The sequence below is a fragment of the Thamnophis elegans genome, chromosome 1, assembly GCF_009769535.1.
Source record: "Thamnophis elegans isolate rThaEle1 chromosome 1, rThaEle1.pri, whole genome shotgun sequence".
NCBI lineage: Eukaryota > Metazoa > Chordata > Lepidosauria > Squamata > Colubridae > Thamnophis > Thamnophis elegans.
Window position 1 is genome coordinate 101,772,257 of NC_045541.1, and position 288,358 is coordinate 102,060,614.

Consider the following 288,358-nt stretch of genomic DNA (forward strand, 5'->3'; position numbering starts at 1 on the left):
GCTGGATCCGGTTTTAGGGCCTTGAGTTTGACACCCCTGTTGTAGGGAAATACAGGAGGCAGGAGTACTGCCGATGTTCATGGCCTTAAGTTTTACATATAAAGAAAAAGCAGGATAAAATACAATAACTAGAACTCACAATATCCTAGTTTCTAATCTGGTGCCTTAACCCTGCACCAGACCAATGAACCTAGTATACTGAAAACAAGCATACCCTAACGCAGTTGAGAATATAATGAAAAGATGCATCTGTTCTATTCAGTGCTTATAATTTGCTATCTCAAGAGCAACAGTAAGGGTGAGGGAGAAGAATAACCCCTACATTCTTTGTCTAAGATCTGATGCCCATCCAAATACTGGATTGAAAGACATGATGCAATCCCATTCTTCAGCTTTTTTCTTGATTGTGTGAGGTGTCTGTGCTCCACTTTGTGAAGTGGTTTCCAAGGGCCATCAATACTGTTTCTACAGAGAAGCTGTGGCTAACCTTAATGGGGTGAGAAAGGCAAGCCACTTAAGGCAAGTACTGCTGGCAAATGAATTTCTTATTAAGTGCTGCTGAGAGGCTCAGAGTGTTAAGATAACTGGGCACAGGATCAGCAGCACTGTGATAAAGTTTATTCTTCAATTATTCCAAGATGCTGACTGACATGATTTTATCCCAGCACCTCATTCTCCCTATGAAAAATAGGCTATGTGTAAATGAATACAAATTCTCAGTGTGTAAGAGTGTGTTCTGAATTTCCAGGCATTTGACAGGCATTACGTCAGTAACCTTAAACTTAGAAATAGCCATCAGTAATAGTTCCATAGTTCCATATTGAAAAGGGAATAGACGATTCAAAAGTGATATTTATTTAACAAACTCATTGTTGTTTACTTGGGGGGGAGGGGGTGGGGAAGCTCCAAAGGTGTTTTTTCAGGAGGCAAGTAGACTTTCTTGTTTTTTCTTTTGAAGATATTTCGCTTCTTATCTAAGAAGCTTCTTCAGCTCTGACAGGATAGTGGGATAGTGATACTGTCAGAGCTGAAGAAATTTCTTGGATGAGAAGTAAAACGTCTTCGAAAGAAAAAAAAACCCAAGAAAGTCCCATTGCCTCATGAAAAAACACCTTTCAATATTTGCCTCCTGAAAAAGCAACTTTGGAACAAAGATGACCTGAATGACCGAGAATCTTCACAGACTTTTAAATGGGCAAGTTCCTAACTAGCTGCTGCAAACAATATATTGTGGCTCTGCTACACACTGTGTGTGGATATTTTGTAAGGAGAAATTCCAGTGTAATATTATGGCACCTCTGCTTAGCAACATCAAAAAGGAAAGTGTACCACAAGAAACAAAAGCCACCCCTCGCCATAACTGTAAAATGTTTTGGCTAAGCCAAATAGATCACAAAATATTAGAATTCACTGGCTGGAATCTTTGTTGAAATTGACAGGCAAATGTCCCTGGGAAGTGATTTCTAGTGCTCCCAAGTCACCTGGTCCCACTTGCTTCCTTGGAATCAGGTAGCTATTACCTGAAGACTTCTGCTGCAGATCATAATGTCAGCTTCATGTGAGTTTAGGCCAGCAGTTTCTAATGTCAGTTTCGTCTGAGTTTGTGCAGTTCTCCAGATAACCTGAACACAAGTGGCAGGAAGCAATCTGGAGAAAGAAAACTGTCCTAGTCTATCATTTTGTTCCCACAGTGGCCAATTGGGTGATTATGGAAAGCTCACAAAAAGAACTATGACAAGCTCATCATGGTACCTTTCAAGTCACATTCTCCAGAACTAGTTTCACTAGTTTTCCGCTGGGAAGGAATATAATGTTATCAACTTTTCTTGCTGCATAGCATCAGCCTTTCTAGCAACACCAGTTTAATCTCTTTGAGCACAGTGAGAGCTTTATCTCGACAGAGACATATTGTCAATGCTACTGGATCGCTCTGATTTTAAGCCTGGTTGGATGATTGAGGATTGAGCAAATAGGTAGCTATGCAGCAATTGGGACTAAATGTCTACAAATCAAATCAGGCTAGTGATGCAATCAGTTTTATGCAATCAGATATAATCCCCATCTTGATTTGATCCTGCATGATTCACACTGAAAAATCCACAGGGTTACACCCTTTCCTTCTAAGACAGAAAGCCAACCTTAGGAAGTATAGAATAACTCTAAAGCCACTATGAAACAGTAGTTGATTCTGAGAAGCTATCAACACAAAACACATCTCTGCAATATAAGGTTGAAATCTTATCTCTATTTTCCCAAAGGTGCCTTTCTTTCTTTCTTATTATATCATTGGCCTTACTATTTTTTTCCTGTTATACATCATCTTTCCTTGTTACACCTTGTCATAGGATTTAATTGAAGCATGGATAATCCAAGGAAATTTCTGTTTTAATGCACGCACACACACACCTTGGCTAAGTAATGCTAGTTTTGCTATATAGCCAGAAAAAACTGTGATAGCAATTTTTATGTATGATATTGAATGAGAATAGTTTTAAAATGCACAATATAGCACTATACTTCCACCAAGGATTGACAATTGAGTTGCTGAAAGGCATGAAAGATTTAATTAGTAAGACCTGCATGCAATTTCACATATTTGTGATTTCTTTCTTAAAGAGTAGTGCCTCTTGCATTCCTGTAAGGAATTACGATAAAGCAATTTGTGTAGTAACATCTATTATTATCTTTATTAATCAGATCATACAGACAATCTCTTACAGCAAGTCTTGTCCTGGTGCCAACTGCACTGTTACCACTGTCTGCAAGCTTTTTTTGATGCATTTTAGTAAGTTTTTTTAAAAGTATATATCTTTGTATATAGTTATTTCATAACCCCTAAACCCCAAACACTATGTATATAGTGTTTGGGGTTTAGGGTGATTACTTAAACCCTTTCTGAAACTGGCTTTCAATCCAACCTCTGGATTGAACTAATAGTAATCAAGCAGATCTCTTCTGTTTTTATATTTGAATACTCAGTAACTTTCAAACAATATTGCTGTCAAGGTTCCAAGTAATATGTCCCATTCAATAAGAACTATGAGGCAGGCAAATTCCTCAAACAACATTTTATTGGGATATATCAAATTGGTACATTCTTGGCAGTGGTGGGTTCCTACCGGTTCAGACAGGTTCGGCCGAACCAGTAGTAGTTTGGTAGACTGGGTTGCTGGAACTGGCAGTGGCCCAGGCCTGCCAGGTTCCCCTGGTGGCGCTGCGCATGTGCAGAGCAATTTTTATTGCATTTATGGTGAAATGCGCACATACATGGAGCAAAATTGCGCTTGCACTGAACCAGCAGTAATGCCAGCAGCAACCCCCCCCCCCTGATTCTTGGTGAAAAACTGGCTCTAAGTTCCCAATTTTACACCCAATTAAAAGTAAAACTTTGTCACTTCCCCCTCCCAGTGTCACCAATCACATGGTCCAATCAGCATATAGTATAGTTGCTAGGTGGCATCAGTTTCCATCTCTCAAACACCTGCACCAACTTCCTTGATTCCCAGGGTAAAGAATTTTATTTTGGCTACAGCACCCCACCTATCTCTACGCTTCCCTCCCTGACCCCCTTTGCTCCAGACTGTGTCAGCCCTAGAGCAAGGAAAAGAGAAAACTCCCAAGAGAAAAGCTACAAAAGAAAATGGCCACAATACGGCCAACTTCAGGGTTGACAATTATCTCTTTGGCCAAACTTATAAAGCTCAGGTTAGGCCTGAAATACATCATTTAATGATGAAACTCCAAACCAGTCTAGATATGATATCCCAGGGGCTGGGGCTGGGAAAGACTGCATTAATTTCTGGGATAAGAGAGCATTTGATCTTGTGTCCCAGACTCATTCAACATGAAACCACTAAGGAAGGCATCCAAAAACCATTCATATATTAATGATTCCTTATTTGGTTTCTTGTTTCGATCCCTGGAAGGCGGTGGTTTTGTATTTGTTATCTTCAATGCCAGGCACAACATTTGAGGGAAAATGTAAAAAATTCAGAGGTATTAATTCAGTAAGTTTTAGCAGGCTTGTAGGCCTTACTTCAATGTTACTTTGCCATTATAGATGCTAATCCTAGGCTCAGATATCGAAATATCTGTATCTGAATTGTGAAAGTGACCAAGAAAATGGGACATTGCCAGAATAAAGGGTTTAACTTATATTTCAAATCTGTTTTGCTCCTCACTAAGACTCAAACCATATTGCTTTTATTCAAAGTGCAGCATGTGGTAGTTATAAATATTCCCTTATGTCTCCTAAGGGAAAGGGCTTAATGGGCACTCTAAATATGGAAGCTAAGAAGAATGATTGGATGGTTCATCAGAAAGATCCCTAGAGATGTATTTGCCATTGTCAGTTCTTGAAAGATAACCAATTGTTAATCTTCCATAAAATATCATTTAGGCCATAGTGATTTAGCTAAATATGTGGTTTGAAAACTATCCTAGGTTTCCCTTTTCGTTTTACAATAGGGAAGAATAAAGATGGACAACTGAAATAAATTGGGTTTTATTATACATAGAGTTCTTTGCAAAGATAGAACATTTTGGTTACTCAATTTTAATGTCATTTAAAAGGTTATAACGGCAGAGAACCCCATTCACTAACTCAACCTTCATTTACAATAAAGACTAATCATAATTGAAATTCATGGGGTTCATGTCAAATCAATTGAACAGCCTCTGCAAATGTTTTAGAAAATGAAAAGGCTATTCTTACTTTTGTTGCTGCTCTTCTGAATTGTTATCAGTTTTGTAGCATTTTAGTCCTGTACACTCTACATTTTTGCTGATGTTTTCTATCATTGGCATCCTTCTGGACCTGTGTGATGCTGTAAACAGAATGTGGAAGTTTGACACCTGTCAAACATAGTGTTCAGTAACATCTCATGTGGGTTCCTGAGGGAAATCACAGCCGTCATGTAAATTTGTAGTGGAAATTATTTTGTACTCTTGCTTAAAAACCTGTGAGGTATGACACTAAGGCAGTCCTGGGCAGATTTGAACAAATACCATGCTGGTTGTCTATAGAGATTCTCAGTCATCCATGTCATGGTTGTCCCAAAGGTGCTTTTCAAAGAGGCAACTGGATTTTATTGTTAGATCCTTAATCCTTCCATTCCCCACCATCCAGTCAGAGCTGAATAAGTTTCTTGGATAAGAAGTGAAATTTCTTCAAAGAAAAACAAGAAAGTCCACTTGCCTCTTGAAAAAACTCCTTTGGGATTACCATGCTGGTTCTTTTTTGCAATTCTTTTGCTACAGTTTGAGTCATCTTACAAACAAACCAGGATAGATTTCTCCATGGCTTGCTTGTATGTTACTCTATGTAGACAGTCATTATTGCTATTCATAAATTGAAGTATAATATTTATATAACAGGAGATGCAGTGGCAGCTTATCGATTAGAAAAGTTGGCAGTTCCAATCCCTAGTGCTGCGTAAGCCCGGTTACTTGTCCCAGCTACTGCCAACCTAGCAGTTTGAAAGCATGCAAAAATGCAAGTAGAAAAATAGGAATCAACTTTGGTGGGAGGGTGACAGCGTTCGATGCACCTTTGGCATTTAGTCACATGACCACGGAGACATCTTTGGACAGTGCTGGTTCTTCGGCTTTGATAATATATATATATTATTTCATCTAGTGACAATTTCATCTAGTGACCCTTTGAAATTACATTAGCACTGAAAAAGTAACTTATGACCATTTTTCACACTTACAGGTATTGCAGTATCTCCATGATCACATAGTCAAAATTCAGATGCTTAGCAATTTACTCATCTTTATGGTGGTTGCCGTGTCCCAGGGTCCCAGTTTTTCAACTTTCTGGCAAGCAAAGTCAATGGGGAAGCCAGATTCGTGTGTGTGTGTGTGTGTGTTTGTGTGTGTGCGCGTGTGTGTGCGCGTGTGTGTGTTTACTTGATTATTGTGATATACCTAAACAGTCCATGAGATGTTGATGGCCATTATATTGTACAGGGAGTTAATCCTGGCCTATTCACATCCATATCCTCTCCATTGCATCCCATAGACCTACATTTATTATGCAGAGAGCTGCCAACTTTAGTTTGAAAACATTAATATCAAATGCATGAAGTACAGCAGTAAAATGCTAGAAAAGGGCAATAATTCCGACAGTAAAAGAAACAGCATTTTTGATAGTGTTATATTTGATTTTATTACTATCCAACACACAGAATTAAAAGTTGCTCCCACTTGAAAATATGGCACAGTTTCAGATTTTGTCCTGAAATTTCAAGATGGAAAACTATAATTGCCTGAACCAGGACTCAATTTAGCTGGCCTGCTTTGGCTATAATCAAATGGTAGTATTTTGGAGGTTATGCAATAAAATATTTGTTCAAGCTGTCCTCCTTCCATCTGCTTCATAAAGTAGGTTAACCATCAACCTCACTCCCATTCCTCAATCTTCATTCTCCAAAATGTAGACCTGTTTGAATTATTGCTAATTAAACATTCCTGTTGAAGAAAAAAGGAGTGGAAATGGCAAATTTTAGAATGTCTGATTTGACTCTTTTTAAATAGCGACAAAACTATGAAAACAGGAGGTTATATAATGTATTGCTTTCAGCAATACAAAATGCATTTAAGGAAAGATGGTAGTATTTCTCCATTGTGGTGGCCATGAACGTTCATCAAGATTGTTGATTAACATTTAGGAAATAATGAAAAGAAACAACTTCATCTGCATTATTATAACATGTAAATATTTTGTTTTTACAAAGTAAAATACATGGTGGTCGATCTTCGTAACGAGGAAATCTCAAAGCTAAAGTCATACTGAGAGGAAACAGATCCAACAGAAATGGCGGAGACATTGCATTGTACAATGCTCTAATGGCTTGAAATCCTATGCCACAAACAATTTATATAGGAAAACATATTGAAAACTTTTTCACAAGGATTCATAAAGAGCTTTCTAAAATACTAAAGATAAAATAAATGAATGGGCACATAACTGAAGAATGCAATGTAGTCTCAAGAAACTGTAGGTACTGTGTTAGAAATGTTAAAGTTCAGGATGAGCTAGGACTTGTGATACCAAAAATAACATAAATGTTTTCTTGCAGAAAAACGAAGGAGGATGTAGATTTTTTGTAAGAAGAAAATGATATAGTATGTCAGCCTCTATCTATCTTGCTTGCTTACTATCAGCTGCCATAGTAACAGGAGGAGAGGGCATAGGTTTTTTTTTTTGGGGGGGGGAAGCAAGCTGGTGGAAACTTCTTGCTTTGTGAAGAAAAGGGGAGGATTGCTCTCATTGTCTATGGCAGTGGTAGTCAACCTGGTCCTTACCGCCCACTAGTGGGCATTCCAGCTTTCATGGTGGGTGATAGGGGTTTGCTGTAACTCTGTTTTATAAATTTTATAAAGTAAAGTTACTTCCCTACTTTATAAATCAACATAACTGTGGAATCGGTGGGCGGTTAGAAAATTTTACTACTAACAGAGATACAAAAGTGGGTGGTAGGTATAAAAAGGTTGACTACTCCTGGTCTACGGTGTAGCTGAATGTTTATGCCCAGTCAAGCATACCAGATGGATGAAGCCACTTGAAGTTGCACCCCACATGACACCATGGGGGCTGGGATTGGGCATTCACCCTGGGTCCTTAGGGGGAGGGATCTGGGAATACTTTCAATATGTAATTTTTGTGCCTTTAGCCTCAGATCTTGCTTTTCTTTCGTTGCTATCACTTCATATCCAGTAAAAGTGCCTTTTCTCTAAAACCATGGAGTTGGGGGTTTTCTTTCTACTGACATAGTAGCTGATGAGAAGGTAGAATTTTTTAACTCTTATTTTGCATCTGACTTTCTCAGAAGAGAAATGGAACCTCAAATGAGTATTGTTTTATCACTAGGACAAGAAGAGAGCTATATCTTAGATTAGACATGAAGACAGCAAAAGAAAGAATTTAACTAATTTAAATTAATTCAAGACTCTAGGACTTGAATGATTTTGATGGAACAAATCCCACAGTACTGAAGGAACTAGCAGAGTGACTACAGAGCTACTTGGGACATCTAGAGGTTCTCAGATGGCTGATAAGATTCTGGAGGGGAGAGAAGAATAATCCAAACTTCAAGAAAGGGAAAGAGGAAAACTGGGAAATGTAGACCTGCCAGCCTGCATATATTGTTAAATACCACACTTATGAATATTTGGATAGGCATGCTACAACAGGAGCTAGCATGGTTTATCACAAACAGATTGCACCTGACTAAACTTATCTATTTCTTTGATAACTTCCTTAGTAGGAAATTAAGCCCTGTGCGGATTAAAAGATTAAGGCATTTAAATTATCTGGGTACATTTAGTTTACAGACGAGACAACCTGGGGCATGTGTATGATAGTACTCTTTAACTATCTGAAGATTCATCACACAGAAAAGGGAAGGCACTTATTCACAGTCCAGAGGGCAGGACTTGAACAAGTATATTAAAACTTCTAGAATCCGGGACTATAAGAGTTGTAAACCAAATCTTTTAAAACAAAATTCTTGCAAAATAGTGAGTTCTCCTGTAAACAGAGATGTTGCTATTAGCGATACTGTAGTGAATACTGCACTGGGCAAGGAGTAGGACTAGATAATCTTTTAAGTACCTTCCAATTATTTTGACACCTCCCAAGGTAATAATTGTTAAGAAGGAAATTTAACAAATTCTTTTTTATTCTCATGGCTGATTCCTGGCTCAGAACTTAGCATTTCTAGGCAGAAGAAACCCAGAGAGATGATTTAGAACTAACCAACAAAATGTCAAAAGTAATCCTCAGAAAGTCCTTAACGAAGCTGAATGCTGAAAAGGTTTGGCCAAATAGGCAGCCACATTACTAATGTATCCAGTTTCTCTAGCCTTGTCTTACACTCTACTGAGTAAACTGTACTGTGCATCTATATTGCAGAAGTCCTGCTTACCAATTCTGATTGTAGTCCACCTCTCGAAAACCCTTTCACGTGGCCAGAGCAGCAACAGCAATGGGCACAGGAGCAGCAAAAAACAAAGCGGTGTTATGTCAAAAGAGTGTTGTGATTCAAATCCTGTCACTTTAGTGTGTATCTCATAATGTTGTGCATTATGTGGGAATGAGGAGGAGCTTTCACTGCATTGACACAATGCTGGTTTCATCATTTTGATAAAAGTGGAAGATCAAGAAGACAATTTTCAAACCTCCTATTACTTATGCCACTGAATAATATACTTAATGGGCCAGTATTTAATCATACTGAAAAAGAGATATTATTATAGGATTAAGCTGTTTAATGACTAATTATATTCTATTATTCAGGTAGGTTTTTCTCCCCCAAGAATATCTTTAAATAGGCCACTTTTACTTGTAGAAAAGGGGTCCAGAGACTTTGTGCCAAAAATAACCAACTCATCTGTTATTTTCTCTCCTTTTTAAGTGGTATTTGCCAAAGCAGTAATTTTAGAAACCAGCAGCAGTTTTGGATTAAGGCTATCAGACTGTATTGTAAAAATGCAGAAGACCACTGCATGTCTCCATACTTCTATTTGTTCAGATGTTTGCCGATCTGGCAGTTCTCGCCAGGATCCATGAATAAAATAACATCTGGGTTCATACACATTAAGTATTGACTTTTTAACTGTGTTTAATTGAATGAGCAATAACTAGGTCCAGGAAGATTTTGCCTATATCTGTTCAAGCTCTCTTCCTATAAGGTCTAAGCAACTTTAGATGTCTTTCTCTGCTTTAATTCCTGAAAAAACAGTTTTACATTCCAGATATTTCTGTCATCAGCACACTTTTTGAAAATCCGAGGTTTGATTGGAAATCCATGATTTGATTGCTGCATTTTACTTTAGTTCAGAGATTTCAAGTACACATTTTACCAGATGTGAAGAATTTGCCTGGATGTTAAAGGAACTGCTCTGTATTTCTTCTAGTCTATAGCCAACTTCCCTGCACAGGTGTCCAGCCTTGGACGATAGGCAAAACATTTAGCCACCTTCTGCCTTTAATTCAGTTTACTTGACACTTGTAACATGAAGACTGAACACATCTGCTTCCTATTTCTTAGACCATTCATTTCTCTTGCATTGTTTAATGTGAATTCAAAGACTGGAACTTTAATGAATCTGTCATGTGCAGAAAAAAAAGCAAGCAAAAATCCAAGTTAAATGCTTTGAATTGTTTTTTCCAGCCTAGGAAGGAAGACATTTCAGATTGTATTTTGTATGATAAAGTGTAACAATTTGGTCAATGCATCTTATTGCCTTGGGCTAAGAAAGTATACTTAGAATTGCTAAGTTATAGCAATTACAAGATAATGTAAAAAAATCAGTTGGCAAAGAATGCAGCAGCTAAAGGAAATCATTATGCAATATAACATCCATATGTCAGTTATTGCACTGGCTGTTGATATATTTCCAGGCCCAAATCAATGATAGTTCTGCAAGATTCATTGGCAAATTAATTTAAGGAGCATCTCCTTCAAGTTAGGTCTCCTTGGTGTATTAATCCAAGGTGATAGTGGGAGGACTGAAGCAGTGGTAGGATTCAATTTTTTTTTTACTATCAGTTCTGTGGCCGTGGCTTGGTGGGTGTGGCAGGGGAAAGATACTGTAGAATCTCCATTTCCTCCCCACTCCAGGGGAAGGTTACTGCAAAATCCCCATTTCCTCCTGATCAGCTGGGACTCTGGGACAGGTAGAGAATAGATGGGGGTGGGGCCAGTCAGAGATGGTATTTACCGGTTCTTCGAACAACTCAAAATTTCTGCTACCGGTTCTCCAGAACCGGTCAGAATCTGCTAAAGACCACGTCTGGACTGAGGGTTCCTCCCTCTAAGAGATGGGAGGAGTTATTGCCTTGAGACCTCTGGTGGTTTGGATTTTGAAATAACCTGCCTTGGTGGTACATCAAGCACTGTCCTGGTTAGTCTTTCACAAAACAGTTTTATACAGCTTTTTGTTCTTCTCATTTTTTTTTATATTGAGATAGAACTAGCTGCTGTAGCAATAACAATAGCACTTAGACTTATATACCACCCTGTACTGTTTTACATCACTCTCTGGATAATTTACAATGTCGGCATATCGCCTCTAACAATCAGGGGCAATATGCTGGCTCCTTGGTGTAACATATTGTGTTTTATTTTATTGTATTGTAAATCTACATAATCAGAAATCTTTTTAATGGGAGTAATATACAAATTTCTGCAAATAAGAAAAACAAATCTCTATTTTTCAGGATTCATGTTTTGACATTTGCTTATTTACAGTTGGCTTGATATATGCTCTAGCTATCTTATGAAGTATGTTATAATGATCTGTATTTCCATCATCTGTCACAGGCAGAAAATCTCTTATGCAAACACATTACAACTATCAAGCACTGTCTCATTATGCTTTCCTTTCTGAAGTGCATAATGGATGCTCCAGTCCATATATACAAGAGCTCCCCATTCAGGAAAGGTTCTGAAGTAACTGGAAAACAAATCTTTCCATGTCATAAAATAATTGGATTAGTTTTGATTTGCCAGATGTAAATACTTCATTATGGAATTTATCTTCTGGCTATTTGTTCTCTTGGTAGTTGTTCATTCTCTAGTTTAACGATTTCTCATTTAATGTTTGCTTTAATAAAAAATAAGCACCAGAAACTGATATGTCCACAAACCTCACCATATCACAGTTGAAATATACTGCCACCTCAAGGTCATATATCCCCCCCCCCAAAATGCCAAATTGCTTGATTAAAGCGGAGCAGATTGGGGCTTAATAAAATCTATAGATCCCTCTGCCCAGATTCTACTTAGTTATAGGCAAGCATGGTAACATCCTAATGTAGAGATCAAAGGTGCAATCCGAAAGGATAACATGGTCACACTCCTTTTATGCCCTTTTATTGAATGGGATTGAATTTTTGAGGCGTCATATCCTGATTCCTGCTGGGAGGGGGGGAGGCAAATTCTCATTAAGCCAACACATTACTGTGTAGCTTTAGGGAAGATGTCTTCACTACTAACCGTGCTATCTATTTGGATCCAATAAGTTATTTCACCTTAATGTAAGAATTAGTGGATCCAAGATTTTGGATCCAATACGTTATTTCACCATAGTGTAAGAATCATAGATCCAAGAATCCACATTAATAACAGAATTATTATCAAACAAAAACACCATTCTGATTTGAAGGTAGCTACACACTTGTGAGACCTAGCAATCCTCATTGGTTAGAGTCTGAACAAAGTTTTGGTGAGGCTGGCAAGCTTTCCAGAAAAGGTATTGGCGCGCTCATATTTATACCAACAACAAAGATTAAACCCCAGCATTGCATTTTCTGGCTCGGAGATCAAAATGAAAAGTAAGTGCTTTTTGATCTCTGCTGAAAAGATTAATATAAATACAGAAGGATTAGTTTGCTGCAGAGCTGGAGATTAAGTTTGCAAAGTTTCCCATTACTGGCTTTCACTACCAGATAAACCCTACAGGCTTCCAGAATACTCCTTTGCCAGGAACCGATTTCCTATTTGTCATAGCTTCCTATTTCATACCCTCTGTATTAAGAAAATAATCATATAATTAGATTGCCCTTCATTCTGTAATTATCTAAGCTCTTTTAATGCACAGGATTTTAGGCTCACTTCTCACTCAATGCCCTCCCTTTCTAGCAATTACTATAAGATCTAACTAAAAGGAAGATCTAACTTCCACAGAGGGAAGTTTTTTGGGGAAGTTTTTGGCATATTGGCTTGCAATCCTTCAATGAGCTAGTGTACAATTATTCTAATCTGGGGAAAGCCAAATTTAATGTATTGGACAATATGTTCATCTAAACTTCTTACAGCTGTATTTAAAGAAGCAGAAAGACTGGTGGCTGCTCGGTAGCAAAACATCCAAATAAACACAAGTGTTAAATTCTGAAACATAGATTATATGTGAAATAAATAAATCAGCAAAGACATACACCGCTTTTTAGATTGACTTATTGTATTAGAAACCTGTATAATTTCTTTACTAAAATAGCAATGGCCAGATCACTGGAAGAGTTCAAAAATGGAACAATCCAGTTCTGAGAAAATTCTTGTATTAAAGCATGATATTTGTTGTTTCAAGAACTATCTCAGAACAGATTGTATTTTCAATGGCAGGAAAGAACTTTTTAATAGCAGATATATTAAAAAGTAGTCTCCATGGTCCCATAGTAGCAAAAAAAAAAGTGATGTGAGTTCCAAAGTCTATGAACACAAGACTATTCTTCCCATGAATTCAAACAATCATGTTCCAGCAACTGGTCTTAAGAAAATGTCATATTTATTTATCTGCTTGTTTGTTTGTTTTAACTACCCATCATTGTTATGTTTATATATAATCTGCATGGCCCATACCAGCAAAGCAAAAGTGATGTGAGTTCCAGTGTCCAATATATTAATGTTTCATCTAGATTAGTAGAACACAATAAAATATAAATGTTAAAAAGATATAAGTTCAAATATCAGTGTCTAGGTATCAAACTCATGGTCCATGGGCTGGATGTATCGTGCGCTGGCCATGCCCACCCCCAGTTTAGCAAAGGGGGAAAAGTTACAATACATCACATGATGACAATGTGGCGTTATGAGTTTAACACCCCTGGTCTAGGCCATCTAATCATTGAAGCGCAGAATCATTTATATTTAATAAAATCTGGACCAGTACATGCCTTCAGCTTACAACTGGTCACATGTGATTTATTGTTTGACATGGGACCTCCTCACACTAACCGGATGAAACTATGCTCCGTTTAGAGTAGAATAGAATAGAATAACAGAGTTGGAAGGGACCTTGGAGGTCTTCTAGTCCAACCCCTGCTTAGGCAGGAAACTCTATACCACTTCAGACAAATGGTTATCCAACATCTTAAAAGCTTCCAGTGTTGGAGCATTCACAACTTCTGGAGGCAAGTTGTTCTACTGATTAATTAATTCCAACTGTCAGGAAATTTCTCCTTAGTTCTAGATTGCTTCTCTCCTTGATTAGTTTCCACCCATAAATAGAAAGTCCCAGTAGATGCCCTGTGAGGTGCGAATCCTACTCAGGATTCACAGGGGTTGAACAGCGTGATAGTGGGAACTAAATGAACAAGCAACTGCTGGCAGCCAGCAGTTTGTAGACTTTTCTGGCTCTCAAAATAGATGGCAACAAAAATGAAAACAAATAATGATATCTAGGAATTCTAGCAGTGCTGGGTTCCAGCAGCCACTACTGCTGGTTTGCTCAGGGACACACTGCACATGCGTGGTTTGTGCAATGTGTGCGCATGTGCAGTACTATAAAAATGCTTCTGCGCATGCGCAGAAACCAAAAACAAGATGGCAGCGCCTAGGCCGCTGATGAGAAAACCGGTTTGGAGGTGTGGCAGGCCTGGGTTGCTGCCAGTTCCAGTGACCCATGCCACCAAGCTACTACTGGTTTCGCCGAACTGGTCCAAACTGTTAGGAACCCACCACTGAATTCTAGGATTGTCCTACCCTACATGAATTTATCTGATTTCCTTTTACATTTTCTAGCACATTTTCTATGTAATGCATGAATTTGTATACCTCTGTTAAGTCTTAAATCTCTATGATTTTATAAAGCATATGCAACTTTTTACTCTGGTGTCCCCTATAACCTAAGAGCTCCTGTGTTTTCCCAGCTAATTTTGGGCTGCTCTTTTCTATCTTTTCCCAGTCCTGTAATATAATTTATGGCATATAATAATAGGAATATTTCATAATATTCTAGTGGTGATCATACTACACACTCCTATAAAATCTTTACTGCAGTGAAGTTTGATCTTCAGTTCTTTTTAAAAAATTTATTAACCCCAAGTGTAGAATAATGTTTTGTTGCTTCATATTCTTTAGCGGTTCTGATTTCTTTGGCAATGTTTGTCAGGCTTCTGTTTCCCAGGATTAGAGTTGCCTGTAAACTTACTGATTGTCCTGCCAGCACCTCAGCTTTGAGTCCTATGTTTTCCTGTATCAGTACATCAAAGGATCCGAAGGTACAAGGATACATTTTCACAGAGATGAAAACAGTGAGTTCCAGGCCTTGGAAAGTCATTCTCAAAGCAACCATTTCCTGCAAAACAAACAAGCAAGAAAACATCATATGGAGAGCAGAAACAACTTTATGTTGAAGAGTGCCAACAAGCTCTGAGTGCATACAGCATTCCTTCATACTGTGGTGCATTCAAGCGGCTGTTACTCATTGATACAGATAAGATATAGGCCAGCCCATTTCATTTAGAAATCAATATCTGTATGAGCTTGACTACTCATTCAGCAGATGTCACTGACACTCTGAAATACCTTTATTGTGCTGCTGATATGCACATTGGCAGCTGTTTCAGGCAGTGCTTGTTGCTATGCTGTGTCCAATTACTGGGGTGGATTTTTTTCTGAAATCATGGAATGTGTTTCTGAGCGATCATTTACCAGATTCAATGGAATCACTCCCTCAGAGAATAAATCCATGCTATGATGAACAAGGATTTTTTTTAAAAAAAACCTGGACAAAAACACGCACCTTGGAGAGTTATAATGAACGATATGATTTGTAGTCAGAATCCAGCCTTTCTCAAAGGGAAGAAAAAGCCCAATATGTCCATATATAGAATATATTCATAACAGAAACAGCTCTGAAAGGAATAGTTATATACTGCAAACTAAATGAGACATCAAACAAGCAATTAGGCCCATAGGCCAAGTTCTGTGCTAAGCCATAGCTTATTTTATCCTGTTTATGGAATGGTTATATTAACACAAACTAAGCAGAAACAAAACCAACTACAGGATGGTTTAGTGTCTCGTATTAATCAAGTCATTTTGTACTTGTGGCATCTCATGCATTTTGATCAACAATGCATAAGATAGTAAAACTGTTCCAGATTACTCTGCATTTCAAAAAATGCCTGGTTTTCTCATAACTGAATTTGCCCTACATAATAAATAACAAAACTAGCAGGTTAGGCTAAAAGTTTAGATTGGAACCTTTCTCTGTGACAGCTTTTTACATCTAGGGAATTTGTTGTTATTTATTGTTATTTGCATGGGGAGTTGTTACAAGATATTCTTCATCAGGAAGAAATGTTCCTTATGAATTTAGGGAGCAAAAAAATAAGTCCCACTCTGTACCTCTTTGAGGGAGTCCTGACAAGAAGCACATATATGAGTACTACTATTATTGTAAGATTAAAGTAATAAAATCTAGCAAGTCTGAAACTTCCTTCCCTCCCTTCCCCTTCCCTTCCCTAAAAAATAGAGACCCTTCTGAGACTTTTCCCATGTTTCTTTCTCCTTTTCCTTCGATGGCTGAGATACTTTTTACATGACATGTCTAGTTTATGGCTCTTCCTCCTTGTCCCGAAATCATTCCCACATACCATTATATGCATATAGAATGAATTCATGGTTTGGAAGAAATACTTGGACATGAAGACAAGCTAGCAGTATGAAATAGCTACTAGAAAGCTTCTAAACTGTGTTAATCTCCTCTACTCTTCTATCTGCACTCATGAGACCATTCTTGATATACTGTATGATTCTAGGTACACATTTCCAAAGATCCTGGCAGGTTCAAACATCATTCAGAGGATAACGACAAAGGTGATACAGAGACTTTAGAATATGGCTTTGGTGAAAATTCAGCTATTCAGTTTGTAAAAAAGAAAACTGAGGGAAGATGTTGTCACATGACTGTTGGGTTGGCAATATATAAATCATATAGCTGTACCTGTTCCTTTAAACATACTGTAAAATGTGATTGGTTGCTGTTTTCCTCAATCAGCCATAAGAGGGAGGCAGAATGACTGTTAGCTCTCTCTGTTCGTTAGATGCTGGGCTGATCTGGAAGTGCCGTGAGCTATTGTAAGTTTTACAACTGCTAGCAAACTTTTTGTACCGGACTGTTTATATGATACTGAACTAGGTTATTTGGATTATCCCTTAACTGAAATACATTGATGACTGACTGTCTTATCCGTGTATGACTTGGACTGTTTGATGGACTCTGATACCTCTATTTCCACGAAAGTAAAAGCCTATTTAAACTGCAGTGTCTCTATATGCTGGTTTGTGTGTTCTCCAACACAACTCTCACAATGCTTCACTGAACGTACTCGCTCTCCCAACGGGTAGCTTACCTAACAATGACATCAATGTTCAAGTACATAAAAGTGTGCCATAGGAAAATGGTCAGGAACTATTTTCCATTCCCACAGAAACTAGGACCACATAATGGATACAATTTGCTGCTATTTAGACTATTAGAACTCATGAAAGAGTACTGTTAAGATCACAATGGCTACCTAAATTTGAGAAATATGTCATAGTGGAATAGAATAATCCCTAGTGCTCATGCATTACTGTAAGAAGCCCAACCAATTGAAAAAAATGGAAATAAATGTTTACTGCTCCTAACTTTTTCTTTCTTTGTTTTTCTTTCTTTGTTGTACAGAGAATTGTTTCCTTTCCTAACTTAGTAAATCACCATTAATACAGTTGACACTATGTAAATAAGAGAGGGCACAGTCATTTAAAGCTATTGCAGTGAAAGCATATTCTTTTGGCCAATTTAAGGAGATGAAAATTTGCTTGCTTTAGATTTTCTAAACATTGTTAGCTTGCTTCATTAGCAGGTTTTGGAATGGATTAATAGCTGGTGTGGTGGAAAATGAAATAAAAAAAATTGGAATGATATGAACACTAAGGAAATAAAAGCAATGAATAATAAGACCTTGAAGCCTGCAGTGCTGTCTCTAGGAAAATCATTGTGGTAAAGAAGAGAACAAATTGATCAGTGAAGGAGTGGTTGTAAGAAGTTTGCTTTTCCCATTCCAGTTAGATAAAATATTTAGCTCCAACTGATGTTTCCTCTAGAAATGGATTTATTCAACAGCCATAGCAGCATGGAGCAATCTTTTCTGTTCAAGCAGTGACACAAGAAAGGAAGATCTGTAAATATTGCTTCAATGCAGAGAACTGCATTCAAACTCAATGACCATTAAAAATTTGTATGAAGCTCACAGGGACCTTTTATTTTGATTAAGGATCATAGAAGATTAGCTGCTTCATTGGATTTTGAAATTTTTCTGTAAGTGTATGTGCAGAAGATAAGCTACCAAAACAAAGCAGTGGCATCCATGCTTTCAACATGAGGGAGAAATGGTGGAATGCCTCATTATTTTCCATATATCACCTAAGACTGGATTGCTTCAACATTTGGAGCCCACATGTGCTCACAAAGTAAAGTTGCAGCTTATTTTGTGTGTGTGTGTGTGTGTGTGTGTGTGTGTAAATTTTCTTGGCAAAAGAAAGGATGATCTTAAAAAATTAAATTGTGTTCCCTAAATGTTGATATTCTAATGCAAAAGTTCATATGTTAGATAATTGGTGCTATGTACAGTATATGTTCATGTGCTTCCCAAGTGTTGTGTAATGGACTTTAAAAAGAATGGTCTTTAAAAGTATTTTATGGTGCTAATATGTAATATTGTATTGTACCTGGATTTCCTGTAAACCCCACATTCCACCCAAAATGATTTATTGATGTCTGAACAATTTTTCTACAAAAATCAATTAAATTAAAATCAAATGAGCAATATATTTAAAAGTGTGTTTAATGTTTAGATTTAAAAAACAACAACTATAACATAGATTAATGAATAACTTGATGTTCATTCCAATTTCCAGTCTTAAATCACGTTGTTCAGTGTATTTGTTTTAGCAAAGTTCTTTGTCTGTTTTCAAAGGGCAAACGTTGTTTGAATGATTCGTTCTTCAATTTTAAATTCTGCAGAAGTAACCTAATCCTGTTTTTATTCATATATGTGAATTTATCTTTGTTATTAATGATCTGAATAGAAGTTTGAGAAAGTTAATCTGATTTGCAGACTGGTTTTTTTTTTTCAAGTTCTGTACAATTTGCCAACAAGGTTTATGATTAAAAATGAATAATGAGTTGCAGACGTAGATTCCGGTTTCCAGAGTTCAGCAGAAAGAGAAGCAAAAAAGATTAGAATAAAACCAATACAGACATTAAAAAGGAGAGTTAAATGGGATATGGAATAGAAAACACAGATGGAAAAACCTAGGGGTAGGTTGTATAATAATTAACACCATCAGCAAATTCATTTTAGGATAAATCATTAGAAATTTAGGAAGCGAGATGTAAGATAAGTGTGATCCATGGGCCAAAAAGTACCACAAAATTATGCTGTTGAAATTCCATGTCAGATAACCAAATCTTGCAAAAGTAATTTTCTGCTTGTTTCTGGGGAAAAAAATAACTTTCAGATTGGTTTTGCTTCTGTAAATCAGCAAAAGACCCTTCTTTAGAATCCTCCAATATATGAAAAACAGTCATTTTTCTGTTAAAATGATATGCCTTATCCTGTGGTCCTTAATCACAAAAAACATTACAAGAAACCAAACAAAGAGCCGATTCAGGTTACAAAAAAATTCTTCACCCAATATAAAGCAAACAGAGAGCTGTGTAAGTGAGCATTAGAACGTTTTGCATGCATAAAACTATCTGAATCAATGACACACACTGGCAATGACTATATCACAGTAGGGTTGCAACAAAATAGATATTTTAATGCAGGCAGGATCATGCTATGTAATAAAGAACTAGACTTGGCAACTCTGATGATCTCATGAACCTATGCTCAGGAAAATGTAGCTGCTAATCCGGCTACAAGGAAAACAAGGCAGCTACACTGATTTTTCTCCTCTGAGAAGCAAAGTACAACTTTTCTGAAGATTTCTTTTGATTTTTCATATTCTTAATAGATAACATACACTGTTTCCACTGAGAAAATGCTTTTCCCTGTAAATTTCAGAGTTTATAAACTTTGCAATGAAATGAGAGGAAAGAAAGATGACACTGAACAAAAAAAAAAGCTTGAATTTATTAATTGAGGAGGACGCACTGAAGCAAAGATTTTTTTTAATTACCATGACTCATAAAATACTGAAAAGGACCCTTTTCATTTCTATGAATTTAGCTTAATGGATTAGTTGCATTTTAATGAGACTTTCCTGAGTTTTAAAAAAGCATTTTAAATGACCTTACTTTTCATTGATCACATTCAGTCACAATTAAGTAACCCCGAGAAAGTGTTCAATAATGGCTTTGCTGCTTTGCTTTCGGAACGTTTTTCAGCTCCTTTCTGATTGTGGTTACCAGCTCTGCTTACACACTCTTTCAACACAGTATATGTGGCCAAGAATGAATGCAGATATGCAAATGGATTGAAAGACAAGAGAAATGAATTCTCTAGGATTTCACCCTGATCACAAGTAATCACCGGGGTCTTCACGGAGTGAGGGTTCATCCTTGTGCTAATGACATTCATTTGTACACTTCTATGCAGCTCTATACAAGTGATGCTCCTGCAATGCTTCCCTACTGTCTTGAGACTGTGCAGGTCTTGTATGGTGAGGAACCAGCTTTGTTTTAATTTTTACAAGACTGAGTGGCTATGAGGCTTAGAGTCATCTGTATCTGGTAATTCTCCAGTGCGCTGCTAGAAGAATCCAATCATGGGTTAACTTATGTTTATCTGCCCAGAAACTGAGTTGTCAAAGTTTGGCCATGCCTCCTCTTGCCTGAGTCCAGTTTTTTGACTCAGGTCTAGCCTAGAGAGACGTGGAAAACTCTACTCTGACACTCAGAGTGAACAGAATTGCCTTTTGCTTGGATTCTCCTAACATATTCAGAATTGGCACTTTACAGAGGAGCAGGCATAGCGATGGGGCTTTTTCTCACCACCGTGAGACGTTCTGCAGTCCTCTCCACACTGCAGCTGCCACTGAGTGCGCTGGTCTCCCCCAGTTCGGTAGTAGTCTAGTCAACCAGATGGATTTTGTTATGCAATCTGGAGAGTCTTTCTGGACTGGAGTCATCAGTCTTCTGTTCCTGGCCAGGAAGGTCTTTGCACAAATATATTTTGTGTGTCAGTTGTTCCTATTCCTAGATTAGGAAGTACTGCTGTTGGTCACTCATGCCTTCAGCATTTCAATTCAACTATTGTAATGTACTCTACATGGAAATGTCCTTGAAAAGCATTTGGAAGCTTCAGCTGGCTGATTTTACTTTCTGTTATTGTTTTAGTGTTTATCCTAATGATTTTTATTTTGTACAGTGTTTTTTTCTTTTTTTTTTGCAAAATGTTCTTGTCTGGGCTTTATTAATTGCTTTAATTTATTGCTTAAACAGTAAATATGTTTTTTAATTGAAACTGCTGTGGCAGAACTTTTAACGGGAAATACACTAATATAAATATGTTTCAAATCAAATTCCTGTAATGTGAGTAATGCAGCCTTTTTCTGTTGGCCTGAATTCTCTAGCACTTTTCATGCCTACCATAGAAAATTTTCACTGCAGTTCTGAGCCTAAGATAATACAAGGAAACCAGGGGTGGGTTGCTGCCAGCATTACTGCTGGTTTGGTGCGTACAAAATTTTTGCATGGTCGTGCACACTCCAAACATACAATCCACATGCATGCACATTTGCACAAAAGTTGGTCTGCACATTTGCAAGACATTAAAAAATGAAAAAAAAACCATTAAATTTGTACAAAGAAAACTGTTCTGCGCATGCACAGAACCGAAAATCAAGATGATGCTGCCATATGAGAAACTGTTCGGGGGCAGGGCAGGCCTGGATCACTGCTGGTTCCAGCAACCCAGTCCGCCAAACCACTACCAGTTCGGCGAACCAGTAGAAACCCACTTCTGAAAGAAACCAATCTGCCATTAGGCAACAAATATTTAAACATCTATTTTTAACTTTTGCTAATTATTTTTGCAAATTTACTGATATGATGAATAGCCTTAATGCCATGGTTTTAAGATAAGAGATGGATCACTGACACTTAAGGGATGCTCTGTGATTAGATTTTGAATGCTTATGTCCTCTCTTGTTTCCTGAAACAGCAATTTGGCAGATTGGGATGATGGATCCAGCAATCAGCATAATTTTGTAAATATCAAGCATCAAGTTGTGTGTAAAATTCATTTCAATTTTCCCCTTTTCATGAACTGCTCAGACAAATCCTTATCAGAGGAAGAAGTGAAAGGAAAATTGCATGAGGGAAGCAGGGGACATTCTGCCTATGTTCTCAGACCTGGTACAGGACAGAACCACTTCTTTTTGATTTTTTGAAACCCAATTGAGGCACCTGCTGCTGAAAATGCCATGGTTTCCAAGCCCAAAAGAATACTTAAATAATTAGCATTATGATAAGATAAAATGGTGCAAAATTCCAACACTACAAAGCCTGGTTTAGCTTGTTGAAAGTAAAGGAGTTGCAAATAAATACCTGGCTGAGAGTTATATGATCGTGAAAGGCAGTCAAGAAAGGAAGCACGACGATTATGGGTTTGTAACTGGGGGATCTGAACTGTGATTTGGGTCATTCGGTGGAGCCCAGAAGGAGAGACTTTTCTATCATGGTTCCCACTTATTGGAATGTCATGTTCTTGGAGGCCAAGGCCTTAAAGGTTCTGCCTCTAGATCTGAAGGTGATCAGGAAGTGAGGTTGAGCCCATGCGTTAGCTATATTAATTGTTATAGATGAATCTGTTTTTACCTCACTTCTATTTTACATGTTTTGTTTTTGGGTGTTTTTTAAATCTTTCTGGTTGTTTTTATAATATTCAACATTGTTAGCTACCCAGAGTCATTAATTTGAGATTAAATAAATAATTTTTTTTGAGCTGATGTGATGATGATGATGAGGCTTACTCTTCTGGATTTATGATACTATTTATGCTTTTGGAACCTGACTGAATAGTGACCATCCTTGCTGATTTTTTTCTACTGTAGTTTTTGGATTCATGAGCTTGGCTTGCTAAACTAAATTGTATACTTCCTTGCAGGGCAGCTTTCTCTTTTGGCTGTAATTTACATCATTACTTGCCAGCTTTGAAGATGGTGACAACTTCTCCCCTAAATATTTTTCTTCCACACTTCACCCGCTCTCCAGATAGAACACATAGGAACAAGAACTTAAACAACTATGATTGTGATGACCAGTTTTTAACAGTTCTCCAGGTTTGCTGATTTCAACTCCCATAAAGTGTTCATTCAGACAAAATAGCATGAAGGCATCCTTATCATATATTTGTAGAAGTGAATACATAGTGTCCCTCCATTTCTTATTACCTTGACATCCTATAATGATCTTGCGGTGTCAGAGTGAAGTCCATTTTTGGAAAGCCAGCGGCTCCCTGAAACCGATTACCAGTCATTGCCAGTAGCTCATGTACAAAGAACTAGAGATTGAGTTGTCCCCTGATAAGTTTCACTTCTATAAATTCTATATGAACATAAATGAGTTGCCTAAGAAGACAAAGGACTGAAAGAAGCCCTGTAGAGCTGGATAACTTGAAGTAAAACTCTATTAGCAAGAACCTTCTTTGCTGAATGTCAACCTTGCTCTGAGACTTTTGTTTCTTTGTATTTTGCATTTCTTGCAAAAAGAACATTGTAAATAGTGGCTTGTTGTTTGTCCTTCATGTGTGCCTTCCATAAAGAAGCATGATGGCCTAGAAACAAACATTTGCTCAAGAATAAATAAGGCAGGTGACAATTTTCACTATGGAAATGAAAGTTCCAGGGAATGAATGGTCTGACTAGTCTGCCCACAGCTTAAATAAGCAATTTAAATCTCTGTATTATGCAATGAAACTCTCACAGTTCTAGGATAGAACTTTCACACAGATCTTAACACAGTTCATAACTTATTTGTTAGGGGAAAAAGCCCACCTTTACTCAGGTGCTTTAGTACTGAACTGGGGGTCTTGAGATACTTAAAAGATGCTGGTAGGTTACCTTTGCTATCTTTCTGACTTTTGGGCTGAAATTCATGGAAGGTGGATTGTTAGATGAAGTGCCTTAGCCTTAATCGAAGTTTCAGAACCAAGGAAACAGGGAGGTAGAAAAACATTCATAGATAAAGTTTCAAATTATATTTTGCAGATTAGTAGCAAGCTTTAAGATTGTGAGTTTCTGTGATTCAGAGATTTGATGTGAAAGTTATTTCATAATTTAGACCTAATCATCAAGGCAATATAAGGCACTGAACTGAATCACCTACCTCTGAATTAAATCAAATATTTGACTTTGCCAAGTATATTAAAAAAATTAAATCATTTAAACATATCCATATGAAATTCATTTTTAAAAATAACTTCAAATCACTTCAGAAATACCAACATATCAGGACTCCTATAAAGCTTATATTCTTGCACAGAAATCTTATACCAAAACAATAACTTATGCTGGACTTTGTACTTTATTCAATCTAGAAACAATGGTGGTACCTCTAGAAAGCCATACAATTTTGGCAATTGGTCTGTCTCTCTCAATCTCCACCCCATCTCCCAAAATTCATTATGTTATGTTACATTACATTATGTTACGTTACATTATGCTTCAGAATGCCTCTGAAATACAAGATGAAAAAGAGATGAAAAACTGACAAATCACCATGGTGAATATGTTGGCATCTATTTATTCTTAGATTTATAACCTCTCTTTGCTCTTTTGGTTTTTCCCACTATTTATGAAATAGGCTGGGCTGAAAACAGTAACTGAACCAATATCATACAGTGGGCTTTATAGCTGAGAATGGATTTGGGCCTATTTTCTCTAATTCGAGACCTTGTGTGCTAAACTACCATATTACTATTAACCAGACCATTGCTCTTGAGCTGAATAACCTGGCATCTGGCCCTAAAGGCAATCCATAATCTTTTCAAGTAGATCATCTTACAGTATATGAACCTTATTCTGGTTTAACATAAAGATGACAACATCTCATTAAGATTGCTAAGCTTGGACATAAATCTCCTAGTACTAGATACCGTGGGACGATGTTTTAAACAACAAAATGTATTGCACCCTCTAATAAACATATTGCCTTTTTATGATTTCATAGTCATGTTGCTGCAAGGGGATCAAGCAGCTGTGACTCTAGAAAATTATAACTTAAATATAGCACAAATGCAATATCTTAATTAGCAATGGATTTACAACAGCAGAAACAGATTAAACTTGCTTTCAGATGTGAGGAGTGTCAGTCGTGAATATTCTACCTACAGCATTTCTATAAACTAGATATCACAGTAAAAAGGGAGAAAAGAGGGGAAAGGATTTATTCCATCCTCTTGGGGCTCTGTTAGGAGGAACAAGAGAATAAAGGCAATTTCAATGGATTTGATAGCAAATTAAATCATACTCTAATACAAGAGATAGCAGCAAAGGGCAAACCAGCCTTTGGCTCTTAAGGATAGTCTAAATCAGGGTGTCAAACTCAAGGCCAGATCTGGCCTGCAGGGCCACCCTAGAAACAGCAAAAGATCGTTCTGCCTCAGCCAGGGGAAACGGAGCTCGGGAGGGTCGTACACTCTCAGGCCCCATTTTCAGCTGTGACTGCTTCCTGCTTCCCTCTTCCAATGAAAACGGAGCTCAGGGGCCACATGTTCCCCCCCCCCCAACTCCATTTTCACTCAGGGTGGCAGGAAGCCATCATGGCTGAAAACAGAGCTCGGGAGCCCGTTTTCACTGGCAGAATGCTCGGGCCACCACAGACACTCCCAACACGAGTGACGTCAAGCTGGCCATGCCCACCCCAGCCCCTGAGGTCAAACACAACCCTGATGTGGCCCTCAATGAAATTGAGTTTGACATCCCTGTCTAAATGAATACAAAAATCTGCCAAATAGAAGAACACCCTAATTTCAGTCATATAAGCCTTTTCAAAAATGTTGCTAATTTAATTTTGCATATAAAATAAGGCAGAATCTCCTCAGGGACAAAACTTGTCAGGGAAATGATGTACCATCTGTGAATTGTGTACAAAGAGATCAGAACAAGTAATGGAAAAGAGAATCCAAAAATATTGTCAAGAAAAACACTCTTGTTTGTATTACTCTCCCAACATGTTTTATCGCATTTGCCTCTACAACACCAAGGTCAGGGTGGAACAATTTTCAGGGAAACTTATAAATAGTTTGTGGTATCATCTTCAAAAATTCATCTGAAGAAAGCCAGTAGCTTAGCCTGCATTATTATTCTATTCAGCATTGAACCTAATGGATAATCCTGTCATGTACAAGACATGCAGATTGTCTACACAAATAAGACTCTTTGTTTACACCAACATATTTGTTGCTCAGGCAGTATCAGAGATATTATAGAGACACATGTGGGGCACTGATCATCTGCTTTGCTGTTCAGATCCTGAATTCTTTCAGTTCAGCTTGTCATGTTCTAAAATATCATGACTTTACACATGAAAGACTGTAGGTTAAAAGGCAAAGTCTCCCTCAAATCTAACATAATTCCTGGTGACTTGATAAACAAATGTACATAGTTTTTTTTGTTTTTATTTGCAATGGTGAAGAATTGATTTTTCTTTTTTTCCTGGGATTTATTATTTGTTTATTTTATTTTCTAGACTAACCAAAATGCTATTTCTTATTGGTCTCTTACTGAATTACTAAGCAGGTCAACTTTGCTTGGCTTTTGTTAAATCAGTTAAAGTTGATTAAATGGTGTGACAATTACACAGGACTGCTCCAGAGGTGCTATTCAGCAGGTTCTGACTAGTTCTGGAGAACCGGTAGCATAAATTTTGAGTAGTTAGGAAAACTGGTAAATACCACCTCTGACTGGACCCGCCCCATCTATTCTCTGCTTCCTGTCCCATCTGATGGGGAGGGAATGGAGATTTTACAGTATTCTTTCCCTGCCATGCCCACAATGCCACACCCACCAAGCCATACCACGCCCACCAAGCCACGCCCACAGAACCGGTAGTAAAATATTTTGAATCCCATCACTGGAGTGCTCCACTGACAACCATTCATTTAATGACTATTCAAAGTTACAATGGCAACTCAAAAAAAATGACTTGCAACCTACTTACAACTATCACAGCATTCCCATGTCATGTAATCAACATTTGAGTGTTTGAAACCAGCATGTATTTATGAGCTGAAGAAACGTCTTGGATGAGAAGCTAAATGTCTTCAAAGAAAAACCAGAAAGTCCAGTTGCCTCTTGAAAAAGCACCTGGGACAACCATGGCCTGGATGACTGAGAATCTCCATAGACATGTATTTATTATAGTTGCAGAATCTAGGGGTCATGTGATCATCATTTGAGACCTTCCTATTGACAAACAAAATCAATGGGGGAAGCCAGTTCACTTAACAATCACATGATTCATTTAATTACAGTGATTTACTTAACAACCATGGCAAAAGGGTCATAAAATTGAGCAAGATAACTGCTTTACTAAGAAACCACAATTCTGGTTTCAGTTGTGGTTGTAACTTGGGTTCTACCTGTATTCAAATTTTGAAAAAGTCCTAAAATAAAAACTTAAAATAAAAAGGCCATGCAAAAAGAAGAGGTCCGATATACACAAGGTTCTCAATTCAGTACAGCGGTGTTGAGAAACAATAGGAAGATTTGATTTGATTGACATAAAAAAAGGCCTAGGTTCTCTGAAAAACCATATACTGTTACACAAACCTCTCTAGGCCTTAAGATCAGCAGATTTCCTTAATTCAGCTCTCTTTTCAATTTGAGGCTGTATCTACTTGGGATATCAGGGAGGAACTTCTGAGTTGCTCCTCTTGATCTTTGGAATTCTCTATCAGTGGAGATCTCATGAACCTCAGCATGAGACCTCAGCATGCAAAAGAATTTATTTATGGAGCCCTCCATAAATTGTATAAACAGTTTTGACTGAAAGTGTGGAAAATATAGGGCATTTTTTTGTTTATTATAAGATGCTCTTAAATTCTGCCTTTAAAATACTTTGTTTGCTTTTTATAGAGTATCATTCATTGGAAGAAAAGTGGGGTGTCAATAATTTAGAAATGGAAGCTTCTGTTCCTTAAATAACATTTGCCTACTATCTTATTTTTTTTAAAGCTCCAGTCACAGGAGAGAATTAAATGTTTTCTAGGACATACAAAACATTTAGGAAGCTTTATGGGTATGGTCGATACTCCATAAACAGACATTTTCCATTCACAAATTTCCCCTGTTGACTGAAAATGTTCTTAAACAGACATGTCAATCTGGAAAAATGTTCCCTAAAGATATAAACATTGTGAAAATGACTCTGCTAAAGTGTGGAGATACTTGGAGGCAGACAATTGCTTTTCCAGATACTTATGGAAAATAGTGTAGTGGTTTTATAGCCTGGTCTCCCTGTCATTGGAAGTTGAATACTCTACACCTAGATAGATTGGACAAGATCTTTCCGATGAAATCTGAGATCTTTCTAAGCAACTGAGAGAAAAGAGAAAGCTTCCAGAGAAATAAGAAGTTTACCTCTTCCTATTTTTCAGGCAACTGACAGTTTGGGGAAAAAGTAGGGTTGGGTGTGTGAGGAATTAACACTGATGGTCATGGACTGCTATTATCTGTTTCAACTTATCCTGCAGTGGGGATTGAGGGAATTCATTCCAGCTTAGTAAAAAGAGACTCGGCCTAAGCTAGCAGAAGCTGAAGAAAACAGCTGCAGAATTCCAGCTGACACATTTAGCAGAAATAGTCTGTTTCCTGAGTGACGTGTTATTACAGGATTCCTGGAGCTCTGAAAACCAGGAGTAGGAGGTCACAGGAGCTATTTTATTTGGAAGCAATTGTTGAGGGTGTGACATTCTGAATGAACTTGGGCTATAAGAAATGGAGCTGATATGGTTAATACAATTCCATTGCAAATTACAGATTTGGGTGTGTGGTCATTTGGTCATAGATGGAGGGGAGATTGCATCTGTAGCTGCAATCTTGATTCTAAATCCAAATGAAGGCATAATGAATTTATTATTTTGTTATGGAAGATTGTATTAAAGACATTGATGGTCACAATTCAACCAACTGAAACTAGAAACTTCAAAAGAGTGAAAAGAGTGGATTCTGTGGAAACCAGCAATGTTGATCATTTGTTTTTTATTTGATCATTTGTTATTCGTTTATATGCCCTCCACCTTATAGTTTATAGTTTATTTATAGTTTATTTATTTGTATGCCACCCTTTTCCCTGGGGGGACTCAGGGCGGCTCACAATCAAAAGGAAGGGGGGGACAGATTTTTACGTATAAGACAGTACATGATTAAAACGCAACATTCATACCATTCGGGCGGGTTACAATCTTTAGCCCCAGGCCTGATGGGATAGCCAGGTTCTAAGGGCTGTGCGGAAGGTCTGGAGGGTGGTGAGGGTACGAAGCTCCACGGGGAGATCGTTCCATTGGGTCGGGGCTACCACCGAGAAGGCTGTCCTCCGCATGGTGGCCAGTCGGCATTGGCCAGCAGATGGAACTCGGAGGAGGCCTAAACGATGATATCTAATGGGTCGTGTGGAGGTGATAGGCAGTAGGCGGTCTCTCAAGTACCCAGATCCACTACCATGAAGGGCTTTATAGGTGGCAAGTAGCACCTTGAAGCGTATCCGGAGATCGACCGGTAGCCAGCGCAGCTCGCCGAGGATAGGTGTTACGTGGGTGAAGCGAGGTGCACCCACAATCGCTCGCGCGGCTGCATTCTGGACTAGCTGAAGTCGCCGAATACTCCTCAAGGGCAGCCCCATGTAGAGCACATTGCAGTACTCCAGCCTAGAGGTCACAAGGGCCCGAGTGACTGTTGTGAGAGCCTCCCGGTTCAGGTAGGGGCGCAACTGGTGCACCAGGCGAACCTGGGCAAATGCCCCCCTGGTCACAGCTGACAAATGGTGTTCGAAGGTCAGCTGTGGGTCCAGGAGGACTCCCAAGTTGCGGACCCTGTCTGAGGGGTATAATGTTTGACCCCCCAGCCTGAGAGATGGAATATTTGCCAAATTGGCGGGAGGGAAACACAACAGCCACTCAGTCTTATCCGGGTTGAGCACAAGTTTGTTAGCCCTCATCCAGTCCCTAACAGCTTCAAGTCCCTGGTTCATCACGTCCACCGCTTCATTGAGTTGGCACGGGGCGGACAGATACAGCTGGGTATCGTCCGCATACTGGTGGTATTTTATCCTGTGCTGCCGAATGATCTCGCCCAGCGGTTTCATGTAGATGTTGAAAAGTAGGGGAGACAGGACCGAACCCTGCGGCACCCCATATGTTAGGGGCCTAGGGGTCGATCTCTGCCCTCCAACTAACACCGACTGCGACCTGTCCGAGAGGTAAGAGGAGAACCACTGCAAAACAGTGCCTCCCACCCCCACCTCTCGCAGTCGTCGCAGAAGGATACCATGGTCGATGGTATCGAAAGCCGCTGAGAGGTCAAGGAGAACTAGGATGGAGGCGTGGCCTCGATCCCTGGCTCTCCAGAGATCATCGGTCAATGCGACCAAAGCGGTTTCTGTGCTGTAGCCAGGTCTGAAGCCGGACTGGAATGGGTCAAGATAGCTGGCTTCCTCCAAGGCCAGCTACCTTCCAATAATGACTTTGGTAGTTCACACATAAAAAGAAATTATTGCTTTTTACATAAACAGAAGAGCCTTGGTGGCACAGTGGTTAGAATAGTATTGCAGGCTAACGTTGCTGACTGCCAGCAGTTCAATTCTCACTGGCTGAAGGTTGACTTAGCCTTCCATCCTTTCAAGATCAACAAAATGAAGATCTAGACTGTTGGGGGAAATATGCTGACTCTGCAAACCACTTAGAGAGGGCTGTAAAACTCAGTGAAGTGGTATATAAGTCTAAGTGCTAAAGAAGCCAACAAACTGGGATGAAAAGTGAATGAATTCAGAGTAAAGGGAGATATACTGAGAAATTTTGTAGGTTCTTCTCACTGGGCATCATTAGGACCATGAGGCAAAGGACAGGCACTCATGAAAGCCTGTTACTATTCCTTAATTTAGGAAGATGTTTGTATAATAATTTGCATTTTAAAAGGAAAATATCCAGAGTTTAGGATGTGGTATTTTTTATTTCTTCTAATTCTATTCCCCTTGAAAGGCCCATTAACAGCATTTATGGCATATGCCTCATCACATCCCAAGTAAACCTGAACACTAATGCTTATACAGATAATATAACCCCTGTTTGTTTTGTTGCTGCGCAATCCTTGACTAGTGCAAGTGTAAAAATAATCTAGGAAAGCCGAGGAAGAAATAATAAAGGCATCCATCAGGATCAGCTTAAAGGCTTAGGAAAAAGAGATGAGTAGCACTACTGTTGAAATAAAATTCCTTATTGTTTTGACTGGTGTGAAATAAAACAGCAAAGCTGTCCTGGTAACCCAGATATGCATATTACCAACGTCCTTCTCAGAGTTGCCTTTGGCTCAAGGCTAATAGAAACAAATAGGGAATTGACTGGAGGACTTCAGCCTGTTTATATGGTAAGCTAAGCAGTGGGGTTTTTTTTAACAATAACAATAAAAATACTTAAGCATCTGACTAATTTCTGGTGGTTTTGTCAATGTTCACATGAATCCAAGTCTTTGCTTCTTCGAGGTGTACGCTGAAGTCAAGGACATGTTTTCTCATCCTTCTTTGTTATTTTCCAGGTGCCTTTTCTTATAACCTTCTGCTATTTCCCTTAGGGAGATTCTTCAGCTCAAGTCCCGGAATCAGATCTGTGTGGAGGTGGTTGCCAAATGAAAATCTCAGCTGTTTGAGAGAGTTTTGCTGATATAGCTACCATTCCAAAAAAAAAACCCCACCACTAACCAAAAAGGTTTTCAGTTCATATAAATTATTGAAATGAAATGTGTTAATGAACTATGACAGCCTTATTAGAGCATCACTTCTCCTCTGTAGTTTGGATGTAACGCACTCTGTTATTTTGTTCCTAGATTAGATTGATCTGACCTATTGCCTGTGGCTCTTTTGTGAGTTGCCTGTGAACTCTTAACCTGAACATATCATTATGATCTGTTTTAGGACAAGGGGGAAAAAAGCCAAAAAGAGTGGTATTCAAATGGATCAGCAGCACTAGGCTTGAAACAAAACAAAAGGATATAAATTCCAGAAGACTTTGTTTTATGTTTGTAAAAATTGGATGACATTTAAAAGCTCTTGGGGCCATAGATCTCTTTGAGATTGGTCAAGCACCTGGCATCTTTAAATATACCTCTGGAGAGACAACATAAAATTAGTCTTGTTCCTATTCCATCCGTCTCGGTTAGTTGGGAATTTTCCATACCACAAAGCTACAAATCTAGTCTAGCAAACAAGCAATTAATAAATGTTGTGGCTGGTATTCCAAGCAAGTGTTTTTACTTTGAGCACTCCTATCTGCAGTGTTCGCTTTGTTCAAGGATCAGCTTCACCTTCCTATGAGCCCCAATTATTTCTATCTTAGCTATAATGCAGTTGAAAATTGCTATAGAAGCTAGATTTTTTAAAAAAAATTCATTTTAAAAGAACAAACATTGTAGCTCTGTAGAGCATGTACTTTTTTTCCATTTAGGGAAGTATTTTCCTCACCCTATCTGCCAGCTCCTAAGCCTAATCTTCTGGGGTAAATGGTTTGATGGCTTTTCAGCCTGAGACGTGTTAGGAGCTTTTGGGAAATGTCAAAACCAATACATGCAACATTAAATCAGCATAAAAAGGTAAAGGTTCCCCTCGCACAAATGTGCTAGTTGTTCCCGACACTAGGAGTGGTGGTGTTCATCTCTGTTTCAAAACCAAAGAGTCAGCACTGACAAAGACGTCTCCATGGTCATGTGGCCAGCATGACAAAATGTCAAAGGTGAATGGAACACTGTTACCTTCCCACAAAAGATGGTTCATATTTTTCTCCTCGCATTTTACAAGCTTTCAAACTGCTAGGTTGGCAGAAAATGGAACAAGTAATGGGAATTCACTCCATTATGTGGTGCTAGGGATTCTAACCGCTGAACTGCTGACCTTTCTGATCGACAAACTGAGCATTTTAGCCACTGAGCCATCACGTCCCTTTAAATCAGCATATGGATGGCGTGTATGCAAGTAATTCATACCAGTTATTTCCGAATTGAATGACTAAAGACAGGATATTAAATCAATCAGTCAATCAATCATAAATACAATTATCTTGTTTATTGAGGCACTCAGAGGGAAATGTAGCTAACTAGCCCCTTCCCCCAATAGTTGATGGTAAGTATTTGGCTAGCCTGAAAATCTAAACTGGGGGAAAAATATAAATGAAGGATTTTCTCCAGGTGATGCCTTAAACTCAAATGAAGATCAATTCACTGCACTCTGCAATCATAACTTTTAATGCTTGTGGCATGTTCATATTCTTGCTTGAAAATGACCTGACCTATATTTGTAAAAATACAAGCTTCTGTGTTACTTGAATTAAAAAAAATACAATAGCATCAAAGCAGCAAGTGGTCATTTTCATTCATAAAAAATGTATTAATATAATGATAAGCAGAAGCTGAAAAAAGAAACCACTTTAATTAAAGAGGTTTATTAAAGGAGTAAGCCCATTGGATGAGAGTAACAATAAGAAGCAAAAATGTAGAGATATTCTTATAGCTAGAACTCAGAAATACTTTGAGATCTTTGCACTTGGAAAACCTGAAGCTGAGATGGAGTCATCCATCTTTTTTGGTCCATTAAAGCAGTGTTTTTCAACCACTGTGCCGCGGCACACTAGTGTGCCGTGACATAGTATAAGGTGTGCCGTGGGAAAATTACTTTATATATAGTCAGTATAGGCACAGAGTTAAATTTTTTTAACATTTTCTAATGGTGGTGTGCCTCGTGATTTTTTTTATGAAAAAAGTGTGCCTTTGCACAAAAAAGGTTAGAGGCAAGAAAGGGAAAGAAGAAAGCAGCATATGAATAATTGACTATGCAAAAGGTTCTGATTAGGAAAATTTGATTTTTGGGACGATGGCCATCCATACCAGGATGATAGTCTGCAGGTGAAAGAGAAGCTGTACCTTCTAAAAACTGCTTGGCCAAAAGATGGCAAACTTGGTCAAGAGATATAAAGTGAGTCTGCGCAGCATAGAGATGAAAATTCTACAAGTTATTGGTTGTATTGCTGTGATGGGACCTATTAAATCACTCAGTCAAAAAGAATATGGCTCATAAAATTCATATTCACCAGTGCTCAGAATGTGGTAAATAAATGAAATGAGTTCGAACTCATAGTACAATAAAGTGTATACAATTTAATAGTTACACAGATATCTAGATGATTCCCAATTGGGAGGGTAGAACTGAAGGATATAATTTGTTCAAATGAAACAGAAGCAATGGAAAAGGAAGGAGGGGCAGTTATATTGTATGTTAAAAGTATCCACTCCCGCTGAGCAATCCAAATGAATAAAATTGGCAAGGCTATACAGTAGAGAATTCATAATAGTTAAAAAACAATGAAAGCAATACTGTTTTTGACATTTATTATTCCTTACCCAATCAAAGAAGAGATGGGAATGATCTTCAGAAAATCAAATTGCAGGTTATTTTTAACATCATAAATTAGTGATAATGCAGGACCTTAATTACCCCAGCATCTGTTAGGAAACAAATTCTTCCAAGCATGATCCTACTAGGAATTTCTTCTTGTTAACAATCTTCTCTATCAAAGAGGGACAAAAAGCACCAGATGAACATTTCTCCTTAGTTTGATAATAGTTATTGCAAACTTAGTTAAAGAAGTGGAAAGAACAAAAGCATGGGAAAAATGACTATATAATGGTGGACACCTTGATTTCAAGAAAACAAACAGTGAATAGATCAGAGTTGTGATTTGTAGGAGTATAGTAAAGGAATGCCTCCTAACATTCCAAAGCCAAGTGAATTTCATCTAATGAAATACAGAAGAAATTGCTGACCATCTGTTTATTTAGATAACTAACAAAGAACAAATCTCATATCTTTACAAGAAAGGGGATCTGGGGAAACTACAAAGCACTCAGTCTGATAATAATGCCTAGGAGATTCTAGAGCAAGTCATAAAGAGATCAATGTTAAACATCTTGAAAACCATCCAATAATTTCTAGGAGCCAGCATGGATTTGTCAAAAACATGTCCTGCCAGACTAAGCTTATCTCATTTTTATCTTTGGCTTGCTTTCTTAATAGATTGTCAAGCACATTGCTGAAATCAAGATAAATGCTTACAATTTTCCCACAGAATATCCCATGACATTCTGGCTAGAGAGCTAGTTAAATATGGGCACAGTGGCATGACATACAGTAGCTGCCTCTGAAATTCTACTCAAAGAATTGTGAGTGAAGTGGGAAGCCACAAGGTTTGGTCCTGGATCCTATATTAAACATTTTTATTAATGACTTGCAAGAGGACAAAAAGAGGAGAGTTATCAAAGCTGTACATGATGCAAAATTGGATGGGAAACCTAATATCCTACAAGATAGAATTAAAATTGAAAACAATTTTGGTAAGTTAGAGTAAATGGCTGAAATAACCAAAAGAAGTTCAATGGAGAAAGTTATACACTTAGAAAACAACACAGATATATGATGAGAAATACTTGATTTATGGAAAGATCTCGGAATAATATTTGATTATAAACTAAGTATCATTAAGTAATATCATGCAGATGCCAAACAGACAAAAGCAATTTGACATTGTGTCGATATAAATATAATTTACAAATCATTGGGAGTAATAATTCCACTTTATTCTGCATTGATCAGGCACAACGGACTAAGTATTAGATATTGATCAAGGTCCACCTGAATTAAGATGCTCAGTTCTGAATGTCATAGTATAATAACAATCCAGAAAAACACTTAACACAGAGAAAGGAAATGAAGATAATCAAAGTCCTCTGAAAAGTCATTGAAAGAAATGGGAACAGAAATCTGAGTAGGACATAAAATTGGATTCTTCAATTCCTGAATGTTTGCTGTATGAATAGATCAAGGCCCTTTCTCATCTCATAGTATATAATATTTTTAAGTTACAGTAAGAGAGGATTTAACTGAATTTTAGAAGACTCCATCAAAACTGTAACAGCAATTCAACAGTAATTCAGTAATTCTCAACCTGTGAAAAAATGTTATGATTTAAGTCTTGAGTTAACATCTTGATGATCCTTGGCCATAATCTGTGGCCACAAAAGGTATTTAAAGAGGGTCCATGGTGAAGAAAAGGTTGAGAACCACTGGTGTAACCTGTTACTGAGTGAGATGATGAGTTCTCATCATGTTTGCATAAATCTATAGTGGTGTTACAGAACCTATAAGGGCCAGACACCACTGGAACTTCTTATTTGATCACCTTCCTGCCTTAATTACCTAATGTCTTCTTTCAACTCTATGAGTGTATAGTTATAATTGCTTCCTGGCATAATTTTATTCCATGCCTCGATGTCATGGTTGTGTGAAAGGGTTTGGGCCTTCCCTGGGCAATGGTGATGTTACCAGCTAATCCTTTCAACCCACAAATAAATGGTGCCTCCGACCTGAGCAGGATGGAATCAAGGTGTTAAGATAAATGACAAATACAAGTTTTTGTTTGATTTTGCTCTGGTTTCAAATTTTCTTGATTCTCCCTTGAATCTCTTGTAAACTTTATCTGTTTTTATCTGTTTGGCAAAATTGTAGTAATTTAATTCTCATGAACCTGTTTAAATTATTTACACTGATTAAAACTGTTCCAAAAATGTATATCTATTTTAAGGTTTTCCAGATGAAATCCCCAGACTGAAAGTTAAATCTGCCAGGAAGGACACAGATTGGCAGAAAATTAAGTTGTCCTTAACATTGGTCATTCTATTGCTCAAAGAGACAAGTTGGCAGATCTACAAAGCTTCTCTGCTATAAATCGATGAATTTTATTAGCTGTTAATATCCAGGTTAGCCAATTGTATCCATTTTTAAATGTTTATTTCTTAACTCTCATTATTTTTATTTGTCAGACAATATTGTTTATTCTTAAATAATAATTTAACCACATATAGAAAAAGATTCAAGATGTTTAGCAACTTTCATGTAATGTTCCTACTGTTTCATATGCTAGCCAGTTTTAACTGCTAAAAACTAAAATCCTGCATGGAATTTATTTGAACGGGTTCTAGAGACTTCTATCATTTAATATTTAAATATTCATCCATTAGATGCCATGCAGAATCCAAGAGGGATATGCCAATATGCAAGTTTAAAAAAAAGTAAAGATAGATCATAATAAGGACTTTGCCTTAAATTCTTAAATAAGACAAGAAACCACTTGGACAGATGATGGAAAAGTGTTCCAAACATATGGATATGCCAGACTTAAAAGTTTTTAAATAAATAAATGACCTTGGCATACGACATTTTAAAAAAAGGAGCATTTTCAAGAAATAAAGGAAAGCAAAAAAAAAAAAAGACACATATCATTAGTTAATTTAAATATCAGGATATTAACTGGCTTGGCAACTGTAGAGAGTTGTTCTGTGTATTAATTACCCATCTCAGTCTGGATTTATGCAGAGGATAATTTATGTTTATTAATAGTTAGGTTGAATATAATTCAAGATATATTAGATGTTGCTACGTTAGTATCTTCAGATGCTAAAAAAGCCTTTGACATGGTACAGAATAATTTTCTAAAGCAAATTATCTGTATGTATGGTTTCCTATGTTCTTTTATTAAATGGATTGCAATTTATTACTTGCAACCAGTAGCAAGATAACATAATTTAATTTATGGAACAGATGAATTACCGCATGGTATACATCCACTTTAACCACTGATATTTAACTTAATCCTTGAATCATCAGCAATGATTATTAAGCTAGCTCATTATCTGACTGACATAATGAGTTCAGGGTATGAATAATTTTTTATATGCTGATATTGTCCTGACAATTCTGTATAGCTCCTCTGTAAAATGTCTGACTTCATACAAGTGCTTCACAATTTTGGAAATAAGTTATAAAATTAATTGAGAAAAATCCAATTTACTTCTCTTGAGATCTGTTATATTAATAAATCAATGTAAGATGTTGCATTTTGTCATATGTACAAAATTTATTAAAATTTAAATTAAATATACCAAAATATTTCAAATATATGGAAATTAATATTTTGGATGTCATATATGGATAGATTAACATTTTACAATTTTATTCAGGTTGATAGATTTCTAAGGATATTTATTGCCTCAATAAATCAAAGATTTTTGCTAAACTGAGATATGATTTAATTTACCAAATTTTCAGAAAAATATCCTTGAAAGTTTATTTTATCTTCAATGTTTGTGTGGGATGAGAGTTTTACTGAATGTCAACATCTATGGACTTTATGGAAGTTAATTGCATATCTTCATTAAGATCCTTACAATTACTAGAGTCAACATTAAGTCAAAAATGTTTATTTTCTTTCATGCCATATGTTCAACTAGATATTTTTTTTACTGGAACATAGAGTGGTTTTGATGTAGAGTTTCATGTATATTTAACATTTGTAGAAAAGCTTTACTTCAAATGGGGAAACCTGGCATTGGAAAATCTGGAATAGTCAATTAATTTGTAATTGTTATTTTAAGGATATTTAACAACTACAGATAATTTTTTTCTTTACCTATAATCAGTGGTAACATAAGCCAATGATGGACCCAATGGTTTTTGACAATCATTGTCCAGTCTCCAATTTTCCCTTCTGGGTTGTTGAAGGTTGTTGAAAAGGTAGTCAGACTGCAGTTGATGAGAACTTTGGAGGAAGTGTATTTTCTAGACCTGTTTCAATCAGATTTTTTGGCTGAGTGTGGTACTAAGAACCTTGATTTCATTTGTGAATGATCATTGGCAGAACCAGGATCCAGATAATGTTACCATCTTTGCTTGATCTTTCAGTGTTTTTTTTTAAATTCTGTCAGTGATTGTATTCTTCTGACCTGGCTCCCTGAGCTGGGGATTGAAGCTTCCATTTTTCAGTGGTTCTTTTCCTTTCTCTGAGTTGGTTCCAGTTAATGTTAGTTGGTGGTAGGGAAAAAAATTTAGACCCCAAAGGCTTTTGTGTGTGTGTCCAACATTATGTATTATTACATTATTAATGAGATGGTCAAAAACTGGGTGCTGTTTTTTCGGGATCATCCGAGTGCTGATTTATCAAATTGACAGGTTGTCAGAGACTGACATTGTGACAGTGATTGGCTAACCCAGCTTTCATATCTCAGGCAGGACTAGAACTCACAACTCCTGGTTTCTAGTTTGGTGCCTTAACCAACAGACCAAACGTCTCTCATTTGTTAAATATTGTTTATGCCGGCTAAATTGTTGTATTTGTTTGTTTGTTTATTCATTACCTTACTGGTGTCTATTTTTTTCCAGTACTCCAATTATTTCATCTTCATCTATCTCTGTAACAGAGTACTTGAACTGAAAGGCTCTTTATTTACATTTCTGCCACATCTTGAGTTTGTTTTCTTTAAGTTGCTTTCTATTTGAACAACATAATACATTTGGACTACAAGAAAATATTAAATTACATGTCTGAATAACATGTAAATTTTGGATCAATATTCTTACAAAGTCAAAATAACAGACTTTACAGAGCAAAGTCCTGAACATGCTTGTGCAGCACCACAGATTCAAAGACAATTAAAAAAAAAAAAAAATTAAACTACGGTGTAATTACTTTTACAAATATTCTTATACAAAGAAGTCTATTTGGTCAAAGTGAAAAAGGCATGTATTCAGTAAGACTCGGGATAAGAAAGTAGCCTATCCCATATAGCAATAGAACTTAGACTTATATACCGCTTTATGGTGTTTTTACAGTCTTCTCTAAGCGGTTTACAGAATCAGCATATTGTCCCCAACAATCTCATTTTATCGACCTCACAAGGATGGAAGGCTTGAGCCTGGTGAGATTTGATTTGCCAAATTGCAGACAGCATTAGTAGTCTGCAGTACTGCATTCTAACCACTGCGCCACCATGGCTCTTATATACTGTATAAGATAAAGAAATAAATAAAACTGATAGGGAACAAACCATTGTATTGCCCATGTGCAATAGAATGTAGGAATGTATACAAAGTTTATGAACCCTTTATATGGACACACTCTCTTCATTTTTCTTCTTTTCAGGATGTCATCCACTCGGTTGATTGCAATAAAGTCTTAATTGTGGGAAGTAATGCTATGTGTGAACCTTGTTTTGGAGTGACCCCTTGCTTTCATCTCTAAAAGACTTTAGAGTACTTGGGTGTGTGAATGTAGCATCTGTCTGCAATAGTAGATAGCTATAGTAAATAATTTTTCATAGGTTTGCATAGCTTTGAAGCACGTTTGGGACCATAGGTGAATCTAAAGCATAGGACAAACAAAAGCACAAAACATCCACCTTTGCACAGGTAAGATTGCTACATCAGAGCCATTCAGTGAAATGAATGAATAGATGCAGCTGTCCTTGGTTGTGCTTCATACATCTGAAAAAAAATAAAAATTGGGTGGTTTTTGGGTGTCACTCATACCTTCTGCCTTAACACCTAATTCCAAACATTCTTTAGGAAATGTGTGTAGCTAGAAAACAAACTTCAGCATCCTTGTATAGACCAAGTTGTAAAGTTTGCATTTAAAATGAGGTCCCTGATCTTGAAAGGATGGAGATAATAGCAGTGGTAATAGAATCTTATATTTAAATATCCCTTACAGCAAGAAATAGGATATGTAGAAAGGTATTTGATTTACTTAACATATTCTGACAAGGGAATCAAAGCTTTCAGGTACACTTTAGCTCTGATTCTAAAGAGCTCTTGTTCTGCTTCAGTGCTTCCAATAGCTTCTGTCTGGTAGGAAATTTTTGTGCTGATAGTTGGTTAGGTGCATGTCCTCATTGCAGGGAGATGCTACCTGCCGGATCATCAGTCACCATTTTGTCATAAATGAGATTGCAGAAGACAGTGACAAGTGGCAAGTGGGGAACTGCTCTTCTCTGTTGATGGCAATTTTACATGGCATACATGAAATGCAGAGTGTCAGAAGAGTGGCTGAAAAGTGAAAGAACAAGAGACTAGTTTCAGAAAAGCACCAAAGAGTAGAAGTGACATCCAAGCCTTTCCTTCCGGCTGGATATCTTTTTACTAGTTTTGAAATCAGATTCTTTCCGCTGGTGACATTACCTTTTTTCAGCTTAGGGCCATCATGCCCCTGATATGTCCAGCCTTGAGTCTTGCTGATATGAGATGTTGTGTCCCATTTACAGTGACTTAGACACACAACAAAGATTTTCAATACCTGCAAAATGGACGAAGCAATTTTTGGACAGTGTATGGCAAAACATCTTTCACTTCAACTTTTGAATCTCTCAACGTGTTAACAATTACTTTAAGGGAATAAAGAGCCTAGGCTGCAAAAGTAAAGTTTATTTTCCTATGACCTTCATGTTTTAGCTCTTTTTGAGGTCTGGTGTATACCTCATCTCAAATGGTGACAAGTAATAAAGTGGATTTTTCTTGATTGTAATATCCTCTTCCCCTCCCCTTGGTACATGATGACAAGAAAGAAACTCAGGTCTGATTAATATGGGTGCATCAAGTCACCATGTCAGTAACAGGAAGGTAGGAAAGCTGGTTGGCTGAGCTCACTAGAGAAATTGCAAAGCCTGTCTCCCCAGATTTCATTAACATTTATTAATGCAAGCTCAATTGTGATGCTTGTGTCTGATGACATCCTGGCTCTTTTATGCTGGCCTGGCAAAAATTCAAATTCTTGGATCTTCGTGAAAACCATTAGTGGGTGTCTGTTAAGAAGCACTTAAATACTTGCAAGCTTTGTAGAGGAAGCGTAGAGTAAAATGTCTGTGCCACTTGGGAAAAATCATTTTGGTTATTGAGCATACCCATTTTTTAAATAAATATACAACTCACAGGGGAAATAATAGGAGGATCTATACAGCACACTGTTCTTTCTCTATAAAGTCAGTCTAAACTGTTCATGCTGAAGTCCTGTGGTTTAAAAGTCTGAAGACCGTTAACGTGATCTTGTCTGCTTTTTTGTTTCAGGAGGAAGCAGGCTTCTAAGTTATATGTGCTTCATTATGCAGAATAGAAAAATAACTAGCTAAATAGATAGTCTGTTTATCATACTTCAGAGCAGCTGCTTAACTAAATGGATGTTGAGGCAATGTAGAAAGGCATTCATAAAAAGCAATGTGAGCACAAAAATACATAAGGAATATGTGCCAAGCAAAGATTATATTTGAGCCTGTCAGTGATTGGGAAAAGATTCAGTTCAGACTCAAATTCATTCCCCACCATTCAGCCAGAGCTGAAGAAGCTTCTTGGACGAAAAGCGAAAAAGTCCAGTTGCCTCTTGAAAAAGCATCTTTAGGACAACCATGACCTGGATGACTGAGAATCCTCATACACATTCAGACTCAAACCACTTTAGAGGCTCCTTGGACATTTGCTCAAATTATGGAGGAGTCAGGAACCTTGTGAATTGTAATGGAAGACCGGTAATGGGAAATTTGCCAACTATTGCAATGTGTGTTATTTAAAGGAAGAATGGAATGAAATTGCAAGGCAATTTAGATCCTTTGTTAAATTTCAGTGAAATTAGTAGAATGGATTGGAGCTATGTTTTTTTCCCATTCTTTTTTTATGCTAAATAAATTGTTAAAGGTTTTGGAGTAAAGAAACTATGAATAGATTCATGGTTGTTTTCAGGATACAGTGACAGTGATAATGATGAATGTGGTGGTGGTGATGATCATGAAGACAGAACTTGAGATGATGCATACATAACTCAGAAACACATATAACAATCCTGAATATGTTAGTGTCGGTTTGAGATTTTGTTAGATAAGTGTCCTTTGACCTCCACCAAGTACCAAGCAGAAGACTGGTTATTGAAAACAAATTGCTCTGCTGTCATCAATATAGATTATTTTTTAAAGGGAACAGGAAAATCTATACTATCTAAACTTTCATGTCTGTTTCATTGTGATCTTCAATTGGGTGAAATAATAAATTGTAGGACAATACATTTTGAACCAAGAGATCTCAAATGGACTAACTTACAGAATGCATCCAAATTGAAATTTGGCAAAGTTGTGGGTGTTTCAGTGCTGCCATACTGCAGAGCCACTGCATTGCTATTGAGGTCAGCAACGGCCATATGATTGTAATTTCCAATGGTCTCCACTAGCTTTCCAAAAGAAAAGTCAATGGGGAAGCTAGCAGGATGTCAACAGTCTTAGATTGGCAGACAGGTAAGTGGCTGCTGCTGGGTGAAGGAAAGAATAACAAGGTACACTGGGGATACAGGGAAGGTGCTGCATAGATTTGAGAGAGTGCATGAACATGTACAAGAGGCACACAGGGGTTAAGGAGAACACGTTAATACTTTATATAGCAAAGTAATTAACACAGCACTTTTAATGAGCAATATGTTTCAAAATATTTGTTTTGTTCATCCTAAATAAAAAGGAAGGACCTTGAACACTGATATGATGCCCACAGAGATGGATGAATGGGGGAAATGTTTATAAATAGACTATTTCAATTTGACTTCTCTGTGACACAAGAGCTGGAATCTCTTTAGCAAACAGATGAAATTCTCAAGAGCTCAGAGTCAGAGATAGTTGTTTAAACTCTTGTTTATTCTTTGTATCATTTTTTTTTGTATGCAGATCATTATGGTCTGGGGAAGAAGCAGGTTTTCATTTAAGAAATCAGATATGCTATTTTTATCCCTTGGAAGGCATAGCCCAAAACATCTCAATAATACGTAATGTACATATTTGCACTAACTCAAAAGGAGAAAAGGAGGAAAATTATTGTTCATCAGTGTACATCCTCTTTAAACTTCTGATTCTTGTCACAATTTAAATAGAAGCTTACCTCCTGGAGTCTATTGATCTTTGAAGTTTTTGTATGCCATGTGGGTGACTTTTAGGAACATGCCTGGTCTATTTTTCTTTGCTTACTGTTTACCAGTTAAGTAGTGCTAGGTCTCCTTTCTCTGGGTACACTTTGCTTCCCATTGTCCTTCAAGGGCCTTTAAAGGCTCACGAAGCCACCAAGCACCCTTCCAGCATTTTCTGTTGTTCACCACCAACCTTTATTTTATTTTTATTTATTTATTTGATTTTTATAGCCATCCATATCAACAAACAACTCCAAGATTGTTCAAGTACCATATTTCAAGATGTGTGCTTCTTGGCTGGTATTTGATACTGTATTTGGCTGGTATACCTTGGTCTTGTAATTTTGAGAATAGATTCACATTCTCTTTTTCAATTACATACAGCAATGAAGGGTAATAAATGAACAGGCAAGCATTTCTGTAAATAGGCTAGTATATCCAACATGCCAAGGGTATTGTTATAGAAAAATTGACAAAAGAAATATTCAGCTAAAGCTAAAATCCATAGAAACTTTTTTCCTCCATGGAAATAGCAAAGCAGCCAATTGACACTGTTAGAACTGCTGTGCAATTATAGCTTCCTGTTCTTTCACAAATGCAGACATAAGCACACAGAATATCCCAAGACAATCATCACCGATTCATTAATTTTTTATACTCTTGTGCTAGGAAGAGTATTCTAATATTAGGCTGTGTTAAAAATAGGGATTTGTTGTGAGATTTTAATAGCTTTTCCTCAGCCAGAAACATGTGCTTCAGTAAATTTGCATCTGCTTAAAAATCTAAATGCAGTAAAGTATGACTGTAAATAACTCCAAACCTCCAGTGATTTTAAGCTACTGTAAGGGCTTCTTATCATACAGATGTATTGATCTCTCATATGTAATTTGTAAGGCAAGAGCGCTACTAATGGATATTTTTGAAGTAATATTCTATTTTAACTGAAGGGTAATTTATTGATCTGCCCATTCATGATATTGATTTCTTTCACTCTGCTGCTGGATGTTCCTGTCTGATCACTAACCTTCATTACATTTTAGTCTAGGAAAAGTTTTTCTAGTTTACTCACAGCCCATTTATATTAATGGAGCATATTGATAGGAGAACTATTCCGGAAGTACGTCTAGGTATTACCAGTGCTATAATGTACTTTGTAGAAAACTGTATGACTGTTCTGAAATTATCTGAAATACTAATGTGTGGAGAAGGAGTTGAAAAATGATGTGATTCATTGCAGAACAATTGAAAGTACTTTGAGAAGGAATGCATGTCAAATGTTCTACTTTCTGATTAGGTCCTCTAAATGTCTTATTAGGTTCATTCATTAAAAACACACCCATGGAAGGATTGATAGATTGAATGACTGATTGATTAATTGATTTATTTATATTTATTTATTTATATTTATTTATTTATTCATTTGCACAATACCCACTTTCACAGACTTGGGCAGTTTATAAATAATTACTGTATTATGTAAATAACTTATTCTTTTTTTAATTAGAGCTGCCAAGTCCACCTTGGAGATAAATTATAGTCCAGTTTATGCATGTATTTGCTCTGCATTGGAGCTTTTGCATTATGGATCCCCTTTTTCTTCAGACTAGACAAAATGATATGGAGCAAAGGAAATCCAATGGATGCATAGCTACTATAATTGTTCAATCTCAAAAGAGAAAAATGAAATATTGGGGATCAGGAGTATGCAAAATCGAATATTTACATGAGATACCCTTACTATTTTATGTTATTTGCCATTGTATCAAGGTTTTAATTACCTAGTTAATTCTGATCTAGGGGAACATAGGATTTTGTTCTCTATCACATTTTATGTGCTAAGAGTATATACCCCCAAGTATCTACATCTAGATCCACCCACACGTAGAAAAATTATTGGCAGTCACTATCCTGGAAGAGAAAGATGAGAAGACACAGCAGAACCATCCAATGAGAGGATGTGGTAGTCTTTTGTCTGGATCAAATATCTTCTAAGCTATTGCCAAAGCATCTCAGTCCAGATAGGAGTTTTTGAAAGGCAGTTTAGAGTCAGGCTGGCATAAGTACGAAATGGGAAAAGCTTAAATGTTAAGAGCAGCTATGTTCTCAGAACAGATGTGTGCTGTGATACATTTCTACTCATTGAGAATTTTTTAATTAGGAGCCATCAAGTCAATGCTGATTTATAGTGACCATATAGATAGACATATAGTTCCCTAATATCGTTTTTCAGGTCTAACATCATCTTTCAGGACAGATAGATAGATCCCTAATATTATTGTTCAGGTCTTCCAAAGATTGCACCCATTCCCCTGAAACTGAGTCTATCCATCTTGTTGCCAGTCCCTCTTCTTCTCTTTCCTTCCACCTTTCAAAGTATTGTGGCCTTTCCCAGAGCATGACAATAAACAAGAGTGAAACTGCAGATATTCTCACATTTTGCTCTGCACAAACTCGCTTATATGGGATGTCTCATTCCAGCTTGACTACATATTAATTCTTAGCCATAAGTCCTGAAACAGTGTCAGGAAGTGCTCCAATGCAGAGCAAATACATGCATAAACTGGACTCTAAAGCAACTACAGGAATCATTATTTTCAGCCTGATGATAATTCAGATAAGAGGCAAAGAAAAACACTCTAAAATGTGATAAAGCAGCCTTTCCTTCAGAAATTTTGAAGTACATCTTCAAAATCTTTTCATCTTAAGACTGATGGGAGCCAAAATACCAGGAAGATCTGGCTTTGGGTTGCCGGTAACTTTTGAGGAAAAACACAGTGTGAATATGAGCATCTACACTAGAAAGAAGGAATAGTTTCATGACATGCAATTTAATTTTGTAAAAATGCAGCGGAGGTTGGAGAATAACAGTATGAATGATTGGTTGGTTGGTTGGTTGGTTGGTTGGTTGGTTGGTTGATTTGTTTTTTCCAAATATGTATATTTGGCCATTAGATTCTGTACATTTTGGGCATTCTTGCTGTTCAAGCTGCAGATTTCCATTCTGGATTCTCTTTGGTCATTCTGATCATGTTTGAAAATGCTAAATCATGTAAGTAAAAGACAAACACCAATTAAGAATGTATGTATGTTATGGGATAGCATTATGGGATAAATTTGCTCAGAGCCTCAGTTGTACTATATTGCATTACTTTCACACCACATTGTTTTATGTTTTCTGTATTGTTAGCTGCCCAGAGTCATCATGCTGGGATGAGCAGCGTTATAAATCTTTGAGTAAATAAATAATATCAGTTAAATTAATTATAGAAGCTTGGAAATTGTTGAAAAGTTCACATTGTTATTATACTATGTTGTATTCTATACATAATCAATGTTCTATGGAGCCTACCACTTATCAGAAAGATGAAAAGATTACATTGCAGATACTGAGATCTTTTTGGAAAAGTAAGGGTGGTGGGGATAAGGATTAGGATGCCATTGCAGTAAAAATATATATAAAATAATACATGTAGAATTAACTTAATTCCATCCAATAAAAATAGTTGGTAGGGATGTCCATGGAACAAAGAATTCAAGAAAGGCAAAATGACAGCTACAATTGTCATAAGGCAATAATCATGTCATAATCCTGAACAATTTTGAACACTCCGACTCCCGCTTATGAATGCTGTTGATTGCTGGGATACAATATTTTTTTGGCTGATGAATGAGTAATTTCTATAGGCTTCTATATGCCCACCAAATATAAAACAATAGAATTATAGCCCACATACCTGATTTAACAGAACTATGTACAGAAATACATGAAATCACATTTGTAGAAATTTTTCCTTCCTTCAGATCTTCCTAGAAATCCTTCCAATAAAGAATACAATCAATTGTAATAGCTATACAGGTAGTACTTGACTTATGATCACAATTGAGTCCAAAATTTTCATTGCTAAGTAAGACTGTTGTTAAATGAGCAGTGGCCAAATTTTATGAGCTTTTTTTGCCATAATTGTTCAGTGAATCATTGTACTTGTTAAGTGAATCATGAGGTTGGTAAGCAGATCTGGTTTCCCTCATTGACTTGGCTTGTCAGAAGCCAGCTGGGAAGGTTACAAATGATGGCCATTTGACCTCAGGACAGTACAACTGTCATCAATACATGCTAGTTGTGAAGAGCACAAATTTTGATTATGTGAACATGGGACACTGCAACAGTCATAAGTGTGAAAGCCAGGCACAAATTACTTTTTTTCGGTGCCACTGTAACTTTGAACAGTCACTAAATGAATGGTTGTAAATCAAGGACTACCTGTAATGACCTGTTGAGCAGACAGTTCTCTTCTTATGGCACAGAACTGATAATATGAATGGCAACAGCAAGGAATGTTACACCAATCCATTAGCATTTTGAACTGACTCCTCTTATGAATAATTGCACTAGAAAGTAGACAAATAAAACAAATATATGCAGTAAGTATAATTTTCTTATAACATTAGCTCTTTAAAAAAATCCAGTTTCAATCCCTAGAAATGTAAAATATTCCTGTGGGAATGAGAATAATCCTGAATTAAAATCTCAGGTTGCAACTGGACATATCATTAGCATATCCCTGGTGAAATAATCTGCTATTATGGTGTTGACAAAGTTGAATTGTGCCTCCCTTTTGTTGTCCCACCCCTCTTTCTTCCTCTATCCCCTCATTGCTATTTCTGAAGGTGGAAAGAGAATCAAAATCTTGTCCCAGTTTTCAAAAAATTGGAAAATGGATGATCAGAAAAAATATAGATGAAGCAATTTGACTTTAATCATAGGCTCTAATCAGAGAAATAATAAGGAAATTATAAGTATGTTGGTAACATTGCAATGATTGATTGAAACTGGCATTGGTTTGTCACTAACAATACAGAGTAGTATTTTACTAAAAAAAAACCTCACAGCATAATTTAATAGATCAAAAGGTACTATGGATGTAACTAATCTTACATGTAGTGAGAGGTTTGACAATAACCCTTAATATTTGATTAGCAAATTGATGAAATGTTGAATGGTGGATTCAAAGCAGTTTGGAAAACTGTACTTGAAATGTGTAAATTAATAGCTTCTCATCAAATTCATGTTTTAAGAGGGATTTTGTAGAATTCTTACTTGCACTCAGTATCCATCAGCGTTTTTCCAACAATTTATCATATTTGTGGGGGACCAAAAAATAAATAAGAATAAAGATGGGAACAATGGAAGAAAAATGCAAAATGACTTTAGGATGGAAAATTGGGGTGAAATTAACAAAATAAAATTCAACAAATGCAAAATTCTATATTAGCCAGAATAAATAAGCGAAGAAATATGTATCACAGGATATCTGACTGGGCATGTAAAAGTCTGTTGTAATTATGGTAAATCATAAACTAAAAATGAATCATTAGTGGTAAGTAAATGCAAAATGCACATGAAAATTTAGTATGCATGAACAGCATTAATGTCAAAGGCACACAAACGATTCCAGTTTATTCTGTTATTATTCAATCACATTTATAATACTGTCTTCTGATGCTGACCTTTAAAGGAATATAGATAAATTAGATGGATTTAGAAGAAGCTTGGTCAAACTGTTAGCAGTCATTTACTATGGCCTGTGGCCAGCACAATAAAATATAATCAAAACAATTATAAAATAGTACAATATGATTATAATGTTCAAACAACTCTTTTAAAAATCCAGCATTTCTCTTGCAATTAATTATGTAGATTAAACTCGCTGTCCCCTAATTTTACAATCCATGACACAAAATTTGGCAACTTTAGATGCGATATCAATATTGCAGTCAGAAAGGAAGAAGGAAACATAACATTTATTTAACCTGTCAGAAGAATTTATTAAAACAGAAGTAACAGAAAGAACAAATACTTCTGTGAAAAAGTAATACAACTATAATTTGTAAAAGAAAAGGCAATGTAACCATTTCAACTATCTCATTTGACAGAAACAAGAGGAATTTGGCATAGGACAGCTATGTGTTTCCCCGCCTCTATTAAAGAGAAAGGCTAGGCATCAAATCTGGACAAAGTAAAAAATTTCTAATACTCGGAAACTGCAAGATTAGAGATTTCACAGGTGCTGAAATAGAGTTTAATGGAACCCTAAACATTGATTCAAATGGTAGATTGGGGACTATGGATCAGGTGCTTGGTTGTATATTTTTATTGTTGTTGTGAGCTGCCTAGTGCAATGTTCCACAAAATAACCAATCATATGAGTTAAATAAACCTTTGAGGAGAATTTTCTTTTTGCTGTTATCTTTGACCTTAAAAACAAACAAACAAGAGAAGTAAAAGTAGGAAGGTAATGTCTACAACTTCAAATTTTCTCATCTAACCTTCTCCTTCATCTGGAGAAAAAATTGCCATTCGGTGTCAAAAAGCTCAGCAGACTGTCAGCCTGAACCAAAAATCAATTGTGTGTAATTAAGCTTGAGGCCTTTAATGGGATCCTTTTCTCTTTCTACCCAGAATGAAATATTATGAACTCATTGTGACAAAAATGGACCTGCAGAATTTTTGACAGTACGGCATCCACAATATTTTTATGGCTGTGATTCATGGGACAAGACAACCAGCTTGCCTTGAAAAACCTTAATTGCAGATAGAATAGAATTCCATCATTAAACTTGTTTTAAAATTCAATTTATAATTTAATTCATATGTACTAGCAGCCTTTTTTGTAAAATAAAATGAAATAAAAATGAAGAACTGCTATAACATTTCAGGGGGAATTCTCTATATCATCGGTTAATTGGCTTCTCCAAGAGTCAACTTTGTAGTCAGCCCAGTCCATACTTTACATTGGGATGCTCCTTCCTTTAATCAGAACAATTTATTGGGTCACCCTGTGAATTTAAAGCCTGCCAAAATTTCCAAAATCATAATCATATTCTCGCAGAATTTTAAATGATTAATGAATGCCTTTCTCAGAGCCAGGCATTTATAAAATGCTGGAATATATTATTATTTTAAAGATTTTTGTCTTTACACTTTCTGTACCCAGCAATCCTGATCCTGGGTAAGATATCCAAATAAATTTTCAAACTCATTTTTCACCTATGTATTTTCCACACACTTATTTATTTGTGACCTGGTTATTTAAGTAAAATAGTCATTTAAGAAATGAAAACAGCAAAAAGAAATTAAAATAAATCAGCAGAATTATTTCCAATTAATGTCTAGTGAAGCTATTACATGAACTTGGGGGACTTCCAATAAGATTAACTGTACATGGGACTGGTGAGGGATATCTATGTGGAGAGAGAGCGGAAGCTGGGTTTATAAAGCAAATAAAAATATGATTTTTTTGTTTGTATTTTGGCTCAGTATATTGTGGCTGAATCTAATCTATTGTGGATTAGCTGATAATTATTTAACCATTAAATAAACCAGGGTTTAACAATCATAGCTAAAAAGGAGAGAGGAGAGCACTGGAACAAACATGTTCAGGAGAGACGTAGGGAAAAAGGTAAATATTGAAAAGGTAAATTTAAAAAGTACATTTAGAAAAGAACTGCTTTGGTATAGTGGTAAAGGCATCAGCTAGAAACCAGGAGTGTGAGTTCTAATCCACAGACACAAAGCCATCTGGTTGATCGTGGATCAGCAAAAGCAAAAATAAGAAAATCCCATGATTTTTGAAAAGTGTTTTTCTGTAATATTGATATTTTCAAATTTGCTTTTAAAGGTTCTTGGTTTAATCAAAAATGATTTTCATTATTATATAATATTGAACTGACAAAACATAAAGTTACATGCAACATATTAGATTAGATTAACAATACCACTGCAATACATATTCATTATGTATTGGAACCATTAGTTGGTTTTTGTATTCCAAGTAAAAAAAAATAGTAACTAACAGTTAACAGTTACTTTTTTTTTTTTTTGCTTGGGATACAAAAACCAACTATTACATGAATATGTATTATAGTGGCATTGTTAATCCAATCTACAGTAACATACTGTATGCTGCTGATAAACAAAGAAGTTGACAATTTCATTCTCAAAGATGATAGAAATGAAAAATATTTGAACTGGCCAGATTTAAAGGATTTCTTTATACAACTTAGGGGAAGAAAGCAGAAATGGAAATCAACTTGTTCTTCCTCAAGGGTTAATGCTTTAAAAAGACACATGCTTGTGGGCGGTGGGGGTAGGTGGACATAAAACATTTTTTTTGTACATGTAGCCATGATTCTATAGGAATATGTACACTTTCATTTTCTGTTCATTACAAGCTGCAGCAGTAAGTGGAAACACCTGCTTGGCCATCCACCTACTTGCAAAGTTCAAAGCAACTTACAATTATTTCCCTGGAATTGCGCAGGTATAAAGCAGTAAAATTATATGCACAGCTCCATCCATCTGTTCCATGGAACAGAAAAGAATGGAAGAGATATTTTACAGTATTGATAAAGGAGTTTCATTTAAAAGTGCACAATTAGCCCAGGGTACTTAAGTGTTCAAGCCAGAAAATATGTGTAGTTCTGAGTCATATTATAGATATTGAAACTAGATATTGTGACTTAATTGCATGCGCTATTCCAGTGGCAGAAAGATAAAACTGAGAGGCAGATGGCCGATGTATAATTCGAATCAACACACAAAATATTAATTCTATAAACAAGTGCAATTTTAGAACAATGGAATGAATATACAAGATGAGTAGACTTGCTACACTGCAAGATGAAGCATTTGAGCTCTTTCATGCCAGCAACCAGTTTTACCCTTCTCTCAAAACCATCAAAATGATTCAGGATGATCAGCAGCTATCCAATCAGTTGCTGGGGCTGAGCTCCCTCTAGCTAACTAGTGCAACCATTAGCCCCCAATTGGCAGCATGCTTACCCGACTGAATCACTGTGCAAGGAAGTCTAAAAGCTTTTCTTTCTCTCTCTCCCCCCCCCCCCTCTCTCATTTTAGCCTGGGTGGCAAAGTGAGGAGGTGTAGTGTGTGATGACGTGGAAATTCCTATCAACGGGGAAGCATCTGTTTCCAAGCAATACCACAGCCAAGCTGTCTCCATATCAGTCCTTTTTGTACTACTGTATTAATCCTACTAATTCATTCTGCTGACCAACAGCATGTAAGCCTGTGGCAAAAGGATCTTGATAGAAGCACAAATGCTACCAGTAGGAGATTTCATGGGAAAAATAGGCTCAGATATGTGTAAAAATTCCCTCTTTCACTGCATTTTACTTTTAATCACATTGTACATAGAAATAGTATATCTAAATGGCATTAGTTGTTAAACTTTTTAGAACTAAGAAAGGCATTTAAAAACAAGCAAAACTTGTAAATATCCACTTATCACATTGGACACCATCTTTTTGTTCACAAAATTTTCCAACTAAACTTATTTCAAGCAACCCTCTTAATTATCAGAATATATTTTTGGTGCTAAATTCTGCAGTGAACAGCAATTAGCTGCCATTAATTGCATACACTTGAAATGTAATGATTGATGATTAAAGCTTCACTCAAGCTATTTAGAAAAAAACACATTAAAATAATATAAAAAATATTCATCCTTTAAAATTATATGAAATCCTCACCAATAAATCTCTAGAACACAAGTTTCATGGTTGACTATATTAAAAATGAATTACAAGAGTTCAACTTGCACCCAGAATTATTATTATTATTAAATTCTTTTTGCAGATTAGTAGATAACAGTTTTAAAAATCAGTTGGCAGCTTTAGGCTATTATGGAAACAACTACATTCTTGGAATAAAGTTATTTTGTAGTTTCATGCAAGTACTGAATGTATTTCTGATTCCCTCAGGAAATAACTCTGTATAGAAGTGCCATTATTGTTTGTGGTGTATCGCTTCGATCTGGGACAGAAAAAGTAAATCTTGTTGACCAATGCTAGAAAAACAAACTATCATGGGCAGTAACACTTCATATTTTAATTGTAACACCTCTGAAAATCAATACAGGTAGTCCTTGACATGATCACAATTGAGCCCAAATTTCTGTTGCTAAGCAATACAGTTGTTAAATGAGTTTTGTCCCATTTTATGACCTTTCTTGACACAGATGTTAAGTGAATCACTGCAGTTGTTAAGTCAGTAATATGAGTGAATCTCATTAGTGAATCTGGCTTCCGCACTGACTCTGCTCATCAAAAGGTCACAGAAGGTTTCATGACTTCAGAACACCTGAACTGTCATAAATATGAGTAGTTGCCAATTTTGAACACTTGATCATAGGAATGCTGCAATGATTGCAAGTGTGAAAAATGGTCATAAGTCACTTTTGTCAATGCCATTGTAACTTTGAACAGTCACTAAATGAACTGTTGTATGTTTAGGACTACCTCCAGTCTCCCGATATTATATATAGTACATATGTGATACAAAAAATAGGAATAAATTTACACTGGCATAATTTACAAATTTTCCAAATTATCAAGTATATATGTAAACACCTATTTTAACATTTATTAAAGAAAAATGTGCACAAGTACTGCTTCTTTGCAAGCAAATTCATTGCTCAAATCGCTAGATTTTAAATGAATTCTTTGATTTCTGATATTTTAAATATCAGTTTAAATACGGTTATAATTGAACGTGCAGTGTGACATATTCCAGTGGAAGTTGTGCTTGTCAATATGTATCATATATCTCACCAATGGAGCTAGAGAACGTTGACTGCTTAGAAAGACTGAAAATCCACCAAGAAATTTCAGATTAATTGCACTGAAAAAAATAATCTTGGCTGTCAGCAAGAGATACCAGGAAAATAAATGAGAGATCAACAGATAGCAAATACGCTTTTGGCAGATGAGATCAGATGAATAGTGGAAAAGCGCAATATTGTATTCATACTCTTCTGCTTGAAATGAATTAATTCTCTGTGTATTTACTCAAAGTAAATCCTACTGTGTTTTAATAAATATGAACAACTGAGCTTTCCAAACTTTGCTGTGTCAGGACCTTCTAACACGATACATTTATTTATACGACACTACACCACTAAATTAAATTCTCAGACTGCATTCTGAAAGAGCCAATTTAGTGTGCTGATTAATGCACCAGGGTAGATATTAAGAGATGATGAAGTCCCACTTTAGGCATAAATGTGATCCATAGGAATGGCAAACTACTTCCAAAATTACAGGGATTTTTTCAGGTGGTTCCCTGGAGTCAAAAACTGATTTGAAGGCACCTAAAAACAAAAATCTGAAAGGGGTCCCACTGTGCCACCAAGTGATAATGTGGCTCATATGTATGTAAGCCAGGTTTGGAAAAAGCTTTGTATGGATGCCTTTGGCAAGAACACCTAAAAAAATATTTCCAGCTTGCTCTTCCTTGAGACCCAAGGCAACACCAACAGCTAAAAATAAGATTTTTCCCTTTCCAGACCTGTTATCATCATGGTTGTTCTCTGGATATCATGGCCCTTCCTAAAACGCAATGTCCAGACCTGGACTAAAATATTTTTTGATTTTTAAAAAAAATTACTTATAATTAAAATTCTTAATAAAAATTAAAACAAGCTAAACCTAGAGAAAGAGAACAGGATGGGAAGAAAGAATAAAAAGTGCAGGAAAAAGAATCTCTTTCTGTGTCTGAGGTCTCCTAGAAATGAGTTAGAATAGATTTACTCCTATCTAGTTTCACCTTTCTTCTTCTTAGGCTTCTTCCAAGAAGCCATCACAAAGCGAGATCAAGTGGCAACTCCTGCAAATTTGCTGGTGACTCCTCAGGTCTGCTCGAATAGCCAGGATTTTTATTATTTTATTTTATTTTACAGCATCTCTCAACAATCCAAAAGATACTAAATGGCTCAGAAAACAAAACAAAAAAACTATACCAGAACAGCTAGAAATCTCTCAACAAAGACAAAATAATTAAAATAGCTGGCTAAAAAGATTTAAGGCAGATGCCCACATACACCATGAAGTCACAGGAAGGCAGAGCCCTTTGAACGTTAGAAAAGTAAGATTAGTTTGACGGCGGAGCCAACTGTTCGCCAATCTGTCTGGGATGTTTTAATGGGGATTTGAAGCATTTAAGAGGCTGGTGCAGCTTTACCGGCTGCGCTCCACTGGACCTACTTTCCACTCGGAGCGAAGGGGCTCCGAGGAGGAGGCGTGAGCCGTCGCAACGACTCCTACCCTCGGGCAAGGCAGGAGCAGCCTGGGCTCCGGGACGTCGCGAGGGCGGCGCAGTGGCCATTTGGTTTGGCAAGAAGCACTCGGGAGGGTGTACGCGAGGGAGCGAACGAGAAGGCAGGCGGCAGGCTGGGCGTGAGGGTCCGGCTGGCTGGAAGGGAGCCTCCCCCTGACCCTCCTCCTTCTCCTCCTCCTCCTCCACCACCACAGCAGCCTGGGCCTGGGCGGGCTCGGGCCGAGAGGCGGAGGCACTCGGGAGAGCCCCCCAAAGTTTGCAGAGCGGCTGTTGCGCTGGCGGCAATGTGGCTGCTATGGCTGTTCCTGGGCTCGGCGGGTGAGTGGGAGCTGGATGAAGGGAGCAGAGGCGGGCGAGGACAGCTGCCTGCTCCAGCGGGGAAGAGGCATGGGCTTGAGGGGCGAGCTAGGGGGAGATGCTGGGGGAAGGGAAGCCTTAGGACAGCGGGATGGAGCCTTTGACGCGGGGCCGCCTCTTCTTCCCGCCCCCTTCTTGCTTTGTATCGCTCTTAGCCGGAGGGCGGGAAGTAAAAAACAAAAAAAGCACAAAGTTGGTTGCCTTTGTAACACCGGAGCGCATTTGCAGGGGAGGGGCGGGGAAGGCTCGCGTTAGGGTCGCCTAAATAAACCCGAGCAACGCCGCTTAGTTGGGCCGGTTTGCGTCGCAGGAGTGTTTACATGGCGCTGCAGTCGCTTTGCTGGTCTGGTGTGCGTGTGCGCGCGTGGAAAAGTTGCTTAGCCGTCCTTCAGAGCAGAGTGGAGTGGGCAGCCTTGTCCCCTCCCTGTTCCTTTGGTCGGGAGATTCTGTTGAAATGTTATTATTAGCCCCTTCTTTAGAGAGCGGATAATTTCTGGCTTTTCTGATAGGCCAGTTTGTTTTGACAAGCCCCCAAGTCCCACCCTAAAAAGAAAGTGTGAACTTCTTGCTAGTAAAAACATAATAATAGCAACGTAAATAAAAAGCTGTCAGAAAGCTTTTTCTCCCCCCCTCCCTTTTAAGCGTTCCAAAGTGTCTTTATTTGTCACAGGAGGATCAGGTAGAACATCTCTGGGTTGAGTTTCAGGATGTTACCCCCGGGGATGTGGACAAGGCCATGAGGGCTGTAAGTGCCTCCACCTGTGTACTGGATCCGTGTCCCTCATGGCTGGTTACTAACAGCAGTGAGGTGACACGAGGCTGGATCCAGGCGGTTGTTACCGCCTCTCTCCGGGAGGGGAACTTCCCCGCCTCACTGAAAGCGGCGGTGGTGAGACCCCTCCTAAAGAAACCATCTCTGGATCCAGCTGTTCTTAATAACTATCGCCCAGTCTCCAACCTTCCCTTCCTTGGGAAGGTTGTTGAGAAGGTGGTGGCCTTCCAGCTCCAATGGTCCTTGGAGGAAGCAAACTATCTTGACCCCTTCCAGTCAGGCTTCAGACCCGGTTACAGCACTGAAACCGCTTTGGTCGCATTGACCGATGATCTCTGGAGAGCCAGAGATGGAGGACATTCCTCCATCCTGGTCCTCCTAGACCTCTCAGCGGCTTTCGATACCATCGACCATGGTATCCTTCTGCGACGACTGCGGGAGGTGGGAGTGGGAGGCACCGTGTTGCGGTGGTTCTCTTCCTACCTCTCGGACAGGTCGCAGTCGGTGTTAGTGGGGGGGCAGAGATCGTCCCCTAGGCCCCTAACATATGGGGTGCCTCAGGGCTCGGTCTTATCCCCCCTACTATTCAACATCTACATGAAACCGCTGGGAGAGATCATCCGCAGGCATGGGATCAGATACCATCAATATGCGGACGATACTCAACTGTATCTGTCCGCCCCGTGCCAACTCAATGAAGCGGCTGACGTGATGAACCGAGGCCTCGAAGCCGTTATGGACTGGATGAGGGTTAACAAGCTTGTACTCAACCCAGAAAAGACCGAGTGGCTGTTGTGCTTCCCTCCCAAAGATTCGATCAATATTCCATCAATCAGGCTGGGGGGTCAAACTCTATACCCCTCAGAGAGGGTTCGCAACTTGGGAGTCCTCCTGGACCCACAGCTGTCGTTTGACCACCACTTGACGGCTGTGACCAGGGGGGCATTCGCCCAGGTTCGCCTGGTGCGCCAGTTGCGGCCCTACCTGAATCGGGAGGCTCTCACAACAGTCACCCGGGCCCTTGTGACCTCTAGGCTGGAATACTGCAATGTGCTCTACATGGGGCTGCCCTTGAAGAGCATCCGGCGACTTCAGCTAGTACAGAACGCGGCCGCGCGAGTGATTGTGGGTGCACCTCGGTTCACCCACATAACACCTATCCTCCGCGAGCTGCGCTGGCTACCTGTCGATCTCCGGATGCGCTTCAAGGTGCTATTAGTCACCCATAAAGCCCTTCATGGCAGTGGATCTGGATACTTGAGAGACCGCCTTCTGCCAATTACCTCCCTGCGACCAATAAGATCCCATAGATTAGGCCTCCTCCGTATTCCATCGGCCAGCCAGTGTCGGCTGGCAACTACAAGGAGGAGGGCCTTCTCAGTAGTAGCCCCGACCCTTTGGAACGAACTCCCCGTGGAGATTCGTACCCTCTCCACCGTCCAGGCCTTCCGCATAGCCCTTAAGAACTGGCTAGCCCGTCAGGCCTGGGGACAAGGTTAGCCGCCCCTCCCGAATGACGAATTGTATGTTGTTGAATATTTTATTATATGTTTCTCTGTTAATGTTTGTCTTCCCCCTCCCTTGATTTTATGTGAGCCGCCCTGAGTCCCCTCAGGGAAAAGGGCGGCCTACAAATATTAATAAAATAAATAAAAAATAAATAAATTTGTTTTATTTATTTATTAAATTTACATGTCTCCCCCCTTTCACCTATAAGGCCACTCTGTGACTCCTGTCCTACCACTCCCCACTCCCCTGCCCAACACTTAAATTAAACCCTACTGGCCTTAAATTGGCAGCCCTGTATTATTTTAGGGGAAAAACTCATGCTGCCCTAGGCAGCTCTGACTTTAAGGACTATGAGCTTTTCATTAATGTTTCTGAGGCTGTGGACATCTCTCTTTGCCTGGTTGGTAGTTACTCTAATTTCTGTAGCAGTGTATATTCTTCAGCCTTGAAAAAACAGGTCACAGTTAATTAATTTGATTTCTGAAAAAGTTTGGATGGTTCTGCATCCACACATTGAACTTGTGTCAAACGATAGCTGAAATAAATCTGTGATGATGAGTTCATCTGATCCCTAGTCCTTAGTTGCACATTGTAAAAGTTGTATTTCCCTCTGCATCTTGGCACCTTTTGCCAATCTTATATACTTCATTGACCATTCAGTTAGTGGTGCAGTCAGGGATCACTCTGACACTTATTGACTACTTTAATCTGGTGTGACCAGGCCCCGTACCCTCCACCATGTGAGGTTTTTCTCCCAAACCAAGGTCGTCTCAAGTTCCCATCAGATCTCTCAGTTGATCTTCATCTGGGGGACCTGGATTAATTTGTACAACATTTGACCCACCAGTGGTGATGGTGATGGTAGCTGCATGGTACCAATCTTTGTAACACTTTATGCAGGTTGTTTTAGGCTACTATTGAAAATAGATTTAGTACTCCTCTGGAGTAGTGTTAAGCCCAAAGAAGGCATAAACTTGTGCCCAAAGGATTTTTTATTTGAGAGTTTATTTTCAACAGTACTTGCAAAATGCTTGTGCACAAACAGAACAGTGTGAATATTCTTTATCGGCTTCAACTTTAAGTCCCTTAAGAAGAATAATTAGTGGCTGGTGACACAAAGTGCAAGGGCAGAGAAACCAATGAATCCACCAAATCTTCTCCTTATCCAACCCTAAATGGGTACAATATCATTTGCTAGCTTTGTTCTGATGACAAGATACAGACTGCGTTGTTTGAGTTTTCTGAATTTGACAAAATCCATTGATATAGATAGGATAGCAACTCTGAGCTACCAATATTTGCTACCAGAGAGGGTTTGCCAGGAGAGAAAACAAATTTGTACCAGCTCAAAGTTAGTGTCATTCTTGAGGAGAAAACAGGATATTTGCCAATATTACATTTCTTGTATCTCTAATATTTGCTTCTAAGCTGAAAAATCAGAACAGCTGATTCAGTAATGCAAAGTAGGAAAATTTTATCCCATTATTTTTAAGCAATAAAACTCCCCCTCTCAGCCCCTCTTACATTCACCCAGAGAACCCACATTACAGAGAATCAAGAACTGGATACTGGAGATGATCTAGTAATGTCGGGGAGCATTTGAATTATACCAAACTCAGAGCTAAGAGTTGCTTATTATTAAACTTAGAATTATGAGCCACCCTAATTTATAGCGGCAATAATGACTGCTGAAGCATGCTTTAATTAATATGGCCAATAAACTAAGAAAAATGTACTGATGCTATTTCATAGATTTCTTTTTTTAAAAAAAAATCTTAAATTCTGTTTGGTTCCCAACCAGTTGAACTTTATGTTAATATTATCACACACCAGGTTTTTTTTTAATATACTTCAGAATTTAACAGAATAACAAAGTTGGAAGAATCCTTGGAGGTCTTCTAGCCAACCACCTGCATCATTCTGTATCTGTATCATTCTGGACAAATGGTTGTCCAGTTTCTTCTTAAATTTCTCTGTTGTTGGTTCACCCACAAACATTAATATAAAATGTTAATATCTCATATTCATCCAACACGCATTCTGATATTAAAAGTCCAGATCATATACATATGTATATTCAAAGGATTACAATTCTCATACTTAGTGAGAAGGTCATGCAAGATTTTAAAATCTTTGTTACATGTTCACATTCTATAGGCACAAAGTATTTTATTTTCCTGACACTTGCCTAGATTTCTTTTAGCATTTTTCAGTAAAAATGTTATGCTTTGTTATATTCTTTTAGATAACACTGAATTATTTTAAGTAGCTTTTTAATTCATGGTTACAATGTGTTATTGCTTGAGTAGAAACAAAAAGTGGACAAACATTTTAATTCAAAGAATATTTAAGCTTTAAAAATGGCCTAGCAAAAAAGCCAGAAATTGTCCACTCCTCTGAGAAGTTTAAAACATTGCGTTTCACAGAATACTGAGCATTTTCTTGTTTCATGTGAATATCACCTGTTGTCTGTTGATCTTTTCTTGTCTTGGCCTGTGAGCATAACCTTGAGAAATAGGAGGAAGAGCTGCAATCAGGGTCTGATAAATGAAATCTCTGTCCAAGCTAGAAATGTAATCTGAAGATTAACCTTCCCTAGTCCTCTGCGATGTAAAGGCAGGAGGGGAGGGCTTTTAGAATTGTAAGATCCTTATAATAAAGGTAGTGTTAATAGTCATGATTTTGATTTCCTTGTGTGGACTGCCTTAAAAGAGTTTACATCAATGCAAATGGCCTTTATTTTGTGGTTACAATTCCATTGTTGTTGTTGTATCAACTTTCCCTATAAACCTTACATGCTATTGATTATGTTTCTTAATTTCACTTCAAAGATATATTTTCAGAGTAATTGATAACTTAAATGTTCTTAAAGTTTATTTCTTTGATAACAATATGATATCAATACTGTGTTCACTGATTTCTACTATAACAATTATAGATCAAGTTATACATCCATGATGGCAAACCTACGTCATGCGTGCCAGAGGTGGCACACAGAGCCGTTTCTGTGGGCACATACGCTGTTGCCAGCTGCTCTTCTGGTTTCCGGCACGTGCTTGCACGCCGGAAACCTGAAAACCAGGTGTGCATGCCAGCCAGCTGGTCTTCAAGTTTCCAGCGCTCCGGCACATGCACACTTTCCAGTTTGGGCACTTAGTGCCGAAAAGGTTCACCATCACTATTATACATCAATCTATCTTTAATGAATCCCATGTTACTACTGCTGTCAGCCACTTTCAATAATCTATTCAGTTTCTGCTTAAACGACTGGTTGTCATTGCCTAAGAAAGAGGTGTTCTTTACTTTGTGTAGGTTTTGACAATAGAGTTGCAAAGGCTATGTTTTTCCCCCCAGTCAGTTTCCTGGAGCTCTCCAAAATCTTTATATGGCAAGTGGTTGCAGTGTATCAACTGCTTCAAACTGTCATCAGTTTCTAATTGGAAGGTAGTCCAGTCCAATGCGGCAGAGGAAATCAATGAAAATTGTGACCAGTTCATATGCCAGGAACATTTATTGGTTCAGTTTAAGTGAACCAAATTTCTTCTATCCCTTGTTTAGGTCTGGGACTGTTTGATGCTGTGAAGTGCCTGGAGGCACAACCGTGTGCCTAGAGTGCATGGAGGCACAACTGTAAACAACTTTGCGTTTTCCAAAGAACACAAAGCTTCTTTTGCATTCTGCCTCCTGGAAAAGATGTATAGGTGCTATATGTGTGTCCCCATGAGTTCTGAAATGTATTTTTTTTCCTTTGAATCAGAAGCAATGCACATTTCTGCCAGAAACAAGCTGTAATGACTTAATATAGTTATGATCAACGGCAACGAAGAAAGCAGCAGAATGTGAGATTGCATTAAAATATGCCTTTTGCCATGATGATGTTTCTTTAAGCATCATTAAGTTTGTTTTTCCAACAGGAAGAATAATTTTTTGATGGTATTGAGCACAACTGTTCAACCTTATTGAAAATATGTTTCATTTATTTTATCACCTACTAAGCTAACTGCTTATCGCTTGCTACTGAACAGTTACCACAATAGATTTCTGAAATTAAAAGAAAGTGAAGTAAAAGCATAAATAAGTAAAAAATGTCTTCAAAATTCCTTTCTGCTAACTGAGCAGGGAGCAATATTAAAAAGCAAAGTAATTTTGTTTTAAAACCTCTCTGGAATAAATGGCAGTACAATTCTTCATAGATCTCTTTTAGTAATTCTAGATTAAAGGTCTATCAGCAAAGCAGTGACCTAATACATTAACATTAAAGCTGATTAAATGCACTACATTAAGGAGGGTCTATTATTGAGATAAATAATTTTGTAGATTTCCTAAATTGGTTACTAATCATCATGGTTTGTATTCTGTTTCATCCCAACATTTATTATTAATTGGTAATTGCTACACGCTGAGTGAAATTATGTAAGAAAATTCAAACTCAGACAAGCAATAAACTCTTTTTTTTACTTTATTTTTTTACACTTGAATATAAAAATCAGGAAACAGTGATGAAAAGAAAAGTGAAGCCATTGTTTGCTATGGGGTATTTTTACCAAAAACCAGAAGTAAATGCTGATTTCCAGCAAAACCATAGTAAATCGTAGTCACATGACTGAAAGATGCTTCAGATGTCTGTAAATGTGAGCTGGCTTTTTAGCATCCAAAATGTGATCATATGACCAATGGAGATGGGGGTATCCATGAGAATTTTGAAACGAGATTGTTAGTATCTCTTGGGAGGGGGGTTGTTCGCTGGAACTTTGAACAATTGCTAAGCAACCAGTCGCAAGTCAAGGACTATCTGTAGGTCATTAAAATAGTCCATGAATTCTTGATTCATGGGAGGTTCTTGATCCTCGTTTAAATCTATAGTTTTCTTTTTAAATGCTACTAACTTCTTTAAGAAATGTACTGGAAGGTACTAATGACTTTACAAAGAAACATGCCTTAAGATCTCAAATCACAAGATCTCAAATTAAGACAAGCTTAGTTCTTTCATTAATGGTTCTAGTTATTGTTTATATTGAACTTCTTTCTACTTGAACTTATGAACAGAATTTTGTCTGTGTTGTGTGCATATGTTTATATTATTAGCAAGCCTTTTGTATTTATTAGCTTCTCTGTTGGACTGGTTTCCTTCTTGATACTGAGTTATTCATAAATTTCATTTTTAAGACTGGCATATTAGCAATGACAGGAAAGAGTAATTGGCTACAAATAAAATAATATCAAATGAATTCTAGTTTATATCACAATATTTAAGGTAATATTTTAAATCATACAAATTACAATTTATTGTTTCGATTAAGCAGAGCCCTGGTGGTACAGTAGTTATAATGAAGTATTGCTAAGTCTGTCCAGAGCCTGAAGTTTAATCCTGAAGGGGCTCAAGATTGACTCAGCTTTCCATCTTTCTGAGGTTGGTAGAATGAGGACCCAGATTGTTTGGAACAATGTGCAAAAAATGCTGATATTGTGAACTGCCCAGAGAGTGTTATAAAGCACTATGGAGTGGTAAATAAGGCTAATTGCTATTGCCTGTGCTAAGCCCGTGCAAATGAAAATACAGCCTTTTATGTTAGAGTTGGCATTTACTTAATTAGCACTGGATAATTTATTTTCATTTTTAATATGCTGTGAGAGACTTTTTAAACCTAAATGATGGCAATATTTTATGTATTTCCTTAGAATCAGTCTTTGTGCTACCTCATTCTTGCTTCCTTTCTTGAGAATAGTCTTGCTGGATCAGGCCGAGGGCCACCTAACCAGAGCCGAGGTGGCGCAGTGGTTGAAGTACAGTACTGTAAGCTACTTTAGCTGACTGCTAGCTGCAGTTCAAATCTCACCCGGTCAAGGTTGTCTCAGCTTTCCATCTTTTTGAAGTGAGTAAAATAAGGACCCAGATTGTTGGGGACAATATGCTGACTCTGTAAACTACTTAGAGAGGACTGCAAAAGCACTGTAAAGTGGTGTATAAGTCTAAGTGCTATTGCTATTTCATCTCATAGGGTAGTCCTTCAGATAAGTCAAAAAAGCCCATAACAACTGATCAAAGCAACTCTCCTCTCCCATGTTGCTCCCGCACACTTAGTAAATATAGACCCCATGTCCACCTCCCATGTTTGGAGGAAGCATAAAGTCATTAAAATAGTAGACACTGATAGACATATTATCTAATAATGTCTTTACAGTAGTTTTTTTTTGAGGTAATCTAAATTAGCAAGCAACATCTCATCTCGTGGGAATGTATTGGTTACAGACTGCATAGAAAAAATATTTCTTCATGCTAGTTTTAAATCTCTTATTACTCAGTTTCATGAAATAACTTGAATTGTCAACTTCAATGATGACTATTCATGCCAGGGGCATGACATCCACTGGATTTGAAATGGGCTAATTAATTAGATAATTGTCCTCGTTGGAAAACTATTAAGTGTTCTGTAATTTGATATCATAAATACAAATCTCAGGATCCCTACCAGCATTGTTAAAATTAGAGAGTTACATTATTATTGCTAAAAGTTATAGAGCATCTCTGGCTGTTGTAAATGGTTGTGCTATGTGCCTCCCCGCAGTCACATGATCACACATCGGGCAGGTTCAATTTGTAGCCCGTTATGGTGTTCCACAGTCACTTAACTATGATTTGTGATGTTTTAGGCCATTTTATGGCAAAAAAAACCCCATCCATCCATTTGATTAGTTTTATTTAGTGACTGCTTTTGCTTTATGTAGTGACTGGTATTTGCATCGTGCCGACCAGTTTTGGTCGCCACGATGTAGAAAAGATGTGGAGACTCTAGAAAGAGTGCAGAGAAGAGCAACAAAGATGATTAGGGGACTGGAGTTAAAACATATGAAGAACGGTTCCAGGAACTGGGTATGTCTAGTTTAATAGAAAGAAGGACTAGGGGAGACATGATAGCAGTGTTCCAATTTCTCAGGGGTTGCCACAAAGAAGAGGGAGTCAAACTATTTCCCAAGGCACCTGAAGGTAGAACAAGAAGCAATGGGTGGAAACTAATCAAGGAGAGAAGCAACTTAGAACTGAGGAGAAATTTCCTGACAGAACAATTAATCAGTGGAACAGCTTGCCTCTAGAAGTTGTGAATGCCCCAACACTGGAAGTCTTTAAGAAGATGTTGGATAGCCATTTGTCTGAAACGGTATAAGGTTTCCTGCCTAGGCAGGGGGGTGGACTAGAAGACCTACAAGGTCCCTTCCAACTCTGCTATTGTATTGTATAATCGCAATATTCACTTAACTGTGGCATTCAGTTAATGATCAGTGTAAAAAAAAAAGCCAGAAAATTACTTCTGCTCATGTGGAAGCCTCAAAGTAACTGCTTACAACTGTATTTCCAGTCCCAATTATGGTTGTAAGTTGAGGACCACCTGTAAATAAATAAATAATATTGTCAAATAACTAATTGACTTTTACAGTTGGTAAGAATATGAAAAAAATAAAAATGTCTAGATAATCAAATGCTAATAATTTCTTGGCAGGATCTTACCTGTCAAGATCAGTGACGTGCGGTGACGGTTACCGTTGGTGAGGCAAGACCGCAGCAGCGGCGAGAAGCAATGTCCCCGGCACTGTGCCCGACAGGCGTCTCGCATTTATGGCGGACATAAACGCGAGACGCCTGTCGGACACAGTGGCGGGGGTGTTGCTTCTCGCCGCTGTCGCACTCCACCGCCTTGCGCCCCGCCTCCTCCGATGAACAATCCTGCTGCCTCGGCCTGCAGCCAGCCCACCCACCCCTCGCCCGACCTGCTCCCTGGGTGTCCCAGCTCCATCTGAGATGCTTCTCGCCACCGTCGCGCTCCACCGCCTTGCCCCCGCCTCCTCCGACAAACAATCCTGATGCCCCGGCCTGCAGCCAGCCCAGCACCGAGCCTGGACTCAACGCTCTTCTCCTCCTCCTCCTCCTCGTCCCTGCTCGGTGCTGGGCTGGCTGCAGGCCGGGGCATCAGGATTGTTTGTCGGAGGAGGCGGGGGCAAGGCGGTGGAGCGCGACGGTGGCGAGAAGCATCTCAGATGGAGCCGGGACACCCGGAAGTCAAGCCGGCACTTCGGCATGCCTTTAAGTGCCGGCTTGTCTTCCGGGTGTCCTGGCTCCATCTGCGATGCTTTTCGCCGCCGTCGCATTCCACCGCCTTGCTGCCCCCCCTTCACCTCATACGGACAGTCACAATCCTGCAGCCAGCCCGCCCAACCTGCTCCCTGCCTGGACTCACCGCTCTCCTCCTCCCCGCTCGGTGCTGGGCTTTAAAGGGGTCTCCCCTCCCCAGCCAGCCAGCCCACCCACCCAGCCAATTCCTCCCCCCACCACCACTGTGTCCAACAGGCCAGGTGTCTCGCGTTTATGGCGGACATAAATGCGAGATGCCTGGCCTGTTGAAACACAGCGGCGAGAACGTCCCTGCTGCTTCCGTGCTCTGCTGCCTCGCCCCCCTGCCTCCTCCGACCCCACCGCTGTGAAGAAAGAAAAAAAAGCACACACACACAAACCTCACAATAAAAAATTAATTTTTTTATTAAATTACAAATTACAAATTAAATTACAATAAATTTGAACCAACCCCTCCCTCCCTCCGTCTGATCCACCTTTTCCAGCTGTGGAAACTCTCTCAACTCTCCTCTTGTCCGGCCAACGTAAGCGTGATCAACGTAAGCTCTTAAGGCATGATTCGCTGCTCCCCGATCAGGAGGCGGGAGAATCAGTGCCTCTTTTGCATATGAAAGTGTTTGCTTGTTAACTCCGCCTTTTAAAAGGCGAACAATTCCTTAGGCAAAAGAGGCTCCGAGTTCTCTCGCCTCCTCCCATAGTTAACACTGAGAGCAGACACCAAGCCACTGTGACTTTGAATCTGGTAGCAACTACCCTGGCTTTAATTATTTAAAAAATATATTTAAAATTCTTCCTTTCCCTCAGGAGACTGGTGAGGCCCCGCCTCCCCTGCCTCTAGTGACTGCACGTCCCTGGTCAAGATCAATAACCTGTTTATTGGTATCCTGACAAAATATCTGTGTAAACTTCCACTTTCTTTTATATAACTATTCTGATAATTTTGAGAACCTATGATGTAAGTACTGGAATCTACTTCATAGGTTAATGTTCAAAGGATAAGATGAAAGATGGGACAATGTGTGCTCCCTTGAGCTATTTTGAAGAAAGATATGATATACGTATAGTAAGTAAGATTTAGAAAAGTTGGCAGAGCTAATATTTTCCAGATAACTATCAACAGTAGGAGCTTCACTGAAAAACAGTATAACCTAAATGTTTTTGGAAATATCAGTTACAAGATTCCATGGTTGTGTTTATGTTGTAGAAATTGAGGAAAGTAACTATGGAAATCTGTTTGAAATCCAATTATTTATATTGTTTATACACATTTTTGGCAGCATGTAAGTGAACTCTCAAACTGTGTTTTGGAAGATTGTAAATAAATTCTGTGCTAGCATATTCCAATTATTTATGACATTCATAATGTAATTTGTAACAGCCTCCTTAATAAAAGTGTGCTTACTTACATGCCTGAGTCAGGAAATTATGATGTGAGCAATCTCTCCAAAAATCTGCAAGTTCTATCCTATTGTGATGAGTTCTGTCAAGTTATAGTTTGTTATCTTATTTGTATAAAGTATATATTCCCCCCAAATGTATCACAAATGCATAAAATCCAGTACATTGTGAATTATAATAATCAAGAAAGCAAAATTACACAATTTCCTCCATGCTGTTTTTTTGGCATTATGGTAATGTAGTTTATCACTTTTAAAATTGCTTCATCACTTGTTTCCAAGATATTGGATATTGTCTTCAATAAACAATCATTGCAGTTTATCTTACTTGTTGTTTTTCTGTGTAGGGGAGAGGAATGAGTCATCTGTCAATACATTGCATGTACCCCCTATGACTACCCCCTAGAGCTGTTGTGGCGCAGTGGTTAGAATGCAGTACTATGGGTTAACTCACTGCTCACTCCAGGAGTTTGATTTTTAGCAGCTTAAGATTGACTCAGCCTTCCATCCTTCCGAGGGCAATAAAATGAGGATCCAAATTTTTTTTTGGGGGGGGGGAGGCAATATGTTGACTCTCTAAACTGCTTGGCTGTAAAGCACTATAAGTGCTATTGCTATTGCTACTAGGTGGATTAAGGACAAAGTATGTTGTCAAGCAGTCTAGGGTAGCAGTGCTAGTTTGCAGGCTGGCTTTTGTTTTTGCTTAGGAGCCTTCTACCCTAAATATGCCCATATTTATTGGTGCTATGCTATTGCTGACAAAGGATGTTGCATAAGGCAAAAGTGCAATTAAGCATGTGTGCCTTCTGAATCTTACCAAAGATGGTAGATGATCGCCTCTACTGATTAAAACCCTGATGAAAGACAGAAGTCACCCATTTGTATGAGACCATGGATTATGGAAGATTGCAACTTGAAATGTAAGAAGAATCAAGGACATGTATGAAATTAATTAAAATGTGTCTGACTGTAAGAGAAAGGAACAATGTATAGATTTAAATGAAGGTGATCTTCTCCTATGGGATGATAAATATACACGTGGAAGTGAAGGTCTATGCTTAAGTATTACTGGAAATATGAAATAGTATCTTCTCCATAGTGAGGGGGGAGGAGTATCCAGAATGGGTTGACCTTATCCTCTCGTGATTGGTTTGAGTCAGATAAGCTCTTTGGGCTCTGCCCCCTGGAAGTGAGCCTGCCCAGTTTTCTGACTCAAAACCATCGTGAGAAGTTGCTCATTCGAGAGCTCCAGGAATTTACTAGGATCTAAAGGAAAATTCATTTGGACCCGTCGAGTTTTGCCTCTCTGCTTCACTCCTCCTGCAGAATTGGGACTGCCACTAGCCCCCCTGGGGCGGCAGGCTGCCCTGGACACTGAGGACATCCGAAGACTCTCAGTGAGGAGCTTGGCCGGGGCAGCAGAAGGAAGGGCAAAAGCCTCTAGCAGGCAGCCCTAACCAGGAGGACGGGCAGAAGCCTCTAGCAGGCAGCCCTAACCAGGAGGACGGGCAGAAGCCTCTAGCAGGCAGCCCTAACAGCTGAGGCTTGTAAGAGCTGGAGATTTGACTCACCCCAATCAAGGGAAAGGTTGCACCTCTCCAGACCTCCAGTAATTTTCAAAGGATTAAAGAAAATAAACTTGGACCCGGCGAACCCTGCCTCCCTTCATCGCACACAGCCTCCTCCTGCAACGACCGGATTGCCACAAGCCCTCTGGGGCGGCACGCTGCCCTGGCCATTGAGTGAGGTGGAGTCACTCTGTGAGGACCGTTGCCGGGCAAGCAGGAGAACCGGGCACACATGCCTCCCAGAGGCAGCCCTTGATGAGAGGCTTCTCAGGAGCAGAAGCGCTCCTCCGCTCCCCTCAGCCACGAGGGTTTTTAAAAAAAGGAAAACCTGTGCTGGCAGCTATCACCAGCGGACAAGGTGAGAGCCGGAAAGGCTCTAAAACAGCTGCGGGAGATGAGCGGCAGCCGCATGGCAAGCCTGCAAAGGCAAAAGCCATTCCCATGTGCTCCAGCAAACAGGAGCCTTTTGAATTTGGAGCCGGGGGCCATCTTGAAGCCACGTGGTCCAAGATGGCGGCCCCCAGCAGCTCAGGAGGCCGGCAGGACAACAACCACCACTTGAGGAGACCTACAAAGGTGAGAGACGATCGCAGAGGCATTAGCCAAGAGCGAGGGAGGCAGCAAAGGGCCAGAAGGAGGCCTATCAAGGAGTTAAAGAGGCAGGTGGTGGATCAACCCCCCCCCCCAAGCCTACTTCCTTGTTGAATCACAAAGGCAGCTGCACAAGGCTTGCAGGAAGAACTCCCCCCCCCCTACCTTTCTGGCTGCCAAGTAACAGGAGAAGGCTTCCTCCATAAGAACATTCTCCTTTAATGACCGGCATCCGTAGCAAGCTGTGTTTGTCATGGCTATTTCTTGATTCCCCCTTAAGAAAACTCTCCTTTAATTAGGAGACAGAGCGGGAGGGGCGAGAGGCTGACCGGCATCCGCAGCAAGCTGTGTTTGTCATGGCTATTTCTTGATTCCCCCTTAAGAAAACTCTCCTTTAATTAGGAGACAGAGCGGGAGGGGCGAGAGGCTGACCGGCATCCGCAGCAAGCTGTGTTTGTCATGGCTATTTCTTGATTCCCCCTTAAGAAAACTCTCCTTTAATTAGGAGACAGCGGGAGGGGCGAGAGGCTGACCGGCATCCGTAGCAAGCTGTGTTTGTCACGGCTATTTCTTGATTCCCCCTTAAGAAAACTCTCCTTTAATTAGGAGACAGCGGGAGGGGCGAGAGGCTGACCGGCATCCGTAGCAAGCTGTGTTTGTCAGGGCTATTTCTTGATTCCCCCTTAAGAAAGCTCTCCTTTAATTAGGAGACAGAACGGGAGGGGCGAGAGGCCTACTGGCCCCAGTAGCAAAAACTGTGTTTTGTTTTGTTAATCCCAAGCCGGCAGCCCCCTGCAGCCTGGAAAAACGCAGGGGGGGGGGAGAATATTCAGCCCAGCTGCTAAAGTGCAGCTCCCAATGGAGCCCCCAATCAGGTTACTGAAGACCTTCCAAGGGTGGGGGTGACTAGGCAAACGGCTAATGCAATACAATACAATACTATGCAATACAATAGCAGAATGGGAAGGAACCTGCAGGCTTTCTAGCTCAATCCCCTGCCCAGGCAGGATATCCTATACCATCTCAGACAAATGGCTTCCTATGGTTGATTAGGCTGACTCTGTAAACCACCTAGAGAGGGCTGAAAGCCCTATGAAGCGGTATATAAATCTAACTGCTATTGCTATTGTCATTGCCACCCAACAGCTTCTTAAAAACTGTTGGGGCTCTCACAATATCTGGAGGCAGGCTGTTCCACTGATTAATTGTTCTAACTGTCATGAAATTTCTCCTCAGCTCTAAGTTGCTTCTCTCCTTGTTTAGTTTCCACCCATTGCTTCTTGTTCTGCACTCAAGTGCCTTAGAGGATAGTCAGGCAGCCTCTTCTCTGTGGCAACCCCAGAGATATTGGAACACTGCTATCACGTCTCCCCTAGTCCTTCCTTCCAGTAGACTAGACCTACCCAGTTCCTGCAACCGTTCTTCATAGGCTTTAGTCTCCAGTACCCTGATCCCCTGTTGCCTTCTCTGCACTCTCCTTAAGAGTCTCCACATCTCTTCTACATCAGGGGGACCAAACTGAGTGCAGAATTCCAAGTGTGGCCTCCCAAGACCTTAAAAAGTGGGATTAACACTTCACGGGAGCTTGATTCTATTCCTCTGTTTATGATGCCAAAAACTGTGTTGCTCTTCTGGCAGCTGTTGCACACTGCTGACTCACATTAAAGGGGTTGTCCACTAGGACTCCCAAGATCCCCTTCACAGTTACTACTGTGGAGCAAGGTATCCTGTACCTGTGCACTTCACCTTCATTGCCTAAAGGTAGAACCTTACTTCCTTGAATCCCATTTTCCTAGGTAGTGCCCAATGTTCAAGGGTATCAAGATCCTTCTGTAGCTTTAGCCTGTATTCTGAAGTGTTGGCTATTCCGGCCAGCCGGGGGTCATCTGCTAACCTGATGACCCCCCCCCATCAGCCGTTAACAAACAGAGAGCTAACAGTCATTCCGACTCCTTCTTATGACCGCTTGAGATAACAGCAGTTCTTAAAGAAACAGTACTACTATCATGGCATATATTTTGCTATCCCAAATGTTAGCTTACACACCTAACACCCTCATTCAAATCACTGATGAAGATGTTGAAGAGTACTGGGCTCAACACTGAACCTTGGGAGACTCCCTGCACTCTTCCCTCCATGAAGAGGCAGTTCCACTGAGGAGTACAGGTGGGTGCACCAGTTACCAAGGCACCTGGGGGGACTAGGTCTAACCCACATTCTTCTACTTTACCTAATAGTAGGTTATGGTCTACCTTATCAGGACTTGCTGAAGTCCAAGTTAACTATATCAATGGCATTCCTATGGTCCACTAGGGTTGTCACCGTAATCTAATATGGCCAGTCTGGTATGAGGTGTTTTTGACAAACCCATGTTGGCCTTGGGCTCTTGAGACGGTTTTTCTTCCTTTCTGAAGGGGGGGAATCACATCAGCAATTCTATAGTGGTTCTCCAGTACTCCAGGATCTCTGATAGATATAGTTTCAGTTGTTTGGAGAATTTGTCCGCCAGCTCCTTCAGACCCCTGGGTGTAACCCACCCGGTCCTGGGAATTGGACCTTGCCTAAGATAGACAGGCTACCATTTCTTCCCTATCTCATCTTGGGTTCCTAATCTGAATTTTGGATGCTGTTCTTGATAGGTTGGATTGTTTATCCCTTCGGGTAAAGACAGAGGCCAAGCACGAGTTAAATAGTTCGGCTTACCCCTGCTGCTTGTCACCTTCGGGCCACTTCTCCCAGCAAGGGACCAATCTTTTCCTTAATCTTTCTTGGTTTTATCAGGCGGGCATATGCCCCCTTTGGTATTTTATTCTATTTCATTATTATTATTGTGGTTGTGGTTCTTGTTGTTATTATTATTAATTTACCTTTGTGGCAGGCCTTTATTGTGAGCCTTAGCTCCCCTCACTCCATCTCTACACACACTCTAGTGGCCGCCCATTAAACTCCGTCTGTGTTTACATTCTGAATATCTCTGCGCTAATCCTAGCCATAGAATCATAGCACCCTTATGGCCGGGGGGAAAAAAAGGGTCAGACAGGCTGGTCCCCATGCCAGAACCCACCACAAACTCAGAATGGGATGCCCGACTATGAGAGATCGCAGAAGCACCTCAGATAGCCTATGAATTTAGACAACATTCGCTGAGGGCAGAACATACAGCAGGGGTGGGTTCATCAGAGCCGGCTGGCTCAACCGGACCAAGGGGACAACTTGGAGCGGAAGCTGCAGCCAGTTGACCGCTTGGCGGTGGAGCGGAGCATCCTGAGGAAAGACCTCTTCTCCCCCAGGGTGATAAGGACTATCCAGGCCGCCCGCAGGCCCTCCACAGAGCGCATCTATGGCTCCACGTGGCGGGCCTTTGACTCTTGGTGCAACTCCCGGGGGTTCAACCCCATCCAGGCCACGGTGCCTCAGGTTCTGGACTTCCTCCAGGCGGGCCTGGATAGAGGGGTAGCTCCTAACACAATTAGGAGACAGGTCTCAGCCATCTCATCAGTTCTCCTGTGTGGCAGAAATCAGAGCCTGACACACCACCCCATGGTCAGGCAATTCCTTAAGGGGGCCTCCAACCTCAGACCACCCACGGTACACAGGTACCTTTCCTGGGATTTACACAGGGTATTGGACGCTCTAACGGGCGCCCCATTTGAGCCATTACAAACAGTTTCCCTTAAGTTCCTGACCCTGAAGGTGGCTTTCCTGGTGGCCATCACTTCCGCCAGGCGGATATCCGAACTACAGGCGCTGTCCACCAGGGAGGATCTCTGTGTCTTCCACCAAGACAGGGTGGTGTTACGGCTGGATCCATCCTTCATTCCCAAGGTGTGCTCCTGCTTCCATCGAGCCCAGGAACTGATTTTGCCCATCTTCTGTCCAGACCCTTCTCACCCATTGGAGAGGAAGTGGCACACTCTGGACGTTAGGAGGGCTCTGAGGGTTTACCTCAGGAGAACCAGACCAAACAGGAAATCCGAAGCCCTGTTTGTCTCCTTCCAACCAGGATCCCTGGGTAATAAGGTAACTTCCACCACTATCGGCAGGTGGCTGCGAACCTGCATTGCCACTGCTTACCAATCGCAGGGGTTACAGACACCAAATCATATCACAGCCCACTCCACACGGAGTGCAGCCACATCCACGGCCTGGGCCACACAAGCATCCCTGGCCGAAATCTGCAGGGCAGCCACGTGGGCTTCCCCCTCTCCCTTTGTTAGGAACTATAAGTTGGACTCCTTTGCCTCGGCAGAGGCCTCGTTCGGCCGCAGGGTGTTGCAGGCGGTTCACAGGGCTGGACCCGTGCCTCAACAGGCCTGAGTGGGGGACATATGGCCTCAGGGATCTCCCTCCCTAGGGACGTGCAGGCTTTGGTACGTCCCATTCTGGATACTCCTCCCCCCTCACTATGGAGAAAGGGCGTTGGTACTTACCTGATACGCCTCTTCTCATAGTGGGGGGAGGAGTATCCAGTCCCTCCCTGACTATGTTTGTACAACTAAGTGTTATGTTCATTGTTTATATTGTTATTTAATTATTGATGTTGAAGACAATAAAAGCAAAAAAAAAAAAAAAAAAACTGAATCAAGAGTCTGGAGCGAATGAGGCAACGAGTCGGAGAGAGTCTTCGTCATAAAACTGGGCAGGCTCACTTCCAGGGGGCGGAGCCCAAAGAGCTTATCTGACTCAAACCAATCACGAGAGGATAAGGTCAACCCATTCTGGATACTCCTCCCCCCACTATGAGAAGAGGCGTATCAGGTAAGTACCAACGCCCTATTTGGGATGTGACTCCATTGATTGGTAGTAGTTGCATGTTATCTCAGTGAATTGTTGCATGTTATCCCAGATAAATGGCGAGATCAGTGGCATATAAATTAAATAAACGAAGAGCAAGAGAAGACCTTTGAGGAAAATATACAATATTCTGCATGAATGCAATCTAGAAAAAATGATTGTATTGGGTGGACATGAATGAATTGTTAATGAGACAAGAATGTAGAAAATAAATGATTGGGAGATCCAAGAATGAATATGAATGGTGACTGGCTGGAAATGAGAAAAATATATATGACAATTATTACTGCAAGAAATATAATGTGCATAGTGAGAAAATGATCATTGCAAAGAATAAGACAGAAAGAGCAAAGAGCATTAAGTTTGAAAGATGGAGATAAAAGCTGAATAATGTTGATGGAAATAAAACATGAACATTGCAAAAGGGCTAAACAGGGAATTTAAATGGCATTCAAAATAAAAGCAGCATAATGGTTTGAGATCAGAAATGTTTATAGGAATGATAGTGATAGTAAAGAGTGGCATTGAAACAGATGATAAAAATGTTAATGTCCAAGAAAAAATGAGTAAAAGGAAGTCATAAAAGCTGTGAGTGTTGAAAAATATTAAAGCTGCAGATGTAGATTATATTACTGAAGAATTATTAAAGTATGTATATGATTTACTTATGGATACTCTGTGTGTCTTGTTTAATGATTACATTAAGACACCATCTGTGCTTGATAATCAGAAAGACACTGTTATTATCACTAAGAAATATATGAGTGTAACAAAGTTAGTTTCTTGCTCATTTTTTATTTAGATAAATATATGATTTGACATGAACTTGGAAATGTTTTGCATGAATATGAACTTAGAAGAGGTTGCCAAATGAGATAAAAGAGCTGTATGTTGGAAGTAGAGAATGCATGTGCATGCATTGAATGTTTAACAAAATGCAAATAATATAAATGATGTCAATTGTCCATAGTGCTTTGGAAACACCAGACTTTGTTGATTGTTTGGAGTGAAGTCTGAAATAAAACTTCCTCTCTTATGTCCAAATTCAATAGAAAGAAGATTCAGAAGTTTCACTATTCAAGGACTGCTTGTTAGAGTTGGAGGTGTGTGTCTGTTGGGGATGTGAAAATGCAAATACTTGTTTGGTTCCTCCTTTGGGAGCCTGTATAATTTGCAGCAAATACTTGCTGAGGTATAGGATGCAATGAAGAGAATAGATCTAAAAATTAATGTAACAAAGACAAAATAAAATTAAGTTAAGTACTACAAATCATTTAAAAATAGTGAAAAACCAGATCAAGTAGATGAATTTAGGTACCTCACTTGCTAGAATGTTTAATAAAAATCAGGAATTATGAAATGGATGGAGACATTTTAAGGTGCAATTCCTGACAGTAAGTAATATATACTCTATTCTGAGAAATTAATGCTTATCAAAAGTAGCAAAAATTGCTATCATAGGTTTGCTTTTGCCACTTGGTCATAGTGGTGTGATTATGTATATCAGGGGAAATATCAAAGTAAATTGTATGCAGTAGAAGTGCCATTATAAATGTGTGTGATGGAAAAAGAAGAGATGGTTTCAAGAGATGGATGGTGAGTAAATAGGAACTAGTAACAAAAAAAAAATGAGTGACCAGTATATTTAATTAAGTTGGTGGTACAGAAAGAATGGTTGACAATTGAATGAAATAACATATGAAGAATACAGAGTGGATAAAGGAGAAAAGGAACACCAATAAACACCAAGTTATGAGTGGGTAGAGGTGATGAGAACTTCAGAAAGAAAGAATATTTTGAAGATTTCAAGGCAACTTATGAAGCAATGTACATATGAGGTAGAAGTAAGGACAATGTACAGGATTATACAGTCGATATGCAGGAATAGCAAACAGTGTTGGTGCCAACTAAATTTAATTATGTATATTTCATGTGTTTAATTTCTTTGCTTCCTATTCCTTACTCCCTTTGTGTACTTTACATAAGCTTTAAAATAAAACGTATGATGAATTTTTATGAAAGGACTTAGTAAGTCTGTGCAAATCATTTCATGATGTGCTTTCCTCAAGCAATGTACGTCTATGAATTGTTCCTCAAAGCCAAGAAACAGCTGCAGCCTGTCAGAGGTTTGCTTTTGCTTCTGAGATCTTCTGAGCATCTCTATATATGCCCAGAAGATACTTCTGCCAAAGTAACTGATGAAATAAAGCCTTTCTTCCTCCATGATTGAGTTTTTTTTTTCTTTTGCAGCTCTCAGCGACAAACTAATATTGCTGGCTTAGATGGCAAAAATGGAAATTCATTGATAAATTTAAAGTGGTATATATGAAAGATGATGTTGGGAAAAGTCCAGAATAGGTAGACATACGAATCTTTCATATGGATTCACACACCTAAACAAAAGTAAATGAAGTTAGCATATGTATGTATTACTTGTGTATACATACTTGTTTGGGTGTTTGTTAAAACTGAAAATCCATTAAGTCTGAATATCGAACATAAGCCAAGAGTCAGTCATATATGAGAAAATTACTTTAAGTAACTTATTCAATATATGAGAAAAGGACCTGTCCCTATTCTTAACTTTACGTTCAGCATATGTAAAATTGCATAAATTGTTTTGCTTAAAACACTTATCTTTAGCAGTTGGCTTCATCTAAATGCCAACTCTAGGAAGCACACTGCTTTTGTATGATTATATCCTGTTGAGCAAGTAAATTAGAGGAATAAAACTGGACTTCAAGACCACAGGAGGACTCAAATTAAGATACTACATCATTCAGATTGACCTCAACACTGATAACTTTATTTTGGGGATTGGATTGGAGTTGTTCTTCTTCATCCCTGTTGCTCTTGTTCTTCTTTACTGCAATGGCCTCTAAAGCTAACTGTCATCCTGTCATCACTTGATATCTTTGGTCATCTTTGTTCTCCTCTAGTATTGGAAGACATCATCTTTACATGCTTGTTTTCACAGGTTTTTTTTTATGATCTGTGGAAGTTGCTGATTTCAAATTTTTAAAATTGCAGATGCACTTCTATGTCACAGAGCATTTTTTTCCAGCCATTTGCTAATGTTTTAATTTAAACTACTTTCCAAATTACAGTGAAGTTGAAGACTGCTGACTTCAATTTGTAGTTGATGTTGAGGTCATGTAGGGCATGTCGATTTCTTCTGAGTCTATTGCACATATCCTCCAACACAATCATTACTCCTAAAATAATGTCTTCGTGTAAAATATTTTAGTTGGCTGGATGAATAATGCTATATTTTGGTGACAAAAACATGGTATTCAATTTTTCATTTCTCATGAATCACCTGGAGCCCTTGTATTCTTAGGTTGTATTCTCAGTGTATAAATTTGAAACAGTATAATATTTGGTACAAGGTGGCTGAAGAACTAAACTTAAACAAATGATGGCATAAACTTTGCCTTCTGCAAGTTACAATAAATCAGGTGTGTCAAACTCACATCACAGCAGCGTCATAGCAGCTGCTGTGATGTGAGTTTGACACACCTGATTTATTGTCACTTCCAGAAGGCAAAGTTTATCAGGACTCCCCCTCCTTTCACTAAACCAGGCGTGGGTGTGGCCAGTGCGTGCCATATCCAGCCCGCAGGCCGGGAGTTTGAAAGCCCTGCAATAAATGATTGGAAATTGATACATGATATATTTCACAATTCTTGGATGGTGTAATGGGCTTACTATGACTGATCTTAATTCTGAAATTCACTGGTGTTTGCATTAACAATGACATTCTGTCTTGTAGTACTTTCTCCCTGCAATTGATTCTTCATAGTTAAATGCCCCTCAGTATTCTCAGCGATGGTGTCAGATCAAACCAGTCTTGTTGGCATTGAATAGTTGGAGTAGTGTCAGGGTTTAATTTTTGATGAATTTATTTAACTTTTCTCAAATGGTTTTGCAGTTGGCATAAAAATTCACCAAATGTTTGCTTGTTCAAAGTGCCATGGGCATTCTAAAACTTTTTTTAGAGCTATTTATTGTAAGCTTTGAGACTTAAATCAGAGCCCTAGTGGTGCAGTGGTTAAAGTGAATTATTGCAGAAAAACTATGCCCACAGCCTGGAGTTTGATCCCGACAGGGCTTAAGGTTGACTTAACCTTCCATCTTCCCAAGATTGGTAAAATGAGGACCTAGATTATTGGGGCAATACCCAAATAATGCTTCTACATTGTAAACTGCCTAAAGAGGGCTGTAAAGCGCTATGGGACAATATATAAGCCTAAATGCTATTTGCTCTTGCTAGTGTGGTTGAACATTGTATTAGCTTCTGCTGATCTTAGTGTGTAGTAACACCTCAAAAATGTTTCTGCCTATGCCAGTTCATCACCATTTGTTCCAGTATTGATTTTTGCAATTTTCACAGTTTTCTTGCAGAGTCTTCATGTTCTTATGCTCCAGTTTCAGTAGAGTTCCTGATAGCATCTACATCATATTTCAAGACACACTTCTTCGTCTTTTTTTTTGCCTTAGGAATATTGAATATATTTTCTTTCTTACCCCCTGTACTCTTCACAAACAGGTGTCAGAATCTTGAGACTACTGCTGCAATCAAGTCCAACTTCTGACTTACTCTTAAATTTATTTGTTCTCTTTTTTCAGCCACTTTATTATTGAACTATAATAGAGGAAATGCAAGCACATAGTCTCTGAGAGCTCCCTCCCCCACCATCTTTGAAGCAGTGGTCGACTGCTGAGATTGCCAAAAGCATGAGACAGTTTGTGAGTTTCAAAAGCAAGACTATGTGTGAGAACACAAACATTAACAATTTGCTGAGATTAATGTATGTGCAGAAGAAGTAACAGTAAACACATTCTGGATGCCATAGACTTATCTATTAATCTTCAGGGTGAAATGTAAACAGATTTAGTTTGTTACATCCCATGTTTGTTAAAGGGGTCCTTAATTGAATGTTTCACTCTAATGAGTATATACACTAATAAAAGTGGAACAGTACAGGAAATCCTCAGGTGGCAAACAGTTGTTCAAGGAACATTCAAAGTTGCAATGAATGAATTGTAATTACAATGGGTTTCTCATAGTTCTGGCCATTGCAGCATCCCTGTAATCATGCGATTGCGATCTGGATGCCTGGCTCATGATTGTGAAGTTGTAGCAAGCAGCAGTCATGCAATCGCGATTTCCTGCCAACTTCTCACAAAGTAAGTCAATGGGGAAGCTGGCAGGTAATTGGATGTTGCAGTCATGGGAGGTCCTCACTTAAAGACCCACACAGTTATCACTTAACAATGGCAACTGGAACTGCCAGACTTTCCATCGCTAAGTGGCAGTCATGTGACATTATACTTTAGCAAAAGCAATAGCACTTATACCGCTTTACAGTGCTTTACAGCCTTCTCTAAGTAGTTTACAGAGCCTATTGCCCCCAACAATCCGGGTCCTCATTTTACCCACCTTGGAAGGATGGAAGGCTGAGTTAACCTTGAGAGCCTGGTGGGATTTGAACTGCAAAATTGCAGGCAAATGGCAGTCAGCAGAAGTAGCCTGCAGTACTTCATTCTAACCACTTTGCCACCAAGGCTTTATGACCATATTTCTTGGCAAAGACAATTCCAGTCCTGATTGGCATTGTAAGCCGAGGACTACCCATACAAAAATTATCTGCCTAATTGTTTACCTGTGTTAAATTACTGCAGCATAATAATAATAATAATAATATGTATTAACACTTGATATTTTAGGTAGTAACTTATTCAAAAATTGTGACTATAAAAGACAGCTGAAAGTGCAGCTGAAAGATAAAATATATTTACTAACCTGATGATGCTACATATTTAGACATGTTCCCTTCAGCATCTTCAAAGCAGGAACGACCAATATTTTACTCAGGCAACCTGACTTTGCACTTTTTTTGTTGTACCATTATAATTTTATTCACTTAATTCTGTAGCTACAAGTATAAGAACTTCATATCATTATTTCCAAATGTGATCCTTGCTGTCGTAATTGGATTTTAGTTAATAAAACATGCATTTCAGAGCCAGAAATGTATTTCTCATACCTTCAAAATAGCAAGAATGCCTTGTTCTCATTGCTTACTGCATCTTCCATTCCCCCACCCACCCCCGTCCCTTGCATTGACATCCAGGCTGGTGAAACTCATTTCCTGTAATTTCAGTTGGCATTTATTGGAACATGGTGTCTCATGTAGTTAGGTTGCTAGTTGGGGATTAGCAAGCCCACATTTGAGACCCAAGTACTGCTGAATGGTGGGGTGAGCTCCCATGACTTGCTCCAGCATCTTGGCAGGGATATTAAAGGAACCCTCATAGACATTCTCCGGGCAACAGTGATTCACTGGCTAATCTTTTCAACACCTTAAGGTGGAAGGAGCTTAAACCACACCTCCGATAAACAGGGTGGGGGATTTGTCATTTATTGCTCTTTGCAGTTTTAAATGAGGTTACTTCCCAAATCTATTAATTCATCTTTCATCTCCATATTAGCAAATAGAGTATAATAAGATGTAGTTATTATTATTGCATATTTTAGCTATATAGGTTTTAAAAAGAAATATTTTAAATTATTGTTCAGATAAAAAATTCTCAACTGATAACTTTAAAATAAATTTTAAATTAAAAATTAATCCATTATTTATTTATTTTTTTACCCTGCTGATCAGCCAAATAGAAAATACTTGCTTTGGAGTAAAAGACATTGGTCTTTGGGGTTTTAAAAGAATGTTTTTTGTTTAATTTTAAAATGGAAAAGAAGCAAATCTTCTCTATTTTTTTCCCATGCAAACAGGGCAATGTAGTAGACATATATTGACCAAGTTCCAAGTTAATATTGATTAATTCTGGATGCATGAATAGCTGACATTTAGAAGAGAACTTTTTTCAACTTGAAGCCTAGGCTTTTAAATCATCAGATATGACAGTAATAAACAAATTTGCAATGTTAATTTTGGTAACACATTGTAATTCATTGCAAAAAAACAACCTTGTAACATCATAAAGACTAAAAATGATTGTGACATCTGGTTTACTATAAATAAATTCTGGAGTTCGAAAACATTATTTTTCTAATGTCCCCACAAGTTAAAAATGTTCATAGCCAGTTACTGGAGTTACACATCATACATTATATCATACTATTATACAAACTATTGTTCAATTCACATATCTCACTAAGCCATAATCATACAAACCATGTTTACTGTGATCTATTAATTCATTCACTGTGTAAATAGTACAAATAGTGCATAAAGATAAATAAATACTTTATAAAACATATGTATGTTCAATATTTGGGCATCCAATAAATATATCTTATGGAGGTCCTTCCTATATTTCCTGGCAATGGAAGGGTGTCTGTCTTAACTTCTATACAAGATTGTCAATAGACCGCAAATTACAACTTGCAGAAGAAAAATAATATTTAGAATATTTTAGATTATTATTACATTTGTATATGAAGGACTGTCAAAAGCAGCATTTTTTGGAAGTATAATAAGGATAATACTTCTTTAAAATATATAGTTCCACAATCTTAAAAAGTTTTGCAAGAAAGTAATGGATTCTATAAATGTGATTGTGCGACTCAAGCTAAATGTTTCAGAAGATAAATTCTTTTGAACTATATCCTCGCGGATGGAAGTTTACAATTGGACACCGTAAATAAAGTCTTCCTGCTCTTACTCTGGCTAAAAGACTGGTATTGTAGCATTGGGAAAATAAATATATGTCCACTTAGTCAATATATTGAAGAGAAGATTGCACTTTCAAGTTACGAGTAGATTGTCTACATGCAAAGACTTTGTATAGAAATATAGAAATTTACATATAATGAACTATGGTACTCCTTTAAACAGAATGCAGTGGGTTTAAAAAATATAGCTGTATGAATGTATTAAAATATATTTGTACTTGAATAATATTTCTATTAGACAAATATAAACAGAATTAGAACTGTTTATTGCTATAATGACATATTTTTTCTTTTTTCTTTTTTATATTTATCCACTTTTTTTGTTAAAGCGCTTCCTCCCCCCTCTTTTTATCCTTTCTGACAATGGTATTTGTCACTAGCACATTATTTTTGTTTTGTTCTTTTTTGTTATTAATGAAAAAACATAAATAAATAAGACTACATCTTGTAGAGTGCCTATATGTGTTGATTGTATGTAAATCATACATGTTTTTGGTACTAAAATGGCACTTGTAGACAAGGGCATTTTCAATACTCAGTAAAATGAATTTTCCATTTTTTTGTAAGCCTTTGTTTTATCATTGGTTATTTTTTTTCTTTTTAGTAGTATCTTCTTTTTAGCAAATATGTACAGTATTTCATTAGTAAAACCAATGTATTAAAACTTAATCTAATAGCTGTTTCAGTTGAGCTTGAGATGTATGAAAAGTTTAGACTTAGAAACTTCCTTGGTGAAAAAAAAGAACCATAAATTATGGTTACATTGAAATGCATTCTACTGTATTGAAGCTTTAGAATACTCTTACCATAACTGTACCTCAGATTGCCCACTGACCTTCAACTTAAATAGACCATGGGAAAATTTTCAGAATAGCATCATCTGTCATTAATAGAATTTGGGCTGGTCATCTTTCTTACTGTTGGAAAATGTTCTATATTGCTGTTGAACCTTGCTTCCTCACTCTGAAATAATGATTCTTAGAAGGGAATACAGTCATTAGTTTATTTCAGCCATTAACTTTAATCTGATCAGTATGTCCAGACAATTATGTGGTAAATACTTTTAGCAGTGGGAGTATTCTGTGAAAAGTCATTCATGCATAGTCTGACAGGAGGAAATTTCTAGCAGATTGATTTTTCTGGTAATGTTTTTGGTTGTCAGAATATTAAGTGGTATAACTTTCTGATAATGTTTTTGGTTGTCAGAATATTAAGTGGTATGAATTTCTTTCCACTAAAGAAAATACTAAAGGAGTTCAAGACCCAACCAAATTTTAACCCTTATGATTTAGCTGAATATGTAAATCAAAACAGATTCTCTTCTCTCATGTGGCTTTTAGAAGAATACATTTCTTGCAAACCCTGAACCAGAGGTGGTATTCAGCCAGTTCTTACAGGTTCTGGAGAGCCGGTAGTGGAAATTTTGAGTAGTTTGGAGAACCAGCAAATAGGCTGGCCCCGCCCCCGCTACGTCCCAGGTGATCTTCTTTTGTTGCCCTGAACAGAAGAACGGAGCTCGAAAGCGGGGAGGGAATGGGGATTTTGCTGTATCCTTCCTCGTTCACGCCCACAAAGCCATGGCCAAAAAGCCACACCATACCCACAAAGCCACACCCACAGAACTGGTAGTAAAACAAATTGAATTCCACCACTGCCCTGAATCCTTTAGACGTTGAAAATAAGGGAACATTACCTGGCTCCCAAGGAATTTATAGAATGTATTACTGTATGACTTCTACTATCTTTCTACTACTGTAAATAGAAATCTATATAAATAAAAATGTAATGGTTGTTTGTTCAAAATTGCCAATCTCCGAAAGTTCTTCACCGATTGCTTTGAAATTTTGACACAATGTTGCATTCGAATACGCGAATGTTTTTATATACGTATATTATATAGATGTCACACCTGTGACAGGTAAAAACATGATTTTTTTGTAAAAACATGCTTTTTTGAAAACCAGCGCCATCTGGTGGACGTAAAAGCAACACATGCTATACTAAATATTTCATGATTCCATTTCAATGTTTCCAATTGCATTGTTGTATTGAATTTTCATAGATTTTGATTTATTTTCATTTTGATTTAATTACTTCGTGTGACAGTGCATTGGAATTGAGCTGTGTTGTTTACCATAGCGTTCATTTGGTGAGTATAGTATATCCGGAACAGTTTGGCCTCTCTCCAGCTTCGTCCCAACGGTCCCTTTATATGTGTGGCTGGGCTGCCCTTTCCCCTTTCCGCTCCTCCTCTGACAAGCTTCGGCCATTTCCGCCAAGGGGAGCTGAAGTCCTTTGGCCTCCCCTCTCTCCCCTCCCCTCCTGCCGGGCCTTTGCTGTCTGCGGCATAGTGCCACCTGTGCCATCCCTCGGCCGCCTCCCCCGCCCTTAAGCCGGCCTACCCCCAGCCAGCCCAGCAGACCTCCAGAGGAGGCGGAGGCAGAGCGTCTCCTCAGCCCGGCCAGCCGCATGCACTCTCTACACCCCCTCACAGCGAGCCAGCGGTGGTGGTGTCAGCCTGAGGTGCAGCGGGGCTGGGGGGGGCCTTCTCCTCCTTCGAGATCCTGGACGTCTCACTCTCCTGGGCCACCGATTTGGGGGAGCCCGAGCACGGAGATGCTCAACAACTTCCACGAGGCTAACAGACCCAGCGCCATCTCCTCAACCAGCCTTGCCTGGCCCAGCAGCCCCGAGTCCTGACCAACGGCAGCACCCACCTGCCGCTCCACTACCCCCAGACTGGGCCACAGCAATGCATGTTTGGAATATAAATTAAATTATGTAATGGTTACAATAGCTGTGTGTTAGTTTCTGAATTCAGGATTGGATTAACAGGCTTTATGTTAGTGTCAAGGGCAACAGTACCACTGGATATATCCTTCAAGTCTTATGTTTCAGGTGAAATAAAGCATAGGTAATATGAATGAATAGTGATAAAACTGAAATAGAACAGTGATAGTTTCTTTTTCTTCCAAAGATAAACTGTTTTTCCCACAACTCTGCAAGATATAATCATCTTAAGAAATATGTGTTCGTTGGGATTTTCTGATATATTTTTTTGCAAAAGTTGCACTGAATGTTATCAGAACTTGATGTAGTACCCATCGATGAAGGAACTCTGAGTGAACAAATAATAAGAGTATTCTGTTTGTTTAATTTATTTTATAAACAAGTCATCCAACATGCAGTGTGCCTGGGTGGGAAAAATGCCCCTAAGCTTACTCAACTCAATAAAAGTGATAATTAGAACCATCTGCGCGAATATTTCATTTAAAAAGTCTTGGGCCATCACACACTATGAATCTGACAAAATCATACTGTCATTTGCGCTGAGAGAGTCTACTCATTGTTTTATTTATAAACTGCAAATCAACTAGCAACCTGAAGAAGGTACTGAAGACTGTGCTTTAAAAATAAAATAGCAGGTGAAAGTTATATTTGCTTGATCTTTGTATTTTCACATTGTTTTCTTTGGAGGCATACACAATACACACACATTTTCACATAAATTTTCAGAATATATGTATCTGTATGTGTTTTGCAAATTTATGTGAAACTGTTTAATGTTTAGTATCTTAATAAAGTAAATATTAGTAAAGTCTTAAACCTATGTGTCCTTGGCCATATGCAAGAACTTGTTATCATTCTTCAGTTTAACAGTAAATTGAATATATATATATATATAGTCACAACCCCTGGTAAGCCCCAATTATGGGAGAAAGCTAACTGCTTCCATCATCTGTCAATTGGCTCGTCACAAGAGTCCATCACGACAGAAACACAATATTTTTACTGTTGCCTTTGTTATATATGTGGTTTTATTAATCAGCACAAATAAAAAACATATATATATATATATGTGTGTGTGTGTGTGTGTGTGTGTGTGTGTGTGTTTTTATTTGTGCTGATAAATAAATAAAGGGAGACTAGTATAGATCTATTTCAAGCTATTTAGCTCTCATCAGCTAGCCACACCCTTACTGGGATTTGAACCTGGGCTATATGGCATACTAGGCACACTAGGCAGCGATCTTAGCCATTAGGCCACAGGCTCTTATCCGTTTATCAGCGAAGCCAGGGTGAAAGGTATCTATTAGATTTTTACAACCCCTGGTAAGCCCCAATTATGGGAGGAAGCTAACTGCTTCCATCATCTGTCCTTCGGCTCGTCACAAGAGTCCATCACGACAGAAACCCAATATTTTTACTGTTGCCTTTGTTATATTTGTGTTTTTTTATTTGTGCTGATAAATAAATAAAGGGAGACTAGTATAGATCTATTTCAAGCTATTTGGCTCTCATCAGCTAGCCACACCCTTACTGGGATTTGAACCTGGGCTATATGGCATACTAGGCACACTAGGCAGACTAGTCTCCCTTTATTTATTTATCAGCACAAATAAAAAAACACAAATATAACAAAGGCAACAGTAAAAATATTGGGTTTCTGTCGTGATGGACTCTTGTGACGAGCCGAAGGACAGATGATGGAAGCAGTTAGCTTCCTCCCATAATTGGGGCTTACCAGGGGTTGTAAAAATCTTATATATATATCTCTAGTTGTTCGGGTTTTCTCCCGTGTAGAATTGGAGATGTGTATGTATGTATGTATGTATGTATGTATGTATGTATGTATGTATGTGTATATATATATATATATATATATATATATATATATATATATATATATATATATATATATATATATATATATATATATATATATATATATTGGAGAGTTATATATATATATGTGTGTGTGTGTGTGTGTGTGTGTTTTTATAAATTTTTTAAAAAATAAAAATAAAAAAACTACAAATATAACAAAGGCAACAGTAAAAATATTGGGTTTCTGTCGTGATGGACTCTTGTGATGAGCCGATTGACAGATGATGGAAGCAGATTATATATATATATATATATATATATATATATATATATATATATATATATATATATGTCTCTAGTTGTTCGGGTTTTCTCCCGCGTAGAATTGGAGATGTCTTGGCGACGTTTCGACGAAGTCACATTCGTCATCTTCAGGCTGCTGCTGACTGAAGATGACGAATGTGACTTCGTCGAAACGTCGCCAAGACATCTCCAATTCTACGCGGGAGAAAACCCGAACAACTAGAGACCTACATACTAACACCCGCGAAAACCTCAGAAAACATACATACATACATACATACATACATACATACATACATACATATATATATATATATATTCAATTTACTGTTAAACTGAAGAATGATAACAAGTTCTTGCATATGGCCAAGGACACATAGGTTTAAGACTTTACTAATAAATATATATATTTATTATGTATGTATGTATGTATGTATGTATGTATGTGTGAGATTCCTTTGATTAAGCATTATATGCTTCAGTATTCATCAGTGAGGGTAATGATGGATAATAAGTCTAAATAGTTGAACTCTGCTTGGGCTATAGTCATTAGAAAATTTATTTAAAAAAATAAACAAGAGATTAACTTTTCCCCTTGACAAGGGATAAATATGTTAATTAGTTTTATTTATTTGCATATTTTGCTTAAGCATGTGATTAGTTTGGCATATCTAATAAACATGTTAAATGTGTTTGCTGCATTTATACTGCTCCATAGGGCAGCATATGCATGGACCATAAACTGGATGATAATACTATGGTGTTTGGGTTTCATGAATTTACAATGAGCTAATTTTATTTTTTTAACTAATGCTTCATTTTCTGTTTGAATCTGTTTCATTACTGTAAACAGCTGAGATTTTTAGGCTTGCTTCAGTAAGTGATTTAATAAATATTTTTATATCTTATCCAGGATGCCAAGCTTATTATTTTATTAAAAAGTTCTGTACAAATTTTACCAGAATACACACACTAATTAGAAGTTGTTTCTAGAATATTCCTAATTTCTTTGCGCATGAAGATATTTTTACATTTTTTAGTAAATTTCTTCAGTGGGCACTGTGACCTCTGACTTGGCTAGGAGCCCTGATATGTCTTGGGGCACTATCCTTTCAGTACTTTTGAAGCAACTTTATCAGAAATATTTGTTGCGTTGGATAATTATTAGCTGAATCAGACTTTATGAGAGAATTTTAAGCACTAGCTTTTATTGCTTTGACAGGATTTTGAAATGCTAACTCAGGTTCTGCAGGGAGCTTGTTTGCTTGTATAATTTATTAACTGTTTTCTTGGCTGAAAAATGTCAAGTTTCCTTTCAGTGAGCAATGTGTTTACAGTAATAATTAACCTAATTTTACCTGGGAGTTAGGTTGTTGTCATGGTTAAAGAGCTTCAGTGCTTCTGACATGGAAGTATACAGTAAAGCAGTATTTCTCAATCTCAGCAACTTTAAGATTTGTAGACCAATTTCCAGAATTCCCCAACCAGCATGCTAGGAACCAGGAAATTGTGAATTCGGACCCTGCTTTGTGCACAAACACAGCTGTGTGATTTTGGGTCAGTCTCTTTCTGTTTCTCTCTCTCTCTCTCAGCCCTAGAAAGAAGGGCAAGCACAAAACATTTCCAAAATTTGCCATGAAAACAGTGGGGATGTGTCCAGGACTCAAGAATGACCAAAACCAACCTAGAATCACATTTCCTATTTTTCCTTATTCCAATTATAGGCAGTAACCAGTAAACAAAATGAAGATGAATAAATAAAAAAATGTACTGGATGAAGTGGTATATATTTGTCAACAAATTGTTAATAAGGGTAGCTGGAATGTGGAAATACTGTCTACCTTCCATAATGAATACTAAAGGCTCTTTAATTTGCAGTCACACCTGTCATGATAAATACAACTTGGTTTATGAAACACTTATTATGGAAATAGATTTCTTATCCTCTTTGCACGCTTGATAAAATTTGCCCTTTTTGGCAAGTCAAGGGTAATTAAATTGTTTCTACTTTTAACAAGATGTATACTTTGGCCTTTGTAACGATTGAATTAGTTACTGTCCATAATTCTTATAGTTCTTTAATAATCTGTACATTGGAGGGTCAAACTATCAACAATGGTGGCAGATTTTCATTTCCATTCATGACTGTCACAATCAAGAGTAAAGTAGCAGACAAGAACTCAATATCTAGAATACTAAAAATATAATTATTTTAAACATGTTTCAGGATTCACAAAATCATTATGACATCATGCAAAATAAAAGTGATGCATCCTAAAGAAATGTTAGTGATACATTTGTATTATTTAGCAGCCCCAGACATTTGCAAGTATTTGGTTGTGTGAATATATAATGTTGGATATTTCCTCCTAAACACAAACAAGGTATTGAAACTTAAGGATATGGCATGGCAGTAATTTACATAGGAAAAAGAGATAAAAGCTGGCATCTTTAAGACATATTGAAATAAAGTTCTGTGTCATTATTTCTAAAGACAAAAAAAATACTAAAAATGCGCATATTTTGTGTAGAAAGAGAAATGCTTTAGACACTTAGGAAATGCATCCTTGGTAGAAAAAGACATGGAAGTTTTCTGCCTGCTCCAGCTTTTTATATGTTTTGTAATGGTGACCCAATTAAAAACATGTAGCTATCAGTCTGTGATACGGAAGATAGGGCCACTTCATTAGTAATATAAACATGATTTTTCAATAATCTCTTATATGGCTCTGCCAATCCATGAGTTTGTAAAAAAGTCAGAGTTTGAAAGAAGCAGAACTACTCACTGAGAGACTATGTACTTTTGACTCTGGTTTTATTTTGACTGGTTGTTATAACTTAAATAGTTTGTAAAATTTGATTGCTTGGTGGGCTAAACAAAGTCCAGTCATGCCACTTCTAGGCGTGGGAATGTTTTAGGTGTGGGCATTTCCTAGGATTATGGTATAGATGAATATATGTGTCTGGTTTATGTTTGTAACTCATAGATTTTTTTTGAATGCTTGAGGGCAGGGAAAATGTTTATTTGTAGTGTTACATTAGTCTGGAACAAAATGTTTAGTATAGCTGTTGCAACTAATTGGCAAACTAGATTATGGTGGCGATTTCTGTTCTGACATACTCCAGATTTCTACATCTCTGGCAATGGGTATTGTGGAATATTTAGAAATGGTATGCAACAGTATCCTATAGTCGGGGAAAAAAGCTGTGGAAATTAATATGTTTGATTTTGTTAAGCCTTTTCTTGAAATTAGATTTCTTAATGTGTTCTGGAATACAGATGATTATTGTATTTCATGACCCACTTTCAGTATTCTTTTTAAAAATAAAAATTGTATCAGCTTAAAGAAGAAAAATAATATAACCAACTATTAAGAGTTCCCAGGCTGTGCAGCATGTATGTGGCTGTTGTTTGCTCTACAATTGCAAATATTTATTGGCTTGTATATGATTTATTATTGGTGTAGTTGTCTGATTATAATGAGCTATAGACAACCTACTCAGTCATGGACAGAAGATGCTGCATTGAAAGTAGTCAGTCATTTTGGTTATAACCTCTGGGAACTTCTTACTTGGAAGCTGAGGCTAAAGGCATAATAGGATATGGTAGAAACAGATAAAAGGCAATCAAAGTTCCTGAGGTTTTGGAATAAAATTTCAGATAGATCTAGCACTTGATGTGCCATCAAGTTGATGTTAACTCTTAGTGATCAGATATAGTAGATAGATTTTCTCCAGGGCAATCTGCCTCCAATCTGGTTTTTCATATCTTCCAACAAATGTACTCACTATGGCTGTAATTCAGTCTATCCATCTTGCTGCTGGTTGTTCTCTTGTGTTCCATTTTTCCCAGCATTACAAACTCTTCCAGAAAGATAGGTTTTAGTATCCTCTATCCACAATATACCGTATATACTCGAGTATAGGCCGACCCGAATATAAGCCGAGGCACCTAATTTTACCACAAAAAACCTGGAAAAGTTATTGACTCGAGTATAAGCCTAGGGTGGGAAATGCAGCAGCTACCGGTAAATTTCAAAAATAAAAATAGATACCAATAATGTTTTTGAATATTTATTTCAAAGAAAAACAGTAAACTAGCGGTGTATTCAATGAAATACTTCACTCACCTCATGATGCTGATGTCCCGCTGTGATGATAATGTCCCGTGCAGCCGCGGGAGCGATGTCCCGCCTCCTATGACACACGGCACAGTGATTCCTATCATTGGATCACTGTACCAGAGGAGGTGGGACATCGCTATGTGGCTGCTTGCCATAACAAGGAGGAGGTGGGACATCGTTGCAGAGCGGCAGGAGGGGGAGGAAGGGGAATCGTAAGACAGCCCTGCATTACATTAGAACGTGAGGAGGGGGGATGGTGCGGTGCGCGCTGCGCGGCAAACTGACACAGAGGGAGGGGAAACTCACAGGGGCACTGGGCCATTCACGAGTGTCACCCAGCGGCATGGCCCCGCCCCTTTTTCTCCTCCATTTTGGGCAAATTTTTCACTGACTTGAGTATAAGCCGAGGCGGCTTTTTTCAGCCCAAAAAGTGGGCTGAAAAACTAGGCTTATACTCGAGTATATACAGTAATTCGAGCTCAGTCATTTTTGCTTTGAGTAAGGACTCTGGATCAACCCCTTCTATGATCCTTTTATTTGTTTTCTTGGCTATCCATGTTATTCTTGGAAATATTCTCCAAGCCAAAAGTTCAAAACATCAACACTTTTTCTATCTTGCTTCTTCAGACTCCTTTTTTCTTCTGTAGAGTTTTCAGGAAAACCATTGCTTGCATTTGTAGGCGTAGACAATATTGCAGCATTTGAATATCTTTTCCAAAGCCTTTTGTCAAATGCTAATCTTGGACATTTTTTGACTGCTGCTTCCTTTAGTATTGATAATTAATTCTATAAGGCAGAATTTTCCTACCATTTTGTTATCTTCATTGTCAATTTTAAGGTTGGTTGTTGTTATGCCTGTTGTTAATACTTCCTTTAATCTTAGTCCTGTTCTTTACTGTAGTCTTGACTTTAATTAGTAGAACTTGCAGATAATTTGCATTTTCAGCTATCAGAATAGTGTCTCAGCATAGTTGATATTTCTTCCTTTACTTTGAAAACCACTCTCATTTTTCCATCTTCTGTTCCTCAGTATAAGTTGAATAAATAAGGAGAAGAGTATACAGCTTTGTCTCATTCCTTCCACTTTTGTTCTGGTATAGAGTTTTCTTTCTGCTGTTTTGTCATCTCCAGCAGTATTTTTTTTTCTTAACTTATTCAATTTCATTCCACAGTTCCTCTGATTCCCTCTCAATGAAGTTCAGGATTTCAAAGTGATTCTGGCATTCATCTTGAAAATGGCATATATGCTTATCTCTGTATCCTAGAGAGTGTTTTGGTTTTGTCTTCTGCTTTAGTTTGACTTGGAACGTACACATGATCAAAATCAGCCTTGGCCATATTTATTACTAAATAAAGTTAAATTCTATAGGTTTGTAAGAATGTAATCATAATATGTGACATAAACCATACTAAAAGATAATCCCCACCCAATATTTTTCTGCTTGTTTCTGTTTGAAAAATACTATGGATAATTTCCAGTTTACTTTACACCAAGTAAGATTCCATATTCTCTGTATCCATTTCAAAGCCAAGCACACATACCACTCAATGCAGCTAGCAAAAAGATAGTTTGTTGTTTATTTGTTAAACATCAGCAAACATCAGAAACATTTTACTGGCAAATTGAGACAAAAGGCAGTCAAGAACAGAGAAAGGGAAAGACATAAACAACATGCACGAATTTTACATTATTTACATATACTGTATGTATCTATCAATATATCAAAAGGCACAAAACTTTCCAGGGCCATTGGAAAAAATTGAAAAATTACTGTGCATAATTTGAATGGACAATCTCAAAAGGGACTGGCCTTTCATTAGTCAAGGTTTTAACTCTACTATGTAAATAATGGCAGCAGAAAAAAGATGGAAGTAGAACACCAGGAGTTTCTTCCTTTATTTTGCATTATGAAGGAAACAATTTGGTAAAGGGGGATGATGTATCCCTTTTCACTCTTTCTCATCAGTTCTATGCACTGAACTGTGCACTTTAATCAGTTGTAATGTTGTGCATGATTCCACTGAGCCCCAATGCATTTCTCAAGCTGAGAAAACCAGTACTGGGCAATGGCTTGGTAAATGTGTCTGCACCCTACAGTGGGGTAGTACTTCAGTTTGTGATGCTCCTTTATTTGTAAGTCCTTCACATAGTGCACTTTACCATTTATGTCTTTCATATTGGATCTGGATTGTTTTGCATCTGCAGTACTAATACATGCTGTATTCTCGTCAAGTAAGAAGCCAAACCTAATGCAGCTTTTCCAAAAGCTTATTGAACACAATTTGGATAAGAGGAGATGGTGTAGAATGGCCAGAAAGAGATCAAGCTGGGTATGCCTCATTAGCAGTGAGAGAAAAAAGACAACTAAGGTCTAGCAGGAGGCCAGAGCAGTAGAAGACTGGAGCACAGGGCAGAAAGGCCAGGAGAGCCCAGGCCAGGAGAGCCCAGGTTGGGAGAGTCAGATACAGTGCAAGGTGACCAAAAGGGTAGAAATAGGGGGGGGGGGATAGGTAAGTGAGGAGAAAGTGACCCTGTGATTGTAAACGTGGGTGCCGAGTGCCTAAATTCGGATCTAATGACCATGAGGTGCTGTAACTGTGGGGACTGACCGTAACTACCATTTTGTTCAGTGCCACTATAGATTTGAATAGTTGTAGGAATGGTGGTTAAGCAAGGAGGACCTGTATAACTATGGAAATTGGGTACTGAACGTAAGAGGAAAACAAAACAAGTTGGCAAGAAATGAGCAGTATAAGACAGCTGTGGGAAAGCTATTATATACTGCCACTGTCAAGCAAATTGTGTACAAATAGAAGCAACTCAGCATAATTGTTATGCTCTCAAGAATGGTCAGCCAACCAAGATCACAGCAGGAAGTAAAGTGTGTAATACTTCAGGATGAAGCTATATATTCTGAATTGTATCCCCAAGTCCTATAGGAAAATGTCAGGGTATCTGTCTGTGAATTGAAGCTCAAGAGAAAGTAGATCATGCCGCAAGACAACAACCCAAAACACAGAAGTCGTAAACTAAAGAATGATTAAAGCAGAAGAAAGTTGATGTTTTGGAATGACCAAGTCATATTCTGATCGTAATCCTATAGAAATGCTGTGGAAGGAACTGAAATGGGCAGTTTATACAAGGAAGACTTGCATCCTTGAGTTGAAGGTATTCTGTAATTAGCAAATTCCTCCTTACAGAATACCTTCAACTCAAGGATGTGGAAGTGTTCCTTGTATAAACTGCCCAGTTTAGGTTCTTCCGAGCTGACGTGCAGGACTGATAATGATCAGAAATCTTCAGTTGCAAATTACTGCTGCCCAATGCAAGGTACTGAAAGCAAAAAGTTTACATGCTTTCTCCACACACAAATAATGTAGATTAGATCATTTTCCTCAATAAATAAAAGAACAAGTATAAAGTTTATCAAGAGTCATGTGGTAGGACAATAGGGGGCATATAAATGTAATAAATAAATACATGTTTTGGACTGATTAGTTTAATTGAGTTCTCTTCATCTAGTTTTACAACTTTCGTGGAGAGAAGGTATTTATGTAGAAATGTTAAAAATGTAAATGAGTTCACTAACTTTTAAGCACCAATGCATGTAAGTGCCATCCATATTCTTTTTCAGATTAGTAGTCTAAGAACAGTAAAATTGTTCATAATTAAAAGCCCTTCAATTTTTTTAAATTAATATTAGGTGCTGCATAAAAATCTAGTTTAATATTTTATCTTCATTATCTGACTGCTGCACCTAAATTCTATTGAGAAGTTCATCAGAAACATTTCAGGATAAAATATGAATGTGATGAGATAACATGCTATATGTTAATTTCTCAAATAAAAAATACCAATATAGATTAGTCAAAGTAAAAAATACGAAATTCCAATGTTACTATGTATAATATTGTATTACTGAGTGTGTGCATTGGGACAGAAGGAGATTGTTTAAATGACGTGGACAAATGTATAACCATTTATCATTTTCCACTTCAACTTTACAAATTATGTTTATTCTTTAAACTCTACACATTCATCATAGTACAATTTCCTATTCTAAGGCACTCTCAACAGTTCAAGCCTTGTGGTTTTCAAATGTTAGTACTATACTTGCTTTCCTGGTAAAATGCTTTTGCTTTAAATGAAAAGTGAAATCAGAAGAAGGGTATGCTGCATACATAGGGTGTGGGCTCTGCTGTTGTCCATTAAGAAAAATACTCTAGTTACATGTCCATTAATAGTTGAATTATTAATGCAGTGTCTCTTGTGGAAGAAGCTTTTTAACTGCTTGGTATTCCCTTATATTTGACATCTTAATAGCTCAGACGCATGTTGCATAAGAGGAGACATCTGCTAATATAAACAATTACTGATTCTGAACTGCATACTTGGAACAAAGGATTATTTACTTGCCTAAAATGTGTTTTCTGTTACCCAACACAAAGATCATACACTTCAGAACAGATTGGGATGAATACGCATGGTGAGATAGGTACATCATGTTCTTCTACCATATGTCAGTCATAGATTGTAAACAGAATTTAATAATTCGTATATTAGGGGGAGAAAAACTTCAAACAATTAAGATAGCTCCTGGCTCAAATAATGTACCATAGTACAGTGACTCTCTTCCTTAAGAATCCAAAACAAAGCTATATATTTTCACTTGCTGTAATAATTAGTGCAACCATCTTGCCAAGTTCATTTGACAGTGTGTCACAAAATATTAGCATTTACAAAAAGAAGGTCCTTACCCTTTGGAAAGTTAATTTTAAACACAAGAAAGGAAAATAAAATAAATTTCAGCCTCTCTGGTGTCCTGGATTCGCTCAGGCACCGTGAGGCTGCAGGCAGCTGTTGGGGAAGGTGCATGGGTAGGAGTGCCGACGCTAGCGTGATCGCAGTGTTTCCGCTGCAATTATATCCCCACTGAGCCCTCCGTTGCTGCTGACTATGCTTCTGGGTGAGCCGGCTGTTGGCACGGAGCCTCAGAGCTCTGTGGTGTATGCAGGTGGCCATTTTAGGTGGGTCCCATGTGGCAGTGGCCATTTTGAGAGGATTGCACATGGTGGCAGTCATTTTGAGAGGGCAAAAGTTCTGGCCGCCATTTTGTTGACCTACTTTTGCTGCGAAAAGCAGCTACAGCAGCCTGATTGCCTGTCTATTGCAGGTTGCCATTAGAAGCCTTCCTGTCTGGATTTCTGGCAGGTTTGCCTACTCACAGCTTCTCCATCATACTGAGGGTAGCAGCGGAAGTTGGTGGCCCACGTGATCGCGTCCCACATTAATTGACCTGCGTGAGTGCTGGGAGCTTGGAGCTCGCACCATTCTCCTTCAGAATCAAAGGACTGCTGAGCTTTGCTTGCCCTTGCCTTCAGTGCCTCTGCACCAGAGTGCTAAGGCTGTTTGTCTGAGTTGGTGAGAGGGGGAAAGTTTCCTTTCAGGCCTTACATCCCCACATTTAATCATGGCAGACGGGGCCCCTGAGGAGCAGCAGGTTGGTCTGGTACTAGCAGGGCTGGTACCAGACAGACTGGCAAGGCAGCCAGGGAGGCCATTAGAGTAAGCAAGCCTTACTCTAGGCAGGAGACTAAGCAGAGTTCGGGCCTAGACAGAGATGCCATCAGATGCCAAAAGGCCTTAGAGAAGCAATTTTCTAGGGCTCAACTACAGGCCCAGACAGCCGGGCCTGCTTCCCCTGGGGAACACTTGCCCAGGGTTCAACCTGGTCAGGATCTTCCAACGTTAGAGAGTGAGGTATTGGTGGTGCAGCTGTCACAACTCCTTGGCAAGATGATTTCGTGCCTGTCAATAGTTCCTTGGGTATGCCTTCATTCGTGACACCTACAATGGCTCCTCCTGCCCTTCCAGAGGGCCAACATGAGCAACTCTCAACAGCTGGTTCGAGTCTCTCCGAAGGTACGTCAGTCTCTCCAGTGGTGGTTGTCCCCCGTACTGGCGAAGGGCACCCTCTTCCAAGAGCCAGATGTCTTACCATCATGACAGATGCCAGTATATTCGGCTGGGGCGCTCATCTCCACAACCCGATTGCGCAGGGCAGATGGTCACCACCCAAAGCGTCCCACAGCATTAACTGGTTGGAATTGAGAGCAGTGCGGCTCACACTCATTCACTTTCCAGACCACATCAAGGACGTCCCGTGAGAATCCTAACGGACAATGTGGCCACAAAGACGCACATAAACTGCCAAGGGGGCACCCACTCTAGGTCCCTGATGGAGGAATCAGATTGCCTGGGAAGGTGGGCAGAAAAACACCTGTGCTCCATCCAAGCGGAACACATCTCCGGGGTCCACAACATCAAGGTGGACTGTCTGAGCAGGGCCACAGTCGATCACTCGGAGTGGTGCCTGCACCCGGACCTGTTCCCCCAGTTGTCTCAGAGGTTCAGCCATCCTCTGGTCGACCTGTTTGCCTCCCCAGAGAATATACACCTCCGCAGGTTCTTCTCCAGGTTCCACGCCACACAAGCCGAGGGGGTGAACGCTCTCCACTCTCCGTGGCCACCGGGTCTGATGTACGCCTTCCCCCCGTTGCCTCTTCTTACCAGGGTGATTCGGAAAATTCTGTTAGAGGAGGCGTAAATTCTGCTCATGGCTCCCTACTGGCCCAGAAGGACCTGGTTCTCTAACCTGGTGAGTCTTTCTGTCAACCCTCCTCGGTGGACTTCTTGTAAACCACTAAGATAAATGACAAACCTTTTCTCATTTCTATTGATATCAACTCATCAAACAGCTAGAGAATTTTTTAAAAAATGTTTTTATTTGTTTGAATAGCAACATCAGATAACTAATAAATTAAAATTAAGTCTTTAATCTGTCAGTCATCAGTTTTGCTAATAATGCCTCATTTTAAGAACTTGCTGTATAATTGAGATCCACGTAAACCTTTTCAAATGTTTAGAAAGAGTATTAAAGAAACCATAAGATTGTATTTATTATCTGTCTGTCTGCATGTCTATCTTGTACTTTAAAAATTCTTGATATGAGTGATATAATTTGTTCATTTTTTATGGCTTTATTTTATATATCTTTTTATATGTACAGAAGACAAAGGATTTAACCCATGAAAATTTAATAGCTTCTATGGTTTTATACACTCAAACATTGGAGAAATGTTCCTGTTTTAATTTGGCTTACACCCCGTCCCCAAAAGTTGTAAAATTATTAACTGAAAAATTACATTTAGGATTTATAAGTGTGTACAAGTAGCTTACATAGTCTAGAATAATTGCATGCTATATATGCTTCATGGAGTGCCATGGTTAATCATCTGCAATTTATTATACTTTTTGAGAGACATTATTTAGTTAGGTTATCAGTGACTGTAATATACCTGACACCTTTTCCCTCTGTACTTCATTTCATGATTTTCTTCTTGTTCATTGGATTGTAAAATGAAGCAGTCAGTTAAAGTGACATAATTTGAGCCTCACATATATTGCAAACCAGTGTATTGTATTCTTGTAAATAGCAAGACAATAGTAGTGTAATATATATATATATATATATATGTATGTATGTATGTATGTATGTATGTATGTATGTATGTATGTACACACACACACACACACCTTTTTTGTGTCCATTTTGTGGGTTGTATTTGTCACTTGTGCCACACAATAAAAGTCGTTCTTATTCTTTCTTACTCTGTCACCGGAAAATATCTTTGATGACGGTACACATTTATTTTCCATCTGCATTAGCTGAGTATAAGCTCTTTTATAATGGAGATAAATATTTACTTTCAACTAGGGTTTTTGTTGTGATGAGTAAATGAAGGAGATAAAGTAAAATTAAATTTCTATGACACTAAAGTGGTATAATATTATTCAATATAATTTCTGCTGCATATCTGGGCAAGTTTTGTTTCCATTGACAAAATGCAAATGTTATTGATTTGCTGCAAAAACAATTGAAATCTAATCCAAGCAGGAAATAACTGAGAATGCAGCACATTAAAGAAATGAGTCAGTGCTTGCAAAAACTAAGTACAAGTTATGTTATTTTCCAGAGACCTGACAATGATTTATTGGAATGCTATTATTTTAGCATGCTACTTGTACCAACTGCTGTGTCTTTCTGGCAACAAAAAAGAAGAAAAATGCCTTTTAGTTGTGTACCTTGTTTTTCTTTCCTCCCAATATAGTATAAAATTATTTGAATTCAAGACAAATATATTAATCTAACATATTAATCTATTGAGAGGGGGGAGGATGTGTGTGTGTGTGTGTGTGTGTGTGAGAGAGAGAGAGAGAAACCGTGATATTTAATATCGTTTTTCCCATTCTGTGTTGGGTCAACTCTCATAAATTGCCTGATAATTCCACATGAGCTAGAAATGTGTAGATTTTGTCCCAGTTCCAAAAAGCAACTGTATTTTCGTGATTTTTTTCCCCTTGAAAATGTTTCACTTCTCATCCAAGAAGCTTCTTCAGTTCTTACTGGAAGAAACGTGAAACATTTTCAAGGAAGAAATCCAAGAAAGTCCAGCTGCCTTTTGGAAAACCACCTTTGGGACAAACATGACCTGGATGATTGAGAACCTCCATAGATGTGGTGTAGATTTATTTTCTGTTTTTCCCAGGAGAACAAGCTAAAGGACAGGGGGAAAATATTTTCAGACCTCCAAGTCATAGACTTGTAGTTGTAAAATGAATTGATCTAGATTAGTGTTTCTTAAACTTTTTCTGTCTGAAGATTCCTTCTCATGTTTACAAATTATGGGGGACCTCAAAAGTGCCTTTTGTTTGTATGGGTTGTATTTATATATGTTTGCTGTATTGAAAATTAAAATTGACATTTGCTGCTGCTACTGCTTTTCAATATTGTTTGATGAGATGGTAATCTTTTATTATTTTTCAACATGAACTAGAAAATAATTCTGATCAATAGGATTCCTAGGATCACAATTTTAAGAAACACTGACCTAGAGAAAAGCATCATATGTTAATGTAATTTTGTAAATGTGCAAATTTATTCTTAAAATAATTTGTATTATGTGGCATTCATTAGTAGGTAAAATTTACAATTTATCAGAAATCAGTATTATTTGAATAACAAGCTGATTTGTGCAATATACTGTACAATTATATAGCTATTATATAGCCATTGATATTGATGACTACTCTGGGGCTTGAAGATATGCAATAAGTTTGTAATGTAATGTAATCAAAGCAAGGACTATGGTTCAGATTTTGTTGAAATATGATATAATAAATAAAAATGTATTGTTTGATACAACTCATCTTGCATTTTCAACCAGTTACTACTGATGAAACTACGTTTACCTGGTTCATTGTAGATGCTTTTAAAACAAGAACTTACAGTTATGAATAGAATATTAATGATATTATACTGCAAAAGCCTTTTTGAGCACCTGTGGGAATAGTTGAGTGCCTTTTGGAATTCAATTTGTAATTGTAGAATCTTAATGGCTCATTCTCTAGTTAGGAACTTTGCAATGTATCCTTCATTTATCATGGGAACAACTCTTAAAAATGTCACATGTCTATGCTTTTATTTGAACCATTTGTTAGTTATGGAGCAAGTGTTCTTATTCATTGTACTAGCTTTGCAATCCTTCTATATTTGCTTTTCGTGTTCCTATGCCTTGAAGTTTGAGGCTTGCAAAACATAGTTTAACAGTTCTACCATTTTATTTGCAAACACAAATCAGAGGATCACAACATGTTTATTTTATTTCTCCAACCACTGAGCAAGCTATATTTTCACAATATTTTTGTATACATTTCTCACATTCAGGTATATAAGTGGGACCCAACTATCTCTTCCCCAGCATGAAAAAGCTTGTCTACAAAGAGTCCTATTGAAAGGCCAAGTCAGCATCAAAAAACATATTCAAATCATGTTCTTAGGGTTTAAACATTCACAAGTAGGGCGGTGTGATACAGATTCAGAGGATAATGTTTCAAAAGATAAGAACTGTAATGTTTTGACCATGTAAAGTCCAGGTAGAATCAGTTGTTCCCAGAGGAGATGAGCTAGTGAGTAGTTCCCTTTTAGAGGACAGTTGACAGACAGGAACTCAATAGAGATGAAGATCTTCTTGAGAGGCAAGGAGCCACACCGTGTCATTTATCTGCCCTCTGAAGTGCATAGTGTATCTTGGGACGGGATGCTGCCTAGGACTAGGATCCTTGCCACTTGACTGCCTCCTCCTCTGCTCATTGCTTGATTACACCAATTCCTGAAGTTTCCATCAATTATATATATCAGAAACAGGCTTTCCAACATTAGATTCCTTGGAATCTAAGTTGCATGTGGCAATAGTGATTGACTGGGTTACATGAAGATCCAGTAAAGATTGGCTAACATGTATAATTTCCTACTTAGTCAACCATGGGCATGAAACTAACAGTAGTGCATGACATCAGGATTAGCGCTGAAGAGTAGTCCAGTGAGCCTAGCTTAAAAGTAGACTTAATACTAATTAAGTCTGATAAGTAGACTTAATACTTGTTATACTTAGAATAGTTTATAGTAGGCTATTTGGGCTTCATTTAATAGAATATAGCCACATTTGAGTCCTTGTTGACAATAGAGTGGTAGGTATGGGGCTGTGCAGTACTTCTGTTTAGAAAGTGAAAAAGTGTTTTGGAACATGGATGAGTTAATATGGTAGAAAGTTTTGGCAACTCACAGGAATATTGTCAGTTTATTATTGAATAAAAAAATAATGAAGATAATAGGACATAAAAATGCAACAGTCTTGGTGATTCCTTAAACCAATGCCTCTTTTCTTGGGACTAAATTTCAGCTGCCTAGCATGGATGTGTATGATCTTGAGAAAAGATGCAGCTGCTTTAAGGAATCGTTGATGTATAGTACATTACATGAGTGTCCCATCTGTTTCGAAGCAACTTTTTCTCGTTTGAACCTAAAATATTCCAATAAACCCTGACATTTATTACTTAACGTCTTTAGAACTGTATACATTACTGCTGCATTTCCAGGCCAATTCAAAGACTAAGAGTTAACCTTTAAAACATTAAATTTCTATTTTCTTTAGCTTTCACCTGAAAGTATATTTTAAATTATATATGTCATTTTGGGTAAGCATTGGGTTTAACTTGTTTAAACTTGCTCAGAATATATGTAAATCTTATTTATTATTTTAGGAATGTTATATAGATATGGGAATATATATTTCATATTGCAAGTCTCCTTAGGAAGTCTGCATTCTTAAAACATCTAAACACTGTATTAAATACTTTAATAAAACCCTGAAAGTTGAACAGATCCCCAATAATATAATACTAAATAATTAAAGTAAGTAGAACACGTTCTGGACAGTTCACTAATGGAGATGCCTCCTATGTAAAATTAATTTGTAACATGAGCAACTTTGCTAAATGTTTTGTAAATGTGTAATTAATTTACTACTAAGGGGGTCTATCATATCACTTTGGAACAGAGTATAGTGTGGTCATCAGTCCTTAGGAAAAGGATCATGTGTGTTGAAAAATGTGCAAAATAAATATTGTCATCATCATATCTACTGAATAAGCTTGATTTCCCCAATCTGTCTGTGTTCAGATTTAATTTCGGTAGCATCTTCCATCTTCAAAGAGCTATCTAGGTTCTCCTTTCATAAATATTGAATTGTCTTTTTATACATGAAAACTAATTTTAATATTCTAGAATTATTTGTAAAATACTAGGTTTTTTATTGGACTTGTTAATTTTAGTGGCCCAGAATATATATTAAGGAAAGGAAACATTACTGATTTCTTCTGTATGTCAGAAATCTGCTTCCTTCTTAAAGTTTGAAAGTTCTTTTTGGTCATGTCACTTTTTTCAAATAAAATGACCCTAATTACTTGCATTTGGTTATATGTTCCACTCAGTAATTACTTCATTTCCTATGAAGAGTCACTAAAGTAGAACAGAAAGAAAAAAAAATCTCATGGTAATTGAGATATGGTAAATTCCACATACTGGACCAAACTAACTATGCTTTTTAAGGTGATTATTTAATACTTAATATGCAAAAAGAATCAAGATCACTAGCATGAAAATAAAACAGCCCTGTATTTATCAACAAATTAGTAATGCAACTTGCATAATATTTTTTTAAAAAATATTTCCTAATTTCCACTGAGCTGTTAAAGAGTTCATTTTTGTGATGGCAATTTGTGATAATAAGTAGGATTTGGAGATGTGCAGTTGGCTGCAAGGGGAAATATTCCTTATCTTTGAAATGTTTCCAAATTTAGAATATAACAGTAGTCTGCTTTAAGTAGCAACTATGCACAAATATGAGAGTAATAAATTATAATTAAAAAAAAAACATTTTCTGACCAAAGTGCATTTGGGACAACCAAAGTCTTGAGGATGAAACTGATTTAGGTCTTGTCAGTTTCAGGCAGTAGTTGCAGCCAGCAAGGAGGCTTTTAATGGACCAATGAATTCACAGAACTGAGCTTGTTAACTTACAGTCAGCATATTTTAGGGAAATGCTGTGCCATAGACAAAAGCAGCTCAGAAAGAGATACCTTGTTAAAGCAAACGTTGTGTCATTTGGGTTGGGGGAGAAAATACAGGGTTGGGCACAGGATATTACATGAGAAAAATTTATTTGAATGAGACGGCAACAACCAGCAACTTTTGCAGCATCTCTCTGCATTTGCTCAGTGACCATTTTCTTGGAATCAATTGCAGTAACTAAATGAGGACTTTCCATAAGATACATTTTTGTACTGTTAAAAAAAGTCTTGAATGTTTGACTGGTTTAATTCCATTTTCTTTAAAAACAAAAGGCATAATTATGTATTCCTATCCAGCTCAATTCATGCTCTCCTAAAAAGTAATGACTGTTCTCCTATAACATGTCTCATGGTTTCCAAGATAAAAGTTATTCCAACCATAAGCACTGAGGCTGCCCTAACAAAATTTATCCATGATATTGAAACACTCCTCTTCTTATGGCCAGATTTCTCATGAGTAAAGTACTCTACCTACCTGCCCAGCTTTGGACTGACCCTCTTGCTGGTCAACTTCATACATCTTACATGTGAGTCTGCTTTTATGCTGTTGTTATGTTTGTAATGATTATTTTCTTATTTCTAGTATAATCTTCTGCCATTTCTTAGTTTCTGTTGCATTTTCTTGCATTTTACTCTCCTCTTAGGTCCATGATGGCAAACCTATGGCACACATGCCACATGTGGCATGCAGAGCCATATTTGCCGGCACGGCAGCCTTCAGCTGGGGCACGTGTTTCTGAACTTTTGGTTGGGCCGTTGGGCCAGTTTTCACCCTCCCCAGGCTCCGGAGGCTTTCCTTAAACCTAGGGATGGTGAAAAACGGCCTCCCTGGAGGCTCTCTGGAGGGCCAGGGGAGGCTGTTTTTGGCCTCCCCAAGCTTCAGGAAACCCTCCAGAGCCTAGGAAGAGTGAAAACTCCTCCCCACATGGGGGGGGTCGTGCGCACATGCCCAGGGGTCACTCACACATGCGTAGGCGGTGTGTGTGTGCATGCATGTGCAAGTGGGTGTGCGCATGCACACAATTTTGGCACATCTAGAAAAAGATTAGCCATCACTGTCTTAGATTGTAATACCTCTTTACTCCTTTTCAGATATTTCAATCTAGGGAATCTGTAAAACTTTTGTTCTCCTGTGCCTTTTTGCGGTTGGTAGCCCAGACACCCAGCAGTTGAATTACATAAGGGTTGTGATGAGTGGCCATATGTTTCTGAGTAAAGCTTCATATCCCATGCATATCCTGTTTCTGTTTGGTGCTAACATAATTCTGTCCAATTTTTACACAGATCATACAAAAATATGCAGCCTAGCTGTATTTTATCCGGATAAAAGCAGTTTTTTAAAATCATGTATTCAATATCTCTTTTCATTCTTCAGTAATCCTTTCTGTTCCTTTGCATGGTTAGAATATTTTGTTGTTTTGGTTCCTCCTTCCTTTTCCTTCTAAAATACTGGCAGCTGCCTAGCTGCACTAGTGGAACTTCTCATCCAGTATGACTTTATTTATAGACTACAATGGCATTAAAATACAGCCATGTAACCATTACAGAAATCAATGGAGCCAGTGAACAGAATAAAATGCATTGAAGATACTGTATGTATTTAAAATCTACCAAGATTCTTAGGAATGTAGGAAAGTTACTTCGCCAATACCATCTGTAATTTTTATTTGTGTTTTTATTTTACTCATTTTATTTTCTAACGTTAGGATATTTTTAACTTGAACGTGCTTCCAATCAAGATTCGGAAATTACATTTCTAGTTTTTGATGACCTCTTTTTTGATACTAAAAGTTTTTATAGATCATCTTGCTCATTATCATAAATGTCCAAGACTTGTTAAGATATAAGATAAAAGTCATTTTTGTCTAATCCTTGTGACAAATATTTCCCAGGTTTTTCTGTTAGTATTCTTTTATTTTTCCATATATGATATATTTGGTAGTAATTACTAAAAAAGAATGGTTGAACTTCCCCAGTATCCTCTTTGTTTCATAGATTCTGTTCAATATATAAAAGGAATAATGTTCTTGTGTATGATCAATGCTAATCATAACCATTACACAATCATATGTACTTAAATTGATCACAAGGATTTCCAAGATACGTTCCTGTGTGACAAATGGGAGGAAGTTATAATTTGGATATGTGATTATCAGTACAGGTTTAATAAAATGTGCTGCTTATATGAATCTTGAATTATTTATAATGTAAGTTTCCCTTTGGGATTTAATCAGGACTCAGTTTCCCTTGTCTGGAGGTCATAATTGGAGGAGTTATCCCAGTTCAGTTTGTATATTTTTTTGTCTGTGACTATAGCAGGTAAATATCAATATTCTCCATAGTGAGGGGGAGGAGTATCCAGGATGGGTTGACTTTATCCTCTCGTTGATTGGACTGAGTCATCAGAGCTCTTGGTATAAGCCTCTGGTCCACCAGGTTCCGCCCAGTTTTAGACTCAGTCCACTCAAATGGACGGTTGACCATCCTAGATCTCCAACAGGTCGAAGATATTCAAGAAAGAAAAGGAAGGAAAATTCCAGTGTCTCCCTCCTACAGCATCCCAGGCGAGCTGGCAACTCCCTGGACTGTAAGGATCGGCCAAAAGCCCCTCAGGGGGCGGCCCGCTGCCCAGGCTTCTGAGTGAGACAAGCAACACTCAGAAAGGAATTTGCTGGGTGAGCAGGAGACAGAGGGCAGAAGCCTCTGGCAGGCACGCCCGGCTGCAAGGACGCCAGCAGCGCCGGAAAATTCCCCAAGAGCCGCGGATCGTGAGAAGGGACAGGCTAGGACGGCGCGGAGCCCCCCTCCCCCTGGAAGGGAGCCTTGCAAACGCGGAGTGCCCGCCCCATTGCTACGTGACCCACCTCATTGCAGAGGGCTCACGGGCAGAGCAAGGACTCCAGCGGCATGGGAAGTGAAGAAAACGGCAGCAGAGACGCGCGCAGCTCTTCGGAGCACAAGCCGCCCAGCCAGAAGATTCAAAAGGGGTGCCTTCATCTCCTGGCAAAGGGACCATGAAGCCATAAGGGACCATGTGTTCCAAGATGGCGGCGCCCAGAGGCAACAGGAGACTGGCAGGACACAGGTACTGGCAACAACAGCCGGCAGTCCCACCAGGTTAGTGACCACCCCTCAGGCGGCCCAGAGAAGGGGGGGAGGAAAGGCAGAGACAAAAAGAAGCACCTCTCCCCCAGGGCAGAGCTGGAAGCAGGCGGGGGGGGGGAGGAAAGGCAGAGACAAAAAGAAGCACCTCTCCCCCAGGGCAGAGCTGAAAGCAGGGGGGGGTCACAAGCCTCCCAAGCCATCTAAATAAGAAAGGAGGAGGCATTAAAGACTGCAACAGATTTGCAAGAGGGCAAGTGGCCTCAAATCCATCCCATGCCAGGGAAAGAAAAGAAAGGCTCCTGGAGGCCCCACAGCAGGTGGGACTGCAGGGGAGACAACCATTTGCAGGCAAGAATCCCCTTTGACACCCCTAGTCCTTGGGGTCTCCCTCAGAGGTGGCAATCCCCCTCCCCCATGCTGCCTCCCTGAGATCAGCCTCTGCCAACCCCCTCCCCCAGACAGGCAGGGGCCCCCAGCCAGCAAGCTCCCACAGGGGCCCCCAATTTTCAGACATAATGATGAAGGGCTTCCAGCAATGCCTGACATTGCTGCAGCAGCCTCAAATGCTGCCTCAGTGGCATCCTCTCCTAGGATACCTGAAGGGCTGGAAACACAGGGGGAGGACAGCTTTAGCTCCTCAGCCTTATCACGGGAGGAGAGTGAGCTGGATTGTGAGGAGGGGGAAGTCAGGGAGGATGACCTATCCGATGACATAGGCTTGCCCCCCCCCCTAAGCTGACCTTCACCGGATTGTTCCAGCCTTTGTTATATAAATCCCTCCTTTTTAAGGGTTAAGCAGCCGCCAGGCTTGGGAACAGAGCAGCACAGGCACCGCCTCAGCAGCAGGGGTTTTCTGCGGAAACCAGGTTTGAGGAGCAGGCCATTGAGACCGACATAATGCCAACTCCCAGGGCCTTTCTTGAATCGGTCAAGTGCCAAGGGGCCTCTCCCATGCTCACATCCACAGACAAGGCCTTTTTCAATGTGGATCAAGACATGGAGGGGGTGCTATCCCACCCACCAGGGGCGCCTCGGCTTTGGCTCTGCAACACCCCTGATTTTGCCAGGGGAACCTGAGCAGGCTCTGACGTGGGAAGACAGGAAGGCGGGCCTCACCCTCCGAAGAGGCATCAGGCAGCCGCCTGGGCGGTGAAGGCCGCCACCACCGCCTCATTGTTCAACAGGTCTCCTCTGCTCTGGCTGCAGGAGCTGCAACAACGCATCCCCATTACTGAGGTCAGAGCGCACCAGGACATCAATAAGCTGGGGGCGGTCATCTAATCTGTGGCGGATGCCTCATTGTCTGCAGCCAGGCTTGCCTCCAGGGCAATTGCTCCACTGTTGCATCTCACAGGCTGCTGTGGCTGAGACAGTGGCAGGCAGAGGTTCACCACAGGTGGCGCCTGGCATCCACTCCTTTCACAGGAGATGTCCTTTTTGGACCCGCTCTGGACCCCTATCTGGTCGAGGATAAGGACTAGAGGAAGGTTCTCCCCACAGCCCCTAAGAGGGGACAGTTCAGGACGGTGCCTTACTCCAGACGGCCCTGTTCCCGGGGACAAGACTTCGGGTCCTCCTTCTGGGGTTATGATCCCTTCAGGGGTTCAGGGGCGGGGTACTCAGGTGCCAGGCATTACTAGGAGGCTCTTCCGGCAGGCAGAGATGCCAAGATGGGCAGCAGAGGGGCAGGCAGCAGAAGCGGCCCTTCTGAGGGAGCGGAGGATGTGGCGGGGGGGATGCCCCTCCCGCAAAAACTAAGGCCAGAACCGAGTCACCCCCCCCTAGGGGGGCGGTTGGCATACTTCACCGATTGCTGCGACCGTGCCTCATCAGATAAATAAGTTCAGAACACCATGAGGCACAGTCCGGCTCTGGAACTCCTGTCTAAACCCCTGGGGTTTTTCCAGAGCTGCCCGGTTTCAAATAACCCGGCACAGAGATTACTGATGCAGCTATACAACTCCTGCTGGACATGGAGCCATCCAGCCAGTGCCTCTAGACAGGAGGGCCAAGGGCATTACACTATCCCTTTCGTAATCCCCAAGACATCGGGGATGGAGGGCAATTCTGGATCTGAATTGGCGGGACTGCTTCAATTGTTACAGGAGGTTCAAAATACATTCCCTCCACTCCATCTTGGAGGGAATCAGACAGGGAGACTTCCGCACTTTTATAGACCCCTCAGAGGCCTATTTACACATTCCTATCATTAGGGATTACAGGAGGTTTCTCAGGTTCAGCTACCTGGGGCAGCACTCCCAGAACCAGGCCTTGCCCTTCGGCTGGTATTCCTCCCTGCAAGACTTCACCAAGGTAATGGCTGCCTTAGCAGCGAGCTGGAGGCAGATTCCAGTTAGGATTCTAGGCCACCTAGATGACCTCCTCATACAGTCATCCTTTGAAGGGGCATTAGGGGATCCAGATATCACCTTGCCATTCCTGAGGGAGCACGGGTTCTCGGGGAATCTGGTTAAAAGCCAACTCTACCCTTCCACTAGGCTCATTCACCTAGGGGCTCTGATAGACTCAGTGGCAGGTAAGATATTCCTGTCACCCAAAAGACAGTGCTCACTAAGACGACTAGTCATCCAGGTAATCAAGGGAGACAGGGTGCCTTTAGCCACATGGTCTAGATGGTTAGGCACCAGGGTCTCAGCCTTTGGCATTATTCCTTGGGCCCGTCTCTACATCAGAGACCTACAAGGGTTCCCTTGCCGTTCCAGCAAAGGCACAGGAGCTACTCCCAGGCCAGGGTTCTTCTCCCGGCAATAGTCCCATGCTCAATGATCTGGTGGACGTCCCCGGCGATAACCAAGGGCGAATTCTTCAGAACGCCAGACCGGGTGACGGTAGCCACGGGTGCCAACCTGTTCGGAGGGTGGGGGGCGCCCACCTACAAGACCAGATAGTGCAGGGACAGTGAACCAGACAGAACTGACTCACAATATCAACTGGTTGGAACGCAGGGCAGTTCGCTTGACCCTAGAAAAATTTCACCACTCTGTCAAGGACAGACACATTCCAGCCCCCCACAGACAATATTGCACCCAAGGCCCACTTAAACAGACGGGGGGACCAAGTCGAAGGCCCTCATGCGGGAGGCCAAAAGGCCGGGTCAGTGGGCCGTAAGGAATGTTCTCTCCTTAAGGGCGGAACATATAGCGGGGGTGGACAACATCAGAGCCAATTGGCTCAGCCGGGCAGAAGTGGACAACTCGGAGTGGAGATTGCACCCGGTGATCTTCAGAGAGGCGATGGACCACCTCAGCCACCCGGACGTCGAGCTATTTGCCACCCCCCCAACACCCAGCTCCCAAGGTTTACGCCAGGTACCAAAGCCTGGGGTCAGAAGGGGCGGACGCCCTCCTAGGCCCCTGGCCTCGGGGACTGCTCTACGCTTACTCACCCTTGCCCCGGATTCCCAGGGTCATCCAAAAATTCTTTGGGAGGGGGCGGAGCTGGTACTGGTTGCCCCCTATTGGCCCAGGAGGCCATGGTTGGCAGACCTTCAGTCACTATTGGGGGACAGAGCGCAGAGGATTCCTCAGGATAGGCTCTCCCTCAGGCAGGGGTCACTGGAACACCCGGAACCCCAATGGCTCCAATTGACCACTTGGCGGTTGAGCGGAGCATCCTGAAGGAGGAAAGACTTTCCATCAAGGGGATAGAGCCCTTAGTGCTCAGATTTCTTCAGGCAGGCCTGGACAAGGGGTTAGACCCTAACACGTTTAGGAGACAAGTCTCGGCCATTTCTCAGCGCTTCTATGCGGTAGAGCCCAGGCACTCAGTCAACAACCTTTAGCAAGGCAGTTTCTGAAGGGGGCATCCAACCTCACACCACTCACGATACACAGGTGCCCCTCCTGGGTCTTGCATAAAGGGCTGGATGCTTTAAGGGGGCCCATTTGAACCATTGCGAACAATATCTCTAAAGTTTTTAACCCTTAAGGTGGTGTTCCTAGTGGCCATCAAATCTGCCAGGCGGACATCACAGCTGCAGGGCCTGTCCATGGAGGACGACCTCTGCATCTTTCACCAGGACAGAGAGGTGCCGCGGCTGGACCCTTCCTTCATTCCTAAGGTGGGTTCATGTTTCCACAAATTACAGGACCTGGGGGTGCCCAATTTCTGTCTGGACCCTGCTCACCCCCTAGAGAAGAAGTGGCACACCCTAGACAGAACCTGCCCAAAGAGAAAGTCCAAGGCCCGGTTGGTCTCCTACCATCTGTGGTCTCTGGGTAAAAAGGTGACTTCCACCACAATAGGCAGGTGGTGAGGACCTGCATTGCTACAGCCTACCAATCCCAGGCACCAATCCCCATCACAGCACATTCCACACGAAGTGCAGCCACCTTGGCATCCTGGGCTACACAGGCCTCATTGGCGGAGACATGTAGGGCAGCCGCAGGGTCTTCTTCCTCACCCTTCGTGAGGAACTACAAGCTGGACACCTTTGCCTCGGTGGAGGCTTTGTTTGAGCGCAGGGTACTACAGGCTGTCCACAGGGCAAGGGAGACATCTCACCAGGCTTAGTTTGGCCAGGGGTCTTCAACTTATTACCCACCCTAGGGACGTTTGGCTTTGGTACGTCCCATCCTGGATACTCCTCCCCCTCACTATGGAGAAAGGGCGTTGGTACTTACCTGATACGCCTCTTCTCATAGTGGGGGGGGGGAGTATCCAGACCCCCCCCTGTCATGGTAAGGTAACATTTACTAGGTTGTAGGTTGTCATAACATGATCAAAGTAGGATTCAATAAAAAGTAGAAACCTTAACAAGGTCTGGAGTGGATGGTTCAACGAGTCGGATAGAGTTCTTCGTCTACAAACTGGGCGGAGCCTGGTGGACCAGAGGCTTATACCAAGAGCTCTGATGACTCAGTCCAATCAACGAGAGGATAAAGTCAACCCATCCTGGATACTCCCCCCCCCCACTATGAGAAGAGGCGTATCAGGTAAGTACCAACGCCCTTTTTCCTGCATGGAGCAAAAAAGGTGACTGTTATTTTCCTGACAGCCAGCATAGTTTTTAATAAAACTGTTATGTATTGTTCATTAGTGTGTGTATGTCTTGATATGTACAGTACATCAACATTATATATATATATATATATATATATATATATATATATATATATATATATATATATATATATATATATACATACATACATATATACATACATACACACACACACACACACACACGTGTGTGTGTGTTTATACATACATACATACATACATACATACATACATACATACATACATACATACAGCACAGCTTTGTCTTCTAATCTGAGTTTTCTGGTCCAAATCACAGCTGATCTATAATAAGTAGGATAAATTGCTTACATTAATTCCTGTATTGCTTCTCCCTTCTTTGAATATTTTCTCTGAAAATAATTCCAAATGACCAAGTTTTCCACCTCTCAATCCTTCTGAATATGCGCAGGATAATTTATTTGGATACCAGGATGCAATAAATATGGACATGTTTATATAGATTGCATAGGCAACTGCCAACCAATCTGAGTTTGGTTTTTCCAGACAGAACCCAATACAAAGAACCATCAATCAGACTGTGCTCATTTGTGTTATCCAGTAACAGAATGTTCTGTTATTCTGTCTCACAAGATTTTTCCCTTCTGTTCTTAATTAACATAGAAGAGAATAAATTATGAGGATTTTTCCATGTTTCTGTGCTTGCCATGGTGACAAACATCTATAATCTTCAGAATTTCTCATACTGAAATGCTGACAGTTCTCCAGAAATTAAGAAGAAACCAAGAATCCCTTCCAGTTCTCTTCCTATTCTCAAAAAGGACAGATTTTCCTTTTTGAGAATAACAAGTCTTGTTTGAAGCGTCTTTCTTTATAGGTATTTCTAAATATTCCAGAATAGGGATAAAATAGCTCTTTCTTACTTGCTGTTTCTCAGTACTATCATGCTTTCTGCAAGATGCCCATTAACTTTTCTTTCCCATCCCATTCCTTTACAGGGGCTCATATAGTACAAATACGGGAACTGCACTATTATCGGGAAGTCCCTGTTCCCTGAATACTTAGAACCTTTATACAGTTTCTTGCTCTTAATGTCAGTTTTATGTACTTTTGGAGCAGAGCTATTATTTTCAAGAAACCACATGGAGCCAGTTTTTGATTTAGTAAAGAAATCAACTTTCTCTGCTTCTCCAAACGTTGGCTTTTATTTGTTTGGTACTATGCACGTGTTCCACCCAAACTTTGTTTTTCAGATGACACATGTTCTCTATTTTCTCTTAGCTATTAAAGAAGCCCCGTGAGCTTTCTCTGCATATTTATTTTTATATCTTCCAAGCAGAACTAACAGCTGTTGTGAAGACAGCATAAAATTTAAGGCGAGGGATTTTACCAAGACTACCCAGTTGTAAAGCCTAATCATGCCATGTTTGGGTGGGATTAATCACAGTACATTTTGTGGTAAGCAATTCCTGTACCTGTCTAGCTGATTTTATAAATACAGACTGCGATAGCACAGGGGAGGCATACTTGCTTCCATTCATAATCTTGATTTGCTATTCAGCATTTGTAGCAGTTCCTGGAACAAGCTTTGTAATATTTTATCCATTTCCTAGGAATAATGAAACAGTCATTTAGCAGTGAATAAAACTGGAAGGTACCGTATATACTCGAGTATAGGCCGACCCGAATATAAGCCGAGGCACCTAATTTTACCACAAAAAACTGGAAAAGTTATTGACTCGAGTATAAGCCTAGGGTGGGAAATGCAGCAGCTACCGGTAAATTTCAAAAATAAAAATAGATACCAATAATGTTTTTGAATATTTATTTCAAAGAAAAACAGTAAACTAGCGGTGTATTCAATGAAATACTTCACTCACCTCATGATGCTGATGTCCCGCTGTGATGATAATGTCCCGTGCAGCTGCGGGAGCGATGTCCCGCCTCCTATGACACACGGCACAGTGATTCCTATCATTGGATCACTGTACCAGAGGAGGTGGGACATCGCTATGTGGCTGCTTGCCATAACAAGGAGGAGGTGGGACATCGTTGCAGAGCGGCAGGAGGGGGAGGAAGGGGAATCGTAAGACAGCCCTGCATTACATTAGAACGTGAGGAGGGGGGATGGTGCGGTGCGCGCTGCGCGGCAAACTGACACAGAGGGAGGGGAAACTCACAGGGGCACTGGGCCATTCACGAGTGTCACCCAGCGGCATGGCCCCGCCCCTTTTTCTCCTCCATTTCGGGCAAATTTTTCACTGACTCGAGTATAAGCCGAGGCGGCTTTTTTCAGCCCAAAAAGTGGGCTGAAAAACTAGGCTTATACTCGAGTATATACAGTATATGGCACAATCCAGAGGAAGTTATGAAGTTAAATTTTATGGAGTTTTCTAAATACCTAGCTGGTATGTTACTAAAAAACCTGTTTTTAATCCTAGGATGAGAGAGAACACTGATAAATCAGAGTCACTAACACTTGGGTAGCATACACATTTAGTAAATTATTATTATTTATATAACAAGGTGATAACCACAGTTCTTTAGTTGGTGTTGGCCTTCATTGAATCGAGTTCTTCCCAAGAATCTAGGATATCATAATGTTTTGGGGTAACATATGTGCAGATCCAAGCAGTGTAGCTTTTTGTAATTGACACATGGAAATTTTATCAGATTTTCTAACTGCTGTCCAAAGCTTTGTGATATTGTTACTGTATTATTGTACAAGTAGGGCAGTCAATTAGATGTTTAGACTGGATTTGGCATTTTTTATCCACCTATCAAGTCCTTCCCAATGACTTGGAATTGTTTGGTAAGGGTATTGCTGCAGGATGGAAGCTGTTCCGCGTAAAGCTGCTGTGGTGGTTTCTCATGAGGAATAAGACACGCAGGCAAAATGTCTCGGGATGAGAGCTCAGAACAGAGTCCGAAACTCCCTTTTATTCTTATTACACTCATTAGCATACAATGTTATCACTTAGGGCCAGAGCTGGCTATGGCCAGTTACTTTTATGAGTCATTTATCCTGTTTTCCACATCCCATGCACTTTCATTGTTTCGTGTGCACTATGGCACATCCTGTGGGAGCAGGTCTCTGCAATTATTTTCACAAGCTGCCTTTTACAATTGATGGTGATTTTTTCAATGTCAGTGGTGTTCTATAGGGCTTAAGATGTTTTAGAATTGCACTCAAAGTGCCACTTGGTACTATTTTTGCTTTCTTTTGCCACTGTCATTCTACTTTTATTTGCAGGTCTTTGTACGATTTTCTTCGGTTCGTTTTCTTCTATTTTGCTGTTTGCAAGTAGTGCCACATCCATAGTCCAGACATTTTTTTGTCTTTTTTTAAATTAACAACTGATAAATCTGTGATGTTAGTCAGTGTCAGTTTTTGCATATATGTCTGCTTACTTTTTATACTGACTGATTTCGCTGCTCTTTCTCTCTCTTTCTCCCTCTCTTCCTTTGCACATCGGAGTCTAATTAAATCAAGCTCAATATCAGCTGCATTTTCATACCAAACTGCAACGCACTTAGGAAGGTGGCGATTAACACATTGTTGATAAATGTCTTCATTCAAGCCCAAAGCAAACTTATCCAAAAGGGCTTCTTCACCCCATCCTCTCATATAATTACAAAGGTGTTGAAATTCCTGAATGTACTGAGTCACCGGTCTATCTCCTTGTGTGAGGGTCATAAATTTCAGTTTACCCCGTTTCTCAGGGGGTCATCAAATCGTCTCTTGAACGCAGTCATAAACGCATCAAAATTCCTGAGGAGGGGGGAGTTGGTTTGGTGCAAACCCATCCACCAATCAGCCGCCTCGTCCTCCAAAGCAAGCAACACCATCCGCACTCTCATGGCATCTGATTCAAAATCGGGCCCATAAATTTCCATGAAGTTATAAACTTGCATAATGAAAAACCCCAGCTTCTTAGGATTTCGATCATACTTTACAGTTAAGGGGGGGACTTTAGCCATTCTGCGTCTTCTGGGGGGTGGGGCCCCTGGCCTGGCAGCACCCCTGGCTGGGGGGGTGAAGCTGCATGTGGGTTTTCTTGCTCCCATCCCCCCTCGACCTCTTCACCCTCCCCGAATCTTTGGCTAGAGTACCTCTGTTCCAAGTTTTCCGGCTGACCTCTTTCTCGGGATCTTCATTCGGCCCCCGCTTCAAACGGCCTCTCCTGATGTTTTCTTCTGGTAACGCCAGCATCCCAGCTTGCACTATCTTCTCTTTGTCCCACAGACAAGGACCAATGGGGGGGGGGGGATCGCAGGGCCCGCTATTTCCAGCTCAGCCATCTTCTCGGGTAATGATAAATCAGCAGTCTCTTTTTCAATTTCTTCATCGCTGGCGTGCGAAGACATTTTCTCTGTTTCTTCTTGTAGTTTTCACCCCCCACGGAAGATTGTATTCTCCTGGTAGGGTGTTGATGAGACTTCGCTTACTGTCAGCACCTCTCCATTAATTAATTAGGAAAGAAAGACCACAAGACTCCATGTGTGGAAATCAAGTGTACTTTTACTAAGTAAGAATGATTAAAGGCATAGAGAAGCGAAGTCTGATTATTTAGGCGCGAAAGCAATTGATATATAGAATAGCCCATTCCCCACCCCTTGGCATCACAGTTCCACTCCAATCATAATTCTTCCAAGTGTCAGGTGTGAGATAACTTCAAAAGGCATCACAAAGATGGAATGTCGGTGCCGTTAGTCCTGGCGGGAAACACCCACGCATGCGTAGTCCGATCAGCCGGTGAACTCCAGAACCTTCCTCCAGCACAATGAGTAACCCCTCCCAAATACCATGCCCTCCCTCCCCGTTTCATGGCAGCCAAAGCGATAGCAAAGCAGAGGCTGACAATTATATTGAAATAAAACAGAGTCCCTAGCTTATACCTTCTTTACAGGTAGTCTTTGACTTATAACTGCAATTGAGCCTAAAATTTCTGTTGCTAAGTGACACATTTGTTAAGGGAGTTTGCTCCATTTTATGACTTTTCTTGCCACAGTTGTTAAGTGAATCACTATAAGTGTTAAGTTACCAACATGGTGGTTAAGTGAATCTGGCTTTTCCATTGACTTTGCTTGTCAGAAAACTGCAAAATGGGGTTATATGACCCCAGGAAACTGCAACTGTCATAAATATGAGTCAGTTGCTAAGCGTCTGAATTTTGACTACCTAACCATGGGGATGTTAAAATGGTTGTAAGTGTGAAAAACAGTCATAAGTCACTTTTTTCAGTGCCGGTGTAACTTTCAACAGTCACTAAATGAACTGTTGTAAGTTGAAGACTGCCTGTATTTCTATGAATAAAGAAATGCTTCTTTGCTCGTTCAGTCTTACAACTTAGGTCATGTTGTAGCAAAAGTACATTGGAAGCAAAGTGTAGTATGTTTGGGTGGGGAGTGTTAGAAAGTTACGGTTTTTATGTCATTGTTAAGCCCAAACAACCCAACAACCAAAATATTGTATGACTTAGTGTTGTAGAACAACTATACATAATTAAATTAATTTACATAAATAAGAGAATATTTGTAACTCAAGATTGAACTATGGGGTCCTTGGTGTTCTCTGAGCTTGGTGGTTTTCTTGCAGACATTTCATTAATAAACTAGGAAACCTCCTAAGTTCACAGACTATAGGTTCGCCATGGTGAACCTATGGCAGGCGTGCCAGAGGTGGCATGCAGAGTCCTCTCTATGGGCACATGCACTGTCATCAGCTGCTCTTATGGTTTCCGCCATGCGCATGCACGCGGGCTAGTTGGTCTTTATGTGCACTGGAGCACCGGAAACTCAAAGACCAGCTGACCTTGGGTTTCCTCCGCGTGCATGTGTTTGTGTTCTGGTTTGGGCGCTCAGTGCCAAAAAGATTTGCCATCACTGCTATAGGTGTTACAGTTGTTACTTATCTTGGAAGAAAACTCATGGTGGAGAAAACATTTTCAAATAATAGGGAATCACTTAGATATGACCCACAGTTTCTGGAAAGAAGTTTTGTGGAACAGTTATTACTTTTGTGGAAAAATACATTGATCTCTAGAATGATTCTAACTTGTTGCTAAAAAGAATGAAATCATTTTTAATCAGAAGGACTAATGGTGTGAACTGTTGCAGACAGTTGTACTCAATGATTTAGCTCTTCAGCTATGTATCTTCTACTAAAAACGAACTCTGTAGTATGAACATATTCCTTCCTTATGATTGGAATGTTTTAATTTAAGCAAATATATTTCTCTTCAAGGCTGATAGTATCAAATGTACTTAAATTGATAGAACTGCAGGGTGAGGTGGGTTGTTACGTAGTTATGTAGAAAATACCATAAACAAACAAAAGCTTGTAGTTAAAGTAATAGTTAAAGCACTAAGTTGATCAAAAGAAAATGGTTTTAAAATTGAAGAAGCACTACTCTGTTAGCTAAAAATTCCAAGGACCTGAAAGCTCTAGTAATAAAAGTCAATTTTCTGTATTGACAAGAAAATTACACGAACATGTCAAGCTCTATTCAAAGGAGATTTTATTTTTACCAACTATATTTCTTTATGCAGAAGGGTAGCCACGTTAATCTTTTGCAGCATAAATAAGATGTTTTTGGCATCTTAACAATTGATACATAAAGTTTGCATAAACTTTCTATAATTAAAAAAATGTATTCATTGATAAATTAATTCGTCTTTTGAATGATACAGGATTGTTCTTCCTGTTCTGCGGGGAGGTAACATGCAGTTAATTTTATCTCATTCTTCATCTCAATGATTTAATCTTGAAACAATCATTTTGGTGACATTTGCTGTGGTTATTAAAACAAAGAATTGTAGAAATTAATATGGTGTTTTTATTAGTTTTGGATTACAGATTTTAAAGCATTACATACGCTAGGATGAAAGTTGAAGGATCCCTCTGTTCTCCAAACAAATTGAATTATATTGATTTTTGTTGACTAGTTTTTGTAATTATCTCTTCTTAGACTTGGGTATAATAAAATATCAGTGTAAATGGTGGCAGGCATAAGGATTAGAATTAGTCAAAGGGATTAGCAACTCCTATGGGAATCTTCAATAGCTATTCTTTTGTTTGCAACAGATGTCCTTAGATTGTGTTTATAAGGGGTGAAGCTGGCAGGTGGACTAAATATTGCTTTGGATACTTTTAATATTGAGCAATTGCCTGCTATTTTCCAGATTGAGAAAATAATGTCCAAAAGTCTATTTACTTATTTAGTAGATTTGCATCCCTCCTTTATTATTTTATAAACATCTCAAGACAGCAAACATATCTGATATTCTTTCCTCTTCTTATTTTCTTCCTACAACAACTACCCAGTAAAGTGAGTTGGGTTTGAGAGAAAATGACTAGTCCAAAGACATCCAGCTGATTTTCAGGTCTAAGGTGAGACTAGAACTGACAGCCTCCTGGTTTCTAGGCCAGCACCTTAGCCACTAGGCCAATTGATTTAAAAGAGGGGTGGTGGTGGAATTTTAAATTAGGGAGTTGACAGATACGTTGGATTTGAATTTTGTGTTTGATAGGCAGATTTTCTGCATCAAATAGATCTTCCTCCTTGTTTTTAATAATGCAGATTCTCTTTCAGGGTGAAGGGAGTAAACTTTCACAGACTCACCATGATGACGCCAAAATGCTGAAACTTTGCATTCTGATATCATGATTCAAAGTTCACCCTTGGTACCTGTATTATGATTGTCAGAGGATGGGAAAGGGAAAGAACTTTTCCAAGCCCTCAGGCAGTCTTCTTTTGTAAAATAAAGTGATTTTTTTTTAGTTTACAGTGTAAATAAAATAAATAACCTGTGCTTATATAAAGTGGTCCTAGTTTAAGTAATGTAATATACTATCAACTACAGAAGATCCTTGCAGGTCCTCAACTGTTTCAGGCTTTCTTTCTATGCTGTTGTAAAATTTAATCACTGTTTGGTTAGGTTAACCTCTTCCAAAGGCTGCTTTGCTTTATTTTCACTTTTGTGTTTCTGGCCTAGAGAGAGAAAAACATAATCTATGTTTTCTTTTTCCTGAATGTCCTGAAAAGTAAACATCTTGGTCACACTTTGCTGTGCCTCCAATGTAGCTTCATTTCTCCAGTCAGTCTGCTGAAAATTAGATTTTCCTGTCCAATTTTGCTTGTTCTGCAAGCAAAATGAACCATATTCCTTTCCTCTGGGGATCCTCTCTCAGGCTCTGTTGCCCTGCTTTCATCCTGTGACTTCAATCACCCTGATCACCCTATTCACCCTACTGTATAGCACCTCTAGCGCACAAGGACACACAAAGCACAAACAACCAAAATTCTTTTTCCTGATAAATATCTTTACTAGAAGGCAGATATGCTTGCTCACAGGTGTCTCAATTAACCCAAGAACCTAAGGCAGCCTTTTAGCTGTCTATTTAATGCTTTTCACGCAGTTGACAAATAGACAACACTCTGTCCTTGAGGGAAACTACACACCTGTCTTAATCAGTGAGAACTGCACAGTGACTCGCCACAGAAGCACATAAGAGGTGGAGTTTGTGTCATGACATTGCAGTATGTGTTGTATCCTTTCCACCTTTCTCAAGGATGCCTATGGCTTGTTAGTTTGGGGAAGATAAGGATTTACTGCTGGGCCTGAGTGAAGACTGACAGTGATCTAAATTATTAACAAAGTGTGAACATTTTATACATACATAGCATTGTACTTAAGTATAATGAATGTGTGTGTTATATATTCTGTGATATATTCTATCAAATATATCAATTGTGCATAATATAGGTGAATGCAAATAGGATGTATAATATGCCTTTGTTATATTTTTGATTCCTGGAGAACCTGAGCTGTTTGATTAAATATCTGTTTATTATATTAGTATATCAGCTTCCTTTAAAGGGACTCTGTGTAGTGTACTTAGGGTTATCCCAGTACACTCTTAGAACAGTCTTCGAAGTAGGTCAGGCTGAGTGATTATGTCTGGCACAGAGTCAATCAGTGGACAGATAAGAGATCTGTACTCTCTCAGTGTCATAGTGACTTCTGCACAATGTTTACAAGCTTCAGTAAATTCACTGAAATTTAATTCATCATATTGATGTGAATGAGAGAAAGTTAACACTTGAGATAGTCAATGTTCAGTAGTCTCTAGACAATTGATAGGTAATGTTTTGGGTTAATCACATATTTGAAATTTAGAAAGCAGATTGTACCACAAATGGGTGGTGGTATAACAAAATGATGTCTTTGGACTGATTCCATGCTATCAAAACATTTAATTATCTAAGGCAAAGTTGCCTGCCATTTCTATTACCCTGATATGGTACTTTCTACCAATTTATCTTTTTTTTATTTTTTGCCTTCATTGTGACTACAAAGAGTTGGGTTTCAGGCATTAGTCGTTTATTTTCTAAGAATCCTATGAGGATAAAATAGGACTCAGATACATTTGTAAAGTAGATGTCTGTAGCTTTTTGCAGCCTGCCAGCTCTGTTTATTTATGTTCAGTTAAATAACTTACTGTATTTGGCAATCTGCGAATTATATTGATTTAATAAAAATCTTTTAAAATGCAATCTAATGGGCAAGGTGCCCATGGCAATTATTTTCTTTGCCCTGGGAATGAACTTCTTTCTACAGCAACAATGATGAAAATAAACTTTAGGAAGTGTCAGAGCTTAAAGAGAAGGGATTTTTTTAACCGTTCTGGTTCAGAAGGTACAAGATTTGTACCTTGATATAAGAAATCTCTCTGAATTTCACCTTGAATTAATTTGGAAACTACATATTATTATTTTCCCACCCATATGAAAGTTCAAGCCCCTGGCCCAACAGCCACAAATCTATCACATGGGCCAATCCTTCATTGCCATGAAGAAAAATTCCTCCCATCCACATCCGTCCAGGTGCAGAGACAAAGCAACCTTGACTTTCTGAGAAAGAATGTTGTTATGGCTACACATCACATAGACTATGTATAATCCCCCCTCCTGTTTTCCCACAGTAGAAAGTGTGGCAAGCCTGAAATCCAAAAAGAAAAAAATGGCTTCCAGGTCTGACAAATAGTTTGCATGTTATTCAATTTCAAAGACTTAGTTGCATCTAAATAAGTGTCCAGTTTTCCCAGCTCATGTTATTATTCAGAGATATACAATTTTTGAATGATAGAATGTAATAGCTTCCTGTAAAGCATAGAAAAAATGGGAATTTCAAAATATCGATTTAAGAAAGGACAGATCAATAGATCTAAATGCTAATTTTCTGCTCTTTCCATCTTTCTTTCAAATATATATGTTTTTGTCTCCCAGCAACATTGGTTCAGATGCAAAAATAATTTCTGCTGATCTTCTTTTTATTTTATCTTTTCTGGGTTGCAGAAAGTCAACTCTTACCTTGGAATAATTTCACAAATGAATGTAATATTCCTGGAAACTTCATGTGCAGTAATGGACGCTGTATCCCAGGAGCCTGGCAATGTGATGGGCTGCCAGACTGCTTTGATGAAAGTGATGAGAAGGAATGCCGTGAGTATACTAAACTTTGAATAGTGAAGCTTAAACCTATTGTATATAATTCAATGCATCTCAGGGATGATTGATAGGAAGGGAGACAGACAAAGTTATCCTATAGCACTGAGAAATAACAAGACCTTCAATAAGGATTCTCCCAAATGTTGTAGTATGGACAGATTCAATTTGGAGCAGCCCTTAGAGTTGACCAGGATGGACTTTAAAGGTGATTTGCAACATTTTGTATTAAATCAGAAGCTGACTGACATCAGTGCAGCTTCTGGACTAACAGTGTTACTTGGACAAATCTAAATGTAGCCATCATTCTACCCTGGCTAGTAGATGCTGAACCAGTTTATGCTTCCAGGTGGTTTCAAAGGGAGTGAATTGGGGCAGTACAGTTACGAGGTAGGCAAAAGACATGATCTCCAGTAAATTTTCAATTAAGGCATAAGATGTAATTGTGCATAGGCTACCTAGGCATGGTCTTACCAGTTGCTCAAGTCCAGGAGAACCACCAGACTGTTAACTAGTTCTACATAGGTGGGGTTGACCCCTTCCATAACTATAGATGAACCAACTTTGGAATCAGAAAGCTGTTATTCCAAAAGCTAGAGTTTAGCCTAAGTCTGCTCCTTCCTACCCAGACCGTAAATGTATCCTGTTTATATGCAACCATCATTTAATCCTCAACTTACAACTATTCATTCAGTGATCATTTGACGTTTCAACGGCACTGAAAAAAGTCGCTTATGACTGTTTTTCACATTTATGACTGTTGCAGCATCCCCATAAACATATGATAAATTTGCCTCTCCCTCCCTCCCTCCCTCCCTCCCTCCCTCCCTCCCTCCCTCCCTCCCTCTCTCTCTCTCTCTCTCTCTATATATATATATATATATATATATATATATATATATATATATATTTATCTATCTATCTATCTATCTATCTATCTATCTAGTTATAGTTATAGTTATACACACACACACACACACACACACATACATACATACATAAAAAGGCAAATTTTGTACATACACATACCACACAAGAGGCTTTTTACTTCTGTTTTCATATAACTTTGTTATTTCCTCTATTGCATGATATCACCCTCATGCAAATAGAGAATTAATGAAGTGTTTCAAACAGAATTTATGTTTTGTTTATGAATGACTCAGCAGTGGCTTGGCAGTGGTCACAAACTACATTCAGGATATTATTTTGTCACAGAGAATAAAATGGAATCCAGTAAAATTCTGGTGGGAGGGAAAACACTGTAACTGCTGATAAAATCTTAAACAGTTGTAAAACCCCAGTTCATAAATTTCTTCAGTGGAATCAGCTTAAATCTTGGGGTGCTTAACTGATGTTCGTACTGTATGTTCTTTCTTTTCTTTCCAAGATGGATTAGATTATTGAAATATTTTAGCTAGGTCATTTTTATTTCACCCATGCAGAGGTAATCATCCTGTTCTTTTTTCATCTTTCCTTATCTTTGCTTAGTAGCAATATCAAAATTCATGAATAAATTTGAACAAGAGTGAAGGGAAAATAACCTTTGAGCAGGTGATTCATTTCCTGTGCTATCCTACATTGACAGAGGAGGTAAAAGAAACAAAGAGGGAAAAATAAAAGACTACTTTTATAGGTTCTGGTTCAAGTTACTGTGACGGGCTGCAGACTGTATTTTTCTTTTTATATGAAATCTGTCTCCATTTATAAGGGTGACTTAATTTACCTTTGAAAATGGAATGAAAGATAAGAACTGTAAAGATTTATAACAAATAAGTGAAGGAAAAAATAAGTCCACATGACAAAAAAGAATGAATATAGTGAAAAAGATCCTATATGCCCATAAAACTTGTTAAATATGAATACTCTGGTTGTAGTCTCCAATTGGAAAAGAGCATTTCAGATCTGTGTAACACAGGTAAGAAAGCTCAGTTTTGTATATGTTTATCCTCTGCCCCCATCCCTTCCCCCCTTCTGAGAGAGAGAGAGAGGGAGAGAGGGAGGGAGAAGAGGGAGGGAGGGAGAGAGAGAGGGGGGGTCCAGGTACATAGATACTATTTCAGAAATATCACCTGGGCATCACAGCTCTATTCCGTATCCTCTAATCATAATTGACACCAATTACTCTTAACACTGCATTGTAAAAATAGATTCAATATATTCAGTATAATCACTTCCATTCAGTCAGTCATTCACTATTTTACTTATAGTTTAGACTCTAGAGCTCTGAAAAAATGGAACAGGGATTTATTCATTCAGAAGATGGAACTTTAGGAAAAAAATATGAATCCTGGACCAAAAAAAAGTTATTTATCTCTAATTTAACTAGGCCTGGTTATATCTAGAACACATATGCTAACTCAAAACCTATGCACCCAATTTTCTATTGATGAATACAGTGGAGTGCTCATAAGAAGAGGTTTGTTTGAAGTGTGACTGGTGATATTCACTGAGTAGTGAAACATCTGCAAGCAAACAACCAAGCAAACAAGCTCAGAGAGAACCAAGGACTCCAGAATTCAACCCTGAACTATATACATTCTCTTCCTTTGAATATTTTTCTATGCATCACTATTACAAAATAATGTTGGCATGCAGCAATACTTAATTGTCAGTTCTCCCAGGCATACCAGACGGAAAACACAACTTTGCTTTGAACCCTATATTAGCATAATCTTGTAAATTTGAAGGTATAAATCTGATGCCACTTGCCTGATCAATTTGAGCTGGTTCTTAAGTTTCTTCCTCTGACTGTTAAGGCAATAGGGGCTCCTCCCCCTTCTATCTAATTGCTTCCTAAGAAGCATCTCTTCTTCTTGATCCTCAAGGTCATTCTCACATAACATTTCCTTAATTGTATAAAACAGTGGTCCCCAACCCCCGGTCCGCGGACCGGTGCCGGGCCGCGGAGTACCTGGCACCGGGCCGCGCAGCGGCCGGGGGCCATGATCCCTGCAGCTGGGCGCCGTGGCTCTCCTGCTGCGCCAGCCGCTCCTCTTCCAGCCGCTCGCCCAGCGCGCAAAGCTCCCGGCAGCGGCGCCACAGCTCCTCGAGGCGCCGGCGGCTCTCCTGGTTCTGCGCGCGCAGCTTGCGCAGGTCCTCTTGGCCCAGGCGGCCCCCTTCCAGCTCCTGCATCGCCCGCAACTCGGCCTCGTATCGCTCCAGGCTCTGCGCGCAGCTCCAGCTCACCACCAGCGCGTAGTCGGAGGCCAGCTGCCGCTTCTCGGAGCGCCCGGCCCGGAGGACGCGCGGGGCAGACAGCAGCGCGGTTGGCCGCTGCTTGCGCGCTTCCTGCAGCCCTTCGTGCTCGGCCAGGAGCTGCTCCAGCAGCGCCTCCAGAGCGGCGCAGTCGGCCCACAGCCCCTCCAGCTGCTGCCGCCGCCGGGCCAGCTCGGGCTCCAGGCGGCGGAGACGCAGCTCTCCAAGTTGCGCGCTCAGCCTCTCCAAGCTCTCCAACTCATGGCGCAGCGCGTCCCGCTCCAGCTCGCCTTGAGGTGATCTCAAAAAATAAGCTAGGTTGGATATGACTGGGATAAGATTTCCAGATGTTGACTTGGCTCAAGTCACCGGTTCCTTTTTCTTGCTGAATGAAAACTCCTGCATCATGGTTGTATGTAGGATGTATTTAGAAAAATTCAAGATGGGAACCATCTTGGTTTTTATGTGATGCAAATAAAAGAATAAATAGGCTTTTAATTTCATAGTCATGGCTATTACCTTGACATTTTCGATGTCACTCTGACACCCTTGTCCCAGATAATTTGGTGAATGGACAGAGAGGCTACCAGCTAGTAGTAGGCTGGCTTGAATGCACTTACTAAGAAAGGATTCACAGTGAATTCAATGAATAACATTTTTGGGTGATCATCAATCTGATGGGAGCTATATATCTATTGCAGCATTTACCTGCAAATTTAAAGGAAGTCCAGAAAGCGATTGCAATCTATTTGGCATATATTTACAAATACATATTGAAAATAATGCAACATTTAATATTTTCTGATCATGGTGCTGTCATTGGTGTACTATCCTGGTAATTAAAAATGGTGTCTGTAGAAGAATAAAAATGTGGTTGTGTGTTAACAAAAGAATAGAAACTATAAGCATATAATCTTCCATTCAAATAGTTAGAAATTAACTAGAAATAGTTAGTCCAGTTTACAAGCAACAGCCTGACGGTAGATCAGTTTACTGAAATATGGATTACTTAAAGGGGTACTCCGGGCTGGGAGTTTTTTTACACCCCCACCCCCACCCCTGCGCGCGCTCAGCGGGCCACGGTAAAATTATCACAGGCTGACTGGTCCGCGGCGATAAAAAGGTTGGGGACCACTGGTATAAAATATCAAGCGTAACAGTGTGCAAGATCCTTTTTGTTTCTTACTTTATTTAGAAAATCTAATTTTAAAAGTAGCTTATATGACTGCACAAATATTTAAATCTGCACCTGCTGTGAGTCACTTTTATGACTCAGGTGGCATATAAGTCAATTAAATAAATAAATGTAAAATTTCTGTGCCCTGTTCTTGAACTAGATATTTTAGCATGACTTTAAACAATACAGAACTCTGCAGCATTATTTTCAATTCACTCATGAAAAATGAAATCCTTCTGAGTAAATTTAAACTTTTTTTGTAATCTAACCTATCTGTTAAACACATTGATAAGTGTTGAAGTCTTCTAAAAGGTTTTATATCTGGAAAAAGGATTCCTAATTAAATCAAGTTTAAGTCTCATTAGTAGTTATTCTTTTCTAATGTATGGTATTCTGTACATGATGTTTTGAGAAATATCCAAATGGTAACCATAAAATAATTTACATGCCTTCAAATATTTACAGTAAATATTCATAATCATATTATTTTATTCAAGAAATTACAGTCTATAAGTTTCCCATGGGGTCCTTGGTGCTCTCTGAGTTTGGTGGTTTTCTTGCAGATGTTTCATTATCAAACTATGTATCATCATTGATGATGATGATGATGATGATGATAGCAATAGCACACATATACAGCTTCACAGTGCACAGTGCTTTACAGCCCTCTTTAAGTGGTTTATAGAGCCAGCATATTGCCCCCAACAATGTAGGTCCTCATTTTACCAACCTCAGAAAGATGGAAAGCTCTTGATCATACTGATGCTGATGCTGATACCTAGTTGGGTAATGAAACTTCTGCAAGGAAATCACCACGTTCAGAGAGCACCAAGGACTCCACTGTTCAATCCTGAGCTACAGATATTCTCAGTATAAAGGTCTCTCTTTGTCCAACGTGTGGTTACCACACCAAGGAGAGACAGGATATTTTTTTTTAATAAAAAGGTGATATAACAGATAGTATCTCTTTATGGATATTCATATTGGTTAGCACATATCTTCAGTGATTGGGTGCATAGTTCTCTGTATTTCCCATATTACTATTTAATCTGTTTTAGTATCTCCTGGTACTCATTAAAATAGAGATTTTCCTATCTTTTCTGTGTACATGTTGAGGTAACTGCTTGTAGCAAAGAAGTCATGAAAGCATATAATCCTAATTATTGCTTTATATGTTATGAAAACTATTTTTAGAAATATGAAAATGCGTGGCCTGGAACACTTCCACCTCTTTTATGGAAGTGGAAATAATTTTAACTCTTTTATGGAAGAGTGGAAATAATTTTAACATTTACAATCTTTCAAAGAAATGACAAATAGATTGTTGGAACTGTTTTTGCTTTAAGGTCCATTATGGACATGCCAATTAGGCATTTATCCATTCATGCTGAATTCATTAGTAGTAAATGAGGGGAAGGAAGGGATCCAATCTTCAGAACTGCTGGAAACTCTGTGAGTCTGTATGTACCATGCAAACAAAAATCAGAAAGTATGAAAGAAGGAAATCATCAACCTTGGGGAAAAAGATTTAAAATGTAAGGCCACATCCAGTTTGGTCGCCACAATGTAAAAAAGATGTGGAGACTCTAGAAAGAGTTCAGAGAAGAGCAACAAAGATGATTAGGGGACTGGAGGCTAAAATATATGAAGAACGGTTGCAGGGACTGGGTATGTCTAGTTTAATGAAAAGAAGGACTAGGGCTGACATGATAGCAGTGTTCCAATATCTCAGGGGTTGCTACAAAGAAGAGGGAGTCAAGCTATTCTCCAAAGCACCTGAGGGCAGGACAAGAAACTAATCAAGGAGAGAAGCAACCTAGAACTAAGGAGAAATTTCATGACAGTTGGAACAATTAATCAGTGGAATAACTTGTCTCCAGAAGTTGTAAATGCTCCAACACCGGAAGTTTTTAAGAAGATGTTGGATAACCATTTGTCTGAAGTGGTGTAGGGTTTCCTGCCTAAGCAGGGGTTGGACTGGAAGACCTCCAAGGTCCCTTCCAACTCTGTTTAAAATGTTGAATATCTTCAGAAATAGTGATACATCATTTAGTTTATCATGTTTGCTAATAAATAACTATGAAACACTAGGTGGTTTCTTTCTCCAGACTCCCTGTTGTAAATCACACTGTGTTTAGAAGGTGAGTCTTGTCATCAACTTCACCGGGAGCTGGATTCTGACTGTGCTGCCATATTTAATTTCTCTTTGAGCTCTTGGAGGTTTTTTAATTCCCTGCCCTAATCAACTGTAATCTTCATCTGTCTAAAATAATTGAATAATATGTAAGCATTGAAAGTAATATGTGAGCATTGAAAGTAGCTTTTGTCGGCTAACTATCAACAGTTACTTAGAGAATTGATAGGTTGATGCTTTTGTCAACTAACAAGCAGCAGATGGTATATTTTCAAAGTATGGCATATCATCCTTGCTTACTGCCTGAAAAGATAACAGACAAATTTAAAGTTTCACCAAATAACCAGACACATCTGATTATCCCTCCGCCCAACACATTCACCCACACACACTTTATTGGGGGGGAGGTGTTAGGTGGGAAAAGCCTTTTTTGTTAGTTCCATGTGCTTTCAGAAATTTGTCTGTAAATCAACAGTGACACCCAGTGTCCAGTTTCACTTATCTTTGTGTTTATGATCATTATATTTACACATTAGGACAGCCAGCCAAAATGAGCTAATTGTCTTATGCTTCATTCTTCATGGCAAATTATAAGCATGGAAGTATTTGTACATTTCTTTATTACAGATATAAAATTGGAACCTGAAAAAAATATTTATTATTTATTTATTACATTTATATGAGTGCTCATCCCACAAAAAATGACTCTGGGTAGTATTCAAAAATTAACTAAAACAATAAATATATAAAACAATCATTACTACAAATATGAAACAGTTTACAATAGTGGCAAATATCTGTAGCTCAGGTGTAGGATGAGGGTGAAGGTTCGTTCTCTGACCTTGTGGGTTGATTTCTGAACATTTCGTTACCAGGCTAGGTAACATCTTCAGCGGAGTTTAAGGGATGTAAGTGTCAGTGTTCTTCTGTTTATTAAGGCTTCAGGTGTGGGTGTGTCAAATGAAGATCTTATGATGGGTCTTATGGTGTGAGCCATCAGTTAGTGTCTTGTGACGGGTCTTGTGATAGGGAGGTTACATCAGGTCAGCGTCATTGAGAGATGAACTTGGGGGGGGAGTTGCATGGGTTGGTTAAAGGTTGATGCTGTCTCTGGTTTGTTGTGTGGTTGATTTAGATTCTGAGGGGTTCATAGGTTGGTCAATGTGTCTGTTGATGGAATAAACCTGAGCCATGTCAAGGAACACTCCTGAAGCCCTTATAAACAGAACACTGACATTGATATCCCCTAAACTCCACTGAAGGCGTTACATAGCCTGGTAACGAAATGTTTGGAAACCAACTAACAAGCTTAAAGAACTAACTTTCACCTTCATATAAATCAATCACTATTATAAAAAACCACAAGGCACTAGAGAGGGAGTATTAACCACATTAATGAAGCCATGTGAGAATTTCACCAGTCCACTGGAACTCCCAGGCCTAAAGATATAGCCAGGACTTGATGAATTTGTGGAATAGAATAGAATAGAATAGAATAGAATAGAATTCTTTATTGGCCAAGTGTGATTGAACACACAAGGAATTTGTCGTTGGTGCATATGCTCTCAGTATACATAAAGAATCTATATCTTTTTTTGTTGACGACAGTATAAATACCCCATAATCTGGAACAAGCAGATGTCACTGAGGAACATATGATTCTACCTTTTACTTAAATGCTATGTAAATCCAATACTCCATGTAGCCAGGTTCAGATTCAACATAAAATCTAAGAATACACACACTGTTCTTCTCACTGCAGTAAACTTAACCATTAGTCTGCTTACCTTCACAACTGGAAGTCTAATTGTATCTGTTAATGGAAAAATCAGAATAATACTAACTATATAGGTGTTTGAGTATCACAGATGTTAATGTAATAAATCAAATATTTGACTATTGTATCAACATCACAATTTTCTCACAATATTTTTTTTCTGATTCCCAAATTTATATGAGAAATGAAAAAGTACATATTAATTGTACTATGGTAGGTATGTATAGCTGTTTTAGCCACATTCCCCAGTGTATTTTTACCATGTTGAAAACTGAGGGATGAAAAAGAAATTTAAGTTTGTGAGCAGCTATTCATGCATTAAGACTCGCTGTAGAGCGGTAAGGAAAGGAGATTTTTGACAAGAGTATGTCTTGCCTTTCTTAGGGCAATTTGTCAACCCTAGTTATTGTATTCTTGTTTATCACAACCCAATTACTAAAACATTGCTTGCTCTCTTTCCCGTCATCACTTCATTTTGAAAAAAAAGAATGATAAAATAGCATCCAGTTAAAATTTTAGCTAAGTGGAATAGAAATATGAAAGGAAGGATACAGATTCAAATGATTAGAAGAAATGTGTTCATAATTTACTGTCTACTATTCCCATTCAGTTACCTAATAAATTGAACTGATATCAGAAACCCTTCTTGATAGTCTAAAGAATCATTGGAATGAAACAGTAGATTCTGATATGTGAAGAGAACAGTGTAGGAAGTCAAGATGGAAATTGTAATAATAATTTAGCACAATGCTACATAATTCTCAAAGGAGAATAGTCTGCTCTTTGGGAAAACAATGCAAAGGGCAATAAGCCAAAACACAATATTTGGGTTGAATATGGGGCCCTCTATTGACAAAGCATATATTCAGTGGGATTCAAATTTTTTTACTACTAGTTCAGTGGGTGTGGCTTGGTGGTGTAACATAACTTAGCTTGATGGGTGTGGCAGGGGAGGGATCCTGTAAAATCTCTATTCCCACCCCATTCCAGGTGAAGGATACTGTGAAATCTCAATTTCCATCCCACTCTAGAAGAAGGTTACTGCAAAATCCCCATTTCCTCCCTGCAACTCAGGACACAGAGAATACATGGGGGCGGGCCCAGTCAGAAGTGGTATTTACCAGTTCTCCAAACTACTCAAAATTTCCGCTACCGGTTCTTCAGAACTGGTCAGAACCTGCTGAATACTACTTCTGCATATATTCTACCACAAAGCTAGAGTCTTTGCCATTCATCAAAGAACACCATTATAACTCATCTTTGTTCATTTCTGTAACTCAGCAAAATTCTGTATTTCTGTTGCTTTACATTTAGAACTTTAAAACTGCTTTATTTTTTAAATCTTGCACACATTTTCCAGGTCTTCAGTATAGGGAGAAAAAACATTGCCTTAAAGTAAAGTGCATGTTGTCTTTAATCATCCTGCTGTGATAATAAAGTAATGTGGTGTAGCAGCTCTTTGTTGAAGGTACTCTTTTTTGCTAACAACTTTCAAGGTTAACTCTTGATTTGTGGCATAATGCCTTCACCTTTTTGATTTAAAGACTACCTCCCAGGCAACATCTTCCATTGGTATTGTATCCATCTAGAACAGGTTTTGTTTTCTTAGAAATTTGGTGCAGTAGATTTTATTATATTGTGTGACTTACAGTACATGCAGAAGATTATCGTATTTATGGTGCTAATTAGATGCACAACATTGTCAGGATAAGATCAACAGTAAATGCAAAAACAAATCCCATCATCTTTTGCACATATAGAGCTAGATGAAAATTTGGTCATGGTATTAAAATTAAACTTCTACATTCTCAAGTATGATGTTTTAAGCATATAAAATTGGCCACACAAAAGTAATTGTTTGGTTTGATTTAATAAAGATCTTGGATGCTTTTCTAACCTTTTGTTTTCCAATAGCGGCTTATGTTGTAAAACAGTAATAATTAGTCCCAAGTTATGTTTAAATACCTTGAACAATATCCATTTGGAATACCATGAAATATATGGACTGTTGTATTTAACCTCATGTCTAAGTATCCATTTAACATACCTTTTTATGAATGTTAATAATCCAGCTTGTGTCAAAGCCAGTTTTTCCAGTGTTCCTCCTGGAAAGTGAGGAAACGTAGAGATTATTTTATATGGAGCATCTACAGGTTTCTCCTGTTTACTTGATGTCAGACCCATCTTTCTTTACGACTCTCCCTCCCATTGTCCCTCCCTCCCATTTTATGAGAAAAGGTGCTAAGTACAGCTTTGTTTCCTGCAGTAAATTTCATTATGACCTTTATGTGCAGTTTATTTTGTATATGGTATAAAATTTTAAGATGTTTCTGGAGGCCAAGATGTGATAGGAATAAGGTTTGAAAGAATTGATTGCACCTTTATAGAAACTGCTCTTTATCTAGCCCAAAGGTTTTGTCATGGGAACCACATGAGGATTCGTTTATTAGCCTGAGGGCTGCACAACACTGAATTTGTTTTATTATATTGATGTAAAAGTCTTTAGTGAGTTGAAAAATATTTATCAAATTTGTAATCTAACTCAATATCAGCTCTGGGTAGCATACAACATTAAAAACATAGTAGAACAAGAAATAGCAGGGGGGGGGGGGACTAAGGATCCACAAGGGACAAAAAAGACATGTCTACACACAGACAGACATTAACAATGTACCATGGGTTGTTCTTAAACTTTTTTTTAGTACCGAAGTTTAAACTAACTTTGCTACTTAGATGGCAAAGGATCTTGAAACCAAATCCTACTAGGAATGGTTTAAGGGGAGATTAAAGAGGACAAATTGCAAGCATCAGAACAGTTTCTTGTGAGTAGCAAAATATGGAGAATATGTTTCCTCTCTATTTGGGATGGTGCCCACCATCTTCCTGGTGGGTACTTTCACATGGATGAAGGAATGGTCTTAATTCTCCTCTGTCTCAACACCTGTTATGTACTGTAAGAACAGGCGGGCATGTAGTCCTGAAGGACAATGCTGCTTATGCAAGAAAAACTGATATGCTAACTATAAAGACCAATTCTTAATGTTTGTCAGGAGATCTGTGTAAGGCCAAGATGTACTGTGTAATTGCCATTGTTGGTCAGTTCCTCTTCCTAAAGTATTTTCTACAGCCCAGACTGCAGGTCTGTGTAACAATCAGTAACTTGGCTTTCCCAAACATTGGCCTTGGGACCTACAAGGTATTGTTGCAAACTTCAGAAAATGTCTTAGAGAGCTCTAGGTGAGTTTGGAACCCCTGATCAGGCCTGCCTCTTAAGAATCCAGTATTGTAGGCTGACTAATACAGGCAGTCCTTAACTTACCACCATTCACTTAGTGACTGTTCAAAGTTACAACAGTGCTGAATGAATAGTGGTTATAACTGATCCTTGGAGTTCTGCTTGTACTTTTACCGCATGGTCATGTGACTGTGTTCTGCATGCTTGGCAATTGGTTCACACAACTGGTTGTAGTGCCTCTGATCACATTATTGTCCTTTGTTACTTTCCCTGTTTGCTTCCCTGGAAACTTAATGGGGAAGGTTGCAACTTGCAAGTTGTGGGGTAAGTCTCTCTCACCCATCTATGCTCTTCCATCCCTATAGGCTCACACCATGCTGGCTAGTCATACCCACCCCCACTCCATGCCCATGCCTCTGTGCCAAGCAGTATTTATTCCAAGCAGTAACCAAGACTTTGGATAAACTGTGCATCTAATCAACAGAGACAATCCACACTTTCTTCTGAAATCTGTTGTTAATTGGTTGTTAAGTGAGTTGTGCCCAATTTTTCAAACTTTTTCTGCAACTTTCATCTTGCAGTGATAGCTTTAACAAGATTAAGCAACACCTGCCTATCTCATAATTGGGAAGTAGTTGATAGGGTAGATAACAATGTCAAATTCAGTTTAAACATTTGGCTGATTGTGCGATGAACCCTAATAATAATTATAAGCTAGCAACAAGAAAAGTAGTATGCTACTGGAGCTTTTTGAAATCAAATCATATTTTTCAAATGTTATGAAAACAACTACAATTTTGCTTGTTTCTGTAGAACAGTTCTTTAAAAAACAAATTTGTAAAAAATAGTGTGGAATTTTTTTCACATGGAAATTAAATGTATCTAAGAGAGAATATTTATTTTGAAGATAAGAATAGCTGGATTTGACCAGTGTACTGCATCTTTGATGACTATTTCATATTTTTGTTTTTAATTTAGTTTCTGAAAGAATATTTTACCAGGTGATAAATTCAAAGTTATCAATGAAAAATTGTTAATAAATGATTACAGAAGTTATTAAGGGATTTTTCAGCATTGGTTTTATTAATTGCCATAGACTGAATATCTTGAATTATGCTGTTTATGTGTAATTGTCAGGATTAGAAATCACAAAAATAAATATGGTAGCACCACCACAAGTAAGTACTATTAACTATAAGTGCCATCCTCTTGGGTGAATGTTGGATTTATATATTTAGACTTAATACTTTATAGAAAATCTATATAAAAATAGTGGAAGTAAACAAACAAATAACTGATGGAAATATATTGAAGATTCCTAAAAATCATGTCCCAGTCAGACATCTTAACCAGGTTCATAAAGTACAAAATGTTGATCTTTTCAGAGTGATGTATAAAATTGATTTTGAAGTTAATGTAGTCCATAGCTACTTTTTAAGATACAAAGTGAGTCTTTTAGCTGTGTCCCATGAATTTTCTCCAGATTTTATGGATTATTGTAAATAATACTAATAGAAAAAACATTTAACATACACCATCATTGATCAACAAAATTATTTTCTTCACAAAACTTTCTCATTTTGAGGTTGTAGGGTCATAAAATTAAAATTTGAAAAATATTTCAGGAATCTTAAAAAAAATGCTTGTTCTCTTTGTTTTGCTTTTCTGAGTGGGTATGGGATTTGCTAGCGAGAAAGTTATTATTTGCGAACTAATTGAATTTAATTAGTCTGAGATATAAGCTTCTAGAAGATCTTATAAATAGTTTAAAATAAAGATATACCGTTGACATGCATTAATACATCTATTTTTAGATAAGTGACAGTAAGATAAGACTTGATTGACTCTCTTTAGCAAGAACAAACGCTAAGAAAACTGTTTCCAGTTTCCTGTTACTTGACAAGCACTGGACTATGCAATTTGCAATGATTCTCTTAGATACTGCAGCCTTTGGAAGCTGATTGTGTTTCTGCTACATATAGATGAATTCATAATAAGTCATAAAAGAACTGGGTCCCCCCCCCAAAAAAAACCTGTCTTTTTGCACTGAATTTTGAGCTCCAGGCAAACTTTAAAACATATATAAGCATGAAAACTAAAAATGTTAACACTTAAAGACAGTAATTTTTCTTTCCTATTCCCTGTTTAATAACACTAATGTGATATTGTGACACTGTCAACAGGGAAATAATTAACAGAATGAAGTAATTTCAGGCTTTACTCTATCAACCTATAAATTTAGTTCATTTTTACATTTTGTTTTTTGCTTCCCAGATAAAATGGTAAGCCTACAGCCGTGATGGCGAACCTATGGCACGCATGCCACAGGTGGCATGCACGCACACCTCCCGCCAGCCAGCTGATTTTTGTGTCTTTGCCACGCAGGGGCAGGGCACATATGGGAGGCATGTGCACATGTGCCAGGGCAGGGTGTGTGGCACACCCTGTTTTTGATCCCAGGAGGCTTCAGGGAGGTCTACTGGGCCCAAAATGGGGCTCGGGGTTGCATGCGCAGGGGGCAGGGGGAGCATGGGGAGGTCACACATGTATGCACAGGGGGCAGGGCACGCAAGAGAAGGAGAGAGAGAGAGAGAAAACACATGTTAGCAGAGATTAATGTAGTCACAGAAGCTGTGAAGAAAAAGAAAAAAAAATCTTGTGAGAGAAGAAAAACCGCAACTATAAACAAAGGGCTACAACCATCATTTAGAGAAAGTTATTGTAAATAAAGCATTTTTAACCTGATTCTCTTCCAGATGTGTTGGGAACTGTAACTTTTGGAATTTCAGTCAGCTTGGGCATTTGTGAGAAATAAGCAACAGAAATTCACTTCACATTGGAATTTTTTAGTTCTCATTTTAAAAGCCACGTAAACCTGCTAACATAAATATATTACTGATTTTGTGTGTGTGTGTGTGTGTGTGTGTGTGTGTGTGTGTGTGTGTAAGAGAGAGAGGGGGGAGGGAGAAAGAGAGAGAATTAGAAGACAGACAAGCACCTAGGATTGTTAGTAGTGTGAACAGGAGTGTTGTGTTGGAATGTTGGATATACCTATACACTCTTTTTGAGTCATGAGACAGTTCTTTCGATTTAATAAAAAAGGACGTATCAGAATAGTCCTTGAATCATACTTGAAATTGTCTTGAATTTCTGCTTTCATGAAATTTTTATCAATTCAGTTATAATTCCTTCTCAATGATTATACCAAAAATAAAAAGTTTCTCATTTAGGGGCAAACTCTCCAAGTCAAAATTACCATATTTAGTTCACCCATATTGTCTTTGAAAATCAAATTAATAGGTGAAAATTTTCAAATTCCAACCCTTAATGTGTCTCTGCAGAGACAGAGCTGCTATCTGGATCATTTGACCATAACACCACTTACAATATGATTTCTTTACAGACAAGAGGCTAAATTCTGTAATGGGATATGATAACAGTATGGCAAAGAGTGGATGGTTTTTCAGTTGGCTCAAAAAAATTTCCCAGCTCTTGTTTAAACTACTTGTGCTATTAGGGTGGAATGTTTGAAGTTAACAGACATCTGTTTTTAGCAGAGTTAAGGAGATAGAAACAGATGTGAAGCTTAGGGCTAAACCAGACATGACATGCAATCATTTATATTTTTCCCTTTGCTCATTTTTTTAACCCCTAGAAGCTTCAGAAGGCACTGAATGTGTGGGGAAAAAATGGCAGAGTCAAAAGGCTGTTTAAATCTTTCCATCATTTTTACTCTATTCGAAAGGGAAGATTCTAAACTAGCTTCTTCACTATTGCAGAAAAATAATCTATATTCAGCTCCAAACAACCCTGATGATATATTTCTTAAAGTCAAGTCACATGTTACCAATTACAGGTCCCTTTACTAGATGCTATAGAAACGTATTAAAATTTAATCCTTCAAAAAATGCTTTTTTGTGTATCCGATTTTAATTTACATATATGCTCACAGATAACCCGAGAAGTTTTTTAATGCCAAAAGACATTCCCTAAATGGGGCCGGCTTATCTACAAGCATATATGTTAGATTTTTCTCTCATCTTTTTAAATGTACTATATATTCAGTGGATATTCACATATAAGGCCATCTGCATATATGTAGACCTTCATATTTTGAACCAAAATAGCATGGAAAATGTGCCATCTTCAGATAAGCCAATTGTGAAAATCAAAACATAACTAAAATTTTGAGGATTGGATTATTTGCAGATGGCCCATTATTCATGGTATTTTGGTTAAAAATCTGAGTATCAGCTTATTTATGAATAAACTTATACATGAATATATACAGTGTAGGGGGAAATTATGGGACCCACAGAGAAGATATCTTTAGTCAGAATAATAGACCTTTTTAAGCTGCTTTTGTTTGTCTGAAAAACTGTTATGACTTCTATTTTGAATTTTAATTATCCTATTGCCAGTTCATTTATGTGGCTTATTTTAGAACATTGATTCTTGCTAGTCACAGATTCATAATATTGAAGTTGTAGAAAAGTTAAACTAGAAAAAGATGCTATATATCTGAGTTACAAAAATCTAGGCAACCATTATTGTTTTGCTGCCAATTTATGCATATCCAATGTTTTAAGAGGCTTACTTGTTTTCTTATTTATTTGCTGATCTCTGAATAAATGTACAAAACAAAAATGGATGTCTTTTTTCATAGGAATTGTCCTGATGTTTAATATTATGAAATATATTTAAATTAGTAGATCTTACAGAATTTTGGTAAATGGCAGTACTTTGGTTGGAAAGGAAAACTACCAAAGTACTAGGTTATATGCTAGACTGGGGAGTATTTTTAAAAAAAAAAACCATCATAGAAGAAGGCATTAACAGATCATTCTCATCCTGTTGCCAACAAAACTGTCTGCCTGGTTCCATATAGTCTAAAAGACAAGTTTATTGTAAGATGCTTTACAGTACCTAGATCATAAGTATCTGAAGGACCAAGATATACACTATATTGCCAAAAGTATTCGTTCACCCATCCAAATAATCAGAATCAGGTGTTCCAAACACTTTCATGGCCACAGGTGTGTAAAATCAAGTACCTAGGCATGCAGACTGTTTTTACAAACATTTGTGAAAGAATGGGTCGCTCTCAGGAGCTCAGTGAATTCCAGCATGGAACTGTGATAGGATGCCACCTGTGCAACAAATCCAGTCGTGAAATTTCCTCGCTCCTAAATATTCCACAGTCAACTGTCAACTGTATTATAAGAATGTGGAAGTGTTTGGGAACGACAACAATTCAGCCATGAAGTGGTAGGCCACATAAACCCACCAACATCAGTGTGTGACCTCACAAATGTGCTTTTGAAAAAATTCTCATAAACACACTCCTAAACCTTGTGGACAACCTTCCCAGAAGAGTTGAAGCTGTTATGGCTGCAAAGGGTGGACCAACATCATATTGAACCCTATGGATTAGGAATGGGACGTCACTTACAGTAAGTTCACATGCCAGTAAAGGCAGGTGAGCGAATACTTTTGGCAATATAGTGTATCAAGACCCTTATGCTGATTTGGCAGGAATTATTTATCAACAGCAAATGTTGGGTTCCAGTAAATAATTTCAGTAAGGTTGCTGGAATTATTTTTGGGCATCTATATAGAGAAAACAATAAGAAATATTCTGCTACCCTGATGCAACTTGGATATCAAAATTATTCTGCAAATGGCTGTTGCCAAATATATAAAATTTAATTAAGCTGTGATCCGTCAAGGCATTAGTTATCTTTCCAGTTAAGAGTGATGCTTATAATGCAGCCTACCCTTGTTTTGTTTGGTACTTAAGGAGGTATAACCTCAGGCCATATTTTGATGTACTGGTTTGCTTTCTAGTTTGGTGTTCTCTACATATTTTGAATTCAGCTTCCATTATTTCAGCCAATATTACCTTTGAGATTATGGGAGTTGATATCCAATGATCTGGAGGGCATTTGGTTGAGGAAATGGTTAATAGTACAAAGTAATTGTCTTCCAGTGATGATTTCTCGCTCAATGTTTGCTCTTAACACCAGTCTTATAAAACTGATAGATTTACTAATATATTTTGGAGAATAAAATACCCAGAACATTTGTACTATTTAACAAGAATGATGGATTCTTTTAGCTTAAGACTCTTGATTTTTAGGTGAACACATTTTTTTTCAAATAAACTTATAATAATAATTGTATTAAGAGATGCACTTGAAAGAAGCCTTACATTTTAATAGCTTGTTGCTGGAAAACTATGTGTAAAAGTATAATTTTAAAAATAAAGATTTCTTTTATTTGAACTGAAATGTAATAATAGGTTTCATTGTACACCAAGTTAGCGATGTAATGTTTATATATTAGAAGGAAAACAACTTATTATGAGGAAATGTTGCTGAACAGGACATAACTTGCATAAGTACACATAAAATAAATCACCGGTAGAAAAGATTGTTTCATCAGTATATTGAATAATTTGTTCATGATTTTAAAAATGATTTTATTGTCTACTGGGTGAAGAAAGCAAGATTTCAAATGCTGTTCTCTGTATTTCCTAACATTCATTTGTGATGAAGTGCCCTTCCCTTTTTTTTCTTCCTGTTTTCTCTCTTAATTTGTGTGAATTTCTACAAAATAAAATAAAATGCAACAAACACAAAAAATACCACACAAACATGGCAAAATATCTATTTAGAAATAAATAAAATTGAATATTAAACTGCAAAATAATATTGATATGCCTTTTTTCTGTTTAATTAAATAAGTTCAAAGATGCAGATTTGGAACATCCAATTTTCAATGTAAATGCAATAATTTTGAATGCCATATTTAATCCAATTAATAAAGATAAAGTTAATAAAACGTTACCAAGGGATGAGAGCCGAGGTGGCGCAGTAGTTAAATACAGCACTGCAGGCTACTTCAGCTGACTGCAGTTCTGCAGTTCGGCTGTCCAAATCTCACCGGCTCAGGATTGACTCAGCCTTCCATCCTTCCGAGGTGGGTAAAATGAGGACCCGAATTGTTGGAGGCAGTATGCCCACTCTGTAAACCGCTTAGAGAGGGCTGAAAGCCCTATGAAGTGGTATATAAGTCTAACTGCTATTGCTATTGCTATTACTATTTTCTAGTATTTTAATCTGCATCCTATCAAAAGCCATTTCCTTATTCAAAGAAAGCAACTGCGATTTAAAATATTTTTCTGAATCACTAGTTTCTGCATAGCAGGACAAGAAGCTTAAAAGATTTATTAATCATGATGACTATATCACTGATATATTTTGAAATGCAACTAACCATGTTTATTCTGTTCATTATTGTAAATAAAAACCCAGGTGAGGGAACATGAGTTTCTGATTGGTTAGTTGCTTTTTTTTTTTAAAAAAAAAAACTTTAGGATTTAAGTTACTCATTCTAGCAAACATGCACCTCATTTGAAAGGCTACAACTATATTTTAAAATTCCAAAAGCTCCAAATATGGGATGAGCTTGCATGCAAAAATGATTCCATGTATAAAAATAAACCATACTTTCTTTCTATTCAGATGATCCTGATGATTGGGATAACTGTAAAAAAAGTATATCAGAAATTTGACTTCAATAGGCTTTTGTATTGATTAGTACCAAAATCAATTTAATAAACAGATTTAATCTGCAATTTGTACCCCTCTAACAATAATGAAAACATCCCACATATGATTTTTTCCCATAAATGCCAGTAAATACTGACTTTCCTTAACATTGATCTATATTCATATATGTGTATGAATATAAGGTGCAGTAAGGAATTATGTGTACCTCTATAAATTTAATAAGTAAAATATTTTTTATAGTTGCCCTTCACCTGATTAATCCCTTTTTGTTTCTTTTAACTCCAGCATGCTCCTATATAAGGCATCTTAGAACAGAGTTGGCAGCCTGGGGAGGGGGGGAAAGAGGATAGTTTTGCGGGGGGGGGTAGGAACATACGTATATCTGTGAACAACTGTTTCTCATGCGAATGGGGTGAGTGCCCGGGCAAGCGGGCCGCGAGCACCCACAATACTTGTGAGAACGGGGTTGCAAGTGCCCATGCAAGTGGGCCATTTGTGCCTGTGATGCTTGCAGCAACACTTGAATGAGTGGCCCGTGCATACGCGCATACACTGGCCAGCTATTCATGCTGTCCAGTGGCCAATATGCTATGGCTCACAGGTTGGGGATGCCTGCCTTAGAATAATTGTAACAATCGTAGCTTTTAATGATTGAAATTCAGAAGTGGTATAATATTTTATGTAATGCAAGAGAGTTTCAAACAATTCCAAAGAAGTTATAATCTCCATCTCTCCTAGATTTAATGGATCTGGAGTTAAAATAGCATTTGCAATTTTTTTTAAAGTTTCAGCTGCCACATTAGTGTCTTTTAATTACTGTTGAAATATGTGGGGTGTGTATATTATTGTTCTGATATTTCACTTAGAAATCATAATCACCCAGAAACAGCTGATAGTAAAAAAAGAAGTGACGATTGAAGCTTTCTACTTATGAAAAAGCAGTCCAAGCCATGGAGTAGCTATGGTTGAAAAGCATGATATCTGAATTAACAAATAGCATTTTTTTTTAGGGCTTTCCTGTTAATCTATCCTTTTTTACAGGCTTTCTCTATTTTTATGTAAAATGCATTTTTTTTCCTTTGGTTTTTCTTGTCCTCTCTTTTTTTCCTGTGTGTTGTGTTGTATGTGTGTTGTTTTAAATATATTATTAAATTATTTATAGTTTGCTTATAATTAATATGCTTTTTATTAGAAAATAGAATTAAAATGCATTAAATAATAATAGTATTTGAACTAGTCTTTCTCTTTATTCCCTTAGTATATGATATGTTAAGACAGTAAATGATAGTACAGTATCACTTTGTTATAAATTCTTCAGAGGTGGATTGCTACCAGTTCATGGCGGTTCAGGCAAACTGCTGTGGAAATTGGTACTGGGTCACCAAACCAGTAACCATGCACCCGAACTGGTTCCCTGGTCTCCGCTACCATTGCCGGCTTGTTTTTCAGTCATTTTTTCATGTTCTGCGCATGCGCAGAACAATTCACAGGTAACTGTGTACACATGCGCACCACCCATCTGGCGAAGCGCACGTGAAGCAAACCAGCAGCAACCCACCCCTGAAATGCTTTTATTGTTCCTTTCTCCTAATGGTTTCTGGCCTTGTGTTATAAATCTGCTAGTGCATAGACATAAATGTACTAGTCATATAAGTATAGCTGTCATGTATCTGAATCCTTGGCAAATACAGACAGCCTTAGGCCTTCAAGATGTTTACAATTATAAACCCACAATGACTTCCTGTGTTGGCTGTGACTGATGATGATTCCAATCCAAAATGCCTACCAAAGCAACTTTTCTCCAACCTCTAGATATGGTATTTGAGGTATAGATTCTGAAGTTCAAGGCTGTAGGGGTTCATATAGGGGAATGCCGCCTTAGAACATTATTGGTTTTGATGGTCTACCAAGAACTTTAAAAAATATATTTCTAAACCATCTGATGATGTCATGTTAATGTTGAATTGAGTTGAATGAGAACACTATAACTGATACAGAGAATATGGAGAATACTGATACATTGCTTTAGTCAATCACTTTAGTAATTTATTATTTGTTACTTTACTAGACCATCCATTGGAAAATGGAAACATTCTAACAATTTCCTTGTCAGTCTTCTACAGATAATGGCTGAACATGTTGACATTGAAAATACTGATGCCTTATTTAGGAATTGGTTGACTCAACAGAATACTCACGATGACATTTTTAAATTAGTTTTCCTATTAAAGATAAAAATATAGAATATCCAATCACAGAAATAAGTAAGTGCTAAAGGGTTCAACTCAGCCATTTTTAACATAAAGATTTATCCTAGTGTAAAAACTTATGGTTCCTGTCTCTACACCTTTATCCCTTACTTTCTTCTTACAAATTTACTCATGTATAAATAATTTATCCCATGAAGTGTGAAATCCTGCTCCCTTTTTCTGAAGCAAGCAGCAAATATATTTATTGCTCCTGAGATTTATAATAATCTAATAAAAATAAACTTTCTCTTCCCAATATTGCTTTGCATATGTACTTTAGTTGTTTCTGGAAAATAGGATGGATAGCTCCTAGGAGAGATTTATGTTTGAATTCCATAGTTGAGAAATGAACCTATTAAGAAGAGGGATAATGTATGAATAGAGCCTTGGAAGGTTTGTCGGCTTTTGCAACAATGATTTGTTTAAAACCCTGCTTACACTAAGAGTCAATGTCTAGAAACACACATACACAAACACAAATACATACACAGTAAGACTGCAGCAAAGCTCAATGCAACAGACATGTTCTTATTCATAATTCTATTTTCTTATCATTTGGAAGAAGTGTGTTTTCTTTAAGGATTTTTTACTACTACTCTATTTCCACGAAAATAAGACCTCTCCCGATAATAAGCCCAATTGGACTGTTGAGTGCATGGGCTAAAATAGCAATAGCAATAGCAGTTAGACTTATATACCGCTTCATAGGGCTTTCAGCCCTTTCTAAGCGGTTTACAGAGTCAGCATATCGCCCCCACAGTCTGGGTCCTCATTTCACCCACCTCGGAAGGATGGAAGGCTGAGTCAACCTTGAGCCGGTGAGATTAGAACCGCTGAACTGCGGATAACAGTCAGCTGAAGTGGCCTGCAGTACTGCACCCTAATCACTGCGCCACCTCGGCTAAGTCCTCACCTGAAAATAAGCCCTTCCCCAAAAATAAGCCCTCCTCAAAAATATTGCAACACAGCAGCAGCTATGAGGTGACCATGCTTGCTGCCTCCTGCACCTCAAAAATAAAAAGACCTCCCTGAAAATAAGGCCAGGGAAACACAGTAGTACCATGTTGATAGCTTATTTTCTGTCTCTTTAAAGCTATTATTGCAACACGCTCTACATGGGGCTACCCTTGAAAAGCGTTCGGAGCGTTCGGAGACTGCAGCTAGTCCAGAATGCGGCTGCGCGAGCGATATTGGGTGTACCGAAGTACACCCACATTACACCTATCCTCCGCGAGCTGCACTGGCTACCAATTGGTCTCCAGTCGCAATTCAAGGTGTTGGTTATTACCTTTAAAGCCCTACATGGCTTAGGGCCAGCATACCTGCGAGACCGCCTACTGCCACATACCTCCCAGCGGCCGGTAAGATCCCAAAGATTGGGCCTCTCCCTGGAGGAGAGCCTTCTCTGTGGCTGCTCCGGCCCTTTGGAATCAGCTACCCCCAGAGATCCGGACCTCACCCACTCACATGGCCTTCAGAAAAGCTGTTAAAACCTGGCTGTTCCGGCAGGCCTGGGGCTGTTGACCTCATTGTTGAGGTCCAGCCCCGATTATAACGAATGCATGTGTTGTGTTTTAAACTATCTTTTTTTTCTTATTTTTTTTCTTCTCTTCCTTCTTTGTAAGCCGCCCGGAGTCCTTCGGGATTGGGCGGCATATAAATTTTAATAATAAATAAATAAATAAATAAATATCCTTGGAACCCTCTTCCCTAAATTTTGATACATTCCTTAATATTTAGTGGCACTTACTTGATATTTTTTTGATGCTCTAAGCCTCAGCTAATGCATGTATAGTAAGTGTTTTCTATAAAGGAATTGTACTACTTATTTTTGGTTTTGGATTTTAGTTTCTTCATTTTGTTGTCATAATCTAAAAGTTGCTCTGGTTTCTGCTTTATAACATCTTTTATATAATGAACTACTTGTTCATATACAATTCAGTATTATTTTGCAGAGCAGAACAACTTCTGTTATTTGGTAATCTTTTATGATTACTAAATTCTCCCTGGCTCTGCTAAAACTATCGTGAATGCCAAAACAGATAAAACCACTGTGTACCCTAAATTTGATTTAGCAAAAAATATACTTTGCCTCCCCCCTAAACCTAAAGAAAATTTTCAGCTTCACTTGTGTACATAATGTCACCATATCCCCTTGTATATAAAAATATACAAGTGTCATTATCATTGAATAGAGTGCTGGGCAAAGGCCATGCCCAATAAATACAAATTTGAATGGATGAGTGTTTGGACAGATAAGGAATTTAAAATCTTCAGTACAATTCTATCCTAAAACCTCTTATCTGAGGACATGATCATGTTTAAAATTATAATACCATGAGTGAGTTTAGCATTGCAAAGTGATGGTTTGATACTGGATGTTAAGTTCTGAGGGCTCATAAAATTATAAAATCACTGTCATTAACTTTATAGAATCCCATAGGGATGGGTTAAATGGAGGTATTGGTGTATGAAATGGAGTCACTCCTAAAATATTCATTACCTTGGGCATCATTGGCATGAGAAAACCATTTACCAGTGTACTACACTCTGGATCTTTTGCAGTATTCAGTGCCATAGCTGCAAACTGGCTCTCTGATTATGGCTTTGGAGAGTTTAAATATGTGCATACCCAATTTCTAACCTTTGTGTACTTACAATGGAAATCTCAATTTTTCAATTACATCCAACTTATCTAAGTAGATTAATATCTAATAGCGAGTTTATGCTAAAAAGACCCAGTCAAAGAAACTAAAAGCTCTGCAAAATAAATCTTGGTTCAGAAGCTTAGAGAAATATATGAGTTTGAAACACCATGGAATGATAACAAGCAATAAAATATTAGCATATTGTTTTTTTAGAGAATTCATATTTCAGGAAAGATACATTGTTTATAGTGATTCATTAATGTGCCTTGATTTGTGAATTGGTCTGTGCAAATTTTATCTTTGAATTACTACTGTTAATCAGAAGTCTAAAAATATCATAGAAAATGAATGTTGCAATGAAGAAGTGTAAATATTGTTGTTTTGCATGCAAAAGCAAAATGAACAAAATTTAAGTGTGTTTATGGCTATATAGAAATGGGATTTATTAAACATTCTCTCCCTCCCTTCCTCCCCCCTCTTTTTCTCACACAATTTCCCATATGACAGAAAGGCAGGCATTGGAAATTTGAATGGCCAGAGGTTTTTTTCCCCCTGACTTGGGCATAAAGTTACAAAGATCCAGTTTTTCTTGAGGTATAGAGCAGGCAAAGATTCCTACACAATTGCCAGAGGATCTTCTTTTAGCTGTGTAATTCACAAAAAGGTTGGCTTCTCCTCATACTTACTAGAAAGCAGTACCAAGTATGGATATCAGAATGCGTATGGCCTGCTAATAACTAGTTCATATATTTATGCTAGTAATGCATGAATGCTTAATTTCTATGAACTGAAAATTTTGTAAGGTCTTAAATAATAAGATACAACATTCTTACAGTTGCTTGCTTGCAGATGTTTCATTACCCAATTAGGTAACATCATCAATGCTATTGAGTGTGGGGTAACTAGACACTGTGAGCATTCTAAATCAAACTAAATCCAACAATTTTAGGAACTTCCTATAAACTTGGCATTCAGTTGCCAACAATCTAATCAACTATCAGCTGATAATTGGTTAATAAATCAGCCATCAATAAGTACATAAAGTTAAACCATATGTACACCCTTTCAAGAGACAACAGAAATATTAAGAAGAAAACAAAAAGACCAGGACACATGTCTAACAAGCAGGAATTAAACACCAGACAAAAAACAGGCAGAAATCAATACCCTAATCAAGGAACTACTTGACCAACACCACCAGACCAAGCTACTGAATATCAATGGGGAGGAAGTCCCACACTCACTTGCACTGATGATGTTATTTAATTGGGTAATGAAATGTCTGCAAGCAAACAACCAAGTTCAGGGAGCACCAAAGACTCCACAGTGACAATTGTTTTCAGAACTACATCACCGATCAACCAAGCAGAAATAAAGATTACATCAAACTCTTGGCCAGGTTGTAAAACATTTCTATTGAGCTTTGTCAAGTAGACAAATCTGAGATGTTTGTGACTATTTTTGACAGCTTTGTTTTATAATCATAAAAATTTCATTTCTTCTTCCCCAGCAAAAGCAAGATCTAAATGTGGGTCCACCTTCTTCCCATGTTCCAGTGGAATTCATTGTATCATTGGCCGTTTCAGATGCAATGGTTTTGAGGATTGTCCTGATGGTAGTGATGAAGAAAATTGTAGTAAGTATCTACTACTTAAAGGAGCAAGTTGCATCATTTGTACCATTGCCTGAAGGGTATATCTAAAAGAAATATTGCACAAAACTTGATAAATATTGAAAACTATCCATTGGAAGACTTGCTTGATTAATTTCACTTACATTCCATCTTTTGTGATGTCAGTAGGGTTGAGGGGAGAGGAGTTCTCCTATTTTTATCCCACAGAAATAGTCTTGTTAGGTAAATTGGGCTGGGAACCCAGTAAGCTTGAAGAAAAGATTTGAGTCTTATCTCCCTCTTCCCTATCCAAGTCCAGCTTGTCATCTATTATACTACTCTAGGAGGAATCCAGCAAAATGAAAACCATTTAACACAACATTTGCATCTAAATGTTAGTGAGCCAAGGTGGCGCAGTAATTAAAGTGGAGTATTGCAGGCAACTTCAGCTGACTGCTAACTGCAGTTTGGCAGATCGTATCTCACCAGGCTCAAGGTTGACTCAGCCTTCCATACTTCTGAGGTGGTTAAAATGAGGACCCAGATTGTTGGGGACAATTTGCTGACTCTGTAAACCACTTAGAGAGGGCTGTAAAAGCACTATGAAGCAGTATATAAACCTAAGTGCTATTACTATTGGTAAATTCCAAGAAAAGTATGAAATCTCTTTTGTGGAAGCTCTGTATGTAATAAACATGGTAACCAGAATTAGGAAAACTGATGGAAACATGAAACACCTGTTATGTAATGGGGAACTGATACAGAAAACAAGGCTTCCAGCTGTTAGCTCTCCAGTTCCGATGAATTCTTAAGCTAAGGTTAGCATACTATCATGAATTTTTTAGCTATCGCCTTCTCTCATTTTCTGATAAGGAGGAAGTTACAAAAGAAAAACTTTCAGCGCTATGTTCTTTCCTGCAGCTAGCTATAAAAGTTTTTTTTTTTTGCAGGTGGTTGAATAGATCTCATAATGCTGTGACCTAAATAATTGTGCGTTGCAGCTGCAAGGGGAAAAAAGGCAGAGGGTTTGACTGTGATTTAGTCGCATTTAATATTTTGGGGATACAATCTCTTGCTGGAAGAGAGCGCAGAGTTACTACTTTAAAAGAACATTTGATAGATGAGATCCTTTTTTGGTAAGTTAACAAGAGGAACCAAGACCTGCAGTAATTTTTAGTGGATGTGTGAAACATTTCATAAGTCATTTCAACTTCAAGACGGTTGTTCTAAATATGGTAAGAGTGTTCTGACCATTCTGGTAGTGTTCTGAGTTCAAAGTGTCCCCATTTTGAACTAAACAATACAATATAATATGTTCATTGTTCTGTCTTGTATCAGCAATATTACTATAGCAGCCCCCATATTATAGAATATATTTTTGAAGGGTCAGAAAACATCTTTCCTTCATTTGTATTCCTAAAACCTTTTTCCAATAACTTTTAGCTTCAGTTGCTTTGATTCATGAACGTTCTTCCATACATCCATATTTTTGGTGCAACATTATTATTACTTGTATATCTGGTTTATTTTTATGTTGTCACTGGTAAATGCTGTATGGTTAACAAATACAATTAATTAAAAACCAAGACTTTGTGGAACCAGTAATTACAACATTGAAGTGCATTTGCTTACAGTGATTACTGAATTGAAGTGGTAAGGTAAAAGTTATAAAGCTGTCATAAAATTAATAACTAAGAAAAACCATAAGTTAACTAAAATTAATTATTAGTTAAAATTCAGGAGATGAGTAAAATATAGTGAGATAATATACTATCTAAGGAAAAATAAAATTAAGTTGAGCAATATCAGGTACAAAACTGACAACTAGAGACAGCAATGTAATCGTTTGGCATGAGTCACACCTGCTTAACTGACAATCAGTATATGGTGAACTTTGTATGCTGCTGAGTAAAGCTTGATGAGTTTATGAGTTAGGTTTATAAGAGAGAAGAAGAATAGGATGATGTAAATTTGATCTGATGTAAAAGTGATCTGTGTAACCTGATAACTATAGAAGACTAACAATACTGTGTCTGTTTCTGTAAAATGAACAGAAAAAGGAGCAAGGCAAGTTATTTCAATCTTAAAATGTTTCCAGTAGGATTAAAGCAGGCCCTTTTGAATACAGAGCAAATGTCCTGTCAGCATAATTGGCAATCTGAGTTTAAATCCTCTGGAATTTGAAACACTTTGCTATCCTCAATAATAGTTCCTTACATATATCATTCTACAATTTCATTGCATTATTTTATTTGTAATCCACCTGCCCAGCAGTGACAATCACATGGAAGCTTACCTGTAAACAGTTTCCACACCAAAGTGAGTATCAAGTGTGGAATCATAGTTAGGCCATGGTCCACAATACTCTGTCATCAGTTTGCCCAGATTCAAGGTGACAGTTTCAGGAACACAAATATCAAGATTTTAGGATGGGTGAGCAATTCCCGCCAATGAGGGAAATCAGTGGATCTTAAATACATCCCATATTGGTGAAACTAAGCAAAACTGGGAGTGCAAAGAGACATGCCAAATACCATTAATTTGTTCTCATTATATGTGGCATGCTTTAAAACTAGGTGTCTTCTGACAATAGGCACAGTTGTTTCTGAAACCTTCCAGGTGAATCAAACTCAGGTGCTTTAATTCTCTTGAACTCCTTCAGGCTAATCCAGAATGGACTCCTCAAAGTCCTCTAAGTTGGAACTGCTCATGACAGAAGTTCCCAGAAGAGAAAGGAAAGAAATGGTGAGGAAGACAGAAACCTGGGGTTTGACAAATCTTCAGACCTCTTCCTACTACATTGAAGTTTTATTGTACTTGCAATACTAGAATATAGGTAACAATAAAAATTACTGTAAGTGGATGTTTTGCCTCCCAAAAAACAAATTGAGTAGTAAAACAGATTTTTCAGGGGTGAAATCAACTTACCTTTGCTACCAGTTCGCAAATGTTAGCACAGGACCTTCCACGCATGCGCAGAGCATCAAAAATGGGACATGATGACTTCTAGGTGGATGGGCGGAGCCTCCCACCACCACCATTACCGGTTCACCTGAACCAAATAGAGCCGGTTGAATAGCACCACTGAGTTTTTGTCTGATGGTGTCTGCATGAAGTGTCAGTTTCCTAAGTACAATAGTTGTATGATGGAAAATTCAATTCTCCTGAAACTTGAAATAATTTGATGCATTTGACATATAATAATGACAGAGAGGATAACAACAGAAAACAATTTTCCATCTCATTTCTTTCCATATTAAAAAATGTGATATACTTTTCTATGAGTCAAAATCAATCGCTGAATGCTTCTATAAGATCAAGATGTCTTGCTTTAGAATCAGGCTGCATCCCTTAACAATCCTAAAACTGTAGAAAATTTGAAGGCTGTTAAAGGAGGCACTTTATGTTGCTTTTACTATTTGTTTGACAAACAAATGATATAGTTTAGTCACAAAAAGAGTTATTGCAGAACAACATTTAAAATATTGGTTATATTCAATATGGAAGCAATCGTATGTAGAATTAGGATCCCCACTACAGATAACTATTGTCAGCTTGGAGAGTGGCTCTTTGCTGAGATCAAGAGTGAGTAGAAGAGAACAGTGGCTGTTTACCACTGTTGTACATATCTTTCTGGAAGGACAGTTTGGTGTAGTTGCTAAGATATCAGCCTAGAAGTTGAGAGCCTAGAGACTGGCTGTCTTTGGGCCAATCATACCTTCTCAACCTAGAAAGGGGACAAGTAATTTTTTCCCCAAAATCTTGCCAAGAAAGTGAGGCACTTATTGAGGCTGTCACCAGGAGTCAAGACTGACTTGAAGGTATGCACATACCCACATCTTTGTAACCCCTGAACAGCTGAAATGCTCTCATCATAGAAGAAAGTTGTATGAATACATATGTGCCTATGTACAAAAGAAAATGCTAGTGGAAATTCAGCCTTTAGACTGTTTTAAAGCAGACCTAAAGTAGTACAGAAGAATATAATATGTAGTTCTCCACATATGGTTGAAATCAGTGCATAATTTCCCATTCTTCAGTAGGAGATTATTCTATATTTAAAATTCAATTTATATATGCCTGTTTTAGCTAAGACTTTGGTTTAATAGTTATCAAACATGCCTTGGATTTTTGAAGCATATCACCATACAGTTCTTCCTTGGAGGCATTCGTCTTTCTGAAGTCTTATAACCATAGCATTTATTTTTAAATCATTTTTAGAGACAAAAAGTACCTTTCCTTTTACTAAATCACAATCTAATACAACTTAAGACATTCATTTCTAGAGGTTACAGATTTAGCATCGCACATCATTTACACATTCAACTCACTGACACATTTCTACATCAAGGTTTGTAAAATAATTTCTGTTTGAATCATGTGCAAGAAAGGAGGAGGTGTGCTGTTAATGTCAAATAGCACCTGCGCCTTCAGCATCTTCCTCCTTTTATACTCTTACACATCCTTATATGTGTATGCACTTTGTTCAGTGTTTTCTTAACTTCTGTGTCACTTTCCAGAGGTCAAAACAAGGAATTTATGCTATGTTCTTAAGTTTATTATTCTTTCTGGCTTAGAGGTCCACTAATACAATAGCACTAGAAGCTGTGCTTAAATTTAGGGTTAAGTATGAGGTTGCTTTCAGTCAAATTACCTTTCTGTCTTTTCAGAAAATATTTCATTGGCCAAATCCTTTATAAATCCTTTATAAATTTTCTAGCTTTGATTCACTAATACACGAGCCAAATTAAACTGTCCCTCTCACAATTCATCTGCTTCTAAACTGGGCTCAGTACAGTGTTCAGAGGAAAGAAAAGACTCTCAGTTAAAAATTTAAAGCACAGATGGAATGGAAGTGCTCTTGGGAATAATGTCTATCAAAGCGATATTGCAAGTTTGAATAAAATATGCTTTTGTTTCCACAGCAGCAAATCCTTTGCTGTGTTCTACTGACCGATTTCACTGTAGGAATGGCCTGTGCATTGATAAAAGCTTTATGTGCGACAACCAAAATAACTGCCAGGACAACAGCGATGAAGAAAGCTGCGGAAACTCTCATGGTAAGTATGGAATTGAAAACATGGTTTTCACACTGAGGTGCTTGTTCTTAATTAACATTGTGCCATTGGTGGGGAGGAGGGAGGAATTTGGCCTTTATTGTGTGAAGTCTATTTTGTATAATACAAGTAGTATTAAGAAGTTTCTAAACAAGGGAGTCTTGTACATCTTTGCATTATTTTTAATTTAATTTCTAAAGTGGGTGTGTGCATCCCACAGGGCACATGCAGCCCCACAAGATCATAAACTTTTAACATTCTGTGATTTATGTACATTAACTATAATATATATTTTCATGTGGCCCAATTAAATTCCTCTTGTAGCCTAGGCAAGCCAAAAGGTTGGAAACCCATGTGGTAAAGTATAGGGTGATTGCTTCGGAGAGGAAAGACAACTTCATATAATTTTTGGTTATGATTATTACATTTTGGGGTCAGTGGGTTTTATGCATCCCTTTTTTAAAGTAAAATATATACACTTTTTGAAAATGATAACAACTGTAACTGTTAAGGCAGTGATGGCGAACCTGTGGCATGAGTGCCAGAGGTGGCACACAGAGCCCTCTCTGTGGGCATGCACACCATTGTCTCAGCTCAGCCAGCTGGTCTTTGGGTTTCTGAGGTGTGCATGCGCACCAGCCAGCTGGTCATCAGGTTTCCAGTGCTCTGGTGCGTGCGCACATGAGCACACATGAACCTTCCAGTTTGGGCACTTTGTGCCCAAAAGGTTAACCATCACTGTGTTAAGGACTAAAAGAATTGAAGTTAGGATGAGTAGCATATAAATTCTATAAATAAATAAATAAATAAATAAAAGGACATTCTTCCTATCCTAGTAATACTTAAAGGAATAATAGAATATCTTGTTTTGTAGAAGTAATATAGTATAATGCTGGATATTTTTGTAGCATTTTAATAGTTTCCTAAGTGTTACACGTAAGGAGTTTACAAAATGTTCCAGTTTCAAACAATAACATCAAGTATGCCAGAGTTGGTCAGCATTCATGGTTATAGAAATTGTTAGCTCAGAAACTTTGAGTGATTGGAAAATGCCTAGAAAGAACTAGGGATTTCATATTTACTGTACAGTTGTATCAGCAATAGGCCAATCATATTGAAAAAGAAATGAGAAAATGGGAAATGATGGATTTGGAGGGAGAGTACAAAATGCAGTCTTATTAATTTTTCACACAAGCATACAGAAATGCCCAGATTTATATGGATTCTTCTCTATCATTCTTAAAAATAACTGCTGCCTATCTTTTATTGCAGACAGCAATCTCTAGGCATTTTAGAACAATCTTGTAACAAGAGTATTTTTAATTTAATGAAGACCTAGTTTAAGATCTTGAACTTCATCGCCTAGAATTTTGCTTTTATGTATCACAGGATTAAAAAAAAGACTTTTAGCTAGTCTAACCTTTTTCCAGTTGAAAGATACAGGTCAAGTGATTTATGTAACATCCATTTATATAGACAATCGTATGATTATATATATAGAAAAATTGATAGACAAAGGTTGATACAGTAAGGGCAATGATAAGAAGGAAAGTTACTCAGAACTCATTAAACAATTAAATAAATATTTATCATTCTGACAAGTTATTGAAATAACAACAGCACTTAGACTTATATATTGCTTTATAGTGCTTTACTATCCTCTCTAAGCGGTTTACAGAGTCAGCATATTGCCCACAACAATCTGGATCCTGATTTTACCAACCTCAGAAGGTAGGAAGACTGAGTCAACCTTGAGCCAGTCAGGATTGAACTGCTGGCAGTGAGCAGTGAGTTAGCCTGCAGTACTGCATTCTAATGATTGTGCCACCATGGCTCCTTTATTAAAAATAAAGGATATAAGAATAAAGGACTAAAGGATAAATTAAATACATATCCTCATCTATCCCAAGCCCTTTGTTTATTTAGGCTGTCCGGTATGTAATGTTAGATGGTATACACTATTAAAACAATTAAATATACAGGCAAAAGAGCAAGAGGCCTGAGATAAAATCTTCCAACAATATCTAACAAGAACCATTTTAATCGTAAGGGGTCCAACTATAACACCAAACCTGGGCAATGAACCATGTTTTAAAGAGCTCTTAAACAAGGTCATGGTGGGGACAAATCAATCTCTGTGATGATGTTGTTCCCGAAACCAGATGCTGCAACAAAGAAAGCATCTAGGTCCCATCAGATAACATTGTTTAATGGATGGGATGTGGAGCAGGTTGGTTCTGCTCGTTGTCAGAATGGAGAGAAACTATAGAAGACAATGTCGGACAGTACAATTGCTTTGCTTATATTTTTAAAGTAGTTTTCAATATAGTAATCAGTGCTAAATGTAGAAAAATAATAACTATTATAGCCTTGCAAAAATAATTTCATGAGTATTTTGAAAATACCACCCCCCTCACCAGAAGTGGTATTCAGCAGGTTTTGACCATTTCTGGAGAACCGGTAGCGGAAATTTTGAGTAGTTCGGAAAATCGGTACATACCACCTCTGACTGGCCCCGCCCCCATCTATTCTCTGCTTCCCGAGTACCAGCTGATCAGGAGAGAATGGGGATTTTGTAGTAACCTTCCCTTGGAGTGGGGTGCGAATTGAGATTTTTACAGTATCCTTCCCCTGTCATGCCCACAAAGCTATGCCATGCCCACCAAGCCACGCACACAGAACACAGAACATTCAATTAGTGTAGGCATTTAGGTTTCTATTTGTGGTTTGTACCATTATATTATGAATACAGTCTATTATGATTAGATTTTCTAGGAATTATTAACAATAAATGGCTTAAAATCAGTGAGATGCTATGGAAAGACCAGTTTCTTTCCCTATGGAGTCTTTCAGTTATTGCTACTTTGCTGCAAGAATAGACTAATGACAGTTACTTAAACTGATACCATTTCAATGTCACTTTTCTCATATTTATTTTATTTATTTTATTCTAATATATTAACATCCTTTCTATAATATAATATATATTTATTTAATATATATTTAATATATTAATATATTAACATCCTTTCTAATCTCCTCTATCATCCTGCCTAAAACAAAATATTCTTTTCAGAAGAATATATCACAGCTCAGAACTCTACCAGAAGTAGATGTTATATTGCCTTTTATTAATAATGCATATTTTTATTACTTTTGGACATACAGTATTTAGATAATAACATTCCAAAAAGCCCCACTATTATATCCTACAGATGATTTTGTTTAGAAAGTGTCGTTATAGTTGATGTCATAACTGGGAGATAAGTTAAACTATTTTACATTTCTATTTTTCACTTCCTTTTTTTCAAATCCAGTTTTATCTTTAAAATATTTTTGCATTCCACATCACTCTTGGGATTCTCTTTGTCTTCCCAAGAATCCCACACTATGTTTTCAAACTGTTTCCTTAATCTTACAATGAATTCTATAACTACATCCTGATTTCTTGGGCATTTGCCATATATAGATTATTTTAAAATCTGCTTCAGATAAACACTAAAACAAGATTCTATTTTAACTTTTTATGGTGGGATTCTATATATAAATGTTTGTAAAAAACCTCTTCATTCTTTTTGCTACTGTAGACTAATTTTAATTTTATTGTTGCCTTGCATGTTTCTTTACTGACTGATGCTTGCAGTCTGCTGAAGCTTGGCAATATCACAATAAAGAAGTTATTGGTTTAAGAGTAGTATTGTTGATCTTCAAGCCTCATTAATTTTTGGTTTACATGTTCTGTTACTATGCATTTTCCTCTTGATTAGCTTCTCATTCTTCTACTCAATTTTTTTCTGAAATTTGGTTGGGCTATTAAACCCATTCTATTGAGACTGGTACTCTAATCTCCATTGTCAATCTTCTGTTTATAACAAAGTTTCAATTCCGTAAGGTAGAAGAGATAAATGATCCATTAAAAGATATACAGTATGATGGCATTTGAACCAGTAGTTGTCTGGGCTCCTACTAATAGAAAAAATAAATCAGATAAGACTTTATAAAGAGCCACCAAGTGATATGCATGTTATTTGCTTAGGTAAGTCGTTCTGCTTTCATTTCTAATCCGGTTTCACAAATGCACTGGAAGTTTCATATCTCTGATACCCTCATTGTGCTTTGCATCTTAAATATTCTTCTCTCCTATCACTTATGGGTTCATTGTTTGTGACCATGCTCTGTATTTAATGCTTGATCATAACAGAGATGAAATAAAAAATCATATTTATTAAAGCCTTTTTTTATCCTAAATCTTTGCCATTAAATACCGGTTCCTTCCCTCCTTCCCTTGCTACTGCCCATCTTATTCTTTATCAAAATATAATAACATAATGGATAAAGGTCCTCTAATGGATTAATAATTACTAAATAGTTGGAAGCAAAAAAACAGAAAAAAATCAGCATAAACAATTCAAAGGGTAAGACTGGCATTTTTACTGAGGAATACCAATCAGAATATTTTCTTCAGAATATCTTTTCAACGTGGACAAATGCAAAGGTAATCCTCATTTAATGACTGGTTTAAGTTATAATGGACTCTCCAAAAAGTTAATCATGATCCTATTCCATTGTTCTGATGGTGGCTTTAGCTTTATAGCTAGTTGCAGTGTTCCCCATTCACATGACTGCAAATTACAATGTTTTTTGTTGATTTCTGGCAAAAAACACCCATAGAAGAGAATGAATTTGCTTAATGACCACTGTGTTCACTTAACAGCCAATGTATTTGCTTTATGATTGCTTGAAAAAAAGTCATAAAATTAGGTCAGTCATGATTTACAATGGAAAGTCTGGACTCCATTATGATTGTAAGTTGAGGACTACCATAGGTTGCGTAGAGATTTTCTTTCATATTGCCACTTATATGAAATATAGAAGTGTACAGATCTAAGTTATATGCAAAAGTCACTCAAAGCAGGATAATTCAAATATTTTATTGTTCCTGCACATTAAAAGAGAGCCATAGGGGCTCAGTGCCTTAATAGATGCTAGAGAAGGTCCAGCAGTTTGAGTCCTACCACCTCATGATGGAGTGAGCTCCTGTCACTTGCCTCCGTTCATGCCAAGCTAGCAGTTCATCAGTATGTAAAAATGCAAGTAGATAAATAGGCATCACTTCAGTGGGAAGGTTGCGTGTTGCGCTGTAGACTCTGTGCTGCGATGTGATGTCATGCTGGCCACATGACCATAGAATCATTTTCAGACACTGCTGGCATTGCAGAGACACCTTTACCTTTTTACATATTAAAAAACAGAATTTTAGGTCTTTGATATGCTGTATTTTAAATTAGAATATTTTAAATTAGAATACAGTTTGGATCTGATCCCAAAATCCAGGACAGACCTATGCACATTCAATATGACACAGTGACATTTAAAGTTGTAGTACTTTCTAAATTTGAATTCAGAATAAGACTGTGATACACTATCAGCAGATGGCAATAACAGAAATCCTTTGTCCTTGGTGTTGCACACTAATTTAATAATAACAGAAAAGCAACTACTTCTACTGGTTTGACAATTCATTCCCATTAATATTTCACTTCATGAATAATAAACCAAAACAGTGTGAACCTGATGTGAAAATGAGCAAGACCTAGCTGAGACTGTCATTTGAGGAAAAATTAAAATATTAGTGCTCCTTTTTTAGTTCAAAGAATACTTTTGGTAAAGTATATTCTTTTTATTCATTTTCAAACACATTGAGATGAGCCGTGGTGGCACATTGGTTAAAGTGCAGTACTGCAGGCTACTTCTGCTGATCACTGGCTGCCAGCAGTTTGGCAGTTCAGATCTCACCAGTCTCAAGGTTCACTCAGCCTTCCATTTTTCCGAGGTGGGTAAAATGAGGACCCAGATTATTGGTGGCAATGTGCTGACTCTGTAAAACCACTTAGAGAGAGCTGTAAACATTGTGAAGCGGTATACAAGTCTAAGTGCTATTGCTATTGAGCAGGAGTAACAGTCCCATTTTCAGTCTGTATTGTCCCCTGCCCATTTCGAAAAAAGGATTATTGCAAATGATCAGTTTCTCAATGCAATCAAATTTTAGATACTCATCCAATATTATCCAAGTACATCTTGAGTGCCTTCATTGTGGAAATACAACAGAGTTTTAATTGCATTTAGAGCCAAGCACTTGCTAACATTTTAGAAGTGCCAGATTATAATTCTTCAATTTTATCTGTAAGCATAAATTTGCAATATAATTTTAATTTCAGTGTAAAACTGAGTTTAATAAATATTTCCAGTGTGTAATTGAAAATTAGGAAAATAAGAGCCCACATGCTTAGTTTCATTTTTCTAAACTGGACGTAGGTTTTAGCACAGTTTTCCTTCCACTAAGACTATGTAAGTATGTTACATTTAATTTAAACCAATTTAAGTCTTTTTTACATTCAGAAGGTTAGAATTTGCTTGGACTGCTTCCTCTTAACCCAATTCTGCTATTTCTCTTTATTGTGTCTGGTCTTGGCTTATTATTTACATAGGACGTACACTAAAACTTAACTTGTAGTTGTTGTGCTTATCTTAATTCAAACCAATTTAAATCTTTAACTTAATAGTTAAAAACAGACAAAAGAAAACAAGAAAATGCTTAAGATAGACACAAATTAAATGACACCAAATGCTTAATTAAAGCAAATATGTGATTCTGCATATTTTACTAGCTACAAATAGCATAGTTATAGCATCTGGTGCCCAGAAGCAGCTTCTAAAAATTTTTGTCAGCTGGAAGTAATTTCTCCTATAACTTATTATCTTGCCTGTTGTTCTTCACTATACCACAATAAAATGTTCGTATTTTAAGTGAATTTATTGTTTTTAGGGACATTGCTACAAAATGTGAAGCACTTAAATAGCACATTTGATGACTTAGTAATTAAAAAACATTCAATAGACTATTATACAAGTATTTTACAGTTTGAGCATTTATAGAGATGCATGCTATTGTGTATCAGTTTTCAGAAATTGTCTACTCGATTTTAAAGCTTTGTTACAGGATTCCAATGCAACTGTTTTCAGTCACAAGATGGGTGAGCATTGATTACATTAAATCAATATAATTAACAAATAAGCAAACTTTTGAATTAAAAAATGTTGTTCCTTTATGGTGTCCTTTGTTATCTCAGCTTAGTCTCCCAAAAGACGGGGGGTTTTCTTAGGTTTTATAATTATCTGCTTCGTCATGAAGGTAAAAGAAAGTGCTGATTTGTTTCCAGAGATGACCTGAATATCCAAATGGGGTTATCACTTCTGTTGGATTCTGCATTTCTTATATAAGATAGGAAAATTGGGTATTATATAATGTCATACAATTTTAATTCACATGAGCACCAAAATATATAAAAGGCTTTAGATGTTGACCACTTTTCCAAAATTATATACATCATTATGAGATTTTTCAAATTTCTAAAAATTATTTTGGGCACTTGATAAATACATATCATTATGTATTATTATGTATCATTACATAATGGTGCCCCCACATGTCCTGAACTATTTATTACTGTCGTCAAATCTGCATTATATCTATTGTGACCCTGTCTTTGGTTTCTTTTTTTGTATCCTTAGAATTGCTATATGCAATTTAATACATTTTAAACAAAATTATATAAAGTAGAATTGATTGCCTTAAGTGGTGTTATTAATAGAAAATAACAATAATTTGCTCCTACATATATTATTCCTTTCACTGAAATACATAGTATATACTTTTTATTAATGCCTGATTCATCCTCCGGTGCTTTCAACCTTTTAATACACATACACTTATTCTGAAAGAATTAAGATAGATTTCCTTTGAAGAAAGTTTTGTGGCCTGAATCAAGATGCAATTGGCAAAGACCCAAACCCCAAAACTAGCTACTGTAGTTATCAGATTATTATTCCATAGAGAAAAAAATTGAATGAGCTATTTGTTCTTCATATAAGAGAACCTTTTAAAACAGCATGCTGAGAGATAAAGTCATCTACATAAGGATGTAAGTTCAGACTTTTCATTGCACCAGATTTGACACCAAATAAAACCCAAGAGGATTTTAATCCATGTTAATGTATTACACTAATTTGTGCTAATGCAGTTCTGGTCATCATGTGCTGATAGTGATGAATAGCTGTTGGCTTCCTATGGTTGTTTCACTGAGTATAGCAACTTATTTATTAGGGCAAATTTTGTTTCGTAACATTTTTTTCAACTTACTTTGTTAAAAGAAAGAAGAAAATAAATTATCTTGGAAACACAATTAAAATCCAATTAAATTCTATTATGTTTGGGGAAGTGGAGAGCAATGACTTTGCAAGGAAAATTCTGCAAAGTAGAATATTAGGCTGCCCTTCTTATTGGGAAGAAAGGAGGGTTACAGGCCTGGTAGAGCTGGTTGGGGGAACTTGGCTCCCACCCTGTAGGACTGCAAACCCATAACTGCAAGACAGCAGCCTATAGCAGGAAATAAAATTTAAATATAAGATCTTCATACAGCATCATTGTATTAACATTGCGGTGGCATGATGAGAAACATTGAGAAGAAGAAAAGAAATTTTAAATTTTTGAAGTAAATTATAAAAACTGGTATGGGAATATTTATCTGATTCTGAAACCAGCTGGATTCAAGGCAACATGCAGAATTTACATATTAAAACATGGTACAAAATTGGAATTATAATAGTTACTAAGAATAAGAAACAAACTGTGACTTGTTTATAATAATTCCCAAAGGCTCTCCAGAAGAGGGGCTTTTTTATCTGTTTACGGAAGGCTGTAAGGGTGAGGCCATCCATATTCCAGAAATTAAGCAATTCCAGAAAAGGGGAGCTGCTACAGAGGCCATCCCACCTTCTCAGTGAACCACCTGGTAGTAGGAGGCCTTTACCATCTGTTCCTTAGTTCTAAGATTTTTCAGAAGTGGTTTGCCATTGCCTCCTTCCTAGGACCGAAAGAAAGTAACTTATCCAAGGTCACCTGAAGGTGGGACTGGAACTCACAGACTCCTGATTTCTATCCCAATGCTTTAATCACTATATCAAACTGACTTCTAATCAGATTAGAATTCTAATCATAATGTATTTAGGATTTAGTGAGTACCTGATACCATTATTGATAAGAAAGAAAGGTTTCTTTTGAAATCGATGCATAGATATCCTTAGGTGACTTGAAGACTTACTCAAGAGAATATAGAATAACCGGGTTGGAAGTGACCTTGGAGGTCTTCTAGTCCTACAATTGTCCTTTTCTTGGATTGATATTGGCGGCACTGGAAGCAGCACATTTTTGACTTGCTCCAAAGAGGGACTGAAATGATGACCAAGCCTGCTCTTTGGAATCCATGGTTTAGGTTCTTAATAAACCTGAACATTTTTTTATAACTTCATAGGTGCCAATTCAGAATCCACAACATGTATTCCTCCTTCCACACAAAATCAATTAAAGGTCCTTAGAAAAATATTTCATGTAGATTTGAACTTGGGAAGAGAAATGTCTGGGGAAAAAATAGTTAAATCTTCCTTTCTCGGGCGTAGTAGTCCCGGATCTAGTTAAAGTGGTTATGCTTTTACTCTAATGTAAATATTGTGGTAGGGGAAAAATGAATCATAGATTAGACAAATCAGAATAGGATTGTCTCTGATTATGCTGGAGTACCCTGTACTCCAATTTGTGCTGAGAAAATCATGTCCTTTGTTATTCAGATAATTCATTAGGATAAGTGGGCTTTATAGCTGCTGCAATACTAGTTTCCCTGCTCTTCTTTAATGGTAGTTTCTCTGTTCCTGCCAGGGAATATCAATATCCATGCTAAGTGTATTGATGATCTCTTCATTAGTGCAGCTAGAGTTAATATAACCTCTTGCATATTGTAGAAGTATTCCAACTCTTTTGAAACAATTTGATGTAATTAAATAGTTTAAATCCAGTATACATTCCATTGAAAGTGCATTCTAACTTCTCATTTTTTTATTTATTTTAAATATTTTTTTTTATTATTATTATGAGAATCCTAACTGGAATTAACCTGGTCTTTGAATTGTAATATGAACCACCCATAGGAATTGAGTGCATTAGCAGAACAATTTATTAGCTACAGATTTCTTTCTGAAAGGGAGCTTGTTTTCTTCAAAGGAGAATCTTATAACCAAAGCTATAAAGCTATTACATTTCCCTTTTACTTCCAGTTATTTATCATATTAGCTGTGACAATGAAACTATTAACATGAGGGTATAAAAGTGAGATCCTCTGATTTTATTGCAAGATCATTTCCTTTTTCTTCTACATACATAAGATGAAAGCAAAGTGATTAATGTTCATTTCTTTGCTAATCAGCCCAGGTAATCTATTTCGAATCTTCCAAATTCTCTGCTCCAGCTGAAAAAAATACAATATTACCTGATTATTTTATTTATAAACAAAGGAAAATTGAATTCACTTATACTACCTCCAGTATGTTTTTTTTATTTTCAGAAGTCCCTCTGAGTCCTTCACAGGATGTATACAGATTTTCAGAAAACAAACATAGTGGCTTTGTTTCAGAGTATAATCCACCAGGACATAAAATAACATTTGTAGCTAAAGTGGTTTTAAAAAAGCTGGTCTCGGATAGCGGATTAGAGCGGATAAAGAACTTCACCAATTTTCATCTAGTAAATGGATTATTTATGATTAACTGTGTCTAACTCAGCAGCCTTCTGTCAACAGGCAAATTTTTCCACATAGCAGACACTTTATAAAAATAGTTGCAAAATTCATTTAAATGTTGAAGTGGCCCAGCTCCTGATTTTAATGTACCTCAATTTTTTTAAAGACATCCTTCTGTAGATTAACAAGATTTACCATATTTTTTGAAGTATAAGATGCACCGGAGTATAAGACGCAGCAAGGTTTTGAAGAGGCAATTTTTTAAAAAAAGTAGATAGGTAGAGAGAGGGAGAGAGAGAGAAAAATAAGTAGATAGGTAGGGAGAGAGAGTAGGTAGGTAAGTAGATAGAGGGAGAGGGAGGGAGGGAGAGAGGGGGGGGGGGAGAGAGAGAAATACAGTAGGTAGGGAGAGAGAGAGAGAGAGTAGGTAGGTAGGTAGGTAGGTAGATGTTTCCAGGTGTATTTATCCACCATATGCTGGAGAAGGAAATCACTGACAACCTGCAGCACCTAAGACTTGTTTCTGCTGGCACAGCACTTGATCACTGTAATTCTCATCAATCACTCTAACTAAAGAGCTTTCTGAAAAGGGGGAAAAAGTTTTTGCATTGGGCAAACCTCCCCAAAACGGCCCGTTTTTCGTGAAAACGGGCCATTTTTTTTTTCAAATAAAAGGCATGAATAGCCTTGGTGGGGCTTGCAGAGTGCTCTGGGGGGGGGGGCAAAAAGAGCAAAAAAAGGCCCCTTTTTCATGAAAATGAGCTGTTTTTTGTCCCAATAATTGCATTCATAGCCTTATGGAGGCTTATAGAGTGCTGCTGAGGGCTGGTGGGGGGGCACAAAATGGCCCATTTTTTGCTCATTTCTGCCCTCCCCAGCCCCCAGGATCTGTCTGAAAGCATCCATAAGGCTTGGCATGGCCATTTTGGTGAAGGGGGCAGGGCTTCAGGAGGCAAAAAAGATGCTGTATTCGATTTATAAGACACACCAGATTTTCAGCCTCTTTTTTGAAGAAAAAAGGTGCATCTTATACTCCAAAAAATACGGTATATAGATTTTCAGAAAACAAACATAGTGTGCAGCTACTGCTTTGTTTCAGAGTATAATCCACCAGGACATAAAAGAACATTTGTAGCTAACGTGGTTAAAAAAAAAGCTGGTCTCGGATAGTGAATTAGAGCGTATACAAGCAACTTATTGCTGATGCATGCTGGATAATTTAAAAAAAAACCAAAGAATACCAAAAGAAGCCAGTATGTACAGTATGAATCAGCACTTGGGCTTATTATTGAGTACTCTTTGGAGGTTTGCCTTGGGACCCAGGTTGTTTTACTAATGATCCTGTTTCTTATGTATCTTATACACAGTCTGTATGTCTTGGTGTGCATTCAAGTGTAGATGCATAGACTTTTATGAAAGTAGGAATTCAGTATATGAAAAATCGGGGCAGTATCGTTGACAAAATACCCCACCTCTCACTTGTGCATTTCATAAGTATTGGCACAGAACTGCAAGTACAGGTGAAACGCTTTGTAGAAGGAGGAAGAGGAGCAAGAAGAATGCTTTCTTCTCTGCCTTAAAGTCAAAACTGTGTGAAGGCTAGATAGCTTATAATTCTATTAGGATAGTTTCTTCTTCTCTTTAAAGAACACCACAAACTTCATGTTCCCTATTCAATTTCAGTTTGTGAGTTTAGGCAGATTATTCTCACTTGTTCTTTGTAGAGATATAATGTATCTTATATCTGGTAAAACTTGCTCAGGCAATTTTGGGAAGAGTTACCCTTTCTCATGAGTTGGAGGATCAGCAGGCTCAGTCATTGTGTTTTAAAATCTCTAGTAGGCAAAGTTGGATGTAATAAGCAAAACTAGTAACTGCTCTTTTTTCTTAGAACAAAGCAAGGCAAACTATGGTTTAAAACATTTAGCCCTGTTCTTTGTAAGGTAGTCCACTATCTTTTCCAACTTCCTTAACTGAAGATTGAATTAAGTTGTACTCTTCTTCAGTTAAAATTAAAATGATATATTGCTTTATTTATATATTAATTCATTCATATACGAGTTCAATCAGTTTATAAACTATAAAAGCATCATGACAAATAAACAATCTAATAAAACACAGGTTTTGTTGAAGAGTTGGGAACATGAAACAACAGCATTTAAGATACTTGAAAAACATCAATATTGTGGACTTCAGAAAAAAAGGGAGAGAAAACAATTCAAATACCATAAAATTGTCTTCACCTAAGACAGATTCAATTGCTTTTAATTGTATATTTGTACATTTATATTTGTATCTCAATACAGTCCAACTTACAGGAAATGATAAAACTGAGTCCAAAACAGGGGGTCAAGTGAATAATTGGTCTCAAGTCCTTTCACGCCCACAAGAGATCTAAGTCCAACCCACCTTGTTTCTGTTGACTCTTATATACCGCCAATTTGCTTTGGCCCCTTGTAGTTCATATTCTTGTAGAGAGTGTAGAAAGCATGCAATAAAACTGTTGTCTGAGTAATGAACCAACCAATCCAGTAACTCTGAGATGTTTGGCTTTTTCAAAAGAACTACTTTATTGAGTACATCATTTTGGCACGTTTGAAATGCAAAACCAGCTCTGGCTATTTCCCATGTTTTCAGTATAATTAAAGAACAGAGAGCTCTCTCCCTCCCTCCTTGTCACATGATACATTGTCCAATTGGGTGTTCTGGTGTCTCCTTGGTAATCTCTTCCAGCACTTGTTGGTATGACCTTGGTTCCCACGAGATAGTAAGTTGTTGATGTCTGGTCTGACATTCCGAAGCTCTCCCTCTCAAAGTGTGTCAAGCTGAGAAACGAAGAAAATGGCTGCAACAAACGCAAACCATTTCAAAGTTGATATCTATATTCATTTGAACTGCCTTGGCTCCTGATTCCTTCTACTTGACACAAATAGTCACTTTAGCCATGGAAATCACTTAGGCCTCATCAACAGAACCTCATCCAAGATTGCTCCCAAACTCTGAATGTATTCTTTGTAATATGTTTAATTTCTTCTGTTTATAAGAATACATATGACAGTTCATCAACATTCTGAATTAGAATAAAATATGGATTAAAAATATAGGAAAGAAGACATGGCATAAAAGGGACAGTTAGAAGTCTGCTTAAAGGAAATGTCATCAGCCTCTAACCACAAGATGTTCTAGCCAACATCCCTATGTCAAAAGTCTAAACCATAAGTTTCAGATAAAGTTCGTTAATGACACGTGGTCCATACCTGTAACAAAAGGAGAAGTAAGACCCTCATCTACTTATAAGGCTTTCCCCCCAAAATAACCAATAAGAAATGAGTTAAGTATTTCCGTGATGCGATGCTTTTGAGATTGTATAAGAACACGTGCTTTGATGATGAAGGTTGTTCAGAATTTGCAATGTTAGCCATTGTGCTAACTTTCTGAACCTGGCTGCCAAATAAACTTTTCCTGTATCCTGAGAAGTCTAAAGCCTGTCATTTTCTGCAACATTGGCACTGTAAAGAAAATATAAATAGTACTTGGAATTTAGTAGAAAATCTGAGCTCTGAGTCATTGAAAAAAAGCTAATTGCACTTGGGCATTGCTAAGGTCAGATTTAAGTTAGGTCACTAGATATTTTTTTGTTTCTTAAAATAAATCTGTCTTGTTTTTAGTGTATCGCAGAGGTGAAAGCCAGCAGGTTCTGAAAGGTTCTGGAGAACCGGTAGTGGAAATTTTGAATGGTTTGGAGTACCGGTAGTGGAAATTTTGAATGGTTTGGAGTACCGGTAGTGGAAATTTTGAATAGTTCAGAGAACTGGCAAATGCCACCTCCAGCTGGCCCCAGAGTGGGGTGGGAATGGAGATTTTACAGTATCCTTCCCCTGCCATGCCCACCAAGCCACACCATGTCCACCAAGCCATGCCCACAGAACCAGTAGTAAAAAAAATTGAATTTCACCACTGGTATATTGGATAACTATTTAATATATTGTTTAAAAGGGAAGCAAGTTACTTTTAAAAGACTGAAACAGAGAGGGTTTTGTTGGATCCTAAAGCTTTATTTTATTAATGTTTGTTGAATTTAGATTATTTTATAAGGAGCAGGTACAATGATTTCTTTATAACATTTTATTTCATTTTCACACAATCTCCTCATTCTGCTCTATAAAGTTTTTTTTTCTTAGAACAAGACTGATTGACTGATGTACCTACTTTTGAATAATAACTGAAAGTGAAATGACTACTACTAATTCTTAAATAATTAGTCTCTGTCATCATAGCTGGTTTAGTAGATCCATTCCAGTTCAGATAAATCTGATAATGTGCCTGCATCACTAAAATAATCAAAATATTCATTATTCTAAATGTATTACTATGGTATCCATAGACAAATTATGTTTCCTTTACTCTCAGATATATATGCTAAATTTCTTAACATACTTATTCTAGGATTAAAGAACTATGTCAAACATAGATTTTAATCTTCTACCTTGATTAAATTTAAAATACTACATCCTGTGACAAAGGTTTTGCACATTGCACTAAACCTTTAATTATTTTCTTCATAGTAGCCGCAGTGAAATTAGTTCACAAATAACATGAAATCATAAATTATCCTCTACAAAACCCTCTATTGTCAAGAGTTATTGACAATACATTTATTTATTTATACATTATGCTATAAATAAATTACATGTATGAATTCAGCAAAAGTCTTGAAATCAGAAAATAGCTTACCTTTTGCAGCTAACAGCAAACTCATTTTCTCACACTATGGAAGCTTCAGGAAGAGTGCAGTTCTGAACAAATTTGGTTACTGTAAGACTAGAGAGTATACAATTCAAGAGTTCCTAAATTATCTTGCCACAGCTTAATAGCTGGTGCTAGGAAAATTTCTATAGGGATTTGCCGCACTTAGCGTTTCTTTTCACTTCACAACTCAGTCAGAAAATCGCTGTGAAAAAGCCAGCAAAATTATTTTTGCTGGGATTTTAAGGCTCTCCAGAGTAATTAGGTCTGTGGAAAAGTGATCTTTGCCTTGTAATAAAAAAGTGTAAAATGCATTTTAGGCAGTTCTCACTGTCTACTGATGCCTCTCTCCTTTTCATCACTTACTTCCCTGTTCCTTTTGTGTCTTATGCACTACCCTTTACTGATTGCCTTTTCTTTTGAACAAGTCTTAAAACTGTTTCTCTGACTGGTAGTAGGCCCAACAACCAAATGTAAATTATTTTACATATTTGTTGCAATAAAATATTGATGAATAGATTTCAAAAAAATGAAGAAATGAGTTTGATATATATTATTAAGATGAATATGCAATGAGACTGAAAGGGAAATTTTGCTGATTGAAAATCTCACAAATGCATTTGAAGATTTGTCATCTTTGTTTAAGTATATATAGTAAAACCTTAGCTATGTCTTCTTTGTGTAATATATTTGCTAATTATTATTACAAAAATACATCAGGTAATGATTGGGAAACCATGTACAATTATAGCCCTGCAAAATTCTAATTTCCCTGATTATGCTGATCAATGCTGTCTGGACAAGAGGGAAATTTTATTTTGTGTTGTCTATTTTTTTAATGTTTTTTCAAAGTTTGCTTATCTCTAAAATGTTTCTCTTCATGCATGTGGTTTCCTTAGAACAAACATCTAAAACATTCTTAAAAGCATATTCTTCCACTCAGTCTTCATTCATTTCTTGATTTTCCATTCATCCACAAGTAGGCTTAGTCTTTTTAAAAAAAAAAATTCTCTTTGTCTATCTTAGTTACACTTTTCATCTGTCCTCTTAATAAAGTGCTCAAAAGAACTATGTCTTATTAGATGTCCTTTATCTACTAAATGAATAGAAAAATATTTTAATGACTGAACAGATCGATTAAGGAATTAGTTGATTTATTCAACTCTTGTCTTTCTGTAATCTTCAGATAGGAAAAATGCTTCGTAATTGCAGTGATTCCAAAGTGTGAGAGTAAGATCTGATTATTAAAAGTCTGCATAACACAATCAGTTACATGAGAAGTTTGTCGCTATGGACTGTGTAGTCTCAGAGAAGAAAATCAGTGTGAAATCTTGGCTGATTCAATTCAGAATGAAAGTACAGTATGTTTGTGTTTTGCATAAGGGGGTTATCACTAATATTTCTATGTCTGCTTCTTCCTCACTCAGACTGTAGAACCCTCAGTAAAGATGGAAGCCAATGATGGTAGGCTATTATATTTTGAACTAGTTTATAAGTACACAATAGATTTTCTGATACTCACCACTAGTGACTATCAAAAATCTCTGCAACTTTATTTGGCTTCTCCTTTGCATTCCCCTTAAGTGTTGAATAATGAGTTGGTTTCAGATGCATAACCTACATATTCACTGGGCCAAGAATGTCTAATATCTAACTCCCAGTCATTATGATTTGGAAGGCCTGAAGATTTTCCACGGCTGTTTAAAGATGAATAGCTGCTTTAGTGATCTGCCAAATTGCTTATTTATGCTGATATTTTAATTATAGAAAAGGCACAGATCTTACGACCCGTCTGATTTTGTGACCTGACTATATTTCCCTACTAAATGACACTATCCCTTATCTGAAACTCAAATGGGCTCTTTCAATTTTTTATGACAATTTTCAGAAGGAATTTATTTGCCCTTCCTCGTCACCAGAATATTTCCCATATTTTTTTATAAATATAAAGTTTAAAGTTCCAGCTACCCACATTGAAAGATTCAGACAATTCTACAGTAGCTTTGTCAACACAAACTCTGCCAAACTGGGGAAAATGTTCCTTTCATCTTCCTGTTTCAGATTATCTGGACTATTTTAAGGCACCCAGATGGAGCCTGCCAAGGTGAATCCATCGTCTTGGAACTCTTCCAAAATCTCAAGATGTGCAATGTTTTCTGTGATTTGCCCATTTCTATTCCACATTATTTTTCAAGTGCTGAGCACATTAAAGTTTTATTCATATTTCTAAAAAAAGGTCTCTTTTAAAAAAGGGTGCTCAACGGGTTTTTATATTATTATTTTTTTGCTTCAGTCTTTTTACTTCCATCAAGAACCCAAATGTCCTTTTTATGTTCAAGAATATGAACAAAAATGATCATTTAATTTCTGAGAATTGAGAGCAATTTATTGACTATTTTGGAGAGCTCTGTTTCCTCACGTCATCACCCATAATCTGGTAGAAAAGCAATGGAGACAAATGCCATCCTGGAATAATACCTTTGTTGTTATCTACCTATTGTCAACTGTCTGAACTTTTGCTAGTAGCTGAGTTAGGTTGATAATAATTCTCTTTGGTTGTTAGTGGTATTTCTATAATCTTAATTTGTCTTCCATTCATATGTCATTGCTCGTACTACTATCCCTTGCCAGGAATTCCCCCCTTCCCTTATTACTATTGGTGGCAACCTGGATTTCTGGATTGGCTATTTTGAAAAAGTGGTTGCAAAGCTTATTAGACCATTCCTACACTTGCCCAAATCATATAATTCTTTCTTATACAATTCCAAGCTACAATGAAGATATATACACATATTTTCTTATAACTCTCTCCCTGTTCTAGGGCCTTCCTCTTACTCTCCCATCTTCTTTCATATTACTACTACCATCTGATGATGGAGAGATTTGAGATGGATATTTTTAGGAGATTGATTAGACTATCTGAAGCTCCAAAAGGATTATTCTGTTTTTTAAAAAAATGTCCTTGGTAGGAGGACATTTATATTCCGCTTATATTCTAATTTTGAAACATACAGGTTATCAATTTGTGAATAAACATCTGCCTGGTTTGGAAAACAAAGCAAGCCTACAGTATAACCAACAGAGGAACAGATCTCGTTGTCATCCCTAAATTTGTGTGGGGAGACCTTTGGATAAGGGAGAGTCTTTGAATAAGATAATGATAAAATAAATGTATTTTGTTGCTTTATTATCCTGTGCCCTACTGGTAAAGAATTACTGATAAATGTGAAAACATGTGCAGGCTTGTTCCAGTTAGCAGGAGATGAAAGAGACATCTAGTCTTCCTCCATTCCCTGCCTCTTCAGACATATTTAACAACTGGTTTGCAAATTGTGTGCTGAACCCCTGATTGCAGTTTTCATTATCACTCAACAGATGATAAAGTTTAGTATTATCATATTTGATGAAGACCTCCTAAGAACTCAGAGCATAAAATAAGGCTCTCTTTCAGTTACTTTCTATCTCTACATGTAGCAGTGAACACTTTGGATTTGGAGTTCTTTTTGGAGAAGTTATCTATCATTTTAATGTCATATATGAATAGATCACTTTTTGGTTAGTATTGCTAACCAAATTGATATAAATAATTGCTGAAATGATATTACATGCTTTTGAAGCTATGATTGCTTTTCAGTGTCTCTTTTTTTCAGAAAGGGTAACAATTGTTTAAACAATTAAATCTAAAAGTATTTTTGCAGTTTATATAGTTAAATTGTTTGTGATTTTTTTTCCATGTAGAGAAACCAGCAGATGTATAGCACCATTCCATGCTCCAGGTCTACATTGTAATTCACAAATGTTGTGCTGTTTTGCTCATTTTTTTACTTTTAAATACTCATTCATCATCCCCAGTAATATTTTTATTATATACTTTTATATCAGTGCTATGCTTAAAATCCATAACTCCTAATCTGTTGAGCAGCAGCCAAGGATATTCTATCAATCTTCACAAACTCTCCTCCTTCTAGGTAATTGTCCTTGAGATGCATCTTAGCAACATACTTTAAATAAACATGATCTCTATTTTATATCATACTAGGTTGTATAAAAATAAAACATCCAAAACTTGTAGGGGATTACCAGATCTTTAATTAAACTTAGAAAGTCTACCGTGAATCTTGTGTATACAGAGCGTCAACAAATAGCCTAGGCTCATTGAGGAAAAAGAATAACAATAGTAATAGTCTTTAAACTTACATACTGCCCTCATATTGCTTTAAAGCACTCTCTGGTTGGTTTACAACTTCAGTATATTTCCTTCAGCAATCTGGGCCCTCATTTTACTGACCTCCAAACAATGGAAGGCTGTTTGGATCAGGATCAAACTCTGGGTTGTAGGCAGAGTTAGCCTGCAATACTGTTAGAATGGAATACTGCATTCTAACCGCTGCACCACCAGGGCTCCTAAGAAACCCTTAAAAGAACTACACTCCACTAAAATATATTTAACATTCTTCTATGGCCATGATGGTGAACCTATGGCACGCAGAGCCCTCTCTGTCAGATCTCCACGGTGTGTCTTTCGTGAGCTTCTGTTTCCCTGTAAATGACAAAATAGAAGCTGAAGGGAAAAAAGACCTTACCTCTTGCTGCGCTGCTGGTGTTGGGATGCCCCACCTCTTTCCAGCCAGCTGGTCTTCGGGTCTCTTCTGCGCACATGCGCATGTCTACGCATGCATGTGCAGTTTGGCACTCAGTGGATAAAAAGTTCACCATCATTGTTCTATGGCATCACTATACCTACTCAATATATTACCCAAATATGGATTTTTTGTTTTAGTTTCTCTTATGGCCAGCATAGCAAAGCCATATGTTTTATATTATTATCAACAAATAAAAATCAGGATAAAATCCGGTTGTTTTATTTATTTTCCTTGGAGGATAATAATAGAAGTCCCTCGTTCCTCATAGAAAAGTAAAATATTTTGTATTCAAGTTTTTATTATTCAACAATAATAACAAGAAGTAGAAAACTTCATATTTGTGCTTGGAAGCAGCTATTATGTGCTGTACATCTGGCAACAAATGGCAAAAATAAAAATCTCAATCATCTAATCAAATTAAGATGCATTAAAATGTGCTGTTTGAGATATTAAAACAATATAAAGTACAAATCTGTACAAAGAAAGAAAAGTTATTATTTCTTGGCATTACATCACTAAGATTTGACTTCCTGTTGTCCTTGTAATGCTTCTTAATCTAATACACTTGTGGATTTTGTTGTTGACAATGTTCATACAGATACCTTTGATGACACTGAGGCATAGTAAATTGTAAGAAATGAAAATATAATTCCAGTAATTTCAGGCTTAAAAGAAAAGCTGTAATTATACAAAGCTTGAGAAGAAGAAAGGTGAAAAAAGACTATTGGGACTCGAAGTAATCTTTTGCTGAAAGAAATGTGAACACTGGCAGTATAAAGCATTATTTGTTGCTGCACTATTGATATTAACAGTTCCGGATTTGTAGAAGTTATTAAAACTTGGGAAATCAGTAAATAAATGTGAAAAATAAGAAAAAGTAAAGCATGCAGTAGATATTGTTCTTTTATAAACAGTACATAGATATTATGAAATAGCTTCAGTAGATATTCGTTCTGTGCAGAAAAGGGATGAGTTTAATCAAGTATAAACCACATTTTTAAAATTTTATGTTTATTCTACCAAAGGATTTAGGACAAATATTCCCAGTCTGTGGCCCAGGGATCATTGTTGTTGATTAGAGCAGCGTTGGAAGAGTCTGATGCAAGTGCTTGTGTTAAGGAATGAAATTTGGAATCGCCTTCAAACCTCACAAGAGATAGCAATAGCAATAGCAGTTAGACTTATATACCGCTTCATAGGGCTTTCAGCCCTCTCTAAGCGGTTTACAGAGTCAGCATATCGCCCCCATAGTCTGGGTCCTCATTTCACCCACCTCGGAAGGATGGAAGGCTGAATCAACCTTGAGCCGGTGAGATTAGAACCGCTGAACTGCAGATAACAGCCAGCTGAAGTGGCCTGCAGTACTGCACCCTAACCACTGCGCCACCTCGGCTCTTCAAGATGTTGGCATTCTTGACCTGATGACAGTATTAATCTCTCTTTTCCTTTCTTTCTTGATTTTTTTTAGTTTATAGGCAGTCCTCCTTTAGTGAGCAAAGTTGAGACTGGCAATTCCATTGCTAAACCAAATGCTCCCTGGTTAAATGTGACATAATATTACTGCCAGTTGCGATTTTATTTCTGCAGTCTCCATTAACTGTCGGAAGTTGGTTGTGAAGCACACAAATGGCAGTCATGTGAAAGCAGGAGACTGCAACAGTCATAAATGCAAGGATTAGTTTCAAATCTGGGGGGAGTGTTTACATGTCATAACTTTGAACAGCAGTTAAACAAGGCATTTGGTAAGCAAGGACTACCTGTTTACATTTCACAAGCACTGTGAGCTGGCCTGTTTAGGCAGCCTTTTCATGTTTTAAGAAAATTGGTTTTCATATTGGTGTATCCTTTCAGTGATCAATTACAAATTCAAACGATTACAAAGATTGAACAATATCTTCAAAAACCCTGCCTGATTGTCTTATTGAGAGCAACTAAAAACTGTGTTTTCTTTCTTTTTCCTTTTTATTTTTAGATCTATCTATATCCGTCTGTTTGTCTGTCTGTCTCTGTTTATATCTAAATGTCAGGGTTCCAAGTAACATCCCCAACCGAGTAAGGCATTTCCTCAAAGATCCATTTTATTAGAGATGTCATATTGGCACAACCTGAATCTGAAAAATCCCGAGTTTTCCTCACCCAAAGGAAAGTCAAAGTCCCTTCCCCTGCACCCACAAATCCATCACATGGTCCAATCAATCCACTGTCCCAACTGGAGATGCCTCCCAATCATGCCTCTCCAGGTGCAGGCTGAACATCCTTGACTCTCAGAGAAAAGAATGTTGTTATTGCTTAATATCTCTACCAACTCCATGCAACCCCCACTCCCACTTTCCCATAGCACTAAGTGTGGCAGCCCTATAAATGCAAAGAAAAAGATGGCCTTCAGGACTCTGTCTGTGTCTGTCTGTCTGTCTGTCTGTCTGTCTGTCTGTCTGTCTGTCTGTCTGTCTATCTATCTATCTATCTATCTATCTATCTATCTATCTATCTATCTATCTATCTAACATCTCTATCCCTCTCTCTCCCTCTCAGCTAGTGTTGGATACAAATGGTTCTCTCCTCACAGTGATGATTTTCCTGAGTCACCAACCTCCTTTCAGATTGTTCTATTCCCTGGCACAAAAATAAAAGCAACTCAAACTGTAGCACAAGATTTTTGTAGGTTTTCTACCCTTTTGATAAAATGGGATCAGGAACAAGGAGTATGAGAAGTTGGTGATGTACGAGGATCTGAATGAGGAACTACAGCTATCGTTTGACCACCACCTGACGGCTGTGACTAGGGGGGCATTCGCCCAGGTTCGCCTGGTGCGCCAGTTGCGACCCTACCTGAATCGGGAGGCACTCACAACAGTCACTCGGGCCCTTGTGACCTCTAGGCTGGAATACTGCAATGTGCTCTACATGGGGCTGCCCTTGAAGAGCATCCGGCGACTTCAGCTGGTACAGAACGCGGCCGCGCGAGTGATTGTGGGTGCACCGCGGTTCACCCACATAACACCTATCCTCCGCGAGCTGCGCTGGCTACCTGTCGATCTCCGGATGCGCTTCAAGGTGCTATTAGTCACTCATAAAGCCCTGCATGGTAGTGGATCTGGATACTTGAGAGACCGCCTCCTGCCAATTACCTCCCTGCGACCAATTAGATCTCACAGATTGGGCCTCCTCCGTATTCCATCGGCCAGCCAGTGCCGGCTGGCAACTACAAGGAGGAGGGCCTTCTCAGTAGTAGCCCCGACCCTTTGGAACGAACTCCCCGTGGAGATTCGTACCCTCACCACCGTCCAGGCCTTCCGCACAGCCCTCAAGAACTGGCTAGCCCGTCAGGCCTGGGGACAAGGATAGTTGCCCCTCCCGAATGATGAATGTATGTTGCTTATTACTTTTATTATATGTGTTTATGTCACTGTTTGTACTTCCCCTCCCTGATTTTATGTGAGCCGCCCTGAGTCCCCTCAGGGAAAAGGGCGGCCTACAAATGTTAATAAACATCAAACATCAAACTAGATAGGATATGAAAAGTAGAGGACAAAGTGAGCCCAGGAGAGGTAAGAACACTCAGGACTGTGAATCCTAAGCTGTGAGAGTGGCTCCAAATATCCCAGGAAGAATATCATAACTTTCTGTCCAGAATAGCTAAGGTATCGAGCAGAACCCTCAAATCCCCAGGCAGAAGACCTGAGATTGAGGAAGACACAGACCGTCCATAGGGATGAGAAAGAATTTTTTATATATCATCAGAATTTTATTATTAGGTACAGTAATTTCTTATGTGAGAACTAGCTTCTTATTGCAGGACTATATTAGGTCCAAAGTTTATTGGGATGGACAACTTACTAGGGAAATCCATACCATCAGAGAATTTGATTATCTGCAGATAATCAGCAGATTATAGATATTATGATTATATTATGATTATATTATGAACCCTCGTGGTGCAATGCTTAGAATGTAACACTGCAGGTTAACTTTGCCCACAGCCAGGAGTTCGATTCTGATGAGCTCAAGATTGACTCAGCTTTCCATTCTTCCGAGGTCAGTAAAATGACCCAGATTGTTGGGGCAATTTGCCAATGGTGCTAACAGCCCAGAGAGTGCTGTAAAGAGCTGTGGTGGCAGTATATAATGCTGTTGCTATTGTTATTTTGTATGTGAATTGTGATGTATCATGCTGTCTGTGGTGTTAGCACAGCACTGTTATAATTACAACTTTAGGATACTTTTTTTGTTTAAATCCTTTGATACTTAAAATTAATGTGCAAAATGGGAAAGCAGCAGAGCTGCTGAAAATTCCATAGATAAACCAGTTAAACTGATGTTCATGTAATCATCCTTCTATGAAGATAAATGTCGATGCCTCTGGTTATGAAAGTTGTAACATTTCTGCTATGTATCACAAATAGTTATCTTAATAACTGAATAACTGTTTAATGTTATTCCCATACTAGGTTTATGTATAGAAAAGATAGGATGTCCTTTATATTCCAGTTGTGTCTTTCAGCCCTCTGATATAGCATAGTTTGATGAGTACCACTTGCAGAAAATACCAAAGAATGAAGCATTTTTAAAGTCATCTCTGATTTTTTTTCACTTTATATGAGATGTTTGGGATGGCAGAATACTTGTAATGGTGTTTATTGTAGTCATTTTTTTACAATTTTTGAAGCTTGTTACACATTTTGAATGTAGCTTTAACCTTCAAATATAATTTTACTGATGTATTTTTAGTATGTCTCTTATACAATATCAAAATATTCTTCCTGTGAAACTAAGTTTAAAAGTACTTTCATGATATTTTGTGGGAGATGCCTATTTATAAATAGGCAAGTGAAAATAAATTTCCATAATGCTTTTAAATCTGGATGTTTAACCTATAAGTTTTCATCACATTATGGAGCTGAGGCTGCAGCTTGTGATATATTCATGGTGTCCTATAAATTTTAATTTAAAACCAAGCTTTTAATCAATGTTTTGCAGATGTAATGGTATTATTAGTATTGTCTGTAATATGATTAGTATATTAAGACATACCATTCTCCATTATCATTCAGTTTAAATAGGTTTTTCATTAAAATTGTTTACAGAGGTTTACAGTGTTGTTCACCTATTATGGATTATAAATCTTGGCCTATTAAACTAAGATGAAAATGAATTTCAGACATAGTCACGTTGTTAGCATCCTTTTCATTGATGCAGATGGAAAACCTAGTTAGAAAATGGGTTTATTATAGAGAAACTGTGGTTAATGGGTTACAAATAAGCCAGGATATGCAAGCCAACTTTACATACCGATTTTATGTGCTGGATTGAGTATTCATTCGGGTAAGAACTCCAAAATTGATTTGTTTCATCCATCTCTTTATTTTTTTTGACTATCCATTCTTTCTCTCCTGCTTCTTCAAAATCCAACTTTTGCTTCAATAAAGTATCCCAGGGAATACCAGGACTTTCACTATTCTGATCTTTGTAGGTATAAACATATCCAAAGCCTTTGTGACTATTTTACCAAGTGTGCAGGTACTTGACTGCTTATTCCTTTCCTGTTGATGGTTGATCCTAAAAAGCAGAATGTATCTAGTACATCAATATAGTAGACCTCAACTTGTGACCATTGAGCTCAAAATTTATGTTGCTAAGTGAAAAATTTGTTAAGTGAGTTTTGTCCCATTTAAAGACTTTTCTTGCCACATTTGTTAAGTGAATCACTGCAGTTGTTAAATTAGTAATATGATTATTAAATGAATCCGGTTTCCCAATTGACTTTGCTTGTCAGAAAGTTGAAAAAAGATGATCACATGATCCCAAGACACTGCAACAGTCATAAATGTGAAAACTCTCATACGTGACTTTTTTCAGTGCCACTGTAACTTTGAACAGTCACTAAGTGGATTGTTGTAAGTCAAAGACCACCTGTATTATCATTGTTTGGTTGTTGTAACAGAGGTCATCAGTTTTAATCTTCTTTATATTCGTGTCCCGACAAATGCGCGCCCGACAAAACCGCGCCAACAAAACCGCGGTGTGACGAAAAAAACAACATACTGGGATGCGAAAACAACATTAGGGGTTAGGGTTATAATGTCGTTTTCGTGTTGCGGGATGTTGTTTGTTTCATCATGGCGCAGTTTCGTCGGTGCGGTTTTGTCGGCACGCATGTGTCAGTGAACCCTTTATATATAATGTTCAACTCATTTTTTCCACTGGATTATTTGACTCTTTTATTAAAAGATTTTTCACGTTTTTTTGCAGTTTCAGCTTTCATAGAAAAGTCATCAACATAGCACAGTAGTTATTGACATTTTTCTCTCCCATTTTAAAAGCGTGTATTGTGGCTTTCTGATGTGTAGGTAGGCATTTCATGAAGACAATAAAATCTCGTTTTTCTAAGCATATTCTGCAGCTTGACACAATCAACCAAAGGGCTTTCTGTAATCAGTGGAGCACATAGTGGCTTCTTTTTGGTATTCTTTAGCTTTCTCAGTTATCCAGTGTGCATAAGAAATGATTCGGCATTTCCATTTACTTACTGTGAAATACATTCAGAGTTACTTCCCTTTTGCCTTTTCAAAATGGTGTATATTCAATTGACAGCAGTACAGATAGTGAAAATGATTGAATCAGAATGGAAAATCACTTGCTGTATTTTATACTACAAGTAAATAAAGATAATCAGTTGCATTTCCATACTTGCCTTTTGAAGGAAAATCTTGAACAATCATATTCTAGGGGAAAAAATTTCTATAATATAATCTCCTTAAAACGGATTGAGAGAGTGTGAAAAAAAATCTAATTTACAAGTGTCCTTTAAGTTCAGAATCACAAATGGAAACTTACAATTCTAGTCTTTGAAATAAAAAAGCTAAGAAAACAGCCAGTTGTTCATTTAAAACAGAATATTCCAACCAGATGAGACAACAAAGCAATATAAATTTGATATGGAAGAAGACTGGCCAAAATAAAATGTATCATTTTCTAGTTATCAGATTAAAAATGAAGAGTCCGTGCTCCTGACCTTCCTGGGGAGGGAGAGACAGAAGGACAGACAGACAGATGGATAGTGGATGGATGGATGGATGGATAGATAGATAGACAGACAGACAGACAGACAGACACAATAGATGATAGATAGATAGATAGATAGATAGATAGATAGATAGATAGATAGATAGATAGATAGATAGATAGATAGATAGATAGATAGATGATAGATAGATAGATATCATCTAACAGCTATTTTAAACCAAAGTAAAGAGTGAGAACTGAAATTCTTCATAGTTTGGGGGCACCAGATTAGAGAACATGGCTCTACAGCATAAAATAAAAGCTCAGTCTTATTAACATGGTGTTATACCTTCACAAGAAAGAAAGCCTTAACAGCAAATAAGTGCTAATAAGAAGGAAAGAGGAGGGGATCAGAATTTTTAAAAAGGAAACAGACATTAAAATGAGGAAAAGACTCTGAATATATTTTCTCTGTGCCAGTACAATCTTTAGCACTCTTTTAATAACAAGCTAAAGTACAGTTATAATTGCATAGTAAAATTACAGAAAGTATTAAGATTTTTATATTGGATATTTTTCTTTGCCAGTTTTCTGCAAATCATAGCTTCATTTTCAACTGGAAGAATTAATTACTGAAGTGCATAAAATTGAAGAGCATCATTTGGCAGTGACAGAGGATCATATCTTGACTGAAAAAGAACAGATGGGCTTCTTTTACACCTTAAGGCTTTATTGACTTTAGGATGGTGTACAAGTGCTTTGTTACGATTTCTACAATTCATTATTTTTTTTTAAAAAAAGGGTCTTTATATAATATTGTGTGTATCTTTTATGTGTATAATCATAAGACTATTCAGTTAAAAAAACTTACATTTCTGGAACAAAGTTTTGGAAATGAAAAAGTGATAAGCAGCCTCACCCTAAAATTGCATTTGTGCAATTTTATACCCTTCTTTCAAGCAAGTTATTAGTCAAGCTGAAAAATCAAAACTAATGGAGTCAGAAATGTTACCTTGAAGTACATACTTTTCTTATCTGAAAAGGCCAAGTGGAAACAACAGGACTGTACAATTATTGAGTTTTATAGTAGCCTGCAAACAATAAATCATTAACTCATTTCCATACTTCTGCACAGTAAATTTACATGTAGGATAATTCTAATTTGCTGCTTTCCATATTCCAGTGTTAAAGCAACACAGTCCACTAAGGAATTTCTAAGCAGTATATGGATGATAATTATGATGAAGGATTTTGTGAATCCATGCCATGACTATTTATATTTACTTACACACACACACACACACACACACACACACACTCTTCAGTTTTAAAATCTTTCAGAAAAAGTCCAAACTAATTGTTTCTAAGAATGAATTGAGATTGTTCAGAATGACTACTGAAAGCAGTACTAAATTGTGATTAATTTCTAGACATAATATAAAATGCTGCGTTGCACTTTCATACTTATAGACATTAATTTTAACAAGGCTCCGCAAGGAACTAGAACTCTATTACTGTGCTCCTCATATCATCATTAAAAGTATTATATGTTACAGGTAGTCCTTGAGTTATGATAATAGACCCTGCCCGTTATGGTCAAAAGTTGGGATGGCTGTTAAGTGAACTGCCTCGCTTAATGATCTTCCATTCCTGCTCTCCCCAATGCAGTCGTTAAATGAATGCACAGGTCATTAAGTTGAGCACAGATTGCCTTTGGTAGGTTGAAGCAGTTTGTGGCTGCACTTAGAAAAACACAGCCACTTGTATGATTGTGCCATGTGGCCCAGCAGTGGAATGGCCTAGCCTACCCCAACCTCCTGAGCTCCAGGGATCTTTCCAAGGTAAGTGAGTGAGTGGTGACCAATGTGGGGAGAAGCATGTTGAACCTGGGGGGGGGGGGAATAAGACGAGTGCCTCTGGGGACCTGACAAGGCAGGATGGGGGGAAGGGCAGGAGAGTGTGCTGCAGCATTTCTGTTGTCAATCACAAGGCTGATTGATCCAGGGGCAATGTAGCAGCTTTGACTCTGAAACTGGTGATAAGTATCTTTTGGAAGGTCTAGCAATAACTTTGAATGGTCCCCAGGTAACCAGTATTATATTATAGTTATAATATAATTTTGTAATGTGTTACTTTAAGGTGCATAGCTACCACTACAATTAATATGAACCATTATATATATATATATATATATATATATATATATATATATATATATATATATATATATATATATATATATAATGCTAATATTGATCATACAGTTAGTCCTTGAATTACGATCACATTTAGGAATTTCCATTGCTAAGCGATGCGGTCTTACAGCATGATAGTACATGACTTTATTGCTTATCAATGGCAATCCTGGCAGTCATGGTTGGCATTGTAACTCCAATCATGTGGGTAATTAAACAGAAGCATATAAAATCCAGGTAAGGTGTGTGGTGGTGCCATGGGGGCCAGGGGGAGGAGACTTGGTGCAGGCTACCTGTATATTGGGAGTTGTTGCAGTGCACACAAGCTTAGGGATGTGGAGGAAAGAGGATGCAGATGAGGATATGTTTGTGTGCACAGGGAGGCCAGAGAAAGAATAGACTGTAGCTCAGGGACTCCTTGATGCACCACCGTTCTGGCAGCAAGAAGCCCTGAGCCACTGCACGACGCAAAGCCAGCCCTAGTCCACCCAGCAGCATGGCATAAAACATGTATTGCTTCCCAAACCTAGGGCATGTTGTTAAGATCCCGCTTTGCCTCATGCTACAGAGCCAAGCTGGGACTGGACTTCTCACTGTGAAGAAATTTGCACTGTGTTGTGGTTCAGGGGCTCTTGAAGGGGTCGTAGGCTGGTTAATTTAAAGCAAACTAATCAAAGAGGCATTACTAACATCTCTTTAAGTGATTGCAGGCACATGTGAAATATATGATAATAAGTATTCATGTGACCTGCCATCCCAACATACCTGGAGGGTCTCCAATTTAAGAAGATGTCAATATTATTGTTCTCCCACATGAATGTTTGGAGTGATTTTCTTCTTTTTTTTTCAAAGATTCTAAAATCAAAAACTTTTTAAAAGACTAGACACAACATAAATGCATCTAATATTCCATCTCATAATATTCTAAGCTTGTCTCCTTATACACCATGATCAACATTTATAAAAGGAAGATGGAAATGAGAAACAAATGTGGTTAAAGGAACAGCACTGTTTAAACAATTTAACTATGTCATTAAACTTGGCTCACCGAGAAAATTAAATGAGGTTGATTCCCATTGCCAAGAATAAATAATAATCACCCTATTTTTAGGAGATGGGAATAAACTGAGCATAATAAATAAAATAAAAATTATCTGTTTTGACACATACGCGCAAATACTCACCCTGTGCAGATTTCACTGTTAATTATCTAAAGCTTGTCAGGATACAATTGATGTTATGTAGATCATTTAAAATGAACCAAAAATACCATTTCTTCAGGTCTCCTGCTGTTATTGGTGACAGTTAAGTGAGAAGATTAAAAAAACAAAAAGCAGTAGTATGAAGTATGAAAGGGGTTTATGGACATAATGGGAACAGAAAAAAGTTGCAAGGATAGTAAGGTATGGAGATAAACAATGGTGTTGGTCTAAACTAGTTTTCATTACCTTCTATCTTTTTATATCATTCTTTTAATCTACTTTAATCTTACTTTTTCTCGCAACTTTTCTGCACTCTAAATAGACTTGCTTACCCCAACAGTGAAGAGCATGACAATTTTGTATGAAAATACACACACACACACACACACACACACACACACACACACCACACACAGACATGTAAAACCTAAAGAAAAAGACTTTCTTCAAAGAGAGAGAGAGAGACCTATTTGGAGGACTCCTTTGGTATTTAAATGAATAACTAAAATTAACATTAACACATAAGCAAGTCTAGAATAACATGTATTTTGGGTTCAAACTAAAGCACAAGAATACAATACATTCTAATACGATAATGAAGAATTGAATGAAGCACTAGTTTCATTCTGATCTATATATGAAAAAAATGCTACATTCTCACATATACTTTTCTCCACTGAAACCAGTCTAGAGTTGCTTGATAGATCAGAGGAAATTCCATTTCTTTTTATTTGAACAAATTTATTAATAAAAATGCCTCTTGCTGAGCTAAGCAAGTAGCTTACTATATTTACTTTATTTATTTGAAATATTTGTATGACCACTCATCTTAAACAACTCAGGGAAACTCATAACAACAGTATAACCAATTATACCTATCTATACCTATCCAATTATACCTATCTATAAAACAATAAAGTGATCAAATAAAAACAGAAGCCTTGCACTTTAATTAATCCCTCATGATGTCCTGCAACTAGCTTCAATTAGCCACAAACATCATTCTTTCTATTGTGTTATATCCTACCCCAACACTTTGGTAAAAATAATTCAGGTTTTGGTGGTCTTCTGAGAGGCTGAAAGAGATTTGAGAGTGCTGTACAAGTAGGAGTAGCTACAGAAAAGGCACACTTCCAAGGTCACAGTAGGCGGTAAGATTTATAAGAAGGGATCTGGAGCATGCTTAGCTTACTTGATCTAGTGGGAAGGGCAGACAAACTTAGAGAGATGCAGTCTAACAAATAAACAGGGCCAGGGTCACACAGATGATATAACCAACTCTTTGAATTTCACCTGGGAAGAAATTGGAAGCCAGTGCAGCTTGCACAATAGAAGTATAATGTGAGTGAATGTAGGCACATCCAATATTGTATGTGCTGCTGCATTCTGGACCAATGGTAACTTTCAAGTGATCTTTAAGGGCAACCATATGTAAAGCACATTGCAGTAATCCAAATGGGAAATAAGGAAAGTGTGACAAACCATGAGCAAGGTCTCCTGGTGCAGGAGAAGTAGGCAATTGGTACACAAGGAAAATCCTTGCAAAGATTTTCCTAGTTATGGCTGCCATATCAAGCAGGAGATATGAGTCCATGAGGATCCCCATTTTTTAATGATTGTAAGCCACCCAGAATTACCCTGAGTTAGATGGGCTCTGTCCCATCAGATAACCTCACCCAGCAGTTTCATGTAGATATTAAAGACCCAACCATATTCTATCTCCCAGTTTGGCCATAACCAACCAGGACAACACCACTGGCTAAGCTCACAATCATAATTGTTCAACCAGCTCAAAGTCCTCCCAGACAGGATTCAGACATTCCATTATTTTTTCCTTAAAATCTGTACTCTCATAAAGATTGCTTTATTAGCTTTCAGATTTTGATTGATACAGTATAACCCAATGGCAGATTCATAAGCATTGTTATAAAATGTCAGCCGATAGAAATTTCCTGTATGTTGGCCTTTCTCAAATCTTTCTGTTTCCATATTTTTCTCCAGTTCAAATCAGAGAATCGTGTCACAGAACCAAAAGATTGACATTGGTTCTAATGATGTACAGATGTGAAAAGCAATGAAAAGTTAAACTAATCAATTATTTCTCTTCTATCCAAACTTCAGAGTGATAGAAAATATTCATGGTGATTTTTACAGATTTATGCTTACTTTTGAGTTATACCTTAACTGACTTTGTTCATGTCGGTGACCTGTGATTTAATTGTTTATGCACATGACTGTTTGGAATTGTTTACCTAATCTTTACTGCAAAATTATCTAGAATACAGTTGTTCATTCTATCGTTATATAATTCATAAAAGGAGTTTATATTAATCCTGTCATGTGGAGATGAAAAAAAAACAACCATTATGAACGGAAGCTATCAAATTATAGGCAAGATGTTAATTTCTGAATGGAATCTTTGCAGTTTATATTTCATGTTGAGGCTTGTCTAATGGAAAATTTGTTCAGATGCTGACATCTCCCAGATGTAAATCCTCCTTATTCAAGATAATGGGGTAAACACAGATGAATATATGGGTTTCTAAAAGCTATTTTCACTACTAGATGACAATAGCTGGTCACCGTTGAAAATATTTGTGATGAGAGCACCATGGAACAGAATAAGAGAGTAAGAAGGAAAGCGGGAAATACTAGTTTTCTATTTAGTTCACAATGAGAATGTCTAATACTAATATAATAAAATACTGATTTAACAGGCAGTTTGAAGGGTTGGGAATGCTCATTAAAATTTAACATGTAATCCACATCAATATATGTAATTTGCCACGGGCAAAAAAAAAAAGCATAATTACTAATAAAATCTTGATTTAAGAGATAAATCCTTGATTTAATAGGGATGAAGTCCAAATGGATAATATGCCCATTGTGTCCAAAATCCACTAAACTGAGGTTCATTAAACAAAGAATGTGCTGTACTAACATTCTAGCATCAATTCTCTATTGGCTTAGATTTGTAATAAAATTTAGTGGCTTCCACTGATGATGTGTTTTCACTTTTAACATCTGCATATTCCTGTTGGTTTAACAGGCTACAAATAAAATCAGTCATTACTTCCTAAGGAATAGTAGTTTATCCAATTGGTGGCGATGTGACTACATGATGACATGGGTAGGGCTATGTAAGTGCTTTAAGAAGTAATAATCCAAATGAGATTAAGTGAAATATGTTCTTGGTCAACGTTATTCTCTGTGGATAGATAAAATGCCCAGTTTGAAAGGAAGAATTAAGACTTGTGACTTTTAGCTGCTACTCAAAGTATCACAAAGAGGAAACTTTGTGCAAGAGACACCTCACAAGAGGAAGCAAAAACTCCATCAACTCTCCACTGCAGTGCCTTCAAACCATCCTGGCTATATATGAAGACAAAATCATGGTCTCATCTGATATCACAGCCTTGTTCATGTCCTTAGATCCAAAATTAGCCAAAGAATCCATTGTTCCACAGCACATCTGACTTAATAAAATATACAAAGATTGAAACTCCCAAGATTATGGATCTCATAAACCTCTGCCTAACCATATACTTCCAATTTTATGGACAAACAAATTAAAGGCATACTTATGGGTTCACTGCTTTCAGAACTTATAGCGGAGATCATTACGCAACATCAAGAAGCCATAGTACTTCCAGAAAAAAATACAACCCAAAATATGAATCAGATATGTAGATGATAACTTTGCTATATATAAAAAGCACAGCTAGTAATTGGGTGAAAAAAGAGCAAACTATTCAATTCAACCTCACTAATGATGTCTTCCCTTATTAGGGACTATCCAAGAATATATTTCTCTGACAACTATTTTTTCATCTTTCTTATTATTAAAATAAAATTTAACACAGTCTGTGGGAGCAGTTGGAAAGATCAGTCTTCTAGTTCAGGGACTAGCTGAACCATCTGCTCCATTCTAGATATTGTTAAACTATAGTTCCCAATAGCGCAAAGCAGTGATGAGCAATGGTCCTTTAGCACACCCAGATCAATTATTATTTGCATTCGCCAGTTAACAGCCACTCTGATGAAGAAAACATTTTTTTCTAAGTATCCAAACTCATTATTTTACGTTCTTGGAAAAAAAATTATTCAATTGTTTCAGAAAAACTTGTAGATTCTTTTGAGTTCAGGAATTAACTTTTTTTTCCTTTTGAATTAATTGTCAGTACAGTACAGATAACATTTTAATACCCAATATTTAATGGAATCATGGGTCATTCCAAATTAACATTTGGAAAGGAATATTATAATGTTTGCTTCTTGGAAGAATAAGATATTCTTGTTATTTTTATGAGCATTATAATTAAATTAACATAGCCCCTGGATAATGGGTTGATTCTAGTTTGATTCTACTACTTCTTGGATTTATGGTGGGAACTTGCGTGAGAATTAGTCTTGCAATTTCTTTCATTGTATAATGTGTCTAATGATAAGTTTAAAATGGAAGTTACAGGGCTTGTGGACAGTGATTGTGAAAATAACTGCACACTATGCAACTAAGTTTTTAAAGGATAAGGAATACATTCAGATCATCAGCTTTTTGATGCTTTTTCCTTTTGGATCAAGTCGGAAAACTCTGATGATAAAAACAAATGAAGGATGCTGTTTTTTCAACTATTGAATATAAAGGAGAAAGCCTATCTACTATTCTTGCTCTGTAGACATGATTTTCAAACTGATTTAGTGGTGAACTCCCCTAAGACCAACTACTTAAAAGTTGTTGACAATGAAGTATTATTATATATGTTGTTCTTTGTTTACTGTCTAGACAGTTTAACAATTCAGGATGTTTCTAAAATATAACAGCAGGAAGGAGCACGAGAGATGATTATACAACCAGACTCTGCTACATCTATGTGTATTTGGGGGGAATGTCGGGTGGGTTCCGGCAGAGACTAACTAAAATTGCTCTGCACCTGCACAGAAGCAAAGAACAATATGGCAGCGCTTATGGCGCTACTGGGAGAACCAATTCAGGGACATGGCAATCCCAAAAGTTACGTTGCGAAGTGAAACATTTATTGAGTTTTGCCCCACTTTATGATCTTTTGTATCAAGTGTTGTGTCCAGTCCAAGCATGGAGAGTGCTGATCCATAGAATGGCTGAGGGCTGGCAGTGGGCATGACTGAATGGCTGGCGACAAAAATGATGACATTGTGTTTTCACTTGACCATCAACAATATTCAGTTTTCAGTATGAATATTCTGGACCATACCAAAACAAAAAAACTTCCTGAGAGATTCCTTGGGTTCTAGATCTGTTCTATTCTCCATTTCTTATTTAGAACTTCAATAAAGGAACATGCAGGATTCAACTTTTTGAATCTTGTCCAACTTTTTGAATTTTGTTGCTTGCTCTGTTTGTATGTTGGGTTTGAAGTGGAATACCTAGGGTGTGCTCCATGCTTCACTTAGAAGATGAAAGTTTCTAAATGTGGAGATAAGTAGAGGAGAGTGTCTTTATTTCAAACTTCATCTCCAACATAAACAGTGGTGTGTAGAAGCTGACAGAGTGTTGAGGCAGCAGATAGAATTGTTGGTTGGAAGAACAACTAAAATGGCTTTCTGAACGGAATCTATCAATCAATAGCCAGCAAAGAATTTTTTTACAAAATGTACCTCCTGTTATATTATGTGTAATCGTTAACAAGCCATTTTTCTATTGCATCTGTTTACATTGAATAGGTAAATCTATATGCACTGCATCTTTATTAAAGATGAAGAATTGGTTTTTGCTTTGCATCTCATTTTTCCATGTCATCACAGTCAGTTTGTGCAACTGCTACTTTAATAATGGTCCATAAGCGTAATTGTAATTTAAGTGACTCAGGGATTCTACTGATACTGGAGTTATTTTTCCCCCCTAACTACAATAATATATGTCACTGCAGATTTGCTGATGTAGCTTGCGTGCTCAGGTCACTAGCTGTATTAAGTCTTGTGACTGAAAGATAAAAAATAGGTAAAAAGTTACATTTCATTGCTGGTGATGGAATATGTGTGTATCTTAAAAATGGATTAACTTCTGTGATGATTCATTTGAAGATCCAGAATTATTTTTTTTAAAGTACATAGCAAGGTCCAAATGAGTCTGTCTTTTAAATCTAATGACTTCCAGATACTTCAGAATTCCCAGCTAATATCGGAAAGGAATAAGTCCAAGGATCCCAATTTGAGCAACCAGGACTATGCTGTCACTTTTTTTTAACAAGGGGGTCTCACTGGAAGAGGAATATGAAACATCATGGGTTATGTATAATATATTAGGGTGGCAAAAACTCATCCAAGAGCTGAAGTTTAGAACATAACATGTATGGCATCATTATAATTAGAACATATTTTAGTGTTCAGTGTTTTCCTGGGATAAACCCTTGTGTATCACTTGGGGAAAAACCCCAAACTTTAAATAAACGTGGAAGGACAAAATGCAAAAATCAGCCAACTTGCAATTAATTTCAATATGAATTATGTTTAAAAAAAATTCCAAGCATGTATATAAAATAAAGAGTTTGGCATAATTAGTTGTGGTGTTTTATTTATTTATTTTACTGCTGTAATTATGGTGATGAATATGCATGAGTTAGCTTGGAAAGGCAAGCACAGCAAGCAGTTGTGTTTAATTAAACTTTTAGCTGGCTTAGTTTTGAAGGCTGATTTTTGTTTTGTTGTTCTAATCTCGTTAAAATTATTGTGAAATTTTCAGGAAAATAAATTCTGTGCCAAGATTTGAAAATTAACTTTTCATGTTCCATTTTCTACAAAAGAGCTCCCTAGGGCTATATATCATTTCCTGAGCCCTTTTCTTTTCCTATACTGCACTACCTGGCTTCTTTGTGGGAGCTCTTTCAAAATTAAATAGCTTACTTATTATTCCTAGTATATACAATATGCATTGGCTGTTTGTATATAAGAATAATGAACATATTTATTTGATAATACAGAAAGAAATATGCATTGCTGTGATTGTGCAGTTGTCCAAAGCCAGAAGAGTTAGAGTATATACGTGTGTGCACATATTCCAATGCTTTTGGAAATTTTATCTGAAGTCTTAGTGAATAATGCCATCAATACAGTAGTGGTGAGCTAAATTGAACTGATATAAGTAATTAAGTTTCTCAAATCCAAATAGCTTGGAAACACTTTTGGACTAGATCTGAATTTATTATAATTTTTATATTGGCATAAATATACTAAAACATGCCGACCACATGACCATGGAGACGTCTTTGGACAGTGCTGGTTCTTCGACTTTGAAACGGAGATGAGCACCGCCCCCTAGAGTTGGGGATCTTTGCAAGATAGTGCAAAGATAATGCAAGGGGAATCTTTACCTTTTATACTAAAACATATTTACCCAAAAAGAATATACCCCTAAGTTTAATATAATTTTATTTCAAAAAAGAAGCATAGATCGAAATATAAAATTATGAACACTTGAAAACTCCAAGCCAAAGCTTGGCGTCCACATATTGTTAACCTAGTGGTGCCAAATCTTATCTGAACCCAATCCTGAAGAGTTCTCCACCCCATACATTCACATACACAGACACACACACACACACACACACACACACATACACAGGGAGAGAAAGTCTCTCTCCCTCCCTCCCTCTCTCTCTCTCTCGCTCCCTCCCTCTTTCTCTCTCCCTCCCTCTCATACACACACACACACACACACACACACATGCTTTCTCTCCCTGTGTGTGTGTGTGCGCGCGCGCCCACGCGCGCCCGCGCGCACATGTATGGGGTTGCGAACTCTTCGGGACTGGGTTCAGATAAGACTTGGCACTTCTAGATAAACAGTATGTGGATGACAAGCATTGGCTTGGAGTTTTCAAGTGTTCATAATTTTATATTTCGATCTATGCTTCTTTTTTGTACACACACACACACACACACACACACACACACAATAATGATCCTTCCAAAATTCCAAATGATTCCTGTTGCTGAGTTTACTTGCCTTGAGAGGATACAGCCTGTGTGCCTGATAAAAAGTATCTCCCCCCCCCAAAAAAAAGCAAGGTCAGGACAAAAACCTATTAACTGAATTACTAAGTATGATTTCAAATGAATTGCCTATAAAATAAGGTATTCTGTTTAGAAAATTACCTGATCTTCCTATAATGTGTCAAAATGGCAAACGTTTCCCTGTATAGTAATTAGAATTTGCACTTAACTTTGTGACATTTTATTTTCATACACCCACTATCCTCTCTATTCAAATAGACAACACAAGCATTGCCTTCCCTCCTTTGAGCAGAATCAGCAAATAAAGAGCAAGGGGGAAAAAAAACACCAGGATGGAGATGAGGAAAGAGATCATTGCGTTAGGAAGAACAGAAAGACTGTTTCTGTCCATGTTTGTTTGAAACCATGGAAAAAGGTGCCTGGCTTTGGGGCATTTTCCTTTTCAAACTAACTGGGTCTCCTAACTAACAACCTCTCCTCACTATCCCATTTTCACATAAATATGTGTTTTCCTTTTTAGAGGTAGTCTTCATTTTGTGACCGTTTGAAGTTAAAACAGCTTTGAAAAAGTGGGGACATGTTCAAAATTCAGATGCTGTTGGCAACAATTCTGTTTTTTTGACGGTTGCAGTGTCCCAGGGTCATGGGATCCCCTTTTGCAACCTTGTGACACGCAAAGTCAATGGAGATGCCAGATTCACTTAACAACTGTGTTACTAACATAACAACTGCAGGGATTCACTTAACAACTGTGGCAAGGAAGATTGCAAAATGAAGCAAAATTCACCTAACAATTGTCTCCCTTAGCAACAGAGCTTTTGGGCTCAATTGTCAAAAATTGAGGACTACCTGTATTAGGTCTGTTTCACATTTTTTCTCCTTTAGTGTTTTGATGGCTGAATGTTAGGTGGAGATGTCCCATGCTGGATTGAGCTCTTCAATGATGCTTAATAATAAACTTTATCTATCTTCTGGAGTTATATACCCTCCCCTGAGAAAACTGTCTCGTTCCCTGTGAGGTCCAGAAATATTTTAAAATGTACCTCATTTCCCAGAACTTGGGATAGGATGTTTGCAGAGCTTTGTTTTGCTTTTATTTATTTTTTTGCGTTTGTTGTATGGGATATACCAGTCCACTTACTTCAGATTTTTTCTCTTTCATTTTTCTGTTTTTAAACTGAAAGCTTTTCAGAATCATTCTGGAGTCAGGCAACCTCCATATCTAATAAATAAATAACAAGTAGTGTTCATTTTTACCTCATTCCATCTCAGATAGTAGATCAGATCCTACAATCATTCAACATTTAAAAAGCTTCACCTTATTTAAAAATATGGTTTCTTCTTCTTCTTCTTCTTCTTCTTCTTCTTCTCCTCCTCCTCCTCCTCCTCCTCCTCCTCCTCCTCCCCCTCCCCCTCCCCTCCCCCTCTTCCTAATTTTATAATACAAACATACAACTTTCCTTTGATAAATTGTCATTGTCATTGCAAATCAAACCATTATTTTGATTGCCTGGAGATGTCTTTCTAAGGCATCAGTGAGCTTTCAGTTAATAGCTATAGGAGTTATGCTTCTGGAAACATTCTCTATTAAATCAGTGACATTTACTTTGCATAAATGAGGAGGAAAAAATCTTCTGAATATTAAAAAAGTTGGTTACAGATTTTTTTATGGTTCAAGCTATTACCGAGGCTCAACTAAACAAGGGTGAACAATTGTAAAACTGGAGAAATATTATTTATTTTCCACCTATTATAGCATCTGCAAATGTAAGCCTATTGCTCTATAATCTCTAGGAGACAACGTATGTAATTGTTCTGTAAGTCCAGTTACTTAGTAAGACAAGAAAGAAAAGATATATTAGTTCAGAGTCAGCATGTCAGAGGGATAGATTATAAAGAACACTGTATAGAGTCTTTAGTTTCTCAGAATTGATAGGAAAGCATCCTGTAGATTACCAGAAATATTCGTTATCCCAAATTTCCTTCCTTCATTTCTGGAATCTGATTGTGATGATATTCCAGACTTCTTATAAATCATCACTGTGTATTTTTGTAAGATTCTTCATTTATTAATAAAATTGAATTGTTCCTTTTATCTTTGGAAAAACCAACAACTATAAATGCACAGAAACATAGGAATTTCTGAGGCTGCCAATGCGTTAGATCCAAACTGGGAACATAACAATTGCTTTGATTGAATTTGTTGCCATTCAGCAGTTTTAGGTAGGTTATATTGCTTCAAAAGATTTATACTCTAAATAGCAATAAATTATTTGTTAACTAATCATGTAGGGTTATAACCCCACTTTCAGCCCAGGTCTCCCCCACAAAAAAACTTTTATCCACAATGTTTAAATGAGAATTACTCCAGAGAATCAATTTCTCAAGAAAACAGGAATTCAACATTAAGTTTTTTCTCAGTACCATTCAAATAGGTCTATCTGTCTTTAATGCTGGGGTTACAGTTAAATATTGACTATAATTATAGCCATTTGCCAGGATTTCAAAGGTTAAAAGTAATAACACTGTTTTTTCCTAGAGTGGTACATATTCAATCTCATTTTCATTCCCAAAAATATACAGAAGTTAATTCGTATGCCTGACGGCACAATTTGAAGTCTGGTAAATCAAACCCTCTGTTTTCAAATGAGTGAGTGGATTTAACTACAATGTAAATATGTTGATTTCTCTAAAGCATCCAGTGGAATTAATATAGATATTCTTACTGTACCAGAGGTCAGGCCCAATATGAGATCATCACATTAGAATTTCGGAGATAATGTTATGTTGTACTTAGGAATATCTGAAGGCCTTGCATGCAAAAAGTAAGGATGTTTAAAAGAAAATGGCAATCATTTCAAACATTTAATGTAATCTATATAATAAATGGTCCATGGGGTACACACAGTATATACCAAATATCTACAGTAGTAACACATATTGACATGGAATAATTATTCCTAAATACATAAAAAGACGTATCTATTTTACTTATTTTCAAAGAAAAATAGTTTTATTGGAGTCTGGTTTATTCAAGAAATGAATATGTAATTGTTTTGCCTGCTCAAATCTGTTTTTATTTTTTTTTAAAGATGTGGCACCCCACAAGTTGCTTGTGAACCATCTCCCAGGAATCTTAATCTAGGGTTTGAGAATTGGTAGTTTATATTGTTGTACAGTCACTGTGGTTAAACATGGATAATGGCCAGTGGTGGGATTCAAAAAATTTTAGTACTGGTTCTGTGGGCATGGCTTGGTGGGCATGGCATGGCTTGGTGGGTGTGGCTTTGTGGGCATGGCAGGGGAAGGGTACTGCCAAATCCCCATTCCCTTCCCACTCCTGGGGGAAGGTTACTGCAAAATCCCCATTCCCTCTCCACCCCACTAACCTGCTTTCCAGTTCAGTTCTCCTGTTCAGGGCAACAAAATAAAATCAGTCAGGGATGGGGGGGTGGGAGTTGGGCACACAGCGTATTTGCCGGTTCTCCGAACTACTCAAAATTTCTGCTACCGGTTCTCCAAAACCTGTAAGAACTGAATACCACCTCTGGTAATGGCTTAGTGCGTTGCTTAAACCCAACCTATTTATTTCTACAAGTAAAAACCTATTAATTGTGGGAACCCAACCTCTGAATTCAGTTTGCAAGAGCCATAGACTTTACTGGTCTGTTCCATGTGTGTGAATTATTTTCCTTAAGACCTCTCACACAAAATAGGCTGTTTATCTGAATCAAAGATCCACCTGACTCAACATATTGCTTTCATGATGTCAAGCAAATTTTATGGCAAAAAGAAAAAAAAGAAATCATTTCTCTGCAAGAGGGCAATCTTGAATATATTTGCTTCAATCAAGTTTTCAGAGTCAGCAAAGAAGAATAAAAATAAACTTCCTGCCAAGTGAAGCCATTCTTTTCCATTCTGTAATTAAAATAATCTTTTGCTTAATTTATTCCTCTAAAAACTCACTGAAGTGAGACTGCATTTTCATGCAGTGTGTATGTCAAATGGGGAATACAGAACTTGGATGGAGTCCCAGGTATTGTAATATCTTGATTTACTGCCAGAGATGCTTCACTGAAGCCATCTATAAAAGAATTCCAAGTTATCTTTACATATTATTTCCAAAGGCAAGTATTTTTATGCACCTATGATTTGCTTGTAAAGTTTTAAAATTTATAGAATTGCAAATTGAGTCTAAGAAATATAATGAACTTGGCATTGAGTTAAACTTGTAAAAATACTTTCTTTACTGTTTAAAACAGAAGCCATTTTGAGCCTGATTTGTAACAGAATCCTTTTCTTTTAACGGATAATGATGCTGTACATTAAACTGTTGGTGGTTTTTCTAATATTTTATTTGTACATTTAAATAGCAAAATGAAAATATATTAGAGAAAGGGGGCTTTGCTATCAGCGCATAATTAATCATACTTCAGTACATACAGAGTGAAAAGTTAATGGCATTTTTGCTACACACTTTCATAAAAATTCATATTGATATGAATTACGTATATAATTAGCAGCATCTACAGTTTGCATTACTTATTTGGGTACAGAGGAACCTGAATGTCTCTACTGCTAATCAGTCCAACAGCAACCATTGTCAGGTATGTGCCAAGAAATAACAAATAAATGAAACCATTCTAAAACCAGAGTGACAAATCAAAGAAAGTTTGTTAGGTAGTACTACTATTGGCAGGTTTCAAGTACCGTATTTTCACGACTATAAGCCGCACTGAAAATCCTAAAATTTGATCCAAAACCGGCAGTGTGGCTTATAACCCGGTGCGCTTTATATGTGGAAAAAGATCTCCCAGCTGCTTTCGGGGCTTCCTGGAGCGCCAAGAACCTTCGCGCTCTCCTCCGCTCCTCGCAACTGCAATAGATGTCCAGAAGCGGCTTTTGGGGCTAATGAGGATTGGATTTCCAGCTCGATAGCCCCTGCCGCTTCTGGACGTCTATTGCAGTTGTGAGGAGCCGAGGAGAGTGCAGAGAACAGCGCGAAGGTTCTTGGCGCTCCAGGAAGCCCCGAAAGCAGCTGGGAGAGGCGCACGGCTTGGTTTCTCCTCCCTGGACGTCGCAGCAGCAGCCCCAAGCGCACCGATCTCTGTGTTTTTCGCATTGGGGTGTGCTGCAAGAGCATGCCCCGATGCGAAAAACACAGAGATCGGTGCGCTTGGGGCTGCTGCTGCGACGTCCAGGGAGGAGAAACCAAGCCGTGCGCCTCCCCCAGCTGCTTTCGGGGCTTCCTGGAGCGCCAAGAACCTTCGCGCTGTTCTCCGCACTCTCCTCGGCTCCTCACAACTGCAATAGACGTCCAGAAGCGGCAGGGGCTATCGAGCTGGAAATCCAATCTCCATTAGCCCCAAAAGCCGCTTCTGGACATCTATTGCAGTCGTGAGGAGCGGAGAAGAGCGCGAAGGTTCTTGGCGCTCCAGGAAGCCACGAAAGCAGCTGGGGGAGGCGCACGGCTTGGTTTCTCCTCCCTGGACGTCGCAGCAGCAGCACCAAGCGCACCGAACTCTGTGTTTTTCGCATCGGGGCATACTCTTGCAGCACACCCCATGCGAAAAACACTGAGATCGGTGAGTTTGGGGCTGCTGCTGCGACGTCCAGGGAGGAGAAACCAAGCCGTGCGCCTCTCCCAGCTGCTTTCGCGGCTTCCTGGAGCGCCAAGAACCTTCGAGCTGTTCTCCGCTCCTCCTCGCGACTGCAACAGATGTCCAGAAGCATCGGGAAACGTGCGGCTTATAACCCGGTGCGCTTTATATGTGGAAAAAGTTTGAAAAATTAACGTTAATTGATACTGCGGCTTATAATCCGGTGCGGTTTTTGGTCGTGAAAATACGGTAATTGATTGCCAATAGAAACAGAGATGGTTTTCAATAGTTAAGGATATTGGTACTACCTAGAACTCTGAATTATGCCATTGTCTTACAAGTCTTGCCTAGCGAGGTAGAACAATAATGCCAATTTCCATGATATCAGAAGGAGTTATTATTTTTTTTCCTTCAGTTTAATAATTGCTAAATACATCTGAGATTCAAAAGTAGGCAGGACAGCAATTGGTATTACCTGACTAATCCAGTGATTTGTTTGCAATAATAGGAGCTTTATACTACACAGATTGAGGCCACTTAAATTAAAAAGTTTTTGCTAATTTCATTTTAAAGTGGACTAAGATATACCTGTTAAACTTTTCCTGTTAAGCGGTGATTCAGTAAATTGTGGATATGTTTCTTATAATGGTTTCTAAGAAAATAATTGGCATAGTATTATTTATTTAATTTAATTTTATCTGTCTTTGTAATCAGGCTTTATAATAAATATTTTCAGAAATATCTTTGGAGATTCTCAGTCCTCCAAGTCATGGTTTTCCCAAAGGTGCTTTTTCAAAAGACATCTGGACTTTGTTTTTCCTCAAAGACATTTCACTTCTCATTCAAGAAGCTTTTTCAGAAAAGAAGAAGAATTCCTGAATCTTTTTCAAGAATGTTTATAAGAGTTACAATATTCTCCAGTTGCCTAAATATTTTTGATTTATATAATGTGCCATGTTTTCATCTGAGCTGAGAATACTGAACAGTTCTTTCTTAATTATTATGTGTCTGCTTTGGCTTCAATAACAGACTGATAGCAATGGATTGTACTATGCACATAAGAAATTTTCTCTAACTTTATGCTAATTGCCAGAAAAAGATGTTATCTAACTTAGTAAACAATAGTGTCAGTTCTCTAAACCTTGTCTCTTTCATATGACATGGGGCACTCAGGGGAAGTGAGAGTCCTTAAGCAATGTCATCTGCTAAGGAATGTTATCTGATAAGAGAGTTGAGAATATTCAAACTGTGAATGTGGTCTTTCAAAGCAGTGAAGTTTCATTCAGACCTAGCTGCACACTCTGTTCTCATCTGCAGATTTATCTCGCAGTTTCTGTTTCATTGTTCAATCACTTCCAGTTCTGGTACATGGCATTAGGTGTGCCTGTCAGCAACTGGTTCTTTAAATTCATGTACTGTAAGTTATCGGGGATAGTCTCTAGCCACTTAAGTCTTCTGTCAACCTCTCTTTTCTTACTCTCCCACTTTTACAATCAAGACATTTCTTATATATTACATACTTATAAAGTCATATCATGTCATGACTTACAAAGTCATACATCATAGTACATTTAAGGTTGTTGATGCCATTTCCAGAAGTTTAAATCCCACTTTGTATTCCTTCTCATTTCTCATGATATATTTTTCATGTAAATTAAATAAACTAGGTGGTAGTACGCAATTTGGGGCCACAATTTGCTGTTTTGAACTATGTAGTTGTTCTTTGTTCCATTCCGATTGTTATTAATGAGGTGGGCTAGTATTTCCAGGTTTTTAAAGGCTATCCCCAATTTATTGTGGTCAAAACAATCTTTAGTATAATCAATAAAGCATATAGATTTTCAAGGTTCCTCTTGTGTCTTTTCTTGTGTTAATCCGTCAGTTCCTCCTGGTAATAATGTGAATTTGGACTCTTTGCCTCTATTGAATCCAGCTTGTAAATCTGGTGATTGTCATTCCAAGGATTTTAAAGTTGACAGTAATCTCTTGAACTTTTTCTTACTAGATTGTGCAATTGCTCAGTAGTTCAAACGCTCTGTAGAACTGCCCTTTTTGGTATCAGAATAACAACTGCTCTTTTCTGGTTCTTTGGCCATTTACTGTTCTTTTCATACTTTTTAAAGACAGCAAATAGCATTTTAAATGCATACTTTCTCAAGATTTTAAAAAAGTCTGGCTGGTATTTTATTAATTCTGCAGCTTCATTGTTAGCAATATTTTAGGCCCCATTTAACTTTCAGAATGTCTGGCCCTAGTTCAGTGATCATATCTTCATATTCATACTTGATTTAGGAATCCGTTCTTAACAGTTTCTATATTCTTTCACCAATTCTTCTTATTACATCTTTTGTCTAATAGATTTTGCTTACGTTGTCTTTTAGGGTGTCCAAAATTAAATTTCTTTGATTTAATGTAAATTTTCTTAAATAAATGGCTTGATCTTTTTGATTGTACTCAGTTATAAATATAAATTTTTACTTCTTCTTGCTCTTCTCTGTAACCAAACTTTTTAGTTTGGTAAATAATCTTCAGTTTGTCCTGATTTTTGTTCTTTATTTTTATTTTCAGCTATATTCAGCATATCTGCAGACCACTCTATTTTGTCTCTTGTTTTTTACATCCTTAATGATAACTGTACTGCTTCAGCAAGGTGTTAAAAATTATTTTAGAACTTCAGCTTTCACTTTCTCTGCATCCATGGTTAAATTATTCTAATACTTTTATTGTTTGTTTGTTTGTTTGTTTTACTTATTAAATCTATGTCACCCATCTTGTGGTTGAAGGTCTTTGAACAGTTATTGGCCTGCCTTGGATGCAAATGAAATTCATTCATCCTGTGCCCCCCCCCATTTTATCATTGGGGGTGCAGGTTCAGCAGTGGTATTCAGTGGGTTCTGACCAGTTCTGGAGAACCAGTAGCGAAAATTTTGAGTAGTTCGAAGAACCGACAAATACCACCTCTGACTGGCCCAACCTCCGTCTATTTTCTGCCTGCTGAGTTCCAGCTGATTGGGAGGGAATGCGGATTTTGCAATAACCTTCCCCTGGAGTGGGGAGGTAATGGAGATTTTATAGTATCCTTCCTCTGCCATGCTCACCAAGCCACCCTATCCCCACCAAGCCACGCCCACAGAACTGGTAGTAAAATTGTTGAATCCCATCACTGAGTGAGTTGTATTCGACATTGACTTTGATACTTTTAGTTAATGTTAGTGTTTATTATAACTGATTACAGAAACTCATCATTGCTATTTCAGTTCGCCTATGATTTTCTTCTCCACAGAATATGATTCTCCACAATTGTCCAAAGCAGATCTGATGTTCCTCTGATATGAAACAATCCATTCAAGTTCATTTCAATCCACTGATTTCTGGAATATTAGTGTTCTTTTTTGATATGTCTGCTGTGGTTAGATCAGATTTGCCTTGGTTGATGGTTTTGACATTTTGGAGACTAAAATCTTTGTAACATCAGACTTCTGTGTTTTCTGTTGCATTAGCGGCTGGATAGCTTGGCTTTGATCTGTTCAGATCAAAACATCAGGGCTACTCATAGTTATCCTCTGCTTTTTCCCAGTATTTTATTGGATACCATCTCTCTTTAGGGACTCATTTACTGGTATTGTGGATATCAGCCTGGTTCTAAATGTCATTTTGATTTTCTTTACATTTCATTCTTCGGTGTCATTTATCTAGATACATCCCTTTTTTAATCTGCCCATCATGGATGACACTTCTGGGAATGTATACTCCCAGTAGTGTAGATTATAGTATTTGGGATGTTCCTCACAATGAGGAAACACGCCATGAAAGGTGTTTTTTTTAAAATAGTACCTATCTTATCTGAATTATATTACATAATAATGTACTATGATGAGTCCTAAAATTCCTCCAGATATAGCTTTTTAGATTTTGCAACTTTTTTGGCATACTACAGTGGAGGAAGAGGTATACTATAAACTGTATGACAAACTTATGACAATAAGATAAATATAAACATGATTATGAATACATAAAATGGATAAATGGGGACATTAGGATAGGCACTTTAGTGTGTTTATGCACGCCCCTTACAGACCTCTTAGGAATGGAGTGAGGTTGACAATAGACAGTCTAAGGTTAAAATTTGGGGGGTTTGGGGAAGAAACCACAGAGTCAGATAGTGCATTCCAGGCATTGATCACTCTGTTGCTGAAGTCGTATTTTCTTCAGTCAAATTTGGAGCGATTTACCTTAAGCTTGTATCTATTGTTTGCCCACGTATTATTGAGGTTGAAGCCAAAGTAGTCATTGACAGGTAGAACATTGTAGCAGATAATTTTATGTACTACGCTTAGGTCAGACTGAAGGTGGAATAGTTCTAAGTTGTCTAAGGCCAAAATTTCCAGCCTGGTGGCAAAAGGTATTCTGTTAGGAATTTCGCCAAACTTCTACATGACTTCTCCCAGTGATTCAGCCCATGGTGGGGTTTGGGGGGGAGGGGGCAGTTCACTTTTGTTACAAATTCTTATTTTGTTTTGCTTTCTAGTCTGAGTTTTCATCCTTGGTCATATCCTTGGTACATATAATATTGCAGACCTATCTTTTAAGAGAAGGAAATTGTATCAGGAAAAGGAAAAGCATATTTCCTCTTTCAAAGGAAAAGATAGTATCTTTTCCTTTGAGCATTTTTTTTACAAGAATGATCATCACTAAAGCAATTTATATAAGGTGCTAGATGTTGTACTAGCATATATTTTTCAGACTAGTACTTAAAAGATAGGCAATTTTCTGTGATTATGCTACATTTTAGAGTGGATTAAAATACACTTTACACTGTACATCTAATTTGCACTTAAACTAGCATATTTTTTGCAAGTGCATCTTGACTCACACACTTATTAAACCAGTGGACGGTAACTGAATCTTATTAACCTTCTGCTTTTCCTCCACTCTGAGCCAGTAGCGCCTGTACTAATATAGTATCTTCCTATTATTTAAACTGCTTTTTCTGGCTAATACTAGCACTCAAAATATCCATGGGACATGAAGTGTTATTCTTTCAGGACAGAAGATTTCTAGGGCAGGCATCAACCTATTACCATTTTGTCAAATACATATCTACAGGCTGCATTTGCTGAAGGGTTATGAGGTGGGGAATGGAGGCATATTCAGTAGACAGAAAATAATTAAACCTTCTGGCGCCTGCTGATTCTTCCAGTATTCTCATGATCTCTGCCAGACTTCCTTGCTGTAGGATATATGGATTAAATAATTGAGGGAGTAAATATTTACTGGTGACGGCTAGTAAATGGGAAGATTAACTTTTCCATTTAATTTTTTGCAAAGAAGTTTTTTCACTGTTGTTATTTGTTGCACAGTATTAGTTTTGCATGTTAGACAAATGTTGCTGGTCCCTGTGTACATTTTTAAGGCCTACCTCTTTCCAGAGTGACAGCAAGAAAGCCTTGCACACTGATGAATTTGCATGTTGGTATTCTCCATATAATAACTATGTCATTTGTAAAGCTATTACAGCCATCTGTGCATCTCAGTAGAGAATTATATGGACCTGAGAGAACTAATTATAATTCCTCAATTAATCATGGCATTTTCTGGATTATCTATATTAAAGAAGTATTCATGCAGGTTGTAGACTAATGTCAGCATCTAGCCAATGATGAACAAATCATGACTGTCATGGCAGCAAATGACAAGTGTATCATTATATTTCCCAAATAGATCGCTTACATATTTGTGTCAGCCATTACATTGAAATTAGATAATCGTGTCATTTGCATGATGACTTCATGATTCTATGTTGTCAGTTTGATCTTATCATGACCCGCTATGGATGCTGCAACATAAAAGCCAGGATAGACTTCTTTTGAAGTGCAACTTTGGAGAATTAAGATGACTGCATCCCATGTGCTGATGATGATGCTGTCTGGACCTTAGCTGTCTCACAACATATTTTTGTATTGATCAATCAATTAAGTCAGGAGCCAGCAAGCTGCAATCTTTGAACACAACAGAATCTCGACCTAATTTCAAAGATCTATGACTGATCATGTCAGACCTCTGATCCAATTTTTCCATTGATTTCTTGGCATCTGTTGTTTGGAAACTAGGGAACAGTTTGTCAAAGAAAGATAGAAAAGGAATTTCAGACATTTTTGGCTCTGGTTCTACTCTCTACAGATAGTCCTCAACTTACAACCATTTTCTTAGTGACTGTTCAAAGTAACAGTGGCACTGAAAAAAATGAGTTATGACTGTTTTTCAGCTTCCCCATGGTCATGTGATCAAAATTTGGACTCTTAGCAACACTCATATTTATGACACCTACAGTGTCCCAGGATCATGTAATCACTTTTTGTGACCTTTGGACAATTGAAGGCAACGGGGAAACCAGATTCACTTCAAAACCATGTTAGTAATTTAACATCTGCAGGGATTCACTTAACTACTGTGGCAAGAGAGTTCTAAAATGGGACAAAACTCACTTAATAACTTAACACTTGACCCTTAACACTTAGGAACAGAAATTGTGGGATTAGTTGTGGTCATAAGTCATAAGGACTATTTGCAAATTACTTTATCACAATCCATTATTGGTACATAGCCCTCAATGATTGTCCGGAGGGACATTCAGTTCCTGACAAGAAACAAAGGGTTATCTGATTTGAAGACATCAAACTATTTTATGCAATGTGGCCAATGGATCAGAAGCTTGTACAGCTCATAGAATTAATTTTAAAACAGCAGCTTAATGTTAATGTGATCTTGGCTTACTATCACAAGTTGCTGATTCTATTCATCCCCCCCCCTTTTGGGGGGGGGCATTGAAACTGGGACAGAAGAAGCGCTCGAGATAATTATACAGTGTTGTGAGAAATAAAAAGGAGAGAAGGTGAGAGGTGAAGTTCTGGGCCTTTATTTGATGAGTTAGTGTGCAATCATCCTGCAGTGCTAAGCAATTGCCAAAATGAGCTGTACAACCATTCACTTCACTCTTGTGAATTAAGAGTCTGTAACTAGGAAACATTGCACATGTTAATAAATAAGGCTGCTTCTAAACATTTTAATTGTGTAATCCTCTGCCTCAAGTATAAAACAAAGGCCCAGATGATGTCTTCAGTGTGTAAATCCTAGGTTGCTTTTCCACAGATTTTCTTTTCATCAGTGGCCACTAATGCTTCAAGAGATCTCATGTTCAGAATCTTATATTGACTGATAATGATTTTCAGCCTACTAACCATTTAGCATAGAGCTGTGGATTGTTGCTTCATTTCTCTGGATATTGCTGGCTTCTGGAATGTGTTATTATGTTATTGTTTCATGAAACAACAAAAGGGGGAATTTGGACTTTACAGGTATTGGATCATATTTTAATCAGCAATCTTAACCATTTTATTTTTCATCATTTTCTGAAACCATCTAAGGGTCATTATATTTTACATCCTCTCAGAATGTAAATATGATATTGAAGTGCTGGGTTCTCATTTTACCAATCTCGGAAGGATGGAAGGCTGAGTCAACCTTGAGCTGATGAGAGTTGAACTGCTGGCAGTTGGCAGAATTAGCTGCAATTCTGCAATTTTAACCGCTGCACTATCACAGCTCTAATTTTGTTTGTGAGAATCTAATTTTGTACCGATTGGGAGTATTTGGACAGTATATATTCTTTTTTGAAGCTTTGATATTCTTAATAACTTTGATTATGTCCATCAAAAAAACCCTGCTACATTGTGTATCGTTGTATCCCACGCTTTAAGGTTTAAGCTGCATTTATAACTTCTTCCCTCCCCTCCCCTTCACACACACATACACCCTTTATTTTCACAATGACTTAGTGTGGCAGTCAGGACTGTCTCAGGGTCATCCAGTTGCAGTGGCATGATCAAGCAATAATTTGAATATAGGCCATAGTATATATAATTATTGTATTCAGTCTATTATTCAGCATTATTCACACTTGTCTATCATGTATGCTGCTTATCAAATCTTCACTGCTGCTGATTCTGACATTCTTGGTCATCATATAAGCCTCCAAGTAAAATTAATTTTGTCACTAGTATTGGTGATGGTCTAAGTAATTATAGACTCTATTCCTAGTCATATGCATTCAGCCATTGTAGATACTGTTCCTATTTGTTAATTAAACTTTGTTCATTAAGATGGTTCTTATTGTAAACATGATTGCAAGTCTCTTGACCTGTCCTGTCCTGATTTTCAGATGTAATGTGCTACTAAGATTACAGGCAGTAAACCCAATGGAGTTGCTGAGATGAATTGCACACAACAATGCAATTTATTAAAATCATTTCATATCAAAGGAGAATATTGAGATCAAGAGATGTTGGTTTCCTTCGGTGGCCCTCCTTCAGGAATAATATTTTAGAGCTATGGTTTAATACATGCCTGTCAAACTGGGGGCCCATGGACCAGATATGTCACACACATCCTGGCTTCACAAAGGCAAATAACGTCACACTTTGTCACAATCTGGCCCGCGACACAATCAAGTTTGACACCGGTGGTTCTCAAGTATGGTAGAACAATCTATGACTATAATTGCCCTCTTCTTCCATTCCTTCTTAGCTGGCAAGCCAAGTATTATCAAAATAGAGGTCTCTGAATATAATTAACATAGAGCTAGAAATATTAAGTATAAATAAATTAATTTAAAATCTGCAGTTTTGTCTGACTTGGATCTCTTTTATAAGTATCATAGAATAGGCAGCTTGCATTTTAATATGTAAGGCGTTGTAGGGCTGTAATGTCCAAACTGGGAAAGAAGCTAGATTTTGATTTTAGGACATACGTTTGCTGAATTTCGGAATACTACTTTCAATTGTTATATTATCATGGGTGTCTAGATTTCTAATTATTATGTGTTGTCAACTTCCAAGATCTATGCCATGCTAATTGTTGCTTATCAGCATATTAAAAGGGGTTTAATAAAAGAAATTGGTAGCCTGGTATACCTCTTGCCTCAATACTCTACAGTGGAAAAAAAATTGTAAATTTAATCTTTTATAATTATTTTCTTCTACAGGCTCTTGGTTTTGCTAAAAATAACAACCTGCCAATTTTTTAATAACTTGATGCAGTTTTCAGATCTTGTTTTGTTTTTACGATGCAGCATATTATTTCTTTTGGGGAAAGTAATAACAGCTTGGTGCTGCATAATCAGAACCAATATATAATGCAGAAATATGAATAGTTGTGTATTTCATTGCCTATACTTCTTTGTGAAGAATCACTTCAGGCAACTGGATTCCGAAATTATACAATAGGCAGGTGGTAGGTAAATGGGCTTGAGATTTCTGTAAATCAGCAATGGAATGAGGTGCCTGAGATTTGAATTCTTGCCTAAATTTTAGACCAGGGCTGTCAAACTTGTGGCCCAGAGGCCAGATATATCGCACACTGGCCACGGCCACCCCCGGTTTAGTGAAGAGAGGAAGTTGCGACACATCACGTGATGACAAGGTGTCATCGTGAGTTTGACACCCCTGTTTTAGACCATGGAAACAGATATGACTCTCTAAATTCAACTGTTTACTGAAAACTAAATCACAAAGGTTGATAAAGGAAAAAGAAAATTATCTTTGTATTGAGTTTTCGTTTCCTCCATAGTCAGTAAAAGTGTCAGTTCCAAAAAGAAACTTCCAAAGCAGGCAGGGTGGGGGGATATGCAATTGAAATTAATCGATACTTATTTTGTTTTTGAGAAGCCAATTTTCCACACTTTCTAAACCAAGAACAAACCTTGATGAAAAGCCTAGGAAGCGGTGTTAAATTGGCAGAGAAGACATATATTGAAAAGCGGGGCATCTCATTCACAGAGATTAATTGTATCGCTCTCTTTTTTTTCTCATTTGCAGAAGCTGACAGCAATCAAAATTACGTGACAACAGAGCCTCAGCTGATCTTCTATCCCAGCGTTACCTATGCAATCATTGGCAGCTCTGCTATTTTTGTGTTGGTGGTGGCACTCCTGGCCCTAATTTTGCACCATCAGCGAAAACGCAACAACCTCATGACACTTCCCGTACATCGACTGCAGCATCCTGTCCTCCTGTCTCGTCTCGTCGTCCTTGATCATCCACATCAGTGCAATGTCACCTATAATGTTAACAATGGGGTCCAGTATATGTCTACCCAGGGCTATCATAGACCGCCAGATTTAGATTCACCACCATCTTATTCAGAAGCTGTGCTAGATCAAAGGTACGTTTCAATAGTGTAACTAGTGAAGTTTCTCCTGTGCTTTAAACCCTTTGTTCTGTTTGGGTTTTTTGTATACCCAATGCTTCTGTTTCATGATAGCTTCTTTTAACAACTGCACCACCCTTGCTTCATTAGCATTGATTTTATTGGGTTGATGCCTCATAAACTGCTTCAATATTTATGCCCAAATTTCCTGCCTGACTATTTACAGCCATTAAGGGAAGTCACAATTGCTGCAGTTTGAACTTCACCACCGAGCATAATGTCCTCCTCAGTATAGGGATCCACTTTAAGGTTCTGCTGACAGAAATCTTTCTATCCTCTGATTTCAAAAATTATTCTTTTAGAATTGAAGTATGTCATGGAAATAATGTGAAGTCATAATTCCTAATTTAGCTTATAAGAATGAATTGGAGTTTATTCAGTACAGAGGCCATTTTCAGTTAATGCCCCCTTTTGTGCCCTACTCAAGATGCTTTTTAGCCAACAGAATTTTTGCCATTTTTATCCCATGAAAAGATCACTTTGGCAGATATGTACAAGCTTTCCAGGATAGTGAGTAACAGAGCTCTAAAAAAACCATACTGAATGTCGGGCTAGTATTGTCATTGTTGGCTGGAGGAAGAACACACACACACACACACACTTCCAAACTTTATCTTCCAATGTGACATATAGTGGGCATTTCTGCATTTCATTGGTATTGCTTGGGAGCTGCTTAATCACTATAAATAATTTAAAGCAAATTTAATTTTTAAAAAGCTTGTCTTTGAATAAATGGGCAAATTGTATTTCAGTATTAATAGCATCTCTTGATGTGCACGAAATTCTTACAAACTGATCATAATTTCCACTAAAGAGACAATCAGTTGTATTTCTTAGTAACAATATATTGGGGATAATATATTGAGAGGAAGATCTGGACCCATTGAGGAAAATTAAAAATACATTTATAGTGTTTCTGTCCCCCTCTCCCGAAAGAGGGGGGCTTAATGTGAAACCATGGCAACTAATAATTTATCACTAAGTGAGGCATATATGCATTATACAGAATTTAATTTAACTCCCCAAGCTTTTAAGATGTAGCACTTGAAAATCAATGAGAAGTCTCTATCAACAACAGATCCCAATTCAATATATTTGTCTGCAATCGATTATGGGAACTAAATTGTAGGTGTTTTTTTTTAACATATGAAGCCAGTCCATTAATTTCTTGGTTTTGCTACTAAGATTCTTATTGATTTCAGTGGTGATAATAGGGATGGGTGGCTGCGACTTGTGTAATGTTGATCGACGTCTAATATGTCTTCAGTTTTGTCCCACTATCTATTGCAAAAAACACAAATCACTTTATGTTTTCATGTGGGGAGAAGCCATTCTAAGTATATCTTGTGAGATACAAGATTTCTAAACAGAATTTCTCCACCCCTCCTTATTGTTTCCAATGCAAAGTACGGTCAACTTCCCACAAAATAACACATAGTTACGTATACACAATTGTAGTATATTTGTGAGATGCCAGAATATATCTTGAGAAGCCTGAGTCTTGGTGGATTCCTGAGTCTTAGTTTTGTCCACCATCACCTACCGGTATGTGCAATTTCCCTGAGCTGACAGTTGTAATTGGCCTTGGAGTAATATACCAGGGACTACATACCATAAAGTAAAATTCCTAAAATTTAACCAACTCATTATTTTTCTCTTCCAGTAATTTCAAAAATTGCAGTTCAATAATACTGGGGGCAAGCAGTACTGAGTACAGGCTGAATCGATATTTCTGGCTTCTGAACAAAAGTTACTTATCAAAAGTCAACCCATCAAGTCAGTTCTATTATGATTTGGCCATTCAAGTAGTGAACATTTGTATGCATCTGTATTGTGATATGGTAACTTGAACTGGGACATTGTCCCAGGATCAAGGAATAGAACACCCTCCCCTGATCAGTTGGAAGCTGCAAGTAATGTCACTCAAAGACAATGGTATTACAGGATAAACTGAAGGTTTGTCCCCTAGATTTTCAAAGATTTGAAGCATCTGAGGGATAAAATGGTAATTTTCATTCTTAAATTCATCAGAATGGCCTTCTGGATGACACAAATGGGATGGTGACAGTGGTGAAATATAAATTTTTTTTGCCACCGGTTCTCTGGGCATGGCTTGGTGGGCATGGTTTGGTTGGGGGGTCATGTGACTGGGTGAGCATTACCACCTTTTTTATTTTTAAAGCACTTTTTATTATATTCACCGGAACCGGTAGTACAAAATGCTTTAAGAAGTGGAAAAAAAGGTTCAGTTGTGCCGTGCGATCATGAGAACTTTTCCTTTCCCTTTTTAAAGCATTTTTTTACTACCGATTCGGGTGAATAGGTAGTAAAAATATTCTTTAAAACGTGAAAAAAAGGTTCTGATGATTGCGCGGCTCACAGCTGATCCGCACAATTGTTGGAAGCTTCCACCCCCCCTCGCTTTTTAAAGCATTTTTTTCCTGCCAGTTCAGGTGAATAGGCAGGAGGAAAATGCTTTTAAAAGCGGGGGGGGGGGGAGTTTCCAATGATTACGTGGCTCATAGCTGAGCTGTGTGATCCTTGGAACCTTTTTTTTTACTAATGGTTTGCGGAACCAATGAAAATCGTCCCTACTGGTCGCGCGAACTGGTAGCATTTCACCCCTGGGTGGCAGAGAACATAAGATGAGTGAGTGGTCTATTTGTGTCTTTATAACTTGTCATTTGTGTCTTTATAACTTGTTGAAGTAAAATTCAGATGCTGTTTATTTCATACATCTGGTAACTTGACATCTAATTTATACTTTGCAGCAGACCCCCATGGTTCGATCTTCCTCCACCTCCATATTCCTCAGAAATAGGATCCCGGAATCATTTAGATCTTCCTCCATATCGTTCTCGAACTGGAAGTGTGGTAAGCACAGATGCTTCAGAGACAAGAGGTCCAGAGACTTTGGACAGCAGTCCATCAAGAAACCTTTTTACTGGTATGGAGCATCACAGTACGCTGCGTGAAATTACATCTGAGCCAAGTGACTCTCTGATCAATTCAGTTCCTGTCTGAAAACTGTAAACAATTATTTATGCACATTTTTATGGCTGTCTGCTTGAACTTGTACCGACATTAAAAAGTCCCAAATCATTTGGCCTTTTTCTACTTGATGATCGCAAGTGTTTCTGTGAAAGGAACAAGAGCTATGTGCATTACCATTAAACAACTTCCTTCAATCATTTCAAGGGAGAATGAGCAAGAAAAGGTGCCAGTGGCCTCAGTCTTGCTAGATTTAACTACTGAATTATGAAGGTTGAAGCAATTGAGAACAATTCATTTTCACTTCCTCTCTGTTATAACATGCTGTTAAAGCACATCAGGACTTTACTAGAATTCATGTACTGAAATTAAACATATATACATGCCAGAGGTGGGTTGCTCCTGGTTCGGCCCGGATTAGGCAAACCGGTAGTGGCAGCAGCGGGGGGCTCGGCCACCTGCCCAGATGCTTATGCTCATGCACAGAAGCATTGCACGCATGAGTGAACCAGTAGTAAAAATAATGGAAACTCACCACTGATACATACATATGTGTCTCAAAACATGCCTGTGTTTGAAATGATCTTTATTGCTTTTTAAAAATTTCTTATTTATGATTGTAAGAATGTATATAAAAATAATAGTAAATGAGACTTGCATTAATGCAAATATTGAACTGTATTGCTGATGGCATATTGAAGTCCAGCTCTTTCAATAGAAAAATAAAATTCTGAAGGGTCGTCGGAAATATCATCCATACGGTTTAAACGATGTTGTATTTAAATCACAAGCTCTCCTATGGAGTAACTTCTTATTACTTCAGTAAGAAAAATTAATATAATTTTTGATGGATAGGGTAAAAAGATTTTAAGCCACCTAAACAGTAATGGAATTTTAGCTGACAGCTACTGAGTAGGAGACAGATCTTAGAGTCATGGTGGGTGGTTCAGTGAAGATACCAACTCAGTATGCAGCTGCTGTTACAAAAGAAAATTAAATGAAAAGGAATTCCATGTTTGGAATCATTAGGGAACTGAAATAGAATTTATGGTATCCTAGTGTCCTTATATACTGTATATCCATGTTGTGATTACACTTGGAATATTGTTTGTGGTTCTTCTCACCCGACATCTTAAAATGATACAAAGCTATAAAAGGCAAAAAAAGGGGCAATTGAAATGATTTGGGGACTAGAATTGCTTTCCAGCAAGAAAAAACTATAGCTTGAAATGAAGGAGGATAAAAGAAATAGTGTTGAACTCTACAAAATCACATTCAAAATATAGGTAAGTGGTTGGAGAGACGTTTTCTCCCTTTCTCCATGTTAGAACTTGAGACAAAAATGGTAGGGCAATTTAGGATCATCAGAATGAATTACTCTCTTATATAGCAGGTATTTGATCTATGGAATTTGCTGCCAACAGTGAGTAACAGCAGTAATTTGGATGGCTTTAAAGAGGACTGGGCAGGTTCATGGAAGATCAGGCCACCAAGGTCTACCCTTATTTATGGCCATTTGCTTTCTCCCTGAATCATAGCCAGTGTGCCTTATATACTTATATCCTTCCAGTCCAGATTTGAGATTCCCAAATCATTCTGTTTCTGTGATCCCGAATATGAGACAACATAACCCTACAGCCTGATTGAACAAGGCTCTCATAGTCATCTGTCTATCACAATGTGCCTGATTCCAGCTTTCTTCTTCATAGTGAAGAATCAAAAAAGTCTACCTTGTGTTCTTTTGTAATTAGTATGTGTATCTTATTGGGTTGTGTGAACCAGATTTTAGCATTCTATCTTGCATAAGTGTAATATAACAATTTGGTGGCTTATTTGGATACCTATTTTGACAGGTATCTCTCTCTCTTTCTCTCTCTCTCTCTCTCTCTCTCTCTCTCTCTCACACACACACACACACACACACACAGATGAAGGAGGAGCTTTAGATGGCTTACGCATCAAAATACAGTTTTCTGATTGTCTGCAAAATATATTTAGTCTGGGCATGCTTTGAGTTTCTCATTGTAAAAGAGAAGATTACAAATGTTCCATTTCCTCTCTCTCTGCATGTATGTACCTTTGAGAGAGATTCTGAGTGCCTTGGAATTCATATATCAGTTTGCAGACCTTATTAGACCTATTGGGGAATATCTTTCATACTACGAGACTGAAACATTTTATAAAAAATAGTGTCAGAGCATGGTAGTATTTCCTTATTGAGAAATCATAGGACTGATTCATTCTTTATGTAACATGCTTATTTCCTATGCTCCATTATTTACATTGTAAGTATGAGGTGGAGGCAGATACCGCAGTTCTTCCTATATATGCACATCTCTTACATACCCCATGCTTTATCTTTAACATTGGTACATTTTGGAATGGTGTGAATCAGCTTTTACAATTATTACTGTTTGAGTGTTATTTGTATAACTCTAAAATAGCGAAATAAGAATCCAATGGTTTTAAAAGTGTGACAGCAAGATGATTTCTGTTTCTTTCTTTATTTTTACCCAAACAAGTATAGGACTCGTAGTCATTATTGGGAAGATTGAATGGGCATTTTAACTCATCTGATCTAATCTGACACTGAAATAGCAACAAACATGACAGATATTTCTTTCTTTCTTTTTTTTTTTTTTTGAGGGAGTTTTACTTGGACTGAGGTACATAGTGCTTTTTAAGTAAAAGGCAATAGCAGTTATATATTTAAAGTAATGTTTTGTGTGACCCTGAGGTACTGTTTTATTACATTATTACATTTGTGTTCATTCAAATCATTGTCCTTTCTACAATACAATACAATGCCTTTAAGCTGTATATTTCTATTGAAATACTTGGATTTGGACTCTTAAAATAAACCCCTTTTTCTAACTGTATCTTTTCATTTCCTGTTAGAAGTTTGAATTAATCAAGAGACTTTCTTAGAGTATGTGAACCTGAATGTAAGCAGAGCACTGAAAGAATACTGTGTAATTATATAGCAGATCATCCCATTTGAAAAGAAAATAAATGTTGCTTATATTATAGTTGTCTTGGATGAAGGGTAGAGGTTTGACCTACTGTCGGTGAATGTATTATATGTGAAGTAAAATAGATTAAGAAATACCAAGCAGACAAAATCTAGAATTAACCAATATGTGGGAACTGGGGAATAGGAGGGAATCAGGAGGCAGGGGAGGTAGGCAATACCATGGAGAATGTGATGGGCATAGGTAAAGGTAAATGTTCCCCTCACACATACCATATTTTTCAGAGTATAAGACACATCGGAGTATAAGATGCACCAAGATTTTGATGCACACCTCCCAAAAATGGCCCATTTTTTGTGAAAATTGGTCTGGGTTTTTTTTTTCCAGAAAAAGGGCATGAATAGCCTTTAGGAGGCTTGTAGAGTTCTCCTGGGGGTGAGACCCCACAAAAAGAACAAAAAAGGCCCATTTTTGTCAAAAAAAAGGGGCATGCACAGCCTTTAGGAGGCTTATAGAGTGCTCCTGGGGATGGGAGGGGGGCAAAATTGAGCAAAAAACGACTCATTTTTCACCCATTTCTGACTTCCCCTGCCTTCCCCTCTTTTTGAGGGAAAAAAAGGTGTGTCTTATACTCTGAAAAATATGGTATATGCTAATCTTTCCTGACTCTAGGGGGCAGTATTCATCTCCATTTCAAAGCCAAAGAGCCACCAAAGGTGGTTCCTATTTTTCTACTTGCATTTTTACATGCTTTCAAACTGCTAGGTTGGCAGAAGATGGGACAAGTAATGAGAGCTCACGCTGTTACGCAGCACTAAGAATTTGAACTGCCAAACTGCCGACCTTTCTGATCGACAAGCTCAGTGTCTTAGCCAATGAGCCACCATGTCTCTTGTGATGGGCATAGAACATAGAATAATAGCGTTGCAAGGGACCTGGGGAGGTCTTCTTGTCCTCTGTTGGAGCAGGAAATCCTATACCATTTCAGCCAAATGTTGTCCAGTCTCCTTTTGTAAGCCAGGAAGTCAGTATGATGGGAGTCAGGACACTAGGAGATGACAAGTTATAGATCCTCATACATGGCTCTTGGTATCCATTCCTGGAAGAGGACTGTGGCAGCCCTAGGCTTCAGCTGTTGCTTATGGATGTCAGATCAGTTTGTAATAAATCCATTCTCATTCATGATTTTATTGTAAATGAGATTATCAATGTAGCATATATAACTGAAAAGTGGATAGGCTAGAATAGGATCCGGCTTCATAAATATTCTACTCAGGTTTTAGATTTTGTATCAGTTGTAACTCAGGGGGGTGGCCAATGGGCGAAGGGCAACCACTATTCTCTATTAATCATTGCAGTATCTCAGTGTTCCAAATGAGCAGAATGTGCACCCCCCTAATTCACAGAAATATAAGAAGGTACAGCACAATTAGACTAGCAAGATGATTATTATAGCCTCTTTTGAAATCAGATAGGATATTAACTATGAAAAAGAGTTGACTTAAAGATGACCTATTGAGGAAAGCCAAAATGGGGAATCTTCCTTCCTTCCTTCAGCTGAGGCCTTGGGTGAGTCTAAAATTGATTGTGACCTGTAGGTCTTAGACCACATTACTCCTGTGTGGCCCTGTCCAATAGACCTTGCTTTTCTAAGGAATTCCAGGAAGTGAAATGTCAAAAGGAATATCTAAAGCACTATTGAAGAAAGATGAATAGCTATTTCATTCAGGTTTCTGATCAGGGTATGGACTGTTGGGACAGCATTGGTCCTCCTTATTGATAACTTTTGATGGAGCTGAGATGAGGTAGTGCATTCTCTTAGTCGCTTTCCATACCATCTACCATAGTACTGTTTTCTGTGTTTGTGTATGTCTGTTTCTTTGTGTGTGTGTATTTGTATATCAGAAGTCCCCAACCTTTCCATCTTGGCAGCCCAGCAGATGGGGCAGGGGAGAGGGGATGGTTCTATGTGAGAGCCAACCACGCACATGAGCGCCTGCCATTCGCACCAATGGAGCTGCGCTGAGAGCCCGCCATTTGTGAGGCCTAGTTCCGAATGGGCCACAGCTCAATTTTGGGCCATGACCTGGGAGTTGGGGGGCTGCTGTATATTGCCAACTGAAAACAGCAAACATACATAATACTTTTGCCTCCTATTTTTCCCACGAGAAGACTTCTGTGAGGTTGGTTGAATACTGAGGTTATTCCCATTGTCCCTCACTTTTGGATGCCTCAGGGCTCAACCCTTTCACCTCTGCTGGTTAATACCTAACTTAAACCACTTAGGTCATCCATTATTTTGGGGAGCAGTATCATCAATATGCAGGTGATACCTGATTGTATATCTCAAACCCAAGCCGTTCAAGTGATGCTGTCAATGACTTGAGGCTGTTCAGGTCTGGATGGGGAGCTGCCAAGAACAAATTAATATAGCTGTTCAGACTCCATAGATGTCAGAATTTTTAATCTTTGGCCTTTGTTGGGGATGCAGTTACCTATCTGATGCTATGTGCACCTTGAGAGACTTATGGTTGGTTTCTGATTGGAACAATCCAGATTGTTTCCTATAAAGCTTTTAATGACATAGGGCCTAGTTATTTGAGAGCCACTAGTCTCCTATAGTTTCTGCCCTTCAAGTTCCCTCAGTTAAAAAATATCATCTACTTAGGATCACAGAAGTATGACTTCTAGGTTGCAATGCCAGCCCTCTGAAACACCAACTTCTCAGAAATTTCTGTGACTCCCAATCTGACAACTTGGCTTTACTCCCAGGTCTGAGATTGATGTTTGTTTTTCCCCTGGCAGATTTTCTGTGGTAATGTACTGATGCTTTTGTCTGGATGTATATGTCTTTTTCTCTTTTTCTTGTTTTTTTTTAAATTATATAATCCGCCCAGAGATACTTTAGAGTCAGGTGACCTTCTAAATCTAAGAGAACAAACACATCATTTTCTCTCTGAGAGTATGAAGTTTCAGCTTCTTATATTCATTTAAGTTAAAATTAGACATCTTTTCCTCTCAGACTTTCCCACCACTTAAAAGGAAATCCAGCTTTATAATTTTTTTTTCATGCCAAATGCTAGGAGGCAGTTCATCACTGACATTCTTAGCATTTCTGCCCTGGGAAACTCTTCTTCCCAATATGTCTTCCACCTATGGCACGAAATAAGCTGCATCTGAGAAGGATTGATAAAAATGTGTTAGCCAAAAGATAGCAAGTCTGATTAAGGGGCTTAAACTGACTCCTGTGGTTAGTGCAGACAAATGCTCTGAAGATAAAGCATTAAGTACCTAGAAGGAAATCAGACTGTTTCTATAATGAAGCCTTATTAAAAACAGTGAAAAATGAGAGGGAATAATATCTCATAAAATTCATGGCTTTTGTTTTCTGTGCCTTCTTTCTCAGAGTATGGAAAATAAGCAATATGATTTTAAAGTATGAAAGCAAATGATATAATAATATAACAGAAAGACACCTAGTGGGGTGAATCCCATAATTGGAATATAGCAGATGAAGGATACAATTTATTTTAAAAACCCAGTAAAAATAGAAAAGGAGAAAGAGTAGCACCACATTTTAAAATTATGCACTCCTGCTCCCAAATCCATCTGAATGGATTTTACTGCTATAAAAGTTCTCTTGGTTAAAATAAATAGAGACATGAATAAAGACAATAAAGTTGCTAACATCTGCTATAACATGCCGGATAAAATATAAAATGTAGGTGGTGCTTTTAAAGCCAAATTGCAGATTTTCCAATCTAGGCAGTCATGGGAGACTTTATTCCAACATCTCTTGAAAAAATCAACTCTTACTTCTCAGAAATACAATACAATACAATAGCAGAGTTGGAAGGGACCTTGGAGGTCTTCTAGTCCAACCCCCTGCCTAGGCAGGAAACCCTATACCGTTTCAGACAAATGGCTATCCAATATCATCTTAAAGACTTCCAATGTTGGGGCATTCACAACTTCTGTTCCACTGATTAATGGTTCTAACTGTCAGGAAATTTCTCCTCAGTTCTAATTTGCTTCTCTCCTTGATTAGTTTCCACCCATTGCTTCTTGTTCTACCCTCAGGTGGCTTGGAAAATAGTTTGACTCCCTCTTCTTTGTGGCAACCCCTGAGAAATTGGAACACTGCTATCATGTCTCTCCTAGTCCTTCTTTCTATTAAACTAGACATCCCCAGTTCCTGCAAATGCATGACTTGTGTTGCTGGCAACAAGGCATTTTAGAGTATGGTATGTTTAGCCTTGGGAAATGACAACTGAGGATCATACGATAGCAATCTTCAAATGCCTACAAAGGTTTCATGTTCAAGATCTCCTATAACTACACTCTGTTTTGTAACAGAGTGCAGTTATAGGAAAAGATGTTCTGACAGAATATCACTGGGGAAATCCTAACACTAAGAGTTGTTGAACAATCAAACTAATCAGCCAAAAAGGCAGTGGACTTCTTCCGAATGTGTTCAAGCATAGTCTAGTCAGCAATCCGTCTCTGATATTTTAATTTGGGTTCCCACAATGATTATCTAAAGGGACAATATAAACTTGTTTCTTTAGTTCCAAAAAAGTTTAGTAAGAAAAAATATGGGGAGAGGGTAGGAAAAGATGTATAGAAGATGGAAATGGAAAGAGAACTAAGTCACCAAGGCAGGGGTGGGGTTCACCCGGGTTCGGGAGAACTCGTAGCTAACGTTTTAGTCAGTTTGGAGAACCTCCAGATCCCAATCCTGGCTGGTCCCACCCACCCCTCCCAGCCTGTCCCACCCCTCCCAGGAGTCTCCACATGGTGCATTTTGGATGTGAAGTAAGTGCAGGGCTGCAGGGAGGTTCAGGGAGAGGGAAAAATGGGCCTCCCGGAACTTCCAGGAGGCCAGAAATGGGCTTATTTCCAGCCTCTGGAGTTTTCACCCTACCAGAGGCTCGAGGAAAGCCTCTGGAGTCTGGGGAAGGCGAAAACATGTCCCCCCCCCCACTGTGGTGCAGGAGGCCAACTAGGCCATGCCCACCCAGTAACCAGGCAGAGAACCCATTGCTGAAATTTTTGAAGCCCACCCTGCACCAAGGGACAGCAGATACATGTAGCCTGAAACTAAGAAGAGGGCTTCAGGAAAACTAAAACTCAAGTATGGAAAGAACAGAAAGAGCTTCTTAAGGCAAGTTCAAAATAACAAAAAAAAGCAGTATTCCAATTGCTCAGTGAAGCTGTAAATCCTAACAGATAATAAAAGCAAAGCTGCTCAGTTCCCATTTAGGTTTAGCATTCCCCTCCCAAAAAATAAAATAATTATTTTGTTTAAAAACTGTGAAGAATGAAGTGACTAAATTAGAAGTTGAGAGCAATAGAAACATATTTATGGTACATTTTATAATATTTTGAATGAGGTTAAATATCTATGGCCAGATTCATTTTATTTCATTTCATGTGGCATAACAGAATACAGCACTAATGCATAAAATTCACAAAAACAGCATGTAAAATGTGTATCCAACTATAAAACACCAAAACAGTGAATTATTTTTAAAATGTACAATACAAATCATGAATAAAATTAAATTATGTATGAACAATTACTAGAATGGTGAAGCCTACACAGCCAGATATCATTTAGCCATTGGACAGCAGTGCCCTTGAGATGATGTAGTTCTTGCAGGGATCCAGGGAACCAAAGTGCCTCCTCGTGATGCACCCTAGGCAACATGGCTTTGTTATAGCTAAATTCTGGCTGCTGGACCTCAATGAGCTCCCAGCACAAATACCAAAATAAAAACGAGGCTCTATGGCCAGATGACTTATAAGATACAAAAATAACTGCCAGATTACTTAGCCAATGTTTTGATTATGACATTTGAAGGATCTTGTGAATTATCAGATGGCTGGAAAATAGAAATATAATTTAATATAAATGAACATGCTTTAATAATCTCCTGATTTCAGCAAATCATTTGACAAGCTGGCATTTTGATTACCAAAGTAGTTGAATCAGGCTTCATAGCAATTCAGCTGTCCCCTTAATTTTATTAGTATATTTACACCCTGATGCAGTCCTACAAAATTCTTATCGCATTACAGGAGTATTGGAACAATTAAAGCATCTGTTTTCAGAATAAAAAAATTAAAAAATATAAACGTATAACATAAACTAAGATCCTGACATTCTCCCAGAAGGGCTGTTTTTAGCTTCTTTTGGAAGGCAGCTCTAGTCAAGGATTCAGCCCACGGGTAGCAATTAACAATTAAGTGGGATACCTAATTGTCTTGAAAATCATTCATCATAAAAGTCAGCTACAGAGTGGTATGACACAAGATTAAATTCTAAACTCTCCTTGCCATTTTAGTTCGCTGAATGAAGACATTAAAAAATGATTATCAAATATTATACAATAAACTGGATGAGATAGCTAATACTCCAAAAAAAATTGAAATAAAATTGAAACTCTCTTGATAGCAGTAAGGGCTGAATCTAGTAAGGCAGAAACCTTATTATCTGGTTATCAAATTAATCAGAACCTACTCTGGTTGGTTTGGCTCCCAGTCTCAAGGCCAGATAGAGAAAGGGCAATTTTTTGTTGAGTTGAAAACATCTATGATTTAAATCTTGGAATATGCATAGAAAAACTAAGTTTGTGTTCTGCAAGAGGCAGAACTGATTATGTATAATTTATTTGAAACAAAAGTATTTATTTATCCATATAGTATCTATAAACTTGTGCTATAAGCAAGGCTCTGAATATGGAGTTAACTATCTGGAGAATCAAGATTTACTGCCAAGTCTGGCAGGAAGTCTAACAATAGAAAAGGGCTTAAAATAATATGATACTTAATGAAGATACATTCAAATTTCTCCACTTATGAAATAGAAACCAAACCCACAGGTATAAAGTAAGGAATGACTGACTTAGTCATTGTACTCTAATCTTGAAATAGTAATTGAACACAAGCTAAATGAATCAGCACCGTGAAGAGGCTGCAAAAAGAAAAAGGGGGAAATGCTATCTTAAGCTGCACTTTCAGAAATAGTTTCCAAATAATGAGAAGCAAAACTTTATACTGGTTAGATCCTATTTTATATCCAATTTTGGGCTTCATACTTGAGAAAGTATTCGGAGAAAGTAGAACAGCTTCAAAAAAATTAAACAAGGACTAGAAACTAAATCCTACAGTTTGAAGAAGGAGCTAGGCATGTTTAGTCTAGAAAAGAGAAGGTTGACAGAAGATACGATAGCATTCTTCAAATACTTGCAAGATCAAGATGTGCTCTCTCTCCTTCATGGGGAAAGATACAGAATGATGAAGACATGTTAGAAGAAGGCAGATTCCAATTGTTGGGGGGGGGGTTATTAACACAGCAGATTGACAGTGGAACCAATTCCAAGAGAGGTGGTGAGGTCCTTTCAATTGTTTGTATTCAAGCAAAGTCTAGACAGCTTCTGTCAGGGATGCTTAGTTTCTGGCAATGAGCCAATGGCCTCAATAATCCTATCCATTCTGGGGTTCTCCTTCAAGGCTTCCTTGTGTCTGTGTCACTTAAAACTTCCTTTTTATGACCCTGTAATCTCTTAATTTGAGGTAGAGTTGGGTGACTTGACAATTGTTCATGCCCTAAAAGATGTGTGCATGGTTTGTTTTTTCTCTTTCTCTTTCCCCACCCTTTCTTTATCTCTCCAGACTCTGTTTAGAAATGCCCCCCCCAGGTTCTATTTATTCATCTGTCTCTTTCCAGAACAATCTGTCCTGTCCAACAGCAGGAGAAAATTATTTCTATATACTGCTTAACCATGTTTCCTTCATTGCAATAATTATAGGAATTATCACATGCAATTTAAAGACACTTTGTAGAATTGTTTGGAACACCAATTGGGGAGCAGTTATTTCAAAACCCTGAGATGTTGTAAATAAGCTGCTACAATAGACATGTCCTTAAGGGACGTGATTCATCATTATTCACCAGTGCATCTCTCGGATGCCTCCAACGTTTTTTTGAGAGTGCACCTTCTCCATTATGTACACTCCATTGCTAATTACACACTTTGTAATTGTCATTCAAGGTAGATATTGGCTGGATTCCAACTGGCCTGTTTACATCAGTAAATAGTTACCAGCAACAATGCATTTAGAGTTCTCCTCTATGCTTTCCTTCTCCCTCTCATCTCTTTTGTTGACATATTTTGTTAGGTTCATGTTGAAAATTACAGCTCATTTTTTAAAGAATCTCTTCTGATATTCTTTTAAAGTAGGGAAAAGCAGCCGGTGGAGTAAAAAATATTGTACTTTTCAAAAAACAAAAAATCATTTACATATGCCTGGATGCGCTTAGTCTCATGTAAGCTTCCCTTAAATCTTATTTTAACCATTGTTTAGATTAGTGGTCCCTTGGCAGATCAAAACATCCTTTATTCAGTGATGACAATTCGTAGGCTTAATCCTTGTGCAGCTGTCTTTTGCCATTAAAGAATGTAACCTAACAGCATCAGTTCCAGGTCCAATGCAAATTGCTCATGAGGGACATAACAGCAGTTATGGTAACATATGAGCTTCTAATGAGGACAGGAAGATGGGCTGCTTTTTCCTAGTGTTATCCCTTGCAGGTTTTCCACCACCATGATAAAGTGACGTATGTTTAGATGATGAAAGTCCAATAATAAGAATTGACTCCCATCTGGCATTTAAAAAAAAATGCTTTCCAAATAAATTGGATCAATTCTAACTAGGTCACCAGGCTGTTGTTAAAAAATAGTTTCAGACATTGAATAAATTCAGGTGCCTAATTACACAATCATGATTTAAGAATTGTCAGTAACCCATTCAATTCTAATGTTTTTCCCCTCCCTGCTCAAACAGTCAGATCAAGAGCCAAGGTGGCGCAGTGGTTAAATGCAGCATTGCAGGCTACTTCAGCTGACTGCAGTTCAGCAGTTCGGCTGTTCAAATCCCACCAGGCTCAAGGTTGACTCAGCCTTCCATCCTTCCGAGGTGGGTAAAATGAGGACCCGGATTGTTGTTGGGGGCAATATGCTGACTCTGTAAACCGCTTAGAGAGGGCTGAAAGCCCTATGAAGCGGTATATAAGTCTAACTATTGCTATTGCTATGGTTAATGATAGTGAGATTTGTTTCCAGACGGATTTTAGATCCTGTGAGTACTAACTACTACTTTACGTTATAGAATGAAAAACAGAGGAGATCTAAGGAGGAAGTGATCACCTCCTCCTTATTTTCAAGCTACTGCAGAAAGAAAAAATGGAACAGAGGTTTATACTAGTTAGGAAAATAGATTTCAACAAGATTTTAATAGAAAACCTCAGGACAAAGGGAGTTAGGAATTTATCAGATCTATAGTACATTTACTATAAAACTACACTGTTCTAATGACAATTAAAATGTAGGTCAGTTTAGGAACTATTGTGAATGCATTAGAAGTTTATGAAGAAGCTAAGAGTTATAGAGTTATAGTTATAGTTAGGCATATAACTAAAGTATAATCAGCAAAGAAGCATACCAGCAACTAGCTAGCATCTGCAACAAGGAAGTCAGAAGGGGTGAGGCACAAAAGAGTGCAGCTCACAGAAAAGCTAGAAGCATCAAAAGGCACTCTTTTAGTTATGTCATTATTAAAAGGGAGGAAATAAAAGAAAGGGTGGGTCTATTGCTTTAAGGCAATTGAAAGATGGTAACAGATTATGGATAAAGGGCAGCATTCCTTAACTCCTACTTTGCTTCAGAGAAGAACTACATTTGAAGGGACCCAAATATAACAATTAAAACAAGGAGGAAGAGATAACCTAAGGTAAGGGATCACCTTTATAAACTGAAGTATTTAGAATCAAAGCAATGACATCCAAGAATCTTGAGGAATCCCATGAACTCAGATCCCCTTTTGGCATTCTTTAAGAAATAACAGAAGAAGATATAATGTTAGAAGTTTGAAAAAAGGGGAAATGTTCTTCCTATTTTTTTAAAAAGGGAGAAAAGTAACTGCAGATTTCTCAATATATTTACAAGATTGATAAGCAGTCAGGGTATGAATATTTAGGAAAGAATTGCATTCTTGAGCTAGCATGGACTTATAAAGAACAAGCCAAGCAAAACCAATCTTCTCACTCTCCCTCAACAAGTAAACATTATTATGGGAATGGGAAGAACATATGACATTTTTCAATTCAGCCAAATGAGTCTCTCATGATATTCTAGAATAAAAGATAAAATATTACTGCCAGTTGATATATGCATATCTGATTCAACAATCATGTCCAGCAAGTATACTTCAGTGTATCAAATTGGAAGTCTTCACGACTGTATGACTGGATTCTATATCATTCAATTTATTTACACATGGTTTGAATGAGCATCTATAAAATACAATTATTAAATTTGGAGATGTCACAGAAGTAGGTACTTTAAAGGACAGTATCAAGATTCAGAAACAATTTGACAAACTGGACCACTAGTCTGAAAGATAAATTTCAACAGGGACAAAACAATTTTTGGGGATAGGAAAATCATACAATAAAAGATATTACTGAAGGTGGGGGATGATTATGTAAGATATATGTGGAGGGGGGAAAGGATGCCTTGGTGGATCACAGTTGAATTTGAGCTAACAATGTGATGCAGCATCAAAAAGAAGCAAAGGCAATCATAGGTTCATTGTTAGAAGGGTACTTTCAGGAGCAGGATAAATAATTGATCCTCTCTGTTCTTACTGGACTGACTACATATAGAATACTACATTAGATCATTAACAAACTGGAATGTTTCTAAATGAGAGAAATCAAAGTGAGAAGCCTATTGAAGGAAAAATATGCAAGAAATGACTAGAATCGTTAGATATGTATAGCCTGGAAAACGAAAGCTATAGAGAGGCATGATAATTGTGTTCATGTATCGAAAAGTATTTCATAATTGGTATATTGTTGTTCAAGAAATAAAGAAATGATGGCTTTAAATTACAAGAAAGTAGAATTTTAGTAGGTCTTTGGGAAAAATTTATAAGCGTATGAGCTCCTCAAAGATGGCGTGCACTATCTTAGGAAATGTGAACACTGTCTTTGCTGGAGATGTTAAAACTCGATGGATTCTGTTTGGGATGCTTTAATCATGATTTCTTGCAATGAGCAGCAGAATCAACAAAACAATCTACAGGAACCTTTTTAATTATTATCGTTTATGGAAAATATTTTCTGATTGCTTGCCAATTTTAAGTACTTTCTTATTATGACCTGTATTACATTACTGAAAGATCAGCAAAAATCGAGCTTATCTGTCTGGAATCCACACTGTATATTGGACATTAACACAATTGAACAAGTCCAGAGGTATTTCATGAGAAGAGTACTCCACTCCTCTGCTCACAACAGAATAACTTATGTCACCAAGCTTAAAATTTTGGGCTTGGATAACTACACTACCTACAGTCTGACCTAAGTGTAGTACACAAAATTGTCTGCTACAACATCTTCCCTGTCAATGATTTCTTCAACCTCAATAATACACAGGCAAACAATAGCTACAAACTCAAGGTAAACCGCTCCAAATTTGATTGCAAAAAATACGACTTCAGCAACAATGCCTGGAATTCTCGACTTGACTCCATTGTTACATCCTCTAACCGCTTCAACCTTACACTGTCTACCATGGACCTCACCCAATTCCTAAGAAGTCCGTAAAAGGGGGCGTGCATAAGCACACCATCGTGCCTACCATCCTGTCCTACTGTCCCCATTTACTTGTACTCATTCTTTGTTCATGTCCATGCTTATACTGTACACATGTTGTCTAGTACATGTTCAACAAATTAAATCAATAAATAAAATAAATAAAAGATTTTGTCATAGTTCACTGGATTATTTTGGAGGGTGTTTCATTTTGTTTTGGTTTTGTTTTGCACCACTTCATTCAGGATTGATTTCCAAATAAATAAATATGCAAACAAATCTTATTAATGCAAAACAATTGAAGAAACATCTATTTTCTCAATTCTGACTTTCCATGTGCAGTATTTTATCTTAGAATAATCTAAAGCTGCTTGGACCTTTTTCCATTATTAACATTTAAGCACTGCTAATGATACCTGTCAGAATCAAGCTTTTATTAGGAATAGATAAATTTCCCATTCTTGGCTATTTTTAGCATTTGCCATACATCAGGACAAGAAATGTTTTTACTGGTGACTTTAAAGTTAAATAGTTTGTGGAAAACACTGCAATAAAATAAGGAGGATTTTTTTTGTAGTTTTACTTGATTGCACAGTAAACACTCTTTTTTTCTAGTTGAGTTATAATTTTTTATAGTTGAGTTATAATTTAGTCACAGTGAATCTGAATTTTTTAAAGCTGAACTAATATGCTGTTTGTAGTTTTCCATTTGCAGAAACAGAAATGGAGAAGAATGTTTCAGTGACTTTGTTTATTTCATGCATGTGTAGCCTGCCTTTTCCTTAGAATGACTAGGATACATGCTTCTTCTGTTCCACACAATGTTATCCTCCTATGAGTTTGGTTAGACTAAAAGACTAACCAAATATTACTCCAGTGAACCAGTGAATAATAGGTTTCCACTTGCATTTTCATTGTCTTAAGCTTAACCATGTTGTGAGTATAAGATACTCACAGTTTCTACAGGCTAGAAAAATATTATGCTTATTATTTATCTATTAAATTTATATGCCACCCATCTGCTTTCAAACCACTCTTCAAATGATGTTGTCCCCAACTCATCATTAATGCAATCTGCCTGTGTTTTCTGGTTCTATACCAAAATAGGAGTGGTCCAACTAATATGGATTCAAATGTTAATCTGTGGTTTGCCTGTGGCACTTAAACCCCTGCTCCTTCATCAGCACGGAGATAGAAACATTCTCTCATCTCTGATCATGAATTGTGGCCCTGTAGTGTCTGCTATGGCTACTGTTGCCACTAATGTTAGAATAGTACAGTGGTTATCATATTTAACTGTCATGCAGAAAATTACTCTCATAGTACTTTGTAGCAGTATTGTTGTTTTTCCTCTGGCTACCTACCTTTCCACTGAGCTTTCATAAAAATTGTAAATTAATGGATAAAGCGGCTTGGGTTAAAAACTAAACTAGGTCGGGGGGGGGGAAATGGTATTTCTGCTAATTTTCCATTTGTAATGGTCTACATATCGTACAAATAGTATAACCCCTACATTCCCAACAAAACTGCAGGGACTAGTTTCCTGGAGTCAACACTACTACTGTTTCTAAGCTGTTTTTATGACAGACCTTATGACGTCAAAGATGAGGAAATGCAAGAAAGCATTTTTGCTTTACACAGATTGTCTTGACTGTATACATGTGCATTATGATGCTTTAACTTTGTGCATATAAATTTTTCATATGTCGGGTAAGTGTCAAAGTTCCAAGTAATACCCACATAGCAAACAGAACTCCGAGGCAAGCAGGTTCCCCAAAGAACAGGTCTATTGGATATATCATACTGGTACAAACTGGTGAAAACTGACTCTAAAGATTTCAACGATTTTCACCTAATTAAAGTAAAAGTTTTCCCCTTTCCCCAAACGATCAGTCACATGGTCCAATCAAGGTGCTGTCCAGTTGCTTGGAAACTTCATTCCTCCTCTCTTCAGCCACCTATGGGAACATCCTTGGTTCTCAAGGGAAACTATCTTGTTTTGGCTATAGAACTTCCAACTATCTCTACTCTCTCCCTCCCTATCTGTCATCACCATTGTGGCTACACTGAAGCTTCCAAGATGGCCTTGGTCAGGCCAGCTTCAGAGTTGACAGATTTGCACATTGAAAAGAAAATGATTGATTTCTTTGTATAGGAAATTGAGAGGGCACAACAGGAGAGGAAGTTCTTTGTGGGAGACAATGTAGTCGAGACTGTACACTTGGCAAGTAACTGCTAAAGCGTATCGATCAAGACAGAGTTTTCTTAAACTGGCTTAAAGTCTAGCCAGGATGCAAGCAGGTTAAGCATGTTGTACAGATATTAAATTAACCTGATAGCTGCTGTAATAAATTGTAATTGGGATTTTTATTTTTACCCCTTTGCTCAATACTTTGGAAATCCTATCTTTTCATAAGGTAGAGGCTTTGTGGTCTCTTAGGCTATGGATAGCCTACAGAAGAGTTGTACTGCAACTTGTATGGACTTTGGAGAGGTCATACACCAGGGGTGTCAAACCTGCAGCCCGCGGGCTGGATGCATCACTCGCTGGTCATGCCTAGCCCCAGTTTAATGAAGGGGGGAAAGTTGTGATACATCACATGATGATGTGCCATTGACACCCCTGTCATAGACTCATAGAGTTGGAAGTGCCTGCTTTCAAATTATTATAGCAGCCACATCTTCTGCTGCTATAATAGCCATCTACAACTGGTACCCAGAGATGATGGCTATAAAAATCAAAGCCCTTCCCCTTTGAACATTGCATTCACAATGCCCTCTCCCTTGGCTCTGTTTGTAAGAAGCTTTTACAGCTGCTTCAGAAGCTGCTCCCAGCTGTCTCTCCATTCAAATGCAAGTGGCTGTTGCTGATTTGCAGCCTCATCACACAGCTAGAGATAAAACAAATGCATGTGGGCTATTATTAAGACCTGGGTATGGGAAAATAAGTATTCTAGCATGAGGACCATTTTAGTCTCATTATTTCCTCTCAGCCTTGGTTGTCCCCCTGAGAACTCTAAGCCTTCTCTGCAAGACAACTGTTCCTGAAGACTAATTATATGGTTAGAAATGAGTTAGGAGGTTGATTTTCCCCATCCTCTCTAAACAGCAGATTTTGCTTGCTTGATAGAATACAACTGCAATATAAACTTGATTAGAGGAACTTACTAATGTTGCATAGATGAGCAACTCCATCAAGGAAGCATATTGAGATAGAAGGTAGTAATAGATGGGAGTTTTCAAAACACCAAAAATTCACCAATGATTCCATGTTTATATTCCCATTTTTGTGTTACAATACATTGAAATGAAGTTCCCAAATATATCACAAACCTGCCCTTCAGCTGGTCCTGGGAGATTTTCCTCCCTTAAATTCCCATTCCACACCAAAGAGGAGGAAAGCATTCCTAGCACAACAGCATTGAAAAGGGTATTTCTGCATGGCACCCCTTCTCTTTCTCTAATTCTCCCCTGTATAGCTATAGCTTTTTGCTTAGTGCTGTTCAACAGATAAAATCTCTGTTTAGGCAGATGCAGCAAGCATGCAGGGACTTCATTGGAAGATTGAATTGGTTTACAAGGATCATCATCTTGAAAATAAAATAAAATATTACAAGGAGTCCCAAGTAGAACTGCAAGATTGGGAAATCTTGGATACTTGGGTTGAGAGAAAGATCTCAGCTTTCCCTCCAAATCAGGGGTGTCAAACTGCCAGCCCACGGGCCAGATGTGTCACATGCAGGCCATTCCCACCCGGGAAGGGAAAAAATGTCGTGAAATGTCACGTGATGGCAATAAGATGCCAAAAGTTTGACACCTGTGCTCTAAACAATAAAAGTCATAGGCCAAAACTATATCTGAACCCTCACTTTTCCTCAGCCAATCATAAGGTGACTAGATGTCCCGATTTCAGCGTGACAATCACGCTTTATAACAATTTATCCCGTTTCCTGCCGCGTTTTATAAAAGTCCTGATTTTCTGGCTTCATGTTGAAAGCCCAGTGGATTTGCTTAAGAAATCCTAACCGGGGCAAGACAAAAGACACCCTGTCTAATCCCTCTCTCTGTCTCAGTACTTTCATTGAAGATATTAAAATGTTAAAGCAACAAAACGGACCTCCCCCCGCGCCGCTTTTACCTCATTTTATAAGAAAAAATGATCCAGTACCATAGAGCTGCAGGAAATGGCTAGAGAGGTTACTTCCTGGATTTTCCGGAGGGGAGGGGCACGGAGGTTGGAGGCCTGCTCCGAAAAATGGTGGCATTTTTCCCTGACTAATTTCACCATTTCAATTTGCTCAGTTCTTTGTATTAACATCTACATCATTCTGGGTTTACTTGGAGTGCAAGCCTGCTGGTAAGTGGGTTTTTTTTCTTTTATTTTTTAATGTATTTTAAAATAATATTTTATTTATTGTGCATAGGATTTATTAAAATAGTTTTATTCTGTGTGGATTTAAGTTAAGAACTCCCTGTTATTAAGCTTTCCTCAATTAATCTCTGAGTAGATTCCCACCAACTTCAAGATCCCAAGGGAACATCTTGGAAGCTACACCTTTGCTTAGTTTATAGATGATGCCTTTCCTTAAATATGAAAATAAATACATTTATTGTTCAAATGTGTACATCTCAATAGAAATGACTCTCAGAGGTGACAACAATCCACTAAAATAATAATATAAAACAGTAATTACAAAAACAGGAGCAACTGTTATGAAAATTATTATTAAAAAATAAAGAATAAAAATGGAGTTATTAAGTATATTAATTGCAGCAACCACAATACAATACCTCGGTCCTTCTTTTCATTAAACTAGACATACCCAATTCCAAGGAATTAAAAGGCGCTTGCTACTGGGGAGGATAGCTATGGCAAATCTAGACAGCATCCTAAAAAAGCAAGGTGACCAGATTTTCAGTAAAGAGGGACACCTTTGACTGGGGGTGGGGGCTTGATTAAAATTTTATACGGAGCAACAAAAATTTTCATACAACGCAAAAATAGTATTTCAACACAACTACAATTTTCAAATATAAATTGTAACTGTTGCCAAACATCAAAATTTTGATCACGTGACCATGAAGATGCTGCAATGGTCGCTAAGTGTGAAAATGGTCGCTAAGTGTGAAAAATGGTCATCAGTCACTTTTTTCAATGCCATTGTAACTTTGGTCACTAAGCTCATTATACCACCTTTCTTGCCACAGTTCTTAAGTGAATAACTACAGCTGATAAGTTAGTAACATAAGTGAATCTGGTTTCCACATTTGACTTTCTCAAAAGGTGATTATATGACCCCAGGACACTGAAATCATCATAAATATGAATCTGTTGCCAAACATCAAAATTTTGATCGCGTGACCATGAGGATGCTGCAACGGTCGCTAAGTGTGAAAATAGTTGCTAAGTGTGAAAAATGGTCATCAGTCACTTTTTTCAATGCCATTTAACTTTGGTCACTAAGCCCATTATATCACCTTTCTTGTCACAGTTCTTAAGTGAATAACTGCAGCTGGTATTTTGTATTTTGGATAGAATCTTTTTTTAAATTGTCTTAGACTATTTTAAAAAAGATTCTATCCAAAATACAAAATACCAGCTGCAGTTATTCACTTAAGAACTGTGGCAAGAAAGGTGGTATACAAAGTTACAATGGCATTGAAAAAAATGACTGATGACCATTTTTTACACTTAGCGACCATTTTCACACAGCGACCGTTGCAGCATCCTCATGGTCACGCGATCAAAATTTTGATGTTTGGCAACAGTTACAATTTATATTTGAAAATTGTAGTTATGTTGAAATGAAAAAAAATATTACAATACTATTTTTGCGTTGTATGAAAAATTTTGTTGCTCCGTATAAATTTTTTAATCAAGCCCCCCCCCCCCCCCCCCCGGTCAAAGGTGTCCCTCTTTACCAATCTGAAAATCTGGTCACCTTAGCCAATCAGAAAGAGAAATACCCAGCTAAGAACAACCACTTTTTTTTTTTTGGAGATCTTCTTTCCATCTTTAGTTCATGTCACTCAAAGGGCTCAGCAGCAGCTCTGAGCTTTATCTCTCCTGGCAAGCATGGTTTCCTTAACAGATTGGAATTTAGCTCTTTGAGATTGCAAAACAAGCACAGGATTCTCTCTTTTCTCCTCTGTCTATTATGCAGTATATAGACTGACTTCTTACTTCCTCTTTCCTTTTTCTCAGAATTTGATCCCAAATGTTGTGCCTGCACAATTTTTCAAAACTCACACTTTTTCTGTCTTCCATGGCAAAAAAACGCCTATTAAAATCCTGCACTGAATCTGCTTTCTCCCCTAAAACTATGCTGGGCAGGCTGCTGTTATACACCCTTCTCCCCACAGGGTGTATTTGTAGCTCTTTCTTCAGAACTGCTTAAACTCTATTTCCTCTTTTAAGGCTATTTCCCCAAAGATTGTCCATTTCCCCTCCTTGCCATTTGCCATTGATGTGCTTTCGTTCTGCAATTTTCCTCAATAGAATTCAAAGACTTTCTTTGATGAGTGTCTGTGGCCATCATCTCCAGGATCCATATTCACTCTGAGACATGTCGTTTATCAATACTGTTTCATTAAAAAAGATCTCACTTGCATACTAGACCTGCTGAATGCTCCCTCTGTAACAATTCATATCCGTAACCAGAAGCTGGTCATTGCATATCAATGACCGATACAAGCTCTGTCTGGAGAGCTGCTAACAATCTATACAATCTTTCAGGCTAGATTACCTATCAGTCAGGGGGCCAATGCGTCCACAGGCTTTGATGTGTTGGATGTTCTGGAAAGATGGGCTTATTGATTGTTAGTAAATCAAATGAGAGCTTTCATAAGTAACATTCACAGCTCCTTCAATTAAGTATCTCTTCAAAGGCTAGGGTTCTTTAAAGTTGCACAAAGTGATGTTTCAATACTGGGGGGAAGTAATAATCTACTTAACCACAGTGAAAAGTCTGAGGATGCAATTATAGAGTCTTATCAAAATGCCCCAAACAAGGTTGACTTGACCACTTTTGAAAAGGGAAAGAAAGAAAAAATCAGAATGCTTGGGTCTGTTGTGTGATGTCATTGTGTTTTAGATCTTCCCTTAACTACCTGACTTCTTGTGGGGAGTCTAACAAAGTGTTTGGGGTTTCAGTTGCACTCTTTAATTTTGGTGGCAACAGTCTGAATGTTCGGTTTTGTCCCATTTATATTTTCTGTGGCTGTTTAGGCCATTGGTGAGACAGGGAAGTTCACTTTTGAAATGTCGTTCAACTCAGCCTTCTAGTACTCTCTCTCTTTCTCTCCATAAAATACTGAAACATGCCATCTTTCTATTAGCAGAAGCGATGAACATGTTTCCTGTTTGTTATGGTCTCTAAACATTATTGTTTGGAGGGGGGGTGAGGGCTGAATTAGTATATATTTAAGCTAAAATATTGGCATGGAGGAGAAGCAAAATGTACACCTCATGATACAGAGGAACTGAGAGGAATGGGCATGATGGAATCAGGGTTTCAGAACCAATAAATCAAACTGTGAAGTTGGATAGGACTATTGGCAGAGCTATTGTAGATTATGATGGGGAAGATTCTGGTTTATCAATGAAGCTAATTGGATGGTGCTAGTAGGGGAAAGTTGCAGGATAAATGCTATATACACTATAGGAAAAAAGGAAGGAAAGAAGGAAAGAAGAAAAGGAAAGGAAAGGTAATGAAGGAAAGAAGGAAGGAAGGAAGGAAGGAAGGAAAGGGAAGGACTATTGGCTTTCAGATAGATAAACTACCATATTCAATCTGATGGCTATTATAAACGTTCTAGCAGTGATCAGATATCCCCTCAGCCTAAGTATGACTGATCCTACAAGAACAATGGAATGGCTGTCATTTGTTCAACCCCCCCCCCCCCCATATGTATATTGTATGCATCTTTACCAATTCTTTTATAAATTGTTTTATAAAAACAATGCAGGTCACCATTCACTAGCACCCTTTTTTTTCCAGCAACTTAAATGAAATAAAATTGCTTTTGTACACCCTTTGTGAGGTAACGTGGATTTATTTATTTATTTATTTATTTATTTATTGACACTAGGACTAGGTCAATGCAAATGAAAAACCTGGTTACTCCTTCTGGGCTCTTTCATCAATGGGGGCTGCTAACAAATTAGGAAGCCTGAGTTCTTATTTACAAACTAGATGGCAGCCATATTCCTTTTGGATCTTTGGTCTGCCACTAGGATCTCTCACTGCATGTAAGAATAGTCAAGTATCAAAAAGTCAAAGAAGTTACAAAGCAATGTTAATGTAATTATTCCCAGTGGGAATCATTAGATCAGTCCAACATTATTTTCTCTGTTTCACCCCATCCACTTTTGTAAAAGTATAATTAGTGATAAACTGAGCACTACATGCTGAGCTTGGACTGGATTTTACTACTATTTTATAATTGTCTAACCTAGCATCCGGCATACTGTGAACTATTAACTTCACACAGATCTGGGACTATATCAGTTATCCCTTAGGTTCTTAGTATAAACTTACTACTGCAAATATTACATACAAGGGATGAAGGAAAATTGCAGAAAATTGCATATATTTGATAGCACTCTTTGTATCCTATGGAGTAGCAGCAAAGAATTGGCTGAAACAAAGGAATGGAACCTTAAGGAAAGCCATGGCACCATATTGAGTTGCAACTGGAGCATAGTATGATTTATATATGCATACTAGATTTCAAGAGAGCTTATTTCAACAAACTTCAGAGGAGTATTAGGCTGAAAAGCATGGATTGAAATCCACAGGACAAAGTAGCTCGGGAGGGGTTAAGAACGTCACAAACATAAGACACTAGGAATACAATCTTCTACCATTCCAATAGATGAAAAATGGGGGTCAGCTAGGGAGACGATTTTAGATGCATATGGACTTTGCAACATATATAGGAAATGGAAGATGGATGTAATTACGAAAGACGGATACTACCAAGTCGTTGACCAGGTTGGCATCTGGTCCCGTAAAAAACCCCCCGCCAACCCATACAATATGGTGAAAAAAACAAATAAGAATTCCATACCGCATCGGTCGTCGCGCGGGTTAACAAGGGCCGCGGCGGATGTTGGGGTCCCTGGACATCCATCGACAAGTGGGCTACAAGTGGACCAGCCAACAAAACGACAAAAATATAGTGCAGATGAAAACCGTGCCATAATGGCCTGTTACTACAACTCAGAGCCAGAAAAAAGAGGCTATTTAAAGCGAATGTATGAATTATGGAAACAACAATATCCAGATTCAAATGTTAGTGAACAACGACTAGCAGATCAAAGGCGATTTATTATACGGAATAAAGTGTTTAGTGAAGTTGAACATGAGGAAATTCAGGCAATTTTGAAAAATTGAAAGATATGAGGCACGAATCATCCAATATAAACAAAATCAGCAATTTCGATCAGATCAACGGCGTTTTTATCAAAGTCTTAATGTAAATGGTGACACCAAAAGTGAAAAACCAGAAAAACAGGCCACAGTTGAATTCTGGAAAGAATTGTGGGAAAATGCAAAGGACTACAACAAGGAAGCAAAGTGGATACATGACTTTGAGAAAAGCATTGGCAACAAACAAATGCAAGTATTAGAAATAACAACTGAGATGGTCAAAAATCGAGTTAAAAAGGTAAAGAATTGGACATCACCTGGAAGTGACCAATTACATGGTTTCTGGCTCAAATATCTGACCAGTTTACATGCAATATTGGCCAGGCAACTGAATGAAATTTTACAAAAGGGCCAAATTGATGAATGGTTGACAACTGGAAAAACATACTTGATTCAGAAAGATCCAACTAAAGGAACAACACCAGAAAACTATAGACCAATAACATGCTTGCCAACAACCTTCAAATTACTCACAGGCATTATTGCAGATAACATGATGGATTATTTGGAAACAAACAACATCTTGCCAGTAGAGCAAAAAGGCAACAAAAGAAGGAGCAGGGGCACAAAAGATCAGCTTCTAATTGATAAAATGATATTAGAAAATTGTAAGAACAGAAAAACGAACTTGAATATGGTCTGGATTGATTACAAAAAGGCATTTGACTCACTGCCACATAGTTGGATCATAAAATGCTTAGAAACAACTGGCATTAGCAAAAATATTACATCCTTTACTGAAAAGGCAATGAAACAATGGAGAACTGAGTTGGCAGTAGGGAATGAGAGCTACGGAATGGTTAATATCAAGCGAGGAATTTTCCAGGGTGATTCACTTTCACCTCTTCTCTTCATCATCGCAATGATCCCACTATCAGTAATCTTAAAAAAAATGAAATTAGGCTACCAAACAGCCAAAAAAGCTGAAAAAATTTCGCATTTACTATATATGGATGATTTGAAACTCTATGGAAAGTCAGAAATAGAAATCCAATCATTGACAAATACAGTCCGAGTATTCAGCACCGATATTTCAATGCAGTTTGGCATGGAAAAATGCGCCACTGTATCCATAAAAAGGGGCAAAATCACTGCATCTGAGGGAATTGAAATGCCCAATGGCCAGCTAATTAAATGCAAAGAAAATGAAGCCTACAAATACTTAGGCATTCTGCAGTTGGATAACATCAAGCATGGGGAAGTAAAAACTATTGTCAGACGAGAGTACACCAACAGAGTTAGGAAAATTTTGAAATCTAAATTGAATGGTGGAAATACAATCAAGGCCATAAATACCTGGGCAATACCAGTTATAAGATACACAGCTGGCATAGTTAACTGGACACAAACTGATTTGGACCTTTTGGACCGAAAAACCAGGAAACTAATGACAATGCACTACAGTTTACATCCACGTGGTGATACTGATAGACTATATCTGCCCCGAAAATCAGGTGGCAGAGGATTATTACAAGTGAAGCAAACAGTTGAAGAAGAAAAACATGCACTGGCTGATTATTTAAAAGAAAGTCAAGAACATCTATTAATCGAAGTAAAGAACAAAAATCTACTGAAGGCCCAACAGACAAAACAAGAATACAGAAAAGATGTGATAAAATCAAGAATGGAGAGTTGGCAGAACAAAGCACTGCATGGTCAATTTCTGGAAAAAATAAAAGATAAAGTGGACAGGGAACAAACTTGGTTATGGTTAAAAACAGGTACATTAAAGAAAGAAACAGAGTCACTAATCCTGGCTGCGCAAGAACAAGCTATCCGCACAAATGCCATTAAGGCCAAAATCGAAAAATCCTCTGATGATGCCAAATGCAGACTTTGCAAAGAAGCTGACGAAACTGTTGATCACATTCTCAGTTGCTGTAAAAAAATCGCGCAGACTGATTATAAATTGCGGCACAATTCAGTAGCACAAATGATCCATTGGAATTTGTGCAAAAATTATAATATTAAAACAGCAACAAACTGGTGGGAACATCAGCCTGAAAAAGTCACAGAAAATCAGATGGTCAAGATCTTGTGGGATTTCCGTATACAAACCGACAAAATACTGGCGCATAATACACCAGACATCACACTGGTTGAGAAAAATAAGGTCACAATCATAGACATCGCAATACCAGGTGATAGCAGGGTCGCCGAGAAGGAACATGAAAAAATCGCAAGATACCAGGACTTAAAAATCGAAATTCAACGACTATGGCACAAACCAGCAGTGGTAATTCCAGTGGTAATTGGCACACTGGGTGCTATTCCAAAAGCACTGGAATTACATTTAAAACAGTTAAAAATTGACAAAATCACCATCAGTCAAATGCAAAAAGCCGCACTGCTTGGATCTGCACGCATATTACGAAAATATGTTATGACGTCCTAGGCCCCTGGGTGGGGCCCGACGAGTAACCAATGCCAAATCCGGCGAAACAACTGGCCGCTGTGATACAATTGTACAATAATAATAATAATAATAATAATAATAATAATAATAATAACTCCGCCGTTGCCGGTCCCAAGCCCAGATGAGAAAGGAGGAGGGTTGGGGTCAGGTTGGCATCTGGTCCCGTAAAAAACCCCCCGCCAACCCATACAATATGGTGAAAAAAACAAATAAGAATTCCATACCACATCGGTCGTCGCGCGGGTTAACAAGGGCCGCGGCGGATGTTGGGGTCCCTGGACATCCGTCGACAAGTGGGCTACAAGTGGACCAGCCAACAAAACGACAAAAATATAGTGCAGATGAAAACCGTGCCATAATGGCCTGTTACTACAACTCAGAGCCAGAAAAAAGAGGCTATTTAAAGCGAATGTATGAATTATGGAAACAACAATATCCAGATTCAAATGTTAGTGAACAACGACTAGCAGATCAAAGGCGATTTATTATACGGAATAAAGTGTTTAGTGAAGTTGAACATGAGGAAATTCAGGCAAATTGCAAAACCCAAAAAACAATATCACAAGCAGAAATAACTGATATTCAAGACACAACTAAAGACATTATAGTAGAACTCCCAGAAGAAGCTCTCGGGGAGGAAATAACATCACCACCACTAGAACCAGTTATCACTGAACCAACTGATGAACTAACTCAAAAACAAAAAGAATTGAAGGATAAGATCATGGAGCATTTTCTGCTTAATGAGGAATAGTTAATATCAAGCGAGGAATTTTCCAGGGTGATTCACTTTCACCTCTTCTCTTCATCATCGCAATGATCCCACTATCAGTAATCTTAAAAAAAATGAAATTAGGCTACCAAACAGCCAAAGAAGCTGAAAAAATTTCACATTTACTATATATGGATGATTTGAAACTCTATGGAAAGTCAGAAATAGAAATCCAATCATTGACAAACACAGTCCGAGTATTCAGCACCGATATTTCAATGCAGTTTGGCATGGAAAAATGCGCCACTGTATCCATAAAAAGGGGCAAAATCACTGCATGTGAGGGAATTGAAATGCCCAATGGCCAATTAATTAAATGCAAAGAAAATGAAGCCTACAAATACTTAGGCATTCTGCAGTTGGATAACATCAAGCATGGAGAAGTAAAAACTATTGTCAGGTGAGAGAACACCAACAGATTTAGGAAAATTTTGAAATCTAAATTGAATGGTGGAAATACAATCAAGGCCATAAATACCTGGGCAATACCAGTTATAAGATACACAGCTGGTATAGTTAACTGGACACAAGCTGATTTGGACCTTTTGGACCGAAAAACCAGGAAACTAATGACAATGCACTACAGTTTACATCCACGTGGTGATACTGATAGACTGTACCTGCCCCGAAAATCAGGTGGCAGAGGATTATTACAAGTGAAGCAAACAGTTGAAGAAGAAAAACATGCACTGGCTGATTATTTAAAAGAAAGTCAAGAACATCTATTAATCGAAGTAAAGAACAAAAATCTACTGAAGGCCCAACAGACGAAACAAGAATACAGAAAAGATGTGATAAAATCAAGAATGGAGAGTTGGCAGAACAAAGCACTGCATGGCCAATTTCTGGAAAAAATAAAAGATAAAGTGGACAGGGAACAAACTTGGTTATGGCTAACAACAGGTACATTAAAGAAAGAAACAGAGTCACTAATCCTGGCTGCGCAAGAACAAGCTATCCGCACAAATGCCATTAAGGCCAAAATCGAAAAATCCTCTGATGATGCCAAATGCAGACTTTGCAAAGAAGCTGATGAAACTGTTGATCACATACTCAGCTGCTGTAAAAAAATCGCGCAGACTGATTATAAATTGCGGCACAATTCAGTAGCACAAATGATCCATTGGAATTTGTGCAAAAATTATAATATTAAAACAGCAACAAACTGGTGGGAACATCAGCCTGAAAAAGTCACAGAAAATCAGATGGTCAAGATCTTGTGGGATTTCCGTATACAAACCGACAAAATACTGGCGCATAATACACCAGACATCACACTGGTTGAGAAAAATAAGGTCACAATCATAGACATCGCAATACCAGGTGATAGCAGGGTCGCCGAGAAGGAACATGAAAAAATCGCAAGATACCAGGACTTAAAAATCGAAATTCAACGACTATGGCACAAACCAGCAGTGGTAATTCCAGTGGTAATGGGCACACTGGGTGCTATTCCAAAAGCACTGGAATTACATTTAAAACAGTTAAAAATTGACAAAATCACCATCAGTCAAATGCAAAAAGCCGCACTGCTTGGATCTGCACGCATATTACGAAAATACGTTATGACGTCCTAGGCCCATGTGTGGGGCCCGACTAGTAATCAATGCCAAATCTGGTGAAACAACTGGCTGCTGTGATACAATTCTGTTGTGATAATAACAATAACAATCGCAATCACAATCATAATCATAAACCACAAAGTACCGGGATTTGCAAATTGAAGTTGAGCGACTGTGGAAAAAGAAATTGTCTGTTGTCCCGATTGTAATTGGAGCCCTTGAAGCAAAACCTAAAGGGCTACTTCGCTATTTGGAAATTTTAAATTTATCAGACTTGAACATTCTGATTCTACAAAAAACCACCCTACTTGGAACAGCTTATATCCTCTCATGTTACCTTAACAGTTCCTAGGTCCTTGGTTAGGACTCGAGCTGTTGAGCTACCAACCAGCCCCAAAGGCTGTGAATCTCACCAAAGATTAACATGATGATGATGATGATGATGATGATGATGATGATGATGAAGAAGAAGAAGAAGAAGAAGAAGAAGAAGAAGAAGAAGAAGAAGAAGAAGAAGAAGAACAATAATAGCAGCGGGGGGCAGGAATGACTTCTTTTGGCTTCTCCATTGCAATTGTTTGTGGAAAGGTAGCAGGGAGCTTAGAAATAACAAATCCTCCTCCATCCTGGATGACACATGGAATTGCTTGTCACTTTGCTGAAAGGTCAGGGAGCAAAGGGAGTTGTGGACCATGAGGAAAACTACATCCCCACTCCACATATACAGTATCCCTAAGGGCCCCCTCCCTCCAGAGAGTAAGAGGGCTCATCCATCAATCCCCAGCATCCCCAGCCAGCTCTATTTCACCAGCAGGCCTCAGACTTAACTTCCTCATTGTTCAGTGACTACTCACCACTGTTAAGAGGTTTCAGAACTTTTGTTCTAAAGTATCCAATCACTGCTTGTCCATCAGGCTTTTCTGACCGATGATGTAGGAACCAGAGAGATGTAGGTAATAGGGTAAGGGTACCATATTCCATCTTCTTTGCATCATACAATTGATTGGTTTCTGGCAAGTGTAGTCTGAAAGTGTGGTGGTGTTGAAGCCGCTACCCTTTCCAAAATTTCATCCCCATGGGAATTATGAATCCCGGCATTCTGTAAATTAATCCATTTGAATTGCCTTGGTTTAATAATTGTCACTCTTTACTTTCCAATTCTACCCAATTGAAGGTTACAGGAAATCCTACTGATGTAGATGGCAAAATGTGGGTTGTGTTATTTCTACCATTTCATTAGATGCAGAGCTGATTGGTACAGAAGTGAGGGTTATTTCATCGGTTCTGAAAACATCTCTAGAATATTTTCCTGCACAAGAGACCATGCCAAACTAGTGTTGCTGCAAATGAACTAGAATGCTGTTAATGCTGCTTCATTGATATAAATATAACTTTCTCAGTGGTGTTGGACTTAACTACATGCAGATGCTTATAAGAATTGCCTATATTTTTACACACTGCAGATAATTATTTGCCTCCTGTTGTTGCTGAGCTGTTGATGCTAAATGTACTAAATTGTATGTTTTTGAGGGAATGGGTCTTTATTCTGATATCTATTGAGCTATTCCAATGATTAACTATAATTATTACTATTAAATTTTAAATTTGTATCCCATTTGTACAGAACAACCCTAAACTAAAGCAGAGTCAAGAGCGCATAAGAAATTATGCAGAAATATTCTAATTTATGGCCTGCAATTCTAAATTGATTGTCTCAGCACCACTGTGTCATCCTATCTCACTGAAAGCAGTTTATACTCCTTGTAGCTTACCAATTGTTTGAATGGATTCTAGCAATAGCTAATTAAGTAATCATTAGCATTTGCTTACATTAAAAATAAAAAACCTGAAAGTCATCCAATAACATTGGCAAAACAAAGTCACTGCAATAGACAAAAATTATTCCTAAGGCCTATGCAGTCTCCTGCAATAAATTATCCTAAAATAAGTGTGCAAACATGCACCATATTGGTTGTCATTTTATAGTCCCTAGAATAGGAGAGGCCAAAAGAGACTTTGTTTCATATTCTAGGAAGTTAAGAGGCATATAGGTGCCTTGAAGCCAAAGGAATCCCTTTTCCTCCTTTCAACTCTTCGCCTACCTTCCCAAAACGAGTCCAAGCTCTGTTCAACTTTGAAATGTGGTTCTTGATATGCCATGCAAAGACTGATGCGAGCTTGTTCTGACCCACTCCTCCATCCAGTAACGAATGCCGAGACAAGCTTAACTGGAATGTACTTTAATAGCAAGCCACCAAGACCTCGGTGGCTGAAAGCCAAGCAGAACAAACAGATAAGGACCTTGGCAGCAACTCAGACAAACTCAGGCAGCAATAAACACAAAGAAGACTTGGCAGCAATCCAGCCTGCCAAGCTCCCAGTAATGTCCTCCGACATTCAATCCTGTGTTGACTTCTGCAAAGAGGGGCCTGTGTACCAGTAGCTTTTTATAGTCTGGAGAGGAGCCTAATGACCACCAGCTGAGTACAACCACCTACTGTAATTGCGTAATTGTTCCTCACGCCTAGTAGCTCTTCAATGGCGTGCATCCAGGAATAACTCACTACTGGCTTCCGGCTCACTCTCCCTTGTCTCCTCCCCACTAGTCCAAGGTGCCTCCTGGTGGCTAACCAGCCTCTTTGCGCCCTGTTCGGAGTCAGAACACTGTCCAGGATCCTCCACATTCTCCATAGCCGACTCAGAGGGGCCCTCGCTGTCGGAGTCTGGTGGCAGCTCCAACGGCACCTGCTGGACCACAACATGAATCTATGACTGCTGAACATTGATTCTTCTGTTGCAACAAATTTCAGTGGCAATCCACAGAAATTTCATTCGTTAGTTTGATATGATTAAATGGAAATGGTGGCCAAGGGAAAATGCTATGGAAGGAAATGACAGCTACACCATCTTAAAAGGTATTTTGTAGAAAATAAGCTTCTTTGATGAATCTTTTTTCTTTTCAGAAGATCCTATGTATGTCTACCTAAATATCTACTGGACTCAATGAGATGACCATGGTGCTCTCTAAGCTTGGTTGTTTTCTTGAAGACATTTCATTACCAAACTAGGTAACATCATCAGTGCTAGTTCACTAGACCAGCACTGATGATGCTACCTAATGTGTGTAATTAAACATAGGCAAGAAAACAACCAAGCTGAGAGAGCATCAAGGACCCCTCATTTCAATCTTACAAATATTCTCCTTTATTCGTACTAAATTCAATGAAGTTTTATTCCAAGTAAGCGAGGTTAGGATTGCAAGCTCACACCACTGATTTTTTTAGAATGAAAGGAAGGGTTTGCTATTGGAAAGGCTGCCTGTTTAAACATCTGCCACATTGCAGAAAATAAAAGGGGGAGGCATTGTTTAACTTGTGTGGATATTAATTCTAATAATTATAAATAAAGGTTATTATGTAGCCTAATTTCTTGGGATTAAGAAAATGTTCAATGATCAAAATTCATGGATATCAATTTTAACCTAACTAAATGGTAAACCAAATTCTGGGAACAATGGAAATGGCTAGCATTGGGATCTATTCACATTTTTTCTTAGGTTCCTGAGGATGCAGATTTTAATCCAGGACACTGTGAATTCTGCTTTAGGAATGAAAGTCAGGTGGGTGACCTTGGCTCAGTCACTCTCAGTCCAATTCACCTCACAGGATTGTTGCTGTAGGAAAATAAGAGGACGGAGTATTAGTATGGTAGTCACCTTGAGTTATTTATTTTTTAAAATAGTGATATAAACAAACAAACAAACACACACACACACACAGTAAATCAACTTTTAAAAATAAAGTTGCTGATATTGCAGGCACATTATAGTATCATGCTTTGTAGTTAAGTTTAATTATAATATTTAATAGACTGAGAAGTCAGAAATGGGAGTCATTGGCATGCTTGTACCTGAGGCCTCCCAGAGGATATTCAGGTACTGAGATAGGTTGCATTAATATTTCAACTAAGCTGTGTTAGTATTGGGGGATGTGCAGAGGAGTGGCTTAGATTAGACAAGGCATGCAGAGTTTTCTCTTAGAGTTCACTAAAGCCATAAATTCCACCAGTGAATAATTTATCAGGTGCATAAAGACGGGTCACACAGAATCAAAACATTATTAAGAAAGCTGAACAAAATGAAAAACATACCATTTTCAAGAACATTCCATTTCATTGGATTTGTAGGTCATTTCCTTTTTATAAAATTCCTATAATAGCACCACTATTTTAACTCTGAATGGAATTTCCAGCCAAAGATTTTGCTGGTGGTGATCTGTCTCAGCTAGGGTAGTATGTAGCCCTGTAATTCCACGCAAGAATGTGTAAAGGGAAAAAAGCAGAAACTGATTTCACAGAAAAATGTGTTCTAATGTCACCCTTTAACAAACAGCTGCCTTTTCGTCAGAGAGGAGAACTGAAGGGCCATGGCTTCCTCGTGTTTTTCTGTGCTCTTTCTTAGAAAGGTCAACTTATACAACCATTTATGATCTGAATGATTCATCTTTTGCTAACTTCACCTGACAGTCTTTTTACACAGAAATTGTATTGTGATTGAGTCCTTGGTGATTCAAAATATCTGAAATGGCTGCATGGAAAAAGATTATTTTTCAGCACATAAATCTGACTCATGTCCATGAGTAAGTTGCTGAATTAAAAATGGCAGAGAATTCTTATTTTGTTGTTATAAAGAATTATGGGTTATAGGCAATGATTTGTGAGTCAACTTCTGCTCACTTATGGAAGCTTTCCTTTCTGCTTAATTTCTCTCTCACATTCCAATATCCCACAATTCACTCAATCTGTTCCCTGGGGATGGGTCACCATTCCCAACAGCAATTTGGGATGGCCATGAGCACTTGGCATTTGATGTGCCCATAACATCTCTTGTATTGGTGGCTGGATAGAATTGAGTATAATTTCCAGCCAATGACATGCAGTAGGGGAGGCAGAGGAGGCAGGGCCTCACCACTGTCATGATGAAAAGAAAAACAAAATTAAAAGGAAAAAGGCAGAGGTAGTTGCTACCAGAGTCACAGTGGATGACTCTGGTTAGTGCTTAACTGCAGGGGGAGGCGAGAGAATCACGGGCCTCCTTTATTCTAGCTTTATGATTACTTGAGCAGAGTTAAGCAAGGGTTAAAAGGCAAAAAATTCCTTATGCAAAGGAGGCACGCGATTCTCTCGCCTCCTCCTGCAGAAGGCACTTTGTTTAGAGGCTTTTTTTAAACAGTTAAGCAGAGTCATCCATGTGGTGACTCTAGCAGCAACTATCCCAGCCTGGCTAGCCTAGACCAGCTCTTGCCTTTTTCTTTTTACATTTTCATCATGGTGGACAAGAGGAGAGTTGAAATCCTCTGACACAGCTGGAAAAGGTATATGGGTTGGAGGGAGGGGGCAGGGGGAGGAATTCAAAATTATTTGTAAGTAATTGAAATTTGTTTTATGAGTAATTTGTGTTCGTGCGTCTGTGTGTGTGTGTGTTTTACCCGCCTCTGCTGGTGCGCAGGCTGGTACTTTTTTATTTTTTAAAGCCATGCTGCCGTGTAGAGCGGGCCACGCCAGCTTCCGGCCATTCAGCGGGTCCTGCTGTATGGCCAGGGAGCAGGAATGCACTTTAAAGTGCCAGCATGCCTCCGCCCATAAAGCAGGACATGTTTCGCTCAATGGCGGGGCGAGGCGGCATGCACTTTAAAGTGCTGGCGTGCCTTCTGGCCATTCAGCAGGTCGCTGATTTCACGATTTTAAATGGGTCTGTTAAACTTCCATTGACTATAATTTGTGCTGTTTGTTCCTGATATATTGCTTTAATTGATTGTAAAAAATACTCTCCTATTTGCATATTTTGCATTGTTTTCATTAAAAATTGCCAATTCACTCGATCAAAGGTTTTTTCGGCATCTAAAAATATAAGCGCTGCAGGGATTTAATTATTCTTTCCCAAGTATTCCAGTATATTAACAATTTGTCTTACATTACTTCTCATTTGTCTCCCTTGTATAAAACTGGTTTGATAATTATGAATCAATTGCTGAATAACCAACATTAACCTATTCGCTAATATTTTAGTGAAAATTTTATAATCTATATTAAGTAATGATATAGGTTTATAATTTTTTTGGTTGACTAAGATCTTGATCTTCTTTAGGTATCAGGGATATGAAGGCTGTCTTCCAAGATGGGGGTACCTTCCCTTCCATTTGGATCTTATTAAATAATTTCTTAAGGGGTTCTACCATTTCTAATTTTAAATTTTTGTAATAAACCGCTGTCAAACCATCTGTACCCGGTGCTTTCCCTGCCTTTAGCTGTTTAATTACCTGGAGAATTTTCCCCGAAGTTATTGGTTGATTCAATCTTTCCCTCTGCTCGTCTTTAACTATGGGTATTTTTTCTTTGTCCAGGTATCTGTCTATATCTAAACCTTGTATTTCATCATTCGTGTACAATCCTATAAAAAATTCACGAAAGGCCTTTTGAATCTCATCCTGTTGATAACTTCCTTCCCTTTATAATGTATTTTCAATATATTGCGAGATTTCTGTTTCTTCCTAATCAAATATGCTAACCATCTCCCAGATTTATTTGCGTTACAAAAAATATTATGTTTTGCATATAACAAATTAGTAGCCACCTGATCTGACATCAGCATATTAAATTGTGCGCTTAATAAAGTAATTGCTTCTTTAATCTTACCTCCTGGGTTTAATATTAACTCCTGTTCTCTCTTCCTGATCTCTTCCTCTAGTTCAGTTCTTTTTTCCCCCTGTTTATGTCTATGTAAGTGTTGTGACTCAGCAGAAGTTTGCTGTGAGTTGAGTCAGGATGCAAGATTAACAATGCAGCCTGGGGCTCGTTAGTGGCGTCTTCTGGTGATAAAAGGATGGATGGTGCCATGCCCTGGTTGCAGGAGTCAACGTTCATCATTCATCGGTTGTGGTTTGTTTGTGAGAGACACTTGGAGAAGTGATTTGCTTTCTGTAACCCTGATTCAAGGAGACACTTGGAGAAGTGAATTGTTTTGTAAGAGTTTTGTTTTGCATTCTGTTATCTTCTTGTCAGAGACTTTATTTATGTTTATTTTTGGGCTCGCAGCCAGTCTGAGCTGAGGACTGATAAAGTTCTTTCCTTTTAAGTTTGTCTGCCTGTCGTCTTTGAACGAGTGGAGAAGGGGGGGACAGAACATGTAACCTATTTAAATTTATTAAAACTACTCACATGTATGCTTTACTTGCCTCCCAGACCATTTCCATATATGTGCCCTTATTCATATTAAAAACAAAATATTATCTTAACAATTTTTTACATTCATTAACATTCATTTTCTCATATCTAAATAAATTTTCATCTCCAAGTTCTTCTCGCTTCCATCCCAAATTCCAGTTCCATCCAAACCGGATTATGATCTGATAAAGCTCTGGAACATATCTTTGTCATCTTTACCCTAGAAAGTAAATCATTTGTTGTTAGTATAAAGTCAATCCTAGAAAAGGATTGATGTCTATCAGAGAAAAATGTAAAGTCATGTTCTTTTGCATTCCTTTCTCGCCAGATGTCTCTCAGTTCAAAATCATCCATCATATCGAAAAAAGACTTGGGTAGTTTTGCTCGCGTTTGGATATTTTGCAGAAGACCCTTCTTGTCTTTCTTGGTATCGAAAACACCGTTCCAATCACCCATTAATATGCAAGATCTATAGTACCAGTGTATTAACTTAGTATGGAGTGTTTTATAAAATTTGTCTTATTGTTGATTGGGAGCATATATTCCCATTAGAAGCATCTTTTTCCCTTCTAATACCAGTTCTATTACAATATATCTTCCTTGAAAGTCTGCTTCAATTAATTCGGCTTTCAGGTACTTTCTTAAGTAAATAACTATACCATTTTTCTTCTCTGGGGCAGAAGCTACAAAGTGTTGTCCAAGTCTTGTATTGATGAGATATTTCTGATCAGTTGATCTAATATGAGTCTCTTGCAGGCAAATTATGTCATTCTTAAATTGTTTCAAATAATGATTTATTTTCTTCCTTTTCTGTGGGGAGTTTAAGCCATTGATGATCCAGGTTAAGAACTTAGTTATCATCTTTAGCTCCCTGAAGCTTTTTAAGAGCCATCTGAAAATCCTGTGGTTTGGCTTTCGGCCTGGCTCCTCCCACTGCTTCTGAGCTAAAACCTGTGAGTTCTTGGATGGTAGCATGTGTTTGTTGCAAAGCTTGTTGCTTTTTAAACTCTTGTTCCATTCGCCTAGTAATCACGCGGGTTTGTCTTTGCTCCTTTGCTCCTTCTAGTTCTGAGAGAGGAACTTGATCCAGCCTTGATGATCCTTGGGTGTCTTGCTGTCTGTCCTGTCCTTCTTGTTCTCTTTCTCTGGGTCCTGGAGGGGGGAGGATGTCCAGCCTTCAGTATATTATTATAAAAATCTTGAGCCTTCCATACTGAGTTAAGATGATATCTTTGCCCCTGGTAAGTGACTGCTAACCTGGCTGGGGCCTCCCATCTGAACTGTATCTGACGATTTTTGAGCTTATCAACTAGAAAGGCATAGTCTTTCCTTGATCTCAACATTTTAGGTGGTATTTCTTTCAAAAAAGTCACCTCCTGACCCCCCCAATTTGCAGCTTGGTTTTGTAAAACTCTTGCAATATCAAATTCCTCATATCTCTCATGGCAAAATACACCACAATGTCTCTTGGGAGTTGCTTTTGTCTGGCGAGCCAGGAATTAACATGGTATATCTTGTCAATCTGCCAATCAAAAATCCCTCCAGACCGTCCCATCAATTGATCAAAAGCTTCTGAGAAGATCTGCTTCAAATTTTCTTGATTTTTTTCCTTGAGGCCTCTTATCCTTAAAGCAAATTCCATCGTCTGTACTGCAACATTATAATTTCATTTTCTGCGTCACCAGCCTTTTGTTGGACCATGTCCATTTTCGTTACCAGGTTAATATTGAAATCATTAAGATCTTCCAATTTATCCTCAATTCCTGATACATAGCCAGATAAGCATTTAAAAGCCTCCAGAATATCGTCTCTAATTTGTTGATTACGGATCTGGACCGAATTCATAACTTCTTCTGACAGTTCCTTAAGGGCAACAGATATCTTTTCCTGTATTTTAATTTCCATCGTGGCTGCATGATTTTTAAGGCCTCAGCTAAGGCCATACTTAGTTCTTTTTGCAGTGTTTCTTGGGTCAAAGGTTCCCCTGTAGGAGTAGGAGGGGATTGGGGGGAGTAGTGACTATAATTTAGATCCCGGAGCAGGTGAATTACCAGCGCTTTTAGAGGCATTTATTTTTTGCTGCTTAGAGGCCATTTCTCATTTAATCTTCTCCACCCAATTACTAAATCCAGGCAAGCCGCTTGTCCAGCAATTACTATTTAGTTTAGTAATAAATCACTCCTGAGGTGATGATCTTTAAATGGTCTGAGCTCCGTAAAACTCTGTAACATCTAAGCCTGTCCCCACCTACAAAGCTGTTCGGCGCCATTTTCTTTGTATTTTTGGCAAGTAATTTATCAGGAGGAATTTTTTAAAAAATGGAGTTAAAGTCTGATACATACAATTAGAAGTTCTCCAGTATCAGTCTGCCCATGTTGGAATCAGTAATAAATCAATCATTGAGCTGAGGGTGGACATATGCCTTCGTTCTGCAAAAAGGCAGAAAAAGTCCTTGGCGTGGAGAATTCACTGCGTTACAGGGCGGCTCACACCTTCCATCCCCAGATTTATGTTCTGGTGGGGTTGAATGGAGCACTTCCCAAACACAGCTTTCTCACCTCTTTTCCTATGCCCGGAGAAGAGGTAATCAAACTGTCAAACAGTTGATGGATGCTGTTTAGACAGCTTAACGCAGCCAAGGGTCCGGAGCTGTTAAAAAAAACAACTCCTCACAGACAACGCACAAACCGGAAGTCACACAATGACTCATTTTATGGCCATCGTGACTTATGACCATGATGGAATGTCTCCAATACAGTCCTAGCTCAAAAATTACCTGTAGTTTAGAATTTGTAGTCTAAAGCTACTTTTCAAAGGAAACTTACTTCTTGAAAATTGTATTCTAGTTGTATTACTTTTTTTTTCCTTCTGTTGAATTATGTTCAATCCTTGGAGACTGCCTGGGCAAATTTTCTAAAGCAGAACTAGAATTCAGTCTCCTGGTTTCTAGCTAGATGCCATACCCATTACGACAGGAGTGTCAAACTCAAGGCTTGCGGGCTGGATCTGACCCATGAGGTGCTTAGATCTGGTCAGCCTGAAAACAGCAAAAGACTATCTCACGATGCCTCTGCCAATGAAAACAGGCTCCCAATCTCCATTTTTGCCTGGGACAGCCTCCATCAACCCTCTGCCAGTGAAAACAGAGCTTGGGAGGGCCGTCTTCCGTTTTCTCAGGCAGAGGGTTGTAGGAGGCCATCCCAGCTGAAAACAGATATTGGGAGCCCATTTTCACTGGCAGAGCACTCGGGCCACCACAGTGATGTCAAGTTGGCCATACCCACCAGCCATGAACCCCCCTGAGGTCAAACACAACCCTGATGCGGCCCTCAATGAAATCAAGTTTCATACCCCTGCACTACACCAAACTGGCTTTTTAAAAAAACAACTCGTAATATACATCAGTAATATTTAAGTTTTACAGTTATTTTGTGACTGGGAGGTCATCATTCTCAGAACTTGGGGATCGAGAAGCCTCCTGCATGTTTAGCAATTGATGATTTTTCTTTTTTCTTGTTTTCATTGTTGCATTTGATCTGAACTTTTAAAATAACCATATAATTACAAATGCCTAGAGGAAAGACTTTCTCATATAAATGATGAATGTACAGAAGCAAATCACGTGAATCCAGCTCTTGTAAAGTTAAAAAATAATCCTTTGTGAACAGCAAAACAACTAATGCTACTCTGACCCTATTGCAACATTTAATCGAGCTGTGCATAAATTTAGAATTTGATACGAGTTCTAGTGTGAATAATTTTACATTTGGTGATTCCCCTGCAGAAAGACTGTAGTTGCTTGGAAATAAATATCATAAGCTCTGAACTATACCAATTGCGGTATTCTTGTTTTTAATAGCTATGGTTCTCAGGCAGTGAAAGATGCAGCTTGGCAACATTTAGAGGCTGAATAGGTTGCAAATACCTGTCCAAACTAATGCAGAATCATGTATTCCATATAGGTATCCCATCATATATAATGATTAGACCTATTCTCAACTTCCTCCTCCATTTGCACCATTCACAAATTGAGAGGAGAGTTATCAGGTGTGAATAAACAAATTCCATGCTTGCACGAAGTGGCATTTATTTTTAGACTTTTGATAACATGTTAAATTACTATATTAGAAGTATAGGATAATGGTAAGATATTAATGTTTAGTCTAGGTTCACACAAATTCTCCCATGTTAATACTGCAAGAACTTCTTGTATGTCTTTCCCTGGCATTCACAGTGTTAAGTGGTTTTCCCCAAACAGGCAATATACAGTACATCCAGTGGTGGGATTCAAGTAATTTAACAACTGGTTCTCCTGAAGTGAGGCAAATTGGCTGAATCCCACCACTGAGTACATCTTTCTGTTGCAAGCAGGGTCTTCTTTTGAAAGTTGTTTTAGCCCACAGTCAAAGAATGGAGCTCTCAAATTTCTCTCTAAGTATAAACAAATTTTGTTTTGGAAATTGCAGGCAGCAACCTGGGCAGAAGGAGAGGAACAGCAAGTTGGATACTGGGATTAGGAAATAACTTTCTGAGCCTTCGATAAAGGAAAATCTACAAGAAGTTTGAGAAACAATCCATGGAAGCAAGGAAGAATTTAACCTCAGGCATAGGGAACAGGTTTAGCTAGAAATATTACATTAAGATTATTTTCATTATGTTTATACATGAAGATAATCTAATTTATTACCCATAGAGCATTTTCTTTTAGGAGTCTAATGTGTACCTTGTTAAGAGACCTTGGCCTGCTCAAATTTTCTAGCATATCTTTCTACAAGAAGTCTTTTTGAGATGGTGCCTGCAATTTTCTTAACTTTGTATCTTCACCATTAATATTTTTCATGAAACCACCCATGTTACAATGGAAAGTTTACATTCTCTCTCCCCCACCCACTCATTTTTTAATGAAATATGATTCTATTAATCTTTTGTAACATTGGTGCCACTAATTCTAACTCTAACCTTGATTACTATTACCTAGGATCAAATATGGGTAGTTCTCGACTTACAACAATTCACTTAATGATTGTTCAAAGTTACAACAGCACTGAAAAAAGTGATTTATGACCATTTTTCACACTTACGACCTTTGTAGCATCCCCATGATCATGTAATCAAAATTCAGATGCTTGGAAACTGGTTCATACTTATGACCGTTGCAATGTTCCAGGGTCATGTGATCCCTTTTGCAACCTTTTGAAAAGCAAAATCAATGGGGAAGCCAGGTTCCCTTAACAACCGTGTTACTAACTGATCAACTGCAGTGATTCACTTAACAATCTTGGCTAGAAATATCATAAAATGGAGCAAAACTCACTTAACAAGTATCTCACTTAACAACAGAAATGTTGGGCTCTTTGTGGTCATAAGTCGAGGACTACCAGTATATGTTGGAAATGTCATCAATATTAAAGTACTTTTTATCATCTTTGGCGGACCTGTAAAAAAGCCAAGAACTATAGGGATAAGATATGTACTTTAATTCAGAGAATAAATGGAATAAATGTACAATGAACAATTAAAACCAGAGATTTATCTTTTAGGTTTGATAAATGACAACCACAGGAGGATTTTTGTATGCATAAAGATGGAAGGACTAACAGATTTCTACAATGGGAGACTGAAGATGGTGGAGATGGCAAAATTGACTTTTTGATTAAAGAAAAGACTTTATCTAACTTTCTTTCTACCTGGAAACCGCTTTTGGATGTTTTGCTTGAAACCAAACCAATGAAACTTTAATTCTGGGATTGGGTGATTACAACATTTTATGATTAGAGAAAAACCATGCACAATTCTTAATCTTAGAGTAAAAATATTTTCTATTTCTATCTGTATAAAAGAAAGCTGAAAGTTATTTCTTTTCCAGTCTTCCTTTTTCTTTTTTGCATTCCTAACCTTGTTTTTTGCTAACTCTTTTTTTAATTCCTTGATTTTTCTCTTTTCATATGTTTTATTTTGCTAAAATAAATATTCTTGAAATAGAATATTATCCAATTTTTCTGAACTTAAAAAAATGTAACAGCATTTGCAGTTTTCTGCCATCTCAACTACAGGGCTGAGTTTCCCTAGAGGTCTTATGTATAGGTACATAAGATTGGCCACATAATATACAACAGTTGTAGGAAAATTCAATGATCGAATGAATATGTGTTACTGAAATTTAGTTCATTAATGGTCTTTAGTAATATATTTGTGGTACAGAACAAAAACAGCTTTCTCTTGTACAATATATTGGAAAAGCAAGATGACTAGAAGGGGAAGGGAAGAAAGTAGTGAAATAATTTTTAGATTTTTCTATTCCTTTAAAAATTCAAATGAAATGTATTAAGCAGAGTAGTAGCAGCTTCCACATAGCAGCAGGCTTGCTTCAGTCTGGGCATTAAAAATATTTTTTTTTTTCATTTTTACACTGAAGAAAAAGAAATGGAAATAGAAGAAGACGAGGGGCAACGTTTCACTTCAATCTTCCACTTCTCTGCACTAATTAAAGCCTTTTGTGTGTGTGAAAATTGAAGACCTTTGTGACTTCAAGCAACAAATGACAGTTGAGAAATTTATGACCCATTCTGTAGATGACCAGGAGAAAAAATAGGATAAAGCTTCAACAAAAAAGTAAAATATTAATGAGTTCAATTTTTTTTATTAGCATCCCAAATATGTTTTGCTTAAAAAGTTGAGTCCTACAAGGACATAGCATGTGATGGGTGTATCTCTTAATCTTGTCTGACAATTTCAGTTGGTCAAGAAGCTACATTAACCACAGTGTTCATCAATCAAAAGACAAGCCGTTTATCTTTATTAAAAACAGCTTGCTGATAATCTGATGTGCATTAAAATATCAGTAAAGTCCCAACGGGGAAGAATTGGAGGTTTTGTTATAATTTGTAAACTTGAGGGATAGGATGCATGTATTTTGCTAGCCTTACATTGTGTGCTGTTATACTGACATGTCTGTTATATATTTATATATGCATGCATGTGTATGCAGGTTGCAATTATATTTTTACTTCCCTGATCAGCATTGCTTGCATTGCTCTTCTTTTGGGTGCTTCTAGTATAATTATAATTATAATTATAGACAGTATAATTCCAATGCTGTAAAATTAACAAATTAATGAAGTTTTGTTTTAGACATTTGTAAAAACATCACTTTAATCTCTGGTTGTTTTGCACAGAAACAGATTGCTGTCAGTTCAGACTACTGCATAATAGTTTGCCTCAAGCTGTTCATTATGCTTGACCTCCCCATCACCCCATCAAAAAAGTATTTATTTTCGGTTGCATGATTTTACATAGTTTTAAAACTAACACACTAAAATGGTTGTTTCAGACTTACACCAGACCTAATGCACAGTGTTCACTTACCAAAGGAAGGAAACAAACAAACAAAAATGTTGAATATTTGTAGTCCAGATTCTACAGATATTGTAGGCCACAATGATGCCACACTGATCCACACATGTTGTCCCACTGTAGCAGAAATGAGACAAGACCAGCTCTTTGTCAGAGGGAGAGGTTTATTTGTGCAGAGGTTCAGTAGCGATTGATCAAGCAAAATCTAAACCCCGAAGGGCAGTTGTTTACAGTCTTTTATACTTTTAGCCACCATACCGATCATCCCAAAGTACCTGGCCTTCCTGTGTCATGTAGACCTCATATACAATCTTCCAAAACAGGGCAGGACATTCATTACTCATTTACCTCCCCACAGGGGGTATTGGTACAAATATCCTGTTTCATTTGTTTTAGTTAGGTGAAGCAAACAGAACAACTAATCTTAAGGGTAATCATACCTTTTTCCCATTCCACATGGTAAAGAAACTTTAATACCCAAATAATCTGTCTAGTTATCAAATTCTCTTTTACCACATTAAAACTTATGTCTTCTTAAGATAAGCTGCATCCATGAATCTTTCTAATAAGTAGCAACCGGTTTTCTAATTTTTTGCTTGCTGTAAGATCCATGCATATTCAGGGAAAAGTCAATGTCAATATCAAAGCCCATTTTGGAATCCTATCCCCATATATTAATTGAGTTTGACAATTTCAGATTCTTTTGGTTTCTGATTGAACAGAATAAGGATTTTATATTTCAAAGGAAGAGACAGAATGTTGTGTTCGGTCTGACAATGGTCTCTTTTTGGTAGTAGTTTTCCATTGTACCAGTAACCCTCGAGAATTTGTGAGGTTATATTGTGTGTAGAAGCAACCATTCTCCTCTTAACTGCGCCTTTGTGTAAAAGTGGCTTTCAGTGAAAATGAAAGTAAACGTGACTTTCATTTTCATACAGAACTAATTTCGACTTCACCCAATTTCCTAACTACTCTGTTTCAACCACTCATCTCCCACTGCCACATACAATTTTATTTAGAAACCGATAAAATGAGTTTGAGTCTTCCATGCCCTGTTTTTTTTTCTTTACAGACTCTAGATCTAAAAACGCACAAGGCACGTTTGCTCTCCAGTTCCTTCTATTTGCATTCCTAAGGTGACTGCTGAATTTCCCCCTGCAATTGAAAATCCTCTTCCTGGAGCTCAGTGAAAAGAGGCCTTTTTTCAGATCGCAGGTGTGAGGTTGTGTCCTGTGGTAGAGACATGAAAAATGCCTGCCTTCCATTTCTCTGCTCAGCAGAGGGGCTGTGAGTGAAAAAACGGACACTTCATGCCTGCTTACCAACTGCCTTTGTGTCTTCTCAAGATAAGCTGCATCTGCCAGAAACTGCTCATTAATCATACACACCATGGGCTGCTGAAAAGGCCAAAAGCAAGCCTACCACCAGGCTTCTCAACATCCAGGCCTCAACAAGAGGTTGGAGGGAGTGCAGTTGATATGGTAGCAGCAAGAAGAGGAATAACTTTTGACAGCCTAAAAATCCTTTCCAATGTACTTTTTCAAGTGGAAAATGCAGATAAATAAACCTACCTAGATTTTAGCACAGTTACTTTGACAACAGCGCTTTGAAATGCACAAAGTGCCAGCTACTTTGTTTTTCCATAGGACTAAAAGCAAACCAGTGTTTTGGAATTAAAACAGGAGGAAAGTATAGGAGATTGAGAAAATTGCAAGAAGGGACTCAAAACACATAATTGCAAACAGGAAACAAAGGCTTCATCATCATCACGCAAGCAAACTGTATATATTTTATTTTATTTATTTATTTAGTTTGTCACTCATGTACAAGATAACAGGAATAAGAATAAACATGAATAAGAACACAGGAAATGGGTACAAATAAATGGGGACATTAGGACAAGGACATTAGGCACGCTGGTGCGCTTATGCATGCTCTTACTGACCTCTTAGGAATGGGGTGAGGTCAACAGTAGACAGTTTAAGGTTAAAGTTATGGGGATTGAGGATGTTACAACAGAGTCAGGTGGTGCATTCTGGGCATTGACCAGTCTGTTGCTGAAGTCGTATTTTCTGCAACTGAGTTTGGTGCTGTTTACCTTGAGTTTTTCTCTATTGTGTGCTTGTGTATTATTGCAGTTAAAGTTGAAGTAGTCGTTGACAGGTAGGACATTGTAGCAGATAATTTTGTGAACTATGCTTAGGTCAGATCTTTGGCGGCGTAGTCCAAGCCCAAAATTTTGAACTGGTAGCATAAGTTATTTTGTTGCGAGTAGAGGAGTGGAGTACTCTTCTTGTGAAATACCTCTGGACTCACTCATTTGTGTTAATGTCCAATATACAGTGTGAACTCCAGACAGAGGAGCTGTATTCAAGGGTTGGTCTAGCAAAGGTTTTGTATGCCCTAGTTTGCAGTACAATATTACCGGAGAAAAAGCTTTGCAAGATTAGGTTACTGTCTTTTTGGCAATGCTGTTACAGTGAGCTCTAGCACTTAGATCATTTGATAGAAATACTCCAAGGTCCTTGACAGGGTGGGGGTCGTCTACAAGGTCATATCTGCTTAGCTTGTATTTGGTGTTTGGAGGGTTTTTTGCCAATGTGTAAGACAGAGCATTTGAGATTTGGAGTTGCCAATTGTTTGACCATTCAGACACAAAGTCAAGGTCATTTTGAAGGACAACGCATTGTCGGTGGTTTTGAATAGTTTTACATCATCAGCAAAGAGGACGCAGCTGCTTTTGAGAGGATCGCAAAGATCGTTTATGTAAAGTATGAAGAGCATGGGTCTAAAACCCTGTCTTGGGGAACACCATTGTTAACTGGTACAGGGTTTGAGAAGCCTCTCCCTATTTTGAGTATTTGTTGCCTGTTTGATAGGAACGCAACTATCCACTTATGTAGAGATCCGGAAATGCCATAAGATTTTAGTTTTAACAGTATTTTGTCATGTACCACTGAATCAAAGTCTTTGCGTAAGTCTACGTAAATTGCATCTATTGCTTTACCCTGATCAAGTTGTGTACTCCATATGTTTTTGCAGTGTAAGAGTTGTAGATTAATCTCAAAGCATATCTGTGTGTATTTTAGATGATCTTTTGAAGGGAACAAGGGGATCGGCCACATTAGACTTAATTCTCACTAACAGAGCGGAAATTATAGAAGATGTTGAAGCCACAGGAACCCTGGGGGCAAGTGACCATGCAATATTGGAATTCAACATTATGCAAACACAAGTAGTAGAACAAAGTCAAACTAGAGTCTTGGATTTTAAGAGAGATAATTTAAATAAACTTAGAGGGAGCTTGGGAAGAATTCCATGGATGAGACTCCTCAAGGGGAAAACAACTCAAGAAGCTTGGGAAATTTTGAAAAATGAGATTACAAAAGCTCAGTGTAGCACAATACCAATGAAGAAGAAAAATAACGGCTCCCAAAAGAAACCAGCATGGCTGCATAAAGAACTTCCTGACAAATTGAAAGACAAAAAAGTTAAGTATAAAAAGTGGAAAGAGGGGGACATACAGTAACTAAGGCAGAATATCAGCAAATAGCCCGAGCCTGTAAAGATGAAGTAAGGAAAGCTAAGACTCACAATGAAGAAAGGCTTGCCACAAAAGTAAAAAATAACAAAAAAGCTTCTTCCAACATGTTAAAAACAAGGAAAAGGTTAAGGAAACAATTGGTCCATTGCTGGGAGAAAGTGACAAGAAGGTGACAAGCAACATGGAGAAAGCAGAACTATTTAACTCGTTTTTTGCATCTGTCTTTACACAAAGGGATAAAACAGTCCAACCTATCAAAAACAGCACCACAAAAATCAGATTAGGAACACAAATTGAAATAGGGAAGAAAATTGTAAGTGAGCACCTGTCTACCCTATATGAGTTCAAATATAGCAATATAGCAGTAGACTTATATACCGCTTCATAGGCCTTTCAGGCCTCTCTAAGCGGTTTACAGAGAGTCAGCATATTGCCCCCAACAATCTGGGTCCTCATTTTACCCACCTCGGAAGGATGGAAGGCTGAGTCAACCCTGAGCCGGTGAGATTTGAACCGCTGACCTGCTGATCTAGCAGTAGCCTGCAGTGCTGCATTTAACCACTGCGCCACCTTGGATGTATTACACCCCAGGGTTCTGAAGGAACTGGCAGATGAGATCTCAGAACCACTGAACTACATCTTTCAGAGATCCTGGAACACCAGGGAACTGCCAGAGGACTGGAAAAGAGCTGATGTGGTTCCCATCTTCAAAAATAAATATATAAATATATTTGATTTAAAATATATGTTTTGATATGAATTGTAGGTGATGACTGGAAGGGATGCACAGAAGTTTTTGTAACCAATTGACACACTTTCTACAATTTGTAATGGAAGATGGTTTTGTGTTGTGTGTGTGTGTTGTCTGTTTGTGTTTATTCAAAAATAAAAAATCTTTAAAAAAAGATATTGGATAGTCATTTGTCTGGAATGGTATAGGGTTTCCTGCCTAGGTAGGGGGTTGGACTAGAAGACCTCCAAGTTCCCTTCCAACTCTGCTATTGTATTATATTGTATTGTAATATGGACTCATTCAGACCATCAGTCAAATCAGAAAAGAAGAACAGAATTGCAGTTAGAAATTCAGTCAATTAAGAAGTTTTGTTGTTTTTAAAATTCTGAATTGAGTTCCAGAATGGGGAATGTGCTGATTTTGGATTAAGGAAGTGAACAAAGGGAGCACAAGACCATTGCCATTTAACAGTTAGCATAGAATCATGGCTTCTCTGTAGCTTGATAATAGAGGACAGCTTCTCTGTCCTTATCCTGCTCCTACAGCAGCTTACTTGGCCTGCTATTAGAGAATCCAGTGTTAAGCAAATATTTAGAAAAGAATTGGGCTTTGTTATTTTCAGAGGGATATTCAGAGCCTTAATTCTATTCTCAGTTTATTTTACTCTAAGTGGCAAAGTCAACCATCTTTATTTCAGAGATGTTTGACTCTGCCACTTAAGGTAATATATAGTGCATGTGTAACTCACCCCTAGTTATAATTGACTTAGTTCATGGTCATGGCTAGATAGAGCAATTTGGGAGCAGGGAAAATAATTGTGAAAGTTTTGTTCTGTCGGAGGAAGCACTACACTATATATCTAAGGAAAACCACTGTTTTGTTTGTCCTTAATTAGTTTTAAAGGTGCTTCTGTTTCAGTGAAAGTTCCTTGGCAGAGATGATCTATTAGAAACAGAAAACAAAACAAAATCTTATATGATTCATCTGATGGAGAAAGAGCTTCTATTTATGTTAGAAAGGAAAGGGGAAACAAATTTCTTGACAATTGGATATTGTGAGATCTATGTTCTCACATCTGTTTTGTGTACATGTTTTGTCCTCTTGCACAGGACTGGGGGGAAAAGCAATGTTAATATTTCAAACTCTTATTTGCAAATTTCAATACTTGTAGAAGTATTAATACTGGAACGAGTATATTATAAAGATTAAGAGCCATGTCATGGATTTGTTTATAGCTATATATTATAACTGTATATAATTCTATGGCAATTATAACACTAACACACACACACACACATTTATTTATTTATTTATTTATTTATCAGCAGTGTGTGTGTGTATGTATGTGTATGTGTGTATCTGATAAATAAATGAAGGGAGACTAGCATAGATCTATTTCAAGCTTTTAGCTCTCCCCAGCTAGCCATACCATTACTGGAATTTGAACTTGGGCTATTTTACATGTTGGGCAGTTATAATAACCTCTAAGCTACAAGCTCTCCTCCCTTATCAGCTGAGCCAGGGAAGTCAGGTACCTTGACAAAACATCTAATCATTCTCCTGGATTGTTTAATAATCATTAAGCTTTTCTTAATAACCAACTTTCAGATCCTAATTGTGGACACTATGATGACTATCTATACTGCTGGGGTTTAGCTGCAAAGAAAGCTGGGGGACAGAGAAGAGTACCTGGAAATGAGACTGGAAGGTCAATCATTGTTTCCCAAAATTAGAAAAATAAGCCCAATGCTTGAACACATTCAAAATAGTTGTATCATTTCCAATGGAACATCATCTTAATTCTTCCTTTTTTAACACTTTTCTCTCAGGGGAAAAAAAGGTTAATGGTTTTTCCAGGAAAGAAAAATGCTTGGCCTTTATTACCGAACAGCCAAATTCCATCACCAAATATTAGCTTTTAGAGATAAGGCTGCTGTTTTAAAAAATAAAAGAAAAAAAGTTTCTTTTTTGTTTGTTAGCTGTGGGGAACATCTGGTCTGCATGCTCTTAAAATTTAGATGGAAATTTCCCAGGTCTTTTTCTTTCATACTTTGTGGGGGGGGGGTGTGTCACCATGTTCCTATTCCTGCCACCCAATCCTTCTCCAATACATTGGTCTCTTTATCTGAAATACATTGTGAAAATGATTGATAGGCTACTCTTTCCTTGATTCATTCTGATGGCAAATAGATGACTTGCCTGAAGAATTTTGGTAAATTGGCTGTCAAACCCAACATAATCTAAGTTAGATTTTTTTTGTGGCCTCCATAGTTTTCAAATTTATTTACTTGTTAGATTATTTTCCTCACCATCTTTCCTCAAGCAGTTCAAGGCTGTGTCCATAGCACACCTTTCTCCTTTCAAAAGTCCTCTGGATCAGGTTGGTCTGCGAACAAATGACTGGCACAAAATTACCCTGTGAGACTTTCTCCTTTATCTTAGGTCAAGAGCCCAGGGGTATAAATCTGTTGCTTGTCTTCCATAAGATTTCAAAGGCTGAACAGATTCAGCAGAAGTAATGCATCCAAGCAAACCAAACAAGACTGCTTCTCCATGTAATGCATCATACCGACAATATATTTCTTCCTGCTTATAGTTTTATAGCTAGGTTATTTTGTAAAGCAGGATTGTTGCTTTTTTTCATTTTAAAAAGGCCTAATACCAATTTTGGGCCTGTTTCCAAATGCTATTTCGAAAGAGGTATTTTATGTAGTATTTCTCACCTGGAATCCTTCAGATGTTGGCTAGAATTTCTAATCAGCCTAATACAGACTAGGTAAGTAGAACTCGATGTTTTGTTTTAGAGAGAATGGGGACAAACCAAAGTTCAGGTAAGCCTTCTCTAAACTGATGCTCTCTAAAATTTCATCTTTCTTGTTGGCTAAGAATTTAGATGAATACAGCCCAACCAATCTGGAGGCCATCATGTTGGAGAAATTTGGTTTTAGCTCAGGACTGGTCTGAGCAAGAATGCCATTTAAGACGAATGCTAATATTTTGGTCATCAGCATCTGATCAGTATGAAAGTTGTCTTGGGAATTCAACATAAAAAAACATAAAATGGCCAGAGCATGAAATACTCACTTTAAAGAAGTTAGTTATATAATGGTCGGTTGGTTGGATAGGCAGATAGATGATAAAACATAGATGACATGATAGATAGATAGATAGATAGATAGATAGATAGATAGAGATAGATAGATAGATAGATAGATAGATAGATAGATGATAGATAGATAGATAATAGATGATGGATGTGATATTCAGTAGATGTAGATTATATAGATATAGACACATATACACATACATGTATGTGAATATAATAATAACATAGCTGAGTTAGATTTCTATTTAACAAGCTCTTAAAAATGACAACAAAGCAGCCTTGCCTGAGTTGGCAAGCTGCCTTGTGGAGTGTAGAAATAATGGCATGCCTTTTCATTTTTCCATCACCCCTACTTGCCTTTCTCTCATTCTTTCTCTGTTTGTAAAAATCCACACTGTTTCTTTCTGTACATTTTTATCCAGCTCTTTTCCCTAGGACCAAAGCTAGTTTTGACAAAGAGCGATCTTCTGACCCAGCATAATAATAGAAAAACTGGATATCATCCCATTGCAAAATTAGTTCTTTGCCCTCAATCCCCTTTAGGTTTGAGGCTGTCGCTGTCAGTAGAAGTTACATGAGATGTTATTGTGCTTTTCTCTTGACAGAATCGACATCCTCTGATCTGTCTACTATGTTTCCTAAGCAACAAACCCTGCATAGATCCAGACTTGGAAACAACTACAGAGAACGGTCCAGTTAGTGAGGCTTATGCTATTTTTGTGCCAGTTTTTGAGCTAATGAGCAAATTAAAAAGAAAGAAGATAATTTGGTACCAAATCAGAAGCACACATGTGGTTTTTAAGAACAAGTTTCTTAGACCAGCTGTCCAAATGTTGTTTCTTTCTACTCTTTTGTTATAATATGCTGCAATTTAAAATTATAATCACTGGAATTGCTTATTAGACATACTAACTGTTAGATACTTGCTTTAACAACAGTGGTTTCCACCAAGGTCCTCTGTTCCAGCGGGAACAGAGGTTTAATCCTATTGGTCGAAGGGTCTGACAGCTCCCTATAAAAGGGCTGCTGTCAGACTCAACCTTCGCTGGATTGTTCTCACTTGTGTACTTAATAAAGAGCTGTTGTTACCGTTAGCCTGTGTCTGCCTATTCATTACCCGATCTAACACTAACCTTGCCCAGAAGTCAAGACAAAAGGATTCAAAGGGGCTGCATACACTGAATATTTTAAAAAGCATGGAGGGGAAAGAATTGTAGGCTACACCTCACAAGAGAAAGATGGAAGGAACCAGTTTTCATTGCCAAATTATCAGTTGAAGCAATCGTCTCACTCACACCTTTTGAGCCTATTTCCATAGCTATGGCTTTTAGATAGTCATTTGAAAACCAATGTTTGGTTATAATTGTATATGTGTGTGTGGGATGGAGGGGGTAGAGTTGAGAAATAGGATCTGAAGAACTGCAGAATGTTTCCTCTACAGGCATCTTTTGAGATCCCAAGGACTTTCACGTTTACAATTGAAGGTAGTTCCTAAGAAGCTGAGTCAGTGTAAGGGGGTTGGTTGCCAGAAAAGTGAACCTCCTGCCATTCTGGGGCCTCCACAAACATCTCTCCTCTAATCTCTGATGACCACAATTATCCCATATCTGCTGCTACTGCCAACTCTGCCCACCTGCATCATTCCTGATTCTGCCAACACCAAAAGCTCTTGTGTCATTCCATGCACAGCCTGAATGCAGAAGTCCACAGAGCAATGGTGAAAGGATAGGAAACAACATTAACTGATTGATTTTACAAATGTATATACCACATAACACCCAGCAAAGATAAACCACAGCAGGTAACTGCAAAAACAAATGAACCTATTAGAATTAGAAGAAACAAAACATGCACTTGAAAGGAATCTTGCAAAACCATAGAAGAATCACAAAACTTCTAGTGCAGGAAAACTTAAAAGGGAAAGATTAGTTGAAAATTTCTTTTGACCAGAGAAGAGATAGATTGTGCACTTAATAGCAATAGCACTTAGACTTATATACCGCTTCATAGTGCTTTACAGCCCTCCCTATGAGGCTTACAGAGTCAGCATTTTGCCCCCAACAATCTGGGTCCTCATTTTACCAATCTCGGAAGGAGGGAAGGCTGAGTCAACCTTGAGTCTGGTGAGATTTGAACTGTCAAATTGCAGTCAGCCGGCAGTCAGCAGAAGTTGCCTGCAGTACTGCATTTTAACCACTGCAGTACCCTAGCTCTTAATGGCGTACACAGCAAATCCTTTGTTAAAGCTTGCCAGTGGGGAGAAGGGGGATTGCAAGCAAGGGTGGCAAAAGTTGTACAGATTCAGGATTGCAACAGAAAGGGGTTCTGTTCCAGCAGCTATCACTAAGGAACATAAAGAAGCTGATCTAATACCTGCTGGACTGAGTGCCTACCACAACACACAGGGCTTTGTAACCAAGGACTTGGGCTATCAACATAGAGATGCCTAACCCATTCTTGGCCTTACCACCACAGCCCACTTCCTGAATTGAGTTAGGCCTGTGAAATATATTGCCCTGCCATCCTGGCCTCAATGACATTGCCCAGGATCAAGAAGACATTTTTCTTCTTCTAGCGAATCCGGTAGGCCAATGTTCCTCAACCTTAACAACAAAGAAGATGTGTGGAGTTCAACTCCCAGAATTCCTCCCACACAATGCTGGCTATGGCATTCTGGAAGTTGAATTCCACACAACTTAAAGTTGCCCAGGTTGGGAAACACCACTGTAGATATTTCTCTAATCCTTTCTATCCCATTTGCCATCTGCAATCCTGGAGAGAGTGCTACAGGGAGCTGTAAACATTACTTCAGTGTGTGAACAGGCAAAAATATAGCAATTATCCAGGTGAAAGTGTCTTTGGGCTTTCAAAAAGGTGCTGATAAAGTCGCTAATTAAGACTTAGTTGTGGGTAAGAGAATAAGTTTTTCTGTGGATAGGAAGCTGGCTAAATGACAAAACGTGGAAGATAGGAATAACTGTAAATGGATGTTTAATAGAACAGGATTACCACAGTGATGTGATTTTATTTTTGACTCTATTATGGTGCTGTTTTCTTTGTGTAGCCAAAATGGAGACTATCACTACAACAGTTCTGTAGAAGGTTAGAGGACACAAAACAAAGAAATAGCATTTGAACATGATAGCAGCTTTTTTCTGTAGGTCAAAGAAAGTCTATTTTAATTATCCCACTAAAAGAAATAGATTTTTTAAAACTAGAAATTATAAATATTTGGATTTTTGTATCCAAGATTTCTTCCAGATATATTTTTAATTCAGCTTCTTTGGGTATTCCAGTTTGTATGCAGAGTTTTAAAGAATCAATTTGTAAAAATCCATCAAAATCCGGATTAGATTTGGTGTCCTATTTCCTTGAACGATGACTTCTGATAAGAATATTTGTTTCTATTAACATTTTTAAATTTTAAAAATGTGTTAACAAGGTTGTTATTACATCAAGAATATTCTATATATGATTGCTCTGTGGTCCGGTCAGGTTCACATTTCTAGATCAATGTGGAAAATACAAAGGAGCAATTTTTAAAATTAGTTTGATTATACAGGTACCTCTTTTAAAAGGCGTATGTTAGGAAAGTTTAAATTAAAGAATACTCACAGGAAATGAAAAATAATCACATAGGAAATAGTTTATATAAAAATGAGTAATATTGGAAAAAATAAATTAACACATAAAAATTGGGAAGCATTTTCGAAAATGGAAAATGGAAGGTATTTGAATTTAAAATTGGAAAAATGAAAATCAGTTAGGGGTGTTCATGGAGTGTAGTCATAAAAGTGTTAAACTATAGGTGACCAGGATAATGCAAAGTTTGCCCCAAGAATATAAAAACAGAACTTTTATTGCACTATTGTAGCTATTATTTTATCCTTTTTAACCACATCCTGGTACAGATTGATAGATATGTTGCTCTCCAGCTTGAAACCTAGCTTAATTTCTATTCGCCTGTGGCATGATTTACTTTAAAGGTGCTATTTCATGAACAATACATCAATGAGGACTTGAGAGGTAAAAATACAACAGGAAATATGGCTTTCTGATAATTAGACACAATGATAAAGAAAATATCACCTATCAAGTTTTCTGATTGTGCAGTTGTTCAGGATAGTGGAACCTTGTAAAATAAACAAATGTGATCATTCACATCTTGAAGTAGAATAAGGTGGCACAGTGATTAGAATGCAGAGTTGCGGGCTTACTGGAAGGTAGAATGAGGACTCAGATTGTTGGGCGCAATATGCTGAATTTGTAAACCACTCAAAGAATGCTGTAAAGCATAAATGAGATGGTATATAAGTCTAAGTGCTATTGCTAAGTGCTAAGGAAGTGAGCTAAGGGATAGGTGTGACATATTGTTGTGTTGCCTAAGGCCAGAAAGAAAAGGGTTTGTAATAATTGAGACTGGAATGGATCTGAAATTCTTAAATAAAGTTGAGCCAAAGTCCAAAAATTTTAACAAAATCTGAATGATTAAAAATAAGTTCTTTACTTGGCCAATTATTATTATTATTGCTAGTAAGACCAATTCTGTTCTCTGGGAGGGAGGGAGAGAGGGAGAGAGAGAGAGAGAGAGAGAGAGAGAGAGTCAGTCAGTGGTGGGTTCCTACTGGTTCCGACCGATTTAGCCGAACCAGTAGTGGTTTGGTGGCCTGGGTCACTGGAACAGGCAGTTACCTAGGCCTCCCACAATGCCGAACCGGTTCTCTGGACGGTGCCGTAGACACTTCCATCTTGTTTTTTGGGTCTGTGCATGCGCAGAACAATTTTAACTGTACTGCGCATGCGCGCACGCACATGACACACACATGAGCAACCCAGCAGTAGTGCCTGCCAGAACCCACCCCTGAAGAGAATTGCAAATGGTCATGTTCATTTATCCTGTATAAATAAGTTTACACAAAAATAGTATTTTTCCCTTCAGCTCCAAGAACAAAATCCTTTTCAACTTACTGGAAGTTTGTTTATTATGTCAGAAGAATTGTGATTAAAATAGGCATATTATATGATATAAAATTTAAAATATCAAATACAATAACTAGAAGTCAGGATGTTGCTAAATATATTAAATATATTAAATATATTAAATATATTAAGAACCAAGCTCCCATAATCTCCCAGCCAGCATAGCACTGGAAAAGTAACAAACAAGCAACCTCTTACCCCATCTATCCTCTTAAACTTCTCAACCATGAACTGAAAGGAAAACTGCAGGAATCTCAGCATTATTGATGGCATTACTTGCTCAGTAATGATGCTGCCAGGTGATGAGAGATCACCAGCCTGACCATAATAATGTTATGTAGAAACATAAAGCTGGGATTAACATCAAAGGATAGCCATGTAGGTTCCAGTGGCGGGTCTGCCCTTCAAAGCATTCTTCAAACCAGCTGAAATTGTGCTAACAAGGCATGAAAAAGGACCTATTGAGACAAAAAGAAGAGAGCAAGCTGGGAAGATGAACTGGATTATTTTCAAAGGCCAATGCTCTGATACTGAGGACTGAGTGATAAAACAGCAATTCCACCTCAGGCTGTGAACTTGTCAAGTGTTTATTTCTAAGCCCACCCAGCACTGAGTAGAATAGAGGCCAATGAACTCAAGGTGTGGACATGGTTGACTCAGGAAGCAACACATTGTCCCAGAATACACAGAGGAAGAAGTAATTTTCCCCTGCAGTGACCCGGCAGACTGCTGCTATTGGCAAATGCTGCCTTTTTTGTTATGTATGGTACAATTCCTTTATTCAAGGAGATGGGATCAATGTTCTATAGCATTCTGTGAGAGTAGAATTTCTAGTCATTGTTGAAAAACCTAGGGCATTTTAGCCCGATTAGTTAACATCAGCATCACATTTGGTAGGGAACATTAACTTCTTGCAGCCAATGACCATGTATGAGGTTCTGAGAATTATCTACCTGGCATGTGCGGTGTGTGTGGGGAGAGAATGGTTATGCTGCAGGTGTGAGATATGAATACTTGTTCTGAAGAGGAAAAACAGTTTGGGATGGGTAGAATATGAGCATACATCTTGAATATCAAAATCCAACAAAACCTTTTTTTATAGAAATGCAATAATTTCCTCAAAATCACTTCTAAATTCTAAAACAGATTTTTTAAGTTTATCAATGTTATTCCTTCAAAGAGCAAGATCACTCAAAATGATTCATCTCTAAGTTCACACAAAACAAACATCATATCCCACACAAGTATAATATACATTATAAAAACCCTTCCCTTTTTCATTTTGGATTATTTATAAAAACACATTGTCTTTCTTCCTTTGAAACCCTTCTAAACTCTTTGTTTCTTGCATACATTCACAGAGATATAACACATTTATCAATCCTAAACACATAGAGATGTGGCTCTCCCCCCCCCCACCAAAAAAAGAAATATGGTTTTATCCAGTGTTAACGTGGCCATGATATTTATGTAGGAACTGAATTCCATTGTTTTGAGTTGACAACACACTGAAGCATAAGCTACTGGTAATTCCACTAGGTGCTTTTGTAAAACTTACTAGGCTAAATTTTGCTTGGCTTTCAGCTTCATTGATTACTATTGATCTTCCTTGCATTTTTTCCCAACCCATTTCCCAACCCGCCCGAATGGTATGAATGTTGCGTTTTAATTATGTACTGTCTATATGTAAAAGTCTGTTTCCCCCTTCCTTTTTGATTGTGAGCCGCCCTGAGTCCCCCCAGGGAAAAGGGCGGCATACAAATAAACACAAATTCAATTCAAATTCTGTCCCTCACCCCACAACCCATTTGGAAACCAGGTAGAACAATTAATTAGTGGGATGGCTTGCTTCCAGAAGTTGTGGCTGTGCCAAAACTGGAAGTTTTAAAGAAGAGATTGAACAACCATTTGGTTGAAATTGTATAGGGTCTCTTGCCTGAGCAGGGGGCTGAACTAGAAGATCTCAAAGGTCCCTTCCAACACTGTTATTGTTATTGCTTTTCCTTTTTTCAAGTGTAACTCAAAGTGCAAAAGCAGCCATTTCTCCTTTTGCACATCCAAATCTCCGTACTTAGAACATTTAAAGTTAATTAATTGTATTCCTCTAATAAATACAAATAGGTTATGTCTGCTAAATCTGCTTTTCAGTAACAGGGCTCTGAATCAGTACACAGTACACAGCTTTGGAAGAAAATCAGCAAAAGGGAACAATGATATTCACAGTCACTTCAGTAAAAAAGCAACAAGCATCTCATGGATGAAGCAGCCCTCACCACCCAATACAACTAAGAGGTGCAGAAGTAACTGTGAAAATTGCTCCCAGGCAAATTTCTATAGGGATAATGTTTCTCATTTCAAGCATCATTTCTAAGAAGTCCCTTTCTGCAGACCTGATCAGTCTAATACAGATTTCTGAGTAGAGCCCAAGGCCATAGAAAGATATTCTGTTTCATGGTGCAGGAAAAAAAACATAGTTTCCATCTTATTCTATGCCCATAACATCAAGTTTTAGGTTTAGGTTTTAGGTTTTATTGGGATTTATATGCCGCCCTTTTCCCTGAGGGGACTCAGGGCGGCTTACAACCACAGGGGAGGGGAAGTGCAAGGTCAAAACAAACACTTTGTGAACAAAAGAAAAATAATAAAACACAACTTTCATTCAGCAATCAAACACTCGGGCGGGTAATTGGAAGCCTATCCCCAGGCCTGCTGGGAGAGCCAGATCTTGAGGGCTGCGCGGAAGGTCTGGATCGTGGTGAGGGTGCGGATCTCCATGGGGAGCTCGTTCCATAGGGTCGGGGCAGCAACAGAAAAGGCTCTCCTCCGTGTGGTCGCCAGTCGACATTGACTGGCAGATGGAATTCGGAGGAGGCCCAGTCTGTGTGATCTGATTGGTCGATTTAGGGAGGTAATCGGCAGAAGGCGGTCTCTCAAGTACCCAGATCCACTACCATGGAGTGCTTTAAAGATGGTCATCATTATCCTGAAGCGCACCCGGAGACCAACAGGCAGCCAGTGCAGCTCGCGGAGGACAGGTGTAACGTGGGCGAACCGAGGTGCGCCCACTATCACTCGCGCGGCTGCATTTTGGACTAGCTGTAGTCGCCGGATGCACTTCAGGGGCAACCCCATGTAGAGCCCATTGCAGTATTCCAGTCTAGAGATCACAGTGAAAATGTACTGAGTCCAAGAGTAGCCAAGTTGCTTATGTTCCTGTATAGAAAAAAAATGTTATTCTATGGCATGAAAGATAAAATAATAATCTGTTAAATGACCATCAAATCTTTGCCCTTTACATAGCTTCAAGATGATTTCATTTAGATTGTTGCTTTATTTTGATTAAAAGAAGGATCTGCTTTTGAGAGACTTCAAGTGAACAAGATTAAGAACCTTAAATAAAGAACAAAGTTATTAATATCATCATATATAAGTTTCTTGTTTATTATAAGGAAAATCTTTCTGTGTACAGTGCACATAGTTTCTAGATTAAAGGTGAATTGGATTGCTGCTTCAAGTCCTGATGCTATATCTGGTTACAGGACTAATCTCTCTCAAAACAAATTGAAAATGAAGGAAGAATATTCCCAGATAAATTAGATTATGAGCTAATAAAAAAATCTTATACTACAAAGCCACAGGTTAGTCTACTGTATGACTCCATGATATTGCAATATGACTTGCATTAAAAAAAACAGGAGGGATGTTATTTCTATGAATAAGGGCATAACATTGAAGCTCAAAATTTAGGACAAGTGATAGTGACTTACGGATGATCCAATATAAATGAACAAAAGAGTATGAATGAAATATTCACCTGATCATCAATAAGAACAAAACAATAAAAATAGCCTGACAGTTGATTGGCTTGACTATTATAATCAGGCTTTTTGATGGCAAAAAAGGGTAAAAGATAGGTAGTGAAAGAACTGGATAATTTTTTCTGGAAAGGTATGGAATAATGATTATTAGCCTGAATCAATCTACTGCAAGATAAAAGTCTTGCCACTGGATGTTATGGACCATAATCTACTGCACCTGTCCAGTATGAGTTGGTATACATCTCTCTTTCTCTCTCTTTCTCTCTCTCATCCTATCTGTCTGAAAGACAATATAATTTTTTGAGTGTCATCATGGCAAAGTACACCCTAAAACTCCAAAATAAATGCCTACTATAGACTTCTTGACCAAAGAAATGTATAGAGGAAACAGGATGTTATGGATATCCATTTATATTATGTACACAGTATAAATGTTTACAATAAATATATGCATATTTGCACGATCAAAGGATGTCATTCAAGGCTCATGTCACACATGTGGAGGAAATGCTTTGAAGCATGTGTAATGAGCTTTTCTTACTCTTCACTCCACATTGGTTCACATCTGTGAAAGGATTTAAGGAAGGGCATGCAATGGGGAAAAGGCTGCTTTGCATTATTTTCTTATGTGATTACTCGCAAAGGGAAGCCTGCACAACTCACCACTCTGGGAGAAAGAGACCCAGATTCAAGAAGTGGGAAAAGACTTGCATCTCATGCCCTTCCTAGGAATAGGAAGAGCTGATTTTATGAGCCATAATATGAAGCAGAAAAGTGAGAGAATACTATTATATTCCTATTTGTTGTTCCAGTTTGTAGCACATGAAGTCATATTAAAAAAAAAACACTTAGATCAAAAAACCCTATTTACTCAAAGTATAAATTTTAAAAGGTCAGTGGCTTTAAAACAAAATATTAATATGGACTTTGATTCTACAAATTATAGATAAGCAGCATTATAAGCTCAAGAGAGAGCTGGTGCCTTTTGCAACAAAGCTCTGGCATTTCCTTTATTGCTATAAATAAGAACAATTAAATTAACTAAATAAATACCAAAGGATAGCATCCGTTGCACCAACTAAACTTCTACAGGCTTCCCTACATGAATAAAGGATTACTTTAGGGATCAGGGAACAGGTAATCTTAGCTGTTTGGTGTAGTGATTAAGATGCTGACTTGGAAGCCTAGACAATGAATTCTAGTTACTTTAGTCACGAAAGTCAGCTGGGTAACTTTCAGACCTATCCTCCTCAGCATTTTAGAGAAATAGGAGGCAGAAATGTTTGACATGTTTGCCAACTTTAATTGACCAATATATATATAAATGTGGGGCAAAAATATAATAATTATCAACCTCGTGCAGTAGAACTTACAAGCTCCATCCACTTGGGTAAGATAAGAGAAACAAGAACTACACAATTACAGTAAGGGTTCCATTGATACATGGGTAGCCATGTAAATTGGTTGGTTGATTGGTTGGGAGGATGAATGGATGGATCGATGGATAATTTTAATACTAATCTAGAGTAAATACAGAATATTGAAACTATAAGAGGCATTGCCCACAGTGATTTAGATGAATTGAAAGTGAAATTTCTTTGAAAGACTTAAAATTGGGAAATCAAAGTCTAGTAAGCCACTTACAACATGATACTTATTGTGATACAACAATATTTGCTTCAGAGAAATTAAAGCTTGGTAGAAAAACCATGGTCTGGGGAAAACAGAATTAGTTTTGGGTGTTTTTCAAGATCCAGATTGTGTAGTTTGTCATTAACAAACAAAGTTTGAACAAAAACTGTATGCTTAATTCATCTAATTATTTATTTGTGACTTTATAGTATTTGTAATAGCCCAAGGTGATTTAAAGAACTATCGCTCAATAAGTCTTCTTTCAGGCATGTACAAGGTTTTCACCCAGATAATAGCAAAAAGAATATTGAGAATATTAAATGATGCACAGCCAAAGGAGCAAGCAAGTTTCAGAAGTGGCTACAGCACAATGGATCACATCTAGGTTGTTCAGCAAGTCATTGAAAGGCACGATGAGTACACCATGCCTCTGTGCATGGCTTTCATTGACTACAAAAAGGTGTTTGACTCAATATTCCAGCAAGCAATAATTAATGCATTTTTCAACCAAGGCATAGACACTGCTTGCATAAACTTATTACAATCAATATATGAAAAAACAGTGGCAACAATTTGCCTTAATGAGCTTAAAGTAGAAATCAACATAGAATGAAATATATGACAAGGTGATACAATATACCTATAATTTTCTCAGCCTGCCTTGAAGAAGTATTTTTCAATAAACTGGGCAAAAGATGGAATAAAAATCCATTATTATTTAAATAACTTATTTAAATTACTTAAGATTTGCAGATGATGTTGTTCTCTTTTCACAAGATCCAGAAAAGCTACAAAGACATTCAAGAGCTGCACAAAGCAGGAGAACTATTTGACCATTTAAAAAATAAACCTGAAAAAGAGCTAGATTATGTTTAAATATATATATAAATAAAAACGGGATGTTAAATGTGGTTGACATGCATTTAGCAAGCATAATTTTCAAGAACAACCTCCCCCTATGCATGAAGAGAAAAGTTTTCGATCAGTGTGTGCTATCTGCTCTAACATATACCAGTGAAACATGGACACTAACCTCACAATCAATACAAAAGCTATGAGTGATGCAAAGAGCCATGGAAAGATACATGCTCAGCATTACAAGACTAGATAGAAAGGTCCACACATGGATTAGAGCAGTGGTCCCCAACCTTTTTATCGCCGCGGACCAGTCAGCCTTTGATAATTTTACCGTGGCCCGCTGAGCGCGCGCAGGGGTGGGGGGGGCGAAAATGGGGGAATACAAACATACTTTTTAAATCCACCTTCCCAATTCAACACCTGAATCATATCCCACCTTCCATTTTGTATGTAGATTTTAAGGAATAAACAGCTGAATTAATCAAGGTCAAAGATAAAAAGAGCAAGGGCAAAATTAAATAAGCCAGAGGATAGCAATGTAAAAAGAATACAGTATTAAGCCCATTCACTCTATCTAAGCCCCCCCACCTCACAAGGTTGTCGTGGGGGAAATAGGGGGTGGGAGTATTAGGTATCTTCACTACCATATATAAAAGGAGATACTATCTTAAATAACAAAGTGGGCCCCCACCTCCAAAATATACTAAAAGAAAAAAGATTCCATGTGCTCAACTAATTTTTTTTAAATCATCACTATATTATGGACTACAGACATATATATATATATACACATATACATACATACATACATATATATATATATATATATATATATATATATATATATATATATATATACACATACATACATACATACATGCATATATACATACCGTACGTATGTACGTACGTATATATATAATGTCCAAATAACAGGAAAAGCGCTTCAAGGACCAAAGTATATTCCTTTTTTGCAGCCTTAAGAGAACTCTCGTTTTTTGAGGCTCAGAACCAAGCATTCTCGTGGGCTGCAAAAAGGAAATGCGACCCGGGAGCGCAGCCTCCAAGAGTCCATATTGCCAATAACTACGCATGGGGGGAAAGGAAATGTGTTTTGTGAGGAAGAGAAAGAGCGCGCTTCACCGATGCCCGTTGGCAAAATTTTGGAAGAGAGGCAAGAGACTTCAGGCACCGAGCCCCCACCCCTGGCTGCGGCAACTGGAGCGGGCGGGAGGCAGGGAAGGGGTGGGCAAGACCGCCGCTTTTCCACCGTGCGCTGCAATAGCGGCAGCGGCGGCCTGAATCTGGCGCCAAAATCGCGCACCCCCCATCTCCCCTCAAAAGACCCCCCCCCCGCCCTCGGCTGCCCTACGTTCTCTCTCTCTCTCTCTCTCTCTCTCTCTACCTCTCCTGCCGTTCCTTCTCACAAGCCAAGGCTGGGCGGGAAAAAGAAGAGAGCGGCCTCCAAGGGCTCCGCTTCCAGCGCATGGTCCGCCCCCTCCTCGCCTCGCTTCCAGGCGAGCCGACTGAGGCGAGAAAGGAGAAAGAGGCGGAGGCGTTCACTGAGGGGACGGCTGACTCGGGGAGGGGGAGGGGGTGGTGTAGTAGCGGGGGATTCTTCCTCCTCGCCTCACTTGCTCCTGTGCTTCCGCGCAGCTCCCCCCCTCCGGCGACGGCGCTGCATGAGTGAAGAGTCGGCCGTTGCATGGCCCCCGGCCGCTGCGCGGCCCGGTGCCAGGTACTCCACGGCCCGGCACCGGTCCGCGGACCGGGGGTTGGGGACCACTGGATTAGAGAACAAACGAAAGTATATGATATCATCAAGAGAGTAAAAGAATTGAAATGGAAATGGATGGGTCACATAGCAAGAAGAACTGATGGCAGATGGACCAAGGCAGTCATACAATGGATCACACTTGATAAAAAGCATCCACGAAAGAGATCCAAATACAGGATGAATCGAGAACATTGGCAAGTATTGTGGATCCATTTGTCAAAAGAAAGCTTAGGACCGTATTGGTTGGAAACATGCGGAAGAGGCCTTCATCCTGCAATGGATAGACAATGGCTAATGATGATCATGATTATGTTAAGAATGCATGCAAATATACCTAAATGTTCATACACATTTGAACAAACGTTTTGTTTTGTGATTTCATACAGAAAAATGGTATTTTATTCACTGCAGTCTATGGGATAGTAAACGATCATGTGTGGGTGAAATACAGCACAACACTTTTTCACTTGAAATTCCGCTCTGACCCTCAACTTATATTCAAGGAGAAGTTTCATTTATCTTTCTATTCCACACCCTCTAACCTCCAAGTGTTCAACCTCACACCAATTGCTTGGATTTTTAGTTGACTTCTTGACTTTGACTTTAAGGTCTGGTCTGATGCCTTCTCACTGGTCATTGGCTCAATATCTCAGCTTCCGATTTATGAGGCCTTTCAGCTCAGCACCCTCACTTTGATGAGCCCTGACAAATTGCTTTTTCAGAGAGCTCCGGCTGCAGGCATCCTGTTTATTCCCAACAAGATCATGATTCAAGCCTGAGAAATTTCTCCTCACATGATGCTAAAGCTATAGCTACAATTCCACTGAAGCCTGAAGCCCTTGGGTCTGGAGAAACTCCTTAAACTATATATTGTATTTTAAAGGCACAGAGATACAGTATTATTCCTATGGATAGTGAAAGGTTTCGGCCAATAACAAAATAATACTTATGGATAAAATATGCAATCTGGAATGTAGGATAGATGAGTTGTGAAAACAAAACTCGATGGTAGTTAATTCAGCTCTAGGTTTGATCCACTTAATTAATCTCAAAACTCCTTTTTATCAGGCAGGGAGATGGCTATGTAGATATATAGATATACCAGGTTTTTTTTTCCTTTTACCATTCAGTACTCAGGCATTCTCAGAGTGAAAAATGAGGTTCCATAAATTGATGCGGTCAGTAAATATCCCCATGTAGGCAATTCAAAAAGTTGTCTAGAACTAGAGCAAAATATTTATAGAGCATGATTGACAATGATGCAAAAACATTCAGTTTGTGTCCTTCTGGAAATATGTAGAGTGCCAATACATGTTCAGTTGTATTTGCCTTAAGAAGCCTTTCCACACATGTGAATGAGCCAGCATCACAAAAGCATATTTAATAAGGCCCAGTTTCCTTCACATACTTATCTATGATGCACACAGAAAAAAGAGCTTCAATCTCTGGCTAAATTGGTTCTGCATTTTTTGAAACATTCTACCTAGTATGAATTTTGAAAAGCAAACTCTTCCAAGTGTCATTGATAATGGTATTGAAACTGCTTATTTCTGTGTAATTCCTGCAGTCTGACTTTCCACACACCCTGTAAACCAGCGGTCACCAACTAGTGATCCATAGTGGTCTGCAAGAACATTTTGATGATCCGCAGAAAAAATATTTGTATTTTTTATATTGCACTAAATCAGGGGTCCTCGAACTACGGCATCTGGGCCAGAAATGTGCAATGGATGTTTGTGTTGCTGCAGAGAGTCTCCCCCTTTGGGGACTTTTGGTGTGGGACAGAGGGGGGCAGAAATTCCAACTTGGGGTCTGCTTTGGCATCCTGGTGTGGTGCTTTGGGCGAAGACTGGAGGGACGTGCTGCTGGTGGCAAAGAGCTGGAGGGTCTTGTTCCAGTGGGAATGTATAGTGGCCTGGAACTGGCTGACCATCTCAACCTGCTGAGCTTCCAGGCACCAGTACTTGGCCTTCCACTCCTGCAGGTCTTACCTCTGCTTGGAAAGCCTATGCTCATAATCCTCAGTGAGGTGCTTCTGCTGAGCCTCCTTCTCAGTCATATCCAATTTGAACTGAGCCAGCTGTTTTGCCAACTCTTTCTCATGATGGTTGCTTAGCTTCAACAACTGTTTTCTGTTGGGGCACCAAGGAGCCCAGGTGGGGAGGTGAGGAGTGGCTAGGAAAGGAAGGACAAGTAAAGGCACCCCTTGATGTGAGTAACATTGAATTGGCCACGGCCACCCAGTCACATGGCCACCTAGCCACACCCACCCAGTCAGTCATTAGGTAGATCATATTAGTGGTCCACAGGATTTAAAATTATGAATTTAGTGGTCCCTGAGGTCTAAAAGGTTGGTGAGCCCTGCTCTAAATATCCTTTTTTTAAAACAATAATTGGGGTTTAGGGTTAGGTCCTTTAGAACAGTGGTCTCCAACCTTGGCAACTTTAAGACCTGTGGACTTCAACTCCCAGAGTTCCTCAGCCAGCTTTGCTGGCTGAGGAACTCTGGGAGTTGAAGTCCACAAGTCTTAAAGTTGCCAAGGTTGGAGACCACTGCTTTAGAAGACATCTGAAGGCAAAAAATGGCAGTGAACTCTAACCCTAACCCCCTATATTTAGAATTCTTGGTGTAAGTTCACATATGGAAGTAGATGGACCTTTTTAAAAAATAAAATACTTTGCAAATTTTCCTTTAAGAGTAGCAGTCTAATCAGTTTCCTTGCTTTCCTTTGTTTTTTATCAGATGAAGAATCTGCTGCCATTCATTTGAACAACGTTTATCAAGGCACTCCTATTACTGGATCAGGTTTTCTGCTATACCATGACAAATAATTTAACACTATGCAGCCACATGCCCTGGTTCAGTTAGAATCAATTTTCAGAACACAATATCAGATAAGTTCTTTCCTTTGATGAAATTGCCTATCACGATGCAAGCACAGCTGCACTCAAGATGATTACCAGTGCATCTCCCAGTTCAATTCCAAGAACTTGTTATTTTTGAAGAAACTGCTTCCACCATGACTAACTTGCTTGCTCCACAGGTTCTCAAACACTGATTTTTCTCTCCACTCCTTTTGAGGGCTGCCAAGCTGAACAAAACAAGAAAAATAGCCTCATCTATGAATGCTATTATAAAACTTTAGACATTCCTTAGGCTCCCTGAGAACCAGTATGCCTTTGTGTGTCTTCAGAAAAGACTAGGTAGACTCAGGTTCAAATTGACACTCAGAACTGAATATTTAGTCAGTGGTTTTAAACTAGTCACTTTTTCCCAGTCCATTTTGTGCCACAGGGCTGTGGCGAGGCTAGCTTAAAGGGAAATCCTTGTTAATATAACAGAAAGTAACTTTTCCCTCCAGTAATGCAAGCAGAATAGTAAGATCTTTATGACTGGACTTCTGTATAACAGACTTTGCAGGCAATGAACCAATTATCTTTGCATTTTACGTAATGATATCACTATACAAATTTCATAAATGGCATGATTTGTGTCAAGTCATCCTCACATAAATGAGACATACTTTTTAGTTTAACAGAGAGTTGGAAAGAATAGATATCCTTCTCTCCCCACTCTAGCTTGTTCAACTGAGGTTTCACCATTATCGTGTTTCCCTGAAAATAAGAAAGAGTCTTATTTTCTTTTGACTCCCTGAAACAAGCACTTGGCCTTATTTTGGGGGAGAGCTTATTATTTTTGAGGTGCAAGACGCCCTTTAACTTTGGCCCATGGATCAGCTGATCCAGAGAAGGCCAGGAGTTCTGTTTCTGTCTCACTCTTGCCAGCCCTAGCATTGCTGGGCCTGCCACTCTTTTTGCGGCCTCCACTAAGAGAAGGGGCGCGGGAGATAGGATTCACGTGGAACGGCCACAATGCCGTTCCAGGTGGATGGCAGGAGCATGTGGGGCATGTGGGACATCTTCTCCTTCAGGAAATGGTGGGGACTGGCTGCATATGTGGTTAAATATTTTAGGAAAGGGCTTATTTTAGCCCATGTGCTCAAAAGTCCAATTGGGCTTATTATCCAGGAAGGTCTTATTTTCAAGGAAACAGGGTATATTAATTGTGTTTATTCAATTTAAGTTTAATGTAAACCAAATAAATTTGGGTTTTTTTGGTTTAGCTCACGGGTATCAATCTCACGGCATCACGTTGCCATCATGTGATGCTTCACAACATTTTGTGCAGCTGGGGTGGGCATGGCCTGAGCGTGATGCTTCCAGCCCATGGGCCACCTGTTTGACACCCCTGGTTTAGCTCATTCTATTTTCTGATTCTGCCTTCTTATTGGAATAGAGCTTCTGATAGGCCATTCAAAAACCAAATGCAACCCTCTGCCTTAAATGAGTTATGTACCCGGATGCCTCAGGATACATTGGAAGCTTGTTTTACCTTTTATAAGGTTTGGGTTTTTATATTGGTTTTACTAATATTTTGATTATTTTAAAAATGTAAAACTGTCTTGGGATTACAATGAGTCCTTAAGTACCCTAGAGAAACACATAGAATAGAAAGCTATGACTTTCTCTGAGCATGAGATGAGAAGTCCTTTAGGCAAGTTGGACTCAAGCCATTAGGGGTTAAGGGTCAAGCAAAAAAAAAAGCCTGGAATTTTGCCTAGAACTAAAATCCATTTCTAAAATTGATACTATAAGCTTCCCTGGCAAATAACTACCACCCTGTTGCTATAAGTTGGAAATAGTCAGCAGTTTCAACCCAGACTTTCAGAGGAACTTCATAAGAAGCAGATTGGTTTGCAAATTCTTCAGATCCTTGATGGTTTCATTTCTTTTTAATGCATTGCTGAATTGTTGGACTTTAGATTGGGTTTCTTAGCTTTCCTTCTATATCACTGCAAATGAATTTATGGAAATATTCTGCAGGAATTGAGGAAAATCTTTGCAATATGCAATCCCATCATGTTTTGACAGACCTGAATGCAGCTGATACGCTAGATCCAAAACTCTCATACTAGGTGGGGAAGAAAGGAGTGGTATTTTACTAAGGCAGTTCCCCCCTCCTTTTTCCTGGCTGTCTTTCTTTTCTCTTTCAAAATCCCCCTCACTAATTGACATGGGAAGAAATTAAGCTCTTAGCCTGATGCAGATTTGCAGTTAAGTTGAAGCATGCAGGGAGAATGGGAAGTCTTCAGAAATTGTGCTTCCAAGCTACCTGTGATTCTCCCACAAAAAGTTTTCTCTGTGTTAAGTTCTGCAGTTGACAAACCAAAGGCTGTGAAGTTTCCAGCAGTTTGAGAGTTTCTGAGAATGGATCTCTCCCTCCCAAGCAGCTCTTTCAGCTCCCCCAAAGAAAGCTTTTAAATAGCCTACGGACCTCAGAAGCTTTCTGAAGGACCCCAGGATAGCAGTCTACAAAGGTTTTCCTCTTCCTTACTCTTGAAACAGTATGCGTGTTACCTAATATATGCTATATTAAAAGGTGTGAAAGACTCTCTTAGGTTTGAAAATTTAAACATATTTATTCTTAACATGCTATTTTAAAAAGTAACGACATATGTGCTACCACTGCTTAAGAATTATGACATGATTGCTACCAGGAAAGTATAAATAATTTGTCTGTGAAACTGTGGAAGCCCTGCAATCAGAAGTGGTATTCAGCAGGTTCTCATCAGTTCTGGAGAACTGGTAGCAGAAATTTTGAGTAGTTCAGAGAACCAGTAAATGCCACCTCTGACTGGCTCTGCCCCCATCTATTCTCTGCCTCCAGCTGATCAAGAGGAAATGGGGATTTTGCAGAAACCTTCCCCTACCTGGAGTGGGGAGGGAATGGGGATTTTAGAGTATCCTTCCCCTACCATGCCCACCAAGCCATGGCACCCCCACCAAGCCACGCCCACAGAAACAGTAGTAAAAAAAAAATTAATCTCACCACTGGTTGCCATATATAGGGAACCAGTCCTTCTATACTGGAAATGCTGGAACACATTAGCTTGCTTTACCCACAGAATTCACCAAATACATCCAAAATAGTTCTGGTAACACTAGATGTGAAGCCTGTGGGAAAGAAATAAACCAGTGTGGCAACCCTCTTGTTAAATAGCAATAGGCATGTGTAATAAGATCCTTTATTATTCACTCCCAGACCCTTTTTACATCTGGCACCATTGTCTTTTTCCTCAGCTACAGGCAAATGATTTTGTAAAGCTCTGAGCTGCTTTACAAAAATGTTTATAAAAGTACAAAACACAACATGCCTGGGTTCCTCTGGGAAGTGCAGAAGGCTCACTATTGCATTAATCAGACAAAATGGGAGGCTGATGGCTGTTTTGGTTGATCCCACAGCAGGGAATGAAATTGGAGAACTCATCCAGGTTGTTGTGCAGCTGGATAGTGGAGCACCTGTGACTGCAGCCACTTAAACCCTTCAATCCAACAGCATGGCCATCCTTTCAACAGACACAGCTTGAAATTTAGGTTTTCTTCCACACTGCCTTGTCTGTTTTACTCAAGAACCGTGACTGATCATTTTTTGTTTATCTGAAAGTCAAACAGTTTTTCAGGCACTGATAAACTTTGGGTCTCCCAGGACCAAATCAACAGAGAGAGGCATAATGAGCTTATCAAATTGTTCATATATTTGTCGTTCAGAATGGCTAGATCTTTAGTCTCCATAGAAAAATAAATTAATTAAGATGTCCTTTGATAGTAATGAAATAATAAAGCAGGAACTAATTACAAACAAAATGTGAACCTCCTCTCAGCCAAATATGAGAGCTAAGCATGTTGTATGACTGTTAAGTTGATCTACATTTCCCATTGTCTCCTCAAACCTCAAGGCTTAAGATGGAAATTCCGACTTCCAGCCTCTGAACAGAATGACAGTACTAATAGTACTGTCATCTGTGATCAGTACTGTGATCACAGTACTGTGATCTTTCAAACATTTTCCTAATCTTTTCTATGATCAAGAAATAAAAGAGTGAGCTTTGAAACCAAAGTCAGACAATGTTCAGATCCACTTTTATATACCCAAGAGATATAATTTTAAGTCCCTGTGCCAGAAATTAACTTTTTCACAAATCTTTAGGTATAGGCTGCAAGGATACCAAAAATGGCCCCCAAATTGTAGATAGAGATATATGATAGGTAGGTAGGTAAGTAGGTAGGTAGATTGATAGATTCATAGAGGGATAGATAGATTGATTGCAAATTATTATATACAAGGCAACCAATTATATTGTTCATATTTGACTGATTTAACTATTGAGTAAATCAAATGAAATCAATTTTTTCCTGATTTGTGATAGCTCACATTTTGTGTATTTGCTCTGCATGCATGCATGCATGCATGCATACATACATACATACATACATAAATACATACATACTTAGGTATAGGTATAGGTATAGGTATAGGTATAGTGTATATGTATTGTGTATATTTGTGTATGTATGTGTGTGTGTGTGTGTGTGTGTGTGTGTGTGTGTTGTGTCACAACCCTGGTATGCCCAAATATGGGAGGGAGCATACTGCTTCCCTTTTCTATCTTTCGGATCATCCTAGGAGCCATTCAGACAGAAACCCATTTTTTAAAATGTTGCCTTAATACATTTGTGTTGCATTTGTGCTGATTTATTTATTTATCAGCACAAATGCAACATATATGCTGGTCTTGTTGTATTCTGGTCTTTTCCCATGTAAGATTGAGATTCTCTTGGCAACGTTTCAGCGAGGTCTCACTCACCATCTTCAGGCTGGGCTTTAGGCTTAAAGCATGTTCGGAGATGCTGTCTTTCTATAAATCTGGATGGGTGTGTGTGGAGTGCAGGCTTTGTTTCAGTAAGTGGAATGATTGATTATGTGGTTGTATCATGGTTGGTAGATTGGTGCTGATTGGTGCTGGCTGTGTGTCCATTGTTGTTTCGTGTTGTAACAGCCTGAGTGGTGGGTGGGGCTCGTTTGTTGACTAGGGCTGGTTTCCAGATGTCTGGTAGGTGAGTGGTATCATCACGTTTATTCATGTTGTGGGGGTGTTTCTCTATTTCAATAGCTTCCATAATTATTCTCTTGTTGAAGTGTTCAGTTTTGGAGATTAACCTGGTTCCTTCAAAATTAATTTTATGGGAAAGCCATAGAGTTGGGGGCATCTGGAAGATTTCTCTCTGGGGATGGTTCTTTGCTGGATCTCTTCACTGATGGGATAGGCTTTTATTTTGGATTTGATGTTTTTTTCCAGGTAGGTGGTGGGGTTTGTGTTTAGATGTTTGTAAGCAGAGTCTTGGAGTAGGTTGGATAGTTTGGCTTGGTAGTCAGACATGTTCATCACCACTGTGGTGTTACCCTTATCTGCTGGGAGAATGATTATGTTGTTGTCTTTCCTCAGGTTGGTGAGTGCTTTTTCTTCTTGTTGTTGTAAGTTGCTTCAGGGTGGATTATTGGAGCAAAGAATGTTGGTGACTGCAAGTCTGATTTTATTAGCTTCACCTGGGTTGATTTTGGTGAGTGTAGCTTCAACTCCGCATATGATGTCTTCAATGGGGATGCATTTAGGGGCGACTACAAAGTTGAATCCTCTGGAAAGGACATTGGTTTCAGCTGTGGTGAGGGTTCTGTCAGAGAGAAATCTTCCAGATGCCCCAAACTCTATGGCCTCCCCAAGACACACAAAGAAGGAACACCACTCAGACCCATAGTCAGCTCTATAGGCTCACCTCTACAAAATCTTGCCAAATTCCTCGCAAAAAACTCCAACCCTACACAGAATCCATGACCTCACATGTACAAAACTCACTCCACTTCATAGAAACAATAAAGAAACAAAACCTACAACCCAGCGACCTATTCGTGAGCTTCGATATCATATCCCTCTTCACCAAGTGCCTATTAAAGAAGCCTTGACAGCTATCCAGAACAAACACAACCCCCCCCCCCCCAAACATATCCTGGACCTGATTAACCATTGCCTAACCAATACATACTTCAGCCATAATGGACAAAGATACAAACAGATAGAAGGAGCACCCATGGGATCACCCCTCTTGCCTATCATCACAAACTTATACATGGAACATTATAGATGGAGTTCAAAATACCATACAAAATCTGTCCTGCAACATATATAGGACAAATGAACAGGAGAATAAATGCACGCATCGCAGAACACAGTAAGAAAAAAAATAGAAAAAACTTCCTCCCTTTTCCAGAACCTTAAAGCTATAGGACATGAAATTAATTTTGAAGGAACCAAAATTGAACACTGCAACAAGAGAATAATTATGGAAGCTATCGAAATAGAGAAACATCCCAACAACATGAATAAACATGATGATACCTCTCGCCTACCAGAAACCTGGAAACCAGCCCTAGTCAACAAACGAGCCCCACCCACCACCAGGCTGTTACATGAAACAACAATGGACACACAGACAGCACCAATCAGCACCAATCTACCAATCATGATACAACCACACAACCAATCATTCCACTTACTGAAACAAAGCCAGCATTCCACACAACCCCACCAAGATTTATAGAAAGATGGAAACTCCAACCACACTTAAAGCCCAAAACCCAGCCTGAAGATGGCGAGTGAGACCTTGCCAAAATGTTGCCAAGACAATCTCAATCTTACATGGGAAAACACCCAAATACAACAAGGCCAGCCATACACACACACACACACACACACACACACACACACACAAAGATTGTAGCTCCCTGTGCTCTATCATATTTGAGCATTGTGAACACATGGATTCTATGCTAATAGAATCCTTAGACTGCAATTATAGTCCTAGAGAATAAATTCCATTCAATCAGAAGAAAATTCAGAGGGTTGTGCTTTCACTTAAAGGATAAGCATCAACCCATATCACTAAGACAAAATAGTATTCTCCATAGTACTTTGCATTAATGTGGCCTGAAACTATTCATTATCTAGTTTAGCGAAACGTCACAAATGGATAAGTTTAATTTTTTTCCTCTCTCCAGGTCCACATATTAAATACAATGGAGCCTCTTGATTATAATTCTTTCCACCACTCCTGTTACGGATGAAGGCTGACATTCAGTAGTAGAACAATGCTTTGTATGCAGAAACTCTTTAGCGTGTCCACTTAAAGGAAAATTGCTGATAAAACCTAGTCAGCATACTCAATACAACTGTAAATCGAATGGTAGAAGGCAGTTTCCAATTTACAATTTCCCCCAAGAGAAAGTATTATTCCTTCAATATCCCTATTTCCAATTAATGCCCTGGATTTCTATAATCTGTATCCAGTCTGTAATATTCTTCCATTATCCTTTAAAAGTATATTTCTTTGATTAGAAACAACATTTTCCTTCCTTGGCCTCCAGAGAAAGCTGCATGCTCTTTTGTTAAATTCATTCCAAAGCCAAAATGGTAAATAAAATCATAGGAAATCAATGGGTGGAAACCTATGCCTAGAGATTTTCACACTGCTGTTGCTTTACATGGGAATATGGCCATCTGTGCTTAGGTTGGGGGGGGGGATTTCTTGCTTAAGAAACAGATGGCTACGTGTACGACTCCTTCCTCCAGCTGCAACAAATGAGATTTATTTTGATTTAAAGTTCATTTATCAATGTTAACATCCTTAACTCTGCAGATTCCAGAACCAGCCCCCTGATTGTTGCTCTGGCATGGCATCTGTATTTGAAGCACACTTTCTTTCTAAGGGCTGGCAAAGCCATTGTTATATTTCCTGGTCCATGTCAGGCAAAAAAGTAAATTAAAACAACAGCAATAATCAGAGGTAGCTGGTAGCCACTGAGTATGATGGGGTAGCAGAGAAACCTACAAAGGGAGGGAAGCAGGAGGGTTGGAAGGTCAAGAAATAATTTTAGGGGGGGGGGGAATCAAAGGTAACTAACTATAAAATCTGAAAAAGCAGAGGCTGACTGACTGTATACAGCACCATAGAAACATTGTCTGAATTCATATTTTTCTCTTCTGCACCAGCTCTCTGTGGCACAGAGAAAGAAAAAGTAGACAAAATACTTCAAAACCCTGAATACAAAAATGGGGAAAAAATGAACTATTCCCAGCCCAAGAAGTGTTTGTTCTGTATATCTGGTTTGAAATCCAAGCAGCATTTGAAGCAGGAACTTTGGAAAATCTTGTTTTATCTTTCTCTGTCTCAGTCAAACAAAAGAATCTCCTTGGAATGAAGGTAATTTTATACATTATTTTTCTCTTATTGCTACCCTGAACAAAGGAGCTGATTTTATTTCTAGTTGTCATAACAATAGCATTATATGCTATAATTCAAAACATTTCACATTCTTTCTGCTATTCTAGGGGAATTTCAGATATGAATATCTCATTTTAGAGCTCTACCAATTCACTCTAGACATTTCCATAAATATACCATGTGATGATGTCATCTCTATTGCTCTGCTTTTCAAAAGGATTAGAGGCAATTTAGAGGCATAATTTCAACAGTATTGTGATAGTGTAAAGTACCCAAAAACTTTGTATGCTAGCTAGGGAATTCTGGGAGTTGAAGTCTGCTTACCTGAAAGTTGCCAAGTTTGAAAAACATTGGATTAAAGCAACAGGCTAGATTCAAATCCCCATTTTTATTATGATGACCTTGAACCTGCCACTTTCCCTTAGTTCAAACTACATCAATTTTTGAGGATGAAATGGCATAGAAATGATAATGGTTATGATAATTGCATATTAGCTGCATATTGGAAGCAGCATGTCTCTGAATATCAGTTGTTAAAGAACAAATGCATCTAATATGATCCAGCAAAGCTTAAATTTCATAGAAAAATAAAAATTGGGGTACTCTTGGCTTCCAGTTAGCTTATCACTCTTCTGTCTCTGGTTATCCTAACCACAGAACATTTCACTCCAGCTTGCAGCTTCTATACATTTCCATGGGGGCCTGTCAAACCTAATTCCTGTTAGACAATGTTTTTGCCACTCATTGTTGTTAAAGCATACATACTGCTTCCTGAATCTTATTTGCAGGGCTGAGTTATTACTTTTAAATTACGAGCAGAACCTCTGACAGATTTCACTGAACCACCTTAATGGATGCTATTATAATTCTGTGGCTGGTAGCTGGTCCTAAATTTTCACTGTCTCCTCGGCATAAAGGGGTGCTGTCTACCTGAGAAACAAATGACCCAGAAGATGAATCTGCGGTTAGTCTCATTGCCACGCAGCCCCAAAAATGATGAGACCAAGGAGAAATGAGACTTTTCATTCCCAGAAATCTGTTGGGAGGCAAATATTTTCACGGAAGAAATGGAAGAAGAGGACATGTTTTTCTGCTTTTAAAGTGGGGGGGGGGAGCAGTGATCTCTCTTTAGGATTCAGCCTAAATAAGAGAGTTTGCTAACTCTACAATGTTGGGAACCAGTCAAAATATTTTAATTTTTTTAAAGATGGGTTAAAATGTCTCTTTAACCACTTTACCTTTGGTCTCTGCAGCCATCAGATGCCTGTCCCCCAGGGAGTGGGATTCTACCGGTTCGGACTGGTTTGGGCGAACCAGTAGCTCCAACGATCAGCTGGGAGCTAATCAGTTCACCCCGATGATCAGATGGGCCCTGTAGCCTGCCCACACTATTTTCCTACCTTTATCTTCTCAGCTGATTTGTGCGTAGATTGCCACGTGAATCAGCTGTTACTCTTCCGAAGAAACCCAGAAGTGAAGATTTCTTCAAACTACACACACATGCATAGCAAATCGTGCAATCAATGAACCAGTTGTTAAACTGGGAGGATCCCACCACTGCTGTCCCCCCCACCTTTCAGCTCCTTCCAGAAAAGGCTGCTGGTGGATAGGTAATGCTAAGCTTGCCCCTCCAAGCGAAGTTGATGGGATTCCTCCCCAAAGCTCACCTCACACCCAACATAATTATATTTTGGCATTGTTGTGCCACTCTCTGTTCCACCTCTGCATGTTTTCCTTCTTTCTTTCAAGAGAGGGGAGAGAGAGGGAGGAGAAGCCCACAGAAAGGTCTCTCTCAAGATTTTGTGGTTGGCTATACCAATTTCAGTCTTTTCTTTTCGATTAATAAAGCATTCAATGACCGTCATTCAATGGTCAGAGCAAATCCCTTATCAGGAAAAGAAAACACAATACAATATTTGTAAGTGTTTATTATTGATAATATATTACTGATAATGCATGATTATTTATTATTGATCATACATCAATATATGTAGATCATACATACTGTGTGGATTTTTTTGCATCTCTCTGGACTGTTTGTAGCTTATTCTCTCCACCGTTTTTGTGTATGTAAACTGGGAAAAACACGTTTGTGAATGTGATGAATATGTGTTCACCCAAAATCATTATTTTGTACTAACAAACACAGTTGCCCTCAGGGCTGTTTTGCTTCTCTATAAGAAAACTCCTTGGTTTTTGATACAATATCCATGTCTCTTTTCTGCAGAAAAAGGGAAAGACCTTTGTCTATGTTAGATGCTCCCTGGACATTAGAAACCCATCTCTGTAGCTTGACAATCACAATTTGTGAAAACTAAATCTCGGTATTACTTTCCCATTGTGGGAAGTTAGCAGCCACCCCTCCCTCTCTTAGAGAGGAATATTTTGGGAAATGTTAAGGGGGTGGAGTATTATAATTCCCTGGATGAGAAAAGTAGAAACATGTTTTAAAGACAAAGCAGCTCCCTTCAGCTTCCTACCACCACCACCCACCTT

General features: G+C 38.1%; 1 protein-coding gene across 2 annotated transcripts; it reads left to right on the forward strand.

The window, feature by feature from the left end:
- The first annotated feature begins 56,000 nt into the window (after positions 1–56,000).
- LDLRAD3 (low density lipoprotein receptor class A domain containing 3) lies at positions 56,001–210,958 on the forward strand. 2 transcript variants are annotated; one of them, XM_032233995.1, is made up of 6 exons: positions 56,001–56,252; positions 122,781–122,927; positions 148,430–148,555; positions 153,457–153,591; positions 207,466–207,811; positions 210,631–210,958. In XM_032233995.1, the coding sequence occupies exons 1-6, from the start codon at positions 56,219–56,221 to the stop codon at positions 210,878–210,880; spliced, it is 1,038 nt and encodes a 345-aa protein (XP_032089886.1). In that variant the 5' UTR covers positions 56,001–56,218; the 3' UTR covers positions 210,881–210,958. The 2 variants fall into 2 exon arrangements, with proteins under 2 accessions (XP_032089886.1, XP_032089879.1); XM_032233988.1 differs by having other exon boundaries at positions 56,002–56,252; positions 210,628–210,958.
- The last annotated feature ends 77,400 nt before the right edge of the window (positions 210,959–288,358 follow it).

Bases quoted from the DNA above. Each gene is read 5' to 3' on its own strand.
- LDLRAD3 (XM_032233988.1), top strand. From the start codon at position 56,219: ATGTGGCTGCTATGGCTGTTCCTGGGCTCGGCGG. The intron at 122,928-148,429 runs GTGAGTATACTA...CTTCTTCCCCAG, and splicing joins AAGTGATGAGAAGGAATGCC to CAAAAGCAAGATCTAAATGT. The intron at 207,812-210,627 runs GTACGTTTCAAT...TATACTTTGCAG, and splicing joins GAAGCTGTGCTAGATCAAAG to CAGACCCCCATGGTTCGATC.